This window comes from Lissotriton helveticus, chromosome 3_1 (genome assembly GCF_964261635.1).
Source record: "Lissotriton helveticus chromosome 3_1, aLisHel1.1, whole genome shotgun sequence".
In the NCBI taxonomy this organism is placed as follows: Eukaryota; Metazoa; Chordata; class Amphibia; order Caudata; family Salamandridae; genus Lissotriton; species Lissotriton helveticus.
In genome coordinates this window covers 1,771,134,616-1,771,422,973 of record NC_136061.1, presented here as the reverse complement: position 1 = coordinate 1,771,422,973, position 288,358 = coordinate 1,771,134,616, and the positions used below count along the sequence as shown (strand labels likewise).

The 288,358-nt window shown below is 45.3% G+C and overlaps 1 protein-coding gene and 1 pseudogene across 2 annotated transcripts; both read left to right on the top strand.

Annotated features, from left to right (window-relative positions):
• Nucleotides 1-65,200: 65,200 nt before the first annotated feature.
• LOC144823784 (nucleolin pseudogene) lies at nt 65,201-67,662 on the top strand (annotated as a pseudogene). Its single transcript, XR_013608838.1, has one exon. The product of XR_013608838.1 is annotated as a nucleolin pseudogene (transcript).
• Nucleotides 67,663-98,996: 31,334 nt separating this feature from the next.
• Nucleotides 98,997-238,559, top strand: TMEM222 (transmembrane protein 222). The gene is made up of 6 exons (XM_078682612.1): nt 98,997-99,177; nt 182,626-182,710; nt 195,740-195,771; nt 196,359-196,455; nt 234,412-234,542; nt 234,983-238,559. The coding sequence occupies exons 1-6, from the start codon at nt 99,035-99,037 to the stop codon at nt 235,068-235,070; spliced, it is 576 nt and encodes a 191-aa protein (XP_078538738.1). The 5' UTR covers nt 98,997-99,034; the 3' UTR covers nt 235,071-238,559.
• Nucleotides 238,560-288,358: the final 49,799 nt, after the last annotated feature.

Genomic DNA, 288,358 nt, shown 5'->3' with positions numbered 1-288,358 from the left:
AGTCCAGCCCGAACTGCCAAGCCATGTCTTCCCTGGACCGGAAACAAGCTTCCGAGGACCGGTTTCTGGCATTCCAGCCGTCTTCAGCCCGGCTTGCTTGAATCCAGTGGCAAAGTGAGCAAGGGACTCACGTCTGAGCATACCCTGCCACACTTATGGCGGCCAAAAGCTGTACAAAAGGGGGTGGTGATGGAAGGAGCATCTGAATCAATCAAACACTCACACCCAGTCAAAAGATCTGGGTTTAATCCATCACCGTTCTTTAGCCCACTCTGCCACCCCAGTTCAGACATGGCTATATGCAAATCAGTCTGATCCTGTGCCTCATGGGAACAGTCCAGCCCGAACTGCCAAGCCATGTCTTCCCTGGACCGGAAACAAGCTTCCGAGGACCGGTTTCTGGCATTCCAGCCATCTTCAGCCCGACTTGCTTGAATCCAGTGGCAAAGTGAGCAAGGGACACACGTCTGAGCATACCCTGCCACACTTATGGCGGCCAAAAGCGGTACAAAAGGGGGTGGTGATGGACGGAGCATCTGAATCAATCAAACACTCACACCCAGTCAAAAGATCTGGGTTTAATCCATCACCGTTCTTTAGCCCACTCTGCCACCCCAGTTCAGACATGGCTATATGCAAATCAGTCTGACCCTGTGCCTCATGGGAACAGCCCAGCCTGAACTGCCAAGCCATGTCTTCCCTGGACCGGAAACAAGCTTCCGAGGACCGGTTTCTGGCATTCTAGCCGTCTTTAGCCCGGCTTGCTTGAATCCAGTGGCACACTTCTTGTGGTGTCACTTCCAATGAGGTCACTTCCTGTGATGCCACGTGCGATGTCAAGCGTCGTGACATCATGCACTGTGATGGCACGCACCATGATGTCACTTGCATACTGCCTAACTTGGTTAGTCCCTCCATGTCTTTTTTTAGGACTTGTGCCCTGGGGGAGGGGGGGCATCATTCTGCATTACACCCCTGGATGCGGGCCATTGTGGCTTTCCAGGGAGGCAGGACAGGCTCGATGACCAGGGGTAGGGGGGGATCTCTGATTTTTCAGCATTCTTTGCAAGAGGACTGGGGGGCAGTGATGGCGGAGAAATGCGCACTGGGACCTGCACAAGGCAGATACTCAAAATCTGAATGCAAATGTGCAGCGCCGCCTAGAAGCAGAGTCCGCTTTCAACAGTGTCGGGCCAGAGACAGAGCTCTGGGCTGAATGTGCACTGCAGCAATAAATCACACAAACCTGAAGCTGCAGAACTGCAATGGGTTCTGTGAGAGGCACCTCCAGGGACCTGGGAGCCAGCCTTACCTATGCAGGCAACCACCATTTTATGCTGCGTGCAATAACAACTAGTAGAGTAGGCAGTGCGTGCTGCTCATCTCTGCATGCATCTAAGAGCAGACACACACGATACAAACATGTTAGACAATGCATAACCACTAGGGAACTCGTTGTATTTTACCAGGGTCCACCTGGCAGGACTCCCCCACCACGAGTAAAGGCTAAAAGACACTGCCCTCTGCGAATCAATTCAGCTGCCCCCAGCTTTGTTTCCCCCCAGCCTTGTTCCACGGGAAGCACATCCTATGGAATTATGGCTATTACTTGGACGCACACCTTGACGAGCAAAGCTTGGTACTCTGCTGAGAAACAGCAAATAATACATGCAGCACTCTTACTGGACGCTCACTTTGTCGAGTTTGCTAAGTAAAAAATAACAGCATATAATGAACAAGCATTCGCAAAGTAAACAGGTCTGGCTTGCATTTAGAGTTCCCAATGAAAGACCTCTAAAAGGTCTGCTGCAGTGAAAAAAAAAAAAATTCTTCATGTAATAGCTGCATCTGTTTGCCACAGAAAACTACATTTTCAGCTTCCGCCACACGTAGGTCACTGCGGCACTGAATGCAGGGCCCGAGGCGAAGTGAAGACGCAGTCTAGTCTTTCCCTGGGGTCGTTCGCGCGGGGAGGGCCAGGCTGTGGGTATGGATGTAGTTTGGGGGGCGGGTATAAGAATGTAGGAGAGGAAGGCGACTTCCTCTTCCTGCATTCTGGCATTGTCGGGTGGGATAGTTTTTGTTAAGGCCTCCCACCCCCCCTACAGTTATTAGGGTTCAGGGGTAGGGTTGGCAGAGCATGTCAGTTTAGGACGGGCTGCAGGGTTAGCGGTATTTGGGAGGGGTGGGGGAGTCACTTGCGGGCGCACCCACCTCTCGTGGGGGGGAGGAGTGAATGATGGGGTGGGACTGGAGGCATGAGAGTAATGCCAGGATGCTAAGAGAGATCGGAAGAAAGGGATGAAGAACGAAATGGGTCATGGAGTGGAATGGATGGTGAGTTTGGAGTGTATGAAGGTTGAGTTGATGTTGGGGGAGGAGTTGTTGTTATTGATTAAGCCTGGTCCTAATAAATGGACTTTAACGCTTTAAACATCAGTGTGTCCCCATGCCTAAAATGAATGTGTTTCCTCATGTAACGTAACTGGTGCTATGTAAAGCGCTCTGATACCTGATTCGGTTCGGGTCTAGTTCGTGCTATATAAAACTCTGCAAAAAAAAAAAAAAGGCCAAAAGAAGGTCAAGTTGTAACCGCGTGTCTCCGGGAAGCGCCAGCCATTAACTGTAAATCGAGCCCTGCCTGTTCCTGCCTGTGAGGAAGCTGCCGCTGAGGGAGGGAAGAAAGCCAGCCAGATATGATTTTTAAAATAGTTTTAAGCAGGAGACATAAAGCCCCTATGATCGTAATAGTCGCAGTAAACTGTGACTTGGGCGCAATTTCACCCTGACAGCAATAGAGCCATGGTTGGATACACCAAACAGGTTTGTCCTGGTTAAAGATTTTACCTTCTGACGTTAGTCCATTAAGTCTCAATCCACCACAGGAGTATTCTTCTAAAGCTCCCCAGGACCTTTGGAGGCACTTAGAGATTCCAACAGTGTCAGGCTAGCCCATTTGCCACTGATCAACTGGGCAGTTGTAGTAAAGGCCTCCTGTAGCATGTTGTTTCCACTGTATGTTGAGCAAGAGGTCAGCTCTGTGACTCTTGGGATCCACTTCTTTGTCCTGGGTACAGGTTGGAGCAGGACCAGACCTTTAGGGCTCCTCTCAAGTGACAGACAGCAGGTCTAGTCTTTTTCTAGTCTTCCTCAGGTCCAGGAGTGTTCTGAAGTGGATGCCTGGAGATGGCACATTTATACCTGGCATAAGCTAGTGAGTGTGAATGACTCCTGTGTACACCCTATTCAATGAGGTAAAGGTTCCCGGTACCAACCCTACCCACTTTGCACATTTTCAATATAGCAAAAGTCTTCAGCTACACTGAACTTGGGCTCTGACGGCTGTGTGTGTGGTGAGTGTACTATGGTAATCATAGTCTTCTCCCGCATCTAGCTAAAATCTAGTTTGAGGCAGTCACTGTACACACAATAAACCCAGAGACAAAAGTGTGGTAGAACAACAGTAGGGGTTTCCAGCAACCAGACAGTAGATACATAAGAATTACTTTGCCATCCTTTTTTCCTTCCGTTTACATGAACTCTAGTGTATTATGAAAAACCCAGGGACCTGTCAAGCAGGATTTGACACTGTGATAATCTGTCACTAACAATAGCTGGGATGAAGTTCACAATGTAGTTTTGTAATTTAAGACTTTCCTAATAAACAAGGCAGCCATAAAGATAACCATCCAACCAAGTGTATGTGGCCATCAAAATGAGACTAATTGCTTTACAGAGTATCAAGGTGTGGCCAGCATATCACATTGCAAGGTCACAGAATGTCCTAAAGTGGGTGACAATAAGGGATAGGGACAGTGAGAAGAGGGATTTCAAAAAGCAAACTCAACATATTTGCAGCACAACACTCAATCAGCCTGACAGCATTAGAAGGATGTCAACTTTCTTAACCTTGAATTTCAATGTGTGGAGTAGGTTGTTAATAGTAAACATGCATTTTTTTAAAACTGTGATTAGGTTCACTTTAATTATGTCAGGAAATATTCTTTACTTGTCGATGCCAGGAGGGGGCTGGGTGAAGGCTTACTCATTTGCAGCCAGAGCAGCACAACATACCCACAGGAACATGAACCATAGAGAGCACAATTTCAGGCTGGGCATTCAATGGAATACATGGAAGAGGTGCATCCTGATACACTTAAGTCACTTGTCCTCATCAGACATGTCAGTAACACACCTGGGTGTGAATTGCCAAGGGCCCACTACAGTGTACGAGGAGGAGTTTCCTTGTGGTTACAAGCAGATAACTTACTACCACAGTAAAATTAGGGTCTGACCGAATTCCCAGGCAATGTTGGCTCCAAGCAAAATCAGATTAAATGGGGAAGTTAAACAGAGCCACATTTAAATTCCTAGACAGTATCGGCATTAGATACAGGAGAAATGGCCTAATTAACTTTAAGGCTATTGGAAAATGCAGACCTCGAGGGACTACACCGCTCCGAGGCAGTTCTGCACCATCATCTGACCACAATGAGCTGTAAGTAGAGTTTGGAAGAATAGAAGTTCTATATAGGAGCCTCCTGGAGACAGAAGCAACCAGCAATACTTGCCTCAACGTACTAGCCAGTCCCCTGCAAGGTAAGGCTCTAGCCAAGTTGGCACATAGGAAGCCAGGTGCACAATAAGTCACAACAACACGACCAAAGGGAGAACCTAGAAATGATGGGAGGAAGGATAAATTGTGCCATTGAGCATTCAGTTGTAAGGCCATGTATGCATAGGGAGTGCTGGCTGGTATGATAGGCCTGGTCAAAGTGAAGGTAAGTGAAAGACGGCCACTGGAAGTGGAGGTCCACCCAGACTGACTGACTGTCTCAGGCATGGCTACTGGAAGCGAATGTCACCATGTATGCTTGATTAACTGAAGGTGAATGATGCATGTCCATGTTAAGATTGTTACCTCAGTTTATGCATGAATTGTTCAATGGTATGTTTAGGTCAGCTACCTCAAGTGTATGCAGTAGCGGCTGCTACGGGACAGGGGTGTTGGGGCAGGGGAGTGGGAAGGTGTGGATTGGGACGGGGCCGGGATTAATTAACAAAAAAAACACTTATCTTGGAATCGCTGGCCGGCCAGTCGCCACAGCCTCCCCTGCGTCCTCTTCCTTCTTTCTTTCTCCAGTCAGTCTGGCAGCAGGAAGCGGCTAACGACCTTTACAGCACGGTCGTTAGACCGCGATACATTTACATTGCCGTCATTACAATACAAGTCGTTACAACGACTTGCAATGGATGGCGCTCTACAATAAGGAATGGTATGATTTACTATTCCAACACCTTCCCTACTGTTAGACACACTGGAGCTGGAATAGTAAATCATACTATTCCTAAGTCCAGCGCCTCTAGCCCAAGTCATTGTAACAACTTGCGTTGTAATAACTGCGATGTAACATACCGCGATCTAAATGATTGTGTTGTAATGTCACATATTCCAGGAAGCACCTGGCAACACATGCTCCCCTGAGCCAATCACAACGCTGCAATGCAGTATTGTGATTGGTCTGAGTGCCATGGATCGACACTCAGACTGGAAAAGGGAGCCTGTGCATGTTCCCTACCAAGAGGGCCGGTCAAACAGTTCATGCGCACTTTGGGAGAGCAAACCACTTCTTCCCTGCTCTAGCCAGGCCCACCCGCCCCACACTGCATGCACTAGGAAAAATAAAATGATAATAACGATACATTATTGCCATTTTATTTTTCCTTTGTGCGCAGTGGAGCAGCTATCCTCCACCTTAGCGGACTTAGCGGAGGAGACACCACTGAGTGTATGCAATCTTGTCACGAAAGACTACAGGATGACCTGCTAGCATGGGGAGCCATGATACATGATCTTACTGGTGGATATTCCTTTGCCTCTGCGCCAGCAGTGGGCACTGGTGACAGGAGTGGTAAACAGACATAGTCATTATGACGATGGGACTTTGAGAATGACGACCCTATTAAGTGGTTATACACTGAGTTGGGGCCCAGGTTCACACTGCTGTGTGTCCTACTACAGGTCTTTGTATGGCTTGTACCCATAGGACACTGGATTATGTAAAGATGGTAGCACAGGAAGAGAGCGGGGTGGTGGAGTTTCAATGTCATTTCCTGTTTTGTACGATTTTATGTTATGACTTGTTTTGAACTAATGACAGTTATAGTTTCACATACTGTCTGATTTGATGTACAGATCATATAAAGTTGCTTCTGAGGTGATATTTTATGATGTTGAAATGTCAATAACAACATATAGAAAACAACCATTTGCAAGGCAATAGGTCTAGCATTACTAAAGGTTTCAAGTTCAAGTTCAAGTTCGGGCATTTGTATAGCGCACTACTCACCCAGAGGGTCTCAAGGCGCTTGGGGAAGGGGTTCATTATTTGTCGATTATCCAGGTTTTAAGTTCTTTTCTGAAGGAGATGTGGTTTTGAGTAAGGCGGAGGTGAGTGGGGAGTGAGTTCCAGGTCTTGGCAGCAAGGAAGGAGAATGATCTGCCACCCATGGTGGATTTTCGGATGCGTGGGACTGCGGCGAGGGCTTGATTGGACGATCTTAGTTGGCGGGTGGGTTTGTAGAAGGACAGTCGAGTGTTGAGGCATTCGGGTCCTAGATTGTAGAGGGCTTTGTGTGCGTGGGTGAGGAGGCGGAAAGTAATTCTTTTGTTGACGGGAAGCCAGTGGAGGTCTTTTAAGTGTCCGGTGATGTGGTCTTGGCGAGGGATGTCTAATAGGAGTCTCGCTGATGCGTTTTGGATGCGTTGAAGTTTTTTCTGTAGTTTTGTTGTGATTCCGGCGTAGAGGGTGTTTCCATAATCCAGACGACTCGTGACTAGTGCGTGGGTGACAGTCTTTCTTGTCTCGAGGGGGATCCAGCGGAAGATCTTTTTGAGAATGCGAAGTACGTTGAAGCAGGAGGATGAGACTGCGTTGACTTGTCTGGACATCGAGAGAGAGGAGTCTAGGATGAAGCCAAGGTTACGTGCATGGTCTGTGGGAGTGGGTGCTGTGCCCAAAGCGGAGGGCCACCAAGAGTCGTCCCAGGCAGAGGGGGAAGATCCTAGGATGAGCACCTCGGTGTTGTCTGAGTTGAGTTTTAGGCGGCTATGTTTCATCCATTCGGCTACTTCTTTCATGCCTTCGTGAAGATTGGTTTTGGCGGTGTTGGGGTCTTTGGTGAGGGAAAGGAATAACTGGGTGTCGTCGGCGTAAGAGATGATGTTGAGGTTGTGTTGACGCGCGATGGAGGCGAGAAGACTCATGTAAACGTTGAAGAGGGTGGGACTGAGTGAAGATCCTTGTGGTACGCCACAGATGACTTCAGTGGCCTCTGAGTTGAATGGGGGAAGTCGAACTCTTTGAGTTCTCCCAGCGAGGAATGAGATGATCCAGTCCAAGGCTTTTCCTTGTATGCCGATGTTGCTGAGGCGTTGTATAAGGGTGCTGTGGCAGACTGTGTCGAAAGTGGCGGAGAGGTCGAGTAGAATGAGGGCCACAGTTTCTCCGTTGTCTAGTAGTGTTCGGATGTCGTCAGTCGCAGCGATGAGGGCCGTTTCGGTGCTGTGTTTGGCTCGAAACCCTGATTGAGATGGATCGAGGGAGTTGTTGGATTCAAGGAATGCGGCGAGTTGGCTATTGACGGCTTTCTCAATGACTTTGGCCGGGAATGGGAGGAGGGATATGGGTCGGTAGTTTTTAAGTTCCGAGGGGTCTGCTGTGGGTTTCTTCAGAAGGGCGCTGAGTTCGGCGTGTTTCCAGCTATCTGGAAAGGTGGCAGAGTTGAACGAGCAGTTGATGACGTCACGGAGATGGGGTGCAATGATGGAGTCAGCTTTGTTGAAGATGTAGTGGGGGCAGGGGTCGGTTGGCGAGCCAGAGTGGATTGAGTTCATTAGGCGGGTGGTGTCTTCAGTGGAGATTGGGTTCCAGTTGCTAAGGTTGTTAGTAGGCGGAGTGGGAACAGAGGGGGATGTGGGGGGCTGATCGCTGGGGGCATTCACGAAGCTGTTGTGGATGTCGGCAATTTTGTTGTAGAAGAAGGAGGATAGCGCATCACAGAGGTCTTGGGAGGGAGTGATGTCGTTAGATGCTGCGGTGGGGTTGGTGAATTCTTTGATGATGTTGAAGAGTTCCTTGCTGTTGTGAGAGTTGTTGTCGGGTCGATCCTTGAATGCTGATTTCTTGGCGGATCGAATCAGTTGGTGGTGTTTGCAGGTGGCTGTCTTGAGGGTGGCCATGTTGTCGGTGGTTGGGTTTTTTCTCCATGTTTTCTCCAGGGTGCGGCATAGCTTCTTGGATTTTTTAAGGTCATCGTTGAACCAGGGAGCCTTTTTGCTGGCTAATTTGATCTGGTGCTGTTTCAGGGGTGCTAGTTCGTCAGCACTGTGGGTGATCCATTGCTTGAGATTGGTGGCCGCTTGGTTTGGGTCCAGTGAGAGGGTGGGAGGGTTTTGGTTTAGCGATGTGAGGAGTTGGTCGGAGGTGATTTTGTTCCAGTTTCTCCGAGGAATAGGTTGTGGGCGGTTGTGGGTCAGGGTGGTTTTGTAGCTGAAGTGAACACAGCTGTGGTCCGTCCAATGGAGAGCTGTGGTGCGATCGAAGTAGATGTGCTTGCTGGAGGTGAAGATAGGGTCGAGCGTGTGTCCGGCTGCATGGGTGGGGGTGTCAACAAGTTGTTTGAGTCCGAGGTTGGCCAGGTTGTCCAGAAGGGTGGTGGTGTTGCTGTCATGTTTGTTTTCAAGGTGGTAGTTGAGGTCTCCTAAAAGAATGTAGTTCTCGGAGGCGAGGGCATGTGGGCTGACGAAGTCCGTGATGTCATCGCTGAATTGAGTGCGGGTACCTGGAGGCCTGTAGATGAGGGTGCCTCTAAGTGTGGTCCTGGGGTCGGTGTGGATCTGGAAGTGGAGATGTTCGGCGGTTGCAAGATTATCGTCGGAGCTGGTCGTGATTTTGATGGTGTTTCTGTGGATGATGGCGATGCCTCCTCCTGTTTGATTGATGCGGTCTTTTCGGATAATCTTGTAAGCGTCTGGTATGGCTATGGCGATGTCGGGTGCTGATGATGTGCTCATCCATGTTTCTGTGAGGAAGGCGATGTCCGGTGACGCAGTGTCAAGTAGGTCCCAGAGTTCAGTTGCGTGTCTGTGGACCGACCGGGTGTTAAGCAGGATGCACTTCAGGTGGTTAGAGTCGGAGCTGTGTGTGGAGGAAGTGGGTTTGGTGAGGGTCCTGAAGCAGTTGAACTTGCAGGAGAGGCAGGCGAATGGGCCGTGGGTACGTCCTGGGGTGGCTTCGCAGCATTGTGGTGCGCGTCCGGGGTTGAGGGCGAGGAGAGTTGCGCCATCATATGTGACTCTAGTGGGTTGGGAACGGCGGGGACCAGGGGGACAGGCGCTGGGCGCGGTCCAGGCGCGGACGGGCGCAGACGGGCTTACCTTTGGCGCACCTTCGGCGCGCATGGGGCGCGACCGCTGCGCGTGGACGCTGCGCGTTGATGCATCTGTCATAAGTGGAGAAGTGGAAGGGGCGGAGCGTGGGAGGGGGAGCTGGGAGGCGGGAGCGTAGGGGGAGGGACGGGCTGCAGGCACAACAAAATGGTGGAAGCAACAACAACAAGGACAACAGGACGCTATGGGCGCAAACAATCAGGCAGCAATTGTGCTCAAGGGGCTAATGCGAGTAATGCGATCTAGCGGTGGAGCACACAATATAAATAAAATCACTAAGCAAGGCAATGCGGAGCACTATGCCACAGACCGGGTTCCTAATCAATTTAATTAAGGTTATGGCAGTGGGGGAGAAGCAGCGCTACGCACACAGGCACATTTAATTATTAAACACAATGAAAGCAATGCGGAGCGCTACGCCAGAGACCAGAGATCAATTAATAAGTATGGCAGAGGGAGGAAGCAGCGCTATGCACACAGGCAAATTAAAAGTATTATAAACAATGAAAGCAATGCGGAGCGCTACGCCGGAGACCGGGTGCAGAATCAATTAAAGTATGGCAGTGGGGAGAAGCAGCGCTACGATACCACTATAGCGCAATGAGGTCGGGAGGCAAGCTGGAGCGACCGCTTCACACGGAGTCAGGCTGGTCACAGGCTGGTTTGAGCTATTGGCATTGCTAATAATAATGCAACACCAACAGCCTCTTCTGCAAACAGTTACAATTTCAAGCAAATTACAGTGCTTTGCAAGGCCTAGGAAAAGTAGCCACCTGGATGCAACACCCCTGTCTCAGATTGAACGGAGAAAAAACAGAAACCATGTATGTGGGCATCACTGCAAAGCTAACCCCCACACTGTCATGGCCTCTGTGCTTGGGCGCCCCTCCAGTTCCGAAGTCCAAGATCAAGAGCCTCGGTGTGTGACTGGATGACTCACTTAAACTTGAGCAGCAGGCAGTGGCAGTGACGGGGCCTGTCACGGCATCCTTACAAAGCTACGGAAGGTCCTTCCCCTATGGCCCACTGAAGCTAAGAAAATAGTAGTCCAGGGCCTGATCCTTTCGCGGCTGGACTACTGTAACTCACTGTATCTGGGAGCCCCAAAGTCCACCCTAAGTAAACTCCAGGTGGCCCAGAACTGCGCGGCACGACTTCTGACAGGCTGCGGCAGCACGCAGTCAGCTAGCCCCAGTCTGAAAGCCCTTCACTGGCTACCAATAAAGGAAAGGATCTCCTTTAAAGCCTTATGCACTGCTCATAGGGGCACAGGCCCCTGAATCAATCAGTCTGATCACCGCCAACCTCCCCAGGAAATCTCTGTGATTGGAGAATTTAAATTTAGCCTGCATTCCTAAAATTAATAGGCAGCGAAGCGGAGGCCGCTCCTTTTCTTATAATATAGCTGGACCGAGGAACTCCCTCCCTCTCAATCTCCGACATGAAACTGCCCACCTCTCTTTCCAGAAGGGTCTTAAAAAACATGGCTATTTCAGAAGAGTAATTGCTAGCTTTCCCTTTTCAGCCTTAACTGCCGCTGGCGCCGGGATGCCTCAGGCAAGCCATGCGCTCTATCAATGCTAATTAATATTAATAATAATAATCCATTATACCACACTGTGCTGAACGATATTCCACTAGAATATCGACTACAGACCATAGCAAGGCAAGAATACTATGGCAAAAGTATTGTGAAGGTATGTCTATGTACGTAAGCATAGGTTTACTATAGTAAGCATACATATACCGTGATGATTTCAATATTTTAAAGGTATGTCGTTAAGAATAAATAGTAAATCTATGCTTACCTGTGTTCACTCACCTTCTTAATATTTTGGTCTTCGATATTCTGGTATACAATCTTCTTGCACCTGAAAACTACCGACAGTATTTGTATTTCCAAGTGAGCTAATAGCTCATCAATTTTCTGGAGTCACCCACAATGCGGGACTTATGAGTCTTGCATGAAAACCAGAGCAGTAACATCATACCCGTAATTACCAATATGGTGCGGTAATTATCTGATCCGATATTATTGGGCAATAGCAAATTTTAGCCCCTAGAATAAGGATTAACTTCGGAAGTCGGTGTTTTTGAACACATTTCTGCACATTTTCAGAGATCTTTTTCCTGGTTAATTTCTGTAAACTTTTCACAGGCAAAATATGTTTGAGAGGAGAAGGCACAGGGTTTACCACATAAACTTATATTTCTGACTTAGATTATTGGAGGACAGGCAATGAATGCCTTAGGCAGTGACTGTACACAGGGCTTTAAGTTGGCCAGGTCCTGCCGGTGCAGTTCATAAAAGCAGGTGCCGAGACGGGTCCCTATCGGGCTCTCCATTCTTACCCTCGGGGTGAAAAGAAGAAAAAAATGTAACTGCAGTAGTACCAGCCATCACTGCTTTTGATGTAACTTCAATCAATCATGTCATTTGTAAAGCGCACTACTTACCCGTGAGGGTCTCAAGGTGCTGGGGTGGGGGTGCTGGTACTGCTCGGAGAGCCAGGTCTTGAGGAGTCTTCTGAAGGTAAGTAGGTCTTGGGTCTGCCGTAGGTGGGTGGGGAGGGTGTTCCACGTCTTGGCGGCGAGGTGGGAGAAAGATCTGCCACCGGAAGTCGCTCTTTGGATGCGGGGGACTGCGGCAAGGGCGAGGCCGGCGGAGCAGAGCTGGCGGGTGGGGGTGTAGAAGCTGAGTCGCCTGTTGAGGTATGCTGGCCGGGTGTTGAGGAGTGCTTTATGTGCGTGGGTGAGGAGCTTGAAGGTTATCCTCTTGTTGATGGGGAGCCAGTGCAGGTCTCTCAGGTAGGGTGTGATGTGGCTGCCGCAGGGAAGGTCGAGGATCAGACGTGCAGAGGTGTTCTGGATGCGTTGCAGCCGTCTCAGGAGTTTGGCCGAAGCTCCTGCGTAGAGTGTGTTTCTGTAGTCCAACCTGCTGCTGACAAGGGCCTGCGTGACCGTTCTTCTCCTATCGGTGGGGATCCACTTGTAGATCCTGCGGTGCATACAGAGGGTGTTGAAGCAGGAGGTGGACAGAGCGTTGATCTGCTTAGTCATGGAGAGGGTGGAGTCGAGGATGACCGCTAGGTTGTGTGCGTGGTCAGTGGGTGTTGGGGCTGTTCCCAGTGCCGTCAGCCACCAGAAGTCGTCCCAGGACGAAGGGGTGGGTCCGAGGATGAGGACCTTCATCTTGTCCAAGTTCAGCTTCAGTCGGCTGTTCCTCATCCATTCGGCGACGGCCTTCATTCCTTTGTGGAGGTTGGTTTTGGTGGTGTGGGGGTCTTTGGTGAGGGAGAGGATCAGCTGGGTGTCATCGGCGTAGGACATGATGTTGAAGTCGTGCTGTGGGCGACGTGGGCGAGGGGTGCCATGTAGATGTTGAACAGCGTTGGGCTGAGGGATGAGGCCGGGGGTACGCCGCAGACGATCTCGGTGGCATCGGAGCGGACGGGGGGAGGCGGACGCTATGTGTTCTGCCAGAAAGGTAGGATGTGGTCCAGTCCAGGGCCTTCTCTTGGATCCCGGCATTCAAAGAGACTAATTTTTTTGTTCTATATAGTGCAAACTTGGAGAGCGTCACATGAGCACCAGTTACATTACACTAGGATATTTTCATGTTTTGAGTCACAGGATGTTGAGCAGATGTCAAGTTTGAACCTGCTTTGCTCAGCTCTAAATTCCGCAGCTCTAGACTTACGCCACAACCTCGCCCACAAGATCGGAAGCATTTTCAATATTCAACGGTCATAGTTGTTGCTTATTTACACCACACACACTGGGACAGCTGGACTCTGACATAAATACACAACAAATGAAATAAAAGATACATTTATGACGCTATTTGGGTTTGTTAAAAGGGCCCACTATCCCTCTATAGAGCGCACTCCTTTGGGATAACTCACAAAGAGCAGGCAAAAGTTTACACAGCAGCTAGTGTTGGTGATTGTTAAATAGCGTGAGGCGCAGCACTCTATTGTATTCTAGAAAGGTAAACACAAGGAGATGATGGACGGAACGCTGCAACTTTTCAGATACTCACCCCAGTCACAGATCTGGGTTGAATCCATCATCATTCTTTAGCTCACTTTGCCACCCCAGTTCAGACACAGCTATACACAAATCAGTCTTGACCCTGTGCCTCATGGAAACAGTCCAGCCCGAACTGCCAAGCCATGTCTTCCCTGGACCGGAAACAAGTATTCTGGGACTGGTTTGGGGCTAACAGCCCTCATCAGCCAGGCTAGCTTGATTCCAGTGGCAAAGTGAGCAAGGGACTCGCGTCTGGGCATACCCTGCCAACTTAGGACAAACAAAGCAAACACAAGGAGAGGATCGACGGATCGCTGAAACCTTTCAGACACTCACCCCCAGTCACAGATCTGGCTTGAATCCATCATCGTTCTTTAGCTCACTTTGCCACCCCGGTTCAGACAAAGCTATATGCTATTCTAGAAAAGTAGACTGAAGAGATATATTAGAAGTGACACTAGACGTAAATAGAGGAAGGCTTCGAGGGGAAGATGCAAATGTTTTCTTTCTGCTTGTTGGTATTTCAAAGAGAAGAAAAGTGCGGAAGGGTGAGAGGGGCTTATTAGCTCTGAAGGTGATTGATGTGTTTGTAGGGTGTTGTAAGCAACAATAGTTAAAGCAAAGGTAATTAATGTTTAATTTGAGGGCTCCCTGCTCGGAGTTCATGGCGCCATACACGATTATTATTCAACATGGACTTTTTTCATGCTCACTTACATTTTTAGTAGTTGCAAAACAACTTGCAAGCCATTGGCCTCCTCTTCAGGAATTGGGTGAATGGTGTGTCCATCAAGTTTGCTAATATCCCAGAGGATTGGCAAAGGCAAACGAGTTGAAACATAAGGCGCAGTGCCCCTGTACCGGGCGCTGCTCTCATCTGTAAAGTAAAAAAAAAGCGGAAACATTGTGCTGTATCTCTGAAGCGGGCGCCACGCTGAGCTTTAATGAACAAATAAAAGCAGAAACATAAAGAGCGGTGTCTCTGAAGAGGGGGCGCCGTGCTCACTTTTAAAGTTTAAAACAAAAGCAGAAACATAAAGCGCGGTGTCCCTGAAACAAAAACTGCACTCACCTTTAAAGTTGAAAAAAAAGCTGCAGCATATAACATAGTGTCCCTGAAGCAGGGGCTGCACTCACCTTTAAAGTAAAAAAAAAAGCACAAACATAAAGCGTGTCTCCCCGTGCCTACCAAAAAATTAATGTGTTCCTCTGTAATGTAACTGGTGCTCTTGTAAAGTGCTCCAATACTTTCAGGTATAGTTTGCGCTTTACAACAAAAAACAACGCCTGACCTGCAATAGCCAGATGGGATGAGGGAAGAGAGGCCATCACATGCTGTTCTGTGTGATGGCCAATTAAAATGTTCCCAGAGTGAAATCGCCGGAAAGAGAACTAAACACAAAGGAGGGACTTTGACAGAAATGCACCAGTAAGAAGCCAGCATTTCTGAATTCCACAGATAGTAACCAATGGCAATCGGTGGGTTTGCCAAACCCCACAGAATAGATATAACAGGTCGATCGAAGCTCGACCAAAAAAGGTGTATGCCCTCTACATCACTACCACATGAAACGCCTCATTGAATGGATTGTAGGATGATACCAGTGAACGTTCACAAGGGTGTGGAAACAATATGAAGTTATCACTTTGAATGTAGAGTTTAAAGTGAAACTATGACAGATTACTTGTAACTGAAATTAGCTAATAAACTGAGGACTTTACCTATCCAAAGAAATATAATTTCGATCTGAGCGGCTGACTCTGTAGTGATTGCACCACTATGCTTCCGATCCATCTCTGAGGGTAGATCTAAAGGGCCAGGATATTAGCAATGTGTTCCTTGAAGTAGGCCGCCACTCACCCAGGTGTCAGCAGGGCACAGTGTCTGATCTCGGGAATACTCAGCAATAGGAAGTCTGGGAATCCCCCTCACCCTCCGCCAGAACTCACTCCTCCGAGCAGGACGGGGAGGGCGGGCGGATATATATTGAACTTGTGCCACTTCATGGGAACAGTCCAGCCCGACCTGCCAAGCCAGGTCCTCCATGGACCTGGAAACAAGCATCCTGGAAGTGAAGGGTCAGCCAGTATGCTTTACTAAGGCACAGCTATCAGAAGTATACAGCCACCAGGTATACCATTTTCATTCAAGTTAATAAAACACGGCTTATGCAAGTTTGTGACCATTGTACACGGCCATCAAAAGTGAAGAGTCACCCGGTGTCTCTGACTGAGTGAGGCATGGCTGCCGGATGTGGACGGCCATCCAGCATGCCTGATTAACTGAAGTTGAATGAAACATGTCTGTGTTATGAATATTACCACAGTTTATGTTTGGCTTGCTTATGAATACGTTTAGCATGTTTACCTCAAGTGTATGGTGTCAACAGCAAGGCATGAGGGGTTGTGGGATAGTACCAGTAGTATCACTGGGGCGCAGAAACGATATAAAGCCATCCCTTTGAATATGTAGCACAAACAGAAGCTATGTCAGATGTAAAGGAAAGTTGCCAGTACACTACAGCCTTTACTCTTCTAAACAAAGAAGTGTGGTCTCTAATATTGGCATCTGGGGAGCGGGGGGGGGGGGGGGCTGGGGGGCGACCCGCTAAGAGCCTTGGAACCGCAGCGGCAGAACGTAGAAAACAGCAGCGGTGGGTCAGTGTGAAGAAAGGAGACTGGCGTATAGGTGGGTGTGAGACAATCGCCAAAGGCATGTGAGTTGACAGATGTGTGAGGGTGCAGGTTTGGGTGTAATGCAGGTAACAGCCCTTCATGCGAGGGGCTGTACTAACACGTCTTCATGGTTGTAACAAGACCCACAATACCTGCTTTTGTAGCCTATTACAGAGATCTTATTTCTCACTAGTAGAAAGTGAGACTCACACATTTGAGGTCAAGTTGACCGCTACACCCTGAACTGTACAGATACCTCTCTTTAGAGGTCTGCTGCGGGGAGATGCATCAGGAAGTAATCCTATCTCAGAGACCATTCTACAGAATCCCTCATCATACATGTCAACTGCTTGACTTAAAAATGCTCATACAATCATGAGTTTAATAGGGTAATCCTATTAAAGAGTTAAAATGATCATGAACTGATCCACCTTTACAAACAACCAGGGTGAAGCTGATCCAGCGGGCTATAGGAAATATGTCATGAGCAACGCTACCCAACTCTACTAGATACACCATTAATCAATAAATTCTCATAAGGCCCATAAATCTAACATGACATATTATAACCAACTGAATCATGTGACCTAATTAACCTATTCACAAATTATATACATTTATATACAACCATGGTAAATGAATTCATCGTACTTCACAAACCTACAAGCTAATTAAGCCACTGTGGCGATAAGATCTAGCTATAAGTAACCTATACTCATGAAAATAACAAGACCAGCTTGTTTTCCAAAGTAAGATTTTTATTAGCTACTCATTTGGAAAATGTATTTAGAAATGTTATTAAAGCATTTTTATTTGAATCATTGCAAGCAGTTATGACAATTTTATTATGAATCAAAATTATTATTGTAAATGAGAATTATCAGTTTGGCATTTTTCAAAACCTAAGTCCCTAACTAATGCTAACTATAAAGGAGAATTAAAGAGTAAAGTCTTTGAGGGTTCTTACGTGTTCCAAGAGAAGTCCAACAGCATAACGCCCTCATCAAAAGGTCTGCAAGGAGAAGCATAACTCTTCCACGGGACAAGAGTTTTTATACCTTTCTACGCTAAGCTAATCTAAGAAAAAGTAATTTTCACTGCTAAAATCAGAGCCTCATTGGTCCAAAAGTGACAGGCGACGTGTCACCACATTTCAGAATCATAGTTCCGTCATCATTCTTAGAGACCATTGTCTCCAGTTTTCGAACAACGCAGTTTCCTCCAGTTCGCAACAATTGCAACAAATGATGTTTTTAGCTTTCTCGGATACGTGGATGTCACAAGCCTTTTGCCGGTTCCTGGCCTTGGCCTTGTTCGGCTAAGAGAATCTCATCTCAGCACGACAAACTTTTCAGGCAGGAGAAAACTGTTGCCATCATGGACTCACTCTGGCTCCAAGCAGATTTTTGTAAGCACGGAATTTTTCACTAGGCCCAAAACCTTTTTCATTAACTATTGTATAAACAAACACAAGAGAATAATTAATGCGAGTAATATAATTTGTTCTATTGCCACCCACCATTGCTAATGATTAACCCATTAGTCTAAATTACCTAGCAGAAGCAAACAAATAAAGCAGCATTTTATATCTACCATTCTTCTTATTATCCAGCAGAGTTCTTTATGCACCTATAGAGAATAGAGTGACACCACATAGACAGGGAAGCAAAATAAGCACATGCCATTTATTCTAAACAGCTGCAGTTAATTTTTGACATGACAAATAGACACGATTAATTTATTATTTTTCACAAACAAGGAAATGCAACATAATGCACATTTATGAGCACACATGTTAGTATCCCGCGTTTTTCATGTGTAGATGCAACTTAAACTAGGTTGAATTAATACATATACAGCACAAAACATTAATAGAGGTATTTCATATTATGGAAGTATGACTTCACGAGTTGAAATAAAATTATTTCCAAATCTCGCTCCATCAAAGCTACCGTATGGGGATTAGAGTCTTTCAACTCAGAAGTGAATGTAGAAAATATGGCCTCCACCGTTTGTTGAAAAAAGGTGGCCAGTTTATCACATAGTTCAGGACTACAGGCTTTTGTAGTGATTTGTGGTAAGGTAAGCCACGTTGGTAGCTTTATCAATGTCACCAAGTGGAGAAAATAAAGTATTCTTACGTCCCACCTCAAGTTGTGACTTTTCAAAATCTTTCCAGGCCCTTTTTTCCACCACCTTACGTGGGGCCATCTTTATTTTCACCTCTAATGGCTCATTCAACCCGAAAATAATGGCACTATGGTCGGACCAGGCCAAAGGAAGAACCTTCTTTACAGGCTACATCTGAGTTGTTAGAGTATATCCCATCTAAAGTATGTCTTTTGAGGTGCGTAGGGTCGACTACCAGCTGCTTAAGATCCCCAGCTTCCATTATTGTATTCAAGCTGATGGTATTCAGATCCTCAAGGTCCTCGAGTTAAAAATTAAAATCGCCAAGGACTGTGAGCGTATCCAGACACAAATCTTCCTCAAGTAACGTGCCTATCGTTTCCAGAAACCCGACTCGCGGCCCCGGGGGACGATAGAGGAGTATCCCTTTAAAGGTGCAATGATGCTCGAGGTTAAGGTTTATGGATAGAGCTTCACAAAAGGGATTTGATGCTGGACGAAATGCTGGCTTTAGGGAATTGTGATATATGACCACTAAACCACCCCCTTTCCTTAAAGGTCTATCCAAAGAGAAGCAGGTGAAATTTGGGCGACAATGGCACACCGCCCTCAACGCCCAGCAACCGTTTGGCACCTAGCGTTATTCTGTAACCGGATCCACGGTCCGGTTGCAGGATAACGCTAGGTGCCAAACCGGTGCTGGGCGTTGAGGGCGGTGTGCCATTGTCGCTCCCACCCCCCTCCCGAGACCTATGGGGTGTGGATCTTTTAACTCTCAAACTATACAGGTTCCTCTAATTTTGAGGTAAATCCCACTACTTGTTGGTTGGTTTTTTGCAATTATTTTTCACTCAATTTTAACTTTCATGTCCTATGGTAAGGGTGGGCCTTAGCGCGCCCACACCGCCGAGGTACACATTTATACGGTCCTGAAGAAAGCCCAGTAAATCATACACATAAGGGCAGAAACATGTCGACCCCACTCTAAGTGGAAATATCCAATATAACATTTGGTAGATTTCCAAACACATATGTTTTTACTATGTCAGGCTGACCACTGAATAAAGTTTTTCCTCTGGTACAGCTTTTTGGCATTTTTAAATCACTACTTTTCACATCACTGTCACAAAAACCAGCTCCGCAGTAATCTACAGTTGTAGCACACCAGGGAGGCATTCGGCTTCTCCTGGTGGGCCCGATGATGAAGCATGTACCCACCCAGGGTGGTGAGTGAGGGCTTCTAATAAATCCCTAATGATTTCCAGTGTGAATAAATTAAGTGGATTTCTTCATTCTCTGTTCTAGTGCTTACATTTAGCTTGACACTCTTTTGTTGTTTAACACATATAGACCCGGGGGACTGAGAGTGTCCCTGTGTTTCCCTCTCTCTCTAATTGTTATTATGAACAACATACATGGACATCTTTCTGTTCTCACAAAACTCCATCATTTCCCTTCTTGGCGAAAAAACCTATCTGAAGATGGAGCTGATGCCCATGCGCACTATTTTCTACAGAAGGAGTCACCTATCTCATGGCTTCCAAAGACTTTACCAAGACAAAAACAACTCCAAACATCCGGGGCCAACGCCAGATGGCGATCTATGCATAGTGTGTGAATCTGCAGCTCTACATGCTAAGAACAGATGCATACTGGCAAGTAGCATTTTCCTTCAGGTTGCCCTCTATTGTCTTTTCCTTCGGAAATGAGTGACTTGAATTGCATCAAATGACATCATTTATTGGCGTAATGATCAGGCTGTTGCCACAAGAAGTATATGTCACTATAAATCATGGGTAAGAGTATTAAAGGAGACAAGAATGCATGGGGGATGTTACAGAAAAAGGCATGAGTGATGCGTCTTTGGGGGATACAGCTGGACCACTAGAGTTGACCAGTCTTGTTTATTGTAAATCTGTTTTAAATTTTCATGCAGGCCATAAAACAATGTTTTTCTTAAAGAGTATTTCCTACTTCAAACCAATTAAATGTGTATGACTTATAAAGCGGGAATGTAGCATCAGGCAGTGTAGAAGAGAGAGGCTTACACAGATCTCAATGAAGACCATGTATATCACAGGAAAAACTGAAGGTCTTGGAAGGTATGATTCCAAGCACTGGAACAGGCCTTTGTTAGGTTCTCAGTATGTCTTTCTCTATTTTGTATTACCAGGTTAGGGGTAGGAACTCATACTAGAAGTTCCTCTTGACCGTCACCTACCCAGCCGGACTTTGGGCAGACTTTCCTTCGTCTTTCTTCCGTATCTCCCTCCTACCCCTTTACCCTTACCCCCTTCCCCTCTACACTTCAATTATCTTGTCTTCTATGCTCTTGTAATTGTTTGTCTAACAACTTATGTAAATTGGAACTGATGTAATCTTGTAATTTTGTGGAACCTCATGTAAAGAGCTCTGATACCTCCGGGTCTAGCCAGCGCTATATAAAACTCTTAAAATAAAATAAATAAAAATAAAATAAATTAAGGTGAATGGGGAATGAACATGAAAAAAGGGGGTGACTCATTAAATGTGGGTGACTTGACAGGTATGCTTCATTTGATGGAAGTGTCCGTTTTGGATACATCTGAGTGCTGCTCTGCCACTTAGCATACTTTAGAAATGTTTTGGTGTTAATCTATTCATTTTACATTCAGTTTGATTTTTTTGTCGTTTCACTGATGTCACAACCTATTTTGGCACGGCTGTCAAAGGCTGTATGATGCTACTCCCTGTGATGTCATCAGTTATGCAAAATACATCTGACTCTTAGGTGAGTTCAAAACTTGGCAGCTATATTTTGCGCGTGAATGCTCGACTACTGTAGTCTCTCTTTCTGATGGATATTTCTACCTACAGATTCCTCACCTGTAGAATAATCCGAGGGGGCAGACTGGATCCAAAAACGTCATAGCTCTCTTGTCGCTCGTTGGGGGCGCTTGCTTTGTCGAGACTCCAGTAGTGGCATCGGATTGTGTCACAGAAACCTTTTATGCCCACTTTGGTGCGACAACATCAGTTCCCTCTTTCTACACCTTCAACGCGGACCCATAGATTGCTCTCTCCTGAGAGTCATGAGTTTTTTCCTCACAGAAAAGGTTTCAGTGCAGCATCATGTCACCCCCTAAACGTTGGGCCATAAGCCTTGTAGGGAAAGCAAGGGGCAGATATCCGTCATGAACCCATATTCCATTTGTTTGTGGTGTTTGGATCGAATCACAAGTCTCGCTCCTGTGACTCATGCTCAGCATGCATCCTAAGGCCATAAGGGAGTGTGAGGCCAAGCTGTCCATGACCCATGCCGGTGATGAAAGGCAAACTCATAGGCGGTCAAGCCTCAATCCAGATCCCCGTACTTGCATTCCTTAGGCACAAAGAACAAGTAGCACAGAAATGACAAAAACGTGCAAGAGGTACGTTTCCCAGATTGACCAAGTCTCCCACAGGATCTTCATCCTCGAAGCTGGAGTTGGACTTGGGGGAGCCCGCAGATCCTGCTCTAGGTGGCTCCACAGGTGTACCTCATCTGGACCTAATCTCAGAGTCAACTCCACCGGCGCCAATGCCCTTCTTTCGGACACCTTCGGCGCCAGCACCTCCCATTCTGGATCATCCCGCCCTGCCCCTCTATCTTTGCTGGAGATCCAGGCACCTGGGACAAACCTGGCTGTGTTTCGCAATGCATTGTTCTGGACTTTCACAGGGCCTCCAAATTGTCTGGAGCGCCTCTAGAACAGGAAGCTTTACTTGGCCTCCCACTGTTCATGCCTAAGGCACTATAGAGCATGGGTCTGGGATGCCTACAGCAACCTCAACCTTCAGGCCAGTGCACAACCACAGGCGCCCTTGCTGGGATTGTGCCTGGCACTGCCAATGAATCCACTGTTGCTGCCACTTTCACCACCTCCGGAGCCATACTCAGAACCGGCGGTGCCGCCTCCCCCCATACAGCCTCTTCTGCAGAAAATATCCACAAGAGAGGTACAAACATTTATTGAAGAGTACAGACAGAGGATCCATGACCTATGTGGATCTGACTCCGACCCTCTTAACCTATAGGGTGATGACGATGATGGTGTGGAAAACCCCTATGAAGTGCTAGGTTTATCCTCTGCTGGTGGGTTAGACCATTCTCCAGAATTGGACATGGAATTTCCAGCCCGACCTCCAACTCTTGAAGTTATGTCGCTTCACTCTGTGATCAGGAAGGCTTCAGAGTTATTGGACTTACAGTTACCATTGGTCAATGTTAAGACTAATGTCCTCACGGAAGTATTGCTCTTTAAGATTCTGACATCAGAGCCATTACCTCTCTCCAATGAGGCCTTGGTAGAGCTCGATATGGCGGCATCGGAGAACCCCTCTTTCAGCTCCAGCTGTCAATAGAGGCTATCATCCAGCTACAAGAGACCCGGCTTATCTTTCAGCTCACACTTGGAGAGCCTGGTAATCCCGCATTCTTAGTTCTCTTCCCCAACCACACGGGAGCCCGTGGGAAGGCGAATGATCTCCTTTCTGCTGACCTTGAAGGCCATTACTTCAGACCCATAGGTCCTACAGATACTGCAAAGAAGTTACACCCTTCCATTTCTTCAGGCTTCACCCACAATCTTGCCCCCATTTTCTTCTTCCACCACGGAACACCTGGTCATCCTTCAACAAGAGGTGGCAGCATTTCTACAGAATGGAGCCATGGAGTTAGTGCAAGAGCAGGAAAAGGATCAAGGATGCTGCTTATTATATTTCCTTATGCCCAGAAAGGACAGTGGTCGGCTTGCCATCCTTGACCTCAGGGAGCAAACGTTCAGGATGCTGACCTTAGCCTAAGTGCTACTGGCGTTGAAAGCTGGTGTCTCTCAACCTGCAGGATGATTATTTCCACATCCTACAATCGCATTGGAGGTATATGCACATCCAACTGTGTCTATGGTACTTGCACACAATGGAGTATTATCGGCACTTAGGGGCATATTAGGATGGCGGACGGGCCTGCGTCTGTCCGCCACCCCGAGGTAGAGGGACCGTCCGCAGGGGCAGTGGCGGTCCCTCTGGTGCAATTAGGATGTGACCGCCACCCTGGCAGGCACATCTTGTATCTTTAACCTTGCGGCGGGCGGTGCTTGAAGCAGCACCCGCCGCAAGGTTAAAAATGCATGTTTAACATTTACATGCACAAAGCGGCAGGCACCGCGCGGTGCCTGATGCTTTGTGCATGTAAATGCTGGGGGGTACCATAGGTACCCCCCATGTGCACCCCTCACCCCCCGACACCCTGGGGGCCCGCAACGGGCCCCCAAACACCAAAGACCACATGCTTTTCCATGGCGGAAAAGCCGCCGTGAAAAAGCATGTGTCAATGCACATCCTAATTTGGCTGACAGTGTCTTGAAGACACCGCCACCAAATAGCCCTCCACACCCCGCGGATCAGCGGCGGACGGACCTGCCATCCGCTGCTGGTCCCACCGCAATCCCACCGCCATCCTAATCTGGCGGTGGGTGATGTCTGTGGCCGCGGCGGTGAATCCACATCCTCCAGGCCGGCGGTGGCTTCCGCCAGCCCGGAGGATGCGGATTCAATGCCATCCTAATCGGCCCCTATGTACGGTGGCTGTATAAAGATCTCTGGGACAATCTCAAGATGCCACTCACACCATTTAAGGAGAGGTGGGAAGCAGAATTAACCAGGGCACTTTCTGACAAGGAATGGGTGAGTATGCTAAAAAAGTAGCTCCTAATTCGAGATTCAAATGTATTCAATTTGCCATTCTACACAAGGCATACTTAACACCTCGTAAAATCAATGTGATGTACCCCACTGTGCCCTCAATATGTCCCTGTTGCCTGGTGGAGGGGGCGGACTTGCTCCACATGCTTTGGGCCTGTCCACAACTATCAGACTACTGGGCGGGAGTAGCCAGAGCACTGGAGCGGTCACGGGCCAGGCCCGATGGGATAACATTGAACACTGTATAGTTGGATTGCCCATGAAAACTAGAGATTCCAAAGTGGGAGTACAATTCTCGAAACTGGTATTATTGCTGGCGAAACACCTTCTCACTAGACGTTGTAAATCCCCATTGGCCCCAAATCTAGATGACTGGTGAGAGAAGGTTCATCGGTGGGGCCTAGCCAAACATTTAGCCCTCAGACAGGAGGAATATAGAGGGCTTAGCAAATCACCAATCTATGGATTGGGTTATGCTATTGGAAAGTTTTAAGGTGCAAGATCCCGATCCCGGAGGGATCGCAGGCTCGCAATGAGGTTGTACACATTGGTCCGGCATTGATTACTCCCCTGGGGGGGTTATGTGGGCAAAGGCTCCATCACCACCAATTTTCGCTAGGTCTATAACTGTACTGCACTGCACCTACATGGACACTTCCCTCTTCCCGTTCGGAGTGCCAGCTCCCAGGTGACACATAGAGAGTTTTTGTTTGGTTTGAGATCTGGGTGGGGGGTCATTTACATTAATTCATTTTTTGTTTTTCTTATTGTATCTGCTCTGTTGTGAATGCACTTAGACGCCATACCAGAGGGGTTTATATGTGCTATTGACGGCACTCTATTGTACATTCGCTTGATGGAAACCATTCTTCTGTAATGACTACTGCTTGACATAAAAAAAAATGCAATAAAGTTTGTGTTAAAAACAAATGTTTCTATGGTACTGATGGATACCTCCATCTTAAGGTGGGGAACCCATCTGGAGGACCTGGAGATCAGAGGCCTCTGGTTTTCAGAAGATCAGGTTATTCACATCAACCTGTTGGATCAGGTGGTAATTCGACTGGCGCTCAAGTTCTTCCTTTTTTCCATCCAAGGTTGGAACCATCCAGATCTTCATGGACAACACGGCAATTATGTGGTATGCCAACAAGCAAGAGGTAGTAGGTTCTCACCTCCTTTGAAGTGTTGAGACTGTGGTCTTGGGTGTACCACCAAGCAACTGGTTAACCGCCAATCCCCTAGCTGGTTCTCTTAATGTCAGAACCGACAGTCTAAACTGATGTTCTCTCTCCGATCACGAGTGGCTACTTCTGCTTGAGGTAGGCAGGGCACCTTCGCCAATTGGGGCACTCCTCAGGTGGATCAGTTCAACTCCTTAGACAACACTCAATGCCAGCCCTTCTGTGCCCTTCAATATCCATAAAGGACAGCACTGGGGGACAAGATTCAGTTGAAATTGAAATTTTCTCTGCTCTACGCATTTTCCTTCAGATCCTCGATTCCTTAGGTTCTGAGGTGGATTCGCCAAGACTGGGCCTAAATCATTCTCATTGTCCTTCGGTGCATTTACACATTTCCTGCTCAAGTTGCAGTTCAGACAGGTCTTCCTCTCCCAATGGAAAGGGATGGCACTGCGCCCTAATCTCTGAGGACTCCACTTACATACCTGAAGTTTGAGTGGGGACATTTGAGTTCCTTTCACCTGCAATGGATCATTGACAACATCCTTTCAGAGCGTCGCCCCTCTACAAAATTGATTCACTCTGGCAGATGCAATATCTTTGTTGCATGGTGCAGGGATAGCAACGTAAACCCATTGTAGGCTAAGTTATCACATATTCTACAATTTGCACTCATCCTTGCCCAGAGGAATTATGTGATTGGTGCTCTCAATGGATATTTGGGGGCAATGTCTGTGTTCCTCTATCTCCCATACCAACTGTCCCTCTTCAAATCCCCCATTGTGATTTGTTTTCTGAAGGGATAGCAAATCTGTCCTTGAACACCATTTGTTGTTCCCCAATCGGACCTTAACCCTTTAAGTGCTGCCGTCGGCCAACGGTCGTCACGGGCACTACCTCCCCAGTGCTGCGTGCGACCGTTGGACGTCCATTCAGCACTGGATAATGGACAGCGCAGCACTGGGGAGGTATATTTACGAAGCTCCTAAGGTGTTAAGTTAGTGTTAATTGTTTTGATGGGGACTTCGTTTGAGCCCCTCCACAGTTGTCCCTTAAGCATGTTGAATTTCATAATATTTACTCTCGCTGCAATAACCTCAGCCAGGTGGGTGAGCGAGTTGCAGGCTCTTAGTTTCCATCTATCCTTTACATCCTTTTACAAGCACTAGTTGGTGTTGAGAACCATAGCTGCTTTCCTGCCTAAGGTGGTGACTCTATTCTACCTGAGGCAGTCAACCATCCTTCTGACCTTCTAACCCCTGCACCTTTCCTGAAGGAGGAGAAGCTGTTGCATAGATTCGATCCTAGGGGGCCTGTCAACTACCTGGACTGCAGTAAGGACATCAGTCTGGATGACCAGCTCTTCAAAGGGTACTGTGGTGCCATGAAGAGTAAACAGTGTAGAAAAGGACTGTTTGACGGTGGATCATCCAAATTTGCATATGTTTTGGCATTAAATTACTCTATTGAAGTCAATTTGTCCTTTCGCCCGAAGGCTGGGAAAAAATAGTGTGCGAGCCAGATCCTACAAGAATTATGCCTGCTTCTTGTGCAAAAACCAAATGAACAAATGATGGATGGAATGCTGAACAACGCAAACATAAACAAATGATTGCTGGAATTCTGAACAATGCTGAACAATGCACACATAAATGACCACCAGTTACAAAGATCTGGGTTTATTCCATAGTTCTTTTGCTCACCTGGCCACCCCAGTTTGGACCCAGCCATATGCAAATCAATCTTTACCCTGTTTGGCATGGGAACAGTCCAGCCCGAACTGCCAAGCCAGGTCCTCCCTAGTTCGTACGCAAGCATCCTGAGACCTGTTTCATGGCATCACCCCTCATTAGCCAGGCTAGCTTGAAATCAGTGGAGCAGTGAGCATGGGACCCATGTCTGGGCATACCCTTCCACATAGGGCTTGGTTGTCACACCACTGAAGACCTTGAGTTGGTGTTCTTTGCGCAATAGGTACACAAATCACACACCGATGCCCTCCTTGCAGAGTTCCCACAACTTTTTGGGGGTTGAGACATAGATGGCTTCCTTCCATCTTCGGATACAAGTGGAACGTGAACTGAAGGCATTAGAAGAACTTGGGGTCATTGAAAATGTGTCTTGCACACTCCCTGGGTGTCGCCTTCGGACGTCGCGCCAAAGCCAAAACAGCCAGGTGTAATATGACTCTGTGATGACATGAGGCTCCCTAATCACGCAATTAGAAGGGAGAGTCACATAACACCAATGATGGACGACATCATAGCTGACCTCAATGGGGCAAAGTCGTTCTCGAAGCTGGACTTAAACTCCAGTTATCATCAACTTGTGCTGGCCCCTGAAAGCTGCTACATCACTACATTTTCCGCGCATATTGGTCTTTGACGATACAAGCAACTGAGTTTTAGCATCTCATCAGCGGCAGTGGTATTTCAGAATGCCATCCAAGAAACCTGATCTAGACTTGACGTTGTTATCAATCTCAGCAATGCTATTCTCATGTATTCTGAAGATCGCCACGTTCGTCTGAGGGACACTCTTCAACGACTCGCTGACCGTGGGTTGACGCTATATAAAAGAAAGTGCTTGTTCTGCCAGAACTCAGTCAAGTTTTTGGGATATATCTTCTCGTGAGAAGGACTCCATATTGATCCATGGAAGGCCGATGCAATCCAAGCAGCAACAGTACCACAATACCCCACATAAGTCTGCAGTTTCTTGGGAATGGCAAAGTACTGCGGGAGATTCATTCAGAATCTCGAAAAAATATCAGAAACTCAGACTCCTCATGCGCACTAGCGTTCCCTGGGACTGGAGTCTAGCAGCTGACAAAGCGTTCCGAACCATCAAGGAAGCCCTCCTCGACAACGTCACCATGGTCTATTTCCACCCCAGAGAAAGACGGAGCTGACAGTGTATGCCAGTCCTGTTGGTTTGGGTGCAGTTTTGATGCAAGAAGGCTCTCAGTGGCTTACGCCAGCAGGGCGCTGTATGAAACGGAATCCTGCTATGCACAAATTCAGTGTGAAGCTCTGCCCATTAAGTGGGTATGCCAACACCTTCATATGTACCTCTGTGGTAACAAGTTCAAAGTTGTTACCGATCATAAACTGCTCCTTCCCCTCTTTGCAAGAACAACTAGACTGGCTCCTCCATGAATAGAACTATAGGCTGTTCAACTGCAATCGTATGCATTCAAGGTGATCTATCACCCAGCCGCCAATAACCCTGTAGATTACCTGTCATGCCATCCCTCCCCCGAGATCAGATGAGCCTGACAGCCGAGGGGGAAGGAACAGAGGACTTTGCCATGATGATGGTGAATGAGGCTTGTCCCAAAGCTTTGACTATCCAAGAAATATGCGAGGCCTCCAGAAATGTCGGGAGCCTAACAAGAGCAAAAGTGGCGCTAGCCATCAGGCAATGGCAACGTTTCCTAGATGGAGTTCGCAACATGACACCGAATGAGAGAGCCTCACGATGGCAGTTGCGGAAAGTGAGGAGTGAACGCAGGGAAAGTCAAGCTGGCCTAATGCTGCGTGGATAGTAGATTGTAATACCCAAGAGTCTCTAGGCCCATGTGATTGACCCAGCACACCAGGGGCTCTAAAGAACAGCAAAGATGAAGGCTCGCCTCCGCAGCAAGGTGTGGTTGCGAAGGTTTGCGGTTAGGTACGCAGTTGTCATTCGTGCACCATCACAAGTTAGAAACTCTTTACCTGCGCCAATTTTGATGGGAAAATCCAGCCTTCAGCCCTAGCAGAAGGTCAGCATTGATTTCCAGATCTTCCTGGATAGGCAAACTACTGTTGTAATCATCGATTCATATTCCAAATTTCCAGTGGTGGAGCTAGAGCCATCTACATCGCCCCCCCCCCACATCAAGCCTGTCCTCAAGAAGACCTTTGCAACAATGGCCTCCCTGACGAGGTGAAGTTAGACAATGGACCATCGTTCCAGGGGTACATACTTCAAGAGTATTTGGAGTCTCTGGCCATCCGTCATAGGAAGATAACCCCCCACTGGCCTCAGGCCAAAGGGGAAGTGGAAAGATTTATGTGAACACTCAACCAAGCCATGGTGATTGGCGTTGTCTTGGAGAGGATCCTGAATGTTGCTTACATAAGCTCCTTTGAGCTTATAGGCAAACCCCTCACAGCACAACCAACTCTTTGGAGGCCCCGATGGAACAGTATCCCGGCTGATACTGAGTGGCGTCCAACAGAATAGGATGTTGAAGCCACTCAGCTACGTAGAACCACCAATGACAAGGGCCAGCCAGTGTTGTTACGCACAAGAGCCCGATCTCAGAATTGGAACACCAATAATCATGAAAGACAGACACCCCGGGTGGGAGTTTTGGACGTGATTTGAGGCTACAATCTGAGAGGCAATCAAGATCGATGGGACAATGATAATGGTACAGCGAGGCGAACGCAAGTGAAAATAAACATTTCCTAGTTCAAAGCTGTGCCTGTGGCAATGGCTCGTTAAGCGAGACTGATGGATGACAACACTGCAGATGACAGATAATACTCCATGGTTCCCCCATCACCTCCAATGAGCGCAACCCTGCAAGCACCAAGGAGAGCGCCTACCAGTGGCGTCTCATTGTTATCATCTCAGGATGAATGAATGAATGAATGAAATTAGATTTCTATAGCGCGTAGCTACCCTGAGGCCTCCTAGCGCTTATGGACCGGGCAAACAAAAAGCACGTCAAGTTAGTGCGTAGTGCTGAAACGATGGGTTTTGAGAAGTTTACGGAAGGCCAGTATGTTTGGTTCCCCTCGAAGAGTAGGGGGAGAGAATTCCAGAAATTTGAAGCATTCAGGGAGAAAGAGCGTCCACCCCATCTAGATCTTCGTACTTTCCTTGGGGTGGCGAGGAAAGCGGAGCTAGAACGAAGACTCCTGGGGGGTTGGAATGGGGTGACCAGGGATTGAATGATGGCTGGGCCTGATTTCCAAATGGCTCTATGAGCCAGGCACATGGCCTTGAATTGTATCCTAGCCCGAATTGGGAGCCTATGAAGATTCCTCAGTGCAAGTTTCGCTGATTGTCTCCGAGGAATCTGGAGAAGTTGGCGAGCTGCACAATTCTGGATCACTTGTAATTTCTGGATTGTGGACTGAGGGGCGCCCAGATACAGCACATTCCCATAATCCAGGCGGGACAGTATGAGGGCGTGCACCATAATCCTTCTTGCCAGGAAAGGGAATAGTGGAAGGATTTTTCTTAGCATTCTCATTAGGCCAAAACAAGTAGCAGAAAGCTTACTGGCTTGATGATTGAAACAGAGGGAGCTGTCACGCCACATGCCCAAGCTCTTAATCTGCTGCTTTGGGGCTGAAATAGGGCCAAGACAGGTCGGCCATATGAGTGCCGCAGAGGGTGATGGAGGTTTGCCCAAGAACATCAGTTCGGTCTTGTCCTCATTTAGCTTGAGGTGAGATAGTTCCATCCATTCGGCTACCGCCTCAGGCAGGTACCTAGAGAGCAAGATGATCCCTCAGGGTGGTTTAATGCCACAACCAATTGAGTATCATCTGCGTAGGTGATGATCTTTATGCCGAATAGGAGGACTATTTCTGCCAGTAGAGCCATATAGGTGTTAAAAAGCGTGGGGCTCAGGGAGGAACCCTGGGGAAGCCCACAGCTAAGAGGCCACCGGTCTGATGTGGCAGTTCCCTCAAAGACTTGATAGAACCGGTCCTTTAAAAAGGACTGGAACCAGGTAAGTGCCAAGTTTGTCACTCCAAGATGTTTTAGTCGCTCAAGCAGGAAGTTATGATCAACAGTGACAAAGGCAGCACTGAGATCTGTAGAATGATTGCTGGTGAGCCGCCCTGGTCCAAAAGTCTCCTTGCTTCCTCTGTTACTGCCAGATGTGCTGTCTCTGTCCCAAACTGAGGACGAAATCCTGTCTGAGAGACATGAAGCAGGTTGTTGGATTCCAATTACTGTACCAGCGTGGAGTTTATGTGTCTCTCAATCAGTTTGCTTAGCCAGGGAAGAAGGGAGATGGGTCGATAGTTGGCCATGTTAGTGTGATCTAAATTGGTTTTTTTCAGAAGGGCTCTAACCTGAGCACATTTCCAGGCCAGGTGTACCGTGCCAGAAGTAATGGAGGAGTTTAGAGTATCCAAAAATACTGGGCGAGTGTCATTAGTGACTAGAGAAAAATACTGCGGAGGAGCGGGATCCACGGGAGAGCCCAAAGTTACCCTAGAAATAAGAGTATCCAGGGAATCAGCGTCTAACAGAGGGAACTCTCCTAGAGAGGACTGTAGTTCGGGGTGCAGACTTCTGGTGCTGAGAGCTGTAGACTCAGTCTGACGGGGAGGAAAAGGCAGACATATCAAACAAATTTTTTGATGAAAATATTCTGCCAGGTTGTTACAACGATCTAGTGCTTCCTCCGTAAGGTGGTTTGGGCGGTTTTGATTTCTGCCTTATAACTCCTAATTGCCTCTATGTCATAATTTTTCCTCTCTTCTGCAAAATTCTGTCTCCACCTCCTTTCAAATTTCCTGCAGGTTTGCTTAAGCTCCCTTAATTTAGGGGAAAACCATGGTGCCGATTTTTGTTTGAATCTCTTGTGGGAAGGTTTTTTGGGAAGTATTGTATCCAGGGAACTTTGGATCCATAGATTGAAATTATAACTTGCCCTCTCAGGTTTAGGCTCACTATATGGTCTGGTGGCATCAAGAACTGTGGTCTAGGAAGAGGAGCCTAGCCGCGATCCAGTATGGCTGCGTGAGCTAGCAGCTCCCGGGACCCCCGCAGCCCCCGGGCAGATCCTGTGAAATATCCTGGTGCCGGACCGCGAATTCTGGTCGCGGATGAGTAGCTGCGCAGAACGCTGTGTTCAGCGTCTTTGTCGGCTGCCGCAATCGGATTAGAGGGTGATCGGAAGTTTGTGGCCTGCCTCCAGGGAAGCCGGGGTCTCAAGTTGTGATCAGACCCCGGCCGGAGTGAAACAACAGCGGGCCCAAATCTGGAGGTAGCCGGCTGGACTCCAAGTACGTCTTATACTCGTCCCACAGCTGCGAGTGGCCCGCCCCCGCCGCGCCCCTATGCGGGGACCTACAGGGTGTAGTGTAGTTCCTATCTTCCCAATAGGCTCTGCGCATTGGAATAATACCTACAGCAGTAAAGGCCTAGGCCAGACGTTAACTAGGTCTACTACTGTCGATACTAGACTTAAGTTTTGGGTTTGCCAGCGTAGCTCAGAGTTCGCTAGAAACTTTCTCGAATGTTCAGGAAAGAATTAACTCCCCTGATTAGACAAGAAGTGATTTAGTTTCTGACAACCATAGAACATGACAACTTTGCTCTCCCCTAATCAAGAGTGTATCTCCAGAGTCGTGTGAGCACAAGGCAATTATTTTACTCAGTCAGTACGTGCATTCTTAGTCTCATCAGATTGTAGAGAAAAGGAAGAGACGGGCGTGTTCAATAAAAAGGTGTTATTTATTGATCAGTCTCTTTTCTCATACAAGAGAAATGGATCGATATTATTGCAATACTTATAGTTAAGTAAAGTGCATACATTAAAAGCAATAGTATAAAATAATACTGTAAAAACATTGATATGGTTTCTGAGCCATATGATGTTTAAAATGATTAAAATATATTTACATACACATATACATTTGACTAAACGTACTCAACTGGTGTTTCTAAATACGCCTACCCCGTGTACCTGACCTAAGTCTAATGCGTGGGCGGGAATAGAAAGTTACAGTTTAAGTTAAGGTTGTTTTTGCCAAGTGAATAACTAAAGAATTCTCTGTGAGGGGTTATTCAGTTCTGTACCTGGAAGTTAGGATGAATGAGGAATGGTATCTCTTTCTCTGCTCTCGATATTCCAGGCTGCCTGCGAGGGCTGCCCGAAAGCGCCGGTGCTGGGTCTCTCGGCAGGAGATAGCAGCGCGTCTCTCAGCGCGTCAGGAAGGCGGGGCTGCTGCCAGCGGGGTCTGCTCTGCTTCTGGGCTTCGGCAAGTATGGCTGCTCCGTCTCGTCACCACGCGTGTGTTTGCATAGGGCAAGATCGGCAATATTTATACCTTAAAGGTGCCGAGATTGACGTAAGGATGGACATAGATACGTCAATAAAGATGTCATACGACTTGCTCGTTAGCACATTCTTTTACTGAAGTTCTCTGTGAAATCAAAACAATGGCCGCACAGATTTTCCAGGTTGTCATAGGTTTGATTTGTTATGAGAACGTCGTATGCCTTATCAGGGGCTGGAGGAATGTCGCTTGTCTAATTAGATCTCAAGCGTTATGACCTAATCAGATAACACGTTCCTGTGCCGTAGTGTGACTGCGTCAGATAACGGTATCTGCATCATGGGGGCTTTTCTTGCCTCATGGGCTGACTGTTAGTTAACTTGATAGTTCGTTTAACCAGAATAGGGTCAGGAATAGGGGGATTGATTCAGAACCTATAGGAATACATGACACCCACTCCACGCTAACTATGGTCATATTTACTAATCTATGCATAGTATAACATAGTACAACATACTATAGAGTATAGTGTATACCTCACCACCCCAAAATACATAAATGCATTTTGAAATTTTCAAATATACTGAAAAATTGCAGTCATATATATTGTATGCACTTAAGCTATGGATTAAACGCTAAAGTAAACACGCATTTGTAGACATTATTGCTTATTTAGTATATGAGAAACACACATGAAATGGCTCTTAATATGGCTATACAGAAAGAAAGTTCGAGACCATTTCATCACATAATAAAATATTTGTGAACATACCAGCGGGCAACTAAAGTTTATAAAGTATCTAAAAATAGAAATCTTAGTTCTCTAGGAATAGTTTCTTACTTTAAGCAGAAGATAAGTGTCCCGAAAATTTTGTAAAAAATAATTTGGGGCTGCTAAAAAATTGCTGTCCGTGAACTGGTGGGAAAAATTGTTCATGTGACTTTATTTTTAAAGTTGAAGGCCGAATTCAGGGAACGCCGTGTGCGAGCTTGCTCAAAAGTCTCTATTTCTGTTCTGGAGAGAACATCATATCATTAAGGCTTTCGAAAAAACTGTCAACAGCTTCATGGGAAAGTTCCACTAAGTCGGAAATAGGTGTAACCATGCATTCGTGCGCATGATTGTCTCCATTGACATTCTGATTCGCATTGCTGACAGAAGGTCGTACCTGATCAATGCTGCTTTCATCTTGAACTTCACTACTCTTCAATCGTAGTGGTGAAGATTCCACGAATGCCGTCATCAGGATTGGCAGCCTTTGAGGGCAGCACAAAGCGTGAACCTTGGTAGGAACCAACAATGTATCTGCATCCACTGGCGCATCCGATTGTAGCGTCAGACAGGTGTCTAACACGCATTCTTCTCCGCATAGCAGACACCTCAATACAGGTAAAACACATCTTTGCCACATTGGTCGAAATGATAGAAACCAAGTCATGTTCAGGTCTCTAAGCCGGGAGAGTCCCAGGATTTTTGATATCCGGTCCCGGTATCCAATGGCTAGGATTGTATCTTCCATTGTCGCGAGAGTTTGATCTGTGACATGGGTTGCCATAACGAAAAATAAGGACTAAGAATAGGATTCCTGCAATTAGTCCCAGGATCAGGGGAAGTCCGCAAAAAATCGAATGGGCGAAATCTGGAAAAATACCCAGTATGGCTTTGAATGGTGTTAATGCCATCGAAAATACTGTCTTAAATACCTTTGAGACCCCAGTGGTATCAGAAATATTTAAGATTTCGCTCAGGATTTCCGCGAAATGTACGGGGGAATTAGTTGATAATAATGTATGTATCTCTGCAGTCGTCCTTGCGACTTGTAGATCATACGTTTCTTTTGATGACGAGAGCCTTGTAGGCGTCTGAAGAAGCACTGTTTTCATTCTGCTTAAAGTATCTATTCGAATAGAAGTAATTTTCAAACTGGGCCATGCCCTTGCCTCCCTGTCTGGAAAGGAGCTGGGGAACAAAGAACGTCCACAGCACTTGACCTTCACAGTCGTAGTGACTAGATAAGGAGTCCCGGGCATAAGACTACAACATTTGCGGTCTACAATAAGAATGTAACTCCCATTATAGAGTCTTTGAAAGAATGGTTCTATTTCAGTTGCAGGTGCGCCTTGCTGGTGACATGAAAGGTTGTATGAATTCCCTTCACAGGCTCCATGCAAACTAATTCCGTTACACAGAAGCGTGCCGCTTAGTGACATAGCACAATTGTTGCCACTAAGAAACACTTTCTGTCCTTTATTACTGACACATGCATGTGAATAGGGCAGGTTCCAAGTTGTTTTAAGGTACCCCTTCCCCAATTTCTCGTACATGCCAGCCTGTATATATTTTTGGCAGTATTGAAACCTGAAGGTTGAGATTGGAATATTTATGATTCCGTGGATTATCCATTCACCGACAGGTCGTTCTGACATTGTCATTGGTAATCTTTCTAGTTTTTCAATGCTCAAGATTGTATAATCAGCACCCTTTTGCGCCACACCGATTTGTCTATCAGTAAGGTTAAAGATTTGGAATAGTGACGTTGTGTTGATTAAACGCCAAGGCACATAGCCTGAACGCAGATTTTGTAACGTCCAGCCAAGCTGTACAATAGAACGCAATTGTGACTGACCATGTTGTAATAACAGTAAGTCTTGCGATAATATATCGATTGCTGAAGACACAATGCTGTCCAATGAAAAAATTCTGGAGGACAGAGTCATTAACCCATTGTCCACTACAGAAAGTGATTTTTCCAAATTAATACGGTCAATTTCCCGTATTCTCTCTGCTGTTTCAATTTGATTAACCTTCCAGGCCTCATTGTATGCTGCATATACAGAGGCTGCTATGAAACGCTTTTGACGCTGTTTGCGTGGTCCCATTATGAAATCACGCAAGTCAGCACCATCAGTAAGTAAAGTTAGGTGTTGCTTAATTTCAGGCAGTGTGGAAGTTTGTAGCCACTGAAGGCATAATTTGCCCACACTGTAGGTTGTTATTATCCCTGGGTGATGTCTTTGGGGATATCTAGGGTCTGGCCTGGTCATTTTGAACCCCTGTGTTTTATTCAGGAATCTGTCTTGACAGTTATTTGTATCTGTGAGCCAGATCAACCATTGTTTCCAATCAGGATGTGTTCTGTTTTGGTTTAATATATGGTTTACGTCTATCTCTTCATCCGTATTAGAGCTATTGCTAAACATTGTTGGCTTTGGAATAGACAGTTTATTTAAATCTTTGATTTTGGCTAGGCCAAGACAGGTGGTTTGTTGAACAGTGTCATTTAAAAATATCATTTGTTCTGGGATCATGCAAGCTCTAAACAAAGCTTCTAAACCCTGTACTTGCCATTCTTTTGTACCCCAAACACTTTTCAAATCAACATTTTTGTCCCAATAATTAAATCCTAAAGTATTCATTTCTTCGAAGAATGAATCTGAATATATCAACTTTGTGTTGGTTATCATGGTTTTCATCCCTGTCTTGTTTGACAATTTAAAATAAAATGTTTCAGCATTACTTGTGTTAAAACCTGAAAAATATGAATATTTGTCGTAAACGGTTCTTGAGCTCCCTTTCGGAGGTGTTGCACAATGTTCCCATTGATTATAATTTAAAACATTTCTAGGTTGTGCAGATTTATGTAAAAAATGGTTACCATAGTGGTTATAGCAATACATACTATCATAATTTGTAGAACCTTGCAAATAATCATGTTTTGTAAATTTAGCAGACATTACTAAGTCAGACATCATGTTATTAATGCTTTCGAAGTCCCAATCATCAGCAAATGAATTTGGTTTTGCAAAGTCACTCAAGGAGATCTTGATTTGGTGTGGATATTTCAGGATCTCGACCGGACCATAAATTTCATAGTCAGTGTTGTCCCAGGCTACCCCACCAGGTATAGGATTGGCTGTGAAGTTGGCTGAAGAAAGTTCTCTTTTCTCGACGTGTGAAGATGTGTGTGGTTTGAGGACCAAGTTGATGTTCTGACTTGCTGTGTCCATTTTAGCATATTTTCCCTCAATGAAGCGTCCCAAAGTTAATACCATGATGAGCCAAAGTATGAGGATAAATGCACCAAAACCCACCCAAAATTCAATCCATGGAGAAATCAGATATGTTTCTTTCAGTTGGTTCAAAAGTTCCTTAGCTTTGTCTTTAAAGGATTTTGATGATGGATGTGTCTTTGATTCACTGAGGCTTTCAGAGGAATCATCGAAGTTGATGAAGTAGCCGGATGCAGTTCTGTCAATTGTTCCAATTGGTTCAGGATTTTTGTTTCTTGAATTGTCACCTGGTACTTCATTATAGATTGGTGTGTCTCTGCTAAATGTTTTTATTTGGGTTTTCAGAGGTCTGAGTTCTATTGCATTGTTGCATAGTCCTTGTTGTTCTTCTGTAGGCGTTTCGAATGTGATGAGCCTCTTTGTTAGGACCTCTGTACTGGTAGCAAACCTTGGTGTTCTGCTACTTATTGGGAGTCCACTTGGCCTACTGTTTGTTATCGGCCACATGTTGTGGTTTTACCAGGTCGATGGATACAACTCGGTTCTCCTTTTTACCAGCAAGTGGCGGTAGTACAACTGATCTTGTCCCGTTGACAGACAAGACAGGAACTGCTTTTCTGTAAGAAGGCCCAAATTCCTTCTTTACCGCGATCTTCTCCCTGACTAGATCCCCGACTTTTGGAATCCAGACAGGTCTTGCTGGGACAGGTGGTGATTCTTCAGTGGTTGTTGGCTGTTGTTTCAACTGTATGTTGCTCAGGTGTTTTCTTGTTTTGTTTAAGTCCTGCAAAATAGCCAAACGGTCTTTGACATCAAAGCTTTTTTCTTTAACCACTGAAGTCTGACTGTCGAGGTCAGAGATAATCATTCTAGTTCCAAATAATAATTCGTACGGACTGAATCCCTTCAGAGAATTTCTTGGCAAGTTATTTAGACTACGTTGGACACTTATTAGATGTTTGACCCACCCAGCTCCCGAACCTAATATCCTTTCCATTATAGATTGCTTTCTGCCTTGGTTTTTTCTTTACACCATCCCGTACCCTCAGGAAGGAAGTGAGAAGATTCCCGCTGGACTGTGCTCATTCGGCCATGTTTCCCCCCAGGCTGGTGGGCTTGAGTGAAAACAATGGTCGAACGTAGCATGCTCTTAGCGTATATGCCATTTAGACTCGCAAATCTTTGTATAACAGTCCGGACGTCAGCCGAGTGCTGGTGATCTACATTATAAGTGGAAACTAGCCTGTATATGTTAATCGCAAGCCCTGCTTTTTATTGGTCATATTATCTGCCTTGATACGACGAGGTATTAAACTGTTTCTCTCCCCACTGCGATCTCTGTTGCAGTTTGGGCAGTTTTTTACAAACATGGTGTAATGCAGGCTCATGCCTGGCCACCAGTACCGTGATTGTAATTCTTCCAGAGAATCTTTCAGTTTGAGGTGTCTGAGACCCTCGCCCATATGTGCGTCTGCGATTAACAAGCTTCTCCTGTCCATGTTTGGAATCACTCTATCCCCCACTCCAGGGATTCGAGCAAAAGGGACGGAGTTTGCATCGATTATGTATGTATAATTGAGTGGATAGTTGATCGGTAACGCTGAGCAGTCGCCTTTTGATGACGTTTTCACCGCCAGCACTGTTTCACCGTCAATGTATTTTAATGTACGCTTTTTTCGAACTACGGGAGCCGATTTAGTGGCTGCCGCTGCGGCTGTTTCAGCCAATGAATTCCCTACAACGTGAACGCCATCACGCTGATGACTCAGTGAGTGTGTCACGTGAGTCTTTGGTAGTTCTTTTTGTAAAAGAGCTATTTGTTCCCAGAGCAATTTCTGCTTTATTGGTGCATCTGTGTCATCTTTGTAACCGTTCTGAATCCATGTCTGCAAATCCTTGTTATATGCTTTGACGCAGTAATATGAATCTGACACTATAAGTGTCGGGAATTCGCGATCCGCATTATCTAGCGCCATTTTTAATGCTATTATTTCAGTTTGTAGTTCTGAATTAGTTTCTACTGAGTGTGATTTTGTTAATAGAGGTCTTAGTTTACCTCCGCGCCACACTTCTTTTGTAATCTCACATGTGGGGTTGTATGCATGTTCTCCCCAAACGGAGGGTTGAGCATGTCCGTCTGTATAGATTACACAGGCGTAATGTCGTAGAGGCAGAATGTCGATTGGCAGAGGATACGTCTTTTCATATTTTAGATTTTTTAATTCTTCTAGTTCTGGATCAAAGTAGTAGTATACTTTGTCCGTTGTGATTGAATTCACCCATTGTATCCATTCCGGATTCAATGTTGTTGTTGGTAAATTACACGGTGTTGTTAGTGCCTCAAAGGCTGATTCTGCTGTTCTGACTGTGATATGTCTGCCGTCAGCTATCTCTTTTTCTCTAGCTATTGCGGTTTGAACTGCACGAATGATTTTTTCTGTATTACTGAATTTCTGTTCAGCTTCTGTGTACAAGTGTGATTTGAATGCAATTGGTACCTTTTCTCCCTCATTAGAGGTTAGGTATGTGAATCCGCATCTCCCTGGGATGACTCGAATCACAAGATTGCGTGTGTTATCACGTGTTTCTAATTTTGTTTTAATTAGCATGTCTGTTTATAAGGATCTCAAAATTTCTGTGTGTGTTTGAGTCCAATTGGATCTTTTAAAGTCTGGTTTAATTAGATCATAAAGGGGTTTGACCCTTTCTGCGTAATTTGCAATGTATGTTCTTCCGAAATTTAGGAAGCCTAGAATTGACTGTAGGTCTTTTAGTGTTTTAGGAGCTTGGATTACGGCACATTTCTCTAGGAAATTGTCAGCCAGGCTTTTGCCTTCACTTGATAACTCATATCCTAAGAATAGGACTGTCAGATGGGCAATTCTGGATTTTTTAAAGTTGAATTTGTAACCCTCCGCTGCGAACCCAAGTATTATGGTGTTCACTCTTTTCAAGTGAGTATCCAAGTCATCATCTGTTAAGTAAATGTCATCGACATAAGATAATGCTTCATCATCATATAGTTGTAGTAATTCTGTTACTCTCGCTGAGAATACCCCCGGGCTGTTCTTGTACCCCTGGGCTAACCGACAGAATTGCTTTTGAGTGCCATTTACTGAGAATGCAGTTAAATATCTGCTCTCTGGTGCTATGTTTTGACAAAAGAATCCATTGGAGATGTCCAAGGTTGTTTTGTATTTTTTGCGCACTATGTTATTCATTAGTGCAGCACTGTGTGAGTTTTGCACTGCAAAGGTTTTGCAACATGTGTTAAGGTGTCGGTAATCCAAAACTAGACGATATGAATTGTCTGGTTTGGAGACCGGAAACAAAGGATTGTTCATTTGTGAGGTGCAAGTTTCAATCACCCCCTGGTATTCTAGCTGATCTAGTATTTCATTTACCTGTTTTTTAGCTTCTTGCTTAATTGGGTACTGCCTTTGTGCAGTAGGTTGTGATTTTAACTGGATTTTGTGAGGAGGAGAATCCTCATCCCATCCTACATGATTTTTATATAAAGCAGGTGCTAAGGCCACTGCCCACTTTCTAGCAAGTGTGTATTTTTTATGAATCGGGATTTGATTCGAGAAGGCAGGCATAATTACTTCTTCGCCATGAGGGCACTCCCTGACAAACTCTGGTGGCCAGTCTTTTTCAGCTAGAAGGATGTCATAACCCTTGGAGAGGTTATCCCAAAATAGTCCCCTTATTTTCCTAGTCTTATCTCCCTCTATACGTAATGTTATCTCGTATATATTGTGGGGTTTGCTAACTCTGGTGTCTGCAGTTTCCACTTGAAGATATTCATTCGTGTCCACTGTCTCCAGATGATTCATAAGGACTTTGCGAGCTATGCTCACTTCTGCTGCGCTGTCTAGCATTGTCTGAGCCCACTCTCCGTTTTTCAGTTGTGTCCTCAGTATTCTCGGCATTGTTAACTACCTTGATACTGGCTACCTTCTTTTTTGGAAATTGTAATTTCTTTTTTTGTTGAGCAGGTTCCTTGTCTTTGGACTTGGCGTGCTCTTCTCTTTGTTCTGATCGTCCTCTTCTTTCCGATTTCTGCGAGGAATTCTGAAAAGATTGAGAGGGACGTGTATCAATGTCTTGATATCTATCAGGTTTTTTGATATTATCCCTATTTCTAAGGTTATATCTTTTCCCAGAGGGGTCACTCTGGGGTGACCTGTGTCTCTGGTTCGGAGATTTCTCCCTTCGCCTAGGAGACCTTCCTCGGGACTGGAATTTCTTTTCTTTTGGATTGGATTGTTTGTTTCCATCCCAGTTCTTTTTTGGTGAATTATTATTAAAAAATATTTTTTCTGGACTTTCAGTCAGTTGCGGTTTTACTGGTATTCCACCTAAACTATCTCTACCTAGTTCTTCATAAGATTTTTCTATGATTCTGGCAATTTCAGCTGGTTGGTCTGCTATATCTGTCTCTTTTAACCTCTGGCGGATCGCCACGTTTGCTGCTTCACCTTTTATATTGGCTAATAATATAGCCGAGACCTGCTTGAAGTCTTTCAGTAATTTCATACCAAGAGTTAAAGCTGGTTCTGGACCGTATTCATCTTGAATTTGTTTTAGCACATCTGGTATTACCGAAATGGATGGAACACCGTGCGTTTTTGTGTAGATTGAAGCAAAGACTGTACCCCAAGTGTCACAGTCCTCTATGTGTGGTGCGATTCCCATTGGGAGACATATAGTCAGAATCCTGTGTTTTTCTAGCGGGGTGGTGTCAGGAAACACCGCCTCTATTTGGGTGATTTTCTGTGCCAACCAGAATGGTATCTGTTCCCGTTTAGCCGGAACTTTACCTAGGCAGGATTGGATGTTCTGTGGTGTGATTTTATTTGTGTTCCCCTGGTGAGGGGTCAGCTGTGGAAGTTTAATCGCTGGCTGAATTGTTGAAGTCCGCATTACATACTGGACTAATTGTCTATGAATTTTTAGTAATTGTTTTAGCTGTATTAACAGCTCTCCTGTAGACATTCCTTCGATGTCTGGGTGTGGTGTGTATCCGGCTAAGACCGGCCACGTTGCTCCTGGTCTACCTAAAGGACCGAGCCTGGTGATGTGATTATTATGTATTAGGGCGCCATCAAATAAGAGCAAATGCTCTTGGAATTTGAGTGGTACTTCCACCTCCTCGAAAGGAGTGTAAATGTCGGGTGGAACCTCTATTTTGTAATAGTGGAAGTACTTTGTTACAGCATTTGCTGCTGGAAAATGTATCCATGTATAGTATACTTCTGTCTGCCGATATTCGTGTGCCTCAATTACGAATATGACTGTGCCACCTCTAGGTGTCAGTCCATTTTCTATAAGTTTTAAGGTTATAGATTTCCTTTTGGCGACCGGGATGAGTATTATATCCCCGTCTGCATCTAGTGCTGCAGTATCAGCTGCTACTATTTCAGCTGCTAATCTAACTGCCTCTCTTTCTTCATCACTGTCTCCCATTTTACCGACAGGATGGTATTATGTTTGTTTGCAGATCAGGTTTCTTATGGAACAAAGATTAGATGCACAATATTTTGGAACAGTGTATCCTTCAACGTTGACTAAACCAAGAACCTTACATAGGAGTTCCCTCCTGCGAGGTTTTGGAGGATATTACCTTTCACCCACTCCAGACGTCTTTGGAGTATTTGGGAAAAGGGGTCTGAGTGAGAAAGCACGACTGAGTTACTCTAAATGTCTTACGTTAGTTTTATCGCCCTTTCCAAACGCGTTGGGCGCCATGTAGTGTAGTTCCTATCTTCCCAATAGGCTCTGCGCATTGGAATAATACCTACAGCAGTAAAGGCCTAGGCCAGACGTTAACTAGGTCTACTACTGTCGATACTAGACTTAAGTTTTGGGTTTGCCAGCGTAGCTCAGAGTTCGCTAGAAACTTTCTCGAATGTTCAGGAAAGAATTAACTCCCCTGATTAGACAAGAAGGGATTTAGTTTCTGACAACCATAGAACATGACAACTTTGCTCTCCCCTAATCAAGAGTGTATCTCCAGAGTCGTGTGAGCACAAGGCAATTATTTTACTCAGTCAGTACGTGCATTCTTAGTCTCATCAGATTGTAGAGAAAAGGAAGAGACGGGCGTGTTCAATAAAAAGGTGTTATTTATTGATCAGTCTCTTTTCTCATACAAGAGAAATGGATCGATATTATTGCAATACTTATAGTTAAGTAAAGTGCATACATTAAAAGCAATAGTATAAAATAATACTGTAAAAACATTGATATGGTTTCTGAGCCATATGATGTTTAAAATGATTAAAATATATTTACATACACATATACATTTGACTAAACGTACTCAACTGGTGTTTCTAAATACGCCTACCCCGTGTACCTGACCTAAGTCTAATGCGTGGGCGGGAATAGAAAATTACAGTTTAAGTTAAGTTTGTTTTTGCCAAGTGAATAACTAAAGAATTCTCTGTGAGGGGTTATTCAGTTCTGTACCTGGAAGTTAGGATGAATGAGGAATGGTATCTCTTTCTCTGCTCTCGATATTCCAGGCTGCCTGCGAGGGCTGCCCGAAAGCGCCGGTGCTGGGTCTCTCGGCAGGAGATAGCAGCGCGTCTCTCAGCGCGTCAGGAAGGCGGGGCTGCTGCCAGCGGGGTCTGCTCTGCTTCTGGGCTTCGGCAAGTATGGCTGCTCCGTCTCGTCACCACGCGTGTGTTTGCATAGGGCAAGATCGGCAATATTTATACCTTAAAGGTGCCGAGATTGACGTAAGGATGGACATAGATACGTCAATAAAGATGTCATACGACTTGCTCGTTAGCACATTCTTTTACTGAAGTTCTCTGTGAAATCAAAACAATGGCCGCACGGATTTTCCAGGTTGTCATAGGTTTGATTTGTTATGAGAACGTCGTATGCCTTATCAGGGGCTGGAGGAATGTCGCTTGTCTAATTAGATCTCAAGCGTTATGACCTAATCAGATAACACGTTCCTGTGCCGTAGTGTGACTGCGTCAGATAACGGTATCTGCATCATGGGGGCTTTTCTTGCCTCATGGGCTGACTGTTAGTTAACTTGATAGTTAGTTTAACCAGAATAGGGTCAGGAATAGGGGGATTGATTCAGAACCTATAGGAATACATGACAAGGGAGGACGTGCTTGTGTTGCAGTGGCACTGTTACTGGCACTGCATTATCACAGGCCCTAGTATTGATTGCATTGCGCAAAGGCCTCTCTGCATGCATTTGGATGGGCAAGGCAGAGCTGTAATGAAAGGAGGGCTCCTGCCTGGACCGGGGAACGCTAGTGGAGCTTGGAGAGGCCCCTATCCATCCGCTTTGACTCAGTACTGGTGAAGATGACGCCGGTGCAGGAGGCTTGATGTGACTGTGCTGGGGGTGGAAACAGGTGACTCTCCCGATTTGTGGCTTATTGATATTGATCAGCTGATTCCCATGCTGAGCAGATCCCCTGCGGGCTGGCGGTCCGGCTGGTTGCGACCATCTGGTGAGGTGCTGGGATCCTTGCTGCGAGGTAGAAGATTGCCTTTCCCCTGGAGTGCACGTGTATGGGACTGACGGGGAACCGTACCGGATCAACGCATGCGGCTTTTGGCTCGCCAGCACGGTGCCGCCCCTGACCTGGTACCCCCGTCGAGAGATCGGTATTACGACCGGAGCTGCTCTTTGCGTGCCTTCAAGATGGCAACTAAACCCGAAGCGGAGAAGCAACAATCTAAGACGCCCAGGGGAACGAGGTATGTCCAAGCCAATAAGTTGGATCGATACACACTACCTAAGGGTTCACCGGCCGGGTCTGGGAAATTGCACGACGTGAATATGGGGGCGGCTGCCCCTGCGACGGAGCCAACGCTGCAAGATGTAATGGCCGCTATCGACGGAGTAAAAACATCCCTCGGTCGGAAGATGGAGTCCTTGGATCACAAACTAGACACAGTCACGATAGAGGTCAACTTAATCCGTGCAGATCTCACCAAAACCGGTGAAAAGGTTAAATTGCTGGACATCAAAACCTCCAGTCTACCGGACGATGTGGCTCTGTTGCAGCAGGAAGTGCATGATCTTCAAGCCGATAGTGCACTCACAAGTCGTAAGTTGGACGAGTATGAAGGGAGAGCCCGTAGAAACAATGTGCGCATTATTGGTGTGCCGGAAAAGGCAGAGGGCCAGGCCGCGGACCTCTTCGTTGAGGATCTTATACTCAATCACTTAAAGCCCAAGCGACTGGGGAATTTCTTTACAGTGGAGAGAGCACACAGAGTACCGGGAAACCGGGAGTCGTACTCCTCCTCTGGGTTACTTTTCGATAGTTCAGTAGTTAGATTATGGGGCGACAGGCACACTGCAGGTTGGGGGCGGAGGAACACCGTGAGCAGGGGGGCAGGGAGGGGGTGGAGAAGGGAGGTGGTTTGGGGTTGGTGTTTTTTGTTGTGTTGTGTTGATGTTTTTGCTGTTTGTGTTTTTTAAAGGCATTACACCTCAAGCATTGAATCTAAATAGCTGCTCAATTATGGTGCTGGGATCGGAGAGGGTTTGGGCCTTCTTTATGTTCCGGGATGGGGGGTAGGGGGTTGAGGGTCCTGAGTTGGAATGTGAATGGGCTAGGGGACAAAATTAAACGCGGTGTGGTTCTGCAGTTCCTCAAAAGACATTCCCCTGATGTGGTCCTGCTTCAGGAAACGCACTTGGTAGGGAATGCATGTACGACGATGCATAGGAAGGGATACCGCTTGGTAGCGCATTTGGGATTTACGCCGGGCTCTCGGGGAGTTGGGATCCTCCTTAAAACTTCGCTCCCGTTCGTAATAGACTCGATTGTTGAGGATGATAGGGGCCGATATATAGCTGTGTCTGGACGGTGGGAGGGATACACTCTCTCCTTGGTCTCGATTTATGTCCCCCCGGATCTTCAAACCACAACTTATACAGATTTTGGGAAGATTGTTGTGGACCTTCCTAGCGGATTATTGATTCTGGGTGGGGATTTCAATGCTGTGGTTTCGGGTGCCATGGACAGGTATCCGCCCCGTGATGCGGGGCGGGCGCAAAGATGGCTACCTGGTTTTACGGAGGTGTTGGGTCTTGCGGATAGCTGGAGACTGCTTCACCCTAATCAGCGCCAATACACTTTTCACTCTGGCGCCCATGGCAGTCTTTCTCGAATTGATTATTGTCTAGTACCAGCGGCCCAGGCATCATATATTGCAGAGGTGAAACATTTGGCTAGAGGCATTTCGGATCACTCGCCTCTCTGGATCTACCGCTCGAGCCCGCGGCCATCTCAACTATTAGAGTTGAGATGGCCGCGGGCTCGAGCGGTAGAATTGCCCCCGTCAATCCCTGGTATTTGCGTAATCCTAAAATTCGAAAGGATTTGTTGAAAACGTTGGAGCATTACTTCCAAGAAAATGAGGGGTCGGTGTCATCACCCATATTGTTGTGGGAGGCGTTTAAGACGGTGGTTAGAGGTCAAGCATTGTCCCTGATTGCGGGAGTTAAAAAAGAGAAGGAGGAGGAAGTTGAGAGAATTGAATCGGAAATAGCCCACATTGAAACTGAAATGGAACAGGCTACCCGCGCTAGATTACATCTTTTGCAACTTAAGCAGCTCGAGTACAAGACACTAGTCACTGATAGTGCTAGAGCCCTGAGTAGGGAACAGCAGGGGCGTTTATATTATGTTGGGGATAAGGCTGGGAAACTGATTGCTTGGTTGGATAAGAAAGATAGAGCTGATCGAGTGGTTCCCGAGATTGAAACGGCGGAGGGATTACATATAACAGACCCTCAGAGTATTGTGAATAGTTTCGCAGATTATTTCTGTAATGTATATACTTCTGTCTCAGATAGGCCAGAGGAAGATTCGTGTCTGCTGCTAAGGCACATCCAACTTCCGTGCCTCACTAAGGAGGATTGTGAATTTATGGATGGTCAACTCGCCACAGGTGAGGTAGCCCTGGCAGTATGCGCCTTGAATTCGGGGAAAGCGATGGGTCCTGATGGACTCCCGATCGAGCTGCACAAGCTTCGACTGGACAAGATCGCCCCTTATATCAAGGAGATGTTTTTGGAAGCCCGAGAGCGTGGGACATTGCCCTATGATCAGAGAGTATCTTCGATAGTGGTGATACATAAAGAGGGGAAGCCGAAATCCAACTGTGCATCATACAGGCCGATCTCATTATTAAATGCGGAACCTAAAATACTGGCCAAAGTGTTGTCTAATAGGTTAATCAAAGTGATTAGTGCGCTGATACATCCAGATCAATCGGGATTTATTCCGCACAGGAACACGGCTTTGAATCTATGAAGGTTGCATGGAGTATTGGCTAGAGCACATACCCTGCGAGAGCCGGCCATAATAGAGTCCTTAGACGCAACGATGACCTTTGATACGGTGGAATGGAATTATTTAAGGGCTGTTTTGGCCAAGTTTGGTTTTGGTCCGGTATTCATTAGTTGGGTGCGTCTCTTGTATACTGAGCCTCTTGCGCAGGTAGTTGTGAACAATCGTGTCTCGGCGCCATTTTGTCTTGGGCGAGGCACTCTGCAGGGTTGCGCACTTTCCCCCCTTTTGTTTTCGCTGGCCCTTGAGCCTCTGGCGGCCTGGATTCGTTGGAAGCCCTCGATCTGGGTATTCGTTGGGCTCCACAGTTTGAGGATCAGATTTCTTTATATGCCGACGATATCTTATTATATTTGACCTCACCTAGGAAATCTCTTATCGTTGTATGTGATGTGTTGGCCTCTTACGGTAGGAACTCAGGACTGATAATAAATTGGGCGAAATCTTATCTATACGTCCTCTGTGGTGACGCCCCCATCTCGCCTCGGACCTGTCCTATTCAGATCACCAAGGAAGGATTCAAATATCTCGGAATTTATATCTCATTGGATCCCACAACCAGATATGATAAAAACCTTCTCCCTCAGCTGGCTCGCTTGAAAAGCGATGTTGCCGGTTGGAAGAAACTTCCGCTCTCTTTGTTGGGACGAGCGGCCCTTTTTAAAATGATGTCCCTCCCCCGTTTTCTTTACGCCCTCCAGAACACGTTAGATGTTGTGCCAGCTGGCTACTTTCGAGAAGTGGAAGCACTGCAGTGTAATTTACTGTGGGAAGGCAGGCCACGCATAGCGTTAGCTAAATTAACACTCCCATGGTACGATGGAGGTATAACTCTCCCTGATATTAAAAGATACTATTGGGCCTTGCAGCTGGGAGCTATCAACCATGGTACCTACGGGTCCAATTCGGATCCAGGATATGCAATGGATAGATGGCTGCTCCCTGGTGGTAATTATGATAGAGCGTTGTATACTAGGTCTGTGGAAAGAGGGTTGACGGGACCTACCAGAGTGGCGGTGCGGATATGGCACGATTTTACTAGTTCATTGGGGTGGAAAAACCGTTTGACTTTGGCTACCCACCTATTTGGATCTGATAGACTGGGCAGACTCTGGAACACGAAGGGTTTCGATAAATGGGACCTGATAGGGATTGCTACTTTGGGCGATATCTGGACGAAGGGGAGAATTAAGTCGTTTGCTGAACTACAAACTGAATACGAGTTGAGTTCGCCATAAGTTGGCAGGGTATGCTCAGACGTGAGTCCCTTGCTCACTTTGCCACTCTATTCAAGCAAGCCTGGCTGAAGGCGGCTGAAATGCCAGAAACCGGTCCTAGGAAGCTTATTTCTGGTCCAGGGAAGGCATGGCTTGGCAGTTCGGGCTGGACTGTTCCCATGAGGCACAGGGTCAGACTGATTTGCATATGGCCATGTCTGAACTGGGGTGGCAAAGTGGGCTAAAGAACGGTGATGGATTAAACCCAGATCTTTTGACTGAGTGTGAGTGTTTGATTGGTTCAGATGCTCCGTCCATCACCACCCCCTTTTGTACCCATGATTAGAGACAGATTGAGACATTGTTCATTTGTTACCATTCCCCTCCTAAAGCCCTATTGTGTGTTGGATATAAGGCCGGAAGCGTTGGCCCACGACTCTAGGCGAGCAAGAAATACCCTCCCCAGGACTTTGCATGTAGCATCAATTAAAGAAATCGGCCTGTAGCATACAGGATCGTTCCTGTTACCTTTTTAGGTCTCGCCTGAGCCAGTGCATGCGCTGCTCTGGCGAGACTTTTAGTAAGTGGGCATCAAAAAGCCGACCACAGCTTTTTGTGTGGCCTAGAGCGTGCGGTTACGCGCACAGTTACGAGCACAGGCGCCATCTGGCTTTCCTGTCTCGTCATGGCTCTTTAAGGGCATCGCTCGCGTGCACCCTTACAGCCCGCGATCACGATCACTTTCATGGCCAGCGGCCAATGCTTGTTGTCACGTAGGAGCTCACCAAGGGGCTTCACAAAAAATTGGGGCTCACACAATAACAGATTTTTTTCACTATGGTCCTCGCTTAATTTATAGCTGCGCCGGTTAATGCCCCATTGCCAGACACCTTAATACAACATAAAACACACTAAGCACAAGTTCAAATGCGAACATGTAAGGCGCAAGGGGAGAGCAGTGCCCACAGGTCATACATGTGCATGCCCACTCGGTTCATTCTGTCCAATGTCGATGAAACCACTGTGATTTATCAAATCTGCACTTAATTCGACACTCTCTCACCTCTCCTCCTTTCCGTCTCCCCTTCTTCTACACATATATGTTCACCCCCTCCCCTCTTCCTTTTTGACGATCTGGTCACCCACTTTCCTTTCTACAACCCTATATTTAATCACTGCAAAAAGTAGAGACCCACCGTGTGTGACGCTGGCATCTCACCATATACAACAAACCACGGAGGTCTAGGTGGCTGGTAAAAAAAAAATAGCTGTAAAATAGATACCCCCTGAACTTACGGACCAAGTGTTCGTCCTTTCTAAGATTGTCTTAACCAGGCCTGGAGATCTAAAAGTTAATACTATACAGTCTCCAGAGAATTTCCTGGTGGATTTCTCCACCCACCCAATCCGACGCACCATCTTAAATTCTGCGAACAACAAGTCACTAATCCTCGTCCTTGCACTCACGAATTGTAATGACTTGTTCCTCAGTGCTGACCAGTGCTCTAAGTCACCAGACAGCAATGGGGGAACATTAGCTAGCACTACGGTATAAGGGGTCGCTTCTGGTGGTAAATGCAGATTGGTATGTGGGCTGCCTGGGATTCTTTGATCAGACAACCTGCCTTCTATAATGCTTGGGATCTGAAATCTCTAATTTTAAGTACGACCAACCTTTTCAGTACAGGCACAACTTGGAGCGTGTACAATCTGGGCATACATGGGGGTTGGATCTTTTGTCTGGGAAGGGGTCTCAACACTATTTGACATTTGGCCTACTACCCTTGAGCAAGGCGGGTCATTCTGAGTTGCAGATCTAGAAAGAGGTTTGGGATCACACATAACCCCATTTATAATGGTACTCTCAGCCCCGTTACTATCTGCTCTATTTTGACAACAGCTTACCACTGGTTTTTCAAGATTCGATATCCTGATCTCAATATCAGTTAGCCTTTTCATTAATGGGTCTAAAAGGGCAGATATGTGTTATCAAAAGAGACTAGCTTAAATATGACCAATATTGTTAGGACTCTGATTAGATTTGTCATGGGCACCTCGTTGGTGAGTTCATGAAGCCCTCACCCACCAACCTGGTTGGTGGCATGCTTCATCATCGGGCCCACCCAGTGACACCTAATGTGTCCCGGGTGTGCTGCGACGCATGATTACAGCGGAGCTGGTATTTTACTGAGAGTGCAGTGTGAGGTGTAAAATGAAGTGTGAGTTAAAACGGCTTGGCGAGGGTCCCAGTACCCGAGGGTAAATTACATTTTAATAACTGGGCCCCCGTCAGCAGATAAAATAAGGCTTGGGGATGTTTAAGGGAGGCGAGTTACTACCTCCTACATCCATCAGTTGGTCGACATGTTTCAGCCAGTGCCATAAACTAAATCTGGCTTTCCTCAGGACCTTTTTAAAATAGAGTGTAGTGCAGGTTAAAAAGGAGTGTAATCCAGGCTATGTGTTACACTCACTAAGGTGTTTCTCTAAGTGTGAGAGGGGTGATTCCCTTCTCATATATGCGCTTAGATTTTGCAGCCAATGCTTCCAGGAGTGAAGCGGTAAGGGGTTGACTACCGGAGTACGAGGACGTTGCAACAGGTACAAGGCAGGCTCTGACCAGAAAAGCTGGTCAACCCCACCTTAGTGAGTGTAACACATAGCCTGGATTACACTCCTTTTTAACCTGCACTACAAAATGGGGAATTGGCTCATCTAGGACCACCCGATGCCCAGTTTCCACACCAAACACTGCTTAGATTAATATTAGGAGACAATTTTGAAGTTGTGCTGTCCATCTCGTACAATGCTTGAGTTGCCATTTCCATTCATTTTCAAAGACAGCTCCAGTCCTGTCAAGTATCACGCAACAAGTGTGACACTCACGCATTTCAGTGCGGTGTTCGGCAACACCGCACTGAAATGCATTGTCACGCATTTTGCTGACTCTTAAACTCGCGCCACCAGAGGCGCCTGTGCACGGCTCCTGTTGCTCCGAGTCCAAGAGACGTACTGCTGCCAGTGCAAGCACCTGCTCTAGTTCATAAATAGTTAATCTGTTATGTTGTAATGGCTGCTCTCAGCTTGTGGGCTGAGTGAGAATGAGAGTGCGGCAGCGCTAGGCAGCTACAATGTAACAATGTAACAATGCTGGCTCCAGGCTGTCCGCGGCGCTATAATTTCCTGCCGCGCCATGTTTAAGTTTCAAACCCCATCTTGGAGTATGGGTCCGCTATATAGACGATATCCTAGTCATTTGGAAGGGTACTGATACTGACCTTTTTGCCTTTCAAGCCTGGTTGGATTTACAGTCTGCTGACATTAAATTTACATTTAAATCTAACCCGTCTCAGGTTGATTTCCTTGACCTCACGATCTATAATGACGATGGAATCTTGAAGACGACACTATTCCGCAAATCTACTGAGCGGAATTCACACCTCCAGTATGGCAGTCACCATCCCAGATCCCTCCGGGATAACTTGCCTATCGGGCAATTCTTGCGAATTCGCAGGAACTGTTCGGATAAATTGCACTACATGGAGCAAGCCGATGATCTGATGAATAGGCTGATACAGAGAGGATACCTCCGACGTCTTGTTAAGAGGGCCAAAAAACGAGCGTGGTACAATCCCAGGGAATGTTTACTACAACCTAAACAACATAACGATGAACAAGATAATCGTATGGTCTGTGTTACCACTTTTACAACAGAGAGTAACAGGATCAAAAAGATCATTAATAAACATTGGTCACTAATATCCGACGATATTGGATATCCAACCCTGCCTCTACATGCTTTCAAAAGAGGGAAGAACATCAGGGATCATGTGGTTCGATCATTTCTCCCTTCAACAGAACCCTCCACTGTTCTATCATTGTGGAATCTCCCACCTGTCACAGGACATCATAGATGCACCAAATGCAAAGCCTGTGACAACACAATCCAGACAAAGGTGTTTGAATATAAGGATCACAAGATCTCACTGAGATCATTTACGAACTGTAACACTCAAAATGTAATTTATGCCATCTTATGTGAATGTAACCTCATCTACATTGGCCAGACTCAGCAAAAGGCCAAAGCCCGGATCCTTCAACACACTAGCAGAATCCGTTGTGAGGTAGTGGGAGCCCCTCTAGTCGATCATTTTAAAAACAAACAACATACACCTGAGAGCCTGAGGTGGGTTATCCTTGAGAAAGTCACGCTAGGTGTGAGGGGAGGCAGTATCACAAATGTGTTGAATACCCGTGAAGCTAAATGGATGTTTCTGTTTGACTCAGTAAAGACAGGGCTTAATGAAACTGACAGCACTTTTGCGCAAATGGCCAATCTATGAATATGAATGCTGACTGTTACATTGCAATGTTATCTGTACTAACTTTTCTGAATTCATAATAATAATTTTCCTGCAGTGACGGCTTTTACCATCGTGCTCGATAGGTACGCCGTAATGTCTTTGACATTATATATGTATTGTGTGTCCAACATGCAAGCTATAAGGTTATTGTTCTCCTTTATTATAGCACATGTTGTCCAACTTTCTGATCCTGTCTTGTGAATAATACCGATCTTTAGATCGTTTCTATGAGCAATACGTGTGTCCAAATCGTAAGCTACTAAGTAATTGTTCGCCCCGAATATAGAACGTGCAGGTAAATGTATTGATTCTGCCTTCTGAACAATATCTAAAAATTGCACGCTGGGTATCAATCCTGGTTGTTATGATTGTTTTGGATTACATGCACCGTTTTTCCCCTCGCTGGTGACCTTTATTAAACAAGGAAGTACTTGTACTTTTATTTTTATCAAACTACATACCGGAGTTGGTATGAACATAGATCTTTTTGATCCTTTGACTAGTCCTCTCTCTGTGACCATGGTCGTTCAGGGTCACGTGATCGGAACTCTATAGGAGATACCTCTCGCGGCTAGTGCTGTCTGAGACCAGCGATGAGCGTTATCGGTTAGGATTTCACATCCAGTGCATGACTCTTCCATTTACACGGTACGTGCTCTGGTGGACTATATCTCCTATGTTTTACGAGTGTTTCACTCGTTTTATTGACGAGGCACCAACCATTTGCTTCTTGCAGATTACGTCCCTTTGACTGTTTACGAAGGCTAATCACGTAATTTACCAGCGGGTTTCAGCGTGTACCACGACTGTGACTGAATCCCCACGCGCCGTGGCAGCATTGCCCTTGTGAGGTACGGTAACAATAACAATGTGTGAGTGGCCCGTTACCTACGTGTTGATTAGTACTAATACACTGTCCTGCCACCCTCATAGATTCTACTTTGTTGGCTTGACTAGGACCGCCATTACACACAACCAAGTGTTGCCTTCCATACGTCCACATCTAAATACGACAGTTGAACCACCCCTTCCTGCAACTCTGCTATCGGCAGGTATGTCAATTTTAAGGTGTATTAATTATGTTGTTAGACCACCCTAGGTATGTTATGTTGATTATAGGTGTACATGTCAGGACATTACCACTGACTTACTGTCCCACTATTCTTGTAGATTTCCTCTCTTTTGAAGCAACGAGGACCGCCTTTACATTTGACTCAACGGTCCCCTCGCATGCCCCTAATTGTATAAGTGCAGTTGCAACTCTCCCTTTCTGCCATCCTTTTCGCCCGTGACAGGTATGTGAATTCGTAAAGCACCCTTAGTAGTCTGTTGGAATTGGGAGAGTGGGTCGTAATAATCCATCTTGCTACCTTACAGAATCTACATACTGATTCTCTACCCACCGTTCGACAGCCCCTTTGTGCCATCGGCAATCTCATTGACAGGTATGCCCACTATTACGTGCAAGTGATGGTAATTTTGCACTCTGTTGTTATTTTAAGCATCCGTATGAGGTGCCACTGTTGAGTAGTTAATCGTGAACGACGATCCTCCATCCGCCCACTGGTTTGATCTTGGGTCATGTGTCAATCAAGCATGATAGCCTTTACCCCTTAAAAACAGCGGCTTTTGCAAACCAGATGCACATGTGCTCAATTGGACCATGGGATGTATGCATTTATTTATGCATTTCTCTTCGTCATTTAAACTACTTTTATAAATGGGGCCTAAATCAATCATAAATAATGTGGTCCATACTGAAATATAACTTTTTCCCTTTTTCTTAAAATAATCTTGTCTCTCACTTGAGTATGTGTCCCTGACAAGTATACCCTGTATTAACCATCTATATACAGAGTTTGCCATCCGGTTAGTCCCAATGACTAAATGATCAATTGTATCTCCCAGGCTTTCCCTACCATCTGGCCTCTATAGAGATTACCTCAGCTACCAATGATGTATTCCTTTCTCAATTTATGAGCATGTTCCCTCCTCGGCCTTTTATCTATTTAAGCTCTTGGGGATCCTTTGTGACCCACTAATTAATTTTAATTTAATTTTTACGCAGATCCATTGCCCCACCTCCCGCAACCCCTGTCCTGATGAAGACCCTCTAGCAAGGTTTATACCACGCCTGCATTCATCTGGGTCGAAACGTCGACACTTCCTCTTGTGTTCAGCCTCGTCAATCATTTATCATTTGTGAATTCATTTGAGGCATGACTGTCTAAATTGATTGATTAATTAATTGTTCCATTGTGTCAATCCCTTATCATTTTTGTTGTAATTTGGTCTTAGTGACCTTTTGTCTCAGTTCTTAGCTTTTCACTATTCCAGCACCACCCTTCCCTATTTCATTCTTTTAGGGGCACTATATGTGATTTAATATGTACTCATTTTTATGAATGAATCTTATGCAATACACGTTGTGATTAAAAACAATGTCGTTATAATTACCTGTGTATGTACCTATTCTTGTTACGATTGTGTTTATTGTATGTCTATCTGGGACCACTTTGTTTGTATCATCAGGTTTAAGTTTGACACGGCCCGGGCACAGTTGCAATTACTTAGGGGGGGGCGGGGCCACCATCTCAGCACGATGCTGGCTGACACAGTTAGGCACTCACCACGGGCGCCAAGGTATATCCTCGCCCGTCGCGGCATTTACACTGACTTCAGGACTTGACTTGGATAAATTTAATACATGAGGTGCACGGCCGCACGTAGCGCGGGTCGAGCGGACTGCAGACAGTGATGTTCGCTGCCTCACATTCCGCGTTTAGAGAGGGCCGGCCGCGCGGCCTAATTTTGCAAGAACCCGCCGCGACCGGACACACACTGTGGCCTGAGGGGTGCTGCACTACAGTCTAGCAGCCATGTGAATGACGGGGCCAGAGCGAACTTCGCACCTCAGATCTGTCCTGTCCTGCAGTCAGGTCGCTACGCTAGGACAGGACAGGCCCAGGAACTAAATTAATAAAGGCAATGCCGCCCGCCGGCAATTTTATTTCCGAGCAGCCAGGGCCAGCCAACTCGAGGGCACTGGTGAAAGACAGGGCCCATCATGCAGTCACAGGAGATCGCGGTCCGGTGAGAGGGCCCGTCCTCACTGGTATAGAGAGTCACGCCGGCCGGCTCTGTAAGCATGGGGCAGAGGAAGAACAGAACAAGCCGAGAGGATTTATTCATTTCACGCCCCCCCTCACCTCCCCAAGGTTGATGTGACAGCTTCTCTCTATGGGAGGGAAGGGTTGGTGCACGGTGCACGGACAAAGGATCGAGGAGAGACGCAGCTTACTGTTGCTCTTCTCTAACTCTGCAGAGGCACATATTTACGGAATGTAATAATAATTGCTCATGGGAACGAAGGCTTTCTTATGCCAAAGAAACTAGCGCCACAACTACTTTTAGTAGATGTTCCCGGGCCTTGTCAGGTCCTCCTTCGGTTGTCCCAGTCTGACAGGATGTTTCATTTCCTGCCTGCTAGCCGGGCTCCAAGGCACCGAGGAATTCATTGCTGTTCCTCTGCGCGCCCGTATGCATGGCCCAGAGTTAAAGGAGGAAGCCGGTGACAATCGATCACCTGTTCACCTCCTCATGACCTGGGCACGTACTGTTGCTGTGCCCTGCCCAGCCAGTCAGAGCCCAACTAGCACCCCGGGCCGGACTCACCACGCAACCATGATTCTGACAGTGAGAGCAGGTGGCACAGGTTGAGGCTGCAGCAAGGCTGGCTGTCTGACTCTTAAGAAGAGACAGGCTAACGATCTCTGCTGTGACACTCAGGCAGCTCCTCTCAGTGGATCATTCTATCAAGAGACCACACCAGATAAGTCAGATATTCATTTAATAATTCGCTGATGAAACTCAAAATGTTTATTAAGAGAATGGGGAGGGGGCCTCCAGCGCAGCATAGCACTTTGTAAATGGGTACACTGAAGTTGTCTGTTTGTGCTGTAAATGCAGGCCATCTCTGAGTTTTGTCTGCACTAATAAATCATCAAACTGCTAGTTTAGTTAAAGGGTTTAATATCCTTAGTTGTCAGTGGTACTATTTTCCCAGCACTGTGAGACTTGCTTAGTCAGACTTAAAGCAGATGATTAATATCCCCGCTAGAGAGCTCTCAGAGTTTGTCTCATGGCTGTTTTCACTCACTATTAAGTAGAGCAGAGAGTTTATATGCATACTGCAAAGAAAGTCTAACAGCATATTGTATTGTAATGAACTGTATTATATGTAGATAGCTCAGTGGGTTGCTTCTTTTGTCACAGAGAACCCTTTGATTTTTGTGGTTCAGCCGCACCTGAAGCTGAGGTTGGGGTGGAGGTTGCTGATTATTTAAAAACAAAACAAAAATAATTGCTTTAAAAGCACCTGCTACGAAGTTCGAATTTCTTATTGCTGAACAGTGTGAGTTCTAAAATGTGCCTGTTTTAATGGACTTCATTGCATAATTTGGCCACAAGAAGTGTAGCTCTAACTGTCATGCATTTAGTTGTTAAATGTCTTTTGTAAATCCACCGAATCTATGAAAATGTCACACATAAGCAATCTGAAACATTAGCAGCTTTGCTCAAATAAATGTAATTTCTGACATTTATATAATTCCCTCGTCTTTTACTGCTTGATTTTGCTAGCGAGAAAGTGTCACTCATAGTCGTTGAAATGTCACTCATAATTACACTGAAATTATGAAAATGTCACTCATAGCAATCTGAAACCTTGGCAGCTATGCAGCTCAGCGAGATATTATGGTTTATAATAATAATAATAATAATAATAATAATAATAATAAACTTTATTTGGATTATTTAGAAATCCATAAAAGCGGTACACAATAAAACATGCGGTGCAAAATAGATTACAGATGACATAAAAAATCACAATCTAATTTTTAAAAATCAATTAATTTGTTCAGTACTGTTAATTTAGAGATTTTTTCTGTGTCTGTATATACACTTCAAAAAGTTGAGGACGTGGTAACAGGTGGCTTCAGTGTCCAAGAGCTGCAGGCTCAACATGGCTGGTCGACATTGTCTAAGACCCCAGGATTTTAGAAGAGCCAGTAGCCAGACTTTACGGAATTCCTGATAAAATTTGCAGAACAAGACGGTATGAAGGGTGGTTTGTAGTGATTTTCCGTCACATGGACATAAAGTTGGATTTGAATCCCAGACATTTGGGGTTGGAAAGGCTACCAGTTTATGAAATAAGTTTAGTCTGAATCTTATCAGAAGGTAGCGATCAAAAGTACCAATGTTGAGGGTTAAGTAGGGCTGAATTAAAAAGGTGGATTGAACCGTTATTGCATGTTGAACGGACGGTTTCCCTACTTCAGATTGTAATCTTAGATTTTCCAAGTGTCCCAAAGCTAATGTTTTTAGGTTATTCTTTGTGAGTTCTGCAATTTTCTCTGGATTTAGGTAGTATTGCTCTACTCTGAGGTCGGTGAAAAAGTTCCTAATGTAGGCCAGCCATTTAATTTTTAAAGCATGATCCAAGGACATTGCATCAGTCAGGATCGCCTTGGTGAGTTCGTTCTTTTCTGAAACCCAAATGCGGCGCCATAGGAGTAATGGCTGTATTTTTGCAAGATCTTCGATGTGTGGGACGCCCAGTTCTGTATGACAGGCATAGATCGAAGATCGCTTTGGGGCTGACAGAAGAAATCTAAAAAAGTTATTTTCCGCTACTTGGAGGGAGGTAACGTCCGTGTGACCCCATAAGCCTGCTCCGTATAGAGCTGTTGATTGGCATTTAGCTTTGTATATTGTCAACAGTTCCATGGGTGGTCGTTTTCCCAATTTTTGTGTAAATGTCACCAATGCTGCTAATGCTCTTTTAAAGCAGTGTTTCCTGGCTTCCACTGCCTTTTTCCAGGAGAGTTTGTAGTCTATTGTAACTCCTAGGTAGCAGTATTTGGTTGTAGGGTCTATTTTTTGGGTGTTTAAAATAATGGTTTTCTGATGTTTTCTCCCGACCCCAGCTGACATCACAAAAGTCTTTTTCACGTTTATGTGAAGATCTAGGGTTCTCATAAATTGGGAGTATCTGTTTAGGGACTTTTGAAGTTCACAAGGAGTTCGTGCCAGGAGGACAGCGTCATCCGCGTAGAGCAGAGCGGGGATCAGGCGATGTTTAGCCTGTGGGAGATCCCAGGGACCCTTCAAAAGCTCTACCTCCAGGTTGTTAGTGTAGAGGGAGAAAAGAAAGGGTGCCAGGACGCATCCTTGTCTGACCCCACGCTCCACTCTGAAAGACGCTGTCAGTTCTCCCTTTGTGCCGTATCGTATTCTTGCCGATGGATTGGAATACAATTCCCTTAAAAAATTCAGCAGCGGGGGATCTACCCCCATTTGGGCTAAAAGGGACCATAGCTTAGTGTGAGAGACACAGTCAAATGCCGCGGACAGGTCCACGTAAATCATATAAAGTTTTTCTTTTTTGGCTTGGACATATTTTCCAAAAATAACCGAGAGGTTCAGGGCTTGTTCCACGGTTCCTAGTCCCTCTCTAAAACCGAATTGTAGGTCAGATAATATACTTCTCTCCTCCACCCAATCCTGAAGTCGTTCTAGGATCACTCTGCCTACCATCTTCCCCAATGAATCCAACAAAGAAATTGGGCGGTAGCAACCGGGATCCTGGCGGTTACCTTTCTTAAATATCGGTACCATAATGGAAGTTGTCCATGAGTCCAGGGTTCCTTTCTTTGCAGTTGCAGTACACACCCTTGTGAGGATCGGGGCCCAAAGATCTATTTTGTATTTAAAAAAGTCAGCCGGTACTCCGTCTGGGCCTGGAGCTTTTCCATTTTTGGCTGAATTCAGTGCCCGAAGGATCTCGGAAATTTCAAAGTTTAGATCTATAGGATATATTGGAGAAATTTCTTTTTCCTCTTCTATTTCTTCGTCGGAGAGTGATTTTTGGAAGATTTTAGTAAAATGGGCTACCCATTCTGCTGCCTCTATTGCAACTTCAATTTTTGGGTGCGTGTCATCAGCCAGAAAGGGAGTTCTTAGTATTCTCCAGAAGGCTTGGGTGTTTTTCTCCTGTGCGCTGTTATGGAGTTCGTTCCAAAGGGTTTGCTTGAGTTCCTCTTTTCTGTTTTTTCTGGTTTTATGGTGTTCCCTTCTTAGGATAGATATAGTACGGGGGTCTCTTTCATCTTTGTTTAGGGCTAGTTTAAGTTTTGTGTGGGCCTTGGTACACTCTTGGTTAAACCAACCTTTTAATCGTTGTGGTCCGGCTTTATGCTTTGCGGTGAGTAGAACCTTTAATTTGGCCATTATTTGAGCAAAGTTGTTTAGAAGTTCCTCATCTTCTATCGACATATCCAGGCAGTTCTTAATTTGGGGATACACTGACTCTATCAGATCTTTAGTGAGTTCCTCTGGATTTATCTTACCCCACTTTATTGAATACCCATTTAGCTTATCCATACTTATATTTTCCTGTGTCAGAGCACTAGCTATTATCATAGGAGGAGACTGTTGATGGTTAATAGTCACTTCCATTTTTAATATGGCGTGGTCACTTTGGGTGTTCGGTATTACTTCAAAGTTTTTTACTCTGGATTCTAAGGTAGCTGATATTATTATGAAGTCGACCGTAGTGCTAAAACCTCTTCCTATATAAGTTGGTGCTAGTGAGTTGGTTCCATAATCCAAAGTATTTGCTACTTGGAGATCCAGGTCTGATAGGAGATCATTCATTATTCTGCCCATGTTGTTATGTGAAAAATGGATAAGGGAAAGGCCTTCCTCTGTCACCATATCCGGACATTTTTGCTTGGGTTGGGTGCATGGGTGTAAATTGAAATCGCCTGCCCATATTATAGCTACCGCACCTCTTGCTCCTTGTTTCTGTCTAAGGGTAGTTAGTTTTTTGTGGAGATGAACCAGGATTCTCTGAAAGTCTGGTTCGTCCAGGTTATTATAAAAATTAATAATGACTATGAACTCTTTTTCCAGTGAGGAGAGACCGAGGATCTGAAAGTTAGAACCCAATTCAATGATATTTATTTTGGTGTTTTGAATAGTGTTAGCTACATAGACGATCAATCCACCCTTTGGTCTACCCCTCTGTCCAGCTGACGCAGGGGAAGAGTATGTCTTATACCCCTGTAAATGCTGTTCTTGTTGTGACCACGTCTCCTGTAGGCAGATTATATGATGGCTGTGCGCATGGTACATGATTGTCCCATCCTCCACCTTTGTCCTTAACCCTGCGACATTCCAGGAGATCAGGCTTAAAGTTGTTTGTTTATTTTTAGTGATTTTAACTTTTTGAAGTCCTTTACAAATCTCTGAGTCTGCAGGGGTTAGAGAAGGGTCCAAAGATACCATTGGGTCAGTGCTATTTAAAAACTGTTGTTCTGACTGTGGTGGTCAGTCGACACACTCTAGAGCACTATACTTATTTGTTAGGAGAGGGCCGTTCCAGCCATCCCAACGTGGGGGATCGCTGTGATTTCTCCACAGTTCTTGTCCTCTCCATACGTCCCTTTCTCTGTCTAGATGATTAAGACCTAGTTGGTTATAAAGAAGGGGCCGTCCTTGCCGCGGTTGCTGCCACTGGTGAGTGGAATAATGTGTGGGTTGAGGAGGGTGGTGCCATTGTTGGGAAAAAGGATAAGAGGATTGGAAAGGTTGAGATGGTTGTTGCCACTGGAAAGTTGTGTGTTGTGGTATTTGTGGTAACAGTAAGGTATGTGGGGGTTGCTGCCACTGATACGTGGGGTATTCTGAGGGATGTAACAACCCCCTATTTGCTGGGAAGATGGAACTAGAAACATTTTGTCTTGGGGGTGTGGGTAGAAAATAACACAAGGGAAGTGGGTTTATTTGGGTGGGAGATCCACTGCTGGGTGTGTTGCAGATATAATTTGCTGCCCCTATCTCCCTGAATTTGATGGTGATAACATCACCCGCTATGGTTTTCGTGTTCCTGCCCACCCAATCACCTCTACGTACAGAAAAGATCTGACCGTTAATATGAGCGGGTAAAGGTTTGTGCTGTTGAAGCCACTGCGCACATTTATTCCTTAGGTCTGCGAAAGTTTCTCTGACGTCCTCCTTCAGTGGAGGTACGGCCGTTAAAACGACCACGAAGGGAGAAGCTTCCGGCGGCAGGTTGATTATTTTAGGACGAACCTGCTTTGTCTTACGTTCTTGAGGATTATCTAAGGATAAGAGTGGTGCTGGAGTGGTGGTGCAACCACTTATACCCTTAGCTTGATGATTGTCTGTTTTAGTTGGGCCTGACGAAGTTTTCGGGGATGTTTGAGTTGTTGGAGCTGGGCCTGCGGGAACAGAGGTGGATGGGGAATGATCTAAATTATTCCCTTTATGGGTTTGAAGGTGGGCAGCTGGTACCTTGGTGACTAGTGGGATATTGGGGTTGATCAATGTGCCTGTTACCTGATTGGTACGGGGTGTGTTTTTGGGAAGTGCTTCTTTTGCCCCGTGCAGTTGAGAAGGCCCAATCCCGCTTGACTTGGTACCACATTTCAGATTAATAAGTGATGTAAGTCTGTCAAGCTTAGATATTAGAGGCTTGATTTGTGCAGCTATAGTGGCTTCGAGATCAGATTTAAGGTCAATAACCATGTTTTGGACCCAGCAAGGTATGCCTGACACAGAGTTGGGGATAGGTGAGATCAGGTTGTGATTTCTTACTTTTGCTTTAGGTTTTTCCTTAGTCTTGGGCACCGCCTTGATGGAAGTGGTGGTGCCTCTCCCTGACTCTATCAGTTTTGGAATCATTCCTGTGTCAGGTATATGGGGATAGCTAATTGCACTCTGCTCTAACTTATCAGGTGCTTGGCATGCTTCTAAATCTGGTGTAGCCTCGAGATCAACGTATGACAGATCAAAATCTGAATGAGTCACAGATAGGTCAACAGCGCTCGGGACAGTCAATATGGGGACAGCCGTTAAAGGTAAGGGTAGAGAACAATTAATAGCGGTCTGGTGGGAAGGAGAGCTTGCAGTTGCAATAGAGCCCAGAGATGAGCGTTTAGCGTTCAAAAGATCCAGGGAAACTCTTTTTTCCAACAAAATAATGCTTTTATCAATGGTTTCATTTACCCGGGAGATGAAGTGATCTATGGGACCGGTAACTTGTGCCACGGACCTGGCTTTTTTAGTGTTGCTTCTAGTTCTAGGACGCATGGTAGACATGTACTATTGGAAGCAAAATGCTGCGACGTGGGCCTGAGGGGAAATAGGCAGTAATTCCTGTGGATAGGCGTTCTATGTTATAATGTAAGATGAGAATCAGTGGTCCGCCTACCTTACATGTAATGGAGAGGAGAAGGATGCTAGGGTTCTGTGCCGAGGCCGTCGTCTGCTGTCCTCGAACGGCCTCAAACGGCCCTGTCTTTGCCCAGTCTTAGCCCGGGCTGCGTCCCGCGCTGCGGGAGTGAAATGGCGTTATGTAGGTGGCGATTTAGGCGGGGGGCGGGCCGGCAGGGAGAGCGGACCGGAAGCTCTTCCTTGGTCTCGCAGGGACTTCTGGGAATCGAAGTCCCTGCACGCTCGCAGCCCCGCTGGTGCCTCGCGCCCCTTACCGCCTTGCCGCCTAGGACCTTGCTTGTGCTCCCACGAAGCTGCTAACACAGGAGCCCTCCAGCGAAGCGGCACCCGCGAAGCGGCACCCGCGGAGCGGGTGCGGCGAGGAGTTGCCTGGGGGTTGGCTGGGAGCCTCGTGTGCAAATGCCAAAGTGCGCTGGTGCTGTGGAAATGACTCTTTCTCAGAGCCTGGAACCTCCGTCCAAAAGTAAGTAGCCCACGGAGTGAGGATTGCAGGAATACTTTTAAAATCCTTTGATGGGCGGGGGGCGGGCCGGCAGGGAGAGCGGACCGGAAGCTCTTCCTTGGTCTCGCAGGGACTTCTGGGAATCGAAGTCCCTGCACGCTTGCAGCCCCGCTGGTGCCTCGCGCCCCTTACCGCCTTGCCGCCTAGGACCTTGCTTGTGCTCCCACGAAGCTGCTAACACAGGAGCCCTCCAGCGAAGCGGCACCCGCGGAGCGGGTGCGGCGAGGAGTTGCCTGGGGGTTGGCTGGGAGCCTCGTGTGCAAATGCCAAAGTGCGCTGGTGCTGTGGAAATGACTCTTTCTCAGAGCCTGGAACCTCCGTCCAAAAGTAAGTAGCCCACGGAGTGAGGATTGCAGGAATACTTTTAAAATCCTTTGATGGGCGGGGGGCGGGCCGGCAGGGAGAGCGGACCGGAAGCTCTTCCTTGGTCTCGCAGGGACTTCTGGGAATCGAAGTCCCTGCACGCTCGCAGCCCCGCTGGTGCCTCGCGCCCCTTACCGCCTTGCCGCCTAGGACCTTGCTTGTGCTCCCACGAAGCTGCTAACACAGGAGCCCTCCAGCGAAGCGGCACCCGCGGAGCGGGTGCGGCGAGGAGTTGCCTGGGGGTTGGCTGGGAGCCTCGTGTGCAAATGCCAAAGTGCGCTGGTGCTGTGGAAATGACTCTTTCTCAGAGCCTGGAACCTCCGTCCAAAAGTAAGTAGCCTGTTTTAATGGACTTCATTGCATAATTTGGCCACAAGAAGTGTAGCTCTAACTGTCATGCATTTAGTTGTTAAATGTCTTTTGTAAATCCACCGAATCTATGAAAATGTCACACATAAGCAATCTGAAACATTAGCAGCTTTGCTCAAATAAATGTAATTTCTGACATTTATATAATTCCCTCGTCTTTTACTGCTTGATTTTGCTAGCGAGAAAGTGTCACTCATAGTCGTTGAAATGTCACTCATAATTACACTGAAATTATGAAAATGTCACTCATAGCAATCTGAAACCTTGGCAGCTATGCAGCTCAGCGAGATATTATGGTTTATAAAAGTACCAGAATACTGTGTACTTCTTTTGCAGCTGATTAAAAAAAAGAATAATAATAAAGACCAGGACGTTTGAATACACTAGTTACGTGAATTGTCGGGTCTGTCTTCTACATCTTTTGAGTTAAGTCTTTCTTCCTTTGTCGATAGTAGTTTATTCATGTCTATGGGGTGCACGTCTCTTTTCTATGTCTGTGACCACGCTCTCAGCCTGCACTTTACAGACTCGTGGCTTGGTTCGATTTCGTTTCCCTCGTGCTCGTTTATCCAGCGTTCATCAGCACACCGCCGGCAGTCGCGCGGGTGAGCCCAGGTACTGTGCCAGCCTACAGGAACACCCGCAGATACCTGTCACCGTTTGCCGCACGAAATTGCCACCTCGGGCAGCGACCCCCGCCTCCCCCTGTCTTGGACATCATGGTGAAGAACACGCCAAAAAAACAGGGCAAGAGTAAAAACCCAGACCCACCTGAAGAAGGCGACGATAATAACCGTGAGAAAGAGGGGGTACCTCGGAAGGTAAAGCTGACGCCAGCTAAGGCATCTGGTACGCCTCGGAAGCAGGCACCCATGCCCGGAGTGATGGCTGCTAAGCCTGGCAAGACGCGTGCGACACCTGCAAAGTCTTTAATCAGTTCGGGAAAGAAGACCGCAGGTGCTAAAAAGGCAGCCAATGAAGAAATGGAGGGTGATGACGAACCCGAAGAGGCTGTTGCAGATGTCATTCTACCTCCAGCCAACGGAAATGAGGCTTTGAAGAAGAGCGATGACGACCCAGGTGATAATGCAGTTAAAGAAATCGTGAAGGCATCCAATAAGCGGAAAAAGGCAGTTCCGAAGAAAAGTGAACCAGGAAACGAGAAAGAAAATAAAGCGACTGAAAGCTCAACGCTGTATATTCGCAATCTAAACGCTGCAAAGAGTTTTGATGAATTAAAGGAAGCCATCCGGCAGTTTTTCTCTGAACAGAAGTTCACCGTTTGTGATGTCCGACTGGCAGGATCAAAGAAGTTTGGCTATGTCGATTTCCCCAATGAGGGAGATTTGGAGAACGCTCTGAAACTAAATGGGGCGACAATTCTTGGTTTGAAAACCGAGATGGACCGAGCTCAAAGCTACGACAGCAGCTTAAAAAACAAGAAAGAAATGACTGTAAGAATTTTGTTTGCCAAGAATCTGCCATACAGCACAACAGCTGATGATCTGCGAAAAGTGTTTGAGAATGCGGTAAATATAAGAATTCTTGCTTCAAAGAAAAAAGGCACTAACAGAGGCGCTGCATCCATAGAATTCAAGTCTGCAGCAGAGACCGAGAATGCCCTAAAGGAGAACCAAGGGGCCGATGTTGGAGGAAGACAAATAGTTTTACACTACGCAGGTGAAAAGAGTACAAATATGCAGAGTGATTTGGTGACTGTGGTCGTGAAAAACCTAGCATATAAAGCCACAGAGTCGTCTCTCCAGAACGTTTTTAAGAACGCAGTATCCATTAGAATACCAAAAGATGATTCAGGCAGATCCAAAGGATTTGCCTTGGTCGAGTATCCAAACAAGAAAAGTGCAAGGAAAGCAACGGAATCGCACAAAAATGTAGAAATCGAAGGCAGGCATATCTGCCTGGAAATCCAGGGCGCACCATCAGAGAAATCAAAGACTTTGTTTGTCAGTGGACTTTCAGTTGACACAACAGAAGAAAGGTTGAAAGAAGCCTTCGATGGGGCTGTGGGAACTAGAATAGTTACTGACCGAGCTAGTGGAGCATCAAAAGGGTTTGGATTTGTGGATTTCTCCACTGCCGAGGATGCCAGTGCAGCAAAAGAAGCAATGGAAGATGGGGAAATAGATGGTAACAAGGTGATAGTAGAGTTTGCCCAGTCCAAAGGAGAACGTGCAAAAGGAGGCGGTAGTGGAAACGTAATTAAAGGAAAAGGAGGTAATGCTGGAAGAGGCAGGGGAACGTTTCGTGGTGGAAGAGGTACTGAAAAAGACAGAAAAAAAGATGAATCTCGAGGAAGAGGCAAGGGAAGTGCTGGAGCCCAGTCTGAAATCGGAGGGAAAAAAATCAAACTGACTGAGTAAACACCTTACCCCCCCCTCCCCCTTTATCATGCTACATGGTAATCAAGATTTGATTGGTTTTCATATTGGCTCATCACCTTCTCGACTGGGCGACAGTTCTTTGTATTCTGTTACTTGCTGGCCCACCATGGAATGTGGAAAATAAAACTACAGGTCTAAGAATGCAAATAGCTGGTAGATAAAAAGCCAAGACTAGCTAATAGTATTACACATGATAGAGGACATACTGGTCTCGTTCTGATAACCATCTGACACTGTGTGTGATTGGATGGGCAGACCTTAATGTTGCCACCTGGAAATATTGCACCCTAGTGGGATAAGCATTGGCAGCAGTTCTCTTTGCTGGATTCTTGCTATAGGGACTTCATATTTTTAACGAGTGTTGACTATGGGAAGTAATTTTCAATTTGTCATCTATAACATTTTATTGTGTGAGAATATGGTTGTGGTTTCCCTGTTTTTCCATGTGCCTGTACTAAAAAGATGTACAAATAAGTGTTGCGTATACTTGTGAAACCTTATTTTTAAGGTTTTATGGTCTGGGCAATAAACACAATCAAAGATTTAAGCAGTCTTTTTTTTTTTTTTTTTTTTTTTTTTTTTTAGATGGTATGAACAGAAAGTTGGCTAGTAGAGTGAATAGCTACTGTCTGCAGTGGAGAATCCAAACAGGAAGCTGTTTAGTGTAGCTGTCATATCTACTCAGAACTGATATTCCCGGGTGAGGATGTTGGGGCAAAGCTTCAATCCTAATTAAGTGGATGTTTTAAACCGAGTTGTATTTCTAAGGGTGTTGAATGGATAGAGAAAGGGGAGTGATGTGGAGTCGCATGGAAAACAAAAAAAATGATGGGAAGATTACTTGAATTATTGTCACTCCCTGGTAAATATTATCCGTTGCAGTTTAGTTCTCTTTTTTTTTTTTTTTGTCCTCCATGCAATTGCAGGGTGGAATCAGCAAGAAGCAAATTTTCCTTGGTCCTGCTCCGATAAGAACAGTCCAATCCAAACCACCAGGCCCAGCCCCAGCCCCTATGAATGGGAACATAAGCAACCCCAGAACGGTTTTGGCCTATCTGGGCTTGCAGCTGGAGTATTTTGGTACAGCGAGTATTGGTCTCATGCCTGGGCACATCCAGTGCCCAGGCCCAGGCTCAAAGCACTCCACACATCAATGTTTTGCAATCTATCGCTGGGAACCTTGACACTGAGAGTGGACCATTGCACCTTGGGTGTTGAGCTAGTCACACTTTGATTACTGTGGGGGATATCAGACGGAGGAAAGTAGCCCAGACACTCTGCAGAGCTGCCTATAGTATATGTGGTGGTCCATGCTATGGAAAAGGGGCATAGAACTTGGAGGGGAAGTCCAAAAACGAAATTCATTGGGCATGTGACTGTAGTGTGATCCAGTAAATTAGAGGATGTTTTGAGCGCTGTGACACTAGGGATGCTTATGGGGACCGTGACACTCGGGGATATTTAATTGTTTCTTCACGCATGACAATGTTGTGGCAACACTTACAAAACTGAGCACACTCAATGCAACTAGCTCCTCCATAATCCTTTGGGTAACTGGGCTCACCTAATTTCCTTTGGCTCTACAGTTGAAATAAAAATGCCCCCTTTTGGTTGCACACATATTGCTACATCTTTTGCCTTTTCGGAAGATTTATATTAAACTGTCTACCCTGTGTAAATTCCAAGAACCACACATTTCTACAATGCTGGAGTAAGGGATTCCAGCATTTGACCACTCCTGGAAATTGGACATTTTAAGCACTGTCACAGGTGTCACAGAAGGTTCTACGTAATTACAAAGGTGTGTAGTTTCCTGACATGGTCTATTTGTTTGGATGTTGTTTTGAATTTTAGTCCTTTCTAGTACAGTTGGTCTTAGTCAGGACATTGGTGCAGATTGTAGTGTTGTTGCTGTTTCCAGTTCTTCCTAGGTCACTGGTCCCTTTTTAGGTCTCGCTGAGCCAGTGCAGCTCTGCGAGACAATTAGTGTGTGGGCTTTTAAAAGTCCTACCACACGCTTTTGGCTGGCATAGAGCGTGCGGTTACCCGCACAATGACGAGAAGAGGCCCCATATGGCTTTCCTCTCTCGTCATGGTGCATGCACACCACTCGCCAGCCTGCGTGTTTTTTTATTTCCTTTTTGCGCGGGCGCACAACTCCCGGTCGCACGTCTTACTCGCGATCACTTTCGCGCGTGCCATTTGCTTGTTTTAGAGGTCTGTGGGTAAGTAGCAAATATTCATGGGCATTATTTTATTATTAGGGCATTTACTTTCAGGAATTTCGTGGCCATCTGGTCCTCGGTTTCCTCCAGGCAAATCTTGGTGTAGGAAGTCACTAATTAAGCAAATCTTAATTCAAAATAGATCATGTACAAATGTATCATGGATGTTCATGCTGTAGAAAATAGTTAATTAACATTCTTCAGCGTACTTTGCCAGCTTCAAAAACGTCTACTTTTTCAGACCTTGTCAACCACCTCATCTACGGTTTTACATTTCGAGAACTATCACAAACCTTCTGATTTGCTACAGGGCCAATAATATATTGAATGTCAAAAGTACTGTCCTAATATGTGTACACTGTTATTGAGCTCTACCACTACAGTGTATCATATAATTTTTTATTTCCAGGCCGTAAAGAACCTCACGTTTTGAGGGCATCATTCTTTCTGTCCTAGAGATGCCGGTCAGTATACAATATGCCAGTCAGACTCTGAGGGTTATTGATGTGGAGCGGGGGCATCTGTAAGCAGAGGACTCTTTAGAAACGGTGGCGGCAGTTCTTTAAGGATGCATGTTTATTGCAGTAGTCAAGGAAACCATGAATCCGTGTGCATGAGAGGCATCCACCGCTGCCTGCTTTTGGCTCCCGAGCCCTACATGCCACTGCCTACATGCCACTGCCTTCGGCCTCTGCATCAGGGACTACTGGTTCTCTGTATGCCATGCATTGCTTCCTTTATGGATCGGGTAACTGCTGTCTCTCCTAGCAGTAGTCATGGTTGATTGGCCTCTTTGAGGACGTTGGGGCGTTGCCCCCTTATATTTGTTCCCCATCCTCCGTACTAAACTGAAAACTCCATCAATTATATATTTTCCTGGCCAGGGCATCTGCATTTTTCAGTCACGGTCCAGTTATTAGGCGCCGGAAGAATGTGGGATGGGCTACATAGTCTTAATGTTACATAGATGTGCCAGTCATGCACTCTTCAAAATGGCAGTGTGCATGTCGGGCAGATTGGGGCAACTAGCTGAGGTGTGGAACTGAGCATGTCAGATTGAACTGTATTTTGCTGGGGCCAGCCCGACACATGCAGTTCAGTCTTCTGCAATCAACAATGTCAGGGAGCTGTGAAAGAAAGGCACAGACACAGCCCCTTAGAGCTCAAACGGAGCGCTGTGTTTGCCTGCCCCAGCCAATCCTAGCGCTGCTCTAATGCTGTTTACTATTATAAACCGAAAGAGAGGAGTGCTTGGATTGGCTGGAAAAGCGTAGTGCTTATTTTCCACGGGTCTGGCATGCACATCATAACACCCAGGCAGCGCAGGGTGGTGGATTGTATAGCCTCGGGTGTGTAACAGTTCAAAGAAGATTGTTGACGTAAGCATGTTTTTATTTACAGACTACAATACTCGCAATAAGTACCAATATCAAATTCATTTTGCAGAAGTGACCAGGGCCCATTTTATTTATCTAAGAAAAACATGTACAGCTTATTTGATAACAGTTTCTGATCGAGTTTTATGGGCATTGTCTCATGTGACATATATGATTGGCTATAAGGGCGAGTGCCTTATGACCTATGTTTGAAGTCTTTGGGGTGTGTATCTGTGTATTGCGGAAAGCTGCCCAATCTGTCTTGTAAATAAGCGTAGAGCTCTGCTTACTCCTGCCCTTATCTACCAGAGAGCATATGGGCAGGGTCAATAGCCCTGACGAGACCAAATGACATAATATAGCATTCATTTAATTTACATTTTTGTTTCATTAGTGTCTGGTGTTCTGAATAGGTTCGAGGAACCAACAAAATTAAAAAACACAATTATCTTTCTTTTGTTGTAATTAAGATTGTGACCAGGTAGCACTGCTGTGTATTCGCCCATAGAGCCGTTCATCTCTCTTTATCAACCTCAGAAACTTAAAGTAAGCCCCCCAAGTCTTTGACAAGTGGGCGTCGATTGGTAAGGCCTGGTAGCCCAATTGGCATTGCACACCTGGTGCATGTCCAGTTTTGTGTAAAACACAAAGGGAGTGAGGCTAATAATAATAAGGTATAGAGTTTACCCCAGCAAGCAGTGCCCGGGCCTCTGCATCTGGGAGCTTCAGCCCTTCTGTGAAGGGGTGGGGAAGCATTAGCTGAATACACACTGAAATGCAGGTTTTAAGGTTACACCATCCTCTTGCTTTCATTTTTGAGCAGCGGCTGGGGATTTCCACTCTGGCTGGGCACGTACGTATACCTTGATTTTACTGCAAGCTATTCCTGTACGTCAATCCACTTAGGCGAGTTATTCCTCTCGCTTATTCCTGTGCTTCCACGATTGTAGAACAATGCATGTGAATACATTCTCGTCGATCTACTAAACCCAGGTGGAGTTAGTGCCCCACTTCTGTGAACTCTCTGTTTTTGTTAATTTTTGCACCTTTAGATTGGGGATCTGGGGAGGAGATGTAGTCTTAGGGCTAGAACTGCAGAACCAGGTTCAAGCTTCGGCTCAGCATCCTGTGATTCTGAGCAAATCACTTAATCTCCCTGTGCCTTCCAAAATATGAATGTGTCTTCGTGTAACGCAACTGGTGCTCATGTAAAGCGCTCAAATACCTCTGGGTCGAGTTTGCGCTATATAAATCTGCAACAACAGAAAACTATCATTGGCATACCCAATAGGTGTCGCCTTTGGGACCATATAAGTATTTGGCCATGCAACACTAGATGTTGTTGCACCAAAGATATTGTGCTGGATAACGAAACACTTATAAGGTCCCAAAGGCGAGACCTATTGGCTATGCCAATGCTTGTTTAGATGCTATCATTCAGTACAAGATGTGTGATTACGAATAACCTATGTGAACTTTCAGTGGGCTTACAACCTGCCCATTGCTTACAGTTGGTTGATTTTATTGTCTCTTTAATTTGCTTGCTTCTTATTCGATGGTTTACCTTCTTCTTATGTTTGTGCTTCTTCTGACACGCAGCCCCTTTCCCATCCTCTAGATTTGGCTGACTTGTCCTTCCACTGCTCACTTTTAGGGAACTATGTTTTTCTTTTTATTTAAGCACTCCATCAGAGTGCTTGTGTTTTCTAGCTCTCTCCATCGTGTCCGCTTCCCCTCAGGCAGGTCCACCATAGTTCATTGATTCATTCAGTTGCCTTTTCTCAATTGTTTTTCTTTTGTAACCCCTCGCCACCAATTTGCTCTAACACGGCGCCTTCATCCCCATCCACCCTATCACGTTTGGGCAGGAAAAAAGAGAGAAAGAAACAGATCTTTAATGCCCGTTCCTCTCTTAAAGTGTTGCATACATTAAATTTGTAAGCAGGCTTTACCATCTTTGCCCACAACTTTATAGTTTGCTATGCTTTAATGCTTCTTACAGCGTTAAAGCTTGCAAACATGTCTTATCTCTACTCATTAAGCCTGATCAATGTCTGAGGGTTGACTGTTTTGTTTCTTGTCTTGTTTACGGCAGAGACAATTAGGTTGCTGCTTCCCTCGAGGATGCCAAATGTTTCCTTTGGTTTCCTGGTAGTGCTGCTGTCATGAGCACCAAATGTGTTCACTGCCTGAATGTTTCAATTGTTTCTCTTTAGTTACTTTATTGTTGCTGATAACTGCGAGGCCCCTGCGGCTCTCTAGTGAAACTTAATGAGATGTCTTTGTTTTGTAGGTTTATACATTTAATTTTCAAGCTTCCTATATACGGACAACGTGCAAGAAAGGGCCTTCAAAAGATTGTTGTCCTTCCTTTGCGCCTACATACACCTTGTTTTCTCGTCTGTTTTTAGACTCAGCTACTTTCTTTTCTGTCCATGTTGAATTATGCTGAGGAAGGAAGTCATTTTCACGTTAGGGTGTCATTTATAATGGGTCCAATAAAATGAGGTTGCTCAAGTAAACTCTTGAATGCTATTAAACGATTAATACAATGATATAAGCTGAATTACAGCAATTTCATTTAATTTCCAAACGATGTTATATATGTGCTAAATAGATATCTTTTTATGTGAATTACTTTGTGTCCAAACTGAGTCCATCTATTACGTTAATTTCTTGATTTGATATGTTTTTTTGGTACTTCCACAGCGCTGGAGTAGTTTCTGCTTTAAAGTGGGGCCAAGTGGAGTACTATACATCTTACTGTGTTTGGTATAATACCTCGTCTTGGCAGGCGGTATAGGTGTGATTTAATGCTTTTTGGACGTATAAGCTCATTGTGGGTGGTGGCGTCCTTCTAATTCTACCTGTTACGCTGACAAAGGATTGTTGTTTTGAACAAGAACATCAGGTTGCCATGCATATATTTCTGTGGCATTCACTGCTGGCGAACTTTTTTTTTAGGTCTCGCGACCGCATCGAGCGGAGCGAGAATTCAAGTCGGCAAAATCCTCGTCAAACCAAAGGGCTTTCAGCCGCGGTTTTCTTTCAGTTCACGTGAACAAACAAGCACGCGCATCAGGCACTCCTCCCACACCTCACGGACATCTGTTCATTTCTCCTGCACAAGGCTCGCAAAAGGCTCTCCTCCCTCCCCACATCAAAGGCATCAATCACCCTCCCACAGGCTTCCCCAGCGCTGCCCCGCCCCCTGCTTCATGGCCAGGCCATCTGTTCCCTGCCAGACCTCTCACACCTCCGTCACAGCATGCCTGAGAGGAATCAAAACTCTTAATGTGCTGTTCTGTCATAACAAGATTCCCCATGGAACCCAACATCGGCCTATTAAAAACGCTGACTCACAATGTATGTAATACGGGCCCTCCCGAAATTCAAAGGTGCCTTTTGACACATTAGCAGATATTTCTTATCCGTGCAGCTTTAACTTGTGTTCCCTTATACTTGTGTGTTAAGCGGTACAAGGCATGGGCAATCCGTTTAGCGCTTTATACATTCAGAAATCTGTTTAATTCTATTTCAACTTTTGAAGTTTTAATCGGCTAAGCGTTAGCTGGCCTCTCCCACAGGCATTCGTTCTGTGCCTATTTAGCTTGATTATGTAATCCCATAATGTGAATTTTGGCGTCCATTGTTAAGGATTGTTTAAGGTTCTGTGCTTGATTTCCTTATCAAAGGGGGATTTATGAAGAGCCGAGGCAATGCTAGTCGTTTCGGCTTTTGTAAAAGTTTTCTCAAGCTTCAGTTAGACCCACTGAACCCAGATGTGGCGTCGCTCACACTCGCAACAAGTGCGGCACATACAGAAGCCTGCTCCGAGGAGCCTGCTCGCGCCCACCGACCCAGTCGCTTCTCGCGCCCACCAGCGCTGCCTCGCGCCTAGTGGCGGCTCACGGAGAAGCACAGGTGCCGAGTAAAAAGGCCACTATCGTATCTAGTATCTTTAATCGTTCAGCCAACGGGCAGCTGGGCAGTTTTCCCCAGAGAATCCCGAGACAAATGCCCTCAACCAATACAAGGCCTCCGTTTTTTCCCATCACAGATGGACAGTTTATACCCACCTGGCTGTTGTGAGCACCTGCGCGCTGCTGCTTGGCCCCTGCTCCCTGCACTTATGGAGCAAAATGCATCCGTTAAAGGAGTGATGACGGTTTTCGGTCTCAGGAGTGACACGGAAATCATAAGCGGATGATTCTGTAATGTCAAATAGGTGTGCGAAATTCACAGAATTTCATTTTGCGTAATTATGCAAAATGTTAGAAAATTAAGCAAAATTGAAGTACAGCATTTAGCACTCAGAATAGATGATTAACGTTCAACCATTCTGCCTTTCTGGTCTTTTTACAAAGTGAAGGAGTCACTGTGTGCATTCTGGATACCATGACGAATTGTTGCTCTAGAAGTGCAAGAACACAAGTGCCTCGAACAACCGCCACTAGCGTTCTGATCGGTAGCCGTTCCCGTGTTTTAGGCAAACTATCCTCAATTACGCAACCAGGAGGCATTTTAGGAATTTCACATAGCAAGTGTAATGCCGGAAACTACATTTCAAAGGGGCAGGAATTGGCTGCAGTTACTTTTACAACCTGTCTGACGGTGCACAGCGAGGGCGCGCTTCTGTATGCCTGCTGGCTTCTATGTGGAAGACTATCTGCCAGACCTCTCACACCTCCGTCACAGCATGCCTGTGCTCCTTGATTTATTTAGTAACAGTGCCGCTTCCAGACACCTCCCACCTCTGACACAACATGCCCTTAGGCCTTTATTAAATAACAGCGCCGCTTTTACTTTGTGCTCATCTGCTTGGTGTGTTGCTTGTTTTATCCTGTCACCTAAGTGGTGCAATAGCTGAATGTTACTGAAACCGGGCATAAATCAATTTCGATGCTCGTCTTTAAAGCATCTTTTGATCTCGCAAGTGGCCCACCAATGTTGTGTCTGTATATAAAGCCGCACTTTAACTTTCGTGTCTGCAATAGCTGAATGTTACTGAAACCGGGCATAAATAAATTTCGCTGCTCGTCTTTAAAGCATCTTTTGATCTCGCAAGTGGCCCACCAATGTACAATATACAGATATATTTGTAAATCATGTGTTATGTGTAACAATAGTAGAACAGTTCTTTCAGCACAAATGCAGTCCGTGATAGCTGCAACGCACTCGAGAACGAGTATTCCCAGATTGTTATAATGTTTGGCTTTTGTAAATCTTGCATCTGTGTTTTCTCTGCTGTCACTTCAGCTCACCAGGCTGCACCCCCTCACCCCTCGCTCGCCAATGTCCCTACCACCCTTCCTTTGATCTCGCCCAGAGTTCTTACAGGCTAATGGCCCTCCCCCAGCACAGAGCGCGCATCGTTTGTTTACTCTCCCAATTTGTCTTACTGGCTCGCGTTCTTTCTCCCTTTCGCTCTAATAGTCTATGCTTGTGGGAATTATTTTAGATTTTCAGCAGTGAAAAAACGGGTCTAGTGTTTTGTGAGCATCACTGTTTGAGCATAATTGGGTATAGTACTTGAGGAGGGTGCTCTATTCACATCTTATATCTGTTAATTCCGGGGTGCACCCTTGCAGCCAAAGGGTTGTTGGCGTGTACGTTTAGTCACACCATTGGTATTCATGCGTTTATGTACCCTGTTCGTAATTTTCAGAGCTGCCCACCCAGAACTGTAGAGTTCACTTTCAACCACTGAAAGTCACAGCACCAAGGATATTGTGCTGCAAAACTAAATACTTATAAGGTCCCACAAGCGAGACCTATTGGCTATGCCAATGCTCGTTTCTATTGGGCGGCAGCTAGCAAGACTGAATGTGCTCTAGGCATAGCAATGGAGTTATTGTTCCCAGGGTCGGATTCTTAATTACTTATTATATTTTTTGCACCAAGCAGACGCTCTGAATTTGTCCACATAAGGGATATTCAGTTTTCTGCTACAGTTTAATATGGGGACCTTTTTTAAAGAATGATTCAGTCTCGTTCCTATGATAATTTATTGTCTTTATAACTCGTCACATTGTTACGATGACAAGGGCTTGAAACTTTTTAAGCACAGCTAAGTCCCTTTCCTTGTTTACAAAACTGTATGGCCTTAAGAGCTTGCTCCGTGTAACTTGATGTTACAAGCTACATTTGCAAGCAACTTTTGATTCAGTTCACAACTATGACGTTGTTCATGGCTATTGAACTGCTTGTTCACCAGTGAGATGCTCCTGCCTGATTTTGTGGAGTTCTAATTGTTCTACATGCAATGGCAGTCCAGTACAGTCTGAAAGCGGTGAGGCATAAGACCAACAAAAGAACTTTGTCATGCAAGCGTGTGAGCTGAAAATTTCTGAGGCGGATACTGGGAATTTCTCCCTCGAGAAAACAAACAAAAGCCGGTGTAAAATGGTGCATTTTCTAGTGCAGTTTCTGCATTAAATTGCAAGTCACCCCTCTAACCCAAGGCATTTGGTCTATGGGGAATGGATTGGACCGGTAAAATCTTCGTCTGAAGAGGGAGGCTGGTGGTAATTGGCCTATTCGAGGTGCAAATGAAGTGCGGACATAGATATACAAAAACAACAACACTTGTAAGTTTTATCGCAAAAGTTCCAGTAGGTGACACAAGCCTTGCATGATGCGTCCTTTGAATTCACAGCCTGCCTCTTACAGCCCACTTCCTGTGTCTTGGGGGGGGGGGGGGGGGTCAGGAAGTGGTTTGCTTGCTTGGCCAGCATTGCCATTGAATCCTAAAGAGCCAATTACCATTCGCCAACTACCTCTAGTGCAGACAATAATTTTAGGCGCAGCTAAAACACCTAAGCCTGGTGCAATTCACTCACACCAGATTAGTGCCATTCGGTGGGAGGAGAGGCTGCCAGAAAATGTATAAAAAGATGTAGTGTTTAAGATAAGTCAATCTGATTGTCCCTGGTGCACACCTTTTTTCTAAGTTTCCTTTATTAGGACACATTTCAAAACTCAGCTGGTAGCATCCTTGCATTATCTCTACATCTTTAACTCATTGACATTTCAAATTACTTCCTCAATTAAAGCCATACACATATTGGTTCCCAATCAGCCTTTAGGTTTGCTAACTGGCCAACTGCACATGTGGCATGTTTTTTCTTTCACTTTTTGGCTCTCCTATGGCTTGATGGTAAAGAAGATCGCCCCCCACCCCCCCAATCCCTTAACTTTTCAGCTAGAGGCTCTCAAGGTCATCATTAAATTATACTTTGGATAATACAATTTAAAAATAATGACATGCATATTCACAGCACTTTTAGTCACAGACCGGGATTTCATAGCACCATATATATGCATGTCCCTATTTATTCCCCACTCTGGGCAAAACAGGATTTAATTCAGAGACTGGTTGATTATACAGTCATATGACCTTATCACATTAACCCACTAAGCTGCCATAACGTAAGACTGCAATTCCCAATGTGTTTTTTTTAAGTTGCATGTATTTTTCATTTTAGGTGTTTGCTTTGCATGTTTTTACCTAGAAGTGAAAGAGAGTTACGCAGGCTCCAGGAACTGGCAGTCTTCTGCCACACGTCTTGTCATCTCTTTCCCATGGTGAGGGGTTGATTGCTCACTAATGCAACCTGGTTAGGTAACACTGATGCTAGGGGTCGGACAGACACATCTATAAATAATTTGCAATCCAATCTGAAGCTCGCAGGTGCTCAATATCGACTTCTCTAAACAGAGCCATGCTTTTGACCACAGAAGCATTCAGAGTGTACCTGATTACAAGGTGCAGTCATATGTGAAAATGGAAAAAAAAGAGACTTTGTGAATAAAGTACTCCTTTAGGACCGCACAATTTGGTAATGCAGGAAACTTGGGATTGAGCTCAGGTTTCCAGGCTTCTCATTGTGTGATACAGCCCGTAGAAGTGTATGTCTTCATCAAAGGTTAATGCTACATTTTCAGTTCATGATGTATGAAATAATGGGCAGAACAGCACTTTTGCACAGTTTTGTATAGTAGAAACCTGGTGCTTCTCAACAGACTACCGTACAGTTTTTCGGCGCATAGATAAGGAGAGTCACATGATGTTAAGTGAGGCTGGAATTCACTTTTGTTACACACCTCTTCCCAATGAAAGCTGATTAATTTATGAGTTGGTTCATTTGGGACTTTCATTTGAGCCAAGCATCTGGCTTGAGCTTTCAGTGGCTTGCCCACCTCTGTATTTAGGTCGAGCAGTTGAGACCTCTTGTATATATTTTTAGTATATGCTTGTATATTAGTATATACTTACATGTGTATGTACTTTGTGGGCTCTGAAGATCAGCCCTGGGACTTGTCTGCTTCCGCGTAGGACCCTTTTTTCTGTTCAACTGCCTCTTTTTAACTGTTTTAATAAAAAAAAGGACCAGTAAAGCTCAGTAAAATAACAGAATTGCTTTCTGCTGAGGTACTTTTCTCAAAAAAACATTTTTCTGGCAACTGCCTCTATTTAACTTTATCAGTTTGAAGAGGGTTAAGTAGTACCTGTGTATTTTTTTATGATTGAGCTGCAGCAAATTGGTGGACATCCAGCACTGAGTGATTGCCAACCAATTGTTCAGGTTGTCTTAGTTGCAGTTTGATTTTTTTAAGTATTCTGATGTCATGAACTGGTGACCTGTGCCACTAATAATGTAATGAACAGCTCTTACTATTCTGTGGTTTTTATATATTGGCAATTCCTGTATTACCACGCAGAACTCTGACTAATTTACACATAATCACGTACACATAACACGTGTCTCACTGCTCGACATTGGCTTCCTACCTGTTCCATCACAGGACTAGATCACAAATTTCAAATGAAACAATCGTTACGTTTGTAACAAACCCCAAATTCAAATATTCAAAAAGGTTCCATGTTTGTTTTCCCAGCACAACTTACTTTTCATAATACTTATCTCTATACCTCATGTCCTCCAAGAACTTCCTAGGAAAGCAGTTGTTCTTAACAAAGAAATCTGACTCCACGTAGCAAGGTAGGGCAGCAAAATTGTATCACAACTGCCAGGAGAGACACAGAAAGTTATACAAATATCTCCAAGTAGCTTAAACGTACAGGCACTGTGGAGACCTCTAGGCTTTTTTCTTTCAATTGTACTAGGCACGAGCAGGTTTAGAGTATTATGCCATCACATCCACTCAGCCATAGCATGCTTCCTGACACCTTTGCCTTGTGGCAGAATGCTTGTATTCCACAGGCCGTCAGCGCCTCTTTAGTTTCCTATTTCTGCAGCAATCAATTTAGATGTGCACTGTCCTTAATCATTCAATTTGTCATCTTAACCAGCCTTTGACCTGCAGAATGTAAACTTCTATCCACCTGTGCCATATCCACTTTTCATTTCAAAGGACATCTCTCTTCTGGACATTGTACCACTTTATCTGACACCACTTTCTCTGGGTACGCCACTCTTCGGAAGATCGTCTCTATTAAATCAATGCTTGTCACTTCATGAACAAACTTAACTTTTATCTCTTTTGATTGGTAGCCCCTGAGAATTATAGCACCAGATTTGTATCCAGAAATATTCTTCTACCTTTGATGTTGACTGCCAGCTTGCTCTGAGGTCTCTCCAGAAAATTCACTTGCTCCAATGGGTTAGTAAAACATGTATAGGCCTTACTTCTCAGCTTCTTTGCCATGCATTCTTTCACTACAATTTGAACCCCTCTATCCATTTCTGGCCACCAGTATGTTTTTATGAGGTTCCTTTTAGTTACACTATGACCTTAGTGATCTTGATGAGCCATCATAGCCACTCTTCTGCCGATACAAAGATATACACATACACATCCAAGTGTCTGGTTAATGGGCTGTGACTATCAAGCCAATCACTTTGATGACCCATTTGGCTCAATCACACCAGCTTGACACAGTCTCAAGGTCTAAGACTTCTCACATTCCATTTACATTTACCCAAATACTTCTTTTTTTCATGACTACTATCGCTGTCTCTTTGCTCCCTCAGTCTATTTCCTGTTTCAAAGCTGTGACTCTTGTCACTGTGCATCTTCTTATTAACAAGTGTTACACATATGGTTGCTACTTTCTGTGCAATTTTGTCTGAATTTTCTTTATTGATTTATGTGCTCCATGAATTGATTTTTGATGTTCTCATCATGCTGTCCATTTTCATATAGCCCATGCATCCTTGTAAAAGCACACTGCTCTAGAATGTAAGATTTCTTAGCAATGGACAAGGAAAGTGTAACTTCTAAGGAGGATATGAAGTTATCTTTCTTCACCTTAGTCAACCGCAGACATTTCCAAATGTAGTCTTCTAACCCTAACCAAACTGTTTCTCAGCAAACTAGGGGAAACGTTGATAAGAAAACTATGCAGTCCACCAATCAGTAATCAATGTCCCATGTAATCCTCTCTGTAAAATCCTCCTCCTCCTGTCTTCAGGCGAAGCCTCCACTTCTGTCTTTTGGCTCATTGTTCATTCTTATGATCCACCGCAAAGAGGAAGTAATCTAACTCTTTTACCATGTTCCTTAGCCAAACCTTTTTAGTCAAACTACACGTTATAACTTTGACAAGGTATTTTCTTAACTATTTATCATACATGTTGGTGTCAAATAAATGTTACTTAGACCAATAACATAGCTTCATTAGTAGGGGTTATCTTTACCCAAAGATCCATTGGTTGGATAATCTTCGTCTTCATGTCCTTAATAAAATCGAAACGTTCCTTCTTGAGGGCGAGGCAATTTTACATCGTATGTCTAAAGGCCAGGATTATGCCTGTTCAAAGCCTACCTACCATCAGTGATGACACCTTCATAAAACGTTTTAGAGGTCGATTGAGAAGACCAGTCTGCTGATTTTACTACATCTTCCAGCTGACCCCCCACAAAGAAAGAGCCTTGAAAACCATCGCCCTTCTAGCTGAATGAGCACTGAAATCCTGCTTGCTGTACAATCAATTTTCCCACCTGGAAATTGAAAGAGATAACACCATGAGAGGTTTCTTCAAAGCAATCAACAATTGCCTTTCTCCTGCTGATCTTATTTCCCCAATCATTTCCTCATAAGACTTGATGTATATCTCTGCCTATACCTGCTGAATGAGCCCTGCAGCCCAATACAAAAGGCCTTTGAACATCCAGGGTTCCCTTTTATCTTCCATTTCATAGTCCTTCAACACAAACAGGTTTGACTTCCTGTGATAGTCTGTCACGATATGTGGAAACTGTTGTAGCGCTACTGGGAAGTCCCACAGCATTTCCAGCATTACTAGAATACATTGTCTTACACCTCATCTGAGTCAAAAACCTGGCTATCATGGCAAATGGGGCCTCGGGAAAGGCATACCTCTGAACACCCTTCCAGACCTGCAATAAAGCATCCGCTCCCGTTTCCAGTCTCAGACTTAAATACTCCTCCAGTTGATTGTTCGGTCTGGATGCAGATAGGTCTGTCTTGTATGGCATCAGTACCATAAAGACACTCCAATCAAGCATCCAGTCACTCGCATCCTGAATTATTCTGGATTCCTAGTCTGCCATCACATTCTGGTGACCCGGTTGGTGCTGTGCTGTGACCAAACTCTACAGTTACAAACCGAAATTCCAGAAGTCCTTCACCATCTCTGGTAGTTTTTTAGATTTCCTGCCTCCCAGTCGGTTTATAAATCTGGCTGCTGACATATTGTCCATCTTGGAAAGGATGCAACAGGACATTATCTCTTGTCAGAGACCTGATTGCAACAACCCTGCTAGGAGCTCCAGACAGATGAAGTGAAGATCTAGTTCTGCCTCTGACTACTTTCCTCTGATATAAATATCTCCTCATCTGGCTCCCCAGGCTCAACGACTGGCAGTCGGCTCAATCGATAGATCTGGGGCAGAAATTGTATTTATTTTATTTATTTTAGGAGCTTATATAGCGCGCATCTACCCCCAACAGGGGTGTCCCGGCGCCTGGACAGGCGAAGGATGGGACTAGGCTCAGTGGTTTTAGGCGCTGGAAAAGAGCCAGGTCTTCAGGTATCGGAGAAAGATAGGTTCAGAATTAGTCAATCGCAGTGACAGAGGCAGGTTGTTCAAGGTCTTGGCGGCGAGCACCGCAAAAGCTCTGCCGCCCATTCTAGCGCATCGAAAGCAGGGGGGGAGGAGGAGGCGCAGGTGGTTAGATCTAAGGGCGTGGCTAGACTGGGCAAATTTGAGCCGAGCTCTCAGGTAAGCCTGGCCCGTGCCCCGAAGCGATCTAAAAACCATCACCATTGATTTAAATTGGATGCTTTTGGCCACTGGAAGCCAGTGGAGTTTCTTCAGGTAGGGGGAGATCGAGTGGCAGAAAGGGATATTATATATCAGCCTAGCCGCGGCATTCTGGACCGTCTGTAAACGTCTGATCCGGTACGCAGTTTGCGTAATCTAGATGGGAGGTGATAAGTGCATGAACAACGGTTCCGGCGGGAGTCCTGAGGGAGGAAGGGGACATTTTTTCGGATCATGTGGAGTTTTCCGAAACAGTCTGCAGAAACTTGGTTGATTTGATTTTTACATGAAAGTTCACTGTTGAACCTGACACCTTAAGTTCCTGGCCAATGACACCGATTCCGTAGGAGGATACATTTCCAATAGCCACCAGAGGGAAGGAGGGGGAGGGCTAGGTTGATTGAAGAATATCATCTCCCTTTTATCCGAATTAAGCTTGAGGGTGTTAAGGGCCATCCAGGAAGAGATGTTGAGCAAGCAACTTCTGAAGTTGAAGAAGGTAGCTTCGAAGTGGTCTCTGAATGAGAACACTAGTTGGGTGTCGTCAGTGTAGGAGATTACTCGGACTCCGCAAGATTCACTTACTTTAGCCAGGGGGTATAGGTAAACGTTTAAGAGTAAAGGGCTGAGTGCGGAGCCCTGGGGGATGCCGCAGTTCAGTGGTTTATCACTGGAAGCAAAAGGCTGCAGGAAAACCTGTTGAGAGCGGTTAGTTAGGAATGATCTGATCCAGGATAAGAGGATGCCCTGGATCCCGAGGCTGAGAAGTCTCTCTACCAAGATGTCATGGGAAACCGTATTGAATGCCGCAGACAAGTTGAGGAGCACTAACATTGCTGCCTCGCCTATGTCCACTCATTCGCGAATATTGTCCGACACCTCCAACAGTGCAGTCTCCGTGCTAAAGCCGGGTCTGAAACCGGATTGAGGGTCGTGAAAAAGGTGGTCGGCTTCAAGGTAGGTGGCGAGTTTCTCTTGGGCTATTTTTTCAAGAACGGTAGCCGGTTTAGGAAGGAGGGAGATGGGACGATAGTTTTTAAAAACCAAAGGCTCAGCATCAGGTTTTTTTAGAATAGGGATTAGCGTGGCCTGTTTCTAGGCAGAGGGAAAGACTACAGACTGTAGTGAGGTGTTCCTTAAGGTAATCAGGGGGGAGATGATGAGAGGGGCAACTGAGCTGAAGAGAGGCCTTGCAGAGGGCCTTCGGAGAACCAGATTTACAGGTGAGCCATTTTTGAAGAGCAGCTTCAGGGGGGATATGGGGAAGGAGATGAAAATCCCTGGTCCATTCCAGGCCTCCATGTGATACGGCCACCACTGAATTCCTGTGAGAAAAAAATCAGTTCTGAATATTTAATTCCCCTCCAAACACACAAGGTCTTTAATCTCTGCAGTACACTGTTGTGAAGGAAACACAGGGAAATGGCTTGGATGGAGGCTGACAGAAGGACCCTTATCTTGGCCAGTTGCCCTAGGGATATTCTGTCTTTCGTGAAAGACTTCCTCAACTCCTGGATCACAATCATATTCTTCAGTGGGAAACTTAAATTGGCTGCCAGAGAGTAGACCACAGACCCAGGAAAGTCATTGATTGACTCCAGACCAGTCCCGGCTTCTCTTCATTGATCACAAACCCTATGTCCAGAGGCATAGCGATAGTTGTGTTCAGATTGCACTTCAGTTGCAGAGGGCATTCAACTATCAGTAGTATGTCATCTAAATATATAATCAGTCTAATGCCCTGAACTCTTCGATGTTCTGCCACTGACCCCGTAGTATTGACGAAGCACCCTGGGCCAATGAAAGTCTTAATGGTTGTGCCATAAATCCATAAATTCTGCCCCTCCAGCCTAACTGAAGAAAACGGGGATTGTCATGTAGTGATCCTTCAGGTTTAATCTTACCATCTAGCCCCCTAATAGGATGTTCTTTAGCAGAGGAATAGCTCCATCTTGAAGTGCAGGTGTACCAGCCGCTCTCTGAATTCTCTAAAATTCATGATGGGCCTATACCGTGTGTGTTTCTCTTTCTTCTCCACCCTAAATATATTGCTCAAAACTCTCACGGCCGTAGGCTTGACCTTCAGATGACTCACTTCCTGCCCATTTCCAACACTGTGTCTATCGGGGATGACTCCTGATCTGGGTCTTACTATTTGTACTAGGGTGCCATAAACCTCTGAGAAAACGTTGCGGTTTGTAGGACCCATGGGTCCATTGTAATCTTTTCCCAGTTCTAGCTGAATAGTTTGAACCATTTCCCCAAATCTTAGGAGGGGAATTGGATAATACGTACGAGAATTATCTCCTCGACATTAGCTTCTCCTATGAAACTGCCTCTATTTCCCGTTCCTCTTGAGCCACCTTCCCAGAATGCCTTCCATCTTGTCGGTCATTGTTCCTTCTTCTTTGCGTGCGTTTTTCTTTGCCGTTTCTAGGGACCTTGCTGGAAAGGATGGTCAGGGTAGCATCCCTTGCCTTTTCCAGTGCCAGAAAAGCCATTCCCTCTAAGATCTTCATAATTGAAATCTGGGCTCTGTCCAGGGTGGAAAAAGTTGCTACAGTTTTTCCTAATCCTTTAACGAATGCATCCCTGAACAGGAAATTTTGTGCTATGGGACCATTTTGCATAGTGGGCAAGTTCCCAAATTTTGAATCCACTTTAATCGGGAGGGAGTGTCTCTTTGCCACCGAAAGGATGCACTTGGCATTCCCCAACATATTGGCTGCTTGGTGGGCCTATGCTGAAACAGTCTCTGAGGCCGTAGGGACTCCTGAAGCCTTAGATTTCACTGCCGACTCTAAAATCCTTCTTCTTGGCCCTACCACATCCCGGCCTTCTAGAAACAGTCTACCCTCTTCTTCTAGGACATCAAGGTATATTGTACCCCTGCTCCTCCTTAGAAGAAACCTTGTCATCTATTCCTCCCTTCATGGGGTCAGTGCCTGGGGCAACCCAGTTGTAATTTTCCCAGTGTTAATGGCCTCCTCGGAGGAGCGGTATGTTAAAAAAAATATTTTTAACTTGCCTGGATTCCTGCAGTTTATAGAATTCCACAAAGTTTCCCATGTCACGCTTTTTTGCTGCTCTTTTAGGCACTGTACTAACTTGGTGCTTTTTTTCCTTTGCTTTCCAGTTGGTCACAGACCACATCTTCCCACCCCTTAGATTCAGGAAGTCTACCAGGCAACTTTGTGAGTTGAGTAATAATAGGTTTTAATGCCTCATTCACAGCTCTGGAGAGGGTCAATTCAAATTCTTCATGAAGAGGTTGCTCTCCTGGGGGCCAATATTCCTCCCTCGCTTTATGACCGTAATAATGGCCATGTCCCCTGGAGGAACTCCTTGAAAGAAAAAATAATTTTATAACTCACTACCCTTTAAGTATGAGTATTAATTATGAGGGTGACAGCACACAAAATGTTCTTTTAAAATACAAAGTGACTTGCCTGCCCCCATGTGCCAGCATTGAGGATTCCTATCGCTAAGTGGTGTCAAAAGGGCTGGTTCGAGGAGTTGGGTGGCTGCGCAGCCTACTCCTGCTTCCTCCATGAACTAATCATATCAATACGGTCCTGAGGGTGTTAGAAGGCCAATCTAGACAAGGGACTAACTCCTGCGCTTCGTCCTCTATGCCTGGATGGTGGCCAGTGACCTTGAATTCAGAACTGTGCTGTTGACACCACCTCGCCACCTATGTCAATCCTCTGTGGGACACAACAACCATCTAAGGCGCTCAGTTCTCCTAGTGAGAAAGCCTGCTGCGCTGATCCAAAACAGTCAGTTGTGTGGATTCCAGCACGTGCCACCAAGCACACCTAACTGAATGTACAAAATACATACTATACAAACTGTTCAACAATGACATGCAACAAGGGCACTTAACTCTCAGCTGCAGCAGTGAAAAGGAGAAGTAGGAGGATCTAACAGAGAGGATCATAAGGGACATTGGTTACTGATTGGTGGACTTAATAGCTACTTTGCAATTAACCTTTTCCTGGTTGACTGGGAATCATAGTTTGGTTAATGTTAGAAGATTAAACTTGGAAACAGCTGCTGTTGTGAAAAGTAAAGCAAGATATGCATAATGCTGTCCTCTGATCGCCCTTGGGTTCTGGCAGTGTTCCAAAGGATCTCACACCCTAGATGCCCGAGCAATGTTTTCTATTTGCACTCATAGGGAAAATGATGCCCACCCTCACTCTATTAAGACACAAACCTTTTTTTTAATTTCAATATTCTTTTATTGGTTGTATTTAGAAAATTCAAAACAATCAATAAGTACATATAATATAAATACTCTAGAAAACAGTAAAAGTAGAGACTGCTGCATCTTCCTTAGCAACACAATAAACAAACACAATAAAACCTTTGGCCGTTTTGATAAAACAAGGTGCCAACTCAATAAACTAAAACATTAAAGGCAGTTGCCGTTGTTTCTTTAAAACCTTGCGTCAAACTTAGTTTTATTTTCTTTCTGCAATCCAACACAATGCAAATGTCACCGCCCAAAAAGATATTTTCTAAATTAAATGAAATTCAAAATCCCAGAGGAGTATGAAAAGTAGACTGAAAAGTCCCATGTACAAAGTACCTTCTTGCACACAAAAATGCGGCTTCCTGTCCATCTCTATGGATGCTGTTTGTAGCTCGCCGCATTGTTACAGGTGTACTATAGTACTTTGTCCTAGATTGCCAGGGACAGAACATGTAATGTCAAATGTGGTGCAAGTTACCAACCAACAGTAAAACATGGAAAACCACGCCCTACCGTTGTCTGGAATTGACTGTGTCATCATTGATTCGACCTCTGTGAGATTTTGTGGACCCAAGGCACAGGCATTTGGTTGTGGGTCGGACAGGAGGAAGTGACGGTGTAATTAATGCTTTTATTGGAAGGGCCACCTGACTGCTGAAGGGTGCTGTATTAGTGACATGTTTATGGGTACTACATTGCTCTCAAAAACCAAATAGGCAATATAGTCTAACAGGAAAGAATTATTTTATGTCTCATAGACTGATCTGTGTGAAGAATTTCTTTTCTCCTGACCCGTCCTTTTTTTTTAATTTTTTTTTTTTTATTCCTTTTGATTTATATTGTGTCTCGAATCGTTTACCAATTTGCAAAGATTAATTGCCAACATGGAGTGATGAGACGCTGAGACCTTCTGGATCAGAACGCACGAATCATGTGAAGTCACGCGAGATCGATTAAAATATGGAGTTTTAAATATCGACTTACACTTATATTGAGTCCAAAATATCTGGATACAAAAATATCGACTGTCAGAATATCGTTGACAAGAATATCGAGTTGAAGGCAAGTAATATTGCTTTCCAAAATATCGAAGTAAGTAATAGCGTGTGCAAAAATATTGTGTTAAAAATATTGTTGTTTTATATAGTGTTATGTATTTTAGTGTGTATTTTAAAAGTATGTGTTCTATTTTTTTGTGTTAGTATTGCATTTGTTTTTTAAATTAAATTTTAACTCGATGCGGCGACAATTCCGCCGCAGCGCTAGGGGGCTGAAAGGGCCGCGCGGCGCTCCCATGCTCGTGACGGAACCGCTCCGTCACGAGCCTCGGGTGCGCTGTGCTGATGACGGAGCGGTTCCGTCACAGCCCCGCCCGCTCAACAGAACGTCCAGTGCAGGCGCAGAATCCGCGCTGCGCAGGCGCGCCGTGACTGAACCGCTCCGTCATCAGCACAGCGCGTCCGTGGCTGGTGACGGAGCGGTTCCATCACCAGCATGGGAGGGGTTAAGGAATGGCACTGACACTAGGTAATATATCTTCATCATTTTTTGTGGTGCATGCCTGCAGTGGTAATGGGCCTGTACTGCCCCTAGTATGAAACATGAACTACGCAAGACTCACCACTGTCTCTGGTGAATACCTGCAGTGTTTAAGGACCGCCACTCTCTGGTGTAATGCCTGCCTTGCACAAGGCTCTCACAGCGTGAAGAGAATGCCAGCCACAGCGAGAGTTGAGGTACATAGAGTGGTCCCGGGGCACCGCACTCGCGGTGATGTTAGGGCTGCTTTCAAGCTCATCTCCTTCAGAGGCACTCACCGAACCGAATCAGAGTAACCCTGGTCGCAAAGACTCCCGAAACTGTTCCATCCAAGGGTGGGTCCCCGAAAAAAACTATCCGATAAGTTGGGAGAAAATAATTATTGCTACCAAACTCGATTTCGTGCCTTTGAAACAAAATACATCACTTCGACGTGTGCTGTGATAACAGGTTGGGTTTACAAAGTAATGGTTTGAATTATTGCATTGTGTACCTCTTGACATGCCCGATCTCTCATTGCCTTAGGTGGGCGAGGATGGGTGTGGGGAGGCTGCAGTGATAACGTGGAATTCGGAGAGCGGATCTCCAAGCTGTTCGTTGACGCCTTAGAAACGGGCCAGGATGCCAGGGCTCCGATGAACCTGCACAACAACGAGGCAAGCAGGCTGGTAAGTACACATCCTGATGTCAATAGCAAGCATTGGCCTCGCGCGCCCCATCGTGCTTAATGTTAAAACAAGCATTGGCGTAGCCAATAGGTCTCTCCTTTGGGACCTTATAAGTATTTAATTATGCAGCACATATCCTAACATTATCTCCTTCCCTCCCTATCCCTCTGTCAACTCACCCCATGTGTGTGTCAGCCGTCAGCCTGGGCTGAGACAGCTTCCCCAGTGCACACACACAGCCGCACCCCAGTACTTCACAGGTCTTTAAAAGACCATTTACATGTTAATTAAGCTTTGTTGTATTTCACCTCTTAGCGCCCCTGCATCTCCACTCTGACAATCACTGGAATCCCCCGGCCTCCACAGAGCAGAGTCTCTGAGTCCGGGCTGCTGCAAACGGCAGTGTTTGCTGACAGAATGTAATTTTTTTTTTTTTAAACACAGGTACGATGTCTGCACGGTCTGCGGGCCGCCAAGGAAGGCTTGCAAGGCCGCTGGCAGCCCGCAGGCCGTACTATGAGGACCCGTGTGCTAAAGAGTATTTTAAGCGGGCAAGCTCCTGTCTATAATGAGCCCTCATTTCTGTCCTTGACAGTGCAATCTCAGCAACAGAAATCTGGAAGCCAAACAAAATAAATAATAATAATCTGAGTGCTAGACTTGGAGGCTGTTCCTGACTAAAGGCATTGTGAAGGGGGAAAGACGAAGTAGAACCAGGAGGATGATGACAAGTAGCAGAATAAGGGCCATGAGGTGGGCCACCAGGAGGGCTAGGATGATCAAATCTGCAAGAACAGGGAAAGAAGAACCAGACCCTGGAATACATAAGCTAGAAGGGCCAGGTTTACCTCTGCCAGCAGGGACCAGAAACAAATAGTAAGGAACAGGTTTAGGAAAAGCAGTACTGGGGTACCAGGACTAGTGTAAGGAGGGCCAGGAGAATGTGGAAGGGGGATAGAGACCCAGTGGACAACGGTCTAAAGGTCAGAAGGCCCTGGACCATAACAATGAGGAGAGTTAGGAAGGTCTGAGCGCACCAACTAGGATCAGAGGGGGAAGGATGACCAGGGCCAGGAGTAGCAGCCCCAGGGAGAAAGACCAAAGAGGACCAGTATCAGGAGACCAATGGAAAGAAGGACCAGAGACAGGATTGCCAAAGCCACAGGTATCAGTTCAAGGAGGGTTCTATATTAGCAGTGCTGTGCTATGTATACAAATGCACCTTGTCAAATATTAATGATTGAACCATTTTGTCACTTCCAGTAAATTGAAGGGGAGGAGTGAATAATCGACCTATGGCGATTTTTACATGTACTTTGATCAACAACCTTGTCCCCCCCCCCGGCTGGTAGGAGCACCTATGGCCAGATGAGGGTAATTATCAGGAGGTCAATTGTAGGGTATACTGGGTGGACATGCGCTAAGCAAACAGGTTAATTACAGAGGTGTGTATTTCATGTATTTTTACAGTTGTGAAGACGTTTGGGTCCAATTGCAGTGGCTTTAATATACATGACGCCCTGATGAAATTGCCTAAAATTCAAAAGGCAATGAAACATGTCGGCAAGTAAAGTATGAGTGGTTAAATAGGTGATAACCACAACTACTTTTTCTTTTTTATCTTTCCATAACCAACACAAGAGACTGAATAAAATTGTTTATCTGTGTTGGTTTATGAGTGTTTTAATGTGTTGATTGACACTGTACTGGTCACTTCCTTTCTTTATTTAATTTCACTGCATCTTTTCACAAATCTTTTGTGTTCTTGGACACTATTTTGGACACTATTTTTTCTTTTCGAGCTTGATGGTACCAATGATGAGAACAGGGCTATCCTGGCGAGTACCAGTCAGGTTCCCGTTTGGTGGTGCGCCCGTGAGGTGCCATCTCGCTCTTGCACACTTTTTTTCGGTTTAGCACTATATATGTTGGACACGAGATTAGGTGTGGTATGAATGGTCTCACAACTGTATCTTAGTTTTTTTTTAGAATCAGGCAATGGTTTAAATATAGCACTACCCTAAGGTATATCGGCTACCCCATTAACGCTTAAAAGGGGAGTATGGTTTGCAAATAGAATGCGAAAAACGAAATATCCTAAAGAAGGGTGAAATTTTGTGAGTGCTTTAATAGTCTAGGTCTTGTTTTGTACTAATCAGTTCAAGGAAGACAAAGGAACCAGAAGCAAATGGACCAGGACTGGGAAGACCGCGAAAAGAAAACCAGGTCTAGCGGAACCTGGAGAATCAAGATTAGAATGACAAGGAGGGATATAAAGGACCAAGGAGTCTAGAGCCCGTGGCGCCAGGATCATAAGGTCAATGAGGGTCCGACTCAGGGAGATCCTAAACGAGAGTGACAAGGACTACATCGATCAGGGAGGCCCACAACATGCAAACTATTAGAACCAGTGCCGGAGGATGAGGATTGCCAGACCCAGGGGGACCATTACTAGGAGGACCATGATGGAGGACCAGAACAAGGTAGAACAAGCAAACCAGGAGGACTAGTAGAACTAGAATGGGACAAAAGAACCAGTGGACTAGGAGGCTGGGAACATCAAGGACAGTGGCATCAGCACCTGAAGACCTGATGCATTAGTGCCACACAAAGTAATACCAGAACTAAGGCCAGGAATACAGGAACTGCAAGCAAAGGGATTAGGAATCGGCAAACCAGGTTGCTAGATAAACCAGAGTATTACCACTCCGTGCCTTTACAAATAAATGGGGAGACACTTTGACCCAGGGCTGTCCGGTCTGTGCAGATAATCCGGAGACGGATCAACATGTACTATTTGTCTGCCTGGCATACAAGAAGGTTAGATACCGATGGCTACAACAGGTTCGCCGGAATCTTGGGACAAAGCATTGTGTGGAGGCCTAAAGGCTCCTAAAATATGACACCAGTCTGCCCATTGTGTATTCAGTCTCCCGATATTTATTCTCTATGAGGTGTGTACGTCTATCCATACTGATATCTGGGTCAATTGGATAATTTTATCTTATTATTGTAAACAAAAGTTATTAATAATTTCATCTCCCTTTCTAAACGTTATAAAATGTGTATTCTTAAGTAGTACTTTTTTAATATTCATATTCAGATTTTTTTTTAAAATACTGTAATGCACATGCATTTTATCTCTGTAAGATTCATATGTATAAACTGTGCTGTATTTTTACCTCTGTGCTTTTATGGCCATAAAGGCCGAAATAAAGAATTTTTTTTAAATTTGAAAATCTAAGTGCATGGAGTAGTGGGATGCATTTTGCATGACACGATGAATAGTAGACACATCTATTCCAGACAGTGGAAGTGTATTGACTGCATCCCTGTTGCTGGAGGTTGGAGACCCAGTCATTGAAGTGAGGAAGGATGAATAAACTGCTACCCACAGATATTATGTGAGGTCCTTGTTAGCAAAGGGCTGCTGATTAGTTCTTCCTGGGTTTTGACATAGGTATATGTTAGGAGTGATGTGTAGGTCAGAGTTTCTCTTAGTATAGGTGACAACATTTCTAAGCAGGGCTGCCCTTTGACATTTGAAAGGGAATCTGACCCCCAAATCAGTTCTGAAACCTCAGCAGTGGTTCTCAGCAAACATTTCTGGTCTGGAAAATGAGTATAAAAGTGGAACAATGAAATGAGTGATCCATAAGTCACAAGAATGAAGGAAACAAAATGTTTTTTCCAGTGTCTTATTTCTTAGAATATTTGCAGTAAACCCAATTAATACAATCTCTCTGTGAATTTCTTTTCTTCTGTATCTTTGATGCGTTGTATGTGTTTCCCTGATTTATTGGCAATATTTATTAATACGCAAATGATATTCAGTTCCATTGATTATAGTCCCATTCCTCTGCCTGTGGCTCCTCAAGGGAATACTACCTTTGGCTGCAGAGTAGGGGTCGGAGGAGGATGAACTTTACATCGCCCACCTTATTTAGGGCATAACATGGCTGTAAGTACAGTAAAAAAAAAAAAATTACCATGACATCCTGTGAGAAAACTCCCAGCTTGTATGGGCACTTAATGTTTGTTTTTCTAACACAAACTCATGCTTTGGGAGTTTGTTTTTGAAAAACAAAAAGCTTTCAAAAGTTTGCTGGCTGGCCATCATGTCTTACAGTATTGTCCTTCAAAAGTTTACTGCATAGACAGGAACCACCATGACCGCAGCTCCTGTCAAATTGGAAAGTTGACCATAGGGCAGGCGGACAACTCTAAATTTGGCAGGCGTAGGTCCCTCATGATTGCAAAGGGACTGTCTTCTGCCATTTTGATGGAGTTAACTTCAGCCCCCAAACTCTAAATCTAACCCATACGATTTCTTCCTTCTGTCATGAGATTTGAATGAAGTCTCTCAATTATACTGTGTTGGTGTTTTCATAAGGGGTCCTATGCAATTGTTTCAACTCTGATAAGATCATCCTAAATATCAGATGGCACTATATCACTGGGATACAACATGTCCATTTCTGGCCTTTGGTTTTACAAATCATTGTTTTCAGGGGTTTTAGTCTGATTTGTTTAATTGAACTGATCACTAACTAATATCGTGAGAATGCACTGATTTGCTGCAGAGAAACAGGTGTTCTGATAACATGGAGCCCTTGGGTAATCCTATATCTGGCACTGGTAGATTCCCTTGACTCTGTGAGAAAGACCAAGTACATAGCTGTAGAAAATTAAATGGCAATAACAAGTCTTTAGAGGTTTTAATCATCTTTATCATTAGCCACCTGTGCAGGAAACTTAAAAGAGTGCCATATCTGTCAAAATACCTGGAAAAATTCAACCATTTGGGACCTTTAGACGTATAAGTAAGTAAGTCTGTGTGTATCTTGTATAATTTGCTGCAGTGTAATTACATGGGATTACAGCAACATTGGGTGTGGGGAAGGACCCAGCATTTATCTCTATTTTCTTGGAGCAAAAAGCATCCTCACATCCAAAATGAACCAGAGAATGCATTTTGTGCTAAGAAAATAGTGCTAAATGCAACAGAACAAGCATAGCAGCAGCTTGCAAATTTTATAGTCTCCATCCTCCTGCGGTAGGATTTTACTCTTAATTACGTGAGTGGGAATAATCGCTGGCTTTTCGGTAATGTGAAATGACCAGAATTATTATGATTACTCCGGCGCAATGACAATTTCAACTTGGCCTTCCTGTAAGTTAGTGCTTGCATCTAAGCCAGTTTTAGCACAAAGGTCCTCGTTTCGCAAAATCACAGGGTTTGCGACCACAAAAATGCTTACTCTTGAAGAATGAATGCTATCAATGAATGTAATAATAACACATCAGGACCCTAACTTTTATAAGGAGATGGATGGCAATTATATTTACTCCTTGTTAGCAGTTCTACCTGGCAAAAGGCATAACAACTCCAAATGTAACCTTTTTAGCCACCAGCCAGGTATACAGAGAAGTTCCTCCATTATTTGCATGCCAACTGGCCACGTTTTGCATACTGTTTGCTATTTAGCAAGCCACCAGGTGGATAATGAAATATATTTTCTATTTGCAAGGCCATCAGCAAAACCGTACATCATTTATACTATTTAGCCAGCAGCTGAATATTTTTTTTCTTTTTTGCTATTTGCCAGCCAACCGGTGAAATAGTATATAATTACTGCTATTTAACCAGCAACCAGGAAAATAATTCAGTTCATTTGCATGACTGCTGGCCAAATTATAAATGTCTGCTGTTTTGCCAGCAGCCGGATAATGAGTGAAGTTTCTTTGGTGTTTGCTTAACTGCTGGACAAAAAGTACATAACCTCTGGTATTTAGCCAATGGCCAGGTAAACAGTAAAGTTTCTTTTTTTGAATGGCTACTGTGAAATAGTGCAGAATCTCTACTATTTAGCCAGTGTCAATGAGAATATTGAGGTTTTTCCGCTATTTGCACAGCAGCCAGGCAAACAGTGCAGAATCTCTATTATTTAACCAGCGGCCTGGTAAATAGTGAAGTTTCTCTGCCATTTTCAAGGCTGCCAATGGCCAAGTAAATAGCAGAGAAAATTCTATGTCTACCTGGTGGCTGACTGTTAGACCTGGCATCCTTGGTGTGGTTTCCCCTGTCTTGTTGCTTTTATATTTTTGACTGTATGCTGGACTTTGTTTTTGCTGGTTTTTGAACTCTGGGCACTTTATTACTGCTGATCAGTGCTAAATTGTAAGTACTCCTTGTGTAAATTGATATTATGATTGGTTATCCATGACTGGCATGTTTAATTTAATGGTAAGTCCATAGTAAAATGCACTGTGTATGCCCAGGGCCTGTAAATCAAATGTTAGTAGTGGGCCTGCAGCACTTATTGTGCCTCCCACATGAGTAGCCCTCCAAACATGTCTCAGGCCTGCCACAGAAGTGTCTGGGAGTGCAGTTTCAAACTGTCATGGCGACCTGGCAATGCACCCACTTGCCAGGCCCATACCTTCCCTTTATCTACATTTCAGGCACCCCTAAGGTAGGTCCAAAGTAGCCCCATGGGCAGGGCACAGTGTATGTGAAAGGTAGGACACGTGCTGGTGTGGTTTACATATCCTGATAGCGAAATAGTGCTAATTAAGTTTTTCACGATTGCAAGGGCTATCTCACCCCTGGGTTATCATTGGAGCTGCCTTGAAACACCTTACAAGTGTAACTTTCAATTGGGAAGAGACAGAGGTTGGAATATTGGGTTCCCTGAACTCAGGATTTTAAAACATCTTTCTGTGAAGGTGAAATTTACATTGTGTGTTTGAAAATGCCACTTTTAGAAAATTAGTATTTTCCTGATTTACCATTCTGTGCCTCTGCTTGCCTGTGGAATCCACATCTGGATTAGACTGACAGTTGGGCTGTTTGTGCATTCACTGTAGACAGTCACACAAAGGGAGCTGAGGTGCCTGCATATCCTGATTGTCCATCACCATGCATGTGGGCCTTCCTGAGCTAGACTGGTGGGAGGAGTTGGCCCTGACACCTACATAGGGCTGTGCCTGTCCTCACACAAAGCTGCCTCCAACCCTCTGTAGTGTGTCTGGAACCAGGTCAGGGCAAGGCAGGATCTGTACACTACAAAGACTATCCTTTGAAGTAGGTCTACTTCAAAGGCAAAGGGGTATAAGTATTGGCCCTGTGACCCCTCATTTTTAGGACACTTCTGGACTAGGAGGAGATTTTGACAAGAAGAGAAGCTGGAGAAGCTGTAGGAGGAGAACTGACACTCTGCTTGTTGCTGTGTTGTGCTGGTCTGCCGCTTTTGTTTTGAAGAGTGTAAGGACTGGACTCTGTTTTCATCTTCCTACTTGCCAAAGTAGGAAGAAGTCTCAGTGCCATCAAACACTTAAGCTGCAGCATCTGAACTCACCTGCTGAGAGTTCTTACCTGCCAAGTGGTGCCAATTCCAGTCTGGGCCCTTGGAGGTGGCTTCTACTGCAAGAAAAGGAAGAAATTCCACGCACCAGTCTTCAGCACCTGCTTTTCCCGCCACAAGCTTGCCGTGCAGTTGAAAAATCAATGCATTGCCGCGATGTGGTTTGGCCGAAGAATCAACGCAGCGCCTGCCGTGCTGCCCAAAAAATTGCCGCAGCCTGAGTCCCGGGCACTGTATCTCCGACATCAGAGACACCTGCCTCGACTCCCACCCAGGCCCTGCTGTGCGGCTGAAGATTCAAAGCATTACCTGCTCACGACTGTGAAAATCGGTGCAGCATCTGTTTTGCCACTGCAGCAACAACCCCAATACATCCAGATTTTCCATGCAATGCTCCTGTGCGCCAGGTAAGGCTCAGCTGGGCTTCAGTAAGGAATCAATGCCGCTTGTCTGGAGAAATGACACATCACCTCCCCTCGCAGTAACTAACCGACGTAACTTTCAGACACCGGGACACCTTCCACAACGCCTGCACATTGTCTGATTTCCGTTCCCAGCAGCAATGACAGACAGGGAAGCGACTTTTTTTTATTTTCACTTGCAGCTGGGCCAACAATAAAGTCCAAAGTTAAGGGGCCATCAGGACTCCTTTTGTACCCATCTGATCCTGGCTAGGTGCGGTCTGGAGCCTCACACTTAGAGGCAAACACAGTGGAACGGAAACTAAGACAAACACCTTGTTATCACTCCACAGGTACTTGAGAGAGGCGTGCTATTGACTACTCATCCCAATGCAAGGTGTCAGAACGCTTTATGTAATATACACATTATACATCAACAATAAACCACGTAAGTGTATAAATCAATGCAGAAGATGTGCTAGATTCAACAGTGAGGGTTACAAGGTGTAGAAGTCACATGTCCTTCATAGCTCACTATTCTATATTAGAAGGATTACAATTTATGAACTGCAACAACAAAAAGATCTCTGTGTTAAAAACAGTGACCCACTTACCTATCTACATAAAATAAAAATCTGACATCTGCATGTTTTAAGATGTGCTTTGCAGGAGGCACATTAACCTTCTATGCTACTTTAATTCAAACGTGGGACTAGCAAACCGATCACTCCAGCAAAGGTGTTAATCTCCACAGTTATTTTACCATTATTATTCCCTGAGATTTACTGGGCACACAAAGACCTCTGCAGCAGGTGCCTTAACCCCTTAAGATATTTTAAGACACAGACTTTGCAACAAATTAAGCAGAACAGATCTAATGCCATGTTTCCTCCTTGTTGCCAATTTTTTTGTGGCATAAGTTTTTAAAAAAAGGTATTAGTTGAGGCCCAGATTTTGCACCACTTTTTTGCCACAACCCTGATACAAAATCTAATTTGTTAAATCTCGAAATGCGCTTAAATGTACAATATAGACCTGCTAAACGTATGTGACGTTTTAATATTGGATGGCAATTCTTGTGAGGTCATTTTCTATGAGGCCACATATGCTGTTAGGTGCTGTGACGTCATGTGCAATGATGTCACTTGCATACTGTCAATTTGGCTAGTCCCTCACTTCTTTTTTAAAACATTTTTGTTATAACTTGTGCCATGACCGCTGTTTTCTGCCAGCAGTCAAAATAGTACATGGTGCTGCAGCTGTGTAAAAAGTAAAGCTTCTGTGCTGTTTGAGCATCTGCCGGCCAGATACTGTATTATCACTGGTATCTAGCCAGCAGCCTTAATAGTAGGTGATCTTTGCAACATGTCAGCTGCCAGGTAAATAGTGAAGTTTCTTTGCTATTGGCATGCACAGGCCAAAGAGTACATCATCTCTGCTGTTTAGTCTGTGGCCACCTAACTAATAAACATTGCTACCTGTTTACATACACGGCCGCAGGTCAAATAATACACAATTTCTGCTATTTATCCAGCTGCCATGTAACTAGCAGCCGAAATGTACTGTTTACCTATCAGACGGGTACATAGCCAAGGGCTCGCACCTCCTCCAACAAGAAACCCTTTCCCTAAATGAATAATGCGTATTAACAACAGGCAGACGAAACTCGTTGTTGGTTTCTGGACTAAAGCGCAGTCCAAAAACATGACATTTCACTTAGAAGGTGTACAGAACACCGGTTTAAGGGCGGTGCGGAACATTTGACTCGGTCTCCAGGAAGTGACACATCAAGCGGCCGCTGCCTGACGCCCGTCACCAGGAAGTAACGCAATGACGATGTCGGAAGCCGAGCGGCTGCTGGCCGCCATGGCGGAAGTGGAAGATCCGAAAATGAAGCAGCTGAGCGCCGCTCTGGACCCCGCGCGGGGACGATACCCGCACTGCATAGTGTGGACGCCCATCCCACTTCTGACGTGAGCACGTGGGGTGGAGGACGCATGGGAGGGTCTGGTAATGGAGGGGGCCTGGGTATAGAGTATTGCGCGGTTATCTGTCATTTAATGGACAAGGGTGTGAGTGAGGCCACATTTGATTCGGTCGCCAGGGAGTGCTGGTTACAAGAATGCTACAAGGCAGGGAGTACCGAGTGATGGCATGTAGTGATGCTTGCATCATATTACATTTTATAGTATGTGACCTAGTTATGTTCCATCCAGAATTAATGCATGTCAGTATTAGAATGTATGTATGTCACAGTGAATGTGTCAGAGTGTATGTGCAGTCCAGAGTTCTTCTTCAAGCTGGCAGCACCTTATTTTTCTCTGTACAACTTTACTTTGGAAATAAAGAAGAATTATCCAAATTTCCTGCGTGATGTATCACTACAAATTTGGCGACGAGGGAAACTGTTAATATAATGAAGATTGCTGTGATCCTATGACCCTGCTTCGTGATCCTGCTTCAGTGTGATTTCCATCGCGTTTCTACGTGTTCAAGAAAAACCCGTTTTTTTTTTTAAGGAAATCTCCTCATTGTTCATCGGACCTACTTCAGGGCATTGCGGTGAGATTTTATTTATAAGAAAGTAGAAAGCGATTCTTACTTCAGGCAAATGACTTAACCAGCGCTGTGCATCTTTTGATTCTTGCCGTTGGACTAACTGCTGCAGCATCTTGGCTTGGTGCTCAGCGAATTCAAACGTCGCGGCGCCTTCTCTCTGAAGCCCCGTCACTGCTCACTACGTCAGCAAACATTGCAGTGCATTGTGGGTACGACCCCACGCAAGGTCACGTTGGCGGCCATTTTAAATCGCTTTTCAGGTGTTTATTTACATTTCCACCGCAATTCAGTCAGCTTTGGGTCCGGACACTGACAAATCTTCTGGTATTTACATTTTATCTTAATTTTCACTGTTAGTAATTACAATTACGAACGTTACGTACAGATTACTTAATTTAAGGTGCTGCCTGCAATTAATTTGTTTTTACTTGAAAAAAAAAAAAAACAATTACAAATATAATATATATTACTTGAACAAAAACAATTACAAATATAATATATATATTATCTTACTTCAATCAATATGCCTGACACTAACAGTGCTACAACTTCTAGTGAAAAGCCTTTACTTGGTTTAAACTTAAATGCTCCAAGGGAATTTTTAGTTGTTCCAGGTGATCCTCCTGTTGCTTGGTTGGATTGGAAAGAATATTTTTTGAACTATGTTGCAAACATGGAAGATGTAAGTGGACCTTTCACTCCTGAAAGAAAAAAAAGGATTTTATTATTAGGTCTTGGTCCTGAAGGATTGAGAATCTTCAATCAATTAGACAAAACTGATAGATCTGGAGGTGACATTGATGTATTCAATTCGGCGCTATTGGATATTGATGATTATTTCTCTCCATGTGTTTGCATTGCTGTCACCAGACATTCTTTTTTCCAACGCAAGCAAGAAAAATCCGAATCAGTAGAGGACTACGTTTCAGCACTTAGAAAATTAGCTGTTAAGTGCAAATTTGCTCAACTCCATGATGACTTTATTCGTGATCAAATTGTCATGTATACCAAAACTAAAACCATTCAAAATAAGTTATGGGTTGAAGGTGATGGAACTTTGAAAGAAATTATTGCTATGGTCAAAAAAGCAGAACTTTCAGAGCGTTGTGCAAAAGCTTCTCTTTCCAGTGACAAAAAGGAACCTGATATGGTAAACAAAATTTCTGAAGGGAAATCCTTTATTAAAACTAACAAAGACTACAGACCTGGCAATTCTAAAAAAGAGAGCTCTGACTATAAGAAAACTTCTGAACCAGCGTGTTATAGATGTGGTAGTCATTCTCACCTTGCCCATTATCCTAAGTGTCCAGCCAAAAACACTAAATGTTTGAATTGTGGGGTTATGGGGCATTTTGCTAATGCGTGTAAGAGGAAGGTATTTAAAAATTCCAAAAGTAAAATTGCATGCATCCAAGAAGTAGCACAAGATTGCACCTCATCGTCCGATGAAGAAGTATTACTTGTGCAAAATGTTGTAAAAAAAAAAGTAGTCTTGAATATTTCTGATATTGATTCCAGTAAACCGTTATGTCAAGTATCGTTAGGTGGAGTCATGACACAACTAGCTGCAGACTCTGGATCACCATATACTATTGTAAATAAGAGTGTTTGGGATCAGAAGTTTGTTAACCAAATTGGTAATTGGTTGGAACCCTCTGATATTTCACCTGTAAGCTATACTGACAACACAATTGTGATTTTAGGGTTCAGGCTTTTAATTTTCAAATTCAAAGGAATGCATGCCACTTGCAAACTGTATGTTTCCAAAGAGGGCCCTTCGGTTTTAGGTTGGAGGGACCAAAAAAGCCTACATATAATTCTAGATCCTAACAGTAAGGAACAAGTCTTGGTTTCATGTATAAGTGAAGACACCAAAAAATGGGTCATTAATGAGTTTCCTTCTGTTTTTACTGGTAACATTGGTAAACTAAAAGGTTTTGCACACCAAATTAGACTCAAAGATAATGCAGTCCCAAAAATCCACAAAGCTAGGAACATTCCTATGATTATCAAGGATGAAGTCAAAGCTGAGTTAGATAAATTATTGAGCTCTAATATTATTGAGACTGTAGAAGCAGCTGAATGGGTTTCGCCATTGGTCGTCGCACGCAAGACCAATGGCAAAGCCCGTTTGTGTGTGGATTTGAGGTATCTGAACAGTCAAATTTTGGTTGACCAGTATCCACTTCCACGCATTGATGAAATGTTGTCTTTGACCAAAGATGCAAAAGTATTTTCTACTCTTGACCTATCAGCAGCTTATCATCAAGTTGTTCTTGATCCTGAAAGCAGACACTTGACATCTTTTGCTACCCCATTTGGATGCTTTAGATTTAAAAGAATGCCATTTGGCTTAGCATCTGCGGCAGCAGTATTTCAGAGATTAATGACAAACTTGTTTGGACATGTAAAAGGGGTAATTTTCTTCCAAGATGATATCCTAATCATGGGGAAAGATAAAGATCACCATGACAATCTCTTAAGAAAAGTTCTTAGTATCCTAGCTAAAAATGGTTTAGTTGGAGAACTCAGTAAATGTAAATTTTCGCAAAATTCCGTTACTTATTTAGGTCATGAGATCTGTGATGGAGGCATAAAACCTAAAACGAAACTAGTGGAAGCTATTGTAAACTCTCCTGAACCTAAGTCAAAGGACGAACTCAGATCATTTCTGGGTTTAGCTGAGTTCTACTCTAAGTTTGTCAATCAATTTTCACAGAAAACGTTTCACATGCGTGTTCTCATGAAGAATAAATCACCTTTTGTTTGGGATGAGAAATGTAAAGCTGCCTTCAGGGAAATCAAATATGCAATAGTTAATGCACCAATGTTACAAGGTTTTGACCCTTCTGCTATAACGTATTTGACCACTGACGCTAGCGGTGTTGGTTTAGGTTGTGTTCTCTCACAAATTTCTGAGCAGGGTGTTGAAGTTGTTATTGCTTTTGCTTCACGCTCTTTGTCACCTTGTGAAGAGAAATACTCTGTAATTGAGCGCGAAACTCTGGCTGTGGTATGGTCTATGGAACATTTTCGTAAATTTATATGGGGCAAACAATTTATATTACGTTCAGACCACAAACCCCTGACCAAACTTCTCACTACTGAGGGTTTGTACAAAGCTTCAGCCAGGATTGCTCGCTTATCCATGAGACTTCAAGATTATATGTACACCATACAATACGTACCTGGAGCTAAAAATGTAGTTGCGGATTTTTTAAGTAGGTTACCCTTACCCATGAAGGAAATTGATGAAAACTCGTGGAATGATTTTTGTGTTGCTGGTATATTTTCTGATCCAAATGGATTATCAAAAGATGAGTGGAATTCAGCATCTGTCAAGGATGGAGTACTGGATGCAATCAAGAAAAAAATCAATCTAGGTTGGTTTGTTTTAGCAAAATCTGACACTCAACTTAAGCCCTATTGGGAGATTAAGGATGAACTTAGTGTGGATGATGATTTCCTATGTCGTGGTGACAAACTTATACCACCATCTGGTGTACGTCAAAAAATTATTTCATTAGGACATGAGGGACATCCGGGTATATCCAGAACTAAAAGAGTAATAAAAGCTTTGTACTGGTGGCCCGGTATCGATTTAGAGATAGAAAGATCTGTACGTGATTGTGTGCAATGTGAATGTTCTGATAAGAGCCAAAAAACCCTCAATCCTCCTATGTCCTCACTTAAGTGTCCCAAATTACCATGGGAAGAGTTAGCTTTAGATATTATGGGACCTATCATATGGCAAGACGAGTCCATCAAATTTATACTAGTAGTAGTAGATCTATTTTCCAGATGGATTGAATTGAAAGTGGTTGACAAAATAAGCACTGACACAGTTATAGCATTTTTAGATGAATGTTTCATCAGAGAAGGTCTGCCTGCGTCCATTTTGACGGATAATGGTGTTCAGTTCAAGTCTGATGCCATGAAGGTCTTTATGGAATCCTCAGGTATCAAACAAAGATTTGCTGCTGTTTATCATCCTCAAGGCAATTCAGTTGTTGAAAGAGTTAACAGAATCATTAAAGGCACGCTACAGCTGGCCAATAAGAACAGGAAGAATTGGTTTGTTGAACTTAACAAGATGTTGTGGTCATACAGAATCACGGTTCATGAAACTAATGGTGAAAGTCCGTTTGGTCTTATGAGAGGCAGGTTCCCTTATTCCAAGTTAAATCCCACATGGTTGGGCAGAAGTAAAGCATATGTTTGGAATGCTGTCAGTGTCAGTGATAATATTTGCAAATCTCAAGACAAAAATAAAGTGTATTATGATAAAAAACATGGCACCAGGGATACACAAGTTGAGGTTGGTCAATTAGTTAGAGTTAAGTCTTCCAAGAAAATTGGTAAGTTACAACCTCGCTTCTCTGATCCAAAAACCATTACCAAAGTGATGCGCAATACCGTGTTGCTAGACGATGGTTCCATTCATCACATGAGCAAGATTGCTTTAGCCAGAGGATCTAGTTTTTCAAAAAATAAGGAAAGGGAGATGGGTAATGTTGGTGATTTTTGGTGGTTAACTCCAGTTGAATCTTCAGATCCCAATACAAGTTCGTTTGACAGTCACAGTGGTGCCTCCCAACCTTCAATTCCTCTAGTTGGATCTGAATTGTTAGTTGAAGAGTTTCAGAATGATAATGAAGAATTGTTTAATGAAGAATCATGTTCTTTATCTTCATCATCTCTGTCTGATAATCCTAAAGAGATTAGTTCTGGTATACCTCAGAATTCATGCGAAGTCAATCCATCTGCTTCAAAAAATGTACAACCTCAAACATGTACCAGAAGTGGAAGAAATGTTGTTACTCCTAAATTTTTAGATGATTTTGTGTGTAAATAAGTTTTTAGTTTTTCTTTAGTTTATTTTGTTTTTTATTTAAGGAGGAGGATGTGTAGTGATGCTTGCATCATATTACATTTTATAGTATGTGACCTAGTTATGTTCCATCCAGAATTAATGCATGTCAGTATTAGAATGTATGTATGTCACAGTGAATGTGTCAGAGTGTATGTGCAGTCCAGAGTTCTTCTTCAAGCTGGCAGCACCTTATTTTTCTCTGTACAACTTTACTTTGGAAATAAAGAAGAATTATCCAAATTTCCTGCGTGATGTATCACTACATGGCATGCACGCCTTATATCACCTTAATGTGAAAGGAAGTTATTTAGATGCTTTTGGAAAGGGATATGCTGCACTAGAGACTTAAGACCCTAAACGGGATGTTTACTAGGGTTAGTCAGCGTGACACCTGTGTAGGCGGGTTGGCATGTTATGTAAGGAAAAGAGAGCACAGCAGTCTACGGATTCTAGCGGGACCCTTTGGGACCCTTTAAGGTTGGATTTGTAACTGATAGGTAGGTCCGAAATGTCAGAGAAAGGGGCATGTGGTCAGTCCTGCATATGGTACGGGTGTTATATCCGTTGATTTGACAAATGGGGCTGCATCATGGGCGCTACTGCTAGTATGTGCCTAAAAATGCTGTGGTTTTCGAATTTTAAAATGTAGGTCTTAGATGTTTGTAAAGGACGTCTTCGCACAGGAGAAGGGTTCTCTAGTGAGACGTGGAGACTTTAAAGGCCAGGGAAATGTGACTTGCAGAGGAAGCACACGGGGTTCTGAAACGGAAGTTAGGTGCCCTTTACAACGAGAAGGCCCAGACCTATAGCTTTTCCTAGGTCCATCTGTGAGTAGCACAACCATTCCAGGTGTTTCTTTGCATTCAATAATACACTGGTGCATGACTGCTTTTCACACATCTTGCATATGTGTAGATTTTGTAATTGTAAACAAATTATAAAATGCATGTCTTTCTTTGAGTATATGTATCGTAGCACCAGCTATCTCACAAAGTTTGGCCCGTACCTTCCAAATGACATATACCTGGGCCAACATAGTGCTTAGAGAACTAATGAACTTGGACTGAAGTAGGTCAGATTAATTTGTGACTCGTCAGAATGTATTACTAGAGTTGTTATAACTCGGTGTTCATTTATTTGTTTTATATATTTAACTAAATGGCACACAGTTTAACGTTTGTGAGTAATTATTAATGTCGAAAAAGTTTATTCAAACCAAGTTCCACAATGTACAGAAAACGTCCTAACTGCTTCCATGCGTGACTAACAGCTCATGTATAGGTTTACTCTTTGCATTTTGATACCTGTAGTCCAGTTAAAAAAAGACAAAGTCCCAAAATTCTGAGAGAAATTCTGGATTTTAGCAGCTAGTCCTGTATTTGGTTGGGAAATTTAGCAGAGCTGAACATTTGTATTGGATGATCCCAGGCCTGCAAGCTTCCAGTATGAGAGAAGCTGAAGGGTCTTGAGGGGAACATGCTTTGCAGAGGGGGCGAGGCTCATGTCCCCAGAGGTTGTAAAACTTAATGGATCCTTACAGTGCAAAGCCTCCAGAGACGAGCTGGCATCTTCTTCCAGCTTACCCTATGCTCACCGTTATATCGTGGGAAGAGTCGATATTGTGTGATATGGTGGCAGGTCTCGAATTTACGGATTCATGAAAGTGAAACACGAGTGCTCTCTTGGTAAAAGGTGTCTCAAAATGGGGGGGCGGGGGGAGGATCTCTGAGAAGCTGTCACATTTTAGACAAATGCAGAGGTTTCTGACCCAGAGAGGTATAGGGTTGAAGACACTATTACTGTTTTAAAGCACTAGTTGTATTAAGGAACGTTGACACTGGAGAAACATGAGTGCCACGTGGTATGAAGGTGTTGTTACCTGGATTTGTGAGGTGTTTGTAACTATAAGGGATTGAAAGAACTGTATGTTTTGTAGTACATCTAGTCAGTAGTGGTTGTAAATAAATTAAAGAGATTTGGTTTCTCAATTGACTGAACTTGTGCTGAATTTATTTCTTGAAGGAGAAATACTGTATGTGAGGAAATGGGGTGTATTATATGGTGTCGTTGTGCAACTTCACAATGTAATGCACTTAACCAACCCCTTTAGGATCCTTGGGGTTCGTTTGTCAAACCTTCAGCTCAATCGTGAGTAGCTGTGGCTTTCTTTGCTGGTTTCACAGTGCAGCAAGGCAGTCCTTCTTCGTTCCTTCTTTCAGTCCCATTGAGTTCTGGGTGCCCTGCTTATGCTCAGAAAACAGCCTCAGGGCAGGATACGGTTGGTAGCCAATGGGTTGCCAGGTTCCTTTCATAACACAAAAATTAGATGTGGTGGCTATATCTCAGAGACCTTAGGATAGAAGGAATCCCAGGTCTAGGAAAGTGTGTTCAATGTTTTATTGTACACTATCCCGCTAGAGTTTTCACGTATTTTTCTACTCTGGATAACAGTGGTCCAGGTCCTAACTAAAAAGACCTCAAGGTATACCACCAGGTATCCCTTTATTCATGTGGTACCTTGGGTATGAATACATGTAGATTATCGTAAGGTAATCAAGGGGTATGGCTCCAGATTTTTATGATCCTTGTAACCCCACATTTTTCACCAACATGTTTCTGCTCTGCTTAATAGCCTAATAGGTGCAGGGCATTCGTCAGGATTATGAGATTTTTCTCCTACCCATTGAATAAGTGAGGGTCAGGATAATGTTATTATGCTGTGACTATATATAAAGTCTACCAGAGAGGGCCTAGCTCTATGAAACACAGATATTTAAGTTGGATAACTTACAATTTTAGAAGACCCAAACATAGAATTAATGTGATCATCTTAAAATTTATTTCCAAAAAAGGGACACTGTTCCTAATGCAAGGTGCAAAAAGTCACCAAATGCATGTGGGTGCAAAAGTCACCCATATGTGAAAAAATAATAAGAAGGAAAGGAGAAACAGAATCCCTAGGTAAGGGGACCCACAGAAAAACGGGGGAAACATATTGTGTCCTCTGTTGTCCTCACACACCTCGAAAGATGTCATGCTTCATCATCGGGCGGTTGCTCCTCGTAGGGCCGGCGCTGCAATTCCCTACGGGTCCCCCGAAGGGTCTCTTTAACGGAGATCTTTTATAGGACTGCCGGATGGTGCATGCGGGTGTGCGGGGTGGCGGACCTATGGCTCTCTATACCCAGGCATAGTATGCCATTGGGGCTAGATTTTATTCAGCAGTTGAGTCTGCTCAGGGTACATGATTACAACAATAGCTGCATGGTTACCCATTATGATTTTTACTTACACTTGCACGCACTTTTTATTTCCCTCAATTGACCCACCCGCATGCACCATCCGGCAGTCCTATAAAAGATCTCCGTTAAAGAGACCCTTCGGGGGACCCGTAGGGAATTGCAGCGCCGGCCCTACGAGGAGCAACCGCCCGATGATGAAGCATGACATCTTTCGAGGTGTGTGAGGGCAACAGAGGACACAATATGTTTCCCCCGTTTTTCTGTGGGTCCCCTTACCTAGGGATTCTGTTTCTCCTTTCCTTCTTATTATTTTTTCACATATGGGTGACTTTTGCACCCACATGCATTTGGTGACTTTTTGCACCTTGCATTAGGAACAGTGTCCCTTTTTTGGAAATAAGTATAAAAATTAAGGAGCACGGACACTGGACCATTGAATAGCTCCTTGGTCCCCCCCTCTTTTTTGTATAATATCATCTTAAAATTATCAGGCGATACATCAAGGGAGTATATTCTACTTGATTTCCTCGTATGTCTTAATATATGGTCTGTTCAAACTAAATAATTTTAGCAGCTACAAAAATATAAAACAAATCTATGTACATTCTTTTGTGGCACACGCGAAAGTAAATAAATCAAGTACACACATGTGACACAACACACATGGGACATACAGAGCTATGCTTCAGTACACTGGGACCTATAATTCTTTAGCTACTTGCATCATGGTCTGTTGAGGGGTCTGCACTGAAACTCTACAGGACTGAAAGTACTGTGTCCACCAAACTCTGGAAGGTGGCAGGTATATTTTTGCAGCCCAAAGGGCATCACTTTAAACTGAAAGTGGCTTCAGGTTTAGACCAGCATATGCAATAGGTCTCGCAGCATTAACGTTTGAGTTACTGGCATTGTAAATGACAATGCTTTGCATTAATTTTTTTCAATTTGCAATTGGTATATAAACATTGTTTGTGAATGGTTAGCTGTTGCTTATGCTAAGCTAAGTTGGCAGTAATATAAACTGCTAGTCTTGCTTATTTTAAGCATGCTGATTTAAAGCGCTCTGATACCTGCGGGTAAAGTTTGCCCTATAATAAAAGTGAAAACTAATACATAAATAAATAAACAGCCTACCTGTACCACGTCCGTTCTTATGACAGAAGCATGCACAAAGAGAGAAGGGATAGAGGTGTGCACACACAAGGAAGCAGGGATGTGCACTCATGAAACAATGGAAGCGCAGAGGTACGCATAAACGCGTGGCACGGGGAGGCAGAGGGATGATCACAAGAGAAGCTGAGAGGTGCAAGCGGGGATGGGGAGGCACATGGATGCGCACAGCACGAAGGAGACAGGGGGTGTACAGGTGCACAGAGGAATGCATAGGAAGGCGCAGAGGTGCACAGAGCGGGAGGCAGAGAGGAGTGCACACAAGCGAGGCTAAGAGGTGCAGCAGGAGGGGCAGATTCTTGCACATAGAGGTGAGGACACAGGGGTGTAAGGGTGGACATTGGAGGGCATAGGGAGGCACAGAGATGCGCACAGAGTGAGAGCAGATACAAGTGCACACAAACGAGGCTGAGAGGTTCAGCAGGAGGGCCAGATTCTTGCGCATAGAAGTAAAGGCACAGGGGTGTACGGGTGGACATAGGAAGGCGCATAGGTCCACAGAGCGGGAGGCCAAGAGGAGTGTACACAAGAGCGGGCAAGAGGTACAACGCAAGGGTGGGAGACAGATTGATGCACACAGAGGGAAAGAGAGAGGGAAGTACAGGTGCACACGGGAGACACAGAGGGCACACAGACGGTGGCATACAGGTATGCATACAAGAGAGGCTGTGAGGCACAAACCAGAGGTGGGGACAGATTGGTGCACAGAGAAGGAAGAACGCAGAGGGGTTTACAGGTGTACACAGGAGGCCACCGGAGGCACATAGGTGCACACCGTGGGAGACGGAGAGCAGGCAAGCGAGGCTCAGAGGTGCAACAGGAGCGGCAGATTGGTGCACATTGAGGTAAGGACACTGGGTGTAGGAGTGCACAGTGGAGGGCAAAGGGAGACACAGAGATGCGCACAGCGGGAGGCAGAGCGGAATGCACACGAGAGGCTGAGAGGGTCAACACGAGGGATGGGGCAGATTGGTGCACACAGAGGGGCGGAGACTGGTGTACAGGAGGGCATAGGGAGGCACAGAGGTGCGGACAGCTGGCGGCAGAGAAAAGTCCACACAAGAGATCCTAAGAGGGACAACACGAGGGATGAGGCAGATTAGTGCACACAGAGGGACGTAGACAGTGGGGTGTACAGGAGCACACAGGAGGACCCAGGAGGGCATAGGGAGGCACAGTGGTCACACGGCGGAGGCAGAGAGGAACGCACACAAGCAAGGCTGAGAAGTGCAACACAAGGGATGGGGCAGATTGGGGCAGACAGAGGGACTTAGACGGGGGTGTATAGGTGCACACAGGAGGATACAGGAGAGTCCAGGAGGAGTGCATAGGGAGGCACAGAGGTCACACAGCCGGAGGCACAGAAGAATGCCCACGAGAGGCTGAGAGGTGTCACACAGGCACGGGGAGCAGATTGGCACACACATGTACAATGGAATATTTTTCACAGAAAGCATCTTGCCCATCTTGCATTAAAGGACACAAAGCTGTTGGTCAGCAGAATTTATCTGTGGCACACCAATACTGCAATACAGGATAATAATGTTCTAAAAAAATTAGGCACTGTAAAAAATTACAAAAAAACACAGCACATACTTCTTTTAAAAAACACACACACAGGTACGACTTTTGATATTTGCTGGGAGGTAAAGAATGAAATTATATGTAATTTTGTTTTTTCAGAGTTCAAGACACCTAACGGTGCATGCAGGACTGAATGGTCTGACGTCCTAATCAGTTCCATATCGAACATGGTGAACGCTTTCCCTGCTCACCAGGGGATGGTTTCAAAATAGATTAAGACTCTGAAGTTGGAACACGTTCACCGCCCTCTCTCTTCGAAGGCAGAGATATGACACGCGTACAGAATATGTATAACCGCTAGCCACTGACATTTGGTGGGCTAAAACTTCCAGAAAGGTGGGGCGGAGCTACAGATGAATAATATATAATGGCTGATGTTGCTGCTCTTCACTACATAATGAACGTGTTTAACGTTTGAACTGCAGGAGATGCGGAGGGGGTTGGTGCGGCAGTGGCACCATGTCCTAAACTGGCCATGACCTAGAATGCTACACGGGCAAACCATGCGCTTAGGCAACACTAATGAGCGCTACGAAATTAAAGATGCTGCGCTCCCCATTGTGACCAGGCAAAACCACCAGAATGTCCAGTTTAGCATCTGCCTCTTAGTTGTCATGTAAAAGCAATGGTAAATCGCCGTGGCAATCCCAGAAGAGTAAACAAAGTGGTACTATTGTAATTGTACTAATGCAAGCCAAGGCTCGATAACCCATGCTGTTCAGCCAAAATTCACTTTGGCAGCCATCGCCATGTGGAAGCAGTGTGGACACGTATTAGGGCGAGAACTAGTAAAACGGCCATTTCGTAAGTGGTTTCTCGTCGGTTTTGTCTTTGTGCTCTGAAAAAGTAATCGCATCTCAACCTTGAGCAAACTTGACTACCCCCCTCCCTAAACTGTGTCTGACCCCCCAAGCCAAGCGAGAAGTTAAACATCATTCTGGAAATGCCAGAGCCCGACGATTAATAGAAATTGCTTCATTTCGAAGCAGTACGTCTACAGATGTCTATGTAATGCTGCACTTTGTCGATTGAGGCTCCGCGTGTTTGTACATCACACACGGAAATGCACAAGCACTTCAAGTACTGAATTAATACTCATTCTACTTCTAGTAACCTTTAACACTAAAATCCATTTAACAATTGAGCGAAGGCAAGCCTGACACGTTTAATGTACGGCTTACTTTAGGCCTACAGCTGTAAAAGTTAAGTCGGTTACAAAAAAAATACGTACAAAAAATACTTTCTCTGTAGCGGCAATACTGGCGTGAAAACAAACGTAATTATCAGAGCATGTAGGGGATACATTGTGCCAATGGTCATGTCCGTACTCCTCCTCCTGCCCAATTTATTTTCTAAGTCCAAAAATGCAGAAAACAAGAGAGCAACACCTTCGGGTAAAGTTCGCGCTATATACAATCGCGTTAAATAAACATAAAAAAGCGATCGCTATTGTGAAAACAGCCATACCACAAATGTGACGCCAGGGCGAGAGAGCGGAATGAGCGGAAGCAGGAATAACAATTAAATGCAGCACTCAATATAACTAACATGTAGACAGACACAAACCCCGCTCTCAGTCAGATGTGCTTTTCAACCTTTTTATTTCGGTGAAATCACAGTGTACCTCTCGCTGCGAGCTATTTTCAACGCCGGCCTGCTTATCGGTGCAGCGCGCCCCTCTGCAGACTCCCCTTGCATTCCAAAGTCAGTCACGAGAACTGTTCACGAGACGCGCGATCCGATTCTTTCTGCCTATGGCAGAAGCTCACGCGCGCGACCTATTCCTACTGCAAAACGCTGCGCGTGGCCAGCTCTTGTCTCCACTCGTTGTCGACTGAGCCGACAGCTATAGTCCTCGCAGCGCGCTTTCGCTAAGGCGAGACCTAAAAAAGCAGACCTCTCCTTTGCTCCTGATGTGAGGGCTATGTACCAATAACCGGATGTCAGGTCAAACGTACTCGGATATTTAGCTGCCCCCAACTTATAAATGAGCTCATCAGCTCTTAGTATGGGGTGGGATCAGTCTTAGTGACTGCATTGAGGCCCCTGTGGTCCACACAGAACCTCATCTCCGGTTTCCCATCTTTGGGATTGGGCTTGGGCAACATTACCACTGGCTGGCCCATGGACTACTGGAGGGCTCAATTACCCCTAATTCCAGCATCTTAACAACCTTGCTTTGATGCTGGCTTTGACCTGGTAGGCTACCTGTATATCTTGCTGTTGACAGGTAAGCTGTCACCGGTGTCCACTTCATGGGTACACCATGTTGACAGACCTGGGGTCAAGAGAGTAGTCCAGCAAACTGCCTCAGTTATTGATGGCAGTCCCTTCATTGCTGTTCTATTAGGTTGGAGGTGAGTACTACTCCTTCCATACTTCCATCCTGAGCATTAGAGCATAAGAGGTCTGGGAGAGTTTCACTCTATTCTTCCTCTCCACCATCTGTCACATTAACGTATTGAGGTCTAACCTGTTGTGGTGCAACTTGAGCCGTTCTCATTGAGAACCCTGTAAGGGTTCTTGGGGGTACCCAAGTCCAGCTAGTAGGTTACTTCCACTTTTTATGTTGTAACCTACAAAAAAAGCACAGCTGTCTGGTTTGCTATAGACGTCTTGGGGAGATTCAGAAAGCTTCCCTGGGAATTCATTCCATCTGTTGCTTACCATTGGCTTTTTGGTTTGTAACTCGCATTTTCTTGCTTTCTGTTTGCTGGCTTTATTTTGTTTGAGGCTGTCCAGCGTGAGGTCATCCCTCCCAATTAGCAAAGCCTTTCCACACTACCTCAGAAGTCAAATGTCAGGTTCATCTTCCAAGGGAGACTAGTGTTTACCTTTCTTTCTTCGACTTCATAGTGAGAGGATTTATGTGACAATCTTGCTGGATACTGAGGGTAGGAACATGTGTTTTTTCTAGTACACAACAACATTTAAATGAACTATGCAAGTATTTCAGAATACATAAGAATTTGGAAAGCACAAATGAAGCACATTTTTGCCACTCCATGCCACTTCACTCTACTCTGCACAACTGCTCTCTACGCCAATGCAATTTAGGCCACTCTACACCACAGCACTCTGACGAACCCCCTGTATTTAGCGATTTCCCCAAAAATTGACAAATCGGCATTTTTGCAAAAATACAGCGGTTTTTACAAAAGTGCTCGCAAAATGTAAAAAAACCCACTTTAGCATTCACTCTCTCTTTACTGCCTCTGCTGCAGCTGAGCCAGTAGAGGGATGGTGAGCAACAGGCCAGCAGGCAGTAGAGGTGTTAAATTCCTCTGTCGCCTGCCTTTGATATGCAGAGAGCCCCCTCCTGTGTGATTAGGCGGCTGCGGCCTCACACATTTGTGTGCCCCCTGCAGACTCTACAGGCCCTTGAACTGCTCTCCTGCCCCCCACTGCACACCTCTCCCCGACCCCCCCTGTCTCCTATTAATCCCTAACTTTCCCCATGTCTTTTTTTTATACCCTCGACCACCGCTGCTCGTCCCCCACACCCTGCTCACCCGCCCGTGTTGCCCTGCACAGACAGATTGTCTGATGCCAAAAAGAGAAGGTATCTGATTGTATTCTACTCTCTTTGGCATCAGGCACCCTCCAGTTCCAGGCACTGTTCTGCTGGAGACTTTGCAATGTTACACGCTGTGATATAGCACAGTCTCCTGCAGTGGCAGAGCACAGGACTTCAGTATTTCTGTGGCAGGCACATGTTTTGCCCACTGCAAAAATACAGTGAATTTTAAGGTTTTCCGTTGCAAATGTTTTTTTTTTTATTGCAAAATTTGCCATCCAAAGCCCCAAAATCGTAGGAGGGGGTCTGTCTGACTCTGTGCTCTGCACTACTGCAATCTATGCCAATGCATTCTACGCCACTGCACCCTGTGTCACCCATTTTCGGGAAGATCTGGACACAAACTCATGCTCTACACGTGGTCCGAGGAAAGATACAGATGACATGCCAAAGAAGTCTTTAAGAGTGAATGGAAGCTACAGAAATGACAGTCACTGACCGCACAAATCACATTTCCAGGAAGAAGTGGTTCACAAGAGACCAGACACACAGCACAATATACATTTCCAGGAGGAAGTATTCACAGGAAAGAATAAGTATTAACAAGAAATAAGATATACTGGAGAAACAGGAGCATCACGCCTCGCAGCCCCACCAGTGTCTTACACACCGCAAAGCCCCATCCTAGGCGTGCTGTGCTCAGCAACATCTTCTGTATCTCCAGGTACAACTTGTGTGATCCTAAGCACATTCACCTATCTGATGTCAGGTACACTCTCATCTATGGTACATTCAACATTAAAGTGGAACTCCGATCCAAGGATTGGCCATGGCTGCAAAATCTAGTATGTACAAGTTCAATGTTCTGTTAGCCCTGGGTTGAGTATCGCAGCCACTGACGGTTTAGACTCTGCCTGCAACGCATCATGTGTGTGTTATGTATGTATTTTTTTGGCATCTACATTCTGTGCGTTAAAGCCATTGATTGCACACAAGTACGTTGGTCATTTTGGCCTCTGCGCCAGCGGATGGAGGGTGCGATTTGTGCTGTCAATGCAGTGGTCGAAGTGGGTGGGATCGGAAGGGCACGGCGTGCCCCTACTTCTTTTATTAAAAATATTCCGTTCCCCTACTTTTTATTTTCAAAACTGTGTCCCAGGACGGCAGAAATATCAAAGGCATTCAGATAAGGTTCAGCTTGCTTTCTTGGACGTTCGGGGACGGCAGAGAAGGAAAAGGACTCTGTCTCTTCCTCACTGCCCAGAGAAGACCCAGACAATGTCCTCTTCTTTTCTGTGCTGGCAGCTGCGCCCACCCCCTCTCTTCCTATAATTCCCTCTCTTTATGTGTTGCTCCTCACTTAATGAAAACTGTGACTTGAAGAAACGGTTCACAACCTCTTTCCTTTTTTCATTTAGTTGCTTCCCTGTGAAATGGATCCAAAAAAGAAAAACACTCTTGCGGGAAATGCCCTATTTCTGACATTTTTCTGTTCCAAAGTGCAGTCTCGGGATGGAGAGAAATAAAAGGTTTTAAATATGAAATTTAAATACATCACTAAGTTAAGCAAGACAGAGTGGTTGCAAAGTGGCCAGATTGGTTTTATTCACACCCAAACACATCAACCTCACTTTACAGACTTTGCAGTAAAGCGCTACTTTTGTTTTCTCGTCTTTCTTTGAACAGCATTGGTGTCCCCAGGTTGGGAAGTGCACCATTCCTGGATGTATTGCAATACCTGGTTGATAGGTGGATTGGAAACAAAATGTGTACCATGGCTCTGTGTTTATGGATGTGGCCTTTTTAAACCATGCTGCTTACGTTTTGTAAGGCTATAAGCAATGGACATTGAAACGGTTCTGTAGTGTAGTTCCTATTATCCCAATAGGCTCTGCGCATTGGAATAATACCTTCAATAGTATAGGCCTAGACCAGACGTTAACTAGGTCTACTACTGTCGATATTAGACTTAAAGTTTTGGGTTTGCCAGCTAGCTCAGAGTTCACTAGAAACTTTCTCGAATAGGCAAGGAGGAGTTGAACCTCCCTGGATAGACAAGAAGGGATTTAGTTTCTGACAACCATAGAACATGACAACTTTGCTCTCCCCTAATCAAGAGTGTATCTCTAGAGTCGTGTGAAAACAAAAGACTTATTTTACTCAGTCAGTACGTGCATTCTTAGTCTCACCAGATTGTAGAGAAAAGGAAGAGACGGGCGTGTTCAATAAAAGATGTTATTTATTGATCAGTCTCTTTTCTCATACAAGAGAAATGGATCGATATTATTGCAATACTTATGGTTAAGTAAAGTGCATACATTAAAAGCAGAAGTATAAAATAATACTGTAAAAACATTTATATGGTTTCTAAGCCATATGATGGTTTAAAATGGATAAAATAGATACATACACATATACATTTGACTAATCGTACTCAACTGGTGTTTCTAACTACGCCTACCCCAAATGTACCTGACCTAAGCCTAATACGTGGGCGGGAAGAGAAAGTAGCAGTTTAAGTTAAGTTTGTTTTGCCAAGTGACTGACTCAAGAATTCTCTGCGAGGGGTTATTCAGTTCTGTACCTGGAATCTAGGATGAATGAGGGATGGTATCTCTCGTCTCTGGTCTCGATATTCCAGGCTGCCTGCGAGGGCTACCCGGAAGCGCCAGAGCTGGGTTTCTCGGCAGGAGAAAGCAGCGTCTCGTTCTCAGCGCGTCAGGAAGGCGGGGCTGCGCCAGCGGGGTCTGCTCTGCTCTGGGCTTCGGCAAGTCTGGCTGCTCCGATCTCGTCACCACCGCGTGTCCTTGCATAGGGCAATATCGGTAATATTTATACCTTTAAGGTGCCGAGATTGACGTAAGGATGGACATAGATACGTCAATAAGGATGTCATACGACCTGGTCGTTAGCACATTCTTTTGCTGAAGTTCTCGGTGAAATCAAAACAATGGCCGCAGGGTTTTTCACAGGTTGTCATAGGTTTGATTTGTTTTGAGAACTCCGTATGCCTTATCAGGGGCTGGAGGAATATCGCTTGTCTAATTAGATGGCAAGCGTTATGACCTAATCAGATAACACGTTCCTGTGCCGTAGTGTGGCTTAATCAGATAACGGTTCCTGCATCATGGGGGTTTTCTGCATCATGGGATGGCTGCTAGTTAACTTGTTAACCAGAATAGGGTCAGGAATAGGGGGATCGATACAGAACCTATAGGAATACATCACACCCACTCCACGCTAACTATGGACATATTTACGAATCTAGGCATAGTAAAACATACTGTAGAGTATTGTGTATACCTTACCACCCCAAAATACATAAATGCATTTTGAAATTATCAAATATACGGAAAAAACAGTCACATGTAATATATGCACTCAAGCTGTAGAATAATGCTAAAGTAATTAAGCATATCTATACATTATCACTAATTTGTATATGAGAATTTACACATGAAATGGCTCTTAATAGAGAAAAAAGGTTCGAGACCATTCCATCACAGAATAAAATAAATTTCAACATACCAGCGGGCAGCTAATGTCTATAAAGTATCTAAAAATTGAAATTTTAGTTCTCTAAGAATAGTTCTTACTTTAAGCAGAAGATAAGTGTCCCGAAAATTTCGTAAAAATATTTTTGGGGCTGCTGAAAAAAAATTGCTGTCCGTGAACTGGAGGGAAAATTATTCATGTTATTTTATTATTCTCGTTGAATGCCAAATTCAGGGAACGCCGTGTGCGAGCTTGCTCAAAAGTCTCTATTTCTGCTCTGGTGAGAACATCATATCATTTAGACTGTCGAAAAAGCTGTCAACAGCTTCCTGGGAGAGTTCCACTAACTCGGAAAAAGGTGTAACCATGCATTCGTGCGCATGATTGTCTCCATTGACATTTTGATTAGTATTGCTGACAGAAGGTCGTACCTGATCGATGTTGCTTTCATCTTGAACTTCACTACCCCTTAATCGTAGTGGTGAAGCTTCCACGAATGCCGTCATCAGGATTGGTAGCCGTTGAGGGCAGCACAAAGCATGAGCCTTTATTGGACTCAACAATGTTTCTGCATCCATTGGCGCATCCGATTGTAGCGTCAGACAGGTGTCTAACACGCATTTTTCTCCGCATAGCAAGCACCTTAATACAGGTAAAACACATCAATGCCACATTGGTCGAAATGAAAGAAACCAAGTCATGTTCAGGTCTCTAAGCCGGGATAGTCCCAGGATTTTTGATATCCGGTCCCGGTATCCAATGGCTCGGATTGTTTCTTCCCTTGTCGCAGGTGTTTTGTCTGTGACACGGTTTGCCATAACGAAATATAAGGACTAGGAATAGGATTCCTGCAATTAGTCCTAAAATGAGGGGAAGTCCGCCAAAAATCGAATGGACGAAATCTGGAAAAATACCCAGTATGGCTTTGAATGGTGTTAATGCCATCGAAAATACTGTCTTAAATACTTTTGAGACTCCACTGGTATCAGAAATATTTAAGATTTCATTCAGGATTTCTGCGAAATGTATGGGGGAATTAGTTGATAACAATGAGTGAATCTCTGCAGTCGTCCTTGCGACTAGGAGATCATACGTTTCTTTTGATGACGTGAGTCTTGTCGGCGTCTGAAGAAGCACTGTTTTCATTCTGCTTAAAGTATCTATTCGAATAGAAGTAATTTTCAAGTTGGGCCATGCCCTTGCCTCCCTGTCTGGAAAGGAGCTGGGGAACAATGAGTGTCCACAGCACATGACCTTCGCAGTCGTAGTTACGAGATAAGGAGTCCCGGGCATAAGACTACAAAATCTGCGATTCACAATTAGAATGTAACTCCCATTATAGAGTCTTTGAAAGAATGGTTCTATCTCTGTTGCAGGTGCGCCTAGCTGGTGACATGAAAGGTTATTTGAGTTCCCTTCACAGGCTCCATGCAAACTAATTCCGTTACACAGAAGTGTACCGCTTAGTGACATTGCACAATTATTGCCACTAAGAAACACTTTCTGTCCTTTATTACTGACACATGCATGTGAATAGGGCAAGTTCCATGTTGTTTTAATGTACCCTTTTCCCAATTTTTCGTACATGCCAGCCTGTATATATTTTTGGCAGTATTGAAACCTGAAGGTTGATATTGGAATATTAATTATCCCATGTATTATCCATTCACTGACAGGTCGTTCTGACATTGTCACTGGTAATCTCTCAAGTTTCTCAATGCTCAGGATTGTATAATCAGCACCCTTTTGTGCCATACTGATTTGTTTATCAGTAAGGTTAAAGATATTGAAAAGTGACGTTGTGTTGATTAAACGCCAAGGCACATAGCCTGAACGCAGATTTTGTAACGTCCAGCCAAGTTGTACAATAGAACGCAATTGAGACTGACCGTGTTGTAACAACAGTAAGTCTTGCGATAATATGTCGATTGATGAAGACACAATGCTGTCCAAAGAAAAAATTCTGGAGGACAGAGTCATTAACCCATTGTCCACTACAGAAAGTGATTTTTCCAAATTAATACGGTCAATTTCCCGTATACTTTCTGCTGTCTCAATTTGAGTAACCTTCCAGGCCTCGTTGTATGCTGCGTATACAGAGGCTGCTATGAAACGTTTTTGACGCTGTTTGCGCGGTCCCATAATGAAATCACGCAAGTCAGCACCATCAGTAAGTAAAGTTAGGTGTTGCTTAATTTCTGTCAGTGTGGAAGTTTGTAGCCATTGAAGGCATAATTTGCCCACACTGTAGGTGGTTATTATCCCTGGGTGTTGTCTTTGGGAATATCTAGGGTCTGGCCTGGTCAATTTGAACCCCTGTGTTTTGTTCAGGAATCTGTCTTGACAGTTATTAGTATCTGTGGGCCAGATCAACCACTTTTTCCAATCTGGATGTGTTCTGTTTTGGTTTAATACATAATTTACGTCTATCTCTTCATCTGTAGAGCTGTTGCTGTTCATTGTTGGTTTTGGAATAGACGGTTTATTTAAATCTTTGATTTTGGCTAAGCCAAGACAGGTAGTTTGTTGAACAGTGTCATTTAAAAATATAATTTGTTCTGGGATCATGCAGGCTCTAAACAAGGATTCAATACCCTGTACTTGCCATTCTTTTGTACCCCAAACACTTTTTACTTCAACATTTTTGTCCCAATAATCAAAACCAAAAGTATTCATTCGTTCAAAAAATGAGTCTGAATATATCAATTTCGTGTTTGTTATCATGGTCTTTGTCCCTGTCTTATTTGACAATTTGAAATAAAATGTTTCAGCATTACTTGTGTTAATACCTGAGAAGTATGAATATTTGTCATAAAAGGTTCTTGAGCTTTCTTTTGGAGGGGTTGCACAATGTGCCCATTGATTATAATTTAAAACATTTCTAGGTTGTGCAGATTTATGTAGAAAATGGTTACCATAGTGGTTATAACAGTACATACTATCATAATTTGTCGAACCCTGCAAATAATCCTGTTTGGTAAATTTAGCAGACATCACTAAGTCAGACATATTATTTATACTTTCAAAGTCCCAATCATCAGCAAATGAGCTTGGTTTTACAAAGTCACTCAACGAGATCTTAATTTGGTGTGGATATTTCAGGATTTCAACCGGACCATAAATTTCGTAGTCAGTATTGTCCCATGCTATCCCACCCGGTATAGGATTGGCTGTGAAGTTGACTGAAGAAAGTTCTCTTTTCTCGACGTGTGAAGATGTGTGCGGTTTGAGGATCAAGTTGATTTTCTGACTTGCTGTGTCCATTTTAGCATATTTTCCCTCAATGAAGCGTCCCAAAGTTAGTACCATGATGAGCCAAAGTATGAGGATAAATGCACCAAAACCCACCCAAAATTCAATCCATGGAGAAATCAGATATGTTTCTTTCAGTTGTTTCAAAAGTTCTTTAGCTTTATCTTTAAAGGTTTTTGTTGATGGCTGTGTTTTCGATTCAGTGAAGCCTTCAGAGGAATCATCGAAGTTTATGAAGTAGCCGGATGCAGTTCTGTCAATTGTTCCAATTGCTTCAGGATTACTGTTTCTTGCATATTCGTTTGTTACTTCATTGTAGATTGGTGTGTCTCTGCTAAATGTTTTTATTTGGGTTTTCAGAGGTTTAAGTTCCATTGCATTGTTGCATAGTCCTTGTTGTTCTTCTGTAGGCGTTTCGAATGTGATTAGCCTCTTAGTTCGGACCTCTGTATTTGTAGCAAACCTTGGTGTTCTACTACTTATCGGGAGTCCACTTGGCCTACTATTTGTTATCGGCCACATGATTGTGGTTTTACCAGGTCGATGGATACAACTCGGTTCTCCTTTTTACCAGCAAGCGGCGGTAGTACAACTGATCTTGTCCCGTTGACAGACAAGACAGGAACTGCTTTTCTGTAAGAAGGCCCAAATTCCTTCTTTACCGCAATCTTTTCTCTGACTAGATCCCCGACTTTTGGAATCCAGACAGGTCTTGCTGGGACAGGTGGTGGTTCTTCAGTGGTTGTTGGCTGCTGTTTCAACTTTATGTTGCTCAGGTCTTTTCTTGTTTCGTTTAAGTCCTGCAAAATAGCCAAACGATCTTTGATATCAAAGCTTTTTTCCTTCACCACTGAAGTCTGACTGTCGAGGTCTAAGACTAACATCCTAGTTCCAAATAATAATTCGTACGGACTGAATCCCTTCAGAGAATTTCTTGGCAAGTTATTTAGACTACGTTGGACACTTATTAGATGTTTGACCCACCCAGCTCCCGAACCTAATATCCTTTCTGTTATAGATAGCTTTATGCCTTGGTTTTTTCTTTACACCATCCCGTATCCCTCAGGAAGGAAGTGAGAAGAATCCCGCTATGCTATGCTCATTTGGCCATGTTTCCCCTCAGGCTTAAGGCTAAAGTGAAAACAATGGTCAAACGTAGCATGCTCCTAGCGTATATGCCATTTAGACTCGCAAATCTTTGTATAACAGTCCAGACGTCAGCCGAGTGCTGAGGATCTACATTATAAGTGGAAACTAGCCTGTATATGTTAATCGGACGCTTTGCTTTTTACTGTTGATTCTTTCTGGAGTGAAACGCCACGGTATTACACCGTTTCTCTCACCACTGCGATTTCTGTTACAGTTTGGGCAGTTCTTTACAAAAATGGTATGATGCCTGGCCACCAGTACCTTGATTGTAATTCTTCCAGAGAATCTTTTAGTTTGAGGTGTCTGAGACCCTCACCCATATGTGCGTCTGCAATTAACAAGTTTCTCCTGTCCATGTTTGGAATTACTCTATCCCCCACTCCAGGGATTCGAGCAAAAGGGACGGAGTTTGCATCGATTATGTATGTGTAATTGAGTGGATAGTTGATCGGTAGCGCTGAGCAGTCGCCTTTTGATGACGTTTTCACCGCCAGCACTGTTTCACCGTCAATGTATTTTAATGTACGCTTTTTTCTAGCTACGGAAGCCGATTTAGTTGCTACCGCTGTGGCTGTCTCAGCCAATGAATTCCCTGCAACGTGAACGCCATCACGCTGATGACTCAGTGAGTGTGTCACGTGAGTCTTTGGTAGTTCTTTTTGTAAAAGAGCTATTTGTTCCCAAAGCAGTTTTTGCTTTATTGTTGCATCTGTGTCATCTTTGTACCCGTTTTGAATCCATGTCTGCAAATCGTTGTTATATGATTTGACGCAGTAATATGAATCGGACACTATAAGTGTCGGGAATTCGCGATCTGCATTATCTAGCGCCATTTTCAATGCTAATATTTCAGTCTGTTGTTCTGAATTAGTTTCTACTGAGTGTGTTTTTGTTAATAGAGGTCTTAGTTTACCTCCGCGCCACACTTCTTTTGTAATCTCACATGTGGGGTTGTATGCTTGTTCTCCCCAAACGGAGGGTTGAGCATGTCCGTCTGTATAGATTACACAAGCGTATTGTCGTAAGAATGTCGATTGGCAGAGGGAATGTTCTTTCATATTCTAGATTTTTCAGTTCTTCTAGTTCTGGATCAAAGTAGTAGTATACTTTGTCCGTTGTAATTGAATTCACCCATTGTATCCATTCCGGATTCAATGTTGTTGTTGGTAAATTACACGGTGTTGTTAATGCCTCAAAGGCTGATTCTGCTGTACTGACTGTGATACGTCTACCGTCAGCTTGATCTTTTTCTCTAGCTATTGCGGTTTGAACTGCATGAACAATGTTTTCTTTAATGCTGAACTTCTTTTCAGCTTCTGTGTACAAGTGTGATTTGAATGCAATTGGTACCTTTTCTCCCTCATTAAAGGTCAGGTATGTGAATCCGCATCTTCCTGGGATGACTCGAATCACAAGATTGCGTGTGTTATCACGTGTTTCTAATTTTGTTTTTATTAGCATGTCTGTTTGTAAGGATCTCAAAATTTCTGTGTGTATTTGAGTCCAATTGGTTCTTTTAAAATCTGGTTTTATTAGATCATAAAGGGGTTTGACCCTTTCTGCGTAATTTGCAATGTATGTTCTTCCGAAATTTAGGAAGCCTAGAATTGACTGTAGGTTTTTTAGTGTTCTAGGTGCTTGGAGTACGGCACATTTCTCTAGGAAATTGTCAGCCAGGCTTTTGCCTTCACTTGATAATTCATATCCTAAGAACAGGACTGTTAGATGGGCAATTCTGGACTTTTTAAAGTTGAATTTGTAACCCTCTGCTGTGAACCCAAGTATTATGGTGTTCACTCTCTTCAAGTGAGTATCCAAGTCATCATCTGTTAAGTATATGTCGTCGACATAAGATAATGCTTCGTCATCATACGTTTGTAGTAATTCTGTTACTCTCGCTGAGAATACCCCTGGGCTATTCTTGTACCCCTGGGCTAACCGACAGAATTGTTTTTGAGTGCCATTTATTGAGAACACAGACAAATATCTGCTCTCTGGTGCTATGTTTTGACAAAAGAATCCATTAGAGATGTCTAATGTTGTTTTGTATTTTTTGCGCACTATGTTATTCATTAGTGCAGCACTATGCGAGTTTTGCACTGCAAAGGTTTTGCAACATGAGTTAAGGTGTCGGTAATCCAAAACTAGACGATATGAATTGTCTGGTTTGGAGACCGGAAACAAAGGGTTGTTCATTTGTGAGGTGCAAGTTTCAATCACCCCCTGGTATTCTAATTGATCTAGGATTTCTTTTACCTGTTTTTTAGCTTCTTGCTTAATTGGGTACTGTCTTTGTGCAGTAGGTTGTGATTTTAACTGGATTTTGTGAGGAGGAGAGTCCTCATCCCATCCTACATGATTTTTATATAAAGCAGGAGCGAGAGCTACTGCCCACTTTCTAGCAAGTGTATATTTTTTATGAATTGGGATATGATTTGAGAAGGCAGGCATAATTATTTCTTCGCCATGAGGGCAGTCCCTGACAAACTCTGGTGGCCAGTCTTTTTCAGCTAGAAGGATGTCATAGCCCTTGGAGAGATTATCCCAAAATAGTCCCCTTATTTTTCTAGTCTTATCCCCCTCTATACGTAATGTTATTTCATATATTTTGTGAGGTTTGCTAACTCTGGGGTCTGCAGTTTCCACTTGAAGATATTCATTCGTGTCCACTGTCTCCAGATGATTCATAAGGACTTTGCGAGCTATGCTCACTTCTGCTGCGCTGTCTAGCACTGTCTGAGCCCATTCTCCGTTTTTCAGTTGTGTCCTCAGTATTCTCGGCATTGTTAACTACTTTAATACTGGCTACCTTCTTTTTTGGAAATTGTAATTTCTATTTTTAGATGAGCAGGTTCCTTGTCTTTGGACTTGACGTGCCCTTCCCTGGGTTCCGATCGTCCTCTTCTTTCCGATTTCTGCGAGGAAGTCTGAAAAGATTGAGAGGGACGTGTATCAATGTCTTGATATCTATCAGGCTTCTTTATATTATCCCTATTTCTAAGGTTATATCTTTTCCCAGAGGGGTCACTTTGGGGTGACCTGTGTCTTTGGTTCGGAGATTTCTCTCTCCGCCTAGGAGACCTTCCTCTGGACTGGAATTTCCTTTCTTTAGGATTGGATTGTTTGTTTCCATCCCAGCTTTTTTTTTGTGATGATGAATTATTATTAAAAAATATTTTTTCAGGACTTTCAATCAGTTGTGGTTTTACTGGTATTCCACCTAAACTATCTCTACCTAGTTCCTCATAGGACTTTTCTATAATTCTGGCAATTTCAGCTGGTTGGTCTGCTATATCTGTCTCTTTTAACCTCTGGCGGATCGCCACGTTTGCTGCTTCTCCCTTTATGTTGCCTAATAATATAGCCGAGACCTGCTTGAAGTCTTTTAGTAATTTCATACCAAGAGTTAAAGGCGGTTCTGGACCGTATTCGTCTTGAATTTGTTTTAGCACATCTGGTATTACCGAAATGGATGGAACACCGTGCGTTTTTGTGTAGATGGAAGCAAAGACTGTACCCCAAGTGTCACAGTCCTCCACGTGTGGTGCGATTCCCATTGGAAGACAGATAGTCAGAATCCTGTGTTTTTCTAACGGGGTGGTGTCTGGAAACACCGCCTCTATTTGGGTGATTTTTTGTGCTAACCAGAATGGTATTTGTTCCCGTTTAGCTGGTACTTTAACTAGGCAGGATTGTATGTTCTGTGGTGTAATTTTATTTGTGTTCCCCTGGTGAGGGGTCAGCTGTGGAATTTTAATTGCTGGTTGGATTGTTGAAGTCCGCATCACATATTGGACTAATTGTCTATGTAACTTTATTAATTGTTTCAGCTGTGTTAACAGCTCTGGTGCAGGCATTCTTTCAATGTCTGGATGTGGTGTGTATCCGGCTAGGACCGGCCACGTTGCTCCTGGTCTACCTAAGGGACCGAGCCTGGTGATGTGATTATTATGTTTTAGGGCGCCATTAAATAAGAGCAAATGCTCTTGAAATTTAAGTGGTACTTCCACCTCCTCGAAAGGAGTGTACTCATTAGGAGGTTCCTCTGTTTTGTAATAGTGGAAGACCTTTGTTACAGCATTAGCTGCTGGAAAGTTTATCCATGTATAGAATACCTCTGTCTGCCGATATTCGTGTGCCTCAATTACGAATATGACTGTGCCACCTCTAGGTGTCAGTCCATTTTCTATAAGTTTTAAAGTTTTATAGATTTTCTTGTGTTGACCGGGATGATTAATATATCCGGGTCTGCTTCTTGCATAGCAGTATCAGCTGCTGCGAGTTCAGTTGCTATTCTAGCTTTCTCTCTTTCTCCTTCACTGTCTGACATTCTACTGTCAGGAAGGTTATTTTGTTTGTTTGCAGATCAGGTTCTTATGGAAACAAAGATTAGATGCACAATATTTTGGAACAGTGTATCCTTCAACGTTGACTAAACCAAGAACCATACATAGGAGTTTCCTCCTGCGAGGTCTGGCGGATATTACCTTTCACCCACTCCAGACGTCTTTGGAGTATTATGGGAAAAAAAGGGTCTGAGTGAAAAAGCACGACTGAGTTACTCTAAATGTCTTACTTTAGTTTTATCGCCTATCCAAACGCGTTGGGCGCCATGTAGTGTAGTTCCTATTATCCCAATAGGCTCTGCGCATTGGAATAATACCTTCAATAGTATAGGCCTAGACCAGACGTTAACTAGGTCTACTACTGTCGATATTAGACTTAAAGTTTTGGGTTTGCCAGCTAGCTCAGAGTTCACTAGAAACTTTCTCGAATAGGCAAGGAGGAGTTGAACCTCCCTGGATAGACAAGAAGGGATTTAGTTTCTGACAACCATAGAACATGACAACTTTGCTCTCCCCTAATCAAGAGTGTATCTCTAGAGTCGTGTGAAAACAAAAGACGACTTATTTTACTCAGTCAGTACGTGCATTCTTAGTCTCACCAGATTGTAGAGAAAAGGAAGAGACGGGCGTGTTCAATAAAAGATGTTATTTATTGATCAGTCTCTTTTCTCATACAAGAGAAATGGATCGATATTATTGCAATACTTATGGTTAAGTAAAGTGCATACATTAAAAGCAGAAGTATAAAATAATACTGTAAAAACATTTATATGGTTTCTAAGCCATATGATGGTTTAAAATGGATAAAATAGATACATACACATATACATTTGACTAATCGTACTCAACTGGTGTTTCTAACTACGCCTACCCCAAATGTACCTGACCTAAGCCTAATACGTGGGCGGGAAGAGAAAGTAGCAGTTTAAGTTAAGTTTGTTTTGCCAAGTGACTGACTCAAGAATTCTCTGCGAGGGGTTATTCAGTTCTGTACCTGGAATCTAGGATGAATGAGGGATGGTATCTCTCGTCTCTGGTCTCGATATTCCAGGCTGCCTGCGAGGGCTACCCGGAAGCGCCGGAGCTGGGTTTCTCGGTAGGAGAAAGCAGCGTCTCGTTCTCAGCGCGTCAGGAAGGCGGGGCTGCGCCAGCGGGGTCTGCTCTGCTCTGGGCTTCGGCAAGTCTGGCTGCTCCGATCTCGTCACCACCGCGTGTCCTTGCATAGGGCAATATCGGTAATATTTATACCTTTAAGGTGCCGAGATTGACGTAAGGATGGACATAGATACGTCAATAAGGATGTCATACGACCTGGTCGTTAGCACATTCTTTTGCTGAAGTTCTCGGTGAAATCAAAACAATGGCCGCAGGGTTTTTGCCAGGTTGTCATAGGTTTGATTTGTTTTGAGAACTCCGTATGCCTTATCAGGGGCTGGAGGAATATCGCTTGTCTAATTAGATGGCAAGCGTTATGACCTAATCGGATAACACGTTCCTGTGCCGTAGTGTGGCTTAATCAGATAACGGTTCCTGCATCATGGGGGTTTTCTGCATCATGGGATGGCTGCTAGTTAACTTGTTAACCAGAATAGGGTCAGGAATAGGGGGATCGATACAGAACCTATAGGAATACATCACAGTTCCCTTCAAGGCCCTGTAGTCATGTCCTTAACTTTTCAGGCAAACCACTCGCTGATTTCTGAATAGTGAGTGAGATTGTTAAGGTAACCATGTTGTTTCTGCTTACCTTTCACATGCTTCACTTAATCTTGCATTCCCTATGAGTGTTTGCTTTTACTTTGTTTATTTTAGGCAACCTATTACTCTTATCAAGTGCATAATTTGAATTGAGCCACATCCAAGTGTTTATAGCGGGCACAATTAAGTTGTAGCTGAAGGCAGTGCAGGTTTCTCTCAGTGGGGCAGTATGGTGTTCAGTGGGGAGAGGATGTGGCACTATGGCTAGAGCTGTCAAATTTGGAACTCGGGAACCGGGTTCAGCCTTCATGACCAGTCCACCAGACCACTCTCCTGAGGGAGCATGTTCCCATGCTAGACCTTAGACTGCCCCACTAGACCTTAGAAGGATTGATGTCTCAGCACAAGCAGATGTACCCTAGTGGTGTCAATTGTGGGTTGACCTTTAAGGCCTGTCCACCACAATCCATACTGAAGTTCATCTCCAGTCTTGCGGGCAGGCCTAAGAAGCAGCACACCCTAGAGCAACAGTGATCCAGTCACTGTGACTGTCACTAAGGTCACATGAACCTTGAGCAGGTTAGGGCGGTGCGAAAGGTGTGGCCGCACTGGGAGTGGAGAAGTGTGGCTCAGTGGTTAGAGGCGGCAGACCAGGAAGCTGAGATTGGCCGTGGACCAGGGTTCGATTCCCCGCCTCGGCGGGTCTCGGGCTCTAAAATTCCACGGACTCGATAATTCTCGCTCCGGTGCCTACTCGACTCACGGGGTCACACTCTGTGACTCTGGGCAATAGCTTGCTTAATCTCCACTATGGCCCCTCGCGGCGGGATGCCTGGCTTTCACCTTGTGGATACCCTGCCGGGGTATCTCACAGGGGAATACCAGGACGGGTTCCCTAAGCAAGCGCTTAGATACCGTGTCGGTGATTTGCGCTATATAAATACATGTACATGTACATTTACATTTACCTATTTTGGGTGGGCGCGTAGTGTGGCAAGTATATTATGGTTTTTAAAAAAACGTGCTGCCTCCTTCCTAGCCTCCAGCAATTTCCAGCAACAATAAAAATGTCATAACTTTTTTGATCAATGTTCTGCCTAGAGAGAGAGATCGGAGTTTTGTCTATGGAAGGGTTGACTCCTCGAAAGGTAGCACAGAGGGTGAATGTGCCTGCTGCAAAGGACATGTGCCATGCAGTTTATAAGTTAAAATCCTAACATAGAACAGTGAGCTATTGAACTATACTGCCTACTAGTATGGTTGTCATGTGACTTCTACACCTTGTAGTCCTTTCTTATGTAACATTTCCTATACAGTGACTTACACACGTATAAATGATTGTCTCTGTGTAGTGTGTGTGTGATGTAAAGTGCTCGGACTCTATACACTGGTATGAGTGGCGCTGTAAATAAAATTAAATGCATCTGAGAAAGTGTGGTTATGGAGACTTGAGGGGGACTGTTAAAGGGTGGTAGTGAGGGAGTCCGAGGCGTAGGTGATCATTGGGGGCACCAGCAAACATTGTTGCACAGGGCGCCACCAGCACTAAAGCCGGCCCTGCCGTTGAGGCCAGTCCGCCTCACCCATTGGTACCTCCATTGGTCTTGTTTCAGCAGCAGTAGCTGCAATTTACCAAGGATCGGCAATGCAGGATTTGCACGCATACCAAACTAAGTTTGCAAACTTCACAGTCTCTCTGCTTCATGCACAAGCACTTTTAACATGTGCTACCTGCTCTGGAGCCACTGGAATTATGCAGCAATGGGGGACAAAATGACACTGCAGTGTTGACTAAATTATGCAACAAAAAAAGGCTGCAGCTTAATGCAATATATTTTCTTATATTTTATTATTTAGACATTTTTACACATATTAAGTCTCTGCAAAGATTCTGCCTCATTAGTATCAGTGTAACATACAAATGCAACAGTGAGAAAGGTGATCAGTCAACCTTTACAAAGGGCCGTCCACTTGCATGAACTCAAGTCACGTTTTTTAGTAACTTTTTATCCGTTTGAGCTACAAAAATGATTAGTTAAAACTGTAAGATTATGCAGTGGATGATGTATTATGTGGCAAATATGGCAGAGCCATAATTATATAGAAAACAATTGCATTTGCCATTCGTGTTTAAACTGCTCTTGTGCAAGAAGGGAGGAGAACTGGTAATGAGAGAAACTGCATGGCTTGGAGACAAATGGCTTGTGATTCCACTTTTAATCATATTTGGGACATTGTGTGATTGGAAATATATCCCACTTCATGCATATATTTAAATGCCAATAACTCCTATTAAACCAATAATAATTGGTTGATTTAAATACCACAATAAGCAGTAACTGGTCGGTGAAATGCCAAACAAATACTAAAAATTGGGATGTTTGACACATTCTGGCCACCCCTCTGACTCTGCCCACTGATCGAATCCTTGGGTTATCCCCGCCCTCGGAGTCTCCGCCAACAGTTAACCTACTTTTTTACCCCCACTTCGACCACTGTGTCAATGACACTATCTGTGGTGACTATATCTCAATATTTCTTCTTATTAATGACAACGAATTGCCTGCAGTCAGGCCGGTTAAACCGCTACGTTGCGGTTTACATTTCTAACACAGTGCTTGTATCTCAGCTTATCTAAGGTGTTGCTCGGTCGTTATCTGCGATCTTCAGTGACGTCGTGTTCTTCACATTAGCTGCTGTGGGAGGCATTGCAGCGCGATCCAACCCTCAGCCAGCTGGCACCTGTCACGCATGCGTGCTACCATATTTGTTTGTTAAGATGCATGCTAGTTGTCCTATGTATTTTTGCCCCCGATTTTCAGCCGCTGTAGCCTGGAGTTCTTCGCTTTTGGTAGTCAATGTGGTGGTCCATATAATTTTTTATTGTTTTCACGAGGACCCACAGTTGTGCCAAGACTTCTACTGTAGCGGTCACAACACAGGTTGGTGTGTCCATTTCACTTGGTGCTACTTGAACATGCCAACACGCCTGATCTAATCTACTCACGAGGGTACAGGGGTCCAATCCTGAGTATCATGGAAATGTACACGATTCAATGGTGTTGACAGCTAATCCAATCTGATGTATAGCTGGCTCTTCAGTAACTTTCACGTCTGTTGCTCTCAAGTTTCGAAGTCCTGCCATGAAGTAAGGTTTTTGGTACAGTCCTGTGTGGTCGCAAAACTTGAGAGAATTACAGTAACATTTCTCGGGTGAGAGGTCGCTCACCGGCGAAAGGTTTTGTTGTTTATGGTCATTGTGTTTTCCTTTGGCCATGTTCTACATTGTATTTTTGCTTCTTGTTCATAAGGTCTGTATGGATGTTATCTTTACATTAGGTATTTCTTCTGGCAATACATAGCTACATAGAATGTTACATATCCTATATGGGTTTGTTGTGGGTATTGTCTGCCCATTTTTCTTACGTCGTGTGTTCGCACTGACCCTTATTGTTTAATGGGTGGTGGTCTCTCATTTCTCATGGTTTGTAACCCCACGCTCTTTGGATGCATCATTTTAGTTGGATGTGGCCAGTTTTTGTATGTCTGTATCCCTTTCTTGAGGGATGGGAATGGGTTTTAGTCCCATTTCACGCAGTCAGTCACAGGACCTTCAGAGGTCCCTAAGGGGTATCACTTCCTTTTGCACAGGTAATGGATTATAGTTCCATTTTTACCAAGTAAGTCACGTGACCCTTACGTTAGAGGTGGCTTTATTGGATTCTTTCCCATTTACACAGTAGACGTTAAAATTAAATAACCCTTTCCTATGGGAGGTTATTATAAGTTATTTTACCCTTACAGGAGGGGTGACTTAATATCTACACTGTTTGCATTTTGGCTCACAGTCCTATGTTTGCATTGTTGTCCCTTTCTTGAGGGGTGGCAAGTTGGGACATAGTCCCTTCCTCATAGTTTTCGTTGTTGTTCCTTCCATATGGAGTCTATACATGGGGTTCAGTTCACCCATAGTGATAGAGTTCTGGGGGTACGTGTCTCACTCCTGTGTTTCTCTTCACAGTGCTTTGACCTGCTGTGCAGTGCATGCTTGGATGCTTCTTTTGCATCTTTCACAAGTTTATGTATCACGTATCTTTTCATGTGGTGGTATCTCACTTCATTCTTGTGAGCTTGATGTTCTTGAATTAGTTCTAATTGTTTTTAATATTAAAGGGGGATGATGAGTGTTATTTCGTATGTGTGTATATTCATTCTTCTTTCCTCCTTTGTTTAGTCTTCGTTCCCTTTCGTGATTTGATGTTTTACCCTGCATCCCTGGGTTCTGGACTATTTCCTTTACTTGTACATTGTTGTGCATAGTTGTTTCCGTTTGGTATGGTTTATTTAATTTTCAAATTTAAGGGGAGAAGATATGTGGTATCTTGCTGTTGTGTTAATACTGTTCCTATGTTACCTGATTCCTAGCTGTTCAGCCAGTGTGAGTGTTCTGTGTGGAATGTTAGTGTGATGGACATGAGTGGAATGCTCAGGTGCCTGGTGTGAGTGTGGACAGTTGAAGATTGGCTGAGCAACAGGGAGGCTGTTCCTGGTGGGCTGTTCTACTTGATCTTTACAACATGTAACTACAACTTAATCTTCTTGAAACGCCATCTCGGTCACGGACTTCAATACCACATCTACGCCATTGCACTCTGCAACGCTGCACTGTATGCCACTGCACTCTGCATCACTCCACTCTACGCCACTGCATTCACTGCCCCTCTACCCTGCACCACTCCCCTTTCGACCATTGCGGTCCATGCCATTGCACTCTACTATGCACCGCTTAGCGCCACTGCATTATACTACGCTGCATTGTACGCTGCTGCACTTTATGCCACTATACTCTGCAACACTCTACGCGAATGCACTCACCAGTCCACTTTACTCTACGCCATGCCTCTCTACTCTGCACCACTCTCCTCTATGCCAGTGCATTGTACACCAATACACGTTACTCCACTCTACACCATGGCACTTTACTACTCTCTACTCTCCAACACTAAACTCTACACCACTACTCTGCAACACTGCATTCTATGCCAATGCACTCAACCCCACCCTGCATCATTGCACTCTACGCCACTGCAGACTACACTACTGTATTCTCTGCACCACTCTACACCACTGCATTCTCTGCCACTCCACTCTACGCCACACCATTCCACTCTACACCTCTGCACTCTATGCCAATGCACTCTGCCCCACTCTACTCTGCATCACTCCACTCTACGCCACTGCAGACTACTCCACTCTGCACCATTCGACCCCAATGTATTCTCTGACCACTCTACGCCAATGCATTCTCTGCCACTCCACTCTGCACCACTGTGTTCTATGCCATTCCAGTCTATTATGCACCATTCTTATCTATGCCACTGCATTCTACTACGCTGCATTGTATGCTGCTACACTATACGCTGCTATACTCTGCAACACTTTACAGCGATGTACTCGACACCAGTCCATGCCACTGTATGGCTCTCTATGCCACTTTATGCCACTGCACTCTACACCGGACAACTGCATTCTACTCTGCACTCTATGCCACTGAACTCCACTCTGCACCACTGTACGCCATGATACTCTAAGCTAATGCACCCTACATCAAATTTTTTTTTTGTAAATATATTTTTATTGCAGAGAAAAGTTACAGTTGTACATCGGTCAATGATAAAGCAATCGGTGATGGTAACGCCGATGGTGAGGTAGCACAGTTACACGGCCATTCAGCCCACAACCCGGAGGTCGGGTGGCAATTTGGAAATAAACTTTGAGCGTGGGTCCTGTGGCCATCCAGAAACGACCAGTCATAATGCAAAATTGCAGATCTGCTTTTTTTAAAGGAAAGACCCCCCCCCCCCCCACCCAACAAAACTCACCCAGAGGTCCAGTGGCTAAACAAACGGTCATTATATTAAGAGTTTATTAAGAAGCTTTTAATGCTCTTTCCTCCCTCTGTCCACCTCCCCCCTCCCCCCACGCCATCGGTGTGTAGGTAAACTTTCCGCAGTCTGTAAGAAAATGCAGTAAACCTGTCGCATTACGGGGACGCAGGCAGCTCATTGGCATCACTTTCCGTGTCGCTAGGGGTGTTATGATCGCGTAGGGCCTGCACCAATGCTTCCCATGCCTGCGCTGATTCTAATGCCCTCTCATTCTGCTGCCGCCTCGCTAGTTGATATCGCAGGGTGCTCTCACCCTCAGCCCACTTGAGGAACTCGTTGCGCCATTTAGCGCCCGTTGGACCAACTCGTGCCTTCCAGTGTCGTGTTATTTCCCGTTTCGCCAAGAGCAGTCCCATGTCAATGAATTTGCTGGTCACTTTCGTCTTGGGGGTATGTGGAAACCAATGTAGGATCCCTACTGCGATTTCAAAATGTAGGGTCCGCCCTGTAACTTCATTGAGGGTGACCCCTATCATTGTCCAGTAGGAGGACAAGGCGGGGCAGGACCATAGCATGTGGGCTAGGTCCGCTCCAATTGTCCGGCATCTAGGGCAGGCCGCAGTGTCAGAGGCGAAGTACTTTTGTATCTTCCCCGGGGTCAGGTATGCTCGGTGTAATATATAAAAGTGGACCAATTAGAACTGGGCGCTGCGCGTGCACTTCCAAGCTCGGCGTATCAGCTGGGCCCACATGGTCTCTGGGATGACCCTCCCTATGTCTGCCTCCCATTTGACCTTGAGCGTCTCCAACGGAGGTAACTTCTCATGAGCCATCCTGGAGTATAAACACGTTACAGCTTTACCCGTTCCCGCTGCCATCATAACATACTGACATGCCAAGGACGTCTGTGGTTCCTCAAGACCATTCTGCCAGTGTGTCTGAAGTGCCCTCGTGATCGCCGCGTGTAACAAGAAATCGCCCCGGGGGATGTGAAATCGGTCCAGCATTGCCTGGAAGGGCAAGAGCACTCTGTCCCCGTACAGGTCGCCGATAACTTGTATGCCCGCGTCCTCCAAAGCTTGTAATTGCGACCAATCCCCACCATGTGGTAGCGCTGTGAGCATTCCCAATGGGATTTCGGGGGCGAAGGGGCGGCTTATTCCCGACTTGCGCTGTACGCGGTTCCAGCACGATCTGATAGTGTGTTCCTCTTGCGTGAGGTCCCTCGCCGCTAGCCTCTGCTGCAGTGCGATATAACGAAGAACGTGCCTGGGTATGCCCAGCCCCCGCTCCTCCTCCGGACCCCGAAACTCCCGTGCTACCTCCTGAGTGTAGGTCTGTAGTTGGGCAGCTAGGTAGTATGTTTCAAAATCGGGAACAGCCAGCCCACCCTTCGCTTTAGGTCTCATCAGGGTCTGAAGCGCCACTCTGCGGCGGCCCAATCCCCAAAGGAATGCCACAATTAGCGATTTCAGGTTCCGGAATACGCCGGCGGGATCCAGATCGGAAGCGTCCTGAAATAATAGAGTAGCCGGGGAAGCGCCACCATCTTTAGTAGCGCTATACCTCCTGCCACCGACAACGGCAGGGTAGCCCAAAAGGACATGCTACCCTTTAGTGCCCGAACGCATCGGGATATGTTGCCCTCCAGAACGTCAGCAGGGTAGTGGTAAATATAAACCCCCAGATATTTAAGGCAGCTAGGTGCCCATCTAATCGCCCTAGGCGTAACGGGCTGGGGTTCCCCCCTGCGAACCGGAAACAAGCAAGTTTTCGACCAGTTCACCCTGAGGCCCGATATCTCACCGAAAGAGGTGAGTACAGCGTCGGCACCAGCCAAGACCCCCTCAGCATCCTCCAGGAAAAGCAACAGATCGTCGGCATACAGGGAAATAAACTGCTGCCCCAATAAGGTCCGCAGTCCTCCGTAGTGGGCCCCGGTGCGAACTGACAGCGCCAGGGGTTCCACTGCCAGCGCAAAAAGTAACGGGGATAACGAGCAGCCCTGCCTCGTACCTCGCTCCACCGGATATTGTTGGGAGATCAGCGGGCCCGATCTTACTCTCGCTACCGCAGAGGCATATAGCACTGTAGTCCAACGCAAGAATCCTTCCCCTACCCCAAAACAACTAAGCACTCTACGGAGGTATTCCCACTCTAGACTATCGAAAGCCTTCTCCAGGTCAATCGAGAGGATCATGGGTTGGGGAGCCTTGTCGTGGCCCTCCTCCAACAGGCGGAACAGGCGACGGATATTCATTGTAGTGTTTCGCTTGGGAATGAACCCCGCCTGGTCCCTATGTACCAGGGAGCCCATGTGTCCCAGCAATCTCGACGCTAGGATGCTGCTTAGTATTTTATAGTCTACAGTGAGCATCGAAAGCGGCCTATAAGACGCCGGGTCGCTACCCTCCCTATCAGGCTTGAGCAGGGGGACCACGAGGGCCTCACGCATGGAGCCCGGGAGGCGCCCCAGGCGCTTCGCCTCCTTGTAGATTATCAACAGCCGCGGGGCCAGGAGGTCAACATAGGTGGAATAGAACTCTACAGGAAGCCCATCCAGACCCGGAGTTTTGTTGCGTGCCATACGTTTTATGGCACTGCGGACCTCCCCCAGCTCCACTTCTCTCCCCAATTATTTCGCTTGTTCGGGTTCCAGAGTAGGGATGGGCAAATCCCGCAAGAAGTTATCAATGGGGGCAGCGTCCTTAACCACCCTACTCTGGTACAAATCTGCGTAGTAGTGCATAAAACAATCAAGGATTTCTGGCTGGGTATAGACCTCCCCTCCCACAGCGTCCCGCATGGCAACCGTGGGAGAGGTGCATCTCGTGGGGTTAGCTAGCCGAGCTAGGAGCGCCCCCGATTTGTCCCCCCTCCACCAGCGATCTAGTCAGGTAAGTTTTATAATCAAAGCTGCGTAATCTTTCAACCTCAACAGCTACGGCTTCCCTCGCGGCTGCGGTCTGTTGGGGAAGCTCCGGACGGCCGGGCCGCAAGAGCTCCAGCTCGGGAAGCTTCCGATCTGCCTTGCCGAGGTCCTTTAAAAGGACTCGTCGCACCCCCACTTTCTTAGTAATGCAATAGCCTCTCACTACCACCTTAAAGGTGTCCCACTCCGTGGCCCTTGCCCCAGGCGTGCCCTCATTCTCCGCAAAGTAGGCGGTGATTCTGTCTTCCAGTTCACTCTGAAACACTAGGTCCTCCAACATCTTGGGGCGCAACCTCCAAGTTGGGACACAGGGGGTACCCGGGAACCATCTGAAGTCGGCCAGAAGAGGGTTGTGGTCGGAAATAGTCCTAGCTAAATACTCGGATCTCACAGCCGAGGACACTAATTCCGCCGACCCCAAGAACCCATCCAGCCGCACGTGCAGTACATGCATGCCGGAGAAGTGAGAGTAGTCCCGGGTATACGGGTGTTGGGCTCGCCAGATATCCGTCAGTTCCCATTGAGTCTGCCAGTCCAGTCTACCCCTGGCTACCCGGCATGTTGGCGAGTCCGCCAGGGGAGGATAAGATCTATCAAGATCTATATCCACCACCGAGTTGAAGTCTCCCCCGATCAAGAGTGGCCCTGTCAGATAGTGGTGTGTATGTAAACAAAAATCCCAGGCATGCACAAACGTTACTAGCATGTACACATGCAGATAGAATTATCTACAAGAACATTAGGCAACTGCTTTCTCCAATAAACTTGGTTTTAATTTCTTTTAGGTATTCATAAAAAATCATACGATAAAAATGTATTACAATGTTCAGGGGAAATGCAAACTTCATTGTAAATATTCATAATTTGTCATGGTTAAAACTTTCATTGGACACTATAAAAATAGATGGTTTCCTGTCGACGCGTTTCGACACGTGAGTTGTCTTCTTCAGGACTGTACCATCGATATTCTGTAAAATGATAATTATGAAATTTTTTTACTTTACAATTCTTTTTATAATGAAGCAGTTTTCAATCGTTCATTTCATGTTAATTGTACCGCTAGTCAATCTTTCATAGATATTGATGTACCGCATTAGTGCTCTAAAACTCTGTAGCGAACCCATTAAATGCATCTATTATCTCTATAAACATTGGCATCCTTGAGATAGAACATAAACATGCTTCAAAGCTATTCACATTGTCAACATTTGTTATATAAAATCCTTAAGATAGAGCATACACATGCTTCATAGTTCTTCACATTGTCAACATTTGTTATATAGCATCAGGATTTTCTAATTATTTGATAGGAACTGGATGACAAGCTTTTGTCAAAGTGGGCTGGCATGGGTGTATACTGTGCTGTACATATAATTTTAATGCATGCAAAACAAAAGAAAGGAAATACCCTTTAAGAAATAATATCGTATAGGTCTGCACAGTCATGGATGGAGTTCTACCGACTGTACAGAGTAAGACGCTAACATCACCCAGGTATGCAGCGGTGCATTGCCCTGCGGGAAAGAGTATCCAGCATTGTATTGCATAGTATGCGCACTGATCCACTGGTGGGTATGTGTTAAAGGGAATGAATCTTGCATGTATATCTAAACCTGAATATGTGGAGTTGTTCGAACATATTGATATTAACCTATCCTTATTCCCATTTAGAAAACAAAACACTAAAGATGTATATCAAGGTGACTTTTCTTTCCCCTATATGCAGTAGCCACTTTTTAATTTACATTTCATACTCACACATTCAAGTGTCTCACCTTCTAGTGCGTCAAAAACTGACGTAGATATATTCTAGGTGTGTCTTTCTAAAAGCGGGTAAAACCCGTAGGAGTACGCTGGTCACAGAGATATAAAGAGACTTAATATCTGAAATGGTATATAAATAAAAAGTGTCATATTACGTGTTCTGGTTTAATTAGATGGCACAAATGCATTACAATATGGCACTGATGCTTGTTACCTTAGGTTGGGTGATTCGTATCTAGTTGCAAATAAATGAACTGTCCTCTATCAGTCTATGGCTTCTCAAAACGCTGAAGCACGCTGTCAACCGCACGTTTTGCCGACCCTGAAGTTTAAAACATTAGCTGTTATGGCTTGTGTTTTTCTTTTTCCTAATTCTAAGATTAGAAGGCACAATGGTTCTTACCAACTTGATATTATCGTCCAATCTACACAGAGTTTGGTGTACCCCGTGGATATGCAGGGGAAAGGCCAGGCTTAACGGAATGAAGTTCTCATCAGTCCCGTGGCGGATAAGGTGAAGAGACGCTCTATGGTGAAAAGGGCAGCTGTAAGAATTAAGGAGTGATATCTTTAACCTCCCCCTAGACATAATGGGCATGTGCAATGTATAAACGATTCTTACCGGAAAACTTTCACCGAATTAGTTGTCTGTCTCGAGCGGTGCAGCGTGGGGACTGATAACAGTAACGTTTATCTGTGTCACGAGGCAAGGGAAAAGGGTATTACACAAGCGGGTATGCAAACTAATCTTTTTTGTGTAGAGCAGTTAACGTTAATGTTGCATTTCTTCTCTTACCGATATCTCTGGTCTGTAGACCGCGTGTGCTGTCTTCCTTCGTTTGGTTAAGGTTTGAATGTGTGGTTACCCGGGCCTTTTATGTAACCGGTCTAACTATTGGTGGATACAGCCCGTTTCATTTAAAGGGATACAGCGTCTTTTACATGATGACGGTCATTCTCAGTCATAACCTTCTCGGTGATTACACATTCGTAGGGTTAGGATATATTTTCATTACGCAAATGTAGCGTTATGTATCAGACCCTTAGGGGGTTTTGCTTAATTTGTATCTTTCATTTATTCTGACATAGGTGTTCTCAAATTGTGATCATTTTGTGGTATGCGGAGGCGGGGGGGGGGGGGTTTGTGGGGGCCACTTCATATTTCAATTCATTTCGGATTTAAGACGAACCTCCCTTATAGATATCATTTAACATTAGTTAGTATGTCACAAACAGACCTCATTCTAATAATGCTATTTGGGCTCATAGAAATCTCATTCAAAAGTAGTTGTGTTTTGGAATATTATTCACATTAAAGGATGGCATTCGACCACGGTAAATCATTATTCAGGCCTTGAGAAAATGTCTTGAGCGAAAAAATCCAGAAGACTTCTTTCTTCTTTCTTCTTTCTTATTTTATCGCCACCCGTGTTGTCGGGTGTGTGTATTTTCTCAAGAATACGCCATCTGATGTCAGTTGGAGCATGGCGATATTCTATGTAATGGCTCACTAAAGGAGATGTCAGATAGTGGGCCAGGGAGCCCGACAGCGCCGCGAAAACGAATGCACCCTACATCATGCCCTCTTTGCCACTCTATAGCATGGCACTCTAACACTCTACTCTGTACCACCGCATTCCATGTCACTGAACTTTACACCACTTTACTCCCCAACAGTGCATTCTATGCCAATGCACTCTACTTCATCCTACTGCGTATCACTCTATTCTACGCAGCTGTAATCTGCAGCACACCACTCTATGCCAATGTACTCTAAAGTATTGCACTCTACATCACTTAGCTCTACTCTGCACCACTCTACACCACTAAACTTTGTGCCACTTTACTCTGTGCCACTGTACTCTATGCCAAGGCACTCTGTACCACTGCTTTCTTCACCACTGCACTCTTCTATGCCACTCTCTATGCCACTGCCTTCTGCATTGCATGCTGATGAATTCTAAGTCGCTGCACTCAATGCCACTATACTCTGCAACACTCTGTGCCAAAGCACTCTACACCAGTCCACTCCACTGTATGCCACTCTACACGACTCCACAGTATGCCACTCTACGCGACTTCGCTCTATGCCACTCCAATATGACACACTTTGCCACTCTACTCCTCTCGTCGCTATTCCACTCTGCGACACTGATTGCCACTGTCCTCTAAGTCGTTACCTTTTTGCCATGCTGAACAACATCCACGCTGTGTACAACATTGCTAAAACACATTGGCAAAGTCCATAGTTCTTGCATAGGTGAGACCTGTTGGCTTTGCCAGTGATTGTTCTCTATGATGGGGTATGACCTAGTCCACTTGTCCAGCAGTGCACTGGGTGTCACACCCTTCAAAACCCACGCCAACATCCCTGGCTTGTACTGTCCTACCAGTGCTTCACAATCTCCTGGCTGGCCTCCAAATTCGTATTCACTTTCTTCATGTGCTCCACTATCCTGGAGTGTAGGCCAAGCACATAGTCCACTATGTTCTGCTTAGGTTAATTGGGGAGTCTCTTCCAACCCTCTCCATCAAGCTTAATGGACCTCTTACAGGGTGTCCAAAGAGTAGCTCAAAGGGACTAAACAAACTCCTTTTTGGGGAACCTCTCTGTTTACGAACAGCAGGCATGGGAGAAGAACATCCCATTTCCTCCTGAGATTCTCTGACAACCCCAAGATCATGCCTTTCAGCGTCTTGTTGAATCTTTCAACTATACCCTTTCCTTCAGGATGGGAGAGGTGGTGAACTTATAAGTCACTCCACACTCATCCCACATGACTGTCAGATAAGAGACATGAAATTTGTGCTTTTATCTGAGATCACCTCCTTTGGGAACCCAACCCTGGTGAAGATTCCATGGATGGCTCTAGAGTAGTAACATTTGTCAGTTCCAGAAGTAAGAATTATAATGATAGCATTGGAGTTTTATCTCTATCCAAATGAGCTCAGGAAATCCAATCCCTTGATATAGGGCCCGATGTTAAAGACATGACCGCTTGACTTTAAGTTCTGATCCTGATGATATTTTGAGGTGCATCGCAGCGGACGCGCATTGCGGGCGCGCTGATCGCGCGCCGATCGCGCGCCGGAGTCAAGCCTGAGTCCTGCCCGTCTGCGCCCGTCTGCGCCCGTCCGCGACCGACCGGGGCACGGGGCAGGACTCTATGCCCCCACAGAAAAACCGCTAGAGACAGTCTGGGAGGATCATCATCAGAGAATCCACTACTCAAAATCGACCCTACTCGAACTTGGTAAGACCTTCACCAAATCATGCCTCCACATCATAGACCCTATCATGATACCCGCGTCCTGTAAAATATGCCACAAGTCAATTCCCACAGCAAATAACATCGTTGCTCCGACAACCAAATTAAAAATGATGATGCTTAATTGCTGATCAATGATAAAACATAAAACTGAAATACACGATTTATTACAGAAACACGACCTCGATGTAATGTTTCTCACAGAAACTTGGTTGGAGGAATCCTCCTCCCCCGACATCTTAGAGACAGTGCCCTCGAACTACAGCCTTCTAAGAATCGATAGTCATAAGCAACGAGGTGGAGGACTCGCACTCATATGCAAAAAGGAGTTAGAATGTTCCCGCACTAATAAGGCCATCATAAATAGTGAATGTGGTACATTCTCTATAAAACTGACATCAACTACGACCATTACTGGGCTCCTTATATACCGCCCTCCTGGCACCTCAACCCCTTTCTGCAACCAACTCATAGAAGAATCTAACCAGTTAGCTATAAGACATAATAAACTTATGATCTTAGGTGACCTCAATCTTCATTTTGAAGACAGCAATGCAAAAGAGGCACAAATACTTAAGACAGCACTGTACTCGTTGGGAATAAAATTGTTATCCACCAACCCGACTCACCAACAAGGTCACCTCCTTGACCCAATTTTTGCTACTTGGGAAGGAATTGAAATTCTCCCCCCTACCCCGCTAATTTGGTCCGACCATTATATGATCACTTTTGACATATTTACTAATATTACCAATAACGCTTCAAACAAATTATTATCACTGAAGCGTCGCAATTGGAAAAACTACACCCCTGATCGATTTATCAGCGCATTAGAGGAACACCCCCCCCCCCCCCACAGGTCAGTCCTTACAAGACACATGGAATAACTATGAATTATGGCTAGGCAAGGCATTAGACAAAATTGCCCCGTGGACCTCTAAACCTCCAGTGAGAAGAACCAAATCAGAGCTATGGTACTCTGAGAAATTAAAAATCGCAAAGGCCCAATGCAAAGCGACAGAACGCAAATGGAGAAAAAGCTACACTCCCGAACTTAAGGAAATTTATAGATTTGAACTAAAAAAATACCAAAAAATGGTGAGAGAAGAAAAAAGTGTCTTCTTCAAAAACAGAATTGAAGAGGCAGATAACCCTACAAAGGAACTGTTCCGTATCTATAAAGAACTGACAGACACCACACGCTTAGACACTCAAGACACATATTCCAATGATATATGTGAACAAATAGCAGATTTCTTCGTCGAAAAAGTCGAGAAAATTCATGCTACTTTCCCCAAACCCACTAAATTAGGAAAGGAGGTAGTGACTAAAGTCCTCCCTACTCAAAATTCCAAACTTACCACTTTCACTATACCTGACAAAAAAGATCTTATCAATATCATCAATGGTATTCATTCAGGTTCTCCTAGTGATGTGTGCCCATTGGCAAAAAGTAAGGACATCATGGAAAACTTTCTTATAGATCATATTCGAAACATGATAACCCTATCCTTTCAAGAATGTAAGGTACCGGAGGCTTGGAAAACAGCGCAAGTCATACCCTTAAAAAAAAAACAATATCCCTATTACTCAGTTCCAAAACCTCAGGCCTATCTCTCTTTTGCCACAATGTGCCAAAATAATAGAAAAAATAGTTAATAAACAGCTTATGGCATTTCTAGAAAAGGAAACTATACTCCACCCCTCTCAATCGGGTTTTTGACCTGGCTATTCCACAAAATCAGCGGTTCTGTACTCCACGGAATGTATCCGTAGGATGGTGGACGAGGGAGAGACAGCAGCGTTGGTCATGTTAGACCTAAGCGCAGCATTTGATACTGTGCTTCACTCAACGCTGCTGTCTCGGCTCTCGGACATAGGAGTAAAAGACCAGGCACTAGCTTGGCTCGAATCTTTTCTCACCAAAAGATCGTTTCAGCTGCACTGCCCACCCTTTAAATCATCTTCTCAAAGCGTTAGCCATGGGGTTCCACAGGGCTCCAGTTTGAGCCCTACTTTATTCAACATCTATATGGAACCCCTGGCTCACGTTGTAGAGAATTTTGGGGTGGGCATTGTCAGCTATGCCGACGACACCCAATTAATGTTCAAACTTACACCAGACAGCGAGGAATATGCCACCAATTTCTCTAACTGCATTGCTGCTGTAGCCACCTGGATGAACAATAATTGCCTCCGCTTAAATGGAGACAAGACAGAGGTGTTGGTGGTGGGGAACAAAACATCGATATGGTCCCAGGCATGGTGGCCCTCGGTCCTGGGTGAACTCCCCTGCCCTGTAGAAAAGGTCAAAAATTTAGGGGTCACGCTTGACACGGACCTTTCCAAGTCACCAAAATAACAGGCAAGTGCTTTGGCACACTAAAGACCCTGCGGAAAATCATTGACCTAATCCCCATCGGAGCCAGAAAGACCATTGTACACGCCCTCATAACACCTCATCTAGATTACGGAAACGTTCTTCTATTAGGCCTTAACCAGAACAGTTTACATCAGCTACAATGCATTCAAAATGCTGCCGCTCGCATGGTGTTGGATCTTCCAAAAAGAACCTCTTCCAAAGCTGCCCTTTCTAAACTGCATTGGCTCCCCATCAGGGAAAGAATCAGATATAAGAGCCTCTGCTATGCCCATCGGATTGCCAATAATAAGGGACCCATCTACCTCAGAAGTCTCTTGACCATCCATCGCCCGATCAGAGACCTAAGATCATCTGGTATGATGCAATTCAAACTTCCCCGCATCTCCAGAGCGAAAATGGGGGGTAGATCCTTTCGCTACCAAGCAGTGAAATATTGGAATGCCCTCCCAGTGCATCTGCGGATGGAACCCTCGGAAACTCTATTTAGAGCTAAACTGAAAACTCACCTCTTCCCGCAATAAATTTATGTTATGATTTCCTTTCCGTCTCCTTCCCTCTGAAAGTTTTTTGTTAGTAGTAAGCGCGGGGATACACAGTTTTGTGCAGCCATGCGCTTTACAAATGTCTTATTATTATTATTATTATCACAGTCAATGTTGGAAGTTAGTAACACCAGTTTTACTTGTTGATAACATTTTAAGATAATGGTGGTCTGTGGGCTGCAGCTTTCCTGTAAAAGTGGTAGCAAGCATCCTAGCAAAATAAAAAAGTAGTTACCTGATATAAGCAGAGTAAAGATACAGGTCAATTAATCACAGGGATGGTAAATAAGCTACACTCTGGGTGAGATACAAACACCAGAAGAGGAAAAGAAGCCACAGAATAAAGAGTAAGCAAATAAGAGTGCCAGGAAAGTCAGAAACGATAAACAATGTCTGACCCACAGCCTATTGTAAGTATTGGTATTGTAACAAAAAGCTTTTAGTAAGTAAGACCTAAAGAAGGGTGACTGTGTGGCTCAGGATATGGAACCATTTGACAAATATTCTTGTAGGAAATCTACTTTTTCTGTGTGGCCACCCCAGAATTTTTGCGTTTTTTGCTGCACCCTATATTTTGCTGGCTTTAGAACTGTACACTTTACCACTACTGACCAGGAGTAAAATGCCCATGCTCTCCCTTTAAACATGGTAGAATTGCCATATTTCTAATTGGTATATTTAACTTGTCTGTAGGTCCAGTCCCTAGTATAGCTGGTTGAAGAGCAGGGTCTGAAGATTATCTCATATGCGGACGATATGCAGTTGATGCTTTCTTTTCAGAACAGAGCCCCTGACTACCTTAAGTGCTTCAAGGACTGCCTTAAAACAGTTTTTGACTGGATGGATGCAGGTTGTCTGAAGCTTAATTCAGATAAAACGGAAATTCTCTTTTTTGGTACAGACACACTCCCTGACCCTCTGAGCTGGTGGCCATCCGAGTTGGGGGCTGCCCTTTTGATCTGTGTCAGGAATTTGGGTGTAAATTTCGACTCAACCCTATCATTTGAGCTGCAGTTGAAAGCAGTATTGGCGAGCTGCTCCTCCTTCTCCTTCTCCTTCTCCTCCTTCTCCTTCTCCTTCTCCTTCTCCTTCTCCTCCTTCTTCTCCTCCTTCTCCTTCTCCTCCTCCTCCTTCTCCTTCTCCTTCACCTCCTTCTCCTTCTCCTTCTCCTTCTCCTTCTCCTCCCCAAGGACTGTAAGTTGAATGCCACTAGTGGACCGCAGCTCCTTTTGTGTCATCCGATAAAGTGGGTTGAGGCCTACCATTGCAGCCTGACTGCAGCAGTCTAAAAACTCTATTTCAACCTGTCAAAATAAGCTGTTTTGACGGGTCAAAATCTCCCTTTTAAAAATTAGTAAAGCACCTCTATGTAGGCATTGTAGCCTACAAGGCAGGGTGCATGGTACTGAAATGTATTAGATACAGAAAAAAGTTATCTTCCCCTTACAGTGACCAGCACCCAAAAGGTATTTCTTACTGTGGCAGGCCTTTCTGTCCTATGTAGAGAACCAGAATGCATATTTAAATCCTAATATTGTATCTCAGGAATGGTACTAGCTAGAAAAATAATACAACAACTATTTTTATTAGTTATTAGAACATTGGAATGCTGGGAGCTCCATTGAAAACAATAGAGTGCTCTGGGCGTATAATGGCTGGTATAAGCCTGGAGCTCCAACATTCCAATCTTTCTTTGTTCACAGCTCTGGCTGTGAACAAAGGGTTGAGGGAACCTGAGGGGATTCCAATCCCCTCACGTTCCCAAAAGGCTTTGTTTTTTTTTGTTAGAACATTCTGTCCTCTAGTGACAGAATGTTCTAATAGCCTTATAGCCCTTCGTAGATGGGCTATACCGCTATTAAAGTCCCTCTCCCTTGTTAAAGGCCCTCGCCTTCGGCTCGGGGCCTTTAACGCTGGAGAGGGCCTTTAATAGCCGGTATAGCCCTCTACGGCAGGCTATAAGGCTATATTAAAACTTCAATTTAATAGTGAAGTTGGATTTTTAATGTACATTAAGGAAAAGTAGCTTTTAGAAAGTTGCCTTTTCGCTGCCTGCAGTTCCTAGAGCCTAATTTGCCTTTTGGTGCCCAATTTCTCCTAGCCATTGATGAGCATTTGCAATTTGTGAAATGCCTCCCAGGAGTTACACAAAAGGCCACTGTGATTGGCTGGTCGACCTGAATGGATAGAGTTGACTCCTTTGACCTTCCGCAGAAGTGGCGGGGGTGGCTGTGAGCATAATTTTTGGCACTGCAGTGTCAGATCAGCTGGGTTCATACATAACACTTTGGGCACACATGAAAGTTGGATAACAGGCTGCCAAAACAATGCTTGTGTATCCACTCTATTGTTGCAGGAAACCTTGCTTTTGTCAAACTAGAGTTCTGTTTCTGGGTTTGTTGTAGGTATAGAGGCTGCTTCAAATTGAAATGTAATGTTAGATGTCCGAGGGCACTAGGATTCTCATGCTACACTTCCCACACACGACCCTAGCCCTCAGAGCCCAAGGTTAGTGTGGCTGAAGACTTCCACCATCTTGGAAATGCCCAATCTGGGTAGGGTTGGTACTGGGAACTTTCCCCCCATTTGTTAGGGTGTGCCCACGAGTCGATCCAACCTTCTAGCTTGTGCCAGGCATAAATGTGGCATTTCCAGGCACCCTCTTCAGAAAACTGCCGCAAATGAGGAAGAACAGAAAAGGGTTTGACCTGCTGTCTGTGACCTGAGAGGAGCCCTAAAGGACTGGAACTGTGATTATTGGTGGTCATTGACAGTTTGTGCTTCTTGGTGTTATTCCTACTTAAAATTTTATAAAATCATATCTCTGGTTCCCCTTATTTTCTTTTTTTGTCATTTTGGTGTTATTTTGTGTATTAAATATGTTTCTATTTTTCTAGTTCTGTTTGGGATGTTTATTGTTTTGGATTTTGACCTTATTACCGTTTTGGTACTGCATGAATACGTTACACGGTGCCCTAAGTAAAGCCTGTCTGCCCTGTGCCGTAGCTACTAGGAGGTTGAGCTCATGTTAATTTAGTGACTTTGAGAGTTCACCTTGACAAGGGTTGTAATTAATCCTTGAGGTGAGTAGTCCCCCACTACAAATAATCCAATTTCTTACAATGCAATATGTTCTGCTATTCACATTTTTACAGTTCTAACCACCATTGTTATCGCATCGTAGCACATTCTTTATCAAGTCGGCCTTCCATACAAGTCTGGGATGGCCAGCAATTGAACTGAAGGAGCCATCATTTGATAGCCTCTTGGTTTATTGGATGCATGGCTCTTTGTGGTTAATAGAGAAATGTGTTCAGTGTTTAGATTCTAAATGTTTTGTGTGAGCTGCTTACTCCCCAGGGTGCTGATGTCCCTGTTTTGGCACTCGCCAAGATTAAGGTTGCCTGTGTTGGGCCCCTTAATTGCCTTTGTGACTGTTTGGATTTTGCAAGTTGCAAGTGGTATTACCTTTCGTTGGACAACCATACAGAGTGTAGTTGTACAGTATATCACTTCCATTCACTGTGTGGTTTCAAGTGCTTATACAGAATGAATCTGAAACAGCATGCTTATTTTAGATTCTCATTATTGGTATGTCAGTCAGTGCTTCCATTGCAGGACGTGGATGAATACCACACTAACTGTCTTTTTGGATGAAAACGGTATTGTCAACATTCATCAATTTGGCTTTAGGAAAGCACACAGTACTGGAACTGAATTGATTTCAGTGACTGAAGAGGTTTGGGCCTTATTAGATCGTGTTGACAAGGTAGCTGTGGTCCTCCTGGACCTATCTGCAGCCTTTGACACGGTAAGCCATACAATCCTGAAACAACGAGTGAGTGAGATAGGCATCCAAGGTTCCGCTCTGCAATTTTTATGCTCCTTCCTAGGTGACAGGGAGCAAGCAGTAAACCTAGGCGACTTTACCTCAAAACATTTCATACTGCCCTGCGGTGTTCCTCATCCTTGAGCACCTATCCTGTTTGTTCAACATGTATGTGGTCCCTCTCGTGAGCCTTAAAAAGTAATTCGGCTTTGTTACTATATCCTATGCCGATTACACGCAAATTGTTTTCCCCATAAATAATGACGTTGACGAGGTGGCTACACGCTTCAGGAATTGCATGCTGGCAGTTTTCAGATAGATGTCTTCCTAGTGCCTAAAACTGAATTCCCCAAAAACTGAGGTTCTTCTCTTTGGAAAGGTCATTTTGGATCAGCTCAAGGTGGCCACCAGCGCTTGGCCCTTTTCCTACTTCAGTGGCAAAAGCAAGGAATCTTGGAATTATTTTTGATTCCAAGCTTTCCTGTAAGTATAATACCTGCTCCCTGGTCTCTTCCTACTTCTATACTTTAAAAGTGCTGAAGAAAATTCTTCAATTTCTTCCCTCAGACTTGCAGAAGGTCGTCGTCACCTCCCTGGTGCTTTCAAAATTAGACTATTGTAACACTCGTTATGTGGGAGCTCAGCAGAATGTTTTGAATTGACTCGAGGCTGCAAAATGCAGCAATCCGGGTACTAAAAAAGATTTTTTTTTAATTCAAACCCATTTCAAAAGCCAGGCACACCTGGCTACCCATCAAAAAAACAATTGCATTTAAGGCACTTCGCATAGCGCATAAATCCCCCTTTCAAGTGGGCCCCTCCCTGCTCAGAGACAAAGTCAGATGGTACATCCCAAACATACATTTGTGTTCAGTAGAAGCTTTTCTTATGCAACCACTCGCCCCTGGAACCAAATGCCTGATCATTTAAGGAACTTTCCCAACCATTTGACTTTTAGAAAAGCTTCTGAGAACCTGGTTGTTTACCTCTGCTTGTTCAATCTTCTCTTGCATTAGTTTCAGTCCTTATCATTCCAGGCAGCTCCTAGATGCCTTTTCGGCTGATGTCGTGCTTTATAAATGTAAAACAAATCAAGCATTGTTACAGCTACCTAAATGGTCCCTCTCTGCTCAGTAAATTATTGGTTTTTAATACGTACATAAATTATTGTGGTGGTGTTGGAAGGGGCGACCCCAGAGGGGCAGGATAGGCTCTCCCGACCACTCCGTGACCCACCTCTCCCAGGAATACTGCCGAGACCTAACGTGAGGTCCTCGCCGGGGAGGACTTCATGTCTAAGATCGTACACACTGAGCTTACACCACACTTATGGACGGACACCACACCGTGGATTTCAGTATCAAAGTTCTTTATCAAACAGGAGGAATTATGCAAAATGAACACGTATTTACAAGAGCGATCGAGGGATCATAAAGTCTTGGTCTGTGAGGAGTAGGGAAGCGGGACAGTCACAGTATGGGGCCAGTACGAAGCGTACCCTGCGCACAGCTCTCAATCCTCGAGCTGGGGGATACGGAAGATGGAGGTCGTACTGGCTGTTCCGCTCACTTCTTCTTGAGCCAGGTCGTACAGGTAGCGCCGATGGTCCAGCCGGACCAGAGTACTCCTCGAGCCACGACGAGGTCAGCAGGGCTCGATCTGGAGTGAACAGAGTGTCTGTTGGTTCTTGGGGAGCCGCGACCACGTCAGCAGGGCTCAGGAGGTTCTACGAATGTCCTTCTAGTTGCAAGGGTGAGCCGCGACGAGGTCAGCAGGGCTCCGAGGTTCCACAGTTCCTTCTCCACGAGGATGAGCCGCGACAACTTCAGCAGGGCTCGCCCCAGTTCCAGAGTTCAAGTATTGATCTTCTCCTAGAGTGGCTGAGCCGCGACCAGGTCCGCAGGGCTCTCTTGTCCAGGATTCCACTCCCCGCTAGTTCTCAGGCGGGCCTTGATATAGTCCAGTGGCCCTTTGATGTCCGGACCCTCGCAGGCGGAGATCTCATGCCTTGGGGCTGATCGTCGGAGTTTCCCGTCGGCTGGCCCTTTGATCCTTTTGAAGATGCGCCCGGGGATTTCCAGACGGCCAGCAGGGTCTGGAGCCAGCTCTCAGGGAGGCCAGAGGTCTGATCGAAACCAGCCCCCAGGGGAAGGCCAGAGGTGCAATCGAAACTCCTGTGCCTTATCTCACTCAGAGGAAACCCTCTACCCCCCCCAGCCAGGCATGGCGCGTCTGGAGCCTAAGTTTCGCTGGGGCCGGGGTCCCGCCGGGGGCTAGGGAGTCAGGGACTTCAGGAAGGGTAATGGCTGCCGGGGCCCTGTGTGGGGTGCAGGTTCTGGGCGCCCGGTACCGGGAGGATGGATGGCGGGATGCGGGGATGGTCGTCCATCGGTAGGGTCATGTGGGGGAGCGGGGCGGACAGGGAACGGGACGACCAGGGGGTTCTGTGTGCAGGACTAACTGGGTGCTGAGGAACGAGGGGAGAACCACGCCACGAGGCCAGGTCAAACAGGTGGAAAAAAATTACATGGTTTATGTATTTTGCTATTTACGGTATTCTTTCGTACTTTTTGATTTTGCCCTGTCCCTCTCCCATCTCATAGTCTTTGACAGTAACCAGCTTTTGGCAGGCCTGTGTTTGTGTTGCTCACCACATTCAGCATGAGGGTTTGGTGGCTTCTGTAATCTACATTTTAATACACTGCAACTTTAGTTCCACCCAATGAAGCACATCCATGCTTTGTTAATGCCTGTATGTCCAAGCATTATCAAAATATATCTAATACTTGGTATCCTTGCATTCTTTAACTGTACAAGCCTTCAGTTTTGAAACCGTGACCGCTTTGTCCTTCTGTATGTACACACCCCACTGCTCCCATATTTGCTGAATGGACATTTTTTGTCCATTGCACCCGGATTTATCCCCAGCCTTTCGTTTTTTTACGATGAATTTGCAGACCCTTTTAATTGACTCATCCAGGGATGAAATTCTTGTGCATCGATCTGTATCTGTCCTTTACATTCAAAAATGAGTGTTCAGTAAACCATACAAAATTAGAGTATATGCTCCTGCTAGTCCTGTGCTTCAGACTGTCTTGCACTGTACATTTAGCAGCACTTTGTGGCGTAGACGTATCTCCAGAACTGTGCATGATAGGTTTATTATAGACTTTTGCACAGTTTTTCTGCACAGATCCTGGGCCTCTGAAGGCTAGCCCATGTTTATAAACCTGAGCCCCATTCATGTTTGTCAGGGTCCTGTCTTTTTAGTGTGCCACCTTTGGGGTGTTGCACAAAGCCTCAGGTGCTATAGGATGTACTCTGATGATGGTACGGACAAGCTGGCACTTGCATTTACTTGGGCAGTGCTTTATTTCTAGGTGTCGCCTAGGCAGCGCTTACGCTGTCTCTTCAAGACATGCTGTATTCAGGTATGGAATTGAATCCCCACCCACTCTGCGCATATTTTTCATTGGATTGCGTCATTGTCCTTAGTAAATGTTGGCTTCTGGTTTATTGATCGGTTTATTAGTTCCTCCTTAATACCTCCCTGTCTTCTGTTGTTACCTCCCATGAGGACTGGCCCTTTTACATGTGTCCTAACTCAGGGGCTTTCATTAGCTGTTCCTAGAACTATTTACTTAATTAATGTACACAGCGCTCACGGGATGCCAGCTTCAGTAATGGCACTCATGGGATGCCAGCTTCAGTAATGTCGGCAGCTTTCTAACAGACTTTGGAATAGCATTTCTTATTTACTTTGTGGCTCACCGCACAATTTTTCTTTTTTACAATTTATTTACTTTTATTTGAGAAGTAACAATAGCGGCCGCGCGGGTATGTGCAGCTTGCAAACTCTTTGGCGCTCTTCCGTGTTTTAGTAACTCAGCGCGGCGCCCACTTAATGTGTGTTGCACTATAACTTGTAAATACTCTCCGTTCTCCCCTCCCTCCCTCACTGCACGAACACCCGCAAAGTGGACTCGGTCTTAAGGTGCCTTCTTTTTAGGTCTCGGAACTGCGAACAGATTGCGAAGCAATCTGTCGTTCCGAGACTCTATTGTAATCATTCTCGCTTTTACGAAGTCAAGGGAGACAGGAGACAAGCGAGGTGCACGCGCAACCTTGGAACTGGGATCAGGTCGCGCGCGCTTCCTGTCTCCCATGGCTCCTTGGAAGCAGACTCACACACGCACACACGCACGCGCGCGCGCGCGCACATACACACACACACACACCCTCGCCACGCATACACACACTCACACATACAGAACCCCCCCCCGCCGCGCATACACACGCACGCACACACAGAGGACCCCCCCCTACCTCATCTCGGCGTGTCTTCGCGCTCCCTTGTTTACTTCCTCGTTTGGGCGTGCAACCTTCATAGGTCCGCCTTCCTAAAGGCGGGGCTTATCCTTCCCTTGTGTTGTATTCTGATTGGCTAGCAGTGTGACGGCCAGCCAGGTGGGTTGGTCACGCGAGAAACAGAAGGGAAAACAAAGATGGCGGCTTGAAGTGTCGGCGGAGTCTCGGCTATCGGTTGTCTGGAGTCTTACGTTGTCGAATATGTCCGGAGTGGAAGACAGGGAGGCCGGTGTAGGCCAGGGGTCCTCGGGATCCTCCTCTGCGGGACTGGGTGAGGCTGCCGGCCCGGCAGGCGGGGCGCAGGAAGAGGCGGGGGGCACTCTGCTGGGGACACGGGTTCTGCACCTGCAGGACGGAGACCCCGATGCGCCCCTCAAGAAGCGGCTCAGAATCGGGGCCGCGGGCAGCGTCAAGCTGGAGGAGCGGCTCTACTCGGTGTTGTGCTGTACTGTCTGCCTGGACCTGCCCAAGGCCTCCGTCTACCAGGTACTGAGCTCCCCTGCCAACTGTTGCCAGCTGCTCCCACCCTTCTTCCCGAACCGTTACCACCCAGAGGCACTGACTCCTTTATCATTTCTACCCGAAGGTACTGTAACTGACCCCTTTACAATTAACACCCAGATGCACTGACCCCCTTTACCACCCAGGGGCACTGAGCCTTTACTGTTGCAACCCAGAGGCACTGAGCCCTTTACCATCCAACCCCTCTACCGTTATTCCCAATCCCTATACCGATATCTCCCAATCCCTCTGGCGTTCCCACCCTGAGTCTCTGACACCTATATTGTTACCACCCAGAGGCACGGACTCCTAAACTGTTACCACCCAGAGGCACTGTCCCCTTTAGCATTTCTACCCGAAGGTAATGTAACTGACTGACCCCTTTACAATTAACACCCAGAAGCACAGACCCCTATACCACCTAGAGGCACTGACCCCTTTATTGTTTCTACCCAGAGGCACTGACCCCTTTAGCGTTTCTACCCAGAGGCACTGACCCCTTTAGCGTTTCTACCCAGAGGTACTGACCCCTTTACCGTTTATACCCAGAGGTACTGAACCCTTTACCGTTTTTACCGAGAGGTACTGACCCATTTACCGTTTCTACCGAGAGGTACTGACCCATTTACCGAGAGGTACTGACCCCTTTACCGTTTCTACCCAGAGGCACTGACCCCTTTACCATTTCCACCCAGAGGAATTAAACCCTTTACCATTTCTACCCAGAAATACTGACCCCATCTACCTTTTGTACAGGGAGGTACAGACCACTTAACCCTTACTACCAATAGGTATTAAGTCCCTTACCATTACCACCCTCTCAAACATTTACTACCACTATGTACTCGTCCCCAAGCTTTAACTAGTACCACCACATGGAATTCCCGCTCACCACCCCAAGTCATACCTCTCAGACTCCTAACCACCTACACAAAGTGCACGCCCATAAGCCCCAACTAATACCACCCCCAGTTACTGCCCCCACCCCAACCGTTCGTATCATCCGGTATTTGCTGCCTCCATCCTAGAGTCATACCATCCATGTTACTGAGTCCGGCTCCTGAAACACCACTTCAGGCACGGATGGCTCTCCATAGGTGCTCTCCCACTCCTTCCCCGAACCATACTGCCCTCATGTACTTGGCTCCCTTCCAACCGCTGTAGCCTGTCGCCCCCACTAGCATCTACCTCCCTTTCCCGAATTTCACCTTTAACTCCTTCGTCATCTGCCATTATCCCACCTGATCCCCAGTTTCTGTGCTTTTCCCCACCTCTTCGTTTAACTTAGAGCATTTGTCAAACCCTTGGACCTTTCTTGATGCTCAGTTACTTTTTGCCATAATGGATGTTGAAGCCTTACATGGAGCGACAGTCTAAAGTAAACGACGAGTTAATTTATCATGGTGGTGGCAACGCCCCCTGGCTCCAGTTTGGGGCGGTCAGCGCCTGATACAGTGTGTTGGCACCAAGGAATGCAGCAGAGAAAGGGTTGAATGTATAGTACTGAGATCTAATGGAGGGTACCGGACGCAAATTTGGGTTCTTTGATAGAGCGCCCCTTTACATTGGCAGATAACTGGGCCAAGTTGTGTTTTTGTCTCCTCGACGTATATCATGGCTTGTTAACCCTTTGCCCTGTTTTTAGCCTTACCACACACAGGGTCTATATTTAGTGTGACTCGGTAGCGTGAGGAATCTTGTAGATCCTGGAGCCTCGAGCGTTGTACTGTTGTCAGCTCCTCGTTTGGCCTTCAGGCGCTTTCGAACACCCCTCCTCACATATATCTCTTTAACACATTTTATCTGCGGCCTGGTGCTGCAGTTGGTAAAGATTCTTTAGAGCTCCCAAGGCAGTGCATTCGAGTGCTGTACTCCAAACTGAAGTACCTGTGATGTAGGGCTATGTGTTTTAATCGGTATGACCCTGGTGTTTGCTGGTTGTTTCAGTTCTTTTTTAGGTCTCGGCTAACCGCGCGAAGCGCGTCTCCGCCGAGCCCCTATTGTCGGCATGTGAGCTTCCCAGGAGACAATCCTGGCCACGCGCATCGCCTTGGAGGCGATTTGAAAGTGGCACGCGCACGCGAACGAGCGCTGGGGCCAGGCGCTGTCTCCTGGGAAGCTCACGCATGCGCATACACACACCGACACACACACAGACACAAGCGCCCACGCACGAACATACATACATACATAGGACCCCCCCCACACATACACACAGGCGCGCGCACACACGAGTGCACCCCGCCCCCGCACGCATACACACAGGCGTGCGCACACACGAGTGCGCACCCCCCCCCCCCGTCGCCCAACTCCACGGCTCACGGGACTTCACTCTCACTACATTAACGGACCAACCTTTCTCTAAATCCCTCCTGTTTGCTCAGTCAATGCAGCTGCCGACGTACGAATCCTTTTAGAACCAACCCTGGAGCGCGATTGCAATTGGCGGGTGGTGTACGCCCATTTAGTGTTGCTATGCCCCCAATTGGCTAATTTTACTGTCGCTCACACGTTGATCCTGTTGGGCTAGAGGGCGGGCACTTCCGCTCTGGCGTTGCTTAGCACCCGCGCCTTGAGCGACGATATCTCAGGGGAGTCTGGGAGTGGAGCTATCGGGCGGAGAATGCTCGGTACGGGGCGACCGGGGCGGGGAGAAACGGGCCTCGGCTCTTCAAGATGAAGGAGTAGATTATTACACACAGGCCGAGAAAGGCAACTGTGGAGAGTGAACACACCACTTAACAGGAAAGGCAGTCAAGATTCATACGAGGGGAACGCAGGATTCAGTGGCGAGGAGACCGGGGCGAAGGACAATTCGTGCTTGGTGTGACCGAGGAGCTCTCTAACTTTGGAGACACGCACACTGGTTTGAGTGGGCTTTGGGCATCCTCAGGCTTTCCAAGGATGCGTTACCGTAGTTTGGGGGAGAAACAGTAACGTAGCTTAAACTTGAATACAGATGTGAGCATACAAAAGTAAAAAAAAGAAGCACTACACGCATACATAAATGTATACCTCCGCAGATTAACTGCCTCATTGTTCCTTTTATCCGCTGCTCCATCTGGGGATGAGATGTGTAATTCCTTACAACTGTGCCGAGCCCAAAACCTATTGAAAATGAATGAATTACCTGTCAACTATGAAAATGTCGAGAGCCCAGTCCATAATGAGGCAATATGAACACCTCTAGTTAACAATGCAGCACATCGACACAAACAGGAGGAAATAGCCCCATCAACCCCCTGCTGCCAACCAGCTGCTCAGTAAAATTCACACACTGCGCGTGAGGGACTGCCATGATTGCCGAGGGCAGCCTGGGACTCTGTATCGGGGACAGTGGCGGGGGAAGCTGCTGGCACCAGCCAAGAACGCTGTTCCCAAGCAATACTACCTACCGGAATGGGAACCTGCGCGTTCCCACAGCATTCGAGCGCTGGACGTGTGTCCGCTTTAGTCTGATTCACACAAAGTCAGCTAATTCCGGAAATGGTAGGCGCACGCTGACGCCGTGTAGATGGTCAGATGGCCTCATTTCATGGGGAACTATCCAGTTGACAGGGGCTTTCTAAAGGAAATTACGACTTTCATAGTGAGGAGGGGGCCCATTTGTCCTGTTAGCGCTGCTTAACACAGCACCAAGAAATCCTACAAGTGGGGAAGAAGATGTGGCCTAATGGCCAGGGCTGCCCACTTCAGAGCTGGGGAAACAGGTTCGAGTTTTGGCGACGGCTCAACATCCTGTGATTCATCTAAAGCGCAGCATGCCACCACTGCTACAAAAATAAATACACTTTTTTTTGGCCTACAATTTATAGACTTTTGTTGCAATTGGTGTTGCAATATTAAGCAATGCCAATAGCTCAAACTTAATTAACCCGAGACCTATTGCATTGTAAATGCTTGTTGTGAACACTGTGGTTGCCTCCTAATTAACAGGGAGTGTGGGTCGCAGGCGGTTGAGCAAACATTTTAAATAATAAAATACAAAAACGTATCTTAACTGATGCAGGACTGAACTGACGTCTTCCGACTTCAGCTCCGGACCGCTTCTCAGCTGCAACAGGATGCTGCAGTGCGGGCTCCAATCCTGGCGCTGCTCACGCTGAGAGCAGCACCCTGATTGGAGGGAGCAGCCTCACTTGCCGCTTCCTGGGACACTGGAGCCCTGCACTTACTCTGACCCAGCTGTTGTATGGACAGCTGGGTTAGAGCTTTCAAAGTGCACTTGTGTGGCGCACTCAGGGCAAGAAAGCAAAAGAGACACAAATTTAGACCCAGATCTCTGTACTGGGGTGAATGTTTGACATTTTTCAGCATTCTGTCCATCAATTGTTCTTTTTGTATTTGTCACTCCGAGTAGGACGGATATGCCCAGACGTGGGTCCAGTTTTCTCCATGCCACTGGAGTTGAGCTAGTCTGTCTGAAGAGGGGTGATGCCCTGAAACCGGTGCCAGGATGCTTGTTTCCAGTCCAGGGAAGATCTGGCAGTTCGGGCTGAACTGTTCCCATGGGGAGCAGAGTCAAGACTGATTTTCAAATGGCTGGATTTAAAATGAATTTTTTAAAAAATAACAAGGGAGACCCAACAGATAGCTAAGCACCATGGGTATAACAACGTTATAGTGAACAAAACGGTTCTTAGCTCATTTCGAAATCAACACAAAAATGTTGTATAGAAACACAATGGAAAACTATACACGTTTATAAAATTTCCAAACCCAGCCGGGAAAGGATTTTATTTTATAAAGAAACAATGTTCAAATTCAGTAATCAATTCGTAATCACAAGACACAAGCCTGTGTCGTACATGAAAAGAGGGAAGCAGAAAGATAGCATAAGGGTGAAAGGGGTGTCTATCAGGCAAAGAGCGAGAGCAAAGACAGGGTACTGTATTCAAGTAAAAAATCAATCACAGTATCTCCTGGAGTGGAACATAAACAATCTTATTGGTCAATGTTCATAACCATAAACCCACTCATGGGTGTCGACGTTTCGATCCCTATTACTCGAAAAGATACATGGGATCATCATCAGGACATTTATAATGAACAAAACATGCCTGATTGTAAAAGAAGCCTGTTCAGGAGAAATGAAAAAGAAAGGATATTTTTTTTTTTTTTTTTAAAAAGAAAAGATATTTTTTTTAAAAAACCAGAGTAGTTTGCAGACACATGCCACAGATGTTTCGAAATCGCAGTGTAAGGCCAAGTGCATGGTGAATGTGACTTCTTGAAACAATAATGAAACTTACAACATTCACAAGTTCCTCGGAATCGCAGTGATGTGCGTAAAAAGGCGTGATCGTGTACTCTTGGAGTAGGGATTGTGACTAAGAATTGTCATTGATAGAACAGTGGTGCGGAGTGAAGTCAAGGATGGCCTAAGTTGCGAGTGTGGTGGGCCGTGTGATCACCTCAGAAACAGCCTGCTTATTGACAACAATCAAAGTGGGAGGGTCCACGTATTCACAAAAAGGACAACAGTAGCACAACCTCACTATATGAGTAATAAGGCTGGCCGCCAATAACGTACCAAGAGGAGAAATGAAGCAAGGCGGTATCTTCGAAGGACCCGACGCAAACGGTGAGTCAGGATACTTTCACCGTGTCGGTCGTTTCTATACGCGGCAGTGGCGCTGAAACCAGAAAGGCGCATTTAGTGAGGACGAGACACGCGTTTGATAGCGTGCTACGGGGCAAGTGCTGTTGGCAGCGGCGGTGAAGCTTACCTCAGGTTAGAAATTAGCCGGAGTATATTTTGGCTAAAGTAAAATAAAATTGCGTGTAGGTATCATTAACCATACAGCTGGGATCCCATCAATGGGGATTTGGACGCTGGAAAAAAAGGGAGTACATCAATATCGGCCAGCGGGCGGGTAACATCTAAGCATCGCGGGTCATATCTCAGCAAGTACTTACTCAGTCCTGATGAGGACTCGTCTTCACGTTGCTCCTCGGTCGGTGCCGGATGCAAGTCGGTGGACTGCAAGAGCGCGCCAAGTTCATAGCAAGCCACGCGGGTCACATGACCTTAGACGAGGTTGCTCAAACTTAAGGGAAGTGCTGTCTAATACGGGGGCCATTTTGTAATAGCTAAAAAAGAGCCAGGTGTGCTAGTGAAAACCAAGTGATAGTGCCAAAGTGAAATTTAAAAACGGAACAACATGATACCACACAATTAGTCAGTAGATTTACTTCACAGAAAGCATAATTATCTTTAAATTTAAAGTTCGTCATGGTGTCCTGGAGTATCCCGCGTGGCTTGCTATGAACTTGGCGCGCTCTTGCAGTCCACCGACTTGCATCCGGCACCGACCGAGGAGCAACGTGAAGACGAGTCCTCATCAGGACTGAGTAAGTACTTGCTGAGATATGACCCGCGATGCTTAGATGTTACCCGCCCGCTGGCCGATATTGATGTACTCCCTTTTTTTCCAGCGTCCAAATCCCCATTGATGGGATCACAGCTGTATGGTTAATGATACCTACACGCAATTTTATTTTACTTTAGCCAAAATATACTCCGGCTAATTTCTAACCTGAGGTAAGCTTCACCGCCGCTGCCAACAGCACTTGCCCCGTAGCACGCTATCAAACGCGTGTCTCGTCCTCACTAAATGCGCCTTTCTGGTTTCAGCGCCACTGCCGCGTATAGAAACGACCGACACGGTGAAAGTATCCTGACTCACCGTTTGCGTCGGGTCCTTCGAAGATACCGCCTTGCTTCATTTCTCCTCTTGGTACGTTATTGGCGGCCAGCCTTATTACTCATATAGTGAGGTTGTGCTACTGTTGTCCTTTTTGTGAATACGTGGACCCTCCCACTTTGATTGTTGTCAATAAGCAGGCTGTTTCTGAGGTGATCACACGGCCCACCACACTCGCAACTTAGGCCATCCTTGACTTCACTCCGCACCACTGTTCTATCAATGACAATTCTTAGTCACAATCCCTACTCCAAGAGTACACGATCACGCCATTTTACGCACATCACTGCGATTCCGAGGAACTTGTGAATGTTGTAAGTTTCATTATTGTTTCAAGAAGTCACATTCACCATGCACTTGGCCTTACACTGCGATTTCGAAACATCTGTGGCATGTGTCTGCAAACTACTCTGGTTTTTTTAAAAAAATATCTTTTCTTTTTAAAAAAAAAAAAAAAAATATCCTTTCTTTTTCATTTCTCCTGAACAGGCTTCTTTTACAATCAGGCATGTTTTGTTCATTATAAATGTCCTGATGATGATCCCATGTATCTTTTCGAGTAATAGGGATCGAAACGTCGACACCCATGAGTGGGTTTATGGTTATGAACATTGACCAATAAGATTGTTTATGTTCCACTCCAGGAGATACTGTGATTGATTTTTTACTTGAATACAGTACCCTGTCTTTGCTCTCGCTCTTTGCCTGATAGACACCCCTTTCACCCTTATGCTATCTTTCTGCTTCCCTCTTTTCATGTACGACACAGGCTTGTGTCTTGTGATTACGAATTGATTACTGAATTTGAACATTGTTTCTTTATAAAATAAAATCCTTTCCCGGCTGGGTTTGGAAATTTTATAAACGTGTATAGTTTTCCATTGTGTTTCTATACAACATTTTTGTGTTGATTTCGAAATGAGCTAAGAACCGTTTTGTTCACTATAACGTTGTTATACCCATGGTGCTTAGCTATCTGTTGGGTCTCCCTTGTTATTTTTTAAAAAACGCTAGCGCAATCACCAGGATTGCAGGGTTTTCTCTAAACTCGATTTACCTCGGAACCGAGGTCGACCTTCCTAGTGTCCCTGTACACACACTTGTATACCTTTAAATTTCCTTTTTTTGTCCTAGCCTTAGGAGATGTCAGACCATGCCCCTTTGTATTCAATAGACCACATTAAGCACCTTTGCACGTTACCATCACTCTTGTCAGAAACTCCAGATGCTCCGGCATCTGCTACATCCAGCCTTCCAGAGCAGTTAGAGAAACTGCAAAAAAAGCAAGTTAGATTAAAACTAATGGTATTAATGCTAACTGATTACCTCAAATCCGGAGTAATCCCACTGGGTTTACAAGTACGCAATATCCCTGGGATCTTTACGGATAACCCTAAATACATTACTAATTTTAGTCACATTGGGACCACATGCTCAAGACAGTGGTTGGCCCTTGGCATTGACATAGCGACAGAAACGTTGAAAACTCTCGAAGTTGAGATCGCAGATCTACTGAAAGAAATTAATGATTCTGACCCTACAGCCGAATGTAAGAAATTGCTTGAACAGGTGGAAAAAACAATAGCTGATTACTGCCGTATTGAACAGAATAAAAAAGCCAATAAGGTTAAAAAAGATATCAGAAATTACAGCGCTGAGACCAATTATCCATACTTGAATAAAGAGTTTTACACCAACAGGCCACTTTTCAATCCTCAGAATAGACCTTGGGGCCGCTTCAATAAGAGACAGAACATAGTTGGTTTCTCAGATACCTCAGAAGACTCATCCGATAACTCAGATCCAGGAGAGGGTGGGAGCAACCGAGGTAGAGGTCGTGGTGGTGCACAGGGTAATTTTTTAGCCAGAGGCCAACCAGGAACCCCTCAGCGAGGGAGGGCCAAGAAACCCAGAAAATGGTTCAACGCCCCCGGGGAGCGGAGGACACGCAACAATTTTTATCAGTGGTGATACCCACGACTGTGAATGTGACTGAAACATTGCCTATCTTTAATTTATCTAGCCATGCTCTGCAGCACTCAGAATTGGAAGTTCTGAAAAAAGGACTCTCCTTTGTCCCTACTGTTCGCCCTAACTTCATGGAGTTGCAAACGGAGTTACTACGCTTTTTCAGACTGGTACGGCTTAAAGCATTCTTTCAATTGCACCCTACTCCTGAGGCAAACCGTAACACCCCTTTTGCCCCGCCTTCCACTTTCCTTCCCACGGCTAGTATGATTCCACCTGAGATCATCACGTTTGAGAAGCTCATTCTCAAAGAGCTCGAGCTCTTGGGGAGTAAGAAGATATATATTCCCTACAACATTTCAAAAAGCGAGAAGGAGGCAATAGACTCACTCAAAGTCAATACGGACCTAATCATTAAGAGCGCTGATAAGGGCGGAGGCATTGTTTTGCAAAATATTGATGCCTATAAAAACGAGATTATTCGACAATTGAATAATAAAGAACATTATTTGAGACTAGGCCGAAACCCAACGGCTGAAATTCAGGGCCTGATAAAACAAATCACAGTGGCTGGCAGGGACGAAGGGTTTCTTAGCAAGAAGGAATTCAATTTTCTGAATGTCAAGTGTCCCAGACTCCCTGTCATCTACACACTCCCTAAGGTTCATAAAAATAGTGTGAACCCACCGGGCCGACCGATAGTATCGGCCTGTGGCTCTATTTTGGAACCGCTAGGGTCCTACGTGGACTTTTTTATTAAAGACTTTGTGCCTGGAACATGCTGTTACGTCCGTGACAGCATGGAAATGATTAATCTGGTGGAACATCTTCCCTATGACCCCGACAACCAAACACTTTGCACGCTAGACGTAGAGTCGCTCTACACTAATATTCCACAAGGAGCGGCTCTACGGGTCATAGAACGAATATTAGATTCCAGACCCAGACCACACAGAGTACCTACGTTGTTTATTTTGCAATTACTAGAACTCTGTCTTACCAGAAACTTTTTTATTTTTGATGGGACATTTTACCAACAGATTAAGGGATGCTCGATGGGAGCTATTTTTGCTCCCCATCTGGCCATTCTTTACATGGATGCGCTTGAAACAAGCTCAATCCTAGCCAACACAAATCCATTCAGATCCTCCATTGGTATTTGGCGCCGGTACATAGACGATATTTTTCTGATTTGGAACTCTGAGGGAGAAGGCCTAAACTCGTTTTTGCACTGGCTAAACAACAATTGTGACAGTTTGCAGTTTACTCTGTCAAGCCATAAAACAGAGATCCCATTCCTTGATCTGTTGATTTACTATGAGGCGGGTGAGTTACTCACTCGACTCTATAGGAAACCAACTGAGCGTAACACGTTACTCAGGTACAACAGTAATCACCCTAAAGCCCTGAAAGACTCGCTGCCATACTCTCAGTTCCTTCGTATCAGAAGGAATTGCTCCGCCAAAACTGATTACTTTAAAGAGGCAGCGATCCTGTGCTCAAAACTCAAAGCTAGAGGGTATCCAAGTAGGCTTGTGCGGAATGCCTCTAAACGTGCGTGGTATTGTCCGAGAGAGGTCCTTCTCCAGCCTAAAACCAGACCCACTACAGGCAGGTTTGCCTGTGTCACAACCTTTTCCCCGATCTCTGACAAAATTCGTAAGACAATCCTACGTCACTGGCCAACCTTAAATGCAGGGCAACTGGCTTTTGAGAAACCCCTATTTGCCTTCAAGAAAAGCAGGAATATAAAAGATCACTTGGTACGAGCAGCCTTGCCTGCGCAACCCCAGACAGGCACAATTGAGTCTAGCTGGGGGCTGCCACCAATGAGGGGACATGTGAAATGTGGGAATTGTATTGTTTGTAATTTGACACTTGAGGGGTGCACTTTTAGTCACAATAACATCACAGTTGATTTAAAAGACTTCACAAATTGTAATAGTCACAATTTGATTTATGCGATTCTTTGTCCATGCCCGCAAATGTATGTGGGCCAAACGACCCAAAAGATAAGGACCAGAATAAGTCAGCATCGAAGCCGCATTAGGTGTGGCACTGCAAATGCACCCCTTGTTGAACACTATGCTAGCATGAAGCATACAGCGGATGACCTCCAATGGACAGTCCTGAAAACAGTCAAACTACCACAGAGAGGCGGCAACCTACAGCAGTTGTTAAACCGAGAAGAGTTGAAATCCATCATTCAATTCAATACCATCAGGACTGGGCTCAATCGAAGTGAGGACTGGACTACGCTACTCTGATTGAACCATTAACAAGGAATTCATGAGTTAACCCGGTAATGACAAAAAACCCCTCGGGTTAACATTGAACATTGATACTCCAGGACACCATGACGAACTTTAAATTTAAAGATAATTATGCTTTCTGTGAAGTAAATCTACTGACTAATTGTGTGGTATCATGTTGTTCCGTTTTTAAATTTCACTTTGGCACTATCACTTGGTTTTCACTAGCACACCTGGCTCTTTTTTAGCTATTACAAAATGGCCCCCGTATTAGACAGCACTTCCCTTAAGTTTGAGCAACCTCGTCTAAGGTCATGTGACCCGCGTGGCTTGCTATGAACTTGGCGCGCTCTTGCAGTCCACCGACTTGCATCCGGCACCGACCGAGGAGCAACGTGAAGACGAGTCCTCATCAGGACTGAGTAAGTACTTGCTGAGATATGACCCGCGATGCTTAGATGTTACCCGCCCGCTGGCCGATATTGATGTACTCCCTTTTTTTCCAGCGTCCAAATCCCCATTGATGGGATCCCAGCTGTATGGTTAATGATACCTACACGCAATTTTATTTTACTTTAGCCAAAATATACTCCGGCTAATTTCTAACCTGAGGTAAGCTTCACCGCCGCTGCCAACAGCACTTGCCCCGTAGCACGCTATCAAACGCGTGTCTCGTCCTCACTAAATGCGCCTTTCTGGTTTCAGCGCCACTGCCGCGTATAGAAACGACCGACACGGTGAAAGTATCCTGACTCACCGTTTGCGTCGGGTCCTTCGAAGATACCGCCTTGCTTCATTTCTCCTCTTGGTACGTTATTGGCGGCCAGCCTTATTACTCATATAGTGAGGTTGTGCTACTGTTGTCCTTTTTGTGAATACGTGGACCCTCCCACTTTGATTGTTGTCAATAAGCAGGCTGTTTCTGAGGTGATCACACGGCCCACCACACTCGCAACTTAGGCCATCCTTGACTTCACTCCGCACCACTGTTCTATCAATGACAATTCTTAGTCACAATCCCTACTCCAAGAGTACACGATCACGCCATTTTACGCACATCACTGCGATTCCGAGGAACTTGTGAATGTTGTAAGTTTCATTATTGTTTCAAGAAGTCACATTGTTTCTTTATAAAATAAAATCCTTTCCCGGCTGGGTTTGGAAATTTTATAAACGTGTATAGTTTTCCATTGTGTTTCTATACAACATTTTTGTGTTGATTTCGAAATGAGCTAAGAACCGTTTTGTTCACTATAACGGATTTAAAATGAATGGCATGGCATGGGGAGCAAAAAAAGATGGATTTAGGGCCCGATCTCTGTACTGGGTAAATGTTTGACATTGGTCAGCATTATGTCCATCAATTGTTCTTTTTCCATAGCTTTATTTACAAGCTACTAATTTGCATCTTCAGTCCTGCATTTATAAGCCTGAAAACTTGGCTGCACCCCCTTATCCGGCCATAAGGCTACACACACGCTGAATAAATGTTATGCCTTTGTAACTTTTGTAGTCGGTGGTATTTATCAGCACTTATTAGGAGTTGTCCTTCTCAAAACTTTGTTTCTTTTGAGGCAAACAGTACAGTCTCTGAAAAGAGCCTCCCTTATTTCAAGGTCAAGGATCAACCCCCTTTCTCCAACCCTTGACAGTGAGACGGGATCGCACCTTGTAACTTATGCATACCTACACTGATCTACAGGGCAGCGAGTGTTACCAGAAAAGCTTATACAATTAATGCATTGAAATACTGGAAAGCGTTTCTGTCTTTTCAAGTCAATAAAGTTGCATTACTTGCTGCTTCTATTATGACAATATTCTGAGATCACAGGGAGACCGGAGAAACGCCTTACTTATGGGCTGGACCCTAGAAATGCCTTTTACCTTGCTATGTCCTAAATACTTGGCTTCCGTTCTCCCAGCATTCCAAATGCACCTTGGGTCTTAAATGGCGCTCCTGTGTCTCTTTAATATAGAGAGAAGGCCAGTGACTATCAGTTAAGAGGGTGGACTCCAAAAGTCTCTGTTATTACTCTATAGCAAGAGTTAATCATTTCTTGGAAGTCGCTCAGTGTTTGTGCGTTTTTTATGGCTTTGCTCACATTATATGGTGCCTTGATTTCTCGTGTTTGCACTGGGATGTGGTCTTTCTCGAATTTGGCCCCAAAACGTTGAAATAATCTCTTTGTCAATCTTCGTCAAGAAAGTAATCTTTCTCAAAAAAAGATTTTAAATCTTGCTTTTCAAGGAATAATTTTTAGTTCTACTTTGAGCCAGTCGGTCAAATAGTTATTTGTAGATTAATTAAAATCATTACAATCGAAAAAAAAATACATGAGCGATAAAGAATGACAGTATAACTTCAAAGTCACTAGCAAAAAAAAGAAACAAGCATTTGCAATGCAATAGGTCTCGCATTATTTAAGTTTGAGCTATTATTATTGTAAATGGCAATGTTTTTTGCTTTATGCTATAGTTTTCTTATGTACATAAAAAGCTACATATAAAGTATTTGTTGTTAAAATTATTTATGCAGTATTTAAATTTGTTTGCATAAAAGATTACAAGAATATCTTAGCAAAAAAGTTAAACTTTTTAATGGTAATTGACTAAATGTCCATTTGTACATTTTAATTTCAAATAGGTAAGTGTAAACATCACAAATATATTGTGCAAACAGTGCAAAATATTTTAGCCATAAATATTTTTGTTTTACGAGGTAGTTTGTAAGAAAATGATTGTAAAAGGCAAACACTGTAATTAAAATGTAACATATAACAGTACAGTTATGGCTAGTAAACATACATTAGTAGTATAGTATAATTGTAAACAAGATGTAAATAAGACTACAGAAATTAGCATGAATTATCACTTTAATATCAACTTTACAAACATTTTGAAAACACGATCACAGCTGGTAATCATGCATTGGCTTGTTATTACAAGCATTTCATTTTAATAAATATTTCTGATTCCCAAAAACAAATATGACAGTCTCTCAAAATAATGGCTTTTCAGTTTTAGTTGTATCTTTGATCTCCATGTCATCAAGTACTCATGAATATTACTGCCCCATGGACAGAGTCTGGCTTTACATGTCTACATATCAACATCCAATTCCATGAACACCCATCGCATGCCAGGGATGACCATCACCGCTGGTGAAGAGAAGCACAATTGGGTCAAGAATGCCCACAATACGTTGTGGTCCCATTATACCAGGGATGGGCTCAATAATGCCAAAGATGCCAACATCATGCCAAGCATTGCTAGACTAAAAGTGGGAATAATTCTAACAGGGACACCACCAATAAATTAAGAAGGAACACCATTACGCTAAGGCAAGCATTACCGCCTTCGGGTAAAGTCCGCGCTATATAAAAATGCATAAATACATGAATAAAGAAATACCGCCTTCGGGTAAAGTCCGCGCTATATAAAAATGCATAAATACATAAATAAATAAATACCGCCTTCGGGTAAAGTCTGCGCTATATAAAAATGCATAATTAAATAAATAAATACATACCGCAAAACATCCTCGTTACTCTGCCGGCCTGCGACCAGGAAGTCAGGCAGGCCGGCGCGACACCCGGAAACAGGAAGTAGGAGGGCGGGAGCCTACCCCGCCTCCCACGGAAGAGCCGCGATTGGAGCCGTGTTGGGAGCAGGGAGCACCGGAGCAGGCAGGAGCCTACCCTGCGCCCCGGTGCCGAAGGAGGGAAGAAGAGTCCTGCTGCCGGGCCTTGCAGCTGAGGAGAGGAAGCCGGTGAGTGCGTTGCTGAGCGGCGGGCGGGCGGAGGGAGAGGAGCATGTAGGCGCGGGGGGGGGGGGGGGGCCTGTGTATGTGTGTGTATGTGTGTGCGTGCGTGTGTGTATGTGTCTTGGAGTGCGTGTGTGTGACTGTGGGGGAGGGGGTGTGTGTGTGAGCGAGTGTCTGTCTGCGACGTGTGTGTGTGTGTGTGTGTGTCTGTGTCTGTGTGCATGCATGCATGCGCGGTAGGCTGGGAGGGCGGCGCATGCGCAGTAGGCTGGGAGGGCGGCGCAGGACGGAACGTGCGCGTTCGCGCAGCCAAATCCGACTGCTAAAAATCGTGCCAGTTTTGTGTCCCTCATTCCCCGGCATCAGCCGACTATAAGTCTCCGTCCCTGTTCCAGGGCGAGACCTAAAAAGACTTGACCAATTCCTGTTTTAAGAGGCTACAGCGTAAAATTTCATAAGGTTAACATTTACAAAATCATTATGTACACAAATAAACGACTTGACACAGTTAACTTAGCAACAATAAGAAGCATGGGCAATAAGCAATAATTGTGGTAACAGTTCTTAACAACTAAAATATATATTGCATAAACCCGCAAATGTGATGTTATCAATAAACTTTACAATCGAGGTAAATGGCAAGTGCATTTGTACTGACGTTATGATCATAATATAGTCCAACTATAATTCAATTATCTTTATTCTCTAGATATAATTATGACCACATTAATGGTGTATGCACCTATTTTAAAAAAACGCATCATCACAAGATAATAGTTTTTTTTTTTCAGCTATTAAAATAAATTTAACAAAACAAAAAGTAATTTGTGGCGATACACCAGAAAGACATTTTGATGGCATTTCTACAAGATTTTACCCCCAATTCATTAAAAATGGATTTTAATAGGAGTTTCCACTCATCTAATAACTGGGGACATAAAGTTACATATGAACTAGTGTTTCATCACATAATCCACACAGCCTACATACTTTCGAAGGCCATTTTCTTTTCCCAATTTGGAAATCCATCCTTAGTTGGGTATCGCCTTAGAGCCAGTCTTTTTCTAGTGTGAGGAACTCTTATCCTGGTATCAGCATGCTTAAGGGCATTGTATAATTTTGTAGCAGTTTTATACTTCCCTTCCTACCACTAGATAAAGCCCAAATCCTTTCAGTTTGTCAATTATGTAGCTAATGTGAGCGTTCTACGTGGTCTGATAGGGGTGGTTGTAGACTCATCTTTAAGTAAAGCTGTGATGCCTGGCTTTGTGCTGCAGACTTGGCGAACTTACACATGAAGTAGGATGCAATAGGAGTATAAGGGATTGTTTTGCAGGCTGTGCATGCAAGCGAGTATCACTAGAGGTCTGGAAGTCGGTGCAGTCCTTGAGTTTGAAACAATGAAGCCTGCATTTCTTTTCTGAATTCTAGGTGGCTTTTGAGATCTTCACTGTTTTTGGCACCGTGTTCCAGGACTTGCATGTTTGGAGAGAGGAGGAGGAGGAGGAGGAGGTGGTCTCACAAATGCAGATTTTGGTGTATTTGCCAAGAGTGACTACTGTAAGTAGCCCACCCTAGAGTGGCAGAGGCAACAACACGTGGAGACGAGGTTATGCCACGGCAGAGTATTATTGGTAGTCCACCAAGAGTCACAGGACATCACCTCTTAGAGGCACTTGTAAGTATAGTGCAGCTGGAGAGAAGGCTGGAGGAAGAGCCTAGGTTGATTCAGGTCACATGGGTGAGAAAAACAAACCCTGTATTGGTTGGGCACCCATCATCATCCACGCAAAACTTTACATGCCGGATATCATACATATATACATTTCAAACGTATGGACAGCTACAAATCACAGTTTTGAAAACGTTACAGCAGGGGTCAGCTCTCTCAAATCCGGTCCTATAGAAGGGAAAGCAAGAGGATGAACTCTTCATCTGCGTCTCCCTTTCCAGGTCCCACATGCCCATAGCTCATTCATTCGGCTCCTAACCTTTTCTCATCCTGAAAGGACTGTACACTCAAGGCCCTCCTCTCCTCGTGGTCATCCTCAAGCCCCAGCAGTACTTTGGCTATTGATAGACGTTTTGCTGTTAAGAAATAGCTTGCTCCCAAATATTATGCACTTTCTTTAGGCCACATAGCTCTGGATTTAAGATATGCAGGTCGTTGATCCCTAGTTTTCACTTGCATCTCACGTGCACACTGTGGTGCCAGGGGCTGTCCACCAGTTCACTAATGGCAGCCTTTCCCCTGCTTAGTAGGTTACTAAGGCGGCAGTTCTCCAATCTTAGACTTTACTTTTACTATTGTGTAAGTTGTTCTGCTTAACAAGCACATTTATAGAGTAAATACCGTATAAACAAGGACTCCTGACTGGTCATCAGTACTGAGACTTTTTAAGTGCACATCCTATTTCTTGCTATTGGTATAATGGTTATTCAATATTGCTTGATGTCGTGTTTTGTTTAAAGTGTTGGAAAAATGTCTAATCCTAGGTAGACTGTTTTGCAACTCACATTTTGATATTGTTTGGATAAGTTTTATTTTCTGTGGAACCCACTTTTTGGTAGCAGAACACCAAATGTAACACCTATTAAGTTTGAGGTACATTTGTGCTGGCTGTATAAGATCTGTTTCTGCTTCCCTTTTACAAACCTTTACGATTTGGTACGTCAGTACCCTAAAGTGCAATGGATTGATAAATGATAGCCCATGACTGGAGCTTGGTATCATGACATTCTGCAGGAATATCTTGGCTCCACAACATTAAATGAACACTGTTAGAGCATTTCTGATCCACCAGGGAATACTTTTCTTATGGGTGAGACTTACGAACTTCTTAGTTGTTTTTGGTAGCTGAGATGACAGGTAAAGTGAAAGGAAGGCTTCATTTTAGCTCCCAAATTAACATTCCTCTTCTATATATTGTTCCCAGTGACACTAAGATATGTAAGCTGGTTGTTATTATGTGAATCAGTCCCCTCCCATTCTTTGGCTGTAACTATGAATGCTTCTTTATTGGCTTGCTGCATTATTATATTTTTTTGTCTATTTTAGAAAAATTGCTGTGGAAAGTACCAAAGCTTTGCCAAATCCACTCCTCTCTGTAACCTATCCATTACTTTGGATAGAAGACCCTGAAGTAGTGGGACTGTGAAGATTAATTTGACTGATTCTTTTTAAACTAGGAAAATCTGAAACAGTGAAAATCACAGGAGTTTTAAATCACACATTCACTTAGGAGCCACCAGGTGGTACCTTGCAGACTTGGTACCTGGCGCCACTGCACCTGCTGCACAGTTTCTATCTATGTCGCCCCTTAAAACAAGAGAGGTTTAAGCAGTGAAAGTACACAGTCCTGTCAGCTAGTGAGTTTTAAAACTAACAGCGTCCAAAACTGATGGCTCTCATTTCGTTATGAAGTTTCAGCCTCAGGAATGATACTGGTGACTGACACCTGAACGGTGAATGTGTGCCTCAACTTCCAGAGTATGTTAATTTTGAGAACTTCCACAATTCCCAATGTATCCTTCAGGTTGAGAACTACTATTTGGTAACCAGGCTGGAAACCGAAGGGGGGGGGGGGCGCTTCGCTTCAGTATTGGTCAATGTAACAGTACTCGGATAAGTAGAATTTGGTGCTCTAAGGGGGAGAGAGGTTGGTTACCAATTCAACCTCGTAATTTCCCTCAAATGAAGGAATACAACAGAAACAGAAGGTCTACCCCGAGCACACTTCAAAAATATTAAGTATCTTATAGTCCAAAGTATTTGACTGTCTTTATATGTTGTTCCAAATTCTAATTCTTCATTTAGGTCTCCAGTATTTACAGTTTAATAAGATCGTTATTCCAAGACACAGATTGATGCAATGGTATAATCATAGAGAACAGTCAACACATGTTTCGTCATGTGCTGTAGCACACCTAAGACTTCTTCAGGGCTGCGAAACCAAAGAAAAAACAAACAATTACACAATAAATCTATACTAGAGAAAAATTCCAACACCCGTGGGAGAACCTAGAAAAGTATCAGTCGCCATGAATTTTTTGGCGGAAACCTGATCAAAGAAATGTGTATATAGGAGCAGAACCAACACCACACCGTATTAGTAGTGAATCCAAAAGCTAAAGAATTTCAGAAGGAGGAGTCAAACTGTAAAGTAACCCGATTCTCTGAACCCATTAGCAATCTGAGACATCACCTGATAAATACGCCAGTATAATACACTAGTCAATCTGGATAGATCTCCTTGAAAATATTTAGAAGTCCTTAAAATATAAATATAGATGTAACCCATTATTCATTTCCAAGCGGGGTTATACCTGAGGTCATTTCTAAAATAATACCAATCATAAAGAATCACCTTCTAACTTGCTCGGGTCCTCCTTGCAAGTGAGGGGAGTAAACAACGTTCATGAGACTAATTTCAAGATTTTATTTTTCCACTTACTACAAGAAGAACAAAATATATATTCGGTATAACCTTCAGAATATAATACTAGTACGGGAGTTACTGTTATCGTCTCATTAAATTCAGGTAAGTGAGAAATCTATTCCAAAAGGGGTCTTATTGCTCTCCTCCGAATATAGGCTGATAGTTTATCGTGTCGCACACGACACACTCATAGAAGTGATTATATAGATAATTTCTATTTATTATGATATACGGTTGTAGAGTAGATCACGTGTTCATGACCTAAAAACAAAAAGAGGCCATATTCAATCACAAGTAATTTTGTGTATTTGTACTCGCTAAACAGTACTGCTTAATGTAACATATATCTGGGTTCACTCTTAGTCCACAGATCTATTTTACAAATCATAAATTACATTTATAGAGCTGCTTATACAATAGACAACCTGTACAGTCAATGCTCATGAAGTTAGTCCCGCAAGATGCCCACTCAGACAGCTACGTTTAAGTACAAAAAAAAGCCCATAAAAAGAACCGTCCTGTTTCGCGAGTTCTAGCTCATAGAGCTAGTTTTGTTTGATGCCCACTCTGGCACTACGTTTAAAGCATCTATCCATTAAGTTGTAATCCATCAAGGGGAGAACTGTCGTCACTGGCATCTGGAAAAACACTGGGACCAGATGAGCTCCCTACAGAATTCTTCAAGACATATGCGGAAATCCTTGTGCCACGCTGGCATGCCCTCTTCACCACTGCAGTAGGCCAAGCCGCCCTGCCACCCTCATTATGCATGGCTAAAGTAGTCTCCTTATTGAAACCGGGCAAAGACTCCACATCCCCAAGGTCTTACAGACCACTAGCGATCACAGACTACAAAATACTGGTGAAGATCCTCGCTAATCGGCTCGCGCCTTATATCCCCTCTCTGGTGCATCTGGACCAAAACGGGTTCATCCTGTAACACCGCTCGCAACACTCGTCATTACTTCAGGGTAGCTGAGTACTCCCCTCTGCACTGGTCCCCGCTTGGCCTGCCTGGTGATAGATCTCGGGAGAGCCTTTGACTCTCTCGAATGGGATTATCTCTTCCCTGCCTTATCCAGGTTTGGCATAGGCCCCTTCTTCCTTAGCATGGTCAGGCTGCTATACAAGCGCCCGAAGGTCGGCGTCAAAACAGGACCCTATATCTCAGACTCTATAAGAGTAGGTTGTGGAACATGACCGGACTGCCCGTTATCCCCCTCCTTTTCTCACTAGCAGTCGAGCCATTGGCAGTGTACATCTGCTCAAGTGTTGACATGGGTATCCCCCATGGAGACGGCACACACACAATCTCTCTCTACGCTGATGACCTACTACTGTATGTGTGAGACCTCCACTCCATCCCTCCTGTCTTGAACTTAGCGCTTTAATTATTCGCCATGCATCAGGACTGCGCATCAATGCGGCAAAGTCCATTCCCTTTCCTTTCTCGCTGACATCCCCATACCCGGGGTACTACTGGATGGGGTACCTGTGACATGGGGTACTGACGCCTTCAGATACTTAGGGGTACGCATATACCGGAACAAGGTAGACCTATTTGAGGGAAATGTCATCAGAACCAACTCTGCTAACCAGTCGCAGATTACCTTCTGGAAGACTCTCCCACTGGCTGTCTCCGGCAGAATTACCCTCACAAAGATGGTGATCCCCCTTCGCCTTCTCTACTACTTCACCACCCTGCCTATCTTCATTCCCCTTCCCCCCCCCACCCCCCTTTTCTGTAAATGGGAAGAAACTGTCCGGGATTTTGTCTGGGGGACGTCGAGGCATAGTCTCCATGAGAAAGCTTCATCTGGCAACAGGAAAGGGTGGGCTCCCAATGCCTAATTGCAGGCACTAATTCCTACGACCCATGACCAAGAGGACCGTCTCCCTGAAAATGTCCTTGTGTTTTTTTTTTTTTTTTTTTTTTTTTAAATTAAATAAAAACATTATAAATCCTCTGCGGGGGGATGGTGATCACGCCAATCCACCACAATGAAAAACCAACATATTTAAAAATATATATATGCCACAAAGAAGGGGGTTGGCCCATATGCAGGAGGGCCAACCCCCACCCCACCCCACACACAGACACACAATCACTTCCCTGATGACTAGTATGTTTCCTAGCTGTGGATAATGGCGCGGCCGCGATCCACGGACAGGAAACCCTTTCAGGAAGGCCTTGTCTGAAAGGGGAGGCTCTCACCTTTCAAACGAGGCTTACCTAAAGCTGGGGAGGCTGTTTTGGCATTTTCTTTCCCCTATGGTGTGGGAAACGAAGCTTGCCTGCTTCTCTCTTCCTCTCCGATTGGGGGGGGAAAAGTGACGGGCGGGGAGAGCTGCTTAAGCGATTCTGCGTCTCCCCCAGCCAAAAAAAAGAACTCTCCTGTGCTTTACACCAGAAGATCCTTTTAGCCTTCCCTGGTGTCGGCCACCGGGTGGGGGTGGAGGGGGGGGGGGGGGAGTGCGTTTGCAAGGGGTTAATGGACTCTCAGTGGCTACCGTTGTTTGCCAGACCTTTGGTACTGATCGTCCCAAGTGAAAAACTCCGGAGGTAGGTTGGTGCCTTGAGAATCCCTGTTATCCCTTGAGAATACCGGTTATGCTATTTTAGGAGGGTTTGTATATATTGTTTTGCAAGCTGTAACGTTGTACGTATTTAAACCAATGCTTGCTTTGTTACAAAACTTGTGCTCATTACAATAGGCCGGAGTTGCAAATGCTGACAAACCAGTGATCAAGGTAGTAGGCCTGATTGGTTCATTGGAAAAAGTTATGCCAGGTGCCAAAGGTCTGATCTGTTTATCATGAAAAGTTATGTCAAAAGCACTATGTCTGACATAAATATAGTGAATAGCATATGTTTTTTGCCGATGGCTATTTTCTTACATAGATTATCAGCTATTGGTGCCGTAGTGGCAAGGAGTATGGTGTTGGTCACTCCCTGACAACCAGGCAGATGGAAGATTTGAACTGTGATAAAACGTGTTAAACCCGTTTACAAGAAGTTGCATATTTTTTTTGACAAGTGTATTTTTTTACATATTTGTAATTTTTGGCATATTTGCCTGATGGGTGCCTTATTGGAAAGCGCAGAATACACTAGGACTGAGTTGTGTATGGTGACAATCTAATTATAAAGGCGTTAGGCCTGATTGGTTCATTGGGGAATGTTGTATTAGATGTTTTAGGCCTTCTCATTTTGTAATGAAACGTTATGACCAGGGCAGTAAGCCTGTCTAATATATTGTGAAAAGAAAAGAAGAGGTCTTTAATTGGGATTTCCATTACAGTGGGATTATAGTTTGTAGACCGACATTTTATTACATACATTCTTAAAGAATGCTGCAGCAGGCAATGAATTTTGTGTAAGTCACCCCTACCCCCTCTGACTGATCCTAGATAACCTCTCTTTGGAGGGCCTGGCAGGTGCAATTGTCTGCAAAACCCTTCTCGTAATAAAAACACATAAACACTACATACATACCTATACATAGAAGGCCTTGGGTTAGCCCCCTTCTATTTATTCGAGTCCCATTTACATTCTACGTCTCCCTATGGCAACATACTGCAGAGGGCCGTGGGTTAAACACATTTCTGCCATTGTTTACCTATGCATGACTGTATTTTGCTTGATCATATTCACATTTGCCTGAAAATTAGTGCACTTCAGTGTCTGGGCCTGTGGGGCAGTACTTTAGTTTCCTACTTCTTTCTTTTATAGATACCCTTTCATTTCTTTCCATCTTTTTTTTCTTTTCTTAAAGAATTTTCTAGTTCTCCTGGCAGTTATATTAGACTGCCTCTTGCGTCTCACTTTAGCTGCAGTCTGCTGCTTCCTGTGCAGCCACTATTACTAAACAAGAGGGCCAACTTGCAATGGTATTTTCCATAGCGTATCATTAGTTTTGTTCCAAAATGGCCTACATGTTTAAGAGCATAATGCTTGACGTCCTCGGTCAGTGCAACGATACACAATACACTTTAGCATTTAAAGATGGCCTCTCAGTGTGTTGTTTACTGAGTTGCACAGTGTCATAGTTTTTGCCACTCCAAGATGGCAAGTACACTACTTCTTAACGTGGCAGATATTTTTAATATTATTTTCGTCTTTTGCAAGCATGTGCCTACAAGTTTAGTTGGGAACATATATTTTTTCTATTTTTATTCTAGGGACTTATCTTGCGTTTGCTTGTTGAGTTTTTTTTTTACTTCATATTGGTAAGTGAGTAAATGCAAAAATTAGCTAACCGCAAAAATTAGTAGAAGGATAAATGGACAGAAAAGCGTAAGGATGAGTAACATACGAAGTGCATTTACGTAATGTATGTCTTTTCCACTGCTTGTTATTAGCACATCATGAAGGTGTGTGCGTTTCCTTACTCTCTCCTTTTTATGCTGCTCTCCCCTCTCTTCCCTGCTCCCAAATAATTTTTTTATTAACATTTCAGCAATCACCTACCCAGCTACCACTGTGCCACTTTTTGGCATCGTTATCACTCCACTTGCTTCTAACAGCCTTCTCCCCTTTGCGTTTTTAGGTCTCGGTAATATCCGGTCTGCCGAAGGCAGAACCGGAAGTCCGAGATTTATTGTTAGTAAGAGGGCTGCTTTATCCCTCCCTCTTTTTGGCTCTCCCTCCATTGGCTGGCTTCCTAAACGGAGGCCAGCCATTGGAGGAGAGAGCCGTCCCTCCGAATAGGCTCCGTCTTTTTCGGATTTGGGGGCGTAAGTTTTGCTGTTCTTTAGACAGTGACGTAGTCTGTCACTCAGAACCACAAAACCACGCCCCCGATTCCGAAAAATTCGAAAACTTCTGGCCGCCATTTTACGGCTCCTTAAGATGAGGTAGGCTTGCTGTCCTCGTTTCCCGCTGTCTTTTTCCCGCCCCCCTCCCGCTGTCCGTGTTTGTTCCCGCCCTCCTCCCGCTGATTAGGTCGGCCGTTGTATTCTTTCCCTGCCGTGGTCTTTTTCCCGCCCCCCTCCCGCTGTCCGCGTTTGTTCCCGCCCTCCTCCCGCTGATTAGGTCGGCCGTTGTGCTGTTGTATTCTTTTTCCCACCCCCCTCCCGCTGTCCGTCTTTCTTCCCGCCCCCCTCCCGCTAAATAAATCATTCAGTGGTGATAGTAAGTTTGCAATCTTGCGGAACTGCAAGCTTTTTTTTCCGGTGATGGCGCCCCCTCCCGCTGTCCGCCTCTGTTTTCGCCCTCCTCCCGCTGATTAGGTCGGCCGTTGTATTCTTTCCCTGCCGTGGTCTTTTTCCCGCCCCCCTCCCGCTGTCCGTGTTTGTTCCCGCCCCCCTCCCGCTGATTAGGTCGGCCGCTGTGCTGTTGTATTCTTTTTCCCACCCCCCTCCTGCTGTCCGTCTTTCTTCCCGCCCCCCTCCCGCTAAATAAATCATTCAGTGGTGATAGTAAGTTTGCAATCTTGCGGAACTGCGAGCTATTTTTTCTGGTGATGGCCGAGCTAAACTTTGTAGTTCCACCCCGCGATGTCACCCTGCCGAATGTTCTGCCTCCCTTGGCTTTGGTGTCGCTGCGCGTCATCCCAGGGTTGTTTGTACTCCGGGTTCTTAAAGGGGGTGTACTGGTCATTTCTGCATTAGGGAAAGTGTGAAGAAGTTATTTTATTTTACTTCATCGTGCAGCAATGTCTACGCCGGCACGGAGAAGACTAATGAGGGACTTCAAACAGTATGTGATCCGGACAGTTTTCTGTCTTGTAGCAAGGGAACAGGCTTAACGTATGCTCTCGGCCCAGGATTTGAGTCTAGTGGGCAACCAAGGTGGGCAGGTTGGAAGACTAATAATACGGACCTTAGCAGGGGCATTGTCAGCAGAAAAGTCAAACTGTTCAAAAAGAAAACCGCACGACTTGTTTGTGTTGAGAATCTGGTCACCCTATGGCACAAGGGAGGCTGGAAGAGCACTAGCGAAGGGGGAGCGCTGTTCTGCACTCTTCCTTTCAAGAAATGCAGCCCAGCACATTTGGTTGCTGAGTTGCACTGCACGAAATGTTGGTGCATCTACACCTAGTTTTGTGGACGACCATGCAGGTGCAGTCTGTCTTATTTGAAAACGAAGGGATGGGTTTGAAGTTGTCTTCGCGATGCAGCGCAGGCCTTTAGTTTTGACTTGCACGCTGAACATATTCATGGGTGAAGAAAGCCTTAATATGAGCGGAGCTTTTGTTTTGGAAAGATATTTCTTGTCTTGATCTGCCAGCCCTGCCTGCTGCTCCTCCATTTGCGGGGGCCAAGGCTTACTATGGGGTGCCTGTCGCCCCAGGCCCCTTGTGGCTAGGGTTAGTGTGAATAATGGAGCTGTGAATGTCCTTCCACAGCCGGGGCAGCACAAGGCGGCACATCTCGCACTGGGCCACTGGCCCATGGTATGTTATGCAGATCTACAAGAGAATCTGCGGAAGTGCAAATTTTTAGGTTGCTCTTTCTGTTCTGTTTTTTCCTAACCCGAGAACACAGCCCATGAAGCCGTCAGAGAACGTGACAAACTTCCGTCCTCACCAGTTTTTCTACGCAAACAACAACAGTCAGTAAACATCTTTGTGCCACGCATTTGTTCACTACAAGTGTCTGAAGCCCTTGAATTAACAATGCTTTCCCTGCGTACCATCCCCAGCACCGTGCGGGATTACAACTAGTCTTCTAGCTCGCACGAGCTGTGTGGTAAGTTTTATGTAAATGTATTAACCCCTTCGACGCTCATGACGAGCTCAGGTCGTCATGGAGTTTCCATTGATTTCAATGGAAATTACATGGAAGATTATCATGGACCTTAGCATCCAAGTGGTTAACAAATATTCGTGACAGTCATTTCCTTTATCGATCTTCGAAACATTTAAGGCGCTGGCAGTCGCTCGCAACCAGCTCGTCAACCCAATGATTAACAGTGAATACAAACTCAGAATCTCTCCAACACTGCCTAGTAATCACTGGTGATCCACATGGGAGCAGCTATGCCCTGGCAGGGTCATCTTTCTCGTTTCTAAAGCTAACCCTCCCAATGCCTCCTGCCTCAGGTCCTTCAAGTATGGTGTGTAGTGCTGCACGGTACTGGCCTCGGGCTGGGTAAGGGATGCCAGACAGGGTCATCCTTCCAGCTCAATTTGTGATATCACAGCTGGCCAGACTCTTCCCAAGAACTAGAACCGTGAGAGTGGACGGCCATGGTACCGATCCCTGCTGCGTGTTTTTTATTGTTAAAAGCAGTAGATCAGTCACAGTTCAGGGCCTTGAGGGTGATTCAGTGAGCTAGTTATTGACAACTTCAATAGAACGTCCCCTTCTACAATTTCGTCTCCCTCCTCTAAACTTTCTTTCCCTTCTCCCAGTGGCTTAGGAAACAGACTCTACCAGCAGTACGTGTATGATTTTATATCCATGTCTTGTCACAATGACTGGGAGACCATCAGACTACATAACTTGCTTCTCAGTTGGTAAACTGTCTACAAAATGAAAATGTACAATCTAGTTCTGCAACTAATAATGCACTACAGGCCACACTCCCTTTGAGTCTACTAAACGCCATCCGCGAGTTCGCCAGCAGACCTGAAGATTGTGATCCTAAATCATTCCTTTCTCTTTAAATAAGAAAGCCATGTCCCAGGCTGACGACTCAGTACTTTTGTTACAAGCACCTTGCTCCAGTACTGGGAGCCTCTGCTACGTTATCAGGGAAGGTTAGGATAACACTTCAGAGCGTCAGCACTACTAACCAATGCATCGCGCCTCAATGCATTTATGGAATTACAAGACTAAATATAACATTCTATTCGTGCATGAATCTTCCTGTTGTGTATAAGTTGCATGGAAAAGTAAGTCTGTGCTATCGTTCTAGCATGCTCAGTAGTATGCCTCAATATCTGGAAGGCTGTCCCCCTGGCTGTGCTTGCTCCCCTGGCTGTGCTTGCTCTCCTGCCCCCTGGCTGTGCTTGCTCTCCTGCACCCTGGTTGTGCTTGCTCTCCTGCCCCCTGGTTCGTTGTACTTTCTCCCCTGCCCTCTGGCTGTGCTCGCTCCCCTGCCCCCTGGCTGTGCTCGCTCCCCTGCCCCCTGGCTGTGCTCGCTCCCCTGCCCCCTGGTTGTGCTTGCTCCCCTGCCCCCTGGTTGTGCTTGCTCCCCTGCCCCCTGGCTGTGCATGGAAAAGTAAGTCTGTGCTATCGTTCTAGCATGCTCAGTAGTATGCCTCAATATCTGGGAGGCTGTCCCCCTGGCTGTGCTTGCTCTCCTGCCCCCTGGCTGTGCTTGCTCCCCTGCCCCCTGGCTGTACTTGCTCCCCTGCCCCCTGGCTGTACTTGCTCCCCTGCCCCCTGGCTGTACTTGCTCCCCTGCCCCCACTGTGCTTGCTCTCCTGCCCCCTGGCTGTGCTTGCTCTCCTGCCCCCTGGCTGTGTTTGCTCTCCTGCCCCCTCGTTCGTTGTACTTGCTCCCCTGCCCCCTGGCTGTGCTTGCTCTCCTGCCCCCTGGCTGTGCTTGCTCTCCTGCCCCCTGGCTGTGCTTGCTCGCCTGCCCCCTGGCTGTGCTTGCTCTCCTGCCCCCTGCCCCCTCGTTTGTTGTGCTTGCTATCCAGCCCCTGCCCCCTTGTTGCTTGTGCTTGCTCTCCAGCCCCTGCCCCCTCGTTGCTTGTGCTTGCTCTCCTGCCCTTCGTTGCTTGTGCTTGCTCTCCTGCCCCTGCGTGTCGGTGCTAATGCAATAGGTCTCGCATATGCAAACGAATAAGCTATTGGCAATGTAAATGACAATGCTATTTATTTATAATTAAAAAAAATTGTCATGAGCAATGCCAATAGCTCTACCTTTAATAATGCCGAGACCATTGCATTGTAAATGCTTGTTTTTTCTGTTTTCCTGGCAGGGCACTTTCTTTCTTTGAAAATGTGCTTTTCCATACACTTTTTTAAAATTATAATTTACAATTCCAATTTAAATTTAAACACAAAATGGGTGCTTTGTTATGTGTCAACTTACAGAGGCTGCTGTAACGTCAAGACATATACGTCGTGTGCATGCATCAAGACATGCATGCGTGTACATCTCGTTTTTTTTTTTTTTTTTGCCGATGCTGTATCATATCTGTAAACAAACTTTTTCTTTTCTTTTTGCCAATGCAGAACAGCATTGGGGAAAACCCATTGGTAAAACCAAATGTCAGGTAACGCCATTGAAAGGAGAGACCTATTGACTTTGCCAATGCTTGGTTTTCTTTTGAAGTTGGGCTTGGTTGCGTTTAGGATACTGCTGGTGAAAAGTTGTGACCTTTTTCAATGGATGAGTTTGGTGACTCTTTAAAGATGATGAACTTGGTTGTGAGGAGTAGGGGGTGTGGATGCGTAATTGCAAGGACTGTGGCCAGTAAGTTACAGTCCTTCCTACAAGTTGGGATGGGATTCTCAAGGGTGATTAGAATTCAGTACTCTTGGGCAGCTTTCCTGGTGAGAAATGAGCTTAAAGGGTCTACTTGTGGCATAATTGTTTTTCAGGTCCATTGCTAGGTGTGTAGTCTGCACTGTCCATGTTTCAGTCTTTAGCAATCTCTAGCCTTTGTAGAAGAGAAAAGTTGTGTAAACTCGTCTAGGAAGGCATAGTGTTCCAGTACTGGGAACATTTAAGATACTTCAAAATTCATATTCACACACACAACTCGCAGCAATTAGGTTGGCATTTCTGGCTTCTGTGAACAGTGAAACCTTGTGACTCCTTTCAAGACAGTTTTGTGTGATTTTCGGAACCTCTCTCAAAATATTGGACGATACTACTTCTGTGCACTAAAGCTTTTAAATGCACTTTGGTTTTGTTTCGAATATTTTAGGGGCTTAATCCGTAGCTGTCTTTTCTCATCTAATTGTCATGAAAGCAAAGGTTGTCTGGAGTCTTCAGAGTTCTGACTGTCTGACCTCTCTTTCAACAGGTGGCTATTCCCAATCATCGGTCACATGGGCATTTGCACATCAGCCGGGGTAATCCGGGACTTTGCGGGACCCTACTATGTGTCGGTAAGTTTTCATGTTTGAGACCATGCTATGTTTTTTACGTTATCTGTAACGTCCCTTTTCTGTCCTAAAGCTGCTTCAAAGTGCCTACTGGTAAATAGAGTTAAAGGGAGGCGGGTCTGGAGAGAAGCAAAGCAGTGGACCCGTAGAACAAAGGCAAGGAGTGAAGAGGGGAAAGGCAGTGGACAGAAGGGGCAAAGTCTGGGATACAGGGTAGGGGCAATGTGGTGATGGGAGAGGGAGTGGTACATACAGGAGAGTAGGGTTGTGGGAACTGCAGTGAGGACATGGGTGTTAGGAGCATGTACATGGATGAATGGGAGAGCTCTAGGCAGGGTCAAGAGAGGGTGGAGAAAAGCAATTGGGGATGCAGTGACATCAATAGTGAAACAGATGGGACAATAGATGAGACCGCAGAGCATTGGTGACTGAGGAGGAGAATTGGCAGGTGAGTAGAGAGGTGAGGGCAGATGAGGATCGGGTGGAGCCAGTTGACGCAGGGCTATGTGAGGAGGTACCCAGAGCAAGGCAGTCTTAGAAGAGGGTGAAGACTAGGAAGACAATGGTTTGGCAGTGAGAAAGTGGGGACAGGAGTAGAGGTGGAAACTGGCGTGATTCCTATGGGGACATTAGAGAGAGAGAGAGGCAGGGGTGTGTGCTGCCAGTGGGGAACCAACAGGGAAAGGGGAACAGGAAAGTGAAGGAAGGTACAGATGAGGTAGACCGTGGAGCAGCAGTGACAGTGATGAGGCCAGTGCTTAATCTGGGTTAATGGTGCAGGTGAGGCCCATCAGCGGTGGTTTTGGGGACAATCGGTTATTTTTAAGTGACCAGATGTCCAGTATTCCCACAGACATTCCAGGTTTTTGGAGGACTGTCCCACTATCCCAACACCTTTCATAATTTTAAATACAAGCCGCGGTTTTTGGGACAAATGTCAACTCATCCTGCACAGCAGAATGGAAACGTATGCTCTCCTTTCCACAAGAAAAGTAATTTATCTGTTTCTTTCGGGCAGCTGAGGAGGCCGGCAAGACATTCACTGAAAAAACACAAACGTTAAAGGAAAGTTATAGTTGGGTGAAAACCTCTGAAATTCACCAGTTACAGTTCTGTCAAGTAACTTTAACTTGTGACCTGAAGTGACTATAACTCTGGCCCCAGCCATGCACAATTTTGTCATCAAAGGTGTAATTTCAGATGTAACCATGATGTTATCAATAATGTCATGGAACAGGTCATGAGGTATTTATTATGTGAGGTAATTAGCAGTGTGAGGCGAGCTCGTCAGTAAGTTACTTTAAGTCACGTGTTACAGTCATGTCATTTAGCTAGTGTCATTTTAAGTAAGGCAGACCTACTGGCTTTGTCTAAGAATTTCAAAATATAAAAAGCTGGTCTAAAAGATCACCTATATCAACCTATATAAATCAGACCTATTGGCTTTCTAAAAAAGTCACTGAAAGCTAAAATCAAATGTGCATTTTATAAATTCACACATTGCAATGTTTAATGATAGTGAGTGTCATAAAATACTTTCAATAAAGCATTTTATAAAAACATTAACAATTATTTAAGGCCTTTTTTTCAAACAGTTTTAAAAAGCACAACCACAGAACCTACCACAATGGATAGAGCATACAACTCTGGGTCGGAGTACTTTGGAAACATATGGTAAACTCTCCTGTTGTCATGCATTCAATAACCCAGGAGACCTGTTGTGTTTTTCTTAACATTTCTTGGGGGCTGCTGCACTCCCTGCAGACCTCTACAACATTTAAAAAAATGCTTGGTACCACTAAGATCCAAAATTATATATAAAAAGTCCTCAGTGGATTATGGGGTGCTTCTTGCTGGGTGCACTGAATGATAAATGAGTGGGCCCTGCCGCTTATTTATTATTCCTCGTTTGGAGTGTCCAGATGCCACCATGGTCACCGAAACTTTATATTAAATTTGAGGCCATGGAGGGAGCCCCATGCCAGCACCCATAGTAGGTGCCAGTGGGAGCTGGCCATTATTTTAAAGTGGGTGCCCCGGAGCCCACTCAGGCTCCCATAACATGTCAATTGACCTGGGGGAGTCCCCAAGGCCCCCGTGTTCCCTACTGGCTCGCTAGCAAGCACCCATCCTGGGTGCCAGCGGGAGCCAGCTTTATTCCGTTGCTTCTGCCTAGCAGGAGCAGCTTTTTTTCTGTGCTCCCACTGTGTGGGAGCAAAGTTGTGTTACCTTCCCAGGAGACTGCAGGCAGGGAATTAAGATTGTACTGCCTACCACTTTCTTCTGAGCAGGGCACAGCAATGTCCCCTGGGATGAGATTCCATGGGACATTGCTTCGATCGGGCTCCAGGACTGGTCTACAATTATGGGAGGTAGACCTTCACACACCCCGCCCACCACACATACACAAACGCACCCTGGGAGATGGGGTACCTGTGGCCTCTTTGAGGCTTGGGGAGGAGGTTGCACGCCCCCTACGCAAAATAACTAATTGCGCTGATTCTCCCGGGTCCTGGTCCACCCTGGTGGGCTTATATTTGAAAATGATGGGAGCTCCCCCCACTTTTTTTTAATCAGTACCTCATATCCGTGGCCTAGGAGAGTAGGGTATCCCTAGCCTGCCTCCCTTACATTTTTTAGGTTGAGCCTAGAGGCAGCGCACCCTGTAATCCCTCTGTGGGTTTAGACCATGCCATCCACTTTCTATTTGCTCTTTGGTGTGTCTTTCTGCAGTACTTTTTTACTGGTGGAACGCTATTCTTTGTCCCGCCATTGTATGTGTTTTCTAGTGCTTTTACGTTTGAATTAATTTGTTTCTTAAGGCACTCTTTCATTTGCATTTAATGGTCCTGCGACGACTCTTGCTTGCCAGGGGCCGCTCTCTTTTCCCTTTTAAGCACTGGAAAGCTTGAGTTTTCCATTGTTCTTTTGCCTTCTGGGAGCTAGTTCGACAACAGTGATTGGCTGAGGTGGCAGGAGCTCCCTCTGGACAGTGGTTGGCTGGGTGCAGTGCAGTGCAGTGCAGTGGAGTGGTGTGGTGTGCCGTACCTTAACCAGCTACCTTTCCTGTCAGTGAAGCTACTGCTGGTGGCCTGACCAGACGATCACCCCCACACTGGGCTTTACACCTGCTCTAACTACTTCAGCAGAGTGCTCCAACAAAGTACAGGGCACCAGTGTAGGCTTTGCTCGTCTGTATTTCGTTGCAATCGCTGGTTGAACAAATGATTAGAATGCATTTTACGTATGAAATGCAAGCAGCCCAGTTTTGGAATTCAGGGTAGTGTTACTGATTTTACAAATCAGTTAATTGCATTTAATTTGCTAAATGCATACAATTTTGTTTTGCCTCATGCCTGTCACCGATTGCCAGCCATAGATTCTCCAGAAATAGCATGTCAACTGCGATAGGGCTTTTTGTATTGCTTCTATAAACAATTTGGCTTTTCATAATCTTGAAAGTGTTATTTATTGTGCTGTTACAACAAAAATATCAGCAGTACTAGATTTTATGTTCTGCTCCGTCACCCTTTTTAACACCATCATTTCATACTCCATCCATCCGTGCTGTGAAAGCGCCCACATGCTTCAGGTTTGGTCCATAAAAACTTCCATCAATGCCCATACCACTTTTAGGTTTATTGGCTCAAAAGACTCGCAACATAACTGCAGACAGGTCAAATGGAGCGCGGAAGTTGCCATAAAGTATTATAATTGGAAAGCACAATCACCTAACCTGGGCATGCCCTCAATCTCTACAGTTATTGACTGGAATCTCCTAGCACAAAAGCTACTTTGTGCCCTGTTCGGTAGTCAACAAGGCACCTTATCCATAAAGTTCACAGCTACTAAACCATGGTTCACAAAAAACCTAAGGATGCTGAAAAGAACATTGAGCAAAAAGGTGCTATCACTTAAATCACCATCAAATTCCACCCTGCACATCGAAGTCGAAACTATGCGCAGCCAGTACAAAAAACAAATTTGGCTAGCTAAACAAAAATATAAGGAATCACTCCAGACGGAACTCTTCCAGGCGTGTCAAAACAAAAACTCAAAATGTTTCTGGATAATAAATAATTTGAATGGAAGCTCAGGACCAACTATGATAAATGAAACTAATGTCACCGCAGAGATCTGGATAAAATATGTCATCATTCTGTATAAAGCCACAACTAAAATGCTCAACCAACACTTGGAACACTTTCCTCTTAGCAAACAAAAGATCATACGACAGAAATCTGTGGCAGTGGATGCAAAACGTATCCAATATGCGTTAACATTCAATGCTACGAGAATAGAAATATTAATCTGGAAAAGCAGAGCTGACAGTGCCCCAGGTCCCAATAGCATCCCATCATTGGTTTACAAACATGACAACAATTGCTCCAGAGCTCTGGAAAATCTGTCCAATTGTTGCATAATCAGTGTATCTATTCCAACTTCCTGGCAAGGTTCAATCTTGCATTCCATTTATTAAAAAGATCCCTTCTCACTTCCCGACAGCTACCGACACATCTCACTGCTGGATGTTGTAGCAAAATACTTTGTGTCTCTCCTGTTGGAGGAATTAGAAGAATAGGCAGCTACAAACAACATACTGCCTTTCAACTAAACTGGTTTTAGAACACTGTCTGACACCATTGACAACCATGTGGCTGTAAGGATGCTTGCAGCAAAACAAATTAAGAAGAAGGAACAGCTCTATTGTTGTTTTATAGACTACTAGCTTACCCGTCGCGCGTTGCTGCGATCTCAGAAGAAAGGAATGTTGCTGCTGCTCAGAGAGATAAGTATCTCTCCGACATCCTTGTTATTGATTTACTCTGCTTATCTGATACTTGTATATATGTAAATAGGATGTTATTTAGTATTAACAGTTTCTATATATGTAAATAGGATGTTATTTAGTATTAAGTTTTTCCTATGTTTTCTGGGATTGGCCTATATCTTCTGAATACCTCAGAATGGCCTTTTAATGTGAAATTTCAACTTTTTTCTCTGGTTTGTGTACGCTTTCTAATGATACTTGTGTCTCACACTCGATATTGGCCCCTGTGTCTTTCACCCTAGACTACTTTCCCTCCGGTTCTATTTCGAACCGGATTAGGCCTAATCTCATTTGGTATACTTTTGAACGCGATCGCGAGAGCACAGCGCTTACACGCTCATACATTGCGCCCCCATCACGACTCTGGTTCATTCCAGATCCCGCATCGTCTCGCCAACACTCCGTCTCGGCACAACGAAGACTGATTCGACATGTTTGGGAAGCTTCTCCGGCCCCCTCAACGCGTGTAGCTACTCTCGAGGAGGGCCGGTTTACATTGGAGGAATTCACCTTCGGAGCGATTCTCGATGGTCGTTCGTTTGAGAAGAACGGGCTTGATCAGTTTGTATTCGAATAGCTTCTAATCTTGCTTTATTTAAAAAAAAGTTATGCCAGAAACCTTTGCGGGAGTGTACTCAACAACTTCCCAAAGATTCATGCCGATCGTATTACTGGTGTAGTAATGCATAAAGGACAGACAGACAGACACACATTTGTTTTTATATATATATATAGATAGCAAGACTTTTGACCATGTTAAATTGCCAACTTCTGTGGTCGAAATTCATAGCCTGGCAAATCCGAGAACCATTACTACAAGGCATTCTGGTGCTCTATTCTAATACATGGGCTAGAGTAAAACTGGGATCTCACACAGCTGTTTCTGATAAAATGAACATCGGACAAGACGTCGAGCACGGGTGCATATTAGCACCAGTTGTTTTTGATTTGTAAGTGAGTGACTTGGTACCCGCATTAAATCGAGCAATCAGCCATGCACCGAGATTAGCACATCATCATATGACCTTGCTCTATTATGCGGACAATGTCGTTCTTTTAAGCCAAAATCCGATGGGGCTCTAAAGACTGTTAGATGTTTTATATAATCACTGTTGTGCGAACGACATAACAATCAAATACGAAAAAACAACATCCCGATTTTTGGCCAGAAAAAGATCAAACAAGGCCATTGGCACCTTAACAACAATAGTCTGACTATCTCAAATAAATATAAATATTTGGGATGCTGGCTAGATGACAACGTATGCCACTTACTACACCTAAATTCATTAAAACCTGAATTGGCTTCATTACAATCTGCCTTTTTCTAAGATTTTTACAAGCACAAAAAAGTTCTCCTTTGAATTGATGCTGAAAATAAATACTGCCAAACTCCTTCCAATGCTGGCATACAGGACAGAGGCTTTACCTGGGAAATTTGGTGGCTTCCTGAACAGCTCACGGAGTACAAAATTTAGATCACTATTCAAATTACAGCATAACATCTCCCCAGCCCAGATCAGGATGGAATTGCATGAAGTGACCAACTAATTACTCAGAAGGCTTGTATCTTAAAGTAAATACACTCAGCACGTGTAGCAGAGCCAGGATCCATGAACAATCTCATTTGGCTGGAAGTTTTGTTCCCCAGTAGCTCATGTCAATCAAACGTTTAGGCCTGCACCCGTTATGTTGCACTGGAGCAAATAGGTGCGGCAGATCTGAGGAACTTAAAACTACAGCATCCACAGTTCAAAACAGCCTAGAACAGAAAGGTAAAAATTCAATCTCTTCTATCAAATCACCAGGCTTTCGCCAAAAGAGAACATGCTGTTTTAGTTCCCACCAGCTATGCCAGAAGAGCGCCCCAAAAATACATAATGGAACCGTTTTAACCACATTATAAAGTAAAATTCTACCAACCCTGGATGGGCTATTTGTCATCATTAGACTTACTACATGTACACCTGACACTAAAACATGCAGACTGCGTGGCCTGTTTCAGGAATCTTTACCACACCTGCTCTTGATCTCCCTTTCTCTCCTCGAGGATCGCACAAGATTTCTCCTGCATCTGCTGATTAAAGAGGGTTCACAGACACTTCCAGCGGTTGTTAATTATCTTCTGAACAATGCTTAGCCGCAGGCGATTTCCAAAATTATACATTTTTGGGACATAGCAGACAAATCATTGAGGAAAAAACATAATTTTAAAGGCCACAGCGTCTCAGGGTGAGTTAGAACTACAGTTACAAATTATGCAGCCAATCACTTGTTTTATTCAGACCACAGGTTTTTATCAACCCCACTGCTAACACAAAAACTATCGAAGTTACAAGAACAGGGTTTGGAAGGCACAGAGTACAAAAGGGGCACTCTGCCTGTACGCAAGAATGTAACAGCGAAAATCTAATGTGTGGTGCAACTGGCGAGTGGAAAAACCCTTTAACCGCTCTAGAATGTCCGGGAAGGCTGACATATAATAATGTAATTCCAACAAATGCCTATGCACACACCAGTAGTATAGTATACAGTAGTGAAGAAATTATATAAACATGTAAATACAATGTCCAAGACAACAAAAGTAATCAGAACTATGAAGCAATCGTTGATAAATTTTCAGAATGTTTAATGGTTCCACAAACAGCCGACACGTGTTTCATCGCGTTGGTACAAATCCCACGCGACTCCTCAGGGCTGCGATGTGTGTCGCGAAGAATAAAAGGTCGCTCCACCGGTGATAATTCCGCCCCGGCAGGGCACGAGACCAGAACAGGCTGAAGAAAATTGTCCCGTGTTCCTAAGTGTCCACACTTTGGAACACGGCGACCCGGGAGACAGGATTGTGATTCACGTCGGAAAACGACCTTACTGCGAGTGATCCCCTCCGGTGTATGGTTGACATTACCTACTCCCGGGCATCTAATATTGAAGATCGCCGCACGAGCGCGACCCCTACCAGTACCGCTCGTCTTAGCAACGATACTTGAAGACACCTACCAGTGGTTATAACCACTCCAATTCGTACATACTGTGCAACCTTTACCCGAGTCGCCTGTTTTGAGTTGAAGAACAATTTTCATCAGCCTGTTCTGGTCTCGTGCCATGCCTGGGCGGAATTATCACCTGTGGAGCGACCTTTTATTCTTCGCGACACACATCGCAGCCCTGAGGAGTCGCTTGGGATTTGTACCAACGCGACGAAACACGTGTCGGCTGGTTGTGGAACCATTAAACATTCCGAAAATTTATCAACGATTGCTTCATACTTCTGATTACTTTTGTTGTCTTGGACATTGTATTTACATGTTTATATAATTTCTTCACTATTGTATACTATACTACTGGTGTGTGCATAGGCATATGTTGGAAGAAAAGTACATCGACTATCATGCTTACCGCAGGAGGCACTGCAATTTCATCACCAAGAGTGAAAACTATCTGCCTTATATGTTATTGGAAATGCACATTTCATACAGCACAAGTGTTTTTTATCAAAACACACTCTAAAACCCTCTCCTCTACATGAATTGATTGAACCTACACGATTGAGAAGCTGGTTTTCGCGGAATCATTTTTAACATAACATGGCTAAAATGATGTACTGATTCTTTGAATCTTTTTATGGCACTTTAATGGACTTGACTGTCTAAAGTATTTTGGATTGATTGTAAATTGATTGCGCTGTTAAAACAACGCTGTCTGTCTGATGAAGACATGCCAACTAAACAACCGCACAAATCATTGAAATGTTGGTGGAATAAGACATGCTAGTGTTGTGAAATCAGGGGTAGTCAAAACAGAGCTCTGAAACAGGCTATTAGTGGCAAGGGATTGGTCATGGTGAGTGGCAGCAGCAAAAGAAAAAAAAACATTTTCTTACGCGCCATTGCCAACATTGTAAAGAGTGAATAGGAGAACAAGCAAAGCCCCTGGAGATAAATACATTCCAGAAATTGCTTTGTGTTAGAGACAACCTTCTTGCCTATATGGCGGTTGTGAGTGCTAACATTGGAAACATCTCTTTTTACATTACACATCCTGTTTGTTCATCAGCCAGTACTCTGTGCACCTGTGACAGTCAGTTCTCCAACACCATGGCCGGTGTCCTTCCACGAAAACACGCACTAAAGTGCAGTAGTTGCAGAGGCTCCAAGCTCATGCGTTTAAGGAACCCGCTACACCATACTCTGTGGTTATTTTTTCTTTTTGCTCAAAACAAAGCGATAGGATCTCATTTCCATTGCTTTCTTTGGAACTCGATGTGCTGTTGCTACACCACTGACATCATGACCAGTGCAGCACAAAACGTGCTCCACTACACCCAGCACTGGTATGCAACAGCTCGGACCAGAGTCAGTGCTCCCATAGCACACCATGGTCTGCATTGGTTGCATGTGACCTTGTATAATGGAACTGGTGTTCATGTAAAGTGCTCCAATAATCTTCCGGTCGAGTATTTGCTGTATTTTGAAAAGTGCACTGCGATAAAAACCAACCTTAGCATAAGGAAAGACGCATTGATACCCATTTATTTACTGATTTGTACAAAGTGAAAGCCGAAAACATGGATGCATTGTGCCTTCCTCTCTGAAATTGTGTTATTGGGCAAATTATTTATTTAATAAAAACTCTATTTTTCTTCATTTTGGTGTATTAAAGCACTTGTCAATGCAGTGCTTTTATTATGCCTATTACTGTCAAAGCTTCCACATTAAAGAACAGTAGATGTTGTATCACCCCGAATAATATGCTGCATGACTAAATACTATAAAGTCCCAAAGGCAAGACCTATTGGCTATGCCAGTGCCTGTTTAAATTATTTTTTAGAGATATTATCTTTAGATCTATTGGCTCTGCAGATCCTTCTTGGCATGAAATATACATAGAATTTGAACCTTCATTTCTCAGAAACTGCTGAACTGATTTACACCAGGATCTAGCTTTCTGCCAAATTTGATGTACTTCCATTCAGCCTTTATGGGTTGCAACAGGAAAATGCATTTTGGGACCCCTGTACCCTTTTTCTCGGCCCGCTTGACGGATCAGCCCGAAAATTTCAAAGAAGAAGCTGATGTGGATGGGACTTTTTTGGGAAAGTTTCATAAAGATTTGTCTAACGGTGCTAAAGTTATTAGCAGACCAAAAACTCTATTTCCTGTGGAAACGTGGTCTTCACCATAACTACCCCGTGGTGGCTGACACTGGGTAATTGGGCACACATTTACAAGGATATAGATAATTGTCCTTTAATATGTATATTACATAGTAGTAGCCATGTTATTGAAGTACACTTTGACCGTGTTCTGAGTTATGACCGTAGATATAGGTAAGTATTAGGTTTTAATTTTTTCCCTATCTATTATTACTTTATTAAAGTGGTAATAAGTATGGAAAATTATTTACAAGTTTATGTATGTTAAGATTTTTTTTTAAATACGGAGTGCCGCAATACTTCCTAGGAATTACCACGGTACTTAAAAAAAATGCATATGTTAAAAAATTGAAAATACACTATACTTTGCAAATGTAGTGTAGTAGAGTGTATTAATTTTTTTTAACGTATTTAATTATTTGCAAAAAAGTCTACATATTCTGCGGTAATACTTAGAAATGACTTTGCTACTTAATTTTTTTCTGTAAAGTGCTATAAAAATATATAGAGAAATATAATTTTTTTTTACCTATTACCACTATAATAAAGTGGTTGTAGGTAGGGAACAACAACAATACCTACTACTTACCAAATCTAAGGCCCTCTCCCTGAACGAACGGAAAGTGTGCTGAAAACGACATGGTTGCTTTTTACGTTTTCAAAAGACAGACATTAGCCAATCACATACTGCCTTTGCATTGGTATATACCGCGGTATACTGCGTCACTATATCTAAATGGTTTAGCACCTATAACTTTAACACTACTTAAACTATTTACACCTACTAACAAAAATTACCATTTACACATTATAACCTTTTATTTCTGCCACATTCCATCTACATCTGTTCAAACACTCACGCTATGTCTGTTTCAATTACCACACTCCACTCTATGCACTTCACTCTATGCCACTCCACTCTACGCTATTACACTCTACATCACTCCACTATACACCACATCCCTTCGGGCCTCTCCACTTTATGCCAGTCCATTGTACGCTATTACACTCTAGGGCACTTTATTTTACAACTCTCCAGTCTACTGCTCAACACGCCCCTCCATGCTGTTGCACTTTAGGCAATTCCACTCAATAACACTACACTCTACACTATTCTAGTCTGAAACTCCACTGTACGCCACTCTGTTATAACAAGTTACAGTTGTGTGGCTTGTGAGTACATTGTGTATGATGGTGTGCTAATAAAAATAACGTGAAGGTTGTGGATACATTTTACAAGTTCTAATGCTTGTGTTCTTCTAGTTTGCTTTGTTTCAAAAGTAGAAATAACGTTATAAATATTTAAAGGTGATGAGTAAAATATACATTTAAGGTATAACTTCAACTTTAGAATTTTTAATGTTTGTCTGGTTGCATTTAGTTTGTATAGAAATAATAAATACATTTTTCGTAACTTTAACTACGTTTTAATCTTTGTTTTTTATCTGTGTGTATATGTGTAAGTATGTATGTATATATGTATGTATGTGTTTGTGTGTGTATATATATATATATATATATATATATATATATATATATATATATATATACATTAAAAAAAGATTAAAACGTAGTTAAAAGTTGAAGCCTTTAATCTTACCTCTGTGTCTGTTCTGTATATGTTTATACACATATACAGGCCAGACACAGAGGTAAGATTAAAGGCTTCAGTCCTACTTTTATGTCTGTACTGGTTGTTTGCTTCTCAAAATCTGGGAATGCTACTTATTTTTCCTCCACAAACTTTGATCCAAAGCAAGAGAGAGAAAGGCACAAAAGGGGCAAAGACGAGGAATGAACAAAGTGACAAAAAAGCAGGGATTAAAAAGAATGGGAAAGACTGAGATAATGTTGCAGGGTGTGTCTGGTATTTAAAAGAGGCTTGAGGTGGCATCTAGACTAACTAGCCTTGGTCATTTACATTTGATAGTGCCAGCTTCAGGCTTCTGACCAGAACCTTGGGCCCCGGGGCTTATTCATTAACAAATTAATCAGTGGCTGAGGCAAAAACAGCAGTGGTTTGAAGTGGGACAATAGAGGGAGTAGGGTAGCAGGAGAGGCGACAAGCATGGAAGGGGGAGATGATGGGTGGTAAGGACAGAGTCAAAATGTGGGGGAAAGAGTGAGAACAAGATGTGAAACTGGAAAGTGGAGACAGCGAGGAGGTGTGGCATCAGGAGAGGGGAGGCAGCGAAAGGTGGGTTCAGGGAGGCAGGAAAAAGCAGGCACAGGAGAGATGGAAGAGGAGATGTAGTGGAGACAGGACCATCATGGGAGGATGAGTCTGGGACAGTACATAGATGACTTGGAGTTTTCTACAAATGTGTCTAGTAACTAAGCCAGGGATAAGTGTTGGAAGAAGCAGAGACAGGAGAGTGGGTTGCAAGCAAATGTTGTGGGAGGTGACAACATGCAATGCAAGACACTATGGGTACGGAATAGGCAAGTCAGCAAAGTAGTAAGGAGATGGGAAACAGCAGAAGCTGGTGGTAGGGGAGGGAGACCTCATCTAGACATGGATACGATAGGGTAGACAGCAGTCGATGCAGGTAATGTGGGGACTATTATATTAAGGATGATAGCAGTGGGCATGAGCTGAGTAACGAGGCACAGAGTTCCTGGGTGGCGGGAAAAAAGGGATTAGAAAGTGAAATATGGTATTTGAATTATCAGTTGGTAAATAATGTTGTAAAACTGAGGGTAATGTTAAAGCGGAATGCTCCCCAACACACTGAGAGGAGCAGGTCAGGTGGGTTCTACCGCAGATGCTTCTTCCACCACTGCCTTAAGTTTTTGGGCATAAATCCCTGAGTGGGGCCAGCTTTGGTGAGTGAACGGTTGTTTGCCTGGAACTGAACTACTTTCCTTAAAAAGTACAAATTGTGAAGTCTAAAGCTGGATAATGGGATGCTGACACACTTTACAGACACTCTCTATGGCATGTGCATCCCATTTATGACATTTGATTGAAGAAGTTGCTTATCTCACGAAAATGCCGTGATCCTACTGTTCAGTTGTAGTAACACACAATGTCTTCATTTTGTAGGAAGACAATATGGCTTTTGGGAGACCAGTAAAGTAAGTTTTTTTTATTTTATTTATCATTTATTTTGAACAGATTCCCTCATACAAAAAGACCCTCACACCCCTATAAAATGAGTGCTGCTGCCCCTGGTTAGGAAGCCAACAATGTTGTCTTCTTCTAACCAAAGGGTTTGTGCTGCTTGAATGTTTGAAGCTGCGCATACAGATGAGAAAGGATTGGACGGATGGCCTGGATAAACTGAGATGAACTGGGCCTTTTGAGAGCAACAGTGTAATCTATCTGCAATGTTCAGCAGGCATTGCTCATAGAGCCCTTTATTTAATAGCACTATCAGACATGGCCTTTGTGTGCTTCTCCGTGCCTGCTCCCTCCTGTTTCCTCTTTTTCCATCTGTCCACCTCTTTTTATCCCTCTATCTCGTTCGTTTCCCCTCACTTTCTGCCTCTTGCTTTCCCTCCATCCCTCAATTTGTGGATGTGCTTCCTCTTAGCCTGTATGTGTTACTTAAGCAGCACTCCATTAGAAATAAATAAGTTGAACAATTCCGGTCTCTTGTTATTTTGTTTTTCAGTCAAACAGTGACCCCATCTTGTATAATAATTTTTTTATTTCACTAAAGGTACTGGAAACTGGATCCCAACAAGGTGTATGCTAGCGGCCCCAACGCCTGGGACACCGCTGTCAATGAAGCATCCGAGGAATACAAACACAGGATGGTAAGGGCTCTAATCTGTCATACTGTCTGCACTTGAACCTTAAACACGCCCATTCCTAGTTTTTTTTACCACAATTCCAGTGTCTGGGTGTGCGAACATCTCCTTTTTTAGGGCTGATCGTTTCTCTGTTCTGCTGTGCCCATTCTATCCCTGAGGAGGCATTCTTGTTCCTTTAACTCTGTCATTGCGGGATTTTGTGTTACCCTCACATTCTCTGTTCTGTATTTATGCATCTGTTACCCACTAGCTGTAAGTCCTTCGATTAACTGAGCTGTCATAGAGTTGCGTATTTATACTTCTTGTGGGTGTGTGTTCGTTCCTTTGCTACAATCCATGTGAGTCCTTGTAACCTTCTCCTATTTTGGCATCTCTGTAGCTCTGTCCTTCAGAGATCGTAATACTATCTCAGTCTTCCTTCTCTATTTGTATATTGGGGCCTTTGTTCACCTAACTTATTTCGAGCTCTCTCCTGGGTGCCCCTGTCCTTGTGATTAACTTTGCCACTTTTTCCTCTGTGTGGTCTGTAGTTCTTTCAGTCTCTTTTCATCATACCAGATTGTAAAGTGCAGTATACTGTCTAGATATTTCAAAATAAACTAAGCATTGTAGCTGAGATGGTCCCAGGCCTAAATTGCCAGATCATGCTCACTAATGTACGGAACCCCTGCCTGCCTTTACCTATAGAGCGGGACATATGTGCATATTGCTCTTATTACTCAATGGCTTTTTAAAAAGAAAATATTCTAGTTTTTCTTATTCATTTTTAGGTCTCGCCTGAGCCAGCGCATGCGCTGCTCTGCGAGACATTTAGTAAGGGTTTTAAACTTTGGAACACATACTTGTGCGTGTGCTTTTGTTTAATTCATCTGCTATTGGCCTTTGCATGCGTCTTTCTAAGAAAGACATCACGCAATTGGCCAATGGCAGGTGCATGTCCCATCTTCTCTCTGCCCCAGCCTAAGGTCCGCGGGAACGAGCGTGGCTTTCCTCCCTCGTCATGGCTCATTAAGCACATTGTGCACTTTCAGCTCCAACGCGGTCACTTTCACGTACCACACTTGTTTTACCTATTTATTTACTAGAGCGCCGTTTTGCCTTTTTGCACAGAACACCCCTCCCAAACATCAACCAGAGCAATGCCGTGGCTTGTTTCCAATATTCGGCCTCTTTCTGCTCTCCCATGTGCCCCATTCGAGATCCTCCTTCCGCATTCTGCAAGCACCCTCCTTCCCAATAGTCATCCACCACCACCACGTCCGCCACCACCACCACGTCCGCCACCACGTCCACCACCACCATCACGTCCACCACCATCACCACGTCCACCACCACGTCCACCGCCACATCCACCACCAGGTCCACCACCACGTCCATCACATCCACCACCACGTTCTTCACCACGTCCACCACCACATCCACCACCACTACCACATCCACCACCACTACCACATCCACCACTAGCACGTCCAGCCGTCCACCACCACGTCCACCACCACCACATCCACCACCACCACCACATCCAACACCACCACCACATCCAACACCACCACCACATCCACCACCACCACATCCACCACCACGTCCATCTCCACCACCACGTCCACCTCCACCACCACGTCCACCTCCACCACCACGTCCATCTCCACCACCACATCCACCACATCCACATCTACCACCACCGCCTGTGACAGGTAAAGCGTCACTGGAGGGCAGGGGTAATATGAGTGTCAACCCCGGCTGTACATGGGACATTTAAGGATGCATTGGGCGCGAGAAGACGGGAATTGGGGCTGGAAGTATTACACCAGACCCAAGATACACTTTGAAGAGGCGCAATGTCACAGGGGCTCCTGTAAAAGCACTCGCAGCATCTCTACCTCACAGTGGCATACCTGCACGAGACACTAACTCAAAACAGGCATTGGCATAGCCAATAGGTCTTACCTTTGGGACCTTATAAGGTTTTAGCCATGCAACACTTGATGTTGTTACACCAAGGATATTGTGCTGGATAACTAAACGCTTATAAGGTCCCAACTGGCTATGCCAATGCTTGTTTTTTTTACTTCAACACATTATTCCCATTGTGGAGGTTCCAGTTCTACTGTTAGCTTCTTAGAACTCTCGTTAAGCCATATTTCAGGGTCTAAAGGAATATGCATATTGTAGACTATATTTGTCCAATAAGGCTCCTCCCAAATATTGTCTTCGGTGCTTGGAGATCACATCCCTGAGCCCACTCCCAATGTCCTCTTGTATTCATTGCAGGTCTGTGCAGGGTTTTACAGACTGTCTGTTATGTTCCTGGATAGGCACACCATTTTACTTTTTGTTTTAATGTAGCATATTGTTTTTTGCAAAACAGCATCACATCTAATACAACCATCAATTAGCCCTCTCCCCTACCTCTTCTCCCACCCTCCTTCCTCTGGGGCCACCATGCTTCTATCAGCCCTCCTCCACCACACACAGTGGAGGTGGGCGCCCCAACCACCTCGTAGCTAGCCATGACCAATGTATTCCAAGCACCATCCTCGTAGGGGCGTGTCAACCCTCCTACTCCTCCAGTCCTGTGTGACCTGTCAGTTCTACACTAGACCTCATCTACCCATCCTTTCCCAATTTTGTTAAATTGTTTGGGGTAGCCTCTCCCTTTATATAACCCTCTAGTGTGCATATAGCAAAGATCCATCTCCCGTTCTGAAAACAGTTGACATCTTAAGAAGTAGTAACAAAACTTCTCCAGTATTGTATCTTTTATAGATTCACATGGCTGAAACTTCCCCGTTGTCATGGTGGTAGTACCATGGTAACAGTAAAATAGCAGTATTAAAGCTTAACATTGTAAAGCCCATAAGAATTCCTTAACTTTAGTAACCAATAACCATTGTTATAAACATACAAACTCCAGCCAATCAGAGCTTAGACCATAGAATATCCTTCCCCTGCAGGGCCACCCTACCCTTAGATTTCTTACCGAACGTGTGCTAGGGAGTCTCCCTGAGCTCTGCTCAGTCAGTGTTTCTACTGTTGCCCTTTTGAACTCCAGCTAAAGGATAATCTCTGTGTTCATTTTTCTTCTGATGTACCTGTCAGGAGTGTGAGTTCCCATTTTTAGGTCGAGCGTAGCGAAGGGACCTCGTGTATACTTTAGTATACTTTGTAAATGGGGGAGGTGCACGCGCTGGGACAGGGGAGGTGCACGCGCTTTCCGTCGCGGATCTCGGATTTGACCTCGTGAGCGCGCATGTGTGCGAGTGCGACTCTGCCATGCGCTTAGGAAAACGAAACCTAAGAGCCGCGCGACGTGAGCTGTCTACGGTAGAAGCTTACGCGCGCGGCTCTTAGGTTTCGTTTTGACTGGTTAAAGGACAGTTATAAAAACTATCTACAGCAGGTACACTGCATATTACTCAAATCTACAATTTCACAAAGTAAAATCGAGCACATCTCACTGATTAGTTTAACCCGTGATTATTTTTCATTTAAGGTGCGAGTTATTTACTTGAAGATGAAAGACCAGATTAAAGTGACAGAGTGGCCGAATTATGCAAAACTAAAACCGCAAAGCCGGCGGCATACTGCCGCCCCCTCCCTTTGTACCACAGACTGCAGGTGCTGGCATGGGAGGCGATGGGACCCGCCCTGCTGAATGGGAATGTCTGCATTCACTACCTGTGCCACTGCGTCACCTCTGAGTGGGCGGATATTCACAGCTCGTCCCGCAGACAAAAGGGGCAGTGGCGGGAAGGGCAGGGAAACCTCGCCGCCTGGAAAATCCCAGTTAGGTGCCCCCAAGGCCCCAGTCTCAGTAAGGTAGACGCTTAGCTATTGTACGCGCACAAAAGGCCTTAGCAACCTGTTTGCAAGGCCCCGTTCCGATAAGATAGCCCGGCGGGTTAATGAGCCTGACTGAGAGATCTGATAAGCATTCAGAATGCACACCTTTCGATTTGAGCTGAATAACTAAAAAATGGTGTACTGAATTTCAAGCACCACCGGGAAAAAGACCTGTGCCTGTACACAGAACAGGCCCAGTCGTGACCCCGGAAGTTACAGGCTATTTGCGTTATAGGCGCTAGCGGTCACCTGCCTGTAATGCATTTCCTGGAATCAAACGTTTGGGCCCGTTATAAAATATGATTCATCAGACGCGTTGGCACGAACTCGGGGTTGCTACGCCGTGCGTGGCGTAACGCACAATGCCCCCTCTCCCAACCCACCCCAAATAAATGCAGAGAAAGAAGCCCCCCCAAGTCTCCGATATCTCACAGACATTAATTGACCTTGGGCTAAATTGTGCCCCTTGAAAGGGTTGTGGCGCTCTGGGAGGTTGCAGGCCCCCAGCACCGCTGGGATTTCAGGGGCCTAAGAAAGGTTCCTGACGCTATGTCGTCTCAGTTCAGCACATGAACAGAAACACCTGGATATCTGGGGTCGGATCCAGGAAGGGGGCAACAAGAAACACAATGAACACATTACATAGGCAGGGATCGGTGTCCATTGTTCAAATCCACATTACACTATTTCACCCTTGTTTTTAATTTCTTCGGATTCCGGATCATAGCAAAAAGTATTTCACTCCAAAATACATGAGGACATTTACATACCTTCCAACTCACACGGTGCGTGTGTGCGTCTGCGACACCGGCGCCCTGCACAAGATCACACGGTCAGGCGCCCCTATCACAGCGCGTGCACACAACTAACCATAGACCCTGGCAGAAAGGGGGCGACACTCCAGCGAATTGTTTGTAAACTCCGCATAACTCTGGTCTATTACAGAGGGGTAGGGGGAGGGCGGCGACACCTCCCCGGGACAGGGGGGGCCCTGATGAGTGAAAGTGCCCGAGGCTGTGTTCGGCCCAATGCCCCGCCCCTCCTCACACGGCGAAATATTTTAATACATTTGCAGGTCTGTGCCAACAATAATATTTTACTTCCCATCATTTCATGCTTGACCCATAGGTCAAACAGCAGAGCCCTTTTTGATAAATTCAACAGATTGATGTTTTGATTGTCTATAATGGAGCTTGTAATAAGAAAGAATGGGTTTGGTATATAAGTAAACAAGGTGCGACTAGTGTAAAAGAATGTCGCCACATTGGTATTTGTTCGTCCTGTCCTATCACTGAAGGGATACGAGATAGTGTCGGACAGCTGAGGCACACCGATAGCTAAAGGTGTGCCTGTTTTTTTTCCAGCCAAAGACAGGCTAAGGTCTTATGTCCTGCGACTAAGTAATAAAACCAAGCTCCTCCTGTTTTAGTACCTGTCAGAGAATGTATGCATATATAAAAGGATCATCCAGGAATGGAGGACAAAATCATGTGGCATGTTGGCAAAATAATGCAGCAAGATAGGACATTCACCGGAACACTGTGCCAGTATTATGTTGCCATTTTACCACATAAACAAGGCCACATAAACAAGCAGTGTCTGCAAAAGTTTCCCGGATTTGTAACAGTTTATCACCCAAATACAGTGGGGTTTAATAAACCGGACTAAAACTAAGTCCGATTTTGTATTTTATTTTTGTGCGGTGCACAGTGCGGGTCATAGTCACTCTTTCGACGTAAGGAGGGGTTTGCATGCTGATCACGGGAACTGGACATATAATATTTTGGGCACAGTCTTTGGCAAGCATAGGTTTCCCCGGTAAGTGCTTGTTAGTTTACTGAACAGTCTTTGCCAGGCTTTTGTGAATGAGGGTACGGGTACCCCACCCAACGTTTGGTAATCCAGGGAAGCAAAGACTTCCGAGCCCCGACCAGGTCTTGAGGAACACCCTCGACCTCATCAGCAGATGGCAGAGTCCCTGTGAGATTATTTGGTCTTGCACAAGACTCCAGGCTTAATAAAACCGGAACCGAGCCCAAACCGGAAACCACACAGGCAACTCTTTCTATGGTGACACAACTCACAGGACACATACTCGAGGGACCGCACCTCATATGTGACATGTTTAAACAAACATATAATTTCAGCCAGCAAGTTCCATTCTGGGACTTGTAGTCCTTTTTAGGTCGAGGATGCAGGTGTCCAACTGGAGACCTAATGTTGTCTGTCTCGGGGGGAGGAGGACAAGAGGGTGTTACGAGCTTGAAAGCGGCCGGATTTGGGTGCGCGAACGCGCACGTCGCCTCCGTCCACGCGTGCGCACACAGCCAGCCACCACACAGACTGAAACACACGCGCGCTGCTTACTTTCACTTTACATCCCCCCACCAGTCATCGGATCTTTTTACACACGCACGCATGCATGCATGCATGCATACATACACAGACACACAGGCACACACGCAGACACAGACACACTCGCGCGCGCAGACAGACAGACATACAGACATACAGGCAAACACCACCCCCCCCCCCCTTACCAGGCTCGCACCACTGTGGCCAGCGTGTCCAGGTCTTCCAGCCGGCCGGCCGCCGCCCACCTCCTAAACACCACTGTGAGCCGCGGCAGAAGTTGAAGGCGATAGCCTTGAGGGCAGGAGCTGCGCATTACGTTGTTATGGGATGACAAGGTCGTGAGGATGGCCCTTTTACCCCCACCCCATCCCGTTAGGTAGCACACTAACGGTCCCTAAGGGGCTCTCCGTGTATTTCCCTTCGGCTCCGGCCACTACATGATAGCCACGCCCCGAGACTTCCGGCCCTTTGTCCCTCCTTCCGGACGTGGCTCTGACACTGATTGATCAGCCTGCCCGCGGGGAGCGAGGAAGCCAGCTGAGGAAGCTAAAAATGCGCCGGCGCTGAGGACTGTTGGAGGAAGGCGGAGGGGGAAGATGCAGCATGGCGGGCGGGCTGCAGCAGGGCAGCTCCCGCCACGGCCATGCAGCCACCAACATCCTGCTGTTGGGCGCCCTCAGCTCCTGCACCGACTCCGCCAAACAGGGACACAGCAGCAAGGTCAGAGCGCAGGGTACGTCCGTGTGGTTTGTTTGATCTGATTGCTCAATCTGACTGCTTCCCCCGGATCCCTTCAGACCACTGAAGGTCATAAAAGGCTTTCATTTGCCTCGCATCCTTGGATTTGCCTCCCATGTTGTGAATGAAAAGCTATTCTTGCTGTAGGGCTACTTTACGCCACACTCGCCTTCTTCAGGGGCTGCGGTGAAAACGGGGCCCTTTTCTGTGTGCACCTTCTGATGCACCCGGTTTTATCAGGCATCTAAGCTCATCCTGCAAGTGCTGTCTTTACCAATGCTTTATGAAATGCATAGAGTGGGTTTGGCTCTGCCACAGGAGGATTTCTCTGTCCTTATTCCTCCGGCTCTTTGGTGTAGGTATCATAACCTCACCTTTTGTGGTCCACTTGCATTACAGAACACAGGGATATTTTAGCTGTTCAAAGTACTCAGCGTCATGATACATTACATTATTTATCTCACTGATGCATTAAATGCAGAAACTAATCCTTTATTTTGGATTTGTATTTATTTTTGGTCTAGTCACTGCAGCAGGGTTATTGTAACCTACTAGCTTAGAGTGAAAATGCAAGCCAGAACTATTGGCTTTGCCAATGCTTGTTTCACTCTCTCATGGTTTGCTGTGGGTACAGCGCCAAGAAGCCGACAAGTGACGGCACTCCTCGCGGTGACTGGGTCCCATTGGTTCTGAGCGGTCTTTCTTTCTCTGCACGCTGGGGCCGTTCGCTAAAACCCATCAATTCGTTTCATAGCGGCCCCTTCCCCTTGCAGGCGGTCATTAATGTAGTTAATGACTGCTTAATGGTGGCCCTCTGGCTTCCTCTGGCGGCGGTGCGCACGCCCGGGGCGCCCTGCCCTCCCCTCCCCGGGAGGCGGGGTCCCGGCGGCGGGGACTGATTAACCTGCCACGTGCTCATGCAGACAACCTAGCAAGAAAATTATAAATCTGCCACCACCTCTGCTGACCGAGACAAATTGAAATTGTAGGTTCCTTGGCGGGAACCGTGTACTGCCCTAATGAAGTGTGCGTGTGCGCATGGGCTGCTTCTGGCTGGGCACAGATCCGCGGCTCTGGGTGCTGGTGCACACTGCCTGCCCACTCCATCGAGATCCGAGGGTCTCTGCTCCTACCCAGCTCCCTCTCCGCCTGCCGTGCAGATGCCTGGTGGTGCTTCTGCTAGGCAGGAAAAGAGCGTAGATTGTGCTATTTAATTCCTGCCTCCCTGCCCTGCCCTGGCCCCAGGTTTTCTAGAGTCACAAAATTCTGACGTCTAACCCTTTGTGAGTGTGCTTCAAGCTTTATTACAAATGTAACAAAAAGATGTTAAATTTTCACTTCTGTTCTTGGATTTTCGTCACAATAAAATACTCTGAACATAATCTTCACAAAAGTTATTTACAAAAGTTTAAGCTACTGCCATTATAAATTACAATAACTTATTTAAGTATTAATTATTTGTAAAAATTAACAGCCATTGTTATTTGTAATATCAATACATCTAAGTCGCGTAAATACAACACATATTGCATTAGAAATGCTATAGGTGTCGCATTTGCGAAAGTTATAACTATTAGCATTGTAAATGACATAGCTATTAATTTAGCTATTTTCAAAAACAAAACATACATAAAAAATGTGTCATTTACAATACCAATAGCTCAAACTTTCCTAATGCGAGACCTATTGCATTGTAAATGCTTGTTTCTTCATGATGTCAGAGTCTAAAAAAGGGTTGTTTAGGCCCTGTAAGACTTTTGGAAAGTCCAGATTTTATTCTGAGGACCCACATAAAGCATGCCTCTACTGTCCTTACCCAGAGCATAAGCCCAGAGAATGCAAGCACTGTCGTACTTTTTCCTCAAATATCCTTAAGGGCTGTGAGGGTAGGCTGCTTCGCTGCTTCTCTGGCTGCAAAGGAAGAAAGCAGCAAAGGACTCTGAGGAGAAGCCTTATACCTCCTCCAAGAAGAGAAAAGAAGAAGGATTTTCTTAATCTCTTAAAGATCCCAAAAAGTCCATGTCTCATAGTATGGAGAGAGTTGAAAAGAAAGGAGGTAAAAAAAAGCCAGTCTAGTCCCTCCTCATCACGTCAGAGGTCATGGTCTGCCCCTCTGTCAACGCCTCTATCTCCTTCCAGGGATTCTTCAAGTGACCGAAAACGTCAGTCGACAAAGAAATCACCGTCTACGACCTCCGGCTCTGCTCCTGTGGGCGTCAGCGACACCTACTACGTCGATGGTCAAGATGACGATAGCAGCCGCGTCGACTACAGCGGTGATGGTATCATTGTCGTCGACTGCGGTTCGGCCATCTCCGTCGACGAGAGTTTCACTGTCTTCGGCTCAGTAAGTTCGTTCACCGTCGACAGCTATCCTTCTGCGACAATCCCGTAGACGACCCCGTCGACGAGGCTGAAGATTGGTCTGCTTCTGAAACCGGCGCCTTCCCTGATGCAGGACTTTTCAAAAGTTTCTCCTCTGCCTCCTGCCCACCTTCTAGACTTTCAGGAGTCTGAAGATGATGGACACTTTGGTCCTGCTTACAACCCTTCGCAACCCCAATTTAAGTGCCAGAACTCAGAGGATGAAGAGGTGATTGAGGATCCATCCACTTATCTGGAAAGAGACTATTCTTTTTCGGATAGGTAACGTCCCACCTCTCATCGTTTCAACGCTTTCCAAGAACACTATCTATATGACGAGCAGGAAGATCAAACTCAAGAACCCTTCATTAACGGCCCCATTTAATTGGTGTCTGACCTCCGGCTAGTGCTCAACGACGATTATAAAAGATTTCCAGAAGCGAATTCTGATCCTTCTCCACCTCCCGCTCACGAAGTCACCACTCCAGCATTGTGGGTTCTACCTCTGCTGCAGAAAAGCAGCACTGTATCAACTCAAAGTCAAGATGATGACCAGCAGTTGGAGGAAGAGGAATTACGTTTGTACCAGGATATCCACGACGAGTGGGATGACTATGCGATCCCCACTCCACCTTCTCCACCCTCAGCCGACTGCAGATATCGGCGGGTTTCACGATCTGCTAGAGCGCACTTCCAGGCGCTTTGACCTTCCCATGCACTTTAAACAAACAAGGTTTTTTTTAATGATTTTAAACCTACTACACAACGCTCCTCTCGTTACATCCCCATGGTGGACTTTTTGTGGCAAGAAGGCTTGAAATTAATGAAAACGCCAGCTTCTGTTCCCGTTGTAGTACCAAAGTTGGACAAGAATACAAGGCACCTGAAGACTCTCCTGCGTGCCTGATCGGGCATCCCTGGCCTGATTCGGTCATTGGATGTATGATTGAACTACTACTGCCTAAACCACGAATTCCTGAATGACGAAGGCTAAACAACGAGCAATGCCAAACAACTAATTTATTAACAACGAATTCCTAAACCACAGAAATTAACATTGAAATTGACCATTACCCATTCACACAACTATTTTCTTTTAAATCCGCATTTTATTTTACATTTATATACAAAGAAACATAATAATAAATGATTTTTAAATAAACTTGGCTTGAGATTTTTATTATAAATTAACTACCCATACATTACCACCTTTTTCCTGAATCTTACCACTTAAATAGTAAGATGCTTTAAGATCAATAATACATTTAATTAATACATTGCCTACCTGACAATGACAAGGCATTCCCAAAGACGCTGTTCCCTCCATGCCCTACCAAGCAGGATGAAAGCTGGCTGCTTCCACATGCACCTCAGAGCCTGCCAGCCAGATGTCTGCAGTGCTGAGTGATTTTTTCCGAGGCTTAATGTTCGTGTCAAGTCAGGGGTTGCGGTCGTGCTACATAGCAGGATGAAGGCTGGCTGCCTCCCCGTGCTCCTCAGAGTCCGCCAGCAAGAAGGCAGCACAGCCGATTCCATTTGTTAATGATAGGTAGGGAGTGAAGAGGAATGATGTGCCACACATTGTGCCAGGGGGGAAAACAGAACTGAACTGCTCTTTCCGACGTCCCACGCATTGTACAGTGGCCAGAGAATGAATATTCATAGGTCGCAAAATGAAGTCAATGTCATGCCTTGACAGTCCTCGTTACCCACCAGCCAGTTGCCTTGCACAGACATTTACGATGTGCCACGCATTGTGCCCGGGCCAGAAAAAGAGTGTTCAAGGATGGGGGGCGGAGAGGTGCCACTCATAGTTTTGCAGTCCGATGAGTGCAATTGTGCCATGCCAGAGAATGAGTGTTCAGGGGTGTCCATAGGATGAAGGCTCACAGACACTACAATGTTGTATGATCGTGGTATGAGACTCACACATTCTGGCTGCAGTTCCCTCAGATTACTATATACTGCATGTCGACAGGCCAGTTGGTAAAAGGGGCGGAGGGGTTGCTGCGATTCTTCGCAAAAATCACAAAGTCTCTTCCCTACCATCTTTTGATTTAACAGGTTCAGACAATTTAATTTTTAAAATGGATGTGGACACTGGATCACTTCTTGTGATCCTCATATATCGCCCCCCTCAAAATATGCCCACTTTCGCTGCATCCCTGGCGGAACAACTCGCCCCTCTGATCATCTCCCATAATAAAATTGTACTGCTGGGTGATTTTAATCTCTGGCTGGACTCGATGGAGTCTGACTCTCAGGCAGCTACGCTGAAAGAGACCTTTCTAGATCTGAATCTCATCCAACACATTCACCTCCCTACTCATGAGAAAGGGCATAGCCTTGACCAAATCTGGTCTCAAAACATCTCTTTGGCTATCAAGTCCATCTCGCCCTGCATCTGGTCGGATCATTTTTTGATTAATTTCATCATGACCATTGAAAAAAGCAGTAAACCCGTGCCTCAACGAGGGGGGAAGGCAAGAATGTGGAAGAATGTTGATATCCCGGCCTTCCTTGAATCTTTAACCTCTTCCTGTCCCTCACTTGATCAGGACATAGAAGAATCAGAAGAAGTCTTTCCTGAGTGGCTACTTCAGGCAGCTGATGCCCATGCCCCCTGTATCGACTTCTCTCGCTCTCGCCCCAATGACGCTCACAGGTGGTTTACACCCCATTTGAAAACCCTCAAACTTAAGGTTCGTCAATTGGAGCGCAAGTGGCGAACAGCCTATTCAGGACACGACAGAGCTAATTTTTGTAAGGCTCGCAGGGACTACCAAAATCTCATTCTGAAATGTAAAACTGATTACTTCTCGGAAAAAATTCTTAAGGCCCAAAATAAGTCAAGGGAGTTGTTTAACATTGTGGAAAATCTTAGCACCAGTGACAGAACCTCTCTCCCAATGGTCCCCACCCAAGAGCTTTGCAACACACTTAACTCTTTCTTTTTTGATAACATCTGCACTATCAAACAAAGTATTCCCACCATTCAGCCCCCTCTTTTTTTTTTACAGACACCTTTTACAACTCTGCCACCTTGGATTCCTATCCCCTTATAGGAAATGTCAATCTACTCAAACTTCTTACCAAAGTTAAATCTGGCTCCCCTGATGACATCTGTCCCCCCTACATCTTGAAAGAAGTGGGCACCAGCCTCCCCGGGTGCTTACTTTCCATATTGAATGGGTCACTTCTACAGGGCAAAGTCCCATGCAATCTGAAAAAAGCTCTTCTCGTTCCCCTCATAAAAAAGACAGGAGCCAACCCGTTAGATCCCCTCAACTATAGACCTATATCGCTGCTGCCTTATTGTGCCAAATTGCTGGAGTCACATGTATGTGACAGCATCTCCAGCTTTTTGGAAAAATCTGAGTACCTGGCACCGAATCAGGCTGGTTTCCGACCTTGCCATTCCACCGAGGCGGTTATTCTTTCGGTGCAAAACACTCTGAGGCGGAACGCAGACGCAGGAATCCATCAGGCGCTTGTGCTTCTGGACCTTTCTGCTGCGTTCGACATGGTCGACCATACCATCTTGGTCGACCGTGTCGAACAGGCAGGTCTTAGGGGCCCTGCATTGAGCTGGATCCGCTCATTTATCACGGGCCGTACACAATCGGTCAGATTGGGTTCCTTTTCGGCTCCCACTATACCAACCACCTGCGGGGTACCACAAGGCTCCTCGTTATCTCCCCTGCTTTTTAACGTATACCTACGCCCCCTTCTGTACTCCCTTCGGAATGCAAAGGCAACCATTTTCAACTACGCAGATGATTTGCAGCTCATCTTTCCTCTTAACACCAAGGACTCTGTGGTTGAATTTCAAAGAACTATGTCCCACATCTTGAGTTGGATGAGCTGCAATCACCTGAAACTCAACCCAGGCAAGACCGAGCTGGTCTTGCCTGGACAGAGCACACTCAGTTGGAATTCTAGCTTTTGGCCCTCCAGTATGGGCGCTCCCCCATCTAAGTCATCTTCGGTCAAGAGCCTGGGTATCTTCATTAGCGAGGATCTCTCGCTAAAAAGACAGGTTGGAGCAGTGGTATCCTCTAGCTTCTTTCAGCTGAAGAAAATTAAAAAAATCGCCCGCTTTTTTTCATCAGCAGCCCTTACACAGATTGTCATCTCCTTGGTTCTGTCCAGGCTGGACTTTTCTAACAGTCTTTATCTTGGCCTCCAAATTGGAGAGCTCAAACGTCTCCAGCTTGTTCAGAACCAAGCAGCCAGGCTCCTTCTGAATATACCCAGGAGGCAATCAATCAGACTCGGTCTGAAGCAGCTACACTGGTTGCCAGTTGAGCAACGTGTGGCCTTTAAAGCCGGGTGCATTCTGTTTAGGTCTCTGAACGATACTGGCCCGTTATTCATCAGAGACTTATTCAAAAAATACAGCCCCTCCCGTCACCTCCGGTCCACTTACAAATCACTTTTGATTGTACCTCCGTTTAAAAGGAAGCGCCTCGGAGGCAGTTGCTTCGACCACCTTGCTGCTGTCCTTTGGAACTCCTTCCCCCTTCACCTAAAGCTGAATGACAACATTCTCAGCTTTAGACATTCTCTGAAAACTTGGCTCTTCACTCAAGCACACTATTGAGCTATCACAGCTCTACTTACTGACTGTCACGCCTGGTTCTTTTCTATAGCGCCATGAAGCCTCCGGGCGTACGAGCGCTCAACAAATACCGATTAACATTAACATTAACACATGGCAGACATGATGGTGCAAGATTCCGCCAATGAAGTCATGCAAGAGGTGGCCGAGAACAAGATGGGGGCGTTGCTGGAGACAGTCCCAAGATGGAGGAGCAGATTTCTCAGAGATCAGTGCTAAAACAGAAAACGAAAGAGGCTGAGCCACAGACAAATAGTGGGTCGTGTTCAGCAATTCAGTCCGATGAGGGGTGGGGGAATGACGTTCTTGCATTGTTTTGCAGTCCGGAAAGTCATGGTTTAGTACTTTGTTGTAAAGGATTTGTCGTTGTTCAGACTTCGTTGTTTAGGTAAGTCGGTATTAAAACTTCGTTGTTTAGGATGTTTCCCTCGGTCACTATGCAGGCAGCTGAAAGGAGGTCAAAGAACCCTTTCTCGTCTAAGAACCCTTTCTCTCCGTGTAGCGCCCCCTGACAAGGAAGGCCGCCATTTGGATAACAGAAGCAAAAGGTTCTCCGCTTTGTCAGCCACTGCCATCAGAGCCTCCAACGCCTTAGCTATTCTTGGGTGGTATGACTGCCAGATGTGGTCCGACATCTCAGCTTTGCTGAAAGTCCTTCCAGAAGATAAGAAGGAGGCACTTGGGGTGCTGTCAGAAGGTGAATAGCCTTCTTCGGAAATGATTGACGTGGCATTGGACATTTCGTCAACGGCCTTCAGACAGGAGCAGTGGTACTGGGACGGCAAGGGTGGCTGAAGGCTACTGCTTTTCGACCGGAGGTTCAGACAAAGATTCTCGACATGCCATTCCATGCTGAATTGCTGTTTGGGAAGCATGTGGATGAAGTTTTGCAATCAATTTCAAAGGCTACGGAGACACCTAAATCTTTAGTAAACCTTCAGCAAAAAAGGTTTTCTTCTTTCCGTGGCAGAGGCAGAGGTCAGTCTCTCTCGGCCTCAGCTTCAGCAGCATTTCCAGCTCTATCACCAACAGGGTTTTTATACACAGTACTCTTCTCAGCTCTTTCTACAAACCTCAACATCGACCTACTCTAGACCAGCAGCACGTCTACGCCAACCATCAGGCGGTAGGGCTCACGACTCTTAACAAGAGACAATGAGGTTCCACAGGCTCCTGCTACCGCAGTCCCACTTCAATTCGGCTTCATTTTCCCCAAATTCTTCAAACAGTGGAAATGTATATCTTCCGACAAGTGGGTGTTGGGCGTGTTTCTCTACGGTCACACCTGGAATTCGTTCAACAGCCTCCGAACATGGTTGCACGAAGGACTTCTCATCGCCATCTCTGCATACTCAAGAAGGAGGTTTGGTTGCTCTTAACCAAGTAGGCAATGGAGGAAGTGCCGCCCGATCAACAAAATATGGGGTTTTATTCCCACTTTTTTTTTATAAAAAAGAAAGACGGGAAAATGAAGGCAGATAATGGACTTAAGATCACTGAACAAGTTCATGAAATACCTTTCAGAATGTTATCGCTCCAGGAAGTTCTGCATCTAATGGATACAGGAGACTATATGTCTTCACTGGATCTTCTGGACTCGTATTTTCATGTTCCTATTCACCCAAAACATCATCATTTTCTGAGGTTCAAGGTGGCAGGGTGCCATTACCAATTTTGAGATCTTCCTTTCGGGCTTAAATCGGCTCCAAAAGTCTTCACCAAGTGCTTGGCTCCGGTGGTGGCCTTTCTACGGCGAACCGCGCATCCAGTATCCCCTTATTGAGGCGACTGGTTGGTCAAGGCCCCAACGCTTCAAGTCGCCAAGAGATCGATGGACACCTGTGTCCAACTCTTTCACTCCCTGGAACTCGGAATCAACTAGGAGAAGTCTTCCCTGAATCCCTCCAGGTCAATAGTGTTTCTAGGAGCAACTCTGGACACTACACTCTCGAAAGCCTTTCCCACAAAAGAAAGAATCCTATGACTGCAAAGGACAGTTAGGCGTCTGTCCGCAAAAAGGTACGTTTCAGTAAGGATATACAAACCAATGCTAGGGATGATGTCATCCTGTATCCCGCTGATTCCAAATTGCCGCTTAAGGATGAGGCCTCTCCAGGAGGAGCTTGGCGCTCAATGGAGGCAATCTCAGGGCTCATTCGAGGACGTCATATCAATCCCTTCGAGGATGGTCTCAGCAATGTCCTGGTGGACGGTCAAAGACAATCTTTCACAAGGTCTCTTTCCTCATGAAGAAACCAAGGTTGGTCATGACATCAGAAGCTTCCATGGACAGATGGGGGGCTCACCTGCAAGGATTGCAGGTAAACGGAAAATAGTCTGTTGTCTCATACATTTCTTGGAACTCAAAGCGGTCTTTCTGGGTCTTCAAGCATTTCTGCCAAAAATCAGGAGATCATTGATTCTGATCCGTACGGACAACACCACCACCATATTTCATTTGTTAAAGCAGGGAGGGACAAGATCTCAGGCCTTCTCAATCCTGGCTCGACAGATTTGAGAATGGCTAATAGCCAACAAGATATGGATCCAGGTTCAGCATGTGCCAGGAGTCCAGAACGATTTGGCAGATTCACTCAGCAGAGACACAAGGCAGTGTCACGAGTGGGAACTAGACAACGAGCAGTTGCAAAAGGTTTTTCACTACTGGGGATTTCCAACCTAAGATCTCTTCGCTACATCCCTCAACAAAAAATGCAGATCCTCCGCCTGCAGTGTTCCCTCAACCAGGCTCTCTGGGAAATGCCTTCCACTTCTCATGGGAGGGAGCGTTCACCTACGCATTACCTCTGTTTGCTCTCATTCCAAACGTTCTCCAAAAGATCGAATTGGAACCTTGCAGTGTCATTCTAATAGCCCCGGCTTGGGCGCAACAATACCAGTTTACAGAGCTGTTTCTCCTATCAAGGTGTTCTCCGATTCACTTGCAACCAAAAGGAAATCTCCTTTCCATGAACCAGGGTCAAATAGTTTACCCCCAAGTTTGCATGCTCAACTTGACAGCCTGGCTCCTCATCACACAGAGTTCGGCCGATTAAAGATTTCTGAGGAATTCCAAACAGTACTACAGAATACTCGTGCTCCCTCCACGATAAAATGTTACTTGGCCAAGTGGAAAAGATACTGTATATGGTGTGCCACAAACTCTCTTGATCCGCTTTCTTCATCACTTGAGGACGCTTTGCCTTATCTATCATCTCTTGCCAAGGCTGGTTTGGCGCATGCATCCATCAGGGTACATTTGGCGGCAATCTCCAGGTACAGATAACGTTCTGGTTCTTTGCCCCTTTGGTCAAATAGAATAATAAAGGCATTCATGAGAGGACTTTTCAGGGTTAGTCCTCCAGTAAGACCGCCTCCGGTACAATGGCAGTTAAATACTGTCCTGTCGTAGCTTATCAAATCACCTTTTGAACCTATTCACAAATGCGACTTAAAGTATCTCTCTTGGAAGGTGGCCTTCCTGTTAGCTATTTTGTCAGCAAGACGTGCTATTGAGATCCAAGCATTCACGACAACAGAGCCTTACCTTCAATTCTTTCCAGACAAGGTGATTCTTCAGACAAACCCTTCTTTCATTCCTAAAGTGCCTTCGGCATTTCATCTAAATGAACCAGTGGTTTTGCCCTCCTTCTCTGCAGCTCCTTCTTCACCAGCAGAGAGGGCACTCCATTCTCTGGACTTTAAAAGATGTCTGAAGTTCTACTTGCAAAAGGCTCAACCTTTCAGAAAGTCTACTCAGTTACTTGTTGCTTTTTCTGCCCCTAGGAAGGGTCAGGCTTTCACGCGGGCGTCTATCACTCATTGGGTCTCCTAAGTTATTCTCTTTTGTCATGAGATGGCTGGCCGTCCTCTGGTTGCCAAAGCCACAGCGCACTCAACACTTAAGGTAGCAGCTTCCTCCGCCCTGTTCGCTAGAGTGTCTTTGCCTGATATCTGCAGGGCAGTGACGTGGGCGAACGTCCATACCTCCACACAACATTTGTGCTTGGATGCTTGGCAGAAGGCGGATGTCAGGTGGTCAAGCTACTTTGAAGCATCTATTCGCATAAGTTATGCTGTTTAAGCCTATTCCCTACTACATACGTTTACTGTTTATTTTAATAACTTTTTCAGATATTCTCGAATATTTTCAATTTTTTTGTGTATGTATTTATATGTATATGTGTGTGTATATATATATATATATATGTATATATATATGTATATATATATATATTCACTGAAAAAACCATAGGTTATAGACCATATATAGTTAGGAATTAGCATTTACAAAACCTTGAAAATTCACTGAAAAAACCATAGGTTATTTATAGACCATATATCGTTAGGAATTAGCATTTACAAAACCGTATTTTACTCACACAAAACCATTGAAATTCCATATATAGTTAGTTGCACTAACTATATATCGCGCACCCGCAATCCACTGCTGATGATGTCACATATTACATCATTCATGACATGGTCAGTGACATCACTGATGACATCACTGATGACATCACTGATGACATCACTGATGACATCATCCAGTGACTGTGTGTTTCTGTAAAGTTTAAATATGTTTTACATATTGAAGAATGAGTAGATGTATAAGTGTCTGGATGAAGCATTTAGTAGGTGGGTGACTGACTGTATGAGTGAGTGATTAAATGTGTCTCACTGAGTGCATGGGTTAGTGACTAAACTGTCTTAATTTGTGCATTATTATGTCTGTTGTTCTGTAAACTGCTGCATGTGTTGATCAGTAGCTATATGAGTAACTATATGGGTTATTAATTGATTGTCCAAGTATTTGTATGGGAGACTGAGTGTATGTGTAGCTGGCTGGGAGATGTGTGACTCTGTACAGATCAATGTGTACTTGTATCAATGATTGTATAAGAGAGTAAGTATGTGTTAGTATATGTTTGAAAATGTAAGGTACTCTATGTTTAACTGTATAGATTAGAAAATGGAAGTGTGATTGATTCTTTACAGGACTGACTAGGTGTGTGAGTAACTCCATGGATGAGTGGCAGAGTGTGAGTGTCTGTATAGGTGTATGAGTGCATATGATAGTGTTGTAAAGATGAGTGATTGTATGTATGAATGATTGTATGGGTGAATGAGTGAATGTGTGTGTAGACGTAGGAATCAGTCAGTGCGTATGTAGTAACTAGTATTGGTGTGTCAATGGTTTCAAAAATTATACTCTGTATTTAACACTGGGTGTAACAGAGGTTATATCAAAGTGTGAGGAGATGCATTGTATTGTCACATTAATGATATCATCATTGATGTGACCATTGATGTCAAATGAGATATCATCAGTGATGTCATCAGTGATGTCATTTGAGATGTCATCAGTGATGTCATCAGTGATGTCACTGACCATGTCATGAATGATGTAATATGTGACATCATCAGCAGTGGATTGCGGGTGCGCGATATATAGTTAGTGCAACTAACTATATATGGAATTTCAATGGTTTTGTGTGAGTAAAATAAGGTTTTGTAAATGCTAATTCCTAACGATATATGGTCTATAACCTATGGTTTTTTCAGTGAATTTTCAAGGTTTTGTAAATGCTAATTCCTAACTATATATGGTCTATAACCTATGGTTTTTTCAGTGAATTTCAATGGTTTTTTAATAGCAAATATCATAAGCTGTCGAATGTCAAGTACGTGGTAAGTAAAAACATTTTCATGTTTATGCACACTGATCTGCTTTGAATGCTGCCCCCCACCCCTCATTTCTATTAGGAGTACTCTCTCTTTGCAGATAGTGAAGGGTAGTTAACGCAGGCCTTTGCCCCCGTTGTAATCCGTCGTGCCTGCTTCTCTCTCCATTTGATTTATTGTTCTCTTTGGTTCATTCTCTATTTACAAACAAGCACAGAGTCGCAATACTCTGTTTAGTCTTTGCAGATAGCGAAAAATCGTGTAAAAAAACAAAAGGAATCGAGCAAAATCAGTAGTCCACTAATGGAATCTCTTTTTGACCTCGCTAAAATAGAAACATTAAGAACAACCTGTTGAAAATAGCAATGTGTATGTACATAAGCGGCGTCCATTTGTGTTCACAGTACCCCTTGTTGATTGTTTGAATCGAGCATTGAATTGTTCGAAGTTGGTTCTCTTAAGGATCTTCTCTGCCTGCAAACGAGGAAGAATAGGAATATTCTCTCTCCCTTTGCAGATAGTGAAGGGTAGGTAACGCAAACCTTTAACACGTCGTGCCTATTTCGTTCCTCATTGATTGATTGTTTGCCCAAACATTGACTGTTTGGGAATTGGTTCTTTTTGGAGGTATTCCCTGTTTGCAAATATACGTAGGACAATCTTTGCAAGTAGTGAAAGGGTAGGTAATGCGGACCTTTCTCCCCCGTTGTAATCTGTCATGCCTATCTACTCCCCACTGATTGATGCACCTGTTTCACCCGGACCATTTACTAGAGATACGTCATCTGGCCCGACCAGAGAGCACCCCTAGTGAAAAGGACATATGCAATAATAACGAAGTGATCACTGTATCCTGTTAACAGAAACTTTAGCATGAAACAACCTGGAAAGAAAAGAATAGGAAAACGAAAATCAGTAGGCCACTGATGAACTTTTTATTAAATAACAAACAAAGAAACGATAACAATACGTAATGATAAAACCTATTATTGTCCTAGAAACAAGAAACGTTAGAAGTAAGCCTGTAATAAGAAACCTGAAAACATCGCCCCTCACTGCCCCAAAACCTGTCTGTCCCACCGCCTGCCACGGCCAAATAACGGCAAACTGGGAAAGATAGAAGTCAGCAGACATCCGCCCCATTCTAGAAACTTCCAAAGGGCAACAGGTTTTCGGCTACGCCCAGCCGGAAGCAACACATATAAGACGGGTCCTGCTGCCACGCCTCGGCCAGGAGATCATCACGTAGGGTGTAGCGGGAGGAAAGGCCGAGGCCAGCGGGACCCGGCCAGGGGGAGTTGCAGGGGGGGAATGTCCGTGTCCTCGACCCTCCCCTCTCTCTCTCTCTCCCAGTCCGGCCGCGGTGGCCCTTGACAGTTGCAGGTAGTCGCGCCACATTCTCTACCGGTCCGGCCACCAACGGCCGGGGCCGATGGGATCCGGCTGCAGCCGATAAACCAAGGAACCCGTTCATGGGGCCAGAGCAAGGGGCGTCCGGCCGACATGCACCGGAAGCCCGGCCCTAAGACGGACGGGACATTTCTTCTTTCTTCAATAATGGCTTTGACAACACTGGGGGGGGATGTCTTGCACATGCCTCCGACCCCCCCCTCGTCCTCATCGCCTGGTCCGGCCATAAGAAATCTCAAGCGAGACGCCGTGGGGTGCACTGGGAGGGAGAGACGGTGCGAACAGGCCTCTCCCGCCTCCCCAGTGGAGGCTTCCCACCTGCACCCTCAGCGCTCCAGGCGCCCGGAAAAGGGTTCTTCCACTGTGGCGATGCTGCAACGTCTCGCCCGGCAGGGTGGAGCCCGTCCGCTCATTTGACCCCGCGATCGCCAGTAGCTACCGAACTCTCAAAATGGCGGTCGACCTGGCAAGAGCGGGCCCAGCATAAAGAAATGGCCCGGTCACTGGTTGACTCCACCACCGTAGTCCTCCACGACCTTGAAGATTCTAGAGGAGCCGCGGGAGTCTCCGACCCCCGCAGACACCCCCGATGGGGAATTACTGCCATGATCGCCCATGGAGTGACGAAACTGTATCCGCGGGACGTCGGCGCTCCCATGCTGGCGCCAGCCTCACTTTGAATGACTAGAATCCTGCAGACCTCAGTTCCGGTGAAAGCACACTGTGACCCGGTAGGAAAAATTGTTGCACCCCCTCCCCTTTTTGACTGATAGTTCAAACCACCGATCCTTTCCTTTGCCCTTTTACCAGAACTTTGGACTGCCTCCCCCTCTTTTACATTTTCTAGAGAAAACAAAACATTAACCACTACATTAGCATAGCAGTTGACACCAGAACTGTTTTCAAATTGAAAACCAACAACATCTTCAACAGAATCCTTTTTGTTTCTGCTGTGACCCTGCTACAGCACAGGCATTGTCCCCAGCAGTAATTCTGCAATGCCGGTAAGTATAGCTGTGGTGCCTACTGGACTCACTCACCCCCGCGGCGCCCCACGCCGTTATTTGCTGGGCGGCAACTTACTAGACATCACCTTCGTGACATCCAGATTTCAGCGCTTTCTGCTGCCTTGGAACTATTCGCACAACAGACCGCTACTGACAATCCACCCCCCGGGACGCCCCACGCCGGATACCCAAATCAGTGCGGCACCCAGGCAACATCTTCTGAATTTTCATAATTTGAAAGAACTAGTAACATGTCCTCATCAGGAATTTCCTCATAAAAAGTCTGCAATGATGATTCTTGTAACTCTATGGTCTCCAAACATTCGATAAATTCGCCATCAAGAGATTGATCAAAAAAATCATTCAAGTCATCTCCTCCTTGTGAGAATATTTCATTATTGGTGCTGTCAATTTCAATAAATGTATTGGATAATTCAAAAGAAATTGCCACGGTCTCTTCGTTGTTTAAATGTTTTTACTGTTTTTGTTTTGTTGTATATATTTATAAGTTATTAAAGTTTTATAATCCTACTACTTTGTTGGAGTGCTATATATGTTTAATGTGACACATAAATGTAAAAACTTTGATGTACAAAGAGTCATCCCTGGAATCTTCCGCTGCAGGCTCGGTCCCCTCCCCAATCACAATACAGGATGGTTTTCAGATAGTAGGAACACGTGTGGTGTGACGGATCTCATCGGGTGTGGGCCTTGATCTACTATAACTCCTTTGAAGAGGGGTGATTCTTTACAGCTGGGGCCATAAACTACATCTGCAGGGCTAGCTGATAGCCTGGACAATCGGACACAGAGGAAGAGGAGTGTCAGAGGGTGCGGTAGTGAATAGGGCGAAAGGGAGGTGTCGGGCGGGCACAGAGTGTGATTCTCAGGGAAGAGCAGCGCAGATGGGGGGAGGTTTATTGCCCATGCATAAGACAGAGAGCGGGGGTGACCAGTGCCTGGGGAAGATGCTTGCGAGGGTGGGGAGCCATGCTACGAATCGACAGCGTGCAGAGAGTGGGTCTGGTCAAGGCATCTAAAATGGCTGCCGTGCACGACAAAAGTGTGGCATTTCAAAAAAGGCAAGATGGCGCAAACAATGTTTTTCAACACTTCCTCATTTCCTTCGAATCGAACGTTAACAGACGTTGGTGCATATTACCAAAGTTAAGCGATATTTATCGCTAACGATGCTTACCAACGAATTTTTTACCGCTAAGCATCGTCAGAAATTATCGAAGATAAACCTTGCTATTATCAAGGTTTATCGCAAATGCGATAAAAAACGGCCGCAATGCATGAATATCGCTAAAAAGTCAGCGATATTCATGCATTACCGAGCTAATGCTCTTAGCCATGTTATCCACCTCCCATTGGATAACATGGCTAAGAACTGCTCAGGGCAGGTGTTAGTTTTTGGAGATATTCGTGCTTAGCGCGAATATCTCCAAAAGTTGGTAATAGGAGATAGATATCTTGCATGTTGTAATGCAAGTTATTGTGGTATATGGAACTCATACCATAATCTCTCAGGAAAGCAGAAACTGATCCTTTTGGGACCGCCTGAGAAGGCCTAGGGGGTGAGGGGTACTCTACTTTGCCCCCTTTTCACGTTCCGAACTATTTTATTTTACTCTCTTCTGTAATTACACAAAATAGCAGCGATAAGATGCATCAGAGACACACAGTGAGAAAAAGGAGGCCGGAGATGAAGAAGAGATGTCAAATACACATTGGAGATAATATAGTGGGAGAAGGGAAGTAAATATGAGTAAACTTACCATGTAACATAAAAATGTTGCACTCTATACTATAAGTCTCATTTTATACTACAATCACTTCGCTACAGCCTCATAAATTAAAAATAAAAATGAATAATGTCTCAAACAATTTTTGATTTCTAAATATAAATTTATTCTTCTGAATTTTCTAAATTTGAAAGAACTAGTAACATGTCCTCATCAGGAATTTCCTCTTCAATCATCTCATCTGGAATCTCCTCATTAAAAGTCTGCAATGATGATTCTTGTAACTCTATGGTCTCCAAACATTCGATAAATTCGCCATCAACAGATTGATCAAAAAAATCATTCAAGTCATCTCCTCCTTGTGACAATATTTCATTATTGGTGCTGTCAATTTCAATCAATGTAGTGGATAATTCAAAAGAAATTGCCACGGTCTCTTCATTGTGAGCCATTTTATTTTGAAATTGCTTGCTGTAAATTGCAGAAAAAAATAATCACTTTCATTTATCGTTTTTAGTAATACATAATATAAAACTAACTTTATCAAGTATTTAGTATAACAGAAGGACTGCAAATAAATAACAGAAAACATTTTTCAAATTATCTTCAAGTGTACAACATAGTTCCCCTTACAAATTAACAACTCACCTTTTTAAAAGTAGGAGAAGTGTTAGTACTGTGTAAATCAAACACCAGAAATTGACCACCAAAAATTCCTCACAAATGTACCTCAGACAGTAGTATCACAAAATGGCTGTGGTTTCCTCTCATTTGAGATATATACATAACCAATTAACTTTCATCACACACAAATACAAAACCAAAGTAACATTTTAATTGGTTCTAAATTTCAACACTTTCAAATGTGTTTTCCCCATGCAATTTTCCATAGGACATTTACATACGTCTACAGCCTGAATGGCTGAACGGAATTACACCAAACTTGGCAAAATGGTACATCAAACCTAAGAGGTCAGGGAGGATCTACTATGCCCCCTTATGGTCATTTGCCCCTTCGCTTTGGCCTCCTCTTGTCTCTCGATCCTACCGAGAGACAAGATGGCGGCCGCTACGGACTGTTTGGAATGTTTACAGACGCCGGAGAACCAATCAGCTTCGCAAAGCTCCGTAACGCGAAAAGTACGCGAAGCGGAGCGCTGTTACAGATATATATCTTTTTTTGAACGTTAATTTCTCAAAATCCACTGGAGCACATATATTGAGACCTAGCAAAGGCACATCGGGCTACCAGTCCCTAATATTTTGCCAAGTTTCGTGCAAATCCATTCAGCCGTTCGATTATTATTATTATTATTTTTTTTTGCCCCGCGGGGCCCTTTTAAAACCTCCACATCAAACCTAGGGGGTCAGCGAGGATCTACTATGCCCCCTTATGGTCATTTGCCCCTTCGCTTTGGCCTCCTCTTGTCTCTCGATCCTACCGAGAGACAAGATGGCGGCCGCTACGGACTGTTTGGAATGTTCACAGACGCCGGAGAACCAATCAGCTTCGCTTCACAAAGCTCCGTACCGCGAAAAGTCCGCAAACCGGAGCGCTGCCCGGTCCGCTGTTACAGATCTATATCTTTTTTTGAACGTTAATTTCTCAAAATCCACTGAAGCACATATATTGAGACCTAGCAAAGGCACATCGGGCTACCAGTCCCTACAATTTTGCCAAGTTTTGTGGAAATCCATTCAGCCGTTCGGGCTAAAAGTGAGGCCAACCGCCCTATGGAAAACTCAATGTTAAAAACACGTTTTGGGACCCCCCTTTTTTCTCGGCCCCCCCTTGACGACCCCCCCCCAAATTTCCAGGGGCTGCTCAGAAACAAAATGTTCCATTTTCCAGAAAATTTCAGCCAATTCCGTCCACAAACGCCAAAGTTATTAGACATAGAATTTTCAAAAATCCCATAGAGATAAAATCCTAACTATATATACCTACTGGCGACCACCAGTAGGTAATATATATATATATGTATATGTATATATATATATATATATATGTGTGTGTGTGTGTGTGTGTGTGTGTGTGTGTGTGTGTGTGTGTGTGTGTGTGTATATATATATATATATATATCCCGGAAAAAACGTGGAGCACAGACCCAGGTTAGTGCCAAAATTCTTGTTTATTTAGCTGTTATTCTGTCGGCCATTACGCGTTTCGGTACTCGGCGTACCTTGATCACATGACACGGGAAGTTGTCACCTGATTCTTTAAATGCCAACAGTTCTCACTTTTTTTCATTTTTTGTGATGCATTCTTAAAGTGACCGTGCTCATATTAAAGTGCAACATGATACATTGTGACATCTTAGTTATCATATCGGTATAATACCTGATTACACTTGACCTCTATACAAGTTTATACACATAATTTTATCTATCAATTTGTGCATTCTCGCATTATTATGTGCAAATTACGCAATACAGTACATCATTTTCGTGCAAATTTCTGTTGTTTTTCGTGCAAAGCTCGCAGTGATTATCTCGGTTTAAAGACACTCTGTGCAAATCCTGCTTTTATGTGCAAATAAGCAAATCAATATTGTATATAAATATAGTAAAAATTCAAACCCCTACATAGGTAAAAGCTTGTATACAAACTATATTTTCTATCTATATACAATTAAAACTCCATACATTTGCTATATACATATAAGATATATACACATTGATAGCATTTCTTTTTCTTGTATTTTTCCATAGTGTTTGTACTTGTATAATTTGGGTCTTTTAACCCCTTCGACGCTCATGACGAGCTGGGCTCGTCATGAGGTAGCCTCCTCGCACGCTCATGACGAGCCCAGCTCGTCATGTAACATGCACTTTACAGATTCCCAGCGTACGGGCGGAATTCCGCCCGCACGCATCAGGTTAACATGGTAACTATCTCCCATGTTTTTAAAGGGTGTCTGGGGTTTAGTTGTCTTAGTTCCCCTATCAATGTAGTTTTTGTATCTCTCCACTCAGAAGCCTCTGGTGAGAGTACAAACATAGTTTGAAGTGTTAAAGAAGTGAAGTTGGATAAAATTAGTGCTAGAATCTAAGTGGTGAAGAAGAAAATTAAAAGGACATACAAATATTTTTTCTATATGTGCATTTTTTTAAAAGGATTTCTATCTCTATTTTTTAAGATAAACTTTGAATCCTATTCTTCTAATTCGTGAGGTTACTAATTTGTGGACCTGATCATTTGGGATGTTAGTTTTGTGTCTGTTAGATTTGCCAATCTCAAGAGTTTATTATATTGGTATTGACATACATACTCCCTTTGAAGGCCTGTAAGTTATTGTTTTTATAGACCGGTATATAGGTCTTCCGTTATATTCAGACCATGATGATATTTGGAATCTAGTTCCAGGATGTACCTGGTTTCTAGTTTCCTACGTTTTTCATCCCTGTCCCCTCCTCTCTTACTTTGGGGTATGGTATCTATCAGGAAGTACTTTAAAAGTCTAACATCCCCTTGATGTTTCTCGTTAAAATGACGGGCAACGGGATATGTTGGATCTCGATTTTTGATTGCACGTATGTGTTGTAGTATTCTTTTATGCCCCTGCAGCTTTGTGCTTCCCACATATTTCAGCTTGCAGGGGCATTCCAGAACATAGATCACATATTCTGTTTTGCAGGTTAGCAGTTGCTTTATCTGATGTTCTCCTTTGCCAAATGCTAATGCAAAACTTTTCGTGTTTACTCCGTTTAAACATGCCTTGCAGGTTTTACATTTATAGAAACCCTGTCTTTGATTGAACCAGTTCTTTTTAGGGATTTCTATTGGATTGTTAACCACCAGACGATCTCTCATATTTGGAGCTCTCCTATTCGTAATGGTCGGTTTATTGGGAAGATGGGATCCCAATACTGGATCATTTTTCACCAGGGGCCAGTTCTTTTGTATTATACGTCTGATCTCTTTGTGCTGCTTGTTGTACCTCACGATCATCCTAAATTCCTTGTCTGATTGTAAGGATGTGTCTGGCACCTTTTTAGTTGCTGTCATTTTTGCTAGGGCCGGTTGTAGGAGTGATGTTCTATCTACTTCATTGCTTTTTCTTATAGCTGTGTCAATACATATTGTCGAGTACCCTCGTTGCAGGAATCTCGTTTTGCCTATTTGTTGGGCTATTCTTAGTTCTTGTGTTGTACTGCATATGCGCTTTAGTCTGAGCATTTCCCCATAGGGGGTGCTCTGTATTAGGTGTCTGGGGTGTCACGCGGACGTCTATCACTCTTTAGGTCTCCTAAGTTATTCTCTTTTGTCATGAGATGGCTGGCCAACCTCTGGTTGCCAAAGCCACAGCGCACTCAACACTTAAGGTGGCAGCTTCCTCCGCCCTGTTCGGTAGAGTGTCTTTGCCTGATATCTGCAGGGCAGTGACGTGGGCGAACGTCCATACCTCCACACAACATTTGTGCTTGGATGCTTGGCAGAAGGCGGATGTCAGGTGGTCAAGCTACTTTGAGGCGTTTATTCGCATAAGTTATGCTGTTTAAGCCTATTCCCTACTACATAAGTTTACTGTTTATTTTAATAACTTTTTCAGATATTCTCGAATATTTTCCATTTTTTTTGAGTGTATGTATTTATATGTATATATATGTGTGTGTGTGTGTGTGTGTGTACCAAGGTGCGGCTGCACCGAAACGCGTCGGGTGTTTTTGGCATTCTGTGTGGTAAATAAAACTTCACGCCAATGAATTTGGGCTCGAGCTGACTTCTTTCGGATGGTAAAGTTGCTGTGTTGAAATATATATATATATATATATATGTGTGTGTATGTATATATATATATATATATATATATATATATATATATATCTTTTAGCATTCATATGCATTATTGTCAGTTAATGTTAAATGATTTGTTTTTTGGGTCGCATGGCGGAATGGTTCACCTTCACGCTACCTTCGGCCTTTTGATTTTGTAAGTACTGCTTGCTATTCTGATTCTAGCTTGTGAATCTATAAAAAATACAATACTGGAGAAAAAAAACAAGTTACTTACCTGTACACTGTAATTCTCCAGTATTGATATCATTTATATATTCACACGCGACCCTCCCTTCTCCCCTCTTCAGGTTCATCTTCCATACCTCTTCATTACCTAGGGCATTTGTCCTCAAAATCTGAGGGCATGGTGGCCCTGCAGGGGAAGGAGATGCTATGATCCAAGCTCTGAATGGCTGGAGTTTGGATATTTTATAGCAATGATTATTGGTTACTAATGTTAAGGAATTCTTATGGGTTTTTGAAAGTTAAGCTTTAAGACTGCTATTTTACTGTTATAGTGGGACTCCCACCATGACGACAGGGAAGATTCAAACATGTGAATCTATAAATTATATAAATACTGGAGAACCACAGTGTACAGGTAGGTAACTTTTTTCCTCTGTCAGGGGCACGGGGGTAAGCAAACACCTCTTAGTTTGAGCTCCTGTATAGGAGCCTTAATTTCCAGCAATTCCCTTGGATAATTTAATTGTGGGTTTATATAGCGCTAGGAATCGACTCCCAGAGGAGTATCTCCACGCTTCGACCGCTGGGGAACCCGTCCTGGCTCACCCTGAGAGATGGTCCCTGATGGGTATCTCTAAGGTGCGACCAAGCATCCCCGGCGGTCTGGGGGGGCCGTTGTGAAGATGAGGCAAGCTGATGCCCAGAGTTGCCGAGTGTGGTTTCTGACTAGAGTAGGCACCGAGGCGAGAATTATCGAGTCCGCTGACCCTGGTCCACGACCCTGCCGCGTCGGGAATCGAACCCTGGTCCCAGGCCGTTCTCTGCTTACGGATCTGCCGCCTCTAACCAGTGAGCCACACTTCTCCAGCAGTGGTTCCACCATTGGTGCTCACCTACAGATACAATGTGTAAATGGCCTGACAGAAACCAGCTCCAAGATACCCAAAGATCTGTATTCGACTACATGGTTTGCCTCTGGCCTTACAGTGGTACATGCTTGAGGTGCCATGTACAAAGTGGTACATTGGCGAATGTGTAACATGAATGTCTTTGAGGGGCTTTCCACCATTTTATCACGCAATTGCCTGAGATGCTCAGGTCTGAGCATTACCTACTTTATGGCCTCTTGTCGTCAATATCTGTACTAGAGAATCCCTTAACCAGGAGGATAGCCTAGGCAAAATAATAATTTCTCCTTGCGAACACCTCCTCTTTTGGAGCTCTCTTAGGTCAAGATAATCTGAACGGTCTCTTGTTTTGCACATCAGCACCTGAGAGCAATTCAGAGTCACCCAACCTTCCTAAACAGATTAGTCCAACTCCTCTTCCAGTCACTACCATAAATAGCTCTAGGAGCTTCTGATGGACTTCTAACCACAGATTCCTCCCCATGTGAATTTCCCACAGGCGTCAGACTGGATCCAGAAACTTTTTAACAATTCTCTTGCATGTCGATAAGTGGCATCATGTGGCTCTGCTTCGTGTCTATCCTGCATCAGATGTGATGACTGGACTACTATGAAAGCGCCACCTCCACTGCTGATGTAATTTACTTTTTCTCCACCTGCTGACCCTCTGGAGCTTCTGGAATCCTATCACTTTAGAGATTTTTCTTCAACAAATGATGGAAGTGTGCAGACAAAATCCAGCCCAAGCATCTGCAACAGCTAAGAAAAGCTCTGTGTTGCCGAGCTCTGCAGGTTAAAAAAGCACTCCTAGTCTAAGGCGCAGCAATGCCAATCATGGGTGCACTCCCACTCCCTAGGCCACTCCCATGACTAATTGTCATCAACGTCACAGTGATCAGGTAGGTCTAGGGAGTCCTATAAAAATTAAAGCATGGGTCTCATTTGTCCCATCACTCCTACCACTGAGAGTAGTGCGGCAGCCCAGGCACTTCTTGGTCACCGTCCTGTTCGCCCTCCACAGAACCAATTCCAGCGTTAGTTCCGCTTTCTGGGACGGCTCCAGCCACTCATGGTGGGCTTCGAACACATCCACGTCTGACGCCCTGGCCCGGAGACTGACTCTGGAACCGACGTTGCTGGAAACTGAGCCAATAGTACTCTTCAGGTCTAAGACCCATCTACTTCCTCCGAAACAATATGCCCATTCAGAGAAGATACTGTTGCCCCACACCTCATATAAGGAGATAGTGATGATTATCAGGAGGAGTTATGCTTTGAAGATGGCAATGTCTTTGGCGACCTGCAGGATGCTAGTTGCTTTGCTCTATCCTCAAATGTTAGCCTCTTGTCACCCCAATCCAGCAATGGTGACAGATGAACCAGCCTCTTTTGCCAGTCATTAGGAGAGCAGCAGAAGTTATCTATCTTATTAACCATGGACAGTGCCCAAACGTTTGCATGTGGGAGTTCACAAGGCAATTCTCCCTCAGAAGCGCCTCCCACCTACTTTGAGGTTTGGAGCTCCTGGATGCCTCCCTCCCCCCCTTTTGGTCATCGCCCTGAAAAAGATCAGGAAAGACCAGGCCTACGTCACTCTGGTGACTCCAGACTGGCCGAGGGCTGTCCCTTTGAAACGACCTCCTGTTGCAACAGCAGTGACAGGTTGTGTACCCAAGCCTGCACAACCTACACCTCCATGCTTTGAGATTGAGCGACAACAGTTGACAACCTTTAGGTTCTATCCTTACATGATTGGTATTACCTTGGCAACCAGGCGTCACTCCACCAAACCTGCATATGCAGGTCCCTTTGAGAACTTTATTGCTTGGTGTTCCTTCTTGAAGTATCTAACCCCTGAATGTGCAGTTAACAGATGTTCTCCTGTTTTGCTTGTCCTTAGCCCAGTAATGCCTTGTTGCGACAACAGCTAAAGGTTACCTTTCTGCCATCTCGGCCCTCTTATATTTGCCAGATCTGCCATCCCTTCTCAAGTCACCTGTTGTAATTCGTTTTCTGAAAGGGAAGGTCCATATATTTATGATGTTACAGTGGGACCTTATCTTGGTACTCACTAACTTGATGTGCATTCCTTTCCAACTTACACACACACACACACTTGTCCTCTTCGCCTTCTTACTACAAAGACGGCATTCCTCATCCCCATAATATTGTCCAGGTGAGTTAGTGAACTTCATGCGTTGTTCGTGGGGCCACCATATTTATCTTTTTTCCTGGACAAATTAGACAAAAGCGGCATTCCTGCCAAAGGTAGTCGCAACATTCCACATATGGCTGGTTTCTATGCACCACCTCAATCACCCCCCCCCCCCCCCCCCAAGGAGGAAGAACAGCTTTATCACCATGACCCTAAAAGGGCTCTTAGTTTCTGTGTAAATTGAATTAGAGGTTGCCGATTAGACAACCAACTTTTCGTCTGCTTCTATGGAGCTAAGAAAGGCAAAGCAGTGCAAAAGAGAACCATCTTTAGATGATTGTGTTGCACATCAAGATGTGCTGTGGGCTGGCTCATAAGCAACCCCCAGAAAGCTTGCGTGCTCATTGCACAGTGTGTCAATCATGGACATTCACCAGACTGCTACGTAAGCATCCCTCCACACGTTCACAAAGCACTACTGACTGAACAGCCACCCAGTCTGTCCTGCAGGATTTCGTGGTCTGAGTCATTCTGCAAACCTACCAAAAGAGGAGATATATTACTTAGGTACATATTCACAACGTGAGAAATCTAAGGTTAGATGTCTATAGCAGAACTAGTTACTTACCTTCAGTAATGCCTTTTCTGCTAGAGACTATCTAACTGCAGATTCCTCACTGGCCCACCCTACTCCCCGTTCTGTGGGAATAGACTCATTCAGTCCATTAATAAGAATCAAATCTGACAGTCTGCAAACATTGCCATAGTCTGATTTCTATGGCTCTGTGTCCTTTTGTGCCCCCAGCGATGAGAAAAAAGCTAATGTCTGTGCGCAGAGAGATGTTGATATGGTGGCCCCATAATCCCATCAAAGGCGGGACAACCCAGACACAAATTGCATTATGCCACCTACCGTCTCTCAAGGGAATTGCTAAAAACTAAATCTGGATTCAGCTTGATTCCTGGGGGAAATTCCCAACTTAAGCAATCTGCAGTTGGAGTCTCTACCAGAAAAGGCATTACTGAAGTTAAGTAACATATTCTACTGAAGTAAGTGATCTTCCTTAAATTGCAGAACTGGAGAACACAAAGTACTGGCTATGTGCCTTCTGTTCTTGGGATATCCTGGTCACAGGTCAAACCCCGGCAACTCCACTCAGCCTTTCTTCTTTTTCGGTTTGATAAAATGAGTACCATTAAGTTGGGTAACATACATCTATTATTCAGAGCCAAGAGGCCCTTCTGGGGGAATGCGCGCTTTACAAATAAACATGTTATGTTTGTCATGCCTTTTTGATGCGCAGGGAACTTAGACTTTTCCATTACAAGTCCCAGTATCTCCCTTCATTCCAGTATTTATCAAGCTAGTTCACTTATAGCTGAGCATACACCTTGAAGGTTGGATCTTCACTGGCCTTGTAATTAGGACTCTGACTTGTTCAAACTAAGCTGTTGCTTAACTTGGCCTCAGAAGTGGAACTCTTTTTACCTTGCTGCTACTTGACCACTTTCAAACCTAGCAAATCTGAGGTGCTGAAGAAATCTTCTACATGAAACCGTACTGAAGTAAGTGACTGTATTGCCACTGCACATGCCCTTTCTTACATCTACCATCCGGCAGAGTATACCTGACCTGACAACACCTTCACACTCTATTTAGCAGTATGAGATGCTATGTGGAACTGTGAGTTAAAAGATCTATTCAGAATTTTGTGGTTGAACATCTTTTCGATGGGACTTATTTTCCCCAGTTCACAAGCCACAGCCAGTTTGTGATTTGAATGCTGTTTTGACTTCTCTTGCCTACAAAGATTTTCAGTGTATTGCCTCCACTCATCTAATGCAAACCTGCTTTCGGTGGGTGTGGTGACATATGCTCACGACTTAGAATTTCAGCTCTGCCCCCTTAAAAGCTATTTAAGAATTTTAAGTTGCAAAAGGTGGTCATTCTGCACATCTGAAAATCCTCCCCAATTTCCATATAAACGTGGAGATCCATTTCCTTATCTTTTTCTGTCTTCCTCATATAAGGCCAAGTGTAACTCTCTTGGTTTGGAAGGTTCTTCTGTTTTACCTGTTGCTGTTAAAATATTAACTGCCCTTCAGTCAAACACTAGGTGACCTGCTGAACATTTTAGCATTGAAACCTTCAAAGGATCTACTGCCCATAGTCGTCTTACCTGCATATTGATCTGTAAAAGGCCTCTTCCCAGGCACGTTCATGTTTTTATTGAAGGTGCCAAATCTTTTTCTGTGGCCGTATAATAACATGACCCTCCAGTTGTCATCTCTAATTTTGCTACATGGCCCTTTCGGCACACTTTTTTACCGTTTGTAATGGTCAGACGATTCCATGTTGTTGAGCTTTATTGAAGATCTGTTTGGCTAATAAGCCTTTCCATCTGGCTGCATGCTATCTTCACCCTTATTGGAGACAGTTTGCAAATCTACTATGACTATAAAGGAATAAGAAACAGGACTCCGTGGATAAATCAGTAAAAGGGGTTACTCTTGTAGCAGTGGTCCGTCCATACTATCAAAGCTTAATTTATCATTGCATAGTCCATTCCCTCGGCTTGTGGTGTGAATGAAGAGTAGAATGGGTGCTCTGTGCAAGCTACAGGGAACATGCCCTGGGTGGCCTGGGCATAGACTGTCCTTGCTGTGCCTAGACTTCCCTCTTCAAACGTAGGTTGTACAAAGCTGATCTTGTTGCACCGGGCTGCCATAACTGCCACCGGTTCGGGGGACTAAAAGCCCTAGAGTGCCTTGCTCTCCCAGGAGGGAAGAGCCATCTTTTTGCTCGCGCTTTAAAAAGCGCCTACCGCAGCGCGGCACGTTGCAACGCGCTGCCATCACTGCCACTGGGTCGGGCGAATCAAAGCCCCAGAGTTCCTTGCTCTCCCAGGAGGGAAGGGCCATCTTCCTGCTCGCGCTTTGAAAAGCGCCTATCGCAGCGCGCGCCCGGGCAAAGCCTCTTTGTGCTAGTATGAATTCTCCGTGGGCTGTCCCTTGCCATCTCGAGAGCACCTGAACGCTAACCTCTACTAGAGAGGTTGTTCCTTCAAAGTGTAAAAGATTTTTTAAATGGCGTAAGGTCTCATTGCAAGAATCAAAAATAGCTGGCGTTCGGCAAGTCCTGACCCCGAACACATCAGAGCTTCAGGCTGCGGCTACTGATCCAGGGGGGCTGTTAGACATCCCCATTATCCACTCATGCACAATGGAACAACTGAGTGCATATTTTCTAGCATCCAGTAAAAGCAGCAAGCCGAGCGTGCCTCTTAAAGGGCCACCCTCATGGTACACGTAAGACTGTAGGCATAAAAGACAGTTCCTAGCTATAGCAATTAGTAACCAGAACTGCCCCCTGATCAAGACTGGTAGGAAGGATTACAGAGCAGCTTTGCACCAAGCAAAGATTAAGTGGGACGAATTGCACTGGCAGGAATTGAAGGATGCTAGCCTAGCTAAGGACACTAATCACCCGGGGCAGCAAGAAGGACTCTTGCTCACTCCCCAGTCACATCTCAAGCCAGGACTGGCATGATCGTTTTGGGAAGCTTTACTCTGCACCAGAGGCAACACATCTGGAGGGGCTATGTGACCCCTTAGACTCCTCTGGTGTTGGCAATGTCAGTGAGCCCTTTTCATTGGCTGAAATTGAAGCAGCGCTAAGGAAGATGGTACCTGCCAAAGCAGCTGGAACGGATGGTCTGCCTGGAGACTTATTTCTCGCAGTCACTACAAATTGGGCACGTTATATTCTTTTACTTATCAATACCATTGCCAGTGGCTGCCCAATACCGGAATCTTGGAAGGGTGCAGAGGTGGTCCCGATCTATAAAAAGGGTGCCAGAGAAGAACCCTCAAACTACAGACCAATCATTCTGATAGATGCAATGCAGAAGGTTTTGGGTAGAGTCTTGCTACAGATGATCCAATCTTGGGCAGAGGACGAAGATGGCCTTTCCCAATATTAGGCTGGCTTCAGGGCCTGCACTGGAACGGTCGGCCAGGTATTTAGGTTGCTTCTCGTATATTGGAAAGTCGTGGTAATCGGCAAGGACAGTCTTTGTCTCGCATTTATCGATTTAAAGACCGCCTTTGACTTTCTACCCAGGAATAAGCTCTGGCAGATACTTGGAGATATGGGCATCCCTCCCTTAATCTTTAACCTGCTGGTCCGGCTCCATGAAGGCAATTATGCACAGGTGAGATGGTGGACACAAGGCCAGCTGAGGTAGCAGATACCGGTCAACAGGGGAGTCTGACAAGGCTGTGTTACCCACCCTGTTCTCTTTATATGTGAACGGGGTCAGCTTTTTGCAAGAAGATCCACCTGATGCTCCAACCCTGGCGGGTGACAAGGTACCAATTCTCCTGTTAGCTGATGACACCCTGCTGGTGTCTTAAGACCCCAGCAGGGTTACAAAGACTACTGAATAGATTCCAATCATTCTGTGACTCTTGGGGGCTTGTCATCAATACCTCAAAAACCAAGTTCATGACAATCAACCCCCACAAACCATTTAGAAGCAACTTTACGCTGGATGGGACTCATCTGAAGGGAGTCAGTACCTTTGACTACCTTGGTTTCCGACTCTCTGATAAAATGTAATGGAGGCCCCATTTATCTAAGATGCTCATGAGCCATAAACGTGTAGTCTGGGAGCCATAAACGTGTAGTCTGGGTATTAGGTAAAGAACATCGTTCCTCACAAAGTAGGCCTGTTGCCCCAGCCCTCATGGTTTATGGCGCTAAAGCAGTTAGCTCAGCCCTCTCTGGTGCAGAGTTATGGAGGTTTGATAATGTGGGTGACATCTGTAGATCTGAGCATACGTTTCTGAGGGATTTGGTGATGCTTCCCCGTAATGCCCCTTTAACACCCTTAATGCTAGACATGGGCAGATGGTCGTCCAGCGATATTGCTAAGTTGCCCTTATAAGGCGGACCCCTGAACTTTCCAAATACGCCAAAACACTAACTGAGGTGATGAGCTTAGACTTTAGCCACAGAATCAGCTGGATATCAAGCGTCAGGAAAACATTGATAGCTCTGGGTTTCAAAGAATCCTGGGATAGGCAAAATCCCTCTAGCAAAGTGGAGCTCAAACGATCATACTGGGAATGGTTAGAGATCCAGGAACTTAGCAAGCCAAACGTGGGCAGACTAACAGAAGAATTCTACGCCACAAGCAGAGCAGAGGCCCTGAGCCATATCTAGATATAATTCAGGTACCAAGAGACAGGATGCTGTATATTCATTTTAGGTTTGGTACGCTTCCTGTTCGCGCATTGACTACAAAATGGCACCCTTCCAAACAGAAAACAGAAGATTGCCCCTGCTGCAGAGCCCTGCTGGAGTGCATTGCCCATGTTATGTTTGTCCGGCGTATAAAGCAGCAAGGTCTAAATGGCTAAAACCAATCTGCCTGACAACTGGGTACGCCGGACCACTGGGTTGCTCTGCGCATTCTGAAGTCTGATGCAAGAGCCCTCTTTGCTTGTGGTGTGGCTAAGTTCCTCAGCCACGCCTGGATAGTTAGGCAAAAAGCCTTGCGGGGGTGGTCTAACATCATATCTTAGGAGCTGTGGAGACACCACTCTAACTCAAGATGAATGTTCAATCCACTATTAAAGCTTCACCTCATGCATTGGCACTTAATATTAGCTCATCCCCCCCACCAAAAGAGGGCCCAAACTTGTTCATTTATTAGGTTTGCATGGCGGGCTCCACACTCTGCTTTTTTGTGATGTCCTTATTAGGTAGGATTGGTATGATTGTACTTTTTAACTGTTAGTAATGTAATTATCTACGGTTTTGCAAATTAATTTTGTATACCTTTTATTGTGTAGTCTCTGAGAACCGTTTTATCTTTTGCGGTGCAACACTGTACTTTTACACTCTGGCTGTGCACATTTTCCAGTCTATCTCTGTATCGCTTGTCATTTTGTACTTTTGTAACTTGTTTTTAAATGCTTCTTGATGCTTTTATGATACCATTTATCGAAATAAAGTAAAATGAACTGAACTGATCCTGTTCTTCGGTCTTGAGCAAGATACCCCGTGAACTTTGAGGAAGGGAGGGCTTAGGGATTGACGAGTAAGGGCTACATTCTTGAGTAATTTGTATGTTTTCTCCCCTCTCTGGCTAGCACAACCTTTGCTGTGACAACTGCCACTCTCACGTAGCCATGGCACTGAACCTTATGAGATACAATGGCAGCTCGTCCTGGAATATGGTAAAGCTCTGCTTCTTGATGCTTCTCCACGGCAAGTATATCAGGTATGACGTGCAAACTGGGATTTGGCTATAATTCCCACCTTCCAATCCTTAATTGGACGCAGACACCCCCAGTTATAGGGATCACATTTTATCATGAAAACGGTCTCCCCTTTCAGCAGCTCCAGCAGGAGGGAGCTTTGGCCCCAAAGCTATGCATTAATTGCTCAGCTGTCCCGCCATAGCCAATCTAATGACATTGACAATCTATTTAGGAATCCGCTTCTTTAGGATTCCCAATGTCAAATAATATGCTTGCACATGGTGATTCTAAAAGGCTTGTCATGCTGGTGACTTACAGTAGAAGTTAGTTCTGTCTCCTGTGCTCTGCCGCGAGAACCATTAGTCTTGAGGTGGAGATGAGCAGTGGGAAATTATGGGTGACTTTGCAGTTGATGTACTTTTCCCCAAATTTCTGAGGCTCTTGTCTGTTTCTCCCTCAGCTTTGGTGGGTTCCTCAAGACGTGGCTCCCGTTTCTCCTGGTGTTGGGCATCGGAATCACGGTTTGGCTGGCCCTTCATCTCCGGTGATGCCACAGACACTTGTTCCTACTAGTGCAGCTGATGGAAACAGCCTGTGGGCACATGGCTGAGACCGAGGAAGACCGCTTCCATATGTATATTGTGCTTCTCCTGTGTACATGCCCAGCATTTTCATCTACCTGCGCACAGGCTGGAATATCGACTCTGCTTTTCCATCCAGGCCCCTCATTGGTCACTACAGAGCGCCGTGCGGGACCCAGCAATCCTAGTGCAGGGAACATGAGGCTTGGGTGCACTGTCCAAGAAGCACCTCTCCGAACATTGAGTGCCATCACAAAGTGTCTTCTATGTGTATTTCTAGTAATCAAGTGTGATTTTGCCATTCCAGTTTGGCTTTGGGGTACTGTCAGCCCAGTCTGGTTTCTGGGTGCTGCTAGTCATATTTAACTTCGGTTAAGTTTCAGGGTGCTGACAGAACTTCAGGTGTTGTGTACTGCTAGTCCTGTTCCTTTTTCGGTGCTGCTGATCTAGGTTGATGTCATTTAGAGTGAGTGCTGCCAGTTCATTTTTGTTGATTTTTGGATGCAGCCAGCCCAGTCTGATTTCAGAGTGGTTGACAGCCCTCAACTTTTAGATTCTTCTTGTGTCAACAGGCAGCACGTGACTAATGAAATATTTAACTTCACATCAAGTTTTTCTTTTTTTGCTATGTAATTTACAGACAGGAGGTCACTAATAAAGGACTCAACTGAAATTGTAATTCTTGTTTAGGTTTAGCCCATATGTGTTACAGCTTAAAAATAACCTATTGCCAGTTTTCTTTTTTAAATCTTTGAAAGCACTTACAATATAATATCCAATGCTTGTTATTTTCATGTTCTGCATGACATTCTACATAACTTAAGCCCCGTGTGCAAGTACAACGCCTCCATACAACTACCTCCTGCTGTCCAGAGAAAGACCACTGTGGACAGCTCCCCAGACCTCCGACAGGAACTCTGGCAGACCTGGGTGCTGGCCAGGTCTGGATGTCACAGAGGATTGAGGTACTCTGGTGAGTAAAGGGTGGTAGGGAGGTGAGTGACAGTGTTAAGGTGACAAACCAGACTGTGCTTTTCCCTTCTTGGTCCATTTGTCCCCTTCCCACCTACCCACTCGTTGGGCAGACAGTAGGGCTCTGCTTTCACCTATTCCATTTCATAGGTCTAGACAGGGAACTCTGAAAATCTCAATAGTGTTCACTTCTGCCTGTTCCTCGACATAATTTGAACATAGAGACCCTACCTCATAGGAAGCTTAGTGGGGGCTGTCCCCCTCATATATTTGAATGGCTGCTTAGCATTCTGTATTTTTGGCTGGCCACCATTTCTTCTTATCTCCTACGTTTGCATGTAACATTTGACTCTGAAGACTTACCATTGTGTTAATGATCAGGAAAAGCCTGAGAGAAGCGGAAACATCATCAAGCAGCTGCATTCCCATTTGTTTTCTGTCAAGCAGCTGTATTCAGATTCTTGCAACTGTCACCCGATGCTTCATTGCAGTGCGAGCTATATGTGTCCATGACGTGTATACTGCCTGTCTTTAACACGCGTTGGCAAACCAACTAGGTTTAGTCTATGCAAGAGCTATTGGCTTTGCCAATGCCTTTTAGCCGTGTTGCACAGCAAAGTAGAGTGGAGAGTAGAGTAGCGGGCAGTGGAGCACAGTGGTGTAGATTAAAGTGGCATAGAATGACATACAGTGGAGTAGCGTAGTGTAGAGTAGATTGACATAGAGTGGACTGCAGTTGAGTTGGGTGGAGTGGGGGTAGATTGGAGTTGTGTGGAGTAACCTAGTGGAGCAGATTGGAGTGGCATGGTGTAGAGTGGATTAAAGTTGCTTAGGGTGGAGTAGAGTAGCTTGGATTGATGTAGAGTGGCATTGTGTGGAGGGAGGTGGAGTGGTGCAGTGGAGTGGCATAGAGTGGAGTGACGTACAGTGGAGTACGTTCAGTGGAGTCGATTAGAGAGCAGTGGTGTAGAGGTCAGTGGCGTACAATTGTAGAGTAGAGTGGCATAGAGTGCAGTGGTGTAGAACGGCTGCAGAGTAGAGAAGAGTGGCATGGATTGCAGGGGCACAGCCTGTAGTAGAATGAAGTGGCATAGAGTGGAGTGGAGTGGTGCAGGGTGCAGTGGTAGAATTGAATGCCACAGAGTGAAGTGGCATAGAGGAAAGGGGCGCAGGGTGCAGTGGCCTACGTCAGAGCCTTAGTTAAAGTTCAACGAGGTTCTTAATCTCTGAAGAGAAGCCACTCTCAAGGGTTTTGTCAGTGTTTCACGGGGGTACTGCACCGGTTTGCCCTGTATTTTTGACAAAGTGTAAGGATGCAGCAGAAGCAATGTTTAACTCAGTAAATTATGTTTGGGGGACATGAAATAATGTTGTGGTGTTCTTTATTTGGAAGGCATGCAGAATCACAGTCACGCTTTACAGAACAACCATATGCATATTGTGCGTATTCTGTGCCACAATGACAGACCTAAGCTTAATTGCTTATGTTGTTGGGTAGGGGGTGGGAAGCAAATAAAGTCAAATCGAAGGGGGAAAAGTTAGGAGGGAATAAAAGATACATAGGCAGGTATATGGCAGACAGACTGAAAGCACAAGCACTCGTATGGAGTGCTTGAACACCCTGCCCCCTCCCGCCCCCCCAAAAAAGTTGCTGCAAAAATAGAAGCAATGGAAGGACAGAAATACTTGCTCCAGGGGAGCGCCAAACACAAGAAGAGGACATGACACAGACATGCCAAGAAATATGGGAATAAAGGAAATGAGACCGACGCTGAAGCTAGCAAATGGTAAGCTACGAGCGGGCTGTAAGCCCACTTTATGTCAACAAAATGTCTCACAGAGACAGCGCAAGCGCGGTCTAGGCGAAACCTAAGAATATAAGTCACAAACTCGACACTGGCAGTGGCTAGTAAGCATTTCATTCCTTATGATGTTTAAAAATTGAGTGCCATTAACTTTAGGGTAGTAGTATCCCTAATTATTTACAGTACTTAGAAACTGCAATACCTGCGGTGTTAACATTTATGTAAATGTACATTATTGCTATGCAACAGGAAGGGCTCCTCTCACCAGCCACAGAACTGTAGACGTAAAGAGCAGTGCTACTGCCATGGGGGCAGGGAGCAGGCGGTTTGTTTTAATGTAACAACAGTGTGGTAGCACATTGTCATTTACAGACAACACATTTTCCATTGAAATGACCTCTGACTTTTCACAGACAAAGTTTTAATGATAAAACTACATAGCTCTCAAATTATATTGTGTGGAAATCTGATTTATTTGACTATTTATCATTTGCGCATCACCAAGTAAAGTGTCTTGATTTGTTTTGATCCTACTCACATCTCGGTTGCCAGGACACTTAAGAATTACATAAAAGTGTTGATTTTTTTGCTTTTTAATTGCGGAATGCATAAAGTTCATATACAGGTATTTACATTTTGCTGTGTGTTGCAAAACCAAAATAAACAACTTTCTACAGCCTCTCCTTTCACATACCTTGTACTCCATTCAGCAAGATCGTCACATAGTTCACTTTAAAAAGTCCGGGAAAGGAAAGAATACGCACTAACTTGTCGGAACACATATCCTGTCTTTAAAGCATAGTAAATGTGACAAGATAAACACAGAATTTGAATGCATCTTACTTATTGCTTGGACTGTTCTCGACGCACCACAAATCGGATCGCGCCCCACTGTTTGGGAAACGCTGGTAGAAGATCCTTTTAATGAACACCTACACAGATCACTAGCGTGGCCTTCTGAATGACCATGGACACCCAAAGGACCAGAGTTTCACTACTGATAGAAATAAACACAAATGGCCATCTCTCTGACCATATACCCACCTGTTGGAATGCAAGGGTCCTTCAACTGACCTACTCACTCAGACCACAAGAGAGTATGTTTTTCCTGAAAGCAGGTTGCAAGACTGATGTCTTTCACTTCAGAGAGGAACTGCCGACCAAAGTCAATTGAATGCAGTGTTAGTCCTGCAATAAAACAGAAAGAATACAGCGTTGAATGCCTTTTTATCAAACTTACTAAAAAAAATGCATGTTTAGTAAAGTGTGTAACCATTCAAAGACCTAGTCAATATGGCGACTCTTAGTGACATTAGAGTCATGTATAGCAGCAAAGCAAAAGGGCTGGTGGGGGCTCTCCCTAACCCACATGCTTTCTAGACTCCCAATACATACACATTTCAACACAAGTATAGAGAGCAGGAGGAAGCTTTTACTAACCATGGAGCCATAGTGCACGAAAAGGATATTTTGCCTAAAGACAGAAAACGAGCTGCATGCCACAGATAATGCACCTGCAGGCAAAAAAATTAGTTTCTTAATAAACATAGCCAGGAAGAAAACACTTACCTTAAAGCAAATACAGTAAGATGATGGATGAAGCACTGAACGTTTTCAAACACTCACTCCAGTAACTATTAGATCTGGGTTTAATCCATCATCGTTCTTTTGCTCACTTAGCCACCTCAGTTCAGACCCAGCCATATGCAAATCGGTCTCAACCCTGTTCCTCAGGCTAACAGTCCAGCCTGAACTGCCAAGCCAGGTCTTCCCTGGACCAGAAACAAGCATCTTGGGACCCTTTTCGGGGTAACGCCCATCATCAGTCAAGCTTCCTTGAATTAAGTGACAAAGTGAGCAAGGGACCCACCTCTGTGCATGCCAACGTAGGGAAAATAAATCAAACACAATAAGATTATGGACGGAGCACTGAAACATTTGAGACCCTCACCCTAAGTCACTATTAGATCAGGGTTGAATCCATCATCGTTCTTTTGTCCACTTCGCCACTTCAGTTCAGACCGAGGGTGAGTTGTTGAAAAGTTTCAACACTCCGTCCATCATCTTGCTGTGGTTGCTATGATCGTCCTAAGTGGCCAAGGGTATGCCCAGACGTGGGTCCCTTGCACGCTGTGCAACTGGATTCAAGCTAGCCTGGCTAATGAGGGGTGAAACCCCGAAACGTGGGTCCCTTGCACGCTGTGCCACTGGATTCAAGCTAGCCTGGCTAATGTGGGGTGAAACCCCGAAACTGGTCCCAGAATGCTTGTTTATGGTCCAGGGAAGACCTGGCCTGGCAGTTCCGGCTGGACTGTTCCATGTGGAGCAGGGTCAAGACTAATTTGCCTATGGCTGGGTCCAAACTGGAATGGCATAGTGAGCAAAAGAACAATTGATTAAACCCGGATCTCTTGACTGGGGTGAGTTTTTGAAAAGTTTCAGCACTCCGTCCATTATCTTGTGTTTGCTATGTTCACACTTATCTTATGTGGCAATAGAGGAGCATTCTACTGACCATAAAAACACATAACCGGAAGAAAGAGCCCCACCTCCTCTTGTGTGTGTGTGTGTGTGTGTGGGTGTGTGTGTGTGTGTGTGTGTATGTGTATATATATATATTACTTCTCTTTTCTTCTGTCTGTCCATCAAGTTTCTTGTTGTGTCATAGCTATACATGCTGTAGAAATCACTCTGATACAAATGTGTGTCTTACTCGCTATAGATCACACAAAAAGCGATTGGATGGGGACCATAGACCGCAGGAAAGGGAGTGATAAATATGTCACTGTTTCTAAGTTCAAAAGGGAAAAATGGCCAAGGACCACTGTAAGACCTGCCCAAATGTATAGTCTCATCTTGGGTAATCATATTACCGTCTCTGGCTCAGTGAGTGTTTCTCCAAGGAAACGTAAAAGTCTGTAGATCCAGAAATGCACATGCTGGGGCAACAAGAGGCATTGGTCACAACTGGGACATAGCCGAGCAGGCTGCTTGAGTTCAGTATGATGCTGTAGAAGCTTGCTAAATACTCACAAGCAGCACCTCACTGATCATAGAAATAGAGCAAGAAGGGACCCCTACTAATCCGAGACCCGTCCAGAAAGAGAGTTGCTTGTCATTAACCATCCAATCTTAAAAAAGCAAGGAAAAGGAACACAGTTCCAATGCTGTCTTAGAGTGCGGACTTCCTAAATTGATGACTGAACAAATATGTGGCGGACATGTTACAATTTTGGAATTTACAGGTAAAGAAATTGAGTAATGTGTTCTTATTTTCCTTGTGAATTAGTTGTTATGTTTGCTAAGTTTATTCTTGCATTCTCATGCATTTAGTACTGTTTTGAATAGGGATAGCAAATGGGCGTGGATTAGGAAAGGGAAGTTGTGAGTTATTACTGGGGGACATGTGTGCCAGTTAGTTGGGTGAATTGGAGGCGAACATTTGAAGAAGGTGGTTGGGAGTTCATAGTTAAATGATTAATTTACCTTTATGCAGACACTCCTCTACATATTTGTATATTCAGTGACATACTGGTGAGTGTAATTCATAACCTAAATGTCTTGTTATATATGGAATCAATGTTTTTTTAATATCTAGTTTTATGTTGAAAAAAGGTTTCACAACCTGGTTAATGTCAGACCCCCCAGGATATAGCGGCATGGATTAGCAAATTTAGCGGTACAAATATGGAAATTTCGCTGTATTTTTGTGGCACTTTATTTTACTCATAATCATTTATTCTCAGCCTTAAATCAATGGAAACTGTTTTAGCAGAGTATTCCTCTTTGAAATAGGCAACCTGGGATTTGGAACAGAGGAAACATGGCATTCTGAAGGTGTATCTTCAGATGACACTGCCCTGGTATCTGCCAATAACTACATCAGTAGTGGCAGGTTAGAGGGCATGATCCCCTTCTAACATGTCAAACAGCACTCCAGCTGTGCACACAGCGCCCAGCAGAAGGCAGACCTTGCTTGGACCATGCTGATTTCAAACAGCGGCCTGTAGTGAACAAGTTCGGGAAATGGAATGCATCTGAGAGACCCTATCCCTGGAAATGATAAGCTTATTCATTGCTTTAATTATTCAGTATTTTTTTTAAAGTGTTGATGGTATATTTCTATTGTTTAATGCCTGCGTGGATTAGATTCAGGATGCTATTTTTATATTTTTAAACAAATTTTCAAGTTACAACAGTGACTCCATTTAAAATGGATGATCATACATGAAGGGAAAGGATGCACCAGTACTAAAGGGATGTTTGGTTTTGCCATTGTCATGTAACAACCTTTTCCCTGCATTCCTTCAATTTCGGGGGCACTTTTGTAAAAATCTTGGCATTTTTACAAAAGTGCCGATTTTGCGGCAAACCGCGAAATCCTGGAGGGTCTGGGTAATATGCTGCAATGTGAAGCGTTGGAGAGAATAACTGGCGCTGTGCCTTAAAGAACCTCACAATACACCCTGAATCCCTTCATGCCCCAAAGGTTACAGGCCAGTTCATTTTCCCAGCACCTGGAAATAGAATCCTGGGGCACTGAGCTCTGTCTTTTTGCTTCTAAATCATTGGAAAATCTTTTCAAAACCTTTTTTTTGTTGCATTTACCAGACAGCGCCAACACGCTTGAACCCCTCCAGAACTCCGACAGACTAAACACCATGAAAGCCACCTGGTTCACAACGGACCTCTGAGAATCCAAGCGCTCTTGCCGACGACTTGAGAAAGCATGGAAGAACAGCAAAACGCCGGAAGCATGCACCGCCTACAGGACCACTAATAAGGCACACCACCAGCTCATCAGATCGATGAAGAGGAACTTCATCCATGACAGAATCCTCTCCAACTCCCACAACTCAAAGGAACTCTTCAACATCATACAAGAATTCACCAGACCCCTTAGCGAAATCTCCAACGTCCCTCCCTCCCAGGACCTCTGCAACAAGCTCAGCTCCTTCTTCCAACACAAGATCAGGACACTCTACGACAACTTCAACGAACATCACCAAGGCACCGACGCAACACAATCCACCAGCACCGCCACTCAGCCGACCATCCTCGCCTGGACCCCTGTCACCACAGAAGACACTGCAAAGACCATGAGAGGCATACACTCCGGAGCACCCTTTTCTCTGCCCTCCACACATCTTCCACAGTGCCCCTTCACCATCGCACCAGAACTAGGGCGGATTATCAACTGCACCGCTCAAAACTGGCACATTCCTCGATGACTGGAAATGTGTAGAAGTCAAACCCCTCCTGAAGAAGCCCTCCGCAGACCCAGCGGCCCTCAAGAGCTACAGGCCCATCTCTCTCCTCCCCTTCGCCACCAAAGTCACCGGGAAGATCATCAACATCCAGCTAATGAACTTCAAAGAATCCATCAACATCCTGGACACATCTCACTTTGGTTTCTGCAGCAACCACAGAACCGAGACCGCCCTCATAGCCACCACAGATGGCATCCGCTCACTCCTCGATTAAGGCCACACTGCAGCCCTCATCCTTCTAGGCCTTTGACACCTTCTCCCACCGCACACTAGCCACCAGACTCCACAACGCCGGCATACAGGGAACTGCCTATGACAGGATGTGCTCCTTCCTCACCGGCTGAACACAAAGAATAAGACTCCTGCCCTTCCTCTCCGAACCCACAGAGATCAGATGCGGAGTACCCCAAGGATCCTCCCTCAGCCCGTGCTCTTCAACATCTACATGGCCCCCCTCGCAACCATCGTCAGAAAACACGGACTCAGCATAGTATACTAAGCCGACGACACCCAGCTCATCCTCTCCCTCATCAAGGAACACAACATCACCAGGCACAATTTCCAGAAAGGAATGAAGGATGTCGCATCCTGGATGAGCAGCAGCTGCCTGATGCTCACCTTGGAGAAAATGGAAGTCCTCATCCTCGGATCGACCCCCTCGGCGTGGGACGACACCTGGTGGCCCGCCGCACTCAGAAACCCTCTAACGTCCACGGACCATGCCCTCCACCTCGGCATCATGCTCAACTCTTCCCTCACATGAACCGACAAATCAACGCCATATACTCCACATGGTTCAACACCCTCCGCCTACTCCTCAAGACCTTCAAATGGACCCACCACGAATCCAGGAAGACTGTCACCCACACACTCATCACGAGCAGGCTGAGCTTCGGGAACGCTCTTTACGCCGGAATCAACTAATCTCTACTTCACAAACTCCTGACCATCCAGAACGACGCAGCCAGATTCGTCCTCCGCATCCCACGACAAGACCACATCACCCAGCACCTCCGAGTGACCTTCAAGCTTCTCACACACACCTACAAAGCCCTCCACAAAACTGGACCCCAAAACCTCAACAAGAGAATCTCCTTCTACGCTCCCAAGAGAAACTTCTGCTCCGCTAACCTAGCTGTGGCCGAAATCCACAGCATCCACAGAGCCAGAACGGGTCGCAGCCAAGACCTGGAGCAAACTCCCCCTCAGCATCAGACAAAGCCCCACATTGCAAACATTCAGGAAGAGCCTCAAGACCTGGCTCTTCTGATGACCAGGGCTGCCCGAATGCCCCTCCCCACAGGGCCTTGAAACCCTTACAAGTGAGTAGTGCGCTATACAAATCTCTGATTGATTGAGACATTTTTAAAGGCTAAGAGTATGATTAAACTTTTTTTTTAACTAAAAATAATACATTTTCTAAGGTTCAGACCGATCCTCATCCTGACTGCATTGTTTGTCTCCCAAAAGACCACTGTCCAGAAATGTGTATCCACTCCAGAAGGACCCTCAGAGACTTAAAGAAAATCAGACTTCATGGCCTCCAGGAAAGAAGGCAAGAAGCAGCTGCTGGGTTATCAAGAGGACATGGGGAAGTTAATCCTTCTTCCTGAGTGGTCTCCTCCAGCTCCAAGGACTCCCACAGGAGGGAGATCCAGGGAGAAACACCACCAAAGTTAGAGTGACGCTCCTGTTCGACATCGAGAAACCTGTGAAGAACGGAAAAACGACCTGTTTGTTTACCATTCACAAGTACGCTTTTGAGACACCACATTATGTCAAAGCATTCTCGACGTCCACCATTGGCATCTAAAAGTCGATGTTGAAAGACCCACAGCCTTTGCAATCTGTTGAAGCACATCTCAATGTTAAAATGACCAACGTAGCCTCCTTCAACAACCAAATCTCACACAGACTCTAATTCTCGCTCCACGTTGAGCACGAGATAATAATCTACTTCCAACATGTCACCACAATAGCTCCACAGTTTACCAGAGAAAGACGTGCCACACAAATCAGATTCAGATAATTCCTGGACCTATTCTCAATCACTGGTCATACCCAAGATCCAGCTTTAAGCACTTCATCACCTAGGAGATCAACATCTGCTTATTTCTCTCCAGGCACACCACCTAATACGTAGCCACAAATGCCTTCTACTGCTCCTTTAAGATCCCTGAACAGTCCACAAGTGGGTACTCCTCCACCTAGAACTCCTAAAAAAAGGAGCCATTGCTCTTGAGCTACAAATAGATCTAGGAGGACTTCTAGAAATAGGTTATTGACCAGATGTTCCAGAAGATAGATTTAGATCATGATTTCGATGCAGAAGGTGATCTCCAAACAGGACATCCACTAACAGTTTATTCACCTACTCTGATGCATGAATCCACAGCAAGGATCTTGCCAGCAGGTCATCTACTAACATTTAATGATGTGTTGGTAAGGTAAGTGGCAACATTTAATATCATCCTGCCTACTCCAACTACATCAGCCTTGGTTATTTTTAAACTCTATATCACGGAGTGACCGCAAGACACCTTCTTCCTGTAGTCCCTGCTCTATGTGGGCCTGCAATACAGCTGTTTATCACACTTGCATCAGTAAAATCTGCTGCATCTAGACTTCAAGAAATATAAACCACCTGCCTAAGATCCTCTATTCCTTAGAACAGACCCCCCCCCTTCATATTCACGAATTGTTGCCACACAGAGGAAATCGCACACCATTGCTCATTCCTGTTCTGTACCACTGATTATAGAGAGACAGCATGTAGATTTGTTTGGAATAAGATGCTTTGAACATCGGCATCTACAAGGAAGGCCATCAGTTCTTTGGGATTCTCTCCAAGGATTTACTGAAAAAAAACAAAAGAGTACAAACAGGATTTCCAAGAAATTCATAATGAGGGCAGCCTAGTTTGTAACAAATAACAAGTACATAAGCTGACACATCACACCTAGCTGGTCATGGAATGTGTGCAAGGAAAAGTGCTTGGCTCAGATTCACTGGACTCAACTCGGAGCGCAACATTGCATTCTGAATTGACGTTTTCGAGAAACACTCTCTTTGAATCTTTGCAGATGACGAAATTTCTCGCATGAAGTGTGAAAATGAAATTTAAAAAACTAGGTTTGGGAAAAAGTAAAGAAATAGAGAAGGAGGTACAAGTCTGATGATAGGACATATTTACCTCAGAGGGTTCGAACTCCTCTATGATCTCATCACTAACAACAGCAACCAAGGTTGCTTCACCACCCTCTAGAGGTAGAGGAGTCCAACAAGAACAACAATCTGTGAGGGCAGAAAAGCCTACAAAACAAAGATTCACTTCTTCCCCCTTCTCTGTTAGTCACTCCGGTAGGTGGAAGTAATGTCAAACATCTGGAAGAGTGGATTTTAATAACTGCAGACAAACTAATCTTGAATATTATTCAGAATGCGTATTCTCTTCATTTCAAGTCCTTTTCTCCTTCTCTTTTATCAGTCAAAACGTCAGTTTATGAGCAAAAATTGTTGCAGAAGGAAATCAATATCTTATTTCAGAAAAGAATGGGGTAACAGAGGTTCATTCCTACCAAAGAGGATTGAGAATTTATTTCTGATACTTTGCGGCTCGGGAAGAGCACCAAAAGAAGAATTGAGACCCAGCCTTGATCTTAGATCACTGAACAAGTACATAAAGAAAGAAAACTTCAGGACGCTAGCATTACACCAGATCTATCCACTATTACATAAAGGTGACGTATGTGTGCAATAGAACTTACAGATGCCTATTTCCACATTCCAATAATAACTAAACATCAAAGGTTTCCTCTATTCATAGTAGGTTCCAAACATATTCAATAAAACGTCCTACGTTTCGGACTAAAATCAGCTCCTCGAACACCTGCGAAATGTATGGCTGTCATTGCAGCACATCTAAGGAAACAATAGATCTTCGTCTATCCAATAAAGGCAAATAAAGGGAACATCATCAGAGGAGACACTGAAACATTTTCAAATCTGCCTTAACACCTTGCAGATCTGCCAACTAAAGCAACATTTGCACAGAGTGGGACCCTGGAGGGGGCAGGGCCTTGTGCTCAGAAGTATCTAAGAGGCACTTTTGCCCCTTTTCTGCCTAAAAGTACGTCCTCTAAAGGACAAAAAAAATATTGCCTAGGCTGGTGCCGATGTCATGGAGAATTTTAACACCCGTTAATGGACATTGGTATTTCAAAGCCTGAAAGATGAGCTGGAATTCTACTATTTAGAGTGGTTTTCAGCTTGTTTTCCCTGCTACCATGTGATATATGGTCCTCACTGGGTGACCATGTGAATGGAGCCGATATAGTGTGTCATACAGTGGCACCGTGTGAGTTGGCAGGTCTGACCTGGACTGAGTTGGGTCCTTGGGTGAACCTCAGGAAATCTACAACTTACCCAGTGCAAAGAATTCATTACCTTCGAGCGACGCTAGATAGGCACTACACAAAAGTGTGTCCTTCAGGGAGGAGATTATCCTCAATCTGTTTGGTGTCACAATTTATTGCAAGCTCTTCATCCAAAGGCACAACAAATATCAACCCTACTGGGTTTGATGGCCTCTTGCATTTTTCTGGTTCCATTTGACAGGCTTCACACGAGGCCTTTACAACAATTGATAAAAAAGCATAGTGTGCTATTCTGCCGTTCCACCATATTCCGAATTGAGAAGGTAGAGTCAGTGTCACAACTGGGTCATGGAGAGTCCCATTCTAGGGATTTAATCACCCTCACCAGCCTAGCTGCCCTGCTTCATCACCGGGCTTGCTCCTTGCTAGTTTGGCACTGCAATACCTAGCAACCCCAAAGGCATTGCTCTTTAACGGAGATCTTTTCACTCAATCCTACATTACCAAGCAGGAAGGAGCTCACTCACGACCACTATCTCTTAAATCTCAAGCCCTATGGAAATGGTTAATAGCAACATATTTAACAATAACTGCTGTCCCCATTCCAGGTGTTCAGAGCATATAAGCAGACTCACTAGGCTGAGTATTTCTAGAAAACCACAACTGGGTTCTAAACGACAGTCTTTAAAGAAATTGTTCAAGACCTTGGTTATCTGCAAATAGATTTGTTTGTAGATGCAGGAAACAGAGAATGCCAAGATTATGCATCCAGATTTGACTAACCTATTTACTGGGGAATACCCTTTTGATCGATTAGTCAAAGAAATGTCCTTACTCATTTGCCCCATTGCCCATCAGACCAACAGTTAGGATCAAGTTCTACCAGAACAAGACCAGAATAATTATGATGGCACTCAAGGGCCTCACCAATGATGGTTCATGACCTCCTTCATCTTTCAGAGTGACCACACAAGAGACTACGATGTAGACAGTATCTCATGTACAGGTTCGAGGCCAGGTCCTACATCCAACCTTCAATCACTGAGCTTAGCGGCCTGAATCCTAAATTCCTGCAATCTGCTAATCTAGATCTTCCATAAATCTCCATGAATATTTCACGAGAAGCTAAATGATCTTCCACCAGAATAACGCATGCCTTAAAGCAGAAGAGGTTTTGCATTTAGTGTATTCAGAAGCAGCCGCAATCCATCTTCGTTTCAAGAAGATGTGGTAATACCTTATCTACTTCATCTGGCAAGATCTGGTTTACAATTTTCTTATATTAAAGTATAATTTACAGCTATAACGGCCTATAATAAATCTCCATCACAAACCTCCTTCCATAGAATACCTGTAGTTAAAGGTTTCTTAGATGATATTAAAAAGGTATTTCCTCCTGTTAAGCCCCCTTCTCCTTGAGAGAACATTAATCCGTCTAAATTATTGCCCCCCCCAAACCCCATCACAAAACCTCTTTACAGCATCTTACATGGAAAGGAGCTTTCTTAGTCACTATTACCTCTGCGTGCAGAGTTGGTGAGATTCAGGCTTTTTACACATTATTCCATAGTAAAAGAGCGATAATGAGAACACACCCCAGATTTCTTCCTAAGGTGGTTTCATATTTTCACATTAACTAAACCATATCTTTGCCAGCATTCTTTCCTCATCTGTCAACTTCAGCAGACAGATCTCCGCATTCTCTAGACGCGGAAAGGTTTCTGAAACTATATCTAGACAAAGCTAAAGATATGACTCTTTTCATAAATTACGGTCTAGTAAGAGTCATTTTCAAGATGGATATTTGCCTTATACTACTTTCATACCAGCTAGCTAAGAATCCTCTACCTGGTAGACCAAAAGCACATTTCATATGGGAAAAAGCTGGTAATATAGCCCTTCTTAGAAATATTCCCATTTAAAAAATCTGTAAGGCAGCTACTTGGAGATCTGTTCATCCGTTCACTGACACTATTGTCTGGGTTCAGACTCCATAGTGGATACTCAAGTAGAGAAGGCTTCTTTAAAGAACCTTTTCGGGTGAATGCTAGAGCTGTTTTTATTTCGTATCTTCTTATTCATGGGATGGGCTTGCTATTATATTCTGTGTTTATGACTATTGATGAGATTCCCCAGAAGAGAAGGAATCGTTATTCACCTGTAATCCTAGTTCTGCACCAGGGAAATCCATATCAAAGTCATAAGTAAGTCTCCCACTCCCCCGTACAATAAATATTACAGCTTTCAATAATATTTCGCCCAGGATCCTCTCATTTTTATAACAAATAACCTGACCTAACTGTTACTTGTATTGCCCACAAGTCCTTAGAAGGGAAGGGACAGACTATCAATGTCTCCATCATCTTGCCCTACTGCTCTAATAGATGCCTTCACTCTGTCAACCTCCGTCTGACTTTAGTTCCCAGAATACAAACGGCGAGAAGCGATGGCCGTTCGTTTTCCTACAATGCTGCTAAGCTGTGTAATGCGCTTCCCCCTCACAATAGTTATGAGTCCAACCTTCTGGAAACTTCTCAAAACATGTTTTTTTCCTTAATCCCGCTCAGTAACATGCCATCCTCTGTTCACAGCTGCTACTAGCGCTGGGATGCCGTTAGGAAGCTATACGCTCTATCAATATTTTTTCATTCATTCCTTCATTCACCGGTGGGGCATGGTGGGATGCAAGGTGTTCTTAAAGGAACAATGTCGGTTTGTCTCTTGTATGCTTTGAATTGCGGCCTATTGCCTAACAATTACAAAAACAACACTTGATGGACAGAATGTTGCACAATGGCAAAACATTCACCCCCAGTCACAGATCTGGATTTAATCCATCATTATTTTGCTCACCACACCAACACAGTTCAGACATGGCCATATGCAAATCACTCTTGACCCTGTGCCTCATGGTAACAGTCCAGCCCGAACTGCCAAGCCATGTCTTCCCTGGACCGGAATCAAGCATCCTAGGACCGGTTTCTGGCTATCAGCCGTCATCAGCCAAGATAGCTTCATTCCAGTGGCATAGAGAGCATGGGACTCACGTCTGAGCATACCCGTCCCACTCGGGGTGACCAATGCAAAAACAACAATTGATTGTCGGAATGTTGCACAATGGCAAAACATTCACCCCCAGTCACAGATCTGGGTTTAATCCATCGTTATTTTTTTCACCACACCACCCCAGTTCAGACATGGCCATATGCAAATCAGTCTTGACCCTGTGCCTCGTGGGAACAGTCCAGCCCGAACTGCTAAGCCATGTCTTCCCTTGACCGGAATCAAGCATCCTAGGACCAGTTTCTGGCTGTGAGCCGTCATCAGCCAGGACAGCTTGATTCCAGTGGCATGGAGAGCACGGGACTCACATCTGAGTATACCAGCCCCACTCGGGGTGACAAATGCCAAAACAACAATTGACGGACGGAATTTTGCACAATGGCAAAACATTCACCCCCAGTCCCAGATTTGGGTTTAATCCATCGTTATTTTGCTCACCACACCACCCCAGTTCAGACATGGCCATATGCAAATCAGTCTTGACCCTGTGCCTCATGGGAACAGTCCAGCCCGAACTGCCAAGCCATGTCTTCCCTGGACCGGAATCAAGCATCCTAGGACCGGTTTCTGGCTATCAGCCGTCATCAGCCAGGGTAGCTTGATTCCAGTGGCATGGAGAGCACGGGATTCACGTCTGAGCATACCCGCCCCACTCGGGGTGACAAATGCAAAAACAACAATTGATGGACGGAATATTGCACAATGACAAAACATTCACCCCCACTCACGGATCTGGGTTTAATCCATCGTTATTTTGCTGGGGTGGTGTGGAGTGCAAGAAAACGATGGATTTAGGCCTAGATCTCTGTACTGGGGTGAATGTATGACATTGTTCTGCATTCTGTCCTTCAGCTATTGTTTTTGCATTTGTCACCCCAAAAATCATCTGTACTATTTGCACAATTCTGTATTAAAAACAAAAATAAATTGCAAGAGGAAAGAGCACACTCTTTGCAGATATACAAATTAAGTTACTGCTTCATCGAAAAGTGCGTGCTGCTCAAAAAGTTCTCACAGGGTGACAACTAAAGAGAGATTTATTGTGAGTAAACAAACATAACAACAGAGCCAACAATGTTTTTATACTCACTATAAAGTTCACTTTATCTTTCACCTGGTGAGCAGCGATTTGTTGCCATTCTTTAAGGTATTCATTTAACAATTGTTTCCCGCATGGGACCATTACTTCTAAAGTGTCAATTACTCCTGGGTCCAGGAGGTTTAGAACAGGACAGCCCCTGTACCTTTACAGTTGTATGAAGTAAGTGTCTCAATCAATCAGTCTGAACCATCGTTTAAGTCTAGTCCATCCACTTGTGTTATGTGGAGGTGAGGCCTGACCCAGGAAGATTGTGGTCCATGTAATCTCAGGTGGCACTTCTGTCTCTGTGTGCAATCCTTAAGGAGTGCTGGTCGTACAGTATTTTAGCTTAAGTTTGAGTCTTGTTTTGGGAACAGCAATGTTTTTATTGCTTTTCTGAACTGTTGCTGTTTTTGGTGGCCCTTGATTTCTAGCTTAAGATGCTCCATTGTTTGCAAATGAACATCCACCTACCCTGGTGCTTCTGAAAGGCGGGGTAGTTAGTGGGGGAGGCATTCTCGACATGAGATTCCGCTTTTGGCTCTAGAGGTTAAATGCGGATTGTAAGGAAATTGACCCCATGCACTGACTTGCCTTGTGAGTGACGCAGGGGGTTTGAATGGTATGCTTCTTGCAAATAGGAACCAGTCTCTTGGACAAGGGGTTAATGTGGTCTCTTCTCTTTAGTGTAAGAACCTGCCGGGTGGCAGCATTCTGGACTCATTGCAGTTTTTTGACAAAGTGTTTTGTAAGGCCAGTGTAGAATCCATGGGCATAATCTAATTCTGACAGCACTAAAGCTGTTGATGCTTGTGATCTGTTAGGGTAGCCCAAGTTGGGAAAGCACCACCAAGTAGCTCTCTGTATTAGAGGTGCTGTTCTCTCCTTGCTTCCCGGTTTCTGGGTGTGTGTTGAGTCCATGGTGACACTCCAAGTTTTCACTTCATTTGATCTGGCTAAGAGAGATCCCATTTCCTCAGGCCAGGTTGTGGCTGATTCTAATTTTCCCAGGTTAGAAACTCAGTTTTATGTGGGTTTACTTCCAGGTGATTTTGTGGCATCCCTCATCTGTTTGTAGGTACATATTAAGTCCAGATGCCCCAAGTACTGGTGCTTTTCCAGTTTGAGAATAATCTGATTGTGGTCAGCATAGCTGCCACATGATAGTTTGAAGCAGCTGATTCGCCCAGGAAGAGGCAGATGTACGTATTGGAGCAGAGGCTAAGTTGTTGAGCAATCGCGTACACATGCACTTTATGGTGATAATAAATTAGCAGAGTTAGTGATGCAGTTGGTGTTCTCACAGTGGGGTATGACTCTATCCATTTCAGTTCTGTATCTTTTAGTCTTTTGAGCTGTGATCGGTGGTTCACAGTATCAAAAGCAGCTGAGCGGTCCAGTAGACTTAGTGCAATCCCTGTGTCAGATCCTACAGTGTCTTTGTAGTAATCCAGAACAGCAACCAGGGCTGGTTCGGTGCCTCTTACAGATGTAGGTCCTTTCTGTTCATCAGAATGAGATTGCTTTTCTCACTGAATTCTAGAATTTGGGAGAGCTGCTTTTCAGTCAGTTCACTGATAAATGTTCAATTAGCTAAAGCACTGTAATTTTTTGAGTCTTCCTGGTCTAAACTTTAGTTTGCTAAGGAATTCTCCTGTTGATAGTGATTAATTGATGATCGCCTTGGGCAGCATGGTACAGGATGAATTTGAGGATGGTCCTGAATATATATGGAAGGTACGAGCAGTATAGGATATGGTAATAGTGGTCTAATTAAAAAAACGCGATAATTTTTTTAATCTGTATTTGGCAGAAGGAATATAGATTTGCATGTGCATTCTTGTGGTTGTGACACTTTTTGGGTCTTAATTACACAAGTTCAGCATTTCTTGCAGGTACTTTAATGGATTGATTGTGCTTTATAACTTGAATACACACTTTTTAATCTCCCATTTGCAAAGAAACACAATGTGGTGAGGCTCACAGTAAAAAAACATTATTAACAATTCAGCATCAAGTCTGCCCTGGCAAACATCTCCATATCCATTGCAGGGGTGTCAGTGTACTTCAAAAAGAAAATAATATTAATTTAATTGTACCTAGAAGCCTACTTACTAGATGACAGATCAAGGGACAAAGTGCAGTGATTGTATTAGTAATGCAGGAATTGGAACTACACTGTGTTGGACCCGGCCTCGTGGCGGGTCCTACCCCTCCCGCATGACGGGCCCGGGACGACATCGGCCTCCGTCGACCCGCCATCGACCCCCCTGAACACGAACCATCGACGAGAGCAGCCCCCCTGGCAACCCACAGCTCTCCCCCCCCCTGGGACCCCAGCGGACCCTGCTCGCCAACACTGCCGGTCTGGCGACCATGCCAGGCCACCATTTCCGGCCCGACTCCATCTTGGGCCCATCACGTCCCGAGCACGTGGCCGCAGCCATCCCTGGCCCCGGCCCCAGCGAAGCCCAACATCGAGGCACCAAGATCCTCCCAGGTGGTAGAGTGGCAACTTGGCGGATCCCGGAAGAGGGGAGTTTCGATGGACCTCCAGCCGTCCCCGGACGCCTGGTATCGACCGCCCTCCAGCCTCCATGGGCCCTGGCTCCACCCCCCTGCTGGGTGTCTGGACACCTTCATCCCGGCCTCTCTGACCCCCAGGCGCTAGGGTCCGGACATCAAAGGACTCCAGTCCTATATCTGGGCCAGCCCTGGATTAGGACGCCAGTTGTATCTTGGAGTCGAAGCCCTGCTGACCTTGTCGCGGCTGATCCTGATCCAAACTCGTGCACCTGAACCATCTTCGAGGCCCTGCTGACGCTGTCGCGGCCTGACCGAGCTGAACCACCTTCGAGGCCCTGCTGACGCTGTCGCGGCCTGACTGAGCTGAACCATCTTCGAGGCCCTGCTGACGCTGTCGCGGCCTGACCGAGCTGAACCATCTTCGAGGCCCTGCTGACGCTGTCGCGGCCTGACCAAGCTGAACCACCTTCGAGGCCCTACTGACGCTGTCGCGGCCTGACTGAGCTGAACCACCTTCGAGGCCCTGCTGACGCTGTCGCGGCCTGACCAAGCGGAACCACCTTCGAGGCCCCGCTGACGCTGTCGCGACCTGACCAAGCTGAACCACCTTCGAGGCCCTGCTGACGCTGTCGCGGCCTGACCAAGCTGAACCACCTTCGAGGCCCTGCTGACGCTGTCGCGGCCCGACCCCTTGAACTATCCACGCACTAGTTGGTGCCAAGACTGTCCCGCTACCCCATTATTCCCGAAACCACGACTTTATGGATCCCCCGATCCCTACCTGCTAACCTGCTAAGAACGTGCCTTCATTTCTTATATAAAGATACTTGTGAATACTCTGCCATGTGGTGTACGTCTTTAGTAGTGTGATTGCTCAGCTGGTACGATTGTAGGAGAAGAGCCTCGCCACGGAGGCCTCCCTACGGCGCTCGGCCTATTCCATAGAGAGAGGTGAGTCTCGGGGCGGGCAGTCAGACATCTTCTGTCTCCCCTGGGATCGCCTTTCCAACATTGGTGGCAAGCGACGGGATCCGAGCCCGCGCAAATCGTACAGCGAGTAATTCGCCACTACTAACAGAGACCCACAACCACGATGACTACTAAGGAAACCGGAACGACCACAGAATTCCAGAAGGAACGATTAGAGGAGTACACCCATAAAGAACTCAAACAATTCTGCAAAGCCCTGGGTATCGCTACCACCGGACTAAGCACAAAAGACGATTTCAAAGACGCGCTGCAAACGTGGGTGGAGACCGGAGCGACCCCACCCCAGGCTAACGATGACATTATCCTAGAAGTACCCCTGAGTACGGTCATAGCCCCAGTGGAAGAAAGAACCGCCAACAGAGAACCGGGCCTCTCCCACGAAGACGCCCGGGAGCGAGAGAGGAGTCGGCTCCATGAACTAGAGCTCGCCCGACTCCGGCTGGATGGAGAGCTTCAATTAGCAGAAAAGAAAATGGCCATTGAGCAACTACGATTAGAAGGAGATCTGGAAGAGAGGCGGAGGCAAAGGGAATTGGAAGAAAAAAAGCTCACGTACGAACACGAGCGTGGCCTCAAAGAACTAGAGATCAAGTCCAAGACCGAAGAGGCTGGCGCCGCGATAACCCGGGACCCTCCACCTCCTGCCGACCCGAAGGTCCACATTCCCAAAGATATCGTCAAGGAATACTTCAAGAATGACGATATCCAGCAATGGTTCAAGGCGTATGAAGTTGCCATGACCGCGCACCGCATCCCGCGAAAAGATTGGGTTGCCGGCTTATGGGGGAGATTTGTCAGCAAAGGGAGAGACACCCTGCTCGAGCTGGCCGAAGAAGTGATGTCCTACTATGACCACAAGAAGGACGCCCTGCTCACCCGATACGGCCTCACCCCCGAGATGTACCGACAGAGGTTCAGAGACTGCAAAAAGATCCCCGGTACCACGTGGGTGGAATACGTAAACTTTTATAGCCGGGCCCTGGAAGGATGGATAAAGGGCAGCAAAGTGCCCACCTACGAGCAGCTGTTCGACCTCATCGTTTGGGAGCACCTCTCCAACAACTGCTTTGTCGAGCTCAGACAGCATCTCCTCGACAGCAAGCTGACCGAGCCCCGAAAAATCGCCGCCGAGGCTGATCGATGGGTGAGCATCCGGGTCCCCCGGACCCCGATAGGAGAAACGGGACGGAACGGCCAGGGGCACCCCCGCCAGCGTGGCGGTGGAGGGGGGCAGAACAGGAGCAGAGACTTCCCGGCGGCCCTGGGCCGGAGCCCGCCTCAGGGATCCCCCCAGAATAAATATTCGCCAACCCTGACCAGAAGAGGACCCCCTCCAGCACGGCCGGGGACCCGCCCGAACATTACTTGCCACAGATGCCAGCGGGCCGGTCACTATGCCAGTGACCCCCTCTGCCCCATGAACCAGCGCCCCGGCACCACCGGGCCTCCGACCCGCCAGTTCGCTGCTGCAGCCCTGGGGAAAGAGGGAGAAGAAGACGAAGAGGTCTACAATGAAGATCAGACCGAGTATGAACCGGCCGCCATGGCCCTAGCCTGCCTGGGCGAAAGAGGCATGGTCCCCCAAGCCCCTCTGCCGAGCAACACTCAAAAATACCATCAGTGGGTCCACATCAATGGACGACGGACCGAAGCCCTCCGAGACACGGGAGCCAGTGTGACGGCCGTCCGCTGCCACTTGGTGACCCCCGAACAGATCATACCCAACGTGCGATGCCCCGTGAGGGCCGCCGACAACTCCGAGACTCTGTGTCAGATGGCCCGAATCCCCTTCGAGTGGGGGGGGTTGTCGGGCACCCTCAAGGTGACCGTCCGGGACGACGCCCCCGTGGACTGCCTCCTCGGAAACGACCTCGAGAGCTCTTCCTGGGCCCAAGTCGAGCGAAGAGAACATCTAGGAATGATGGGACTACCAGAGTGGGTCTGCGCTACGCCCCGATCTATGACTGCCCGGGCCCCGGCGGCACCCGAGGCCACCCCGACTGAAGAGCCGGAGTGGCCCGCACCACCACCGCCCGCGGTCAATGAAGAATCCGAGCCCAAGCCATCAGAGCATGACCGAGAAGGCAGCGCCGAACTCAGCGACATACCCGAACTAGCCCAATGGCGCCAGGAGGGTGGTCCCACCCGAGAACAATTCCGGCAGGAACAGAAGGCCTGCCCCTCCCTCGAGGGGACCCGACAGCAAGCTACAGCCCAAGCTGCCGGGGACACCTCGGGGTCCCACTGGATATACTGGGACCACGGCCTCCTATACAGTGAACAGAAAATTGCCGAGCTGGGGGCCAGCCGAGTGTTGGTTGTCCCCCTACGATTCAGAGACTTTCTCTTGAACCTGGCACACGATGTGCCCCTCGCCGGGCACCTGGGGCAGGACAAAACTTACAGCCGCCTGGTGACCCATTTCTACTGGCCGAAAATGCGCAACGATGTGCATAACCACTGTCGCACCTGCCCGACATGCCAAGCCAGCGGAAAGAGCGGGGGGAAGGTGAAGGCCCCGCTCCAACCCTTTCCAGTGGTGACCACTCCCTTCGAGCGAGTGGGGATCGACATAGTGGGACCCCTGGACCCCCGAACCTCTCAAGGGCATCGCTTCATCCTCGTCCTGGTGGACCATGCCACCCGCTATCCCGAAGCCATCCCCCTACGAACCATAACGGCTCCCGTGGTGGGCCGAGCACTGATGGGGATCTTCTCCAGAGTGGGGTTCCCCCGAGAAGTCGTGAGCGATCGGGGCACAAACTTTATATCAAAGTATATGCGGTCCCTGTGGCAACAGTGCGGGGTCACATATAAGTTCACCACCCCGTATCACCCCCAAGGGAATGGACTGGTGGCGCGGTTTAACCGAACACTCAAGGGGATGATCCAGGGCCTAGAAGAACCCCTCCGCCGCAAATGGGACGTCCTGCTGCCCTGCCTCCTGTTCGCCTATCGGGAGGTACCACAGAAATCCCTGGGGTTCAGCCCCTTCGAACTCTTGTACGGGCACCCTGTCCGAGGTCCCCTCAGCCTGGTCAAAGAAGGCTGCGAAACTATAGTCCAAGACGCCCCGCTGGATGTCTACCAGTACCTCCTGACCCTCCGAAGCCAGACTCGGAAGTTCCGGGCCCTTGCCGAGGCCAACCTTGAGGCCAGTCAGGAAGACATGAAACGCTGGTATGACCAGAACACTTCATCCATCGAGTTCGAGCCCGGCCAGCAGGTCTGGGTCATGTCCCCGGTCGAACCTTGTGCCCTCCAGGACAAATGGTCGGGCCCCTTCAAAGTGATCGAGCGCAAGAGCCCTGTCACCTATCTCGTGGACATGGAGTCACCCCGAAACCCCCTCGGGCCTGCATCCAGACAGAAGTTACCAAAATGCTGGCCATGGGGGTGGTCGAACCCTCCGACAGTCCCTGGGCCAGCCCAGTTGTCCTGGTCCCCAAAGCCGCCGCACCTGGCACCCCTCCAGAACTCAGGTTTTGTGTCGACTACCGGGGACTAAATGCTGTTACCAGAATCGACGCACATCCCATCCCCCGGGCAGATGAACTAATCGACCGCCTGGGAGCCGCCAAGTACCTCAGTACTTTCGACCTCACAGCAGGGTACTGGCAGATCGGCCTCACCCCTGGCGCCCAGGAGCGATCGGCCTTCTCCACACCCAATGGCCACTTCCAATTCAAGGTGATGCCCTTCGGCATGAAAAACGCTCCAGCAACTTTCCAGAGACTGGTGAACAAAGTGCTGGCGGGGCTAGAAGAATTCAGCGCGCCTATCTAGACGACATTGCAGTGTACAGCCTCCACTGGGCCGAGCACCTGAAGCACCTCTGGGAGGTCCTGACGGCCCTCCGATGGGCCGGACTAACAATAAAGGCCAGCAAGTGCCAAATAGGTCAAGGGTCCGTGACCTACCTGGGACACCAAGTGGGGAGCGGCCACGTGGCTCCCCTCCAACCCAAGATTGACGCCATCGTGGCCTGGGAGCCCCCGGTCAACCAGACAGCCGTCCGAGCCTTCCTGGGGCTCACTGGATATTATCGGCGCTTCATAAAGAACTATGGGAGCATTGTGGGTCCCCTCACTGAACTGACCTCGAAGAACAATCCACAGAAAGTACCATGGACACCCGCGTGTCAGGTGGCCTTCGAGACTTTGAAAACAGCCATGTGCACCGCCCCTGTGCTCCAAGCCCCTGACTACAGCCGGGAGTTCATAGTCCAGACCGACGCCTCGGAGCACGGCATTGGGGCGGTCCTATCTCAGATTGACCCCGAGGGGATTGACCATCCTGTGGCCTTCATCAGCCGGCGGCTGCTGGCCAGAGAGCAGCGATGGAGCACCATTGAGAGAGAGGCCTTCGCCGTCGTGTGGGCCCTCAAGAAACTCAGGCCCTACCTCTTCGGCACCCACTTCCAGGTCCAGACTGACCACCGGCCCCTGCGGTGGCTGATGCAGATGCGTGGCGAAAACCCAAAGCTGCTGCGATGGTCCATCTCCCTCCAAGGGATGGACTTCACTGTGGAGCATCGCCCTGGCAACGACCACGCCAACGCTGACGGCCTGCCCCGCTTCTTTCGCCTCGACGAGGAGAATACCCAGGAAGATGGGTGACTCTCCCCGCCTTCAGCTGGAGGGGACGTGTGTTGGACCCGGCCTCGTGGCGTGGTCCTACCCCTCCCGCATGACGGGCCCGGGACGACATCGGCCTCTGTCGACCCGCCGTCGACCCCCCCTGAACACGAACCATCGACGAGAGCAGCCCCCCTGGCAACCCACAGCTCTCCCCCCCTGGGACCCCAGCGGACCCTGCTCGCCAACTAGGCCGGTCTGGCGACCATGCCAGGCCACCATTTCCGGCCCGACTCCATCTTGGGCCCATCACGTCCCGAGCACGTGGCCGCAGCCATCCCTGGCCCCGGCCCCAGCGAAGCCCCGACATCGAGGCACCAAGATCCTCCCAGGTGGTAGAGTGGCCACTTGGCGGATCCCGGAAGAGGGGAGTTTGGATGGACCTCCAGCCGTCCCCGGACGCCTGGTATCGACCGCCCTCCAGCCTCCCTGGGCCCTGGCTCCACCCCCCTGCTGGGTGTCTGGACACCTTCATCCCGGCCCCTCTGACCCCCAGGCGCGAGGGTCCGGACATCAAAGGACTCCAGTCCTATATCTGGGCCAGCCCTGGATTAGGACGCCAGTTGTATCTTGGAGTCGAAGCCCTGCTGACCTTGTCGCGGCTGATCCTGATCCGATCTCGTGCACCTGAACCATCTTCGAGGCCCTGCTGACGCTGTCGCGGCCTGACCAAGCTGAACCACCTTCGAGGCCCTGCTGACGCTGTCGCGGCCTGACTGAGCTGAACCACCTTCGAGGCCCTGCTGACGCTGTCGCGGCCTGACCAAGCTGAACCACCTTCGAGGCCCTGCTGACGCTTTCGCGGCCTGACCAAGCTGAACCACCTTCGAGTCCCTGCTGACGCTGTCGCGGCCTGACCAAGCTGAACCACCTTCGAGGCCCTGCTGACGCTGTCGCGGCCTGACCAAGCTGAACCACCTTCGAGGCCCTGCTGACGCTGTCGCGGCCCGACCCCTTGAACTATCCACGCACTAGTTGGTGCCAAGACTGTCCCGCTACCCCATTATTCCCGAAACCACGACTTTATGGATCCCCCGATCCCTACCTGCTAACCTGCTAAGAACGTGCCTTCATTTCTTATATAAAGATACTTGTGAATACTCTGCTGTGTGGTGTCCGTCTGTAGTAGTGTGATTGCTCAGCTGGTACGATTGTAGGAGAAGAGCCTCGCCACGGAGGCCTCCCTACGGCCCTCGGCCTATTCCATAGAGAGAGGTGAGTCTCGGGGCGGGCAGTCAGACATCTTCTGTCTCCCCTGGGATCGCCTTTCCAACACACATCAACCTTGACATGTCAACAACTTCTCCAATACATAGGATTCACTGTTTCAGAGTAGTTCTGAACATCCTAAGTGCTGGTTCCTAACCTGAAAACCTTGCCAAATGGCTCAAAAGGTTATCCCTTTCCACAACACAATGTGTTTTTGTATGTTTACAGTACCCAAAGTAAGGCTACAAATGATCCCTCTACAGAGGTGCATATAAATGATTAATGTCATCGCTCTGGAATCTGGCACCGCAATTTAAGACTATCAATGGCATTTTTTAATCTGTCCTGTGATGATGAGAAAAGCAAATACAATAGGCACAGCCCCGTTACTCCAAATGTTGCTTTTCCAGATGGTGGGGATTAATATTTCTCTGTTGGGGGAAGGAGACCAATTTGGAGCTCTCGAAATTCAGATATGATCATACAAGTACTAGCAAAGTCACATTAAATTGATGGGACCAAAGGCAGTGCATCGAGACTTAGCCAGCCTTGGAGGGATGATTCAGTGATGGTATAGATGGTATAAATGGACTCCATACACCAGATATTCGACTACGGTGGAATGAGGTTGAGGATACTGTCAAAGGATTATCAGGCGACACTGCACTAGCTTAACCCAAGACACCTCATTATCAAAGAAGTCCAATGACTGAGGTGGAAAAACGAGCAAGCTCTCTTCATTAAGCAAAATATTAAATGATAATCACAAGAAATGCTCTAATCTCTTTGCAACCGCTGAGAAGACAATTTTCCAAAGTCTTTGAGCCAGAGGTATCAACAGATTAGATCCATGAAGAATGTGTTTTTAATAAATGTGTTTTCCAGTGGTTCCCTGCATCTCATAAATGTCACCAGACAGAAGCAATCCAGAACCGGTGTGATCCTACTTCCCCAGAGTGGAGTTGCCAGTGGTGGTTAATAGAGTTACCCATTGATTAGTCACCACGCAGGACTTCGTTGTGCAGATCAGACATCCCATTGTAAGCGGCAGGCAGAATCTTGCACCACAATTTAGAATTATTGAACTCAGAGGTGTGATTGCTGAATTCTAGAAACATGGACATTTGAATCTTCTGCCAGACAGAGTAAATAAAATAGCTTCAAAAAGAGCCAAGAGGGCTTCAGCTATATTTCTTCATACCTTTCACTAGAAAAGAGCTTGACTGTGGTGCATGGGAAAAATCTGTCCGCTTCATGACATGCCAGCAAGACTCAGGTATTACCCTACATCTTTCTTTGACCAACGTCTGGTTTGCAATCATTTCCAGAAACATTTACTTGGTGGCCATCACTGCCCAGAGAAAAAGTTAAATTAGTCCTTGTTAGAAATGGGGATCTCTAGTTGGCAGAGGTAGGTACCTTTATCCAAATAGGGACCCTTGCTTCTAGTCAGGGTAAGGGGGATACCCACTTTAGATAACCCCTGCTCACCCCCTGGGTAGCTTGGCACGATGAGACGGACTTATCCAAAAGTCAATGTGTAAAGTATTTGTACTTGAAACAAAGGGTAATACAGTGATAACACCACAAATGGACACCACATCTGTTTAGAAAAATAAAATATCTTTATCTAAACTCAACAAGACCAAAATGACAAAAATCCAACATACATGTAATACGAATATGACTTTTCAAAGGTTTCAAACAACTTGGTCCATGGAAAACGATGGATGCGTGATTTCTCACAAAGTACCTGTAGATGTGTCAAAATTCACAAGGGCAAACAGCATAGAGATGGGAAGCGCCGAAAAACAAAGTGATGCATCAGTTCCTGAGACCGTGGAGTGGTGATGCGACAGTTCTGCTGCACGCAGGAGAAGTGATGCATTGAGTCCGCTCTATAGTTGGGAAGTGATGCCTCGATTTCAAGAAGATTCTGGTCCATGGGTGATGCGTTGGGGAAACTTGCCGCACAGGTACGATGCGTGGAAATCCAGAATGCAGTGGCGGCATTGCGTTGGTTTCATCAGCCGTGATCCCTCGATGCATCGGTTCTTGCAGCGGCAAAAGGTGCTGCATCAGTTTCGGTAGTGGCGCGGCTATGCGTGGAGATTCTTCTCGCACAGCTATGCTGCGTCGGACAAACAGCCTCAAGAAGAGCGATGCGTCAATTTTCGTAGTTCTTCAGGTTTCTTACAGCAGCAAGCACAACCTCCAGAGGACCAGAACTGGAGCAGGCACCACCTGGCTGGTCAGAACTATCAGCAGTAGAGTTCAGGGGAGCTGGGGATGAACTCTTTGTGGCCCTGAGACTTCATAACAGGAGGCCAGCACACACAGGCAATTGGAGATCTTTGTCAAGCAGGTTCAAAGCAAAGTTCCAGACTTTGTCCTCTCCTTGGCAGAAACAGCAACTGCAGGCCAACCCCACACAACAGACAGCAAAGGGGCAGTACTACTACTACTCACAGCTCTTCAGCTTTTCTCCTTGGCAGAGGTTCCTCTTGAGTCCAGCAGTAGTCTAAAGTTCTAGGGTTTAAGGTCTACTACGTATACACCATTTGGTCTTTGTTCTCTTTGTGCAAGAGTCTCTGAACCCATTTCATACCAGTTCTGTTCTCACTGGTGCAGTATAACCACACGAGGTGGATACAGCATTGTGCAAGGGAGACAGGCCCTATTCAGGTGCAAGCAAATTTCCACTTACTACTCTAAATGCAGCCAAGCCCCATTCTGCTCAGCTCTGAGTCATCCAGGAAGGGCCAGGCAGCCTCCACTCTCCAGTGGCTATCTACAGTGAATGCATATCCCCAGCCCCTGTCACTCCAAAACCAGACAGTCAATACAAAAACAGGCAGAGGCACACAGAATGGTTAAACAAGAAAATGTCTACTTTATAAAAGTCAGAACACAAAACAATGAACCCGTCTCCGTACTACCGTACACTCCTACTACTCATGGAGTAACGAATAGTCAACTCTTTTATCTGTCCGAAAGGAATTTTTATTAGACCATTCCTGTTTCTTTAAAAGTTAATCAAAACAATTTTTGGGGGACTCAAAAAGAAAGCTAGACTTCACACATGAACTTACACGTATATACAATTCACAAGAACATACACTTAAAGACAAAAATGGACTTAGAAATTGTGAAAAAATTATTAGCAACAGCTTGCAACATGACAATTTCAGCAAATTAATTCATACATTAATCTGATGCAAAACACATTTTTTGAAAAATATACATTATATACAAAATTTAGTAATAAACATGAACATAGCTAATGTTATGAACCACGTATGTTAGTCCAGCTCCAGGGTCAAAAGAGTATCTGAATAGTGTATGAATCCTTTATCCAATAGTTTCCTTCAACACTCGCCGCATTCAGAATTAACTAAATGCTTCCCAAAATGCTAACACGTTTCAAGACCCAGGCGAATAGTACTTGGCCCATTTATATGAAGCCCTGATGATAGTCTCAGTACTATTCCCCTGGGTCTTGAAACGCGTTGGCATTACGGTACGGTAGTACGGAGCCGGGTTCATTGTTTTGTGTTCAGAATTTTGAATAGCCCTACCTGGCCCCGGTCCTTTGAGCTCAACCCCTATAGGTTTTTGTAATTTAGAGTGGGTTTTCACTCGCGAGGGTTTGGACATTAGGGCGATAGCGCCCTTTCATTAGCTGATTGCTTGAATCAAGGCAGGTTTCCTGCAATATTATGTCTGAGAAAGAAACTCTTTCCTTTTTCGGAAGCACATATTCAAAATTTGATGTCAACCCTTTCGTCTTTCTCTTCAGTGACGTTAAGTACTTCAGCCCAACAACATAACGAGGCTGAAATATTGACTTGATTGCATAAAAAATGAATTCGAACTGAGCTCCACGGTCATTTCCTACTAGACCACTTGCGAGCTGGTACTATCCCTTGGGGTCTTCAAGTGAAGAACATACCAGTTATATTTACTGAGGATTTAGAATACAGAAAAGGGTTCAGCTACATAAACACCAAGTGTAGCCATGATTTAATGGTTCATACCATTGAAACTGCGCAAGTGCTTGAAAGAAGTGGAAGAGTTAGACAAATTAACACAAGCGATTAAGGATAATCACTCTGTGGTGGAAGCCAAAAATGTATTAGAGAAAATAGAAAAAGAAATCTTGTCATTTAAAGACAATACCGTTAGCCTCAAGACTGCTAAATTTGAAAATGAGACAAAATCATTCAATATAGATCAAGTATATCCTTTCCTTAAAGAAGAGTTCTACACATCGGTTGAGTCATGTAGGGCCTTAGCAAACTTTTAGGGACGCTAAAGGAATCGTTTTCTCACTTTTTTGGAAACGTCATCTTCAGAAACCTCCAGTGATTCAGACTCGAGGGCTGGTCCTTCATGTAAGCAGGTTGCTTTTTTAGACAAAGGCAAACCGAAACAGAGAGGAAGATTCAAACCCCAGCCGTGGGAGATTAGGGCTCGACAACAATACTACAAGTCGTGAAACCCTCTACTATTATTAATCTATCACAGAGACAATTGACAAAAGAGGAATCTTCCATATTAGAACCGGGCCTTAAATTTGTCCCCACTAGAATTACTGATTTTACCAAAATGAAATTGGAGGCGTTAGAGTTTTGCCAAAAAATTCACCTGAAGGCATTTTTCCATGGAAAAGTATATACTAAAATGAATGAGGTGCCTGGTCTTTCTAATAAATCGAAATGTGTCCCATACCCACATACAGTACCAAAAGAAATGTTGGCTTATGAACAACGGTGTTATCGCGCATCAGCCAATTAGAAACAAAGAAAGTCTTCATTAAACGTAATATCACGAGACAGCAGCAATTGGCCATTGAGAGTTTGAAACAGGACACATCGGTGGTGATAAAACAAGCCGATAAAGGTGGTGCAGTAGTCATCTGGCCTAAGGAAATGTATGTGTCTGAAGGAAGGCAGCAGGTGAACAACCTGGAATGGTACCGCAAGGTTAAGGATGATCCAACTAAGTCTACTCAAGAGGTTACTTTTGGAATATTGGGAACAGGGTTCGACTGAGGATTCTTGTGTCCGAAAGAGTTTGAATATTTGTCTAAAAAGTTCCCAAGTATCTCAGTCTTATAGTTTTTTACCCAAAGTACATAATAGATTGTATAATCCACTGAGCAGGTCAATAGTGTCCTGGAGTGATTCTCTATTAGAGCCCATTTCCAAATATGGGGATTTTTTTCCTTAAACCCTTCTTGACCGAGGTACCTTCTTATGTGCGTGCCACGGCTGATTTTATCAATAAGATTGAAGGCCATAATTTGGTGAGTTGGCCCATTGGATGGTGCCGTTTGACGTCGCCTCATTATACACGCAGATACCCAAAGATGAGGCACTTCAAGTGACTGAGGCCTACTTGGAAGAAAGACCTCTTCACCATAGGGTACCCTCACAGTTTATTCTTCAACTAGCAGAGGTCGCCTTAAGGAAAAATTATTTCAGATTTGATGATTCCTTTTTTATTCAGATCAAAGAATCAGCTATGGGCTGTCCATTTGCGCCAGAAATGGCGATTGTCTTTATGGCCAAATATGAGGATAGATTTATTTTTAACAACAATCCATTTAAAGAACATATAGCGCAATGGTTGCGCTATATAGATGACATCTGGTGCTTGTAGAATGGGGCTAAGGAAGAGTTGGAAAGTTTCTATGGCTGGCTAAACACCCGCCATCAGGATATTACATATACATTAACCATGGGTAGGAAAAAGCTGACGTTTTTGGACTTTGAAGTGGCGCCTAATGATAAAAAGTTAACAACTACTTTGCATAGAAAGGCAACTGATAAAAATACCATCCTTCACCATACAAGTGTTCATCCTAGGAGCTTGAAAGAAAATCTTCCGTATGGACAACTATTAAGAATACGTCGCAACTGTTCATCAAAATCAGATTTTGAACACCATGGGGCGTTATTTAAAGAACAGATGATCCTTCGTGGGTACCCAAAAAAAGCTCTTGAAGCACTCAATAAAGAGAGCATGGTACGCGCTTTGGGAAGATCTTTTACAAAGGAAGGAGAAACCACCATTGGAACATATGATTTGTGCGACCACGTTTGGTCCGGACACAAACAGATTCAGGCAAGTTATAATGAAAAATTGGCACTTGCTTGAAAAATTAGAATACGGCTTTCCAAAACCCCTGTTCGCAATGAGAAAAAACAAGAGTATTGGTCAACAACTAGTACGAGCAGACATCTTTCCCATCCAAAATAAACAGTCTTTAAGATCGCAATGACAAATAAAACCTGTTGAGGGCCATCCTAAATTTGGAACGTGTGCAGCTTGCGACTCAACCATTGAAGGTGTTGAATTTTCCCATAATGGTACAAAATGGCACCATTCAGAATTCACTAATTGCAAATCAAAAAACATAGTGTATGCAATTGTCTGTCCGTGTGCCTCATTATATATTGGCAAAACAAATCAACAAATAAATCAAAGGATCAAGCAGCACCACTCTAGGATTAAAAAGAAAGTGTTGACTGCCCCTATGGTGCAACACTTTATTGACAATTCCCATACTAAGAAGGATTTTAAATGGACGGTTTTGTCTAGCTTTGAAACAAGTAATCGCTATTTTGACATTGATGCAGCATTATTGAGAAAGGAAGCTTATCTCATTTTAAAATTTGATAGTGCCTCCACGGGATTGAATGGTATGACTGTAGTGTAGTCTGTATACTACAAATCCCATAATGCAATTCTTGAGCATTTACTAAAAGAGGGACTTTAGAGCGTTTTGATTGGGCAAAATCCCTTTTCCCATGAACAATAGCTCTCCAAACAGGAAGTGCTCTTGAATGAGATGCCGAGTTGAGTCACAACCAGCATGGTGCACGAGTTGAATATTCCTTCTCGTTTTTGAGTGAAAAGTAAGTCACTGTTTTGCCCCTGTGTTTGTTTGGTTAAAAATTACTATACTAAAAAACATACAAACATATGCTTAAATGCACTTACGTTTGCACTTCTTATAGATAATACCCGTGAGGGAAAGCACGCCTGTATTTGAGCAAAAGGATAGTCCATTGCATCCAGAGTTTTAAATTGGTGAAGATGCTGTAAAGTTAGTCCGCTTGTTAATAGTGTTTTCAAGTGCTTCATGCATTTTGCCTGTTTGGATACATTGTTAAATGAGGACAATATCGTTTTTTCATTTGTAGAATATTGAGTCTTCAAGGAACTCAGTCCTGCCCATACTCTGCAGTAAAGGTACATATCTTTTTGGTAGTTCCCTCTGAGGTTGTAAGTCAAGAGTAGAAGTAGATATATTCAATACTTTGGTTCTTTCTTTTCAGAAATTTATACTGGCAAAGTTAAGGGAGCCTCGTAGGCAGTAACATAAACGAGTTCAGTGGCAGAAAAGCAAAAAACTCTTGGAGCAAACGAGCTGGAGCGGCTGCTCCAACTAGAAAACAGGTACACACTAAGTTAGTTACATGTACAAGAGAGAGAGTCAGTTCGGGTTGGCGCTGTTTTTGCATCATTTATTTATTTTGTTTTTTGTAGAATATCCGGTCCATTAATATGAAGCCCTGATGATAGTCCCAGTACTATTCGCCTGGGTCTTGAAACACGTTGGTATTTTGGGAGGCATTTAGTTCATTCTGAATACGGCAGGTGTTGAAGGAAACTTTTGGATAAAGGATTGATACACGATTCAGATACTCTTTTGATGCTGGAGCTGGAATAACATATGTGATTCATAACATTGGATATGTTCATGTTTATTACTAAATTTTGTAAATGATGTACATTTTTCTAAAAATGTGTTTTGCATCCGATTAATGTATGAATTCATTTGCTGATTTTGTCATGTTGCAAGCTGTTGCTAATAATTTTTTCACAGTTTCTAAGTCCATTTTTGTCTTTAAGTGTATGTTATTGTGAATTGTATATGCGTGTAAGTTCATGTGTGAATTTGATAAGTCTATGTTTCTTTTTAAGTCCCCCAAAAATTGTTTTGATTAACATTTTTAAAGAAACAGGAATGGTCTAATAAAAATTCCATTCGGACAGATAAAAGAGTTGACTGTTCGTTACTCCATGAGTAGTAGGAGTGTACGGTAGTACGGAGCCGGGTTCATTGTTTTGTGTTCTGAATTTTGAATAGCCCTACCTGGCCCCGGTCCTTTGGGCTTAACCCCTATAGGTTTTTGTACTTTATAGAAGTGGCATTTTCAAACACACAATTTAAAAACCATCTTTACTAAAAGATGTTATTAAATTCTGAGTTCAGAGAGCCTAAAACTTATTTCTCTATCTTGTCACAATTGGAAGTTATACTTGTAAGATGTAACAAAGCTTTTCCAAATCTATCCTGTGGGGCAGATAGCCTTTTAATTCATTCTAAACTATATTTCGGTTTGTTTATGAACCATAAAAGTACAAGAAGAAAAAAAAGCACATTTGAAATAATAAAATAATACACATGTTACATCATATTTCATATACGCAGTCCATAGGTTTCCATATGGTTGTGGAGTCCCGTTAAAATACTTAAGACAATAATTTATGTATGAACAAATTAAAAAGCTAAAATACAATAGAAGCCCAAAGTTTTCCTGGGACGGTTATCTAACAACAACCAAGGGAGCCTTGTTGCTTCCGAAACATTCTCCGTCTTATTAACCACATAGAAAACAGGAATTTAGCAATAGCTATAACTATTAGTGCATTAGTATCGGATTTTAAAATTCTAAAAAACTCTAGATAATTCCTAACTCCCAGGTTCAAACATAGCTGTACAATCCATTTCTTTCTACTATTGGAGTAAGCGGGACAGAACAGGATCACATGCATTAAGGTCTCATTAGGGTCCTCACAACCTGGGCAGGGGCGAACTGGACCCTCTTTCCATTTGTCTGTGTATGAGTGCAGAGGCAGTGTGCCGTATCTGAACTGTAAATACAGTTTCTTTGCTAGAACCGGTTCAATCATATCTAATTCCTTCTCAAAGCTATAAACATTCTTGAGATCTAAGAAGCTATCGGTAAGGCTGGAGGGCCTGGCTGATTGGAGAGCTTCCTGTAGATTATGATGTTTTATGGTCTCGGCCAGGGTTTGCCTCGAGGTAACTTGGCATGCGGCCTCCGGATTGGACCACAGGTTCTCCATGCCAATCCTGGACGCCTGCCCCCTTATGAATGATAACTAGGGCTCCCGGTTTTATGGTATTTATTTTTTTGCCATTTCCGTCTGTATTTATCCATATTTATTTTTCGGGCATTTTTTCTGTATTTATCCACATTTATTTTTGCCACAAGCAAAAGATGACGCTACAGCTAGTATTTTTCCACATTTATTTAAATTGACAATGCAACGCGAGGAGCTTGTAAATAAGCCCCAATCTGTGATCTCTGTTGAAGGCCTGGAGGCAGGCAGGACACAGGTCATGTTGGGTCATTAGATTCCTGCTTGGGGAGAAAGGAAGATTGCTGTTGGGTAGAACTTAACCCCCACTCTTTGTTCCTGTTTAAAAGATTTAAGCCTATTGGCTTGAATTCCCATGATACAAACGTGCAGAGCTGTGTTCAGTGAATAACCACAGCGTCCGTTGAGATTGATGCAGACCCAGCGCGCGTTCATTAGCCCTGGGTCTGTGTGTCACTGGACGGCCATGCTGCGCCTGGGACTACTCACTGGACTGGCGCAAGCCTAGAGGGATCCTATCACTGATACGCCTTGACAAACCCCTGAATTATGGTAGCCTGCTGTGGCTCGCGGCTGAATTCATGAGCCTGCAGCCACTGCCTTGCAGATAGACGCTGCTTTAGTAATTAATGGAGCCGTCCTCGCCACACTCCAAGTTGGGACTCTGCTTCCGGCCCCGGCCCAAGTAAGTACCAGCTTCTGTAAGCTTCCCTTCCTCCCATTCCCTCACTCCCCTTCCCTCACTCCCCTTCTCTCCCTCCCCTCACTCCCCTTCCCTCACTCCCTCCGTCACTCCCCTTCTCTCACTCTCTCCCTCACCTTGCCTCACTCCTTCCCTCACTCCCTCCCTCACTCCCCTCCCCTCACTCTCCTTCCCTCACTCCCCTTCTCTCCCTCCCCTCCCCTCACTCCCCTTCTTTCACTCCCTCCCTCACCTTGCCTCACTCCTTCCCTCATTCCCTCCCTCATTTCCCTTCCCTCACTCCCCTCACTCCCTTTCCCTCTGTCTCCCTCCCTCTGCCTCCCTCTGTCATCTCACCCTGCCTGTGTGTCAGCTCAGGCTGCTTCCCAGGCGCACACACAGCTGCCCCGAGCACTTCACAGGTCTTTAAAAGACCATTTGCATGTTAATGGGGCTTTTGTATTTCACCTCTTCTTAGGCCCCCCACAAAGCAGCAGAGTCTCCCAGAGTTGCGCTCCGCTCTGGTTGCAGTCTTTAAAAAAAAATGTTCAGCTCCATCCTGACATTGTTAGAATCCATTAAAAACCTTTGAAAGGGCAAAATGTTCTGTGTGACACCCGATCTTATTTGTAAGGTGTTAGTGTGATTATTGGAGGCGTTGTTTAGAGCTCAATGAGGTTGTGTTATCTTTGCTGCATTGTGCGGCCAGCCAAGAATGTCACCTGGGTAAAGTAACTAAAATGTGTAATATCGGTTCCAAGCTCTGTAATACTCATCCCTTTGCCACGCTCTGATCCTGCATTGCTGAAAAGCAGGAAACTTCTCAAAACTAAAATGAAAAAGCAACAAACAAAAAAGTTTTTTGTTACGGCCTGTTCAGCTGCAGCGCCTTTAAGCTTCCGCACACGTGCGATTTATAAATAAAATGTACATCACATCATAATATTTTTAAACCAGAAAGGTAGACATAAGGTTGTCTTATGCACAGGATGATGGTGAATTATTTTAGCTGACAGTGTATGGTTGACTAAACGTTGCAATTCATAAACTGTTTTCACAGTTAGACAGTTCTTGTGGGCTCGTTATGAAACTGCGATGTCGATGTTGATCAATGGCTATGGGGACAGGTTAGAGGTCTCTGCAAAGCAATGTGGAAAATGTATTTGGAAACTTCTGTTCCAGAAATCAACGCATGGCTATATATAGAACAATCCCTTTTAACCAATCCCAAATGCAGTTAACTCCATCTTCATATGTCAGTCTTTACATTTTTTTTCTAAAACACGGGTGCAATCTGAAACCTTGGCAGCTATGAAGTCCGTCCTAATCTGACTCTGGCAGGGGCTCTAAAAGGGGTGAAATAACAAAGCAGCCTCATTAACAAATAAATGGTCTTTCAAAGACCTGTGAAGGACTTGGGTGCGGCTGGCAGCTCTGTGCGCACACGGGAAGCCGGGGAAGCTGTCACCTCTTAACCCTCTAAGGAAGGTGAGACACCAGACGGCAGCACAGCAAAATATACTAGTATTTTCCCGTTTTTTATATATAAATACAGATAAAGGAAAACTTGTTTTCCGTCTGTATTTATATGTAAAAATCCGTAAAAACGGAAAACCGGGAGCCCTAATGATAACCACTGTATCCTGCCTGCACCCGGACAGGCCATCACGATCTTCAGTTCTTCTCTATAGCTCTCAAGCTCCGGGACACTCCACAATCTTCGCCAATAGAGCAGTGGACGAGAGGCAATTACTTCTGCAATTGGCCTCAAGTTTAGGTCCAGCCTGAGTGGAATTAACGGTGTATTTTTCGGTAAAGAAAGCAACTGTCTATGAAGTTATTCTCAGTTACACTGATCTCGCTTGCTGGTCGGTGCCCCCAGAGTTCCGCTCCGTAGAGAGTGGAAGATCTGGCTTGAACCGTATAAATTTCTAGCGGTGCACTCACAAGTTTGTGCACGCAAGATTTCTGCACTCTTAACATTCCCCCCACGGACTGTGAAAGCCCTAAATTAGCCCTAGACATTTGGGTGTCCCACCCCATTTTGTCATTCAGTGTCAGACCTAGGTAGACAAAATTGTTTACCCTTTCCAGGGGTCGTCCATCCATTTTCGGGTGAGGGCAATTAATTGTGCTGGCATTAAACACCATGTACTTTGTTTTGTCTATGTTAATCACCAAATTCCTTTTCTTACAGAATTCGGTAAATTGGTCTAACACCCGCTGCATCCCCATTGGTGTTTTTGAAAGCAGCAGGGTGTCGTCCGCAAACATTAGTGCAGGAAATTTACCGCCAGCTAGGTTGGGGGCATCAATATTATTTGCGCTAGTCAAATCATCTACAAGGCCATTTAAAAAGAGAGAAAATAGGGTAGGGGCGAGTACACACCCCTGCCTGACTCCCTTCTCGATTGGGAATGCTCTTGTCAGCTGACCAGATTTACCATAGCGTACCTTCGCAAAGGTTCCTTCGTGGAGTCTTTTAAATTGATGGCACAGGTAAGAAGGAATCCCCATATTAGTTAGTATACTCCACAGTTGGTTCCTATCCACCATTTCAAAGGCGGATTTGAGGTCCACAAACGTAAGATACAGGCTGACCCCTTCCAGGACCACATGCTTCCAGTAAAGTACCTGGAGCCGTAGTAGTTGGTCAATAGTCGATGTTTTGGCTCTAAACCCTGCTTGCAGGTGGGAGAGAATGTTGTTCTCTGTGATCCAATCCTGTAGGCGTTGTAAAAGAAGTCTGGCATAGATTTTTTGGGTAACATCAATAAGGCTAATTGGCCTATAGTTTGATGGTGCCAGAGGGGAGCCCTTTTTGTAAACCGGGATGATTTCGGCCCCCAGCCAAGTACTAGGGAGTTCTTGTCCGTCCAAGATGGCGTTAAATAGGACAGTCAAGTAAGGAACCCATATCTTCAACTCATCTCTGTAGAGATCACCGGGAATCCTATCCAACCCCGGGGCCTTATTAGATTTCAGTGCTAGTACCGATACTGTCACTTCCGACAAGGTAAATAAAGGGGGGTGCCAAATTGGATCCATCCTTAGGGGAAAACTTGATAAATCATTGTTTAGGGAAGCGGGACTAGAGTAAAGATCTCTAAAGTAAGCACACCAGGCTTCCTCAGTGATATTAGGATCGATCATGGACTTGCCCTCTACCTTCCCAGTATGGACCAAATTCCAAAAGGTTCGGGCATCTTTCGCAATTAATGCCTGTTTGATTGCGTACCATCTCTCGATTTCCCATTCAGATTTTGCATGAAACAGGAGATCCTTATAGGCCTTCCTTGCAGTCATGATGGAAGTCCTACTGCCTGTTTTGAGAGCGGATACTAGAGTAGTTTTCGCCCTCCTACATGACTGGTTATACCAGGGTTTGGAATCCCGTGGCTGCCATTGGCTCTGCTTGGAGGGTTTGTAAAAACCGCCCGCCAGGGCCGACATTAATTCTTTGTGTATTTCTAAGATTTTAGCGCCTTCAACATAATTTGGGACTCTCTCATACAGTGCTGACAACCGCTCTAGCTGACGAATTACACTTTTGTACATCGAAGCCAGGATTTCTGGTGAAGACTTAATAGAGGCCCAGCGGATTCTTTTACCACCCTGGGTAATCCTAATATTGCTGGAAACCATGTCCGCCTCTTGGAACACCCCCTCAGAATGTGGCAGATCCAGGTCCACCACTAAAGGGTTGTGATCACTTTCCGAGCGATCATGTACTTGGAATTGACGGATCAGTGGCCATAAAGACAAACTAGCCATAAAATAATCAATTATTGATGAATGGCCCATTCCATTATAAGTACTCTTTCCTGGGCTATCCCCAGGAAAGCGACCATTACATGCTCTAAGTGAGAATGTATACATAAAAGATGTAAGCTGCATAACCATAGGTGACCAGGATTTGGTTTGATAGACATTAGGAACTGGAATCTGGCAGGCGTCATCCTCATCTGACGATATCTGAGTAACCCCCCCAAGTGGCTCGTAGTGGCAATTGAAGTCTCCCCCTATTAGCACCTTAGTCTCGCTAGGGAGGCTATTCAGTAGATCGGTTAGAGACTCTAAAGTCTGTGATGTCCCTCCCCCACGAACAGGGCATAAATAGATATTAATGATTGCTATTTTGGGTGTGTTTGGGCGAGCTAGAAGAATGCATAATATGTCGCGGCTATTAGTATTAATCCTTTTAACCGTAAACCCAAGGTGGACACCCACCCATATGGTTAGGCCACCAGATGGTCTACCTCTAGCACCCTTTATTACAAGTTCAGCGTAGGTAACAAAACCCATTCTACGGTGGCTAGTCGTGGCCCATGTTTCTTGGAATATGCAGATACCAAAAGTATCCACAAAATCATACCAGTCAGTGTTATCTAATTTTGAAACCAAACCCGCCACATTCCATGATAGGAGCGCTAGATATCTGCTTTTTCGGGTCGAAGGGTCAATTGACTGGTTAGAAAATGTAACAGGTTCTACAGTTGGGTCACCTACTTCAGGGCTCATCTGTCCCTTAGAGGTATCGTGGCTAGGTTTGGGGAGGTTTGCCTCGTGTAAAATGGAGGGGGCAGTGCTAGATTGAGAGAGTGTAAATGTCAACCTAATCCCACTCTGAGTGTCCTCCCGAGCTAGCTCCCCTTTACCCACCCTTGAACTAGTTAGAGGAGGAAGCCTTTTAATAGTGAACAAGCATTGGCATAGCCAATAGGTCTCGCTTTTGGGACCTTATAAGTAAATAGTTATGCAGCAGAACACCAACTGTTGCATGGTTAAACATGTATAAACACTCCTCCCTGACAGTGACGCTCAACAGGATGGCCCCGCCCTAAAGGCTGGAATACAATGACAAGGGAGAAAGGAGGGATGAAAAATAATTTGTAAGCGTGAGATACAGAGACAGAAGTGTAAGGTGGTGGTATAAAGAGGTATGAGCGTATTTGCCACCATTGAAGTAAAGGAAAGTGGAGATTTAGAAAAACAAATCAGGGGAACACATTTTCCCCATTGACTTCTATTCAAGCAGTGGTAATTTCAGGCAGGAGAACGCTAAAATGAAATCACATTTTGCTTTAAGAATCAGGATTCTCCCGCCTGAAGCGGGTCGATTGGCATGTATGTAGGAGGTGAAATCAAGACCAGGCAGCTTTGGTTTCCTTCACTCCAGCATTCGAAAAACTTTGGGCCTCTGAACTCATTGTTTCAATTTCAGCACTAGGCCCAGGGGCGTGGGTGGAGTTCGTGATTTGGGCTCTACTTAATGTGAAAGGGTGGGTGGTTGGTTGAGTGAGTGAAATGACTGATGTGTAGATGTGTGAGTGAAAGGGGGATTAGAAGGATGATGGATACAATTGTGGATGAACGGATAAGTGAAAGAATGGATACATGAAAGGGAAGGTAGGGGGATGAAAGGGTGAATGTGTGGATGAATGGATGGATGAAAGGGCAGATGGGTAAGTAACCAAATGAATGCAAGGTTGGATGAGTGAAAGGGAGAGTGGGTGGGAATGGATGAGTGAAAGGGAGGGTGGGTGGGAATGGATGAGTGAAAGGGAGGGTGGGTGGGAATGAATGAGTGACAGGGAGGGTGGGTGGGAATAGATGAGTGAATGGGTGGATGGCTGAGTGAAAGGATGGATGGCCGAGTAAAAGAGGGTCGATGGATGAGTGAAAGGGTGGATGGATGAGCAAAACAATGGATGAATGAAAGTATGGCTGAATGAGTGAAAGGATGGATGAATTAAAGGGTAAATGGACGAGTGAAAGGGAGGGTGAATGGAAGAATAAAAGGGTGGATGGATGATTAAAAGAATGGATGGATGAGTGAAAGGGAGGCTGGATGGATGAGTGACAGCACAGATGAGTGAGTGGATGGGTGAATGAAAGTGTAAATGGATGGATGAGTGGTTGGGTGGAAGGATGAGAGAAAGGATGGATCATTGGATTGCAGAGTGAAAGGGTAGGGGGATGAGTGAAAGGGAAGATGGCTAGAGTGCAAAGATGAATGTAGTGAAAGGGTATACGTATGGAAGGATAGATGAGTGAAAGGAGTGATGGATGGATGGGCTTGAAGATAGATGCATATGTTTGGATATAGATGTGTGGACGGACAGAATGGTGAAAGAGTGAATGATTGATGAAAGATTAAATGCACAACAGAATATAAAGATGACATTGTGGGTATCAGCAGGTGGAGGTAAGGATGAATGGGTAGATGCATGGATGGAATAGACAAGAGAGCTTTTCTGAGGATTGTCGTAATGCCTTGTTTAGTTTGCATAGTGCCATAAGATTTTTTGTTCGAAGTGGGGGGGATTTTAATATTTTGGCTACTCCCTTGACTAGGCCCAACCAGTAATTTCCTGTCCTGGACTACCAAGATGGCGGGTCACTGGGCTGGGCAGCTCTCTGTCCCACATTGCAGATTTGTCTGCAGAGCTGGGCTCCTTGTCTGCACTTAAGCGCTTCCATACAAGCCTTCATTATAGCGCCTGGCGCCAGGGGAGGGGAGGTGCTTTTTGAGCGGGTCCAGCGAGCCGGCTCATTCAACGCAGGGCCGAGGAGGAGGCCTGCGGGGGTGGGGGCAGGAGGGCCAGCAGCGAGGCCATGTCGCACGCAGGCTCCCAATTACAAAGATATTTGGCACACGCTGGCAATTAATGCCAACATGGCAGGGGATGAATGGAAACCGCACAGCGACCCGCAGGGATGAGGTGGCGTCTTGGGGGGAGGGGAGAGAAAGTGGGTGAGAGGGGACGGCTGATGGTGGGGAAGAGTGTGGGAGCATGACCAGAGGGGGAGAGAAAAGACTGGAACAAGTGAGGCACACAAAGGAGGAAAGGGAACAAAAAACAGACAGGAGATAAAACTCATGATACTAAACTGTTTTCATAGCTGAGAATCTGTAAAGCTTTCACAACACTGGTTGGAGCCAGGGGAGGGGAGGTGCTTTGGAGCGGGTTCAGTGAGCTGGCTCATTCAACGCAGGGCCGAGGAGGAGGCATGCGGGGTGGGAGCGGGAGGGCCAGCAGCGAGGACACTGTTGCACGCAGGCTCCCAATTACAAAGATATTGTAGGGAGAGGCAAGATAAGGAGAAAAAGAGCTTTCACTCTGTAAACAATTAACAAATCTCGGGCCACATAAATCTTGCTTTTTATTTACCTCTTGAAAAGGGCACAGCGGATCAGAGCATCGGGTAAACAAGCACACGAGTGGTGCTTGCGCGAATACAAGCCGGGAGTTGTGTGCGCGCACACGACGGCAAAAGTAAAAGCAGGCTGGTGAGTGGTGTGCAATGTGCACGCCCCATGATGAGAGAGGAAAGCCAGAATGCACCTCTGCTGGTCATTGTACACGTAACCGCACGCTCTATGCCAGCCAAAAGTGTGTGGAAGGACTTTTAAAAGCCCACACACTAAATGTCTCGCAGGGCAGCGCATGCGCTGGCTCAGGCGAGACCTAAAAACGAAATTAGCAGTATTTCACTATCAGGACATGTCATACACACCAGTACATCTCCTACCTTTCACATACACTGTATCTTGGGCCTACCATAGGGACGCCTTGCATATTAGAAAAGGGAAGGTTAGGGCCTGGCAAGTGGGTGCACTTGCCAAGTCGACATGGCAGTTCAAAACTACTCGCAGACACTGCAGTGGCAAGTCTGAGATACCTTTCCAGGGCTACACGTGGGTGGCACAATCAGTGCTGCGGGCCGCCCATTAGTAGCATTTGATTTACAGACCCTGGCACACAGAGTGCACTGTACTAGGAACTTATCAGTAGATCATATATGCCAATCGGGGAGAACCAATTGTAATAACAGTTTACACAGAGAGCATGTGCACTTTAGCACTGATTAGCAGTGGTAAAGTGCCCAGAGTCCTATAGCTAAAAACAACAGGTCAGAAAAACAAGGAGGAAGGAGCTAAATGTTTGGGGATAACCCTGCAAAAAGAGCCAAGTCAAACAGTCTTTCTTCACAATTCCAGTCATTACTGATCTTTTCAGTTATGTTAGTTGGTTTCATGTAATACTGGTTCATCAGTTGTGGCTTGTTATTGCTGCAAGCCTCAACGGTCTAGATCAGTGCTTTCCAAACATTTTAAAACCACAACCCAATTTTTCAAACGGCAAAACTTTGTGACCCTTTTAGCTTTAATTGACATGAGGCGGGTGATTTAAAAAAGAATTTGCAGCTAAAGCATAGTGTGTTAATGCACTATCGTTAACAGACAGCACATTTTCCATTGAAATTCCACAAACTGCGCAGATATACAGGTTTACTGATAAAGCTATTACTGTACATAAATGATAATGTGGGAAAATCAGGTTTCAATTAGTATTTATCATTTGTGCATCACCAAGTAAAATGCCTTGATTTGTTTTGTTCCCATTAAAATCTTTGTTTCCATCATACTTAGGAATTACAAACAAAATGGGGTTTATTTTTGCTTTCCTAACTGCTGAATGTGTACCGTTCATTTACAGGAATTAAAATGTTGAAAAATGACATCCTACAGCTTATTCTTTCGCACTAGCCTACCCCAGTAAGATGTCACATAATGCCCTTTTCTCTGACTACAAAGTGAGATGAGTTTGTCAACACAAATCCACATGATAAAAAACATTAGCAGCAATTTGTCAGAAGATGGCCTGACATTTCACCTCTGTGCTTGAAAATTGGCAAATGTGACAGGATAAATACAGAATTTAAAGACATCTTTATTTATCGATTGCACTTTCGCATCCCACCAAGAATCAGCTCGGTGTTTAAGGACCTCATCAGTATTGAGACCATTTTTTATTTAATTATATCTGATGCAACGAGGCTGGTGTCCTTTTGATGGCATGGGTAGGGATAGGAGTTGCTTGATATTGTCAGTAATAAGATGAATTGTTCTGTTGTCAGCAACGAGCATGCATTTTCTAAGGCGTCGTTGATGACAGTTCTGTGAGGCCAGCAGAGGGGCAGGTACTTTGGTGATATCATTGTAGTAAGATAATGTACTTATTATGTCTAATGCAGTGAGGCTGTCTGTACTGTGACATCAGCAGTGAGACTGTTTTCTATTATGTTACTCCCACCAAGACGGGGTCGCTGTGACATCAGCGGTGATAATACGTATTTTTTTGTGCCATCAGAAGACGATGCCGTGATTAACGTGGCAGTGAGGTGATGTTTCTATCACGTCACATGTAGCGAAGCAAAGTTGTTGTGCGAGATCAGCAGCAGAGCAAGGACTTCCGTGAGGTCATCGGGAGAAACATATTTTTTTTTGCAGATTTATATAGAGCAAACTCGACCTGAAGGTATTGGAGCGCTTTACATGAGCACCAGTTACGTTACACAAGGACACATTCATTTTTATAGTAGGCACAGGAAGATTAAGAATGTGGAGTCAACCCCGAGGCTCGAACCTTGGTTTCTCAGCTCCAAAGTCGGCAGTCTAGCCGTGAGACCACATCCTTTCACCTACATTGATTCTACATTGTCCCCTTCATCGAAGCTGTGTGTTGCATGGGTAGAGTGAAACATTGTTTGATGTCCCATACATTGTGTGAGCCGTGATTCTAACCTGTAGAAAGGCTGTGGGTTCTGCGACAGCAGCAGAGGGCTGGCACTGCTGTCACAGAGAGTGAGAAGATGTGCTTATGCTGTGTTATTAGCAGGGAGAGTGGGTATTCTATGGTGTCAGCAGCAGGTTAGGAGTTGGCCTTATCACGCCTAAGCCAACGCTTTCTATGGAGTTACGGGGGTGGGAGGGCATAGCAAGCGAGTGCCCTTGTTCTGCGTTACAACATCAAATGATGGCTAAAAGGAGTTCTGTTGAGGTGGCCAAAAGTACGTTTTGCGATGTGGTCAACACTAAAAGATTGTGTTCTGTGATGTCATCAGAGGTGAGCAAGGAGTGCCGGCGATGTGAATGTGAGAGATGCTAATCTTTGGTTTAATCAGGAGTAAGATTCAATCAATCAATCAATCAATCAAGAAATTTGTATAGCGCGCTACTCACCCGGAGGGTCTCAAGGCGCTTGGGGGTGGGGGGGGTCCGCTACTGCTCAAACAGCCAGGTCTTGAGTTGCTTCCTGAAAGAGAGGTGGTCGTGGGTAAGACGGAGGTGGATGGGGAGTGAATTCCAGGACTTGGCTGCCAGGTAGGAGAAGGATCTTCCTCCCATGGTGGCTCTTCGGATGCCCTTTAATTTCGTCGGGAGTGACTGGCGTAGATGGTACGTGTTGTTGTCATGGGATCGATCACGCAAGCTGCCATTTGATTGATTTAGTAGAGATTGGTGTTAGGTGTGGATGTGGCATAACGGCCAGAGCTGTCAGGACCAGGAAACCAGTTTGGAGTCTGTTATATCCCGATTGTATTTATGTATGTTTCTGTATGTTTCCGAGCCTCGCTGTTTCCCCGCTGCTCAGAGTGAGAGTAGGTATTGGAATGTTGGTGTGGCTGTGATGCGTGGAATACTTCAGTGCCTCTGTGGATGAGTGGTGATACATTTCCTGTTTGTCTTGTGTGGAAGTCGCCCTGCGTCTCACGTGTTGTTGTCTTGTGTGTAAGTCGCACTGCGCCTCAAGTGCTGTCTAGTGTGTAAGCTGCCTTGCGCCTCACGTGTTCTTTTTGGGTGTGTAAGCCGCCTCACACTTCACGTGCACTCTGTGTTTTAAGTCACTTTGTGCCACACGTGCTTCACAGGGTTGGTCTTTTGGGTCTTGTCCCTTACATATTTGGTTTCACCCGATAGATGTGGCTTTGGGTGTTTGTCTAAGGGTGGGTCTCCCCTTCTGTTCTTATGTTTTTCTGAAATGTTTTGTTGGGGAGGATGGGTTCATATTTGCTTGCCAATATGTTTACCTTTCCTTTCTGATTCAGTAATGTTCAGATTCTTGTGGTGTTGTATTTTAGTTTGCTTCCCAGAGTCTTGAACTTTTTCTCCGCTTATGTATATTCTTGTCTATAGTTACTCTTATGTTTTATCACAATTTTATTTTTCATTTAAAAGGAGGGGGATAATGTTATATCCTGTTTGTATGTTTCCCAGCCTAGCTGTTCCCTGCTGCTCAGCCAGAGTGAGAGTTGGTATTGAAATGTTGGTGTGACTCTGATGCGTGGAATACTTGGGTGCCTGTGTGGATGAGTGGTGAAGGTTGGAGATGTGACTGAGCAGGAGGCAGGCTGCTCCTGGTGGGGCTGGTGTAAGAGCTGAAGAGTCTGGAGCATAAGGATAAACTGATGTGCATATTTACCATCCTGCAACTAAGAAGTTAATAAAATTATTCATGAAAGACAACTCAGCTACATCTGGTAAGGCACAACAGAGTCTCTGCGGGCTCAGCATCCCCTGATTCTGAGCAAATCACTCAATCTCTACGTGTGTAAAAGATAACCTAACCTCGTGTAATGTAACTGGCCCTCTTGTGAAGCGCTTCAATGGCCCTGGGCCGAGTATAAAACATCAAAAAACAAAAGAAAAAGAACATTGTTGGGAAGTGATTCCACTGGACTTCCTTTATAATGAATGGGAAGAGGAACACGTCCCACAATTCCCCCCCCCCCACCACCTCGAGCATAAGAGTGTTCTTGGATTTCGCCAGTAGACAGAGGAGCTGCTCTGTGGTGGTTGGTTCGTTCCAGTTTATTGTCTTAAATCAGCAGTGAAACTCTGGTGCTTATTTACAAGCCCTTTGCGCCGCCGGTGCGTCACTTTTTCCCATATTAAAAGTGACGAACCGGTTGTGCACGGGGCTTGTAAATAAGCCCCCCCCTGTGTTTAGTGATATTTATGGAAGTGAAATAATAAGTTGTTTGGTGTCAAAGGGAGAAGCCGGAAGGTTCGAGAAAGCTCTATTGGTGCAATAATGAGTCTCGATGTCGCACTAGAGCACTAAGGGTAATTTAGAAGTCACTTTTAACATGGGAATAGGGACGCTCCGGCGGCGCAGGGGGGTTGTACAGAAGCCCCTGGGTGTTCTGTGTTGCCTGTGGGGCCTGCCAGCTGCTGAGGCCTAGGGTCAACACGCACGTGTCTCGCAGGCACACAATAAGCGGACACACACACATGGAGTACTGGTCCGGACAGGAAGTGCCGTGCCACTTCTGTCCTTTTATTTATACCTTTCTGGCCACGCCTGGCCAGAAAGTGATACATAGTGTGGGAGTGCTTCCGGGGCTCAGGAGAGACCCCCGGAGCACTAGAGCGCTACATCCCTCCCCAACTTGGATTTTTGAAAACTTAACTTTTGTAAACACAATGTCAATGGTAGCTCAGCACCGGAAGTCTGCCAGCTTCTGGCTTGGCTTTGGGTTAGGTCTAAGTTCATACCTCAAACTGCCTCTAGCCGGAGCTTGTTTCTCCTTCGGGCTGGGTGTAGGAGTGAGTTCTGCGTTCTGGCCAGCAGGGCTCATGAGCGCGCTTGCATCGCCGGATCTATCTGCTCTTGTCTCGGAATCACTCTCCGCTTGCTCTGCGTTGCCAGGTGTTTGGTGACGAGTCGCTGGTATTTGTTTGAACCAGGATACATTCCTAGTTACCTCTTCTCCGTCTCGGCGAACTGTGATTGCAGTGCCTCGAGTTTCCTTGACGACCCACGGCTCAGGCTCAAATGCTGTGTTGAATTTCCCTCCGGGCCTTCTGGTCCGGATGAGCACTGTCTCTCCAGGTGTTATATTTCTGGACCGGGCATGCCTCTTGTGACTCGCTTTCTCATTGGTTCGTCTCCGCCTTTCTTGTGTGTGTCCGGGGGAGTATGGCGCTGGTGCCCAGTTGTCAGCCATAGGGAGTAGGTCTCTTCTTGGTCCAGCAAACATCAATGCCCATGGTGACTGCTGCGTGGTGCTGTGGGGTGTGCTTCTGTACTCTCGTAGAAACAGCTGGAGCGCTTCCTCTGGGTCCTTCCCTTCCGCGGTGGCGATTCGCAGGATTTTGTTGGTCGTCCTCATGAACCGCTCCACTTCACCGTTGGCTTGGGGCCATTGCGGTGTGATGCGGTGGTGACGGATGCCCAGGTTGCTCAGGAACTCTCTGAATTCATTCCCCTGGAACGGGGGACCGTTGTCCGTCTTGATGACAAGAGGCACTCCAAACATGGCAAAAGATTTGCTCAGTAGCGGGCGGACATTGGCAAAGCTAGTGGAGGTTGCAAGGTCTACAATCGGGTATTTCGTGTAACTGTCGATCAGCACGACAGTGACCCTCCCATCAGGGAAGCTCCCAAAGTCCAGACTGAGCCATGCCCAAGGTGAAGGAGCGTGTTCTTCTGTGATGATTGGTGCGGGGTTGTCTGCGGAGCTGGTTATCTGGCACGCTCGGCATTGGCGCACCACAGCGTCAACTGCTTCCTCAAGGTTCGGGAACCAAACTTTCTCTCGCATCCTGGCTTTCATACGGCGGGTGCCTTGGTGCCCTTCGTGTGCTAGGGTGGTTGCCCTGTCTTGTAGGGTTTTGGGGATGACCACTCGGTGACCTCTGAGGAGAAGGCCATTGCTGGCTTGGCTTAGGTCATGCCGCACTCTCCAGAACTGCGTCAGGCGTGTTCGATCTGATTCATTCCAGTCACTGACGCCCTTTAGGAAGTTCTCCCAGGATCCTGACTTAATGGCAGCAATCACCCGCTGGATGACCGTGTCGTTCCCGTATTCAGGTAGGATGGCATCAGCCGTGAGGGCCTGGGGACATGACGCAGCTGACAGCATGTTCACGAAGTCCTCTGAGGGGCATTCACGTTCTGCCTGACAGCCCTCGTCTTGGCCTGGATGCCTAGATAGAAAGTCTGCGGGGTTTTTGGCCCCAGGGCGGTAGGCGAGGTCCATTTGGTACTGCTGCACTTGGATTGCCCATCGTTCTATCCTCGGAGGTGGGTGCGGGGCAGTGCCCTTGAACAGAGGTATCAGCGGTTGGTGGTCTGTGATCATGCGGAAAGGGTGTCCAGAGATGTATAGATGAAAGTGAGTGCACGCCCACTTCACTGCTAGGGCTTCTCTTTCGATTTGAGAGTACCTTGCTTCGGTCGAGGTTAGTGCTTTGCTAGCGAACGCCAATGGTGACCAGGTGCCAGGTTCGGTTTCCTGCGATATCAGTGCTCCTAAACCAACTGGGCTGGCATCAACCACAATCTCGGTGGGCTTGGATGTGTCGAAATACGCCATCGTTGTGCTATCTAGCAATGCCGTTTTTATGTGGTCGAATGCCTTGGCTTCAGTCTCAGTCCATCGCCATGCACTTTCCTTTTTTGTGAGGTTCCTCAGTGGCTCCGCGATGGTGGCCAGGTTGGGGATGAATCTCGCACAATACTGCGCCATTCCCAGAAAGCTCCGCACCTCTGATGCTGTGGTTGGTGCAGGGGCATTCTTGATGGCCACTGACTTGCGTGGGTCAACAGCGACACCTTCTGGTCCGAACACGTAGCCAAAGAATTCGATAGATTTTCTGAAGAATTGGCACTTGTCCTTGTGTAAGGTCACGCCATACTGTGCCAGTCTGTGCAGCGTCGCCTTTAGCCTGTGGTGGTGTTCTTCGCTCGTTTTGGCATGGATCAGTATATCGTCACTAACATTCAGTACCCCTTGGAGCCCAGAGAGGATTTCTTTGATCGTGTTTTGGAAAATTTCAGCCGCAGAAGAGATTCCAAAGTTCAACCTCTTGTAGCGTCTCAAACCGAGGTGAGTCGAGAATGTTGTGATGTATCGGCTTTCTTCAGCCAGTCTCAGCTGGTGATATCCGGCATTGAGATCAAGTTTGGAAAACCATTGGGCGCCATTGAGGTCGGTCAGAATGTCATCGACTGTAGGTGTGAGGTGTCGTTCACGGCGAATGGCTTTGTTTGGGATTCTCATGTCAATGCAAATTCGGATTTTGCCCGGTTGCTTCGGTTTCTCGGCTATGACCATGGGGGATACCCATGGTGTCGGCCCGGACACTTTTTCGATCACCCCTTGTGACTCTAGCGTGTTTAGTTCTTGCTCCACTGCGGCCCGCAAATGGAACGGCACTCTACGGTGTCGGAGCGCAATTGGTTGTACGGTGGGGTCTATGTGTAGCTTGATGGGTGGATGCTTGATCGTGCCAAGGCCTGTGAATAGTTTGGGGAACATGAGCAGGATATCTTCCACTTGCAGTGCTCGTACTGCGTTCGCGAAAGCAATGAGTCCTAGGTCTTCCGCTGTGTTGCTTCCTACTAACAGGTCCGCCTCTTTGTCGATTACATGGAACGTCGTTGTAACTTCCTGATCCTCTGCTCGGACTTGCACCAACATCTTACCTCGTAGAGGGAGCGGGTCGTGGCTGCCGTAGGTGAAGATTCGGGCCCTTGATGGGACGAGAGTCGGCTTGGGGTTGAGCGCTTTGTAATGTTGAATTCCCATTACATTCACCGTGGCTCCGGTGTCGATGACTCCGATGGCTGGCGATCCGTGGATCTGTATTTGGCACTTGGGTTGCGGTCGTCGGCTTTTCTTTAGCTCACTGACAAAAGATACGAAATAGCACTCATCGTCATCGTCTGAGGATGAGTCGTCGTACTGTGGCTGCTGCGACTTGTGTGGCCTCGTGTGGCGTGGTGCCGTGGTTTCTTCCAGCGACAGTTGTTTGATCGCCCCAGCGGCTGATCGCCTTCCAGGGGTGTTCCGGCTTCTGGAGCCTCCTCTGCACACGCTGGCGAAGTGATTAGGGATGCCGCATTTGGAGCATGTCTTCCCACGTGCTGGGCAGCCATCTTGGGCGTGCTCATCCCTGCCGCAGTAGCCGCATGGCGTTTGGCGCCTGGATTTCGTCGCTCCACGACTTCTGCCTCCACGGCTTGACATGCGCACTGCGTCTACCCGCTCAGTCTTGATCGCCGTTCCCGGGTCATGGTGTGGGTTGAGCGCTGCTTCCATCGCTGTGGCGCGGGCATCAGACAGCTCGTGGGATCGCGCAAGGATCAGGATTTCGTCGAGGGATATCCGCGGTTGTCTCAGGATTAATGTACGCAGGTGCTTGTTGCGGCAGCCCTGGATGAGTTGGGCAGTGACTTCCTTCTTTTCGTCGTCCTCGGTGCACGTGCTTATCAAGTCTCGCAGACGTGCATGAAACGCGTCCATGGTCTCGCCCTCTCGTTGCTTAGCTTGGCGGAACTTGAACCTCTCGTAGTGGGGGTTCAGCTGGGGGTCGAAATGGGCGTTCAGTGCGGTCACGGCTGCATCGAAGTCGTTGGCGGCACCTGTGTTGGGGAGGTGTCTGAATAGTTTGTACAGTTCTGTGCCTCCGAAGTGTAGGAGCAGGGAGCGCTTCACTTCATTGTCTCTTTCCCGGGTGGCCGTGAAGTAATTGTTGAGCTGTCCCAACCATACTGCCCATCGGGGTGCTGCTGTCCCCGGGTCAATTAGCTCACTGAAGGGCGGTAGCGCCTGCAGTTGCGCATGTGCGGAGGGTACTGGTGCTTGAGCGGCAGGGGGTGCTGTTGCCTGTAGTGTTCCTCCGGTGGCCCCTCCACCAGTGGCCCCTCCGGATGCTCCTCCTGTCGACATGTGTGCGAGGTAGAATGCTGTGGGCTACCTGATGCAGGCGAGGTGTAATGGGACTTCTTTGCGCCTGATAGGCTAGTTGGGTTGCCTTGTGCTTGTTTATTCTGTCTTTCCCTTTTCCTTGCCTGGGTGCTCAGTGTCCTGTTGTCCGGCTTGCGTGGGCGGCGCTGTGTTTGTAGCTCTAGCGCTAGCTCAGTTCATGAGAACGGCCCTTTGTTATTCTGGGCCCTTGAATTGCCTTGTGCTTGTTTTATTGTCTTTGCCCTGTGTCCTGCGTGCGCTCAGCGCTGCCCCTGTCTTGTGCGCGGCGCCTCCTGCCTCGCGTACTCGCGCGGTGGGGGCTTGACGCTTGCTGCGGCCTCGTTCCTCTGCGCATGCGCGCACTTCTCTGACGGCCGGCCGGGCCTTCTCCCAGCGCTTCCCTCGCGTTGCGGCGGCGTGTTGCTTGCACCGGTCCCTGATGCAGCTCCTCACATCCGCTGCTTACCGGTAGGCGAATTCTCCGTCTTCTTCTGCCTCTGGTTTGTCGCGTGGTTCTCCGGTTGTTGAACCGGCGGGCCTAGGTTGCCGCTTGGTTCGGTGTCTCCGGCGCCTCCGTCGGCTGGTGCGCTTTCGGGTTGTGGGTCTAGGTTGATCCCACCCTCGTCGCCAGTGTGGGGCCTGCCAGCTGCTGAGGCCTAGGGTCAACACGCACGTGTCTCGCAGGCACACAATAAGCGGACACACACACATGGAGTACTGGTCCGGACAGGAAGTGCCGTGCCACTTCTGTCCTTTTATTTATACCTTTCTGGCCACGCCTGGCCAGAAAGTGATACATAGTGTGGGAGTGCTTCCGGGGCTCAGGAGAGACCCCCGGAGCACTAGAGCGCTACATTGCCTTCTGTAGCTGTAAAATATTCCAGCCGGTGGTGTGCCT

Coding starts and splice junctions, on each gene's coding strand:
- TMEM222 (XM_078682612.1), top strand. CDS start 99,035: ATGACGATGTCGGAAGCCGAGCGGCTGCTGGCCGCCATGGCGGAAGTG. Junction 195,772..196,358: donor GCTTTTGGGAGACCAGTAAA/GTAAGTTTTTTT, acceptor ATTTCACTAAAG/GTACTGGAAACTGGATCCCA. Junction 234,543..234,982: donor CTCCACGGCAAGTATATCAG/GTATGACGTGCA, acceptor TTTCTCCCTCAG/CTTTGGTGGGTTCCTCAAGA.